The sequence below is a fragment of the Lissotriton helveticus genome, chromosome 5_1 (assembly GCF_964261635.1).
Source record: "Lissotriton helveticus chromosome 5_1, aLisHel1.1, whole genome shotgun sequence".
Lineage (NCBI taxonomy): Eukaryota > Metazoa > Chordata > Amphibia > Caudata > Salamandridae > Lissotriton > Lissotriton helveticus.
Genome location: NC_136065.1, coordinates 617,521,976 through 617,810,333, shown reverse-complemented (window position 1 = coordinate 617,810,333; position 288,358 = coordinate 617,521,976). Strand labels below are relative to the sequence as shown.

The 288,358-nt window shown below is 45.9% G+C and overlaps 1 protein-coding gene across 2 annotated transcripts; it reads left to right on the top strand.

Annotated features, from left to right (window-relative positions):
* Positions 1-107,667: 107,667 nt before the first annotated feature.
* ZBTB48 (zinc finger and BTB domain containing 48) lies at positions 107,668-284,868 on the top strand. Of its 2 annotated transcripts, none has more exons than XM_078642985.1 (11): positions 107,668-107,803; positions 113,877-114,591; positions 132,146-132,405; positions 136,308-136,419; positions 153,125-153,217; positions 154,785-154,871; positions 219,917-220,071; positions 229,861-229,997; positions 258,196-258,360; positions 269,347-269,435; positions 284,510-284,868. In XM_078642985.1, the coding sequence occupies exons 2-11, from the start codon at positions 113,908-113,910 to the stop codon at positions 284,804-284,806; spliced, it is 2,079 nt and encodes a 692-aa protein (XP_078499111.1). In that variant the 5' UTR covers positions 107,668-107,803; positions 113,877-113,907; the 3' UTR covers positions 284,807-284,868. The 2 variants fall into 2 exon arrangements, with proteins under 2 accessions (XP_078499111.1, XP_078499112.1); XM_078642986.1 differs by lacking the exon at positions 107,668-107,803 and adding an exon at positions 109,771-109,867.
* Positions 284,869-288,358: the final 3,490 nt, after the last annotated feature.

Genomic DNA, 288,358 nt, shown 5'->3' with positions numbered 1-288,358 from the left:
AGCCAGGGCGGGAAGCACACATATACGCTATTACAGAAGTTTCTGTTGTCAATTACATGAGTATATTCTCACCAAGATAAAGCAGGTGCAGAGGTGAGCTCATGAGAGAAGACGCGAAACAACCTTTGACAGTAGCAATGCAGTCAAGGCCATTGGAATTTTGCGACTGTGCGGCTGCAGTGTATTTTGCATGGTTATAAATTTACCGCATTTGCCACATGATCCATCATCTGCTGCATATTAGATGTTAAATACAACTAATGAGGTGCACCAATGCCCAGACAATGTTCACAAGTGTAAAATGACGAAATAATGAAGTAACACTATAAAACATGTGGCGCATTATGCAGCGCAATATGCCTTTTCTTGCCACATAATTTACTCAACCCTGCTGTATAATTTGTTCCTCCCACGCTGCATAATTTCCAGTGGTCCTGAATATAATACAAGGCTTTAGGCCAGAATGCTGTTTTCCAAAAAGTCTTGTCTAGAGTGCTAAGATGCCTCATGTCTCACCTCACGGGCAGGCACATTCCGAGCAGAGCTAACACAAGCAGAAATCATGACAGGTAGTGGTAACTATAGCCAGGAGTTTTAATGGAATAATGAGCTTGCATTTTACAAGAGGTTTCAATAGAGGAAAGGGAGGAACAGACGGGATGAGCATGGATTCAAAGAGGGAACAGTCCTGGAATGCACTAGAGGAAAGACCCTGTATAGTCTGTGTTAGATTTGGGGGTCTCTAGTTGGCACAGATAGGCACTTGTGACAAATAGGGACCCTTGCCTCTAGTCGGGGTAAGGGGGTACACTCCTAAAATAACCCCTGCTCATCCCCTTGGAAGCTTGGCACGGGCAGACAGGCTTATCTTAGAGGCAGTGTGTAAAGCATTTGTGACCACATACTGTATTCCAGTGACAACACTACAGATGGACACCACACAGTTGTGTATTAAAAATAAGTATTCTTTATATAGATTTAACACTAGACCACAAACAACAAAAATCCACAATACTGTTTTAGCTTAGTTCTGTTCAGTTCTTAAAATGCGACACTTTGAGTCAATGTACCTTGTGATGCGTTGCGCTTCCATAACAAGCAATGTTGCAGTGATGGAAATGCAGTAAAGTTCTGGTGCAAAGAAATAAAGATGGGAAGATTTTCTAGATGCGGCACGCTTCTCCGATGATGCGAGAAGTCTCGGTTCGATGCGTCAGCTGCAGTGGCGACACCCTTGTTCAGCGATGCGACGGCAACAGCCTCGGCTGCAGCACTCTTCTCCGACGTTGCGAGAGGCTTCCGCACAATTCGACAACTTCAGCGGCGACTTCCAATATGTGCCGGCAGCAGCTCCGATGGCGGCGCGCTTTTCCGGGGATGCGAGGCACTTTTCCTGATGCGGTGCAATACGACAGCTACAGCGGCAACATCCACGATGCAACGGCAGCAGTGACAGCAACACGCTTGTTCCTCGTTGCGAGACACTTCTCTCGATGCGGTGCAATACGACAGCTACAGCGCCGACATTCAAGAGGTGACGGCAGCAGCAGCGACGGCGACAGGTTTCCTCTTCTTTGCGAGACGCTTCTCTTGATGCGTTGCAATACGACAGCTACAGCGGCGACATCCAAGATGCGAAGGCAGCAACAGTGACACGCTTCTTCCTCTTGAGTCGCGCTTCCAGCTCCTTGTGACACACAGTCCCTCAGAAGGCCCCAAAAGAGCAGCAGGCACTTCCAAAGAACTCTGGGGAGCTGGGGGTTGAAGTCTGTTGTCCCTGTAACTTCAGCAGGAGGCAAGCTCTGTTCCAAGCCCTTGGAGATCCTTCACAAGTTGAAAATAAAGTACACAAAGTTCTTTCTCCTCTCTTTAGCAGTCAGGCAACCACTGCAGGCCAATCCCCGATCCCCCAAGCAGCACTTCAGATTAGGGATAGTCTCTCCTCAGTTTCTTCAGGGTCCTCTCCTCAGCAGAGGTTTCTTCTTGTAGTCCAAAAGTGATCTAATTTCTTTGGATCACGGTCGAAATATTTATACCCCAATATCCTTTGACCTCTGAAGGTAGAGGGGCCTTTGCCCAGTCCGAACCAGTTCTGGAGCACTCTGTTGACAAGACTCCTTCTTTCCTTTCACAGTGCAGGGCAGAAACATCAGATGCCCCACAGGAGGTGTAGCCAGCATTGTGGAGGGGAAGCACAGCCCGGAGCTCTTTGTTGGCGTGATTCCTTCTCTCCTTTCACAGTGCAGGGCAGAGACATCAGGCGCACCATAGGGAGTGGAGCCAGGACTGTGGGGGGTAGGCACAGTCCTATTCAGGTCTCAGGAGCAACTCCTCCCACCCATCTAGATGCAGATCTCTCTATTCACCACTGGGCTGACTCATTCTGTCTCCTGGAATCCCCCAGCCCTGTCACTCAAACTCCAGACAAGGAATACACAACCTAGCAGAGGCAGGCTTTGGATAGTTAGACAAGACAATACCTACTTTCTCAAAGTGGTATTTTCAAACACAGAATGTTAAAACCAACTTCACTAAAAGATGTATTTTATCATTCTGAGTTCAGGCGTACTAAACTCGAATTTCTACCATGTTCCCTGAGTCAGTTAGGATTATAAAATGTAATAATCTAACTGCCCATTCTGGCCTATGGAGAACAGATAGCCTTGCAATAGTGAACAACGAAAATGGCTGTAATTCACTATGCCGGATCTTGTAGCCTCTTTGCCATCTGACTTTTCGGGACTCTTCCATAATCGAACGGAGGCTAGGAGAGGGGGAGGTGTGGCACTTCTGTATAGCTCACGCCTATCGGGTGAAAGATTCTTGACCGAAAATTTGGCTGGCGCGGAAGTGATGGGGGTTAAGCTGAAGTTGGAGACAGACTGCTTGATCATTCTATTAGTATATCGCCCCCCGTGGGCTTCGCCGGAATTCTCCGATCTGTTCGTGAGATTGGCCCAGGACATCCGCTCGAGATATGACAAAGTAGTCATAATGGGTGACTTCAATTACCATTGGGAAGAGGTCCCGAAAGTAGGTCAGGCTTTCCAGATCGAGGAGGCGCTAATGTCTCTGGATCTGGTTCAACAAGTGAAGGGCCTGACACATGTGAAGGGACACACTCGAGACCTGGTTTGGATGACAGTCCCTGCGCAGGGCGAGGTAACGGCCCAGCCATGTGTGTGGTCAGATCATTATTTAGTGAGAGGTGAGCTACTAGTGGACAAACCAACCACAACGACTAGAGGAGGGTGGAAGGAAGTCAGGAAGTGGAAAAATATTGATGGAGACAAAATGATAGATCTACTTCGAACCAACCCCCCCTTTAATTGCCGGACTGATAATCCAGAGCTCCTCTGTAGGGAACTGATGGATAAACTCTCGAAGGTTGTGGATCGAGTGGCACCAATCCGCAGGATGAACCTAGTGGATAGAGGACGAGTGGCCCCGTGGTATAATGAACCACTTAGAGAGAAGAAACGTGGGCTCCGAAAACTGGAGAGAGCCTGGCGTAAGGACTATAACCTTGCCTCTCGACATAGATATATACAGGCACTTACTGGCTATAAACAAGCGATTATAGCCAGGAAGTCTGAGTTTTTTGAAGAAAGGATCACAACGGCAACGAATCCCCAGAAAGAAGTCTTCCGAGTTCTTACGGAGCTTAGAAAAAATAAGGAACAGATGTCGGATTTCACTCTGGAAGACTGTCAAAAATTCCAGGATTTTTTTACTAATAAAATTACCGATATTGTTTCTGAAATTGCGGCGACCCCTAAGATAGACTGCCCGCCGCCGGATATGCCAGTTAGAACGTTAGTGATGACCCCATTATCTACCTTACCCTTGATTACAAAGGAGAGGTTATCCACTCTTATGGGGCGGGTTAAGTCGGGTTCCAGATTGGATCCGTGCCCACCTGAAGTGTTTAAAACGGCACTACCTGGCATAGAGGAGGATGTGTTCAGCCTCCTAAATCTATCTCTACAGGGAGGAAAGGTGCCTGCCTCCTTTAAGGAGGCTCGGCTGATCCCCCTGTTAAAGAAAACAGGGGCGGACGCGAAATGTCTGAAAAACTTCAGACCAATATCCCAGCTGCCATTCCTGGCGAAGGTACTGGAGCAACATGTTCTCACCACTCTGTCAGAACACCTGGAAACCAACATGTTGCTGGAGCCGAATCAGGCAGGTTTTCGTGCGAACCACAGCACGGAGCTTGTTATGCTGTCAATCGTAGATGAGCTAAGGAACAGAGCAGATAAGAAATCTCCGGGTGCCCTGGTGCTGTTGGACCTCTCCGCGGCATTTGATACCGTGTGTCATGAACAACTATTGTCGCGGATGAGGGATTTCGGCATTCAGGGCACAGCACATGCATGGTTCACATCCTTCCTTCAAGGAAGGACGCAGAGAGTGCAACTAGGTGACCTACTTTCCACCGTAACATCGATCACCTGCAGAGTACCGCAAGGGTCTGCTCTGTCACCCCTTATGTTCAATATATACCTACAGCCTCTGATTCTAATGCTCAATCAAATGGACTGCCAGGTGTATAACTACGCAGATGACACCCAACTCATCATCCAATTGGATGATGGTCAGGATATTTCTGTGAGACTGCAAAATATTCTGAAAAGCACAGCAAATTGGATGTCCGGGAACTCATTAAAGATCAATACGGATAAAACCGAGGTGTTGCCAATCACCATCACTGGCAACCCATGGAGCGATCAATTCTGGCCCAGGGAGCTGGGTAAGCCCCCGGTACCGGCGGCAGTGGTCAAGAGCCTGGGCATCCATGTGGACGGTAAATTGTCCATGAAAAAACAAATTACAGCTGTGGTGGGCACCTGTGTTGGTCTCCTTCGACAACTTAGGAAAGTTTCCTCGTTGCTGTCCTTTTCTACTCTGAGGAGTGCGGTTTCTGCTCTGATTTTAGCCAGGTTGGACTATGGCAATTCGTTGTACATAGGACTACCACAAAAACTCCTAAACAGAATGCAGATCGTGATGAACGATGCCGCGAGACTTATTTTAAAAAAACCGAGGAATACTCATGCATCCCCCCTCTTGCGCAAACTACATTGGCTGCCAGTCAAGCAGAGGCTGATGTTTAAGGGGCTGTGTATTGTCCATAAGGTGCTCTATGGCAGGGCTCCTAACTATATGAAATCACGTTTGCTCCCCTATAGACCGGGAAGGTTTCTTAGATCTGCAGAAGCCTTCCTTCTGGTCCAGCCACGATGTAGATTGACTACGGTGGGAGGTCGTGCTTTTACGAATACTCTTCCAGCTCTGTGGAATAAACTGCCACTGGAACTGCGAAAGACACTAAGTTAATGTCTTTTCGGAAGAAATTAAAAACGTTGCTTTTTCAGCAAGCGTGGGATCGTCCTTAATTTGAATCCAGCTATATCCTTCTAAATCACCTAGCGGACCCTTTCAAAGCGCTTAGAGACCTCTGGGTTATAGTGCGCTATACAAATCAAATAAATAAATAAATAAAAAAATATTAGGACCTACCACACACATCAATGCTTGTCCTACCTTATACTTACAATGCACCCTGCCATTGGGCGTACTATAGGGGTGTCTGATATGAAGAAAAGGGAAGGTTTAGAGACTGGCAAGTGGGTGCACTTGCCCAGTCAGCATGGCAGTACCAGACTACACACAGACTCTGCAATGGCAAACCTTAGAACATATTTTATAAGGCTGCTTCTGTGGGTGGCACAACCAGTGCTGCAAGCCCACTAGCAGCATTTGGATTCACATGCCCTGGGCACACTCAGTGCACTGTATTAGGGTCTGACATGTAAACCAAACCAGACAATTCATACATTAATTTATAATAGGGAGAGCATATGCACTCTAGCACTGATCAGCAGTTGTAAAGAGCCCAGAGTCATAAAACCAGCAAAAACAGGTCAGACAAATTACAGGAGGAAGACTAAAAGTTCAGGGATGACCCTGCAAAAAGGGCCAAGTTCAACAGTCAGCAGAGTTTGTGCAGGGACAGACAGGGACAAAAAAAGAGACAATGGAAGAGAAAAAGAGAGGGAATGAGCCGAAAAAAAGGAGGGAGAAAAGAGAGAAACAGAAAAAATGATCGATAAAATGAGAAACCATACAAATGAGAGACACTGTGATGAAAGGGGGGAAAAGAGAGACAAGGAGAGGGGAATGGAAGTCAAAGGAAATACAAATTAAAACGAAAGAAAAGGAGAAAGAGGAATAAAAAAGGAGAAAGGCAGGAGATGGAAATGAGTGTAAGAGGCTGAATGCAAAGAAAGTGCTTAGTGCCTGCCTTACTTGGGTCAAATCGCCAAGTGCCAGCCTGACTTTGGTCATCAAATAGGCAAGTTCAGGAATGATGTTGGAACCCTAAAATGCAGTATGCACAGACAGAAATGAGCAGACTCAGACAGCTACATAACATTTAACTTCTGTCCAGCGGCAGTTTCTTCATTGGGGCATGGGGGCATTGACCCACCAACCCTGTTGCCCCCACAGTCACATTGCCAATCACAAGTGCCAAATTGCCATAGATATTTATTTACTGCAGCCACATTGTGTTTTTCATGTCCGTCTATCGGTGTCTGGGTAGGGCAGGGCGTGGCCAATCCTACGTATTGGCAGTCAACAGCTAAACCCTAGTGCGCATGTCAGGTTGGACAGGTCTGTTCCTGCGGCCAACCAGACATGCATACTTTAGGCTTCTGAACCGCCCTGATAAGGAGCCAGGGGGAAACGCAGCACAGCTGCCCCAGTCTCCTTTGGAGTGCTGGGTTCCTCTGCTCACACCAATCCTTGTTTTGCTCTCATTCTGTTTACTAGTAAAAACAGCATGAGAGCAAGGCACGGATTGGTTGTTTTTAAAGCAGTGAGTTCAGGCTGTGGTGACATGATGATAAAGAGTGCTCAGAAGGAAGTGGAATTGCTGAAGGAGCAGGATGTGTCATCTCCACTGCCAAGACTGTGCTTCTGGGCCATGGTGACCAGTGGTGCGTAGTTGTTTTATTTTTGATAATATTTGATTATGTGAAGCAATCTTAAGCTTGAAACATTAAGGCATGACAATGCTTAGACAGTCTTAACGTATAAAAAATATACAATGATGCAGTAATACAGCCACAAAATGTGCCGCATTATAATGCAAAATTTGCCTTTTATTGCCACATAGTTTAGTCAACCCAGCCATATAATTTGGTTCTCCCCTGTTGCATACTACTAGTGGCCATGACCAAAGTCTTTTCTGAAAAGCCAATAAATGTGGGGATGGAGTGGGCTCCAGTGGGGCTCTAAAGTAAAAGTTCAAGAGAGTTGGGACACAGTGGTGGCTGCCTCAGAACAGGGGTGGTGGGCGGGAGGAATGAGAAAAAGAATGTATCTGTGAATGCTGACGCTACTTCTGCCTCTCCCACATCCTCAGCCTCGGCACTGGCAGCACCGGAAGCACCCAGGCTCCCAGACACTCCCAGCCAATCACAACGTTGATTGAGCAGTGTCGTGATTGGTCTGAGCAGCCTGTTTGGCTGCTCAGACAACACCTAGGTGCCTGGGCATGTTTTCTACCGGGCTGTGCCACACAGTCAGGTGGAGAACATGCTAAGCGCTCATTACGATTTGGCCGGCCCAAGAGGGCCGCCAAACCGTCAAGCGTACTTAGAAAGTGCAAAAATCTCCTTCTCCCTCTGACGGCAGCGAGCCCAACCCCACACTTACCTCGCTTTGAGTCAGTCATAAAAATAAAATGATAACGTCTTGTTATTATAATTTTCTTTTTCTTTTTTTGCATGGCTCAACGAGCAGTGGGGCGACACTCCTCCGCCTTAGCAGAGGAGCCGACACTGTTGGGACATATTCAGTTATCCATCAAGCATGTATCTGAGAAGGCGGGAGTGCTGAATCGGTCATCGAATGCCAGGAGCTGCTTGGCACGTCACTGACTTAGCCTCAACCTGATCAGCTTTGGAGAGGCACCATCAGTCAAAAACCCTCTTGTGTAATACTTGATTTTTTTAAGTGGAGCTTTGCCACTTAGCACCATAACAGGCGTGAGTGTATCCAAACGAATCTCCTCCTTTTACCTAACGTGTAAGGGTGAAAGGCAGTATTAACGGCACAGGTGCACGTGTTACCGAACATTCTTAGTACCTTTATTATTATTGTAACTAACAATGATGGCAAATCCCTTTGGAAACTACACGGATAGGCTGTGAATATTGTTCATGTCACTTGAACCAGGCCACACACCCACCAGTAGCTCTACTAAAAATAAGTTACATCTCCATCCAAAAAGTGGCATTTTCAGTTTCCCAATGTAAACTCCATTCCTATAGCACCATCGGCAATGCCAAGTGTATAGCTCTTTGGACAAGGCACTAGACACATAGGGGACAGCACCCAGTGTCTCTTTGTGAGCAGAAGCCGAGACTCGAACCTGGCCACATCCTCTCTCCATCTGCTTTGAACCCCCTACACCCCAACCCCGCTTGAACTTTGTATTTAACTTTCTGCTCCACCACTTTTTAATAGCACCGGCCTCTACTGCTTCTGTCCCAAATGTATTTCTAGCTACCCCATGCTGAAGCTTGTCATAAATAATAAAAGTGTTGCTACGAGCTCTGGTTGCTGTCTGGCAAGTACCAAACAATCAAGCACCGTTGTCCAAGTGCCATTAGAATGCTATAACTATCGTGGAGCGACCAATTATGGAAGCTCTGGGCTTTAGGGGGCTCATAACGATGGTCCCACTAATCCAAAAAGGTAGGTTAAACATAGAAGCCTTCTTCCTCTAATGACCTAGTACTAAAGTCCAAAAGATCAGAAGTGGCATAAGATGAATTGTGATCCAGATGCACTTTTACTGATCAGTTTACATACTGGTTATCGCTGATGTTTGTATCGCGATTGGCCTCATCGCTAGTGGTGGAAGAGGTGTGGTGCTGCAGCCAGGGCAACTGACGCTGGAATCTGGGGCTTACGGTTTGATCCCTGGCACCAGTGGCAGGTCAGCCAAGCACCATGTGACTCTGGGCAATAGCTTGCTTAATCTTCCTGACAACCCCCAGTGCTGGGATGCCTTTGTGTAGCTGTACTGGATTTATTTCTTTTACATCCAGTGTGTGGAGCGCGTCTTCCTTAGCCACAGAGGAAGTAGAGGCATAGATAGCAGAACAATGTCCTGATTACACTGAAAGTCTGAAAGTTCTTTGGGGTGAAATTGTGGCAATCAGAGGAAGGTGAGGGCGAGTCGGGCAGAAGATGAGGTGGCCAGGCAAGACTCACTGCATCAACCCACCATGCTTGAGTGTCTGAGATAATGAAAGAGAAAAGGAGCTGGGACATATTGCTCTCCTCAAATAGGATCAACCTCCATGTCAGTGTCAAATCTGGAGGAAGAGATTATTGTGAATGGAGAAATCCAAAAAGGAGAGAGAAACCAGGCTAAGAGTTTCAGCACACACATTCTCAATAATTGGAATGTAGTTGGCATTCAGGAGATTCAGGTTGTGGTCTGCCCAGAATCAGAGAGGCTAGCCAAGTCCACCAGAGCCCCATAATGTATCTTTTCTGACAAGGGCTATGTATCCCTTCTACTCTTCTACAAAGGTCACCACCTGAAGATGACTGTAACTTTTTACCAGTATGTGAATTTGAACATTTCCCCTGATGACCATAGACTCTCCACAGGCAAAATCAATAGATTACATTGCATTTATTTTCTCATGCTGGCATTAGTTGACATCATAATCTTATCCCACGGATCCAGAGGGTCTCCACCCTGAGCCATCTGCGCAAATCCCTTACGATGGTAGATGGAACTGGGATTTCGAAGTTTAGGTGGTCTGGGTGCCCATATCAAGTCTTTTCTTAGAGATCAGGCAGAAGTGAAAGATAAAGGGTAGTAAAAACCAGAAAAAAGTTGCACGGATTCAATTGACAGACAAACCCCAACTCAGTGACCCAAATCTACACAAACGTAGAGGATTAAAGAGAAAGAACCAGTCTGAGGACATAGGAGAAGCACAGAAAAATGAAAGAGACAACTAGCCAAATACAGAACCACAAATTAAAGGGTGAGTAATAACCAATCCAGGCTCCAATTAAAGAGTCCCAGGGATGAATCAAAGCCTGGGGGTCTACTCAGTTATTGTTGTATAATTGAACAGTTGTACCTAAAGGCAAGAGCTCATAAATTAGGCCCAAAGAATCTACCTCCGGTCAAGGTAAAAATATACATTGAACTCAGCATTGAAGAATCAATTACTCTTAGGCAGAGGAAGGGTATTTGAAAAAAACGGATAGCCGAGAGAGTTGGAACACATTTTTTGTGATGTGTTTAGGATTAAAATACCAAAATCAGTAATCCGGTTTTCCTTACCATATTATTTGAAGAGTACATACCGTCGTTTTCCAAAGGAAGAGGAGGAGGTCAGTTAGCCGATTACTCAATCAATCAGTAGATTCGTTGAGCACTTCCTTTAACTTGTGGGGGTATCCAGGCACTGGCAGGGTCCAGTTGATTAGCCAAATAGCAAGGACTTAAGGGACTTTCGGAACTCTGTAAGAGATGGGAAGGTCCCTTGATGAAAGGGCACCTTGTTCCCTGTCTTCACAGCTAGGTAGGAGAAGGAGTGCATCTGAATCAGCTATGTCAGACACGTAGATGGCTAGGGTTAGAGAAATGGATGTGGAGCAGAGGTGTCTGGTGGGCTGATGGAAGTTCAAGCGGTAGTTCAAGTAGGCAGGGTCCCCGTTGTGTAGAGCCTTGTATGCATGGGCCAAGCGCTTGAACTAGCATCTTTTCTGTACAGTTAGCCAGTGGAGTTCCCCGAGGTAGAGTGTGATGTGGGTTCTTCTAGGGAAATACAGGACGAGTCTTGCTGTGGTGCTCTGTATGGTCTGTAGACGTTGGTGGAGGTGAGCTGTGATCCCTGCATAGTAAGCATTGGCGTAGTCCATTCAGCTGGAAATGAGGGCAGGTATGATGGTGTGTCTTGAGCTTTGGAGTAGCCATTTGATTATCTTACAAAGCATGTGGGGGATGAAGAAGCAGGAGAAGGATACAGAGTTGGCTTTAGTTGTCATGGTTAGCTAGGTTCCTAACATGGTCAATGGGGGTAAGAGTAGGTCCAAGTTCTGAGGGAAACCAGGATGCATCCCATGGGGAGTTTTTGTTTCCAAAAATGAGTGCCTCTGTCTTGTCCATGTTAAGTTTCAAGACGTTGTCTTTCATGCAGTTGTGAATGTTGGTCTTGGTGTTGGTGACATCTTCGGAGAAAGAGAGAGAGTGAGTTGTGTGTCGTCGGAGTAGGATATTTTGTTGAGCCAGTGGGTTTTGGTGATTCTAACAAGAGGTGTCATATAAGTGTTAAAGAGGGTACGGGAGAAAGAATCCTTGGGGTACTCCACAGATGATTTCCTTGGGTTCAGAGGTGAGTGGGGGAAGGTGGGCTTTTAGATTTTTTCTTGTGAGGAAAGAGGTAATACTTCTGAGAGCAGTTCCTTGGATGACTTTGTTGTGCAGCCTTATGATGAGTGTGTGGTGGAAGACCATATCAAAGGCTGCTAAAAGGTGTAGGAGGATCAGAGCCACAGTCTCTCCTCTGTCGAGTAGGGCTCAGATGTCATCAGTAGCCGAGATGAGGGCTGTCTTGATGCTGTGGTTGCTGCGGAATACCAATTGGGAGAAGAGTAGGAGGTTCCAATCCAGATATGAGGAGAGTTGTTAGTTGATGGCTTTTTCAAATACTTTGGCGGGGGAACAGGAGCAGGGAGATTGGTAGGTAGTTGTTGAACTTGCTGGGTCATCCGATGGTTTCTTTAGTAGGGTGTTGAGATCTGCATGTTTCCAGTCTCCGGGAAAGGTGGCCGTGGCAATTGAAGTGTTGAACAAGGTGGTGAGTACATGATGGATTCTGGCTTACCCTAGGTTGAAGATGTGGTGAAGGCATATGTCAGTTCGGGCCCCTGAGTGGACGAGTTGATGATGGAGGCAGTGTGCTGTGAGGCGAGCTGACTCCATTTGGTTAATCAGATGTCTGTGGGGATAGCAGGGTCGTTGCTTGAAGAAGTCAGTGGTCTTTGTCTGGTGTTTGAAGTTTCTTTGTATGTTGGAGATCTTGTTGTGGAAGAAGTTTGCAAGGTTGACACAGAGTTCCTATGAGGGGTTAGTGTTTTTTTGTTGCATCTGAGGGTTTGAAAAATTCTTTGATGATGTTGAAGAGTCCTGTGCTGTTATTGGAGCTTACGTCGATGTGTGAGGCTAAGGCCTTTTTCTTTGATTATCTTAACTATCTGTGAGAGGGTTGAGGTCTGTCTTGAAGGTAGTCATGTCCATGCTGGTGCACTATCTCCTTTCCAGTTATTTACAGTGTCTTTTAGCGGTTCAGAGGTTTACAGTGTACCAGTCAGCCTGCTTGGTGGACCTTCTGTGGGTGTTGTTGCCAATGAGAGCAATGTTGTCAGCGCTGTTGGTGAGCCAATTGTTGACGGTTTTGATGTTCTGATCTAGGTTGTTGGAGGAGATGGGGCGGTTGATATTGAGGACGTTGATCCATGTGTCCTTTGAGACTTTGCTTCAGCTGCACTGGGGGCATTGGGCACACTGGGGCGGAGGTCTGTGAGATGGTGATATTGAAGTGGACAGTGGGTTGGTCGATCCAGGTGAGTTCTGTGGTGTGTCTGTACCTGATAGGGTCACCGAGGATGAGGATGGGGTCCAGGGTTGGCCCGCGGTATGTGTGGGGTCATAGATGAGATGGGTGAGTCCGATGTTACTCATGCTGTCGAGGAGGTAGGTAGGGTGAGGTCATTGTGGTCAATGAAATTGAAGTTGAGGTCGCTGACGAAAATGTAGTTGTTGGAGTCCATGGCGAGGGGGGCAATGAAGTTAGCGATTAAGTTGCAGAAGGCTGGACGTGGTTCTGGACGACGGTAGGAAAGGGTGCTCCTGATGGTGGTTTTGCTGTCTTTTGGAGTCAAAATTGAGGTGTTACATGACTGGGGTGATGTCATTTGTAGTGGTGCATTGGATGGAATACTTGTCTATGATAGTGATCCCTCCGCCAGGCTTGTTGATACGGGTAGCGTGGGTGATTATTAGGCTCAGGTGAAATTTTCGTTACACTGGTGTAGTCTCACATAATTTAAGGCTTGTTATGCAAATCGTCAAAATTGTCTCATTATGGTTTGTCACATAATTAAAGATCATTCAGGTAAAAATCCTATAGTTGGAACAATGAAAAAACACAAAAAAAACAGCACGCAAGGAGACCCATATCAACACTCCTGTTTTACACAAAAGAAAATGACATTAAGAGAACTGATATTGTGGGTGCTAGCATACAGAATATATAAAATACCTACCTATGCCACCTTGTGACATCCCTCCACCTGTCTACAGAACAACAATATGAAAATAGACATACAAATAATGTGTGTGAAAAGATCAAACTAGTTTCCTGTAGGAAAAACAATCAATTAGACCCTGTGTAGTACAGGAAACTAGTTTGATTTTTTCCCACACATCATTTTTATGTCTATTTTCATATGTCCTTGCCCAGATGTGTTGGGGTTATTGGGGCAAACCCCTGTGGTTTATTTGCATACACAGAATAACAACAAGCACTGGCAAAGCCAATACTTCTGGCATGGATTTTGAGTCCTGACAAAAATATTTGTAAAAGCCTTTAAAAGCCTGCTGTAGTGAAAACACAATACCAAACAAAAAAATATTGTTTTTTGCATACATTTTATCTATGGGCCAAAGGATTTAATGTGGGCTGACTCAGGTAAATATAAAATAGTGCCTTATGCATTTCAGTGCAAGCACTTCATATGGGGTGAGATGAAATACCAAACAGCCAATATGATGCACTGGGAACATAATACATCTTTGGGGCTTGTTCAAAGCCCACTCTGTCAGTGTTAAAGAATTTGTAATAATTGGTCAAGCAGACAGCTGTGCTGTCGAGCCAGATCCAAAAAGTGAGGTGTCTGTGCCTGGATGAACAGAAAACTACATCTGGGCAGAGCATAGATGAACCCATTTCTTCTAGAGCCAAAACGAAGGATGCGGAAACACGCCAGTGGAGTCATCGAACAGTGCTCTGACTGTCCCTGGGGAGCACAGCGTTTCAGGCTGGACTGTTCCCATTGGGCGCAGGGTCAAGACTGATTTGCATATGGCTGGGTCCAAACTGGAATGGCATGGTGAGCAAAAAAACGATGGATTTAAACCCAGATCTCTGTAATGGGGTGAATGATTGACATTGCTCTGCATTCAGTCCATCAATTGTTTTTTTGCATTTGCACATTTAGGAGGCACAGTGAGGTGGTGAGAGATTGCCAATTGTGGTATATTCCAAGTCATCTGAGCGATGCATTGAGAATAGACAAGAGAGGGCCCAGACATCCCCGTCCTTTGCAATGGAAAAATCCCAGCAAGGGATCCAAAGATTTGATGAAGACAATCAGGGTTGACTTAAACTCAAAGTCGACCCAGACAGTCTTCAGTACCTAATGCTGAAAGCAGGCATGCCAGACGTTCTATAGGGGCCCAGTCAATAAAATGTAAGCCGGGCCCTTCCTAGGAGAAGAACAGGCGTGGTTCCTCCATTGGGGCGTGGGGGCGTAGCCTCCCCTGCCACCTGCAGCTCCCTCGGCGTTTTTGAGGTAAAACTGACAATCATGTCAATGAATCTGAGTCTGAAGGGGTGGGCGGTCTGGCGTCATGTTGATTGATTGACATGATTGTACAGGCACCAGGCAGGCAGCAACACAAGTGCGCATGAGTGGGGACGGAGGGTGAATTTTTACCCGTGCCCACTCATGCGCACTTGTGTTTTTGGTTTGTTGTGCATGCCCATTAGGAGCCCTAATGGGCATGCTGTGGGCGAGAAGGTACCTGTGCCCCTGGCGCCAGGATTAGTCGAGAGGGGCTGTGAGTCACAGGCTCAGCCCCTCTAGACCAATCCTGGCTCCAGGGGCCCTGTGAGCCTGTGACGTGAGGGGAGCAGAGCCCAGAGGTGGCGCGGACCGGGACCGGCAGCAAGGTAAGAGTGTGTGTTTTTCTTTTATTTTAAAGTGTTTGGTGTGAGCGTGCGTGTATGCATGAATGTTTGGTGGAGATTGTTGCGAATGGATGTGTTTGTGTGTATGCGTGTGTGAATACATTTCTTTGAGTGTTGTGTATGTGTGTATGAGTGTGCCCCTTCTGCCCCAGGGGAACAGAGGGCAGAAAGGCAAACAAGACGTTATTTGCAATGGCGGGTTTTAGATCCAATGAACGGGTTATGGGGTTTCCTGTCCTCTTATGTAGAGGGTCAGTAATGAGAGCTCGACACAAAAAGAAGTATTTTCCAATCACCGACACTACAGGCCAGATCAGCGCTGGATAATGTCACCATAATTCCAAGCTATTAGCTTAACAGAAAAGGCCCCTCAGTACTCATTACTCGATGAGAGGGCCATCTTCCCTGCATCTCAGCAGCGCAATTAGTCTGACACCTGCATCTATTTGTGTGAAGGGAAAATACTGCCATTCTAGCCTACAGCGCCCAGTAAGCCTACCAGGGTATATACGTCTCGCATTCCAATGTACAATTCATATAGCGCTTCATGCCCCTGAGCTTGCAAAGCTCTCCAGTTTGTATCGGGCCCCTTGTTTATTTTATCACAGCAGTCGGTGCTGCAGTCATGGCGCTTCTCGGCGCTGTGAGTATCAATGTTTCCAATTGCCTCAGGAGGGTGGCTGAATCTAGCCTATGGTCTTCAGGTTGCACACCGATCTCTGCAGCAGGGGCATTATCCCACTGAGATATAAGAGCACAGCCAGAGCCACTGGAGGACAGGCAAGGTCTGCCTGCAGTACCAGTCATACGGGGAAGCAACTTGTCTGTATATAGTGTTTGCTGTGAACGTCCCGTAGGTTCGCAGCACCATAAAAATGCTACAACACACTAACAAAAGCATGCACCATAATATGCCAATTCTCCTTGCATTTTGAATATACTAGTGTATTTGTTTTTTGAAAGAAGTAATTCTAATGGTTGAGAAAAGGTCAATGCAAGGAGAATTGGCATATTAGGGTGCATGCTTTTGTTTTTAAAATGTTATTACTACCCGGAAGGCCGGAAATATCATATTATGTAAATTATTTGTTTTTTCTTACAGTGTCTTTACTTAAGTTACCATGTATTTTTGGGTATGCATTTGCAATTCGTTATTATCTAGACCGTTAGATCAAACTAGTTTCCTAAATTTCTTTCAGTTTGTCTGCGCAGGCTTTAGCAACTCTGCTGATTGCAGCTCATACTTAATGACTTTTCATTCAAGCGCCACCAGGTATTGCTTGGTGTTATGCTCATCCCTTTCTTCTAACATTTTCTCATCGTTTATGAAGGAGCAAATCTTCTTTCTTTCCGTCATTTCCTGAATACATTTTTGTTGTGTGTCTTTTCTCGGCCTCTTTAGCTTAGCTGGGAGCAGGTTTTTGCGCAGGTCACAAAGTAGAAATAGAGCAGGATTTTTATACGAATCCTTGCTCAAACCAGATAAATTACTGGCATCTGTTTCTAGCACTTACATCCCTGTAAGAACCGAGAAGCACCCATTTTGCATTTTTTACATCCATGGTATGGATCAGAACTCCCTCATGAGGTCAGAGCACTGCCAAAGCCAGCAACCGCCCTGCCATCCTCAGGCACACCTTCATCAACTAGCCACGGTCCACCCAAAGATGCACAGAGTACCCTTACAGCCAGGAACTGGCCCCAGATAGCAAAGCACAACCACCTTGTCACCGGTCAACCTATCTGATGACCAGGCACACCCCATTCCTGTCAAGGAAGCCAATTTGACTTGGAGAGAGCACTTAAAAATGCTCTCTACTGGGAGTGATCAGGGTGTTTGAAATTCTAGAATTGTCAGTTTCCATTGGGAGCAGGACCACAAGAGTATAATACCATAACATCGAGTATTTGAACAGCTAAACCCTGATGACAGCATGGACCCAATGAATGTCTTTTCTGTTAGGGCTATGTATGTGGTCACTCTCCAGGCCCAAAAGCAGTGTCTGTTTCAGTGCCTCCAGCAACCACTATGGCACAGTATTGGACAAGGATGTAATGGTATTCTATGTGCCATCTGCACCTGAGAGTCCGTATCCCAGTCAGCAAGGTCTTAGAACTGAGATTTTCATGAAACTTTTATAGTCTGAATTCAGCACCTGAGCGTAATAGGACGGAATGTACGAAGCTCTGTGGTTATACTGAATAAGCAGCTACCTATGTTATGTCATCTATTAATGTAATAACTGCACTTTCACAATTGCTTTATTAACCTTCCTGTTTTCTCAAATTTGCTTGAAAATGCACGATTTTTCTTCTCTTTTTTCAAAATTTCCAAGTGGCCAGCTCTAAAAGGTAGGCTGCATCTTCTCCCGTCTTTTTCCTCTGGGAAAAGAATAATGGCCTCCACCCGGATCCAGCGGCGAGGGGTAGGTGCTTCTATGCAGCACAGGAATTCCCAACCTCGCGGTGGATGATCTAACCTGATGCTTTACCCGCTGGATACTGTTGTTATCAGAACATTACATTTATTAGGTAGTTGCAGCTTAACACAGGTATTTCCACGGAAAAAGGGTAATACAGAAAATTCCCCCTCCCCTTTTTTTCATTCATTTTTTAAGAATCACACTAGTGTATACACATGACTTATACATTAGGGACAACGACTCTTTGTAGACAGTGAACACCCTAGATACCTGCTAATTTAGTTCTTTTGGTCCTGAAGAATTGCTAGTTAATAGACACAAGCGAGAAACATGTTGACCGAACAATAGCACCCTCTGGAAGGTTCCTGGAAGCATAACATTCCAGAGAATACCCTCTAGACTCGTTTTTAATTAGAGCAGCGGACCGCCAAAATAAATTGTTCCTTGGTACCCCTAGCTCTATTTTAACCCACACCTGTACGTCTACAACTCTCCCTGGCCCCACACCCGCACTTCATCTACACGGCAGTTGGAAAAAGATCTCAGCTAAAGAGCCCCTCTTTGAGGTGTTGCCCGTTGGGTATTGCACCGCCGACCCAACGGGGAGCAGGCCCAAATGATGAAGCATGACACCTGCAAAGGTGTGCGAGGGCATTACATCCAACAAAATGGATGTCCAAGGGTAAATCTTCTATACCCTAACAACATCCTCCTCATCACGTGACTCAATTTTCAACCCCTAACCCAGGAACGGCACAGCACCTTTTGAATTCCATGAATTTGTGGGCACTTGCTGTGGCTGGACCTTCTACTCATTGTTCGAGTAGTTATTGCCCATCCCTCCTCTTTTTGTACCTAAAAGAATAATGGCTCCTGAAATTAACAGTTTCAACCAGTAAAAAGCATAGAACACCTACTGTCACTTGCCAATGTTTGAATGCATGATTAGCCTACGGCCTAGTCCAAACTGTGAATTTAGTGATGACACGAAAACTCGTCCATCAAAGCCTTTTCAGCTCCTAAATATAATTTAGAACCAACTATGTGGGGACACGAGGTCTTGCAGGCACTTAGAATGCTATTAGGTTGATCGAGTACTGTTCAGTTGTAAAGAACGTACATAGACAAATCAAGTCGCGCGCCTGGTGGCCCCTAAAACACCAGTTACGCTCTCTGGTGTACCTTTTAATGTAGAAAAAAATTACTTTTAAAGGTATCAAAATAATTACATGAAATACCAAACGTAATATAAATAAAGGAAGGGATGAACATGAGTATTTAAATACAATACCATGCCATACATTTGAAGCACAAAAGAGATAGTCAAGAATCCATGACACGGTTCCTCATCGAAACAATTATGAGGAAACGAATAGGCAGAGGTTCCCCATGACGCTTAAAAGATAAAAGATAAAACGCCTGTAATCAAATATATGACATGCTGGGATCTTTAAATATGTATGTCCAGACTTTCCTTCATCATTACTCATGTTGCGTCTAATTTTGACCCAAGTACACCTCCCAGTTCCAACAGGCCTACAATTTGGTGTGTTCTACGATATCTCTATGCCTTGAAAAAGAGGCCTTCTGACGCAAATGTAAACTTCGTTTAGTACATGGTGGTGCACAGGCTATTATATATGATTAAACCTGAAAAGGAAATAAATTCACTGTCTAAAGTACAAATGGACTATTGTAATATTGCACACATATATTTTGAGGCGTCCGTCATTTCTTGAATTTAGAATTCGGGACGAGATTGCTCGTTAAGTAAAAGGAGAAACTGAACACGGCTTTTGGTTTGTGTACCTTCAAGCTAAAGAGAATTTTTGTCAAGAAAAATCAAAACAATAAAAAACAAGCATTTGCAATGCAATAGGTCTCGCATTAATTAAGTTTGAGCTATTGGCATTGCTAAATATTGCAACACGAATTGCAACAAAAGTCTATAAATTGTAGGCCAAAAAAATGTGTATTTATTTTTGTAGCAATGGTGGCATGCTGCGCTTGAGATGAATATGTTTAAAAGTAAAGTGCGCCATACTGCGATTGATGTGTGCACTGATGGCTGGTGGTGTGTGTGCCTGTAGAAATTGTGCACTGATGGCTGGTGGTGTGTGTGCCTCATGGAAGTGTGCACTGTCAGCTGGTGGTGTGTGTGCCTGGTGAAAGCGTGCACTGGCGGCTGGTGGTGTGTGTGTGCCTGGTGAAAGCGTGCACTGGCGTTCTGGTGGTGTGTGCCTGGTGGAAGCATGCATTGACGGCTGGGGGTGTTTGCGCCTGGTGAAAGCGTGCACTGACGGCTGGTGGTGTTTGTGCCCGGTGAAAGTGTGCACTGATGACTGATGGTGTCTGTGCCTGGTGAACGTGTGCACTGACGGCCGGTGGTGTGTATGCCTGGTGAAAACGTGCACTGACGGCTGGAGGTGTGTGTGTGTGTGCCTGTTGAAAGTGTGCACTGACGGCTGGTGGTGGGTGTGTGCGGTGGCAAAGCATGCACTGACAGCTGGTGGTATGTGCGTCTGGAAGCGTGCACTGAAGGCTGGTGGTGTGTGTGCCTGATGGAAAAGCGTGCAGTAACATGTTTAAAAGTAAAGTGCGCCATACTGGGATTGCAACAATGGTTAATTGTGGATGTGTTAACAACTGATGCGTGCACTGATGGCTGGTGGTGTGTGTGCCTGTAGAAATTGTGCACTGATGGCTGGTGGTGTGTGTGCCTGGTGGAAGTGTGCACTGCTGGCTGGTGGTGTGGGCACCTGGTGAAAGCGTGCGCTGACTGCTGGTGGTGTGTGCCTGGTGGAAGCGTGCACTGGCGGCTGGTGGTGTTTGTGCCTGGTGAAAGTGTGCACTGACGGCTGGTGGTGTTTGTGCCCGGTGAAAGCGTGCACTGATGACTGATGGTGTCTGTGCCCGGTGAAAGTGTGCACTGACGGCCAGTGGTGTGTATGCCTGGTGAAAGCGTGCACTAACGGCTGGTGGTGTGTGTGTACCTGTTGAAAGCATGCACTGACGACTGGTGGTGAGTGTGCCTGGTGGCAAAGCGTGCACTGACGACTGGTGGTGTGTGTGGGTCTGGAAGCGTGCACTGAAGGTTGGTGGTGTGTGTGTCCCACAGATGCGAATTGCCTTGTTGGTGCTAGTGTGGTGTAGTGAGGGGCAAAGATGCTCGAAGTGTGGTTAAACAGCAATTGGGCTGGCCTCTCTTACAGCTTTCATCGGACTTATACACATTTTCCTCATGGCTACGTCAGAGCGCTGGAATAAATGATCCTGTTTACTTAAGAAAATGTATATACACACGGGTTGAATGAATTCATGAATGAAGACTGCAGCAATTCATTACAATGAATCCGACGGAAAATTCAGGAATAGTGATTCTGCAATTTCACCTGTTTTTCAAGTGATTTACAAGGTGGCTCCGTCCATCTTTTGTTGACTGCAAACAGCAATCGTAGTTGCTTTCATTATCTCTGGAGTCTTCCTGATCAGGTTACTGCGTTGTTGGGTGTGGGGCACCCTCTTGTGTGTCAGGTGGGCTGGGCTGGCCTCTCTTTAGGACCCGGATCCCCCAGCATGCTCCACGCCCGCAAACCCACCAATCAGTCAACTTGGAGAAAATGGTGGGTGTAAAAGGCCATGTTTAATCACAAATTCATAAACATGACATATAGATTATTAAAACATTATCAAATTATGAGCAACATTTATCATTTATTATTAACTCATCTTATCAACTTGTATTATGCATTATTCAACTTGTATTTTCGCATAACTTCTTGATTCCCCCAGCACCAAGGGGCCCTCTGGTTCGCATCCCCCAGGTAGAGATGCCCACGCAAGGTGCAACCCACCTGCGCCCCTGAGCGATGGGCCCCAGCCCTCGGGTCCTTGTCCGCCATTTCCAGGGCCCCACCTCTCGTCCACCAGGCTGCCTAGGAGGCTCGTACCTGTCGCCCTCGCCTCCCCAGCCGGTGGTCTCCATCCCCCTGCGGAGAGCTTACCTTCTCTCCCCTCAGTGCTGGCATAGGGAGTGCGCAAGGCGGACTCCCATCCATTTTGTAAGTCTATCAGTGGTCAAATGTCTCTTTTCCGCAACACACACCTCCAAATCACTGCCTTAAGGGGACGGGTGGGTGGGAGATTTAACCAAAATTCCTAACGGCGAGGGGAGTGGGCGAGCAGGTCCGGTGCTGGCGAGGAAAGAGGCCGAGTTGTCCGTGATCTTGACCTAAATAGGTCATGGCCTCTGCCCCCACGCCCCCACCGGACGTGCGTCACCCCTCCCCGACCCGGAAGTACTTCCCCGGCCGGTCGCCCATAGGGCAGCCGGCCAGATACTTTGGCCAATGGCGTGGCGAGGGCCGGGGGGCCGGGCCCTAAAGGCGGGCTCGTCTAGCCTCGCCCTTTGTATAGGACCCGGATCCCCCAGCATGCTCCACGCCCGCAAACCCACCAATCAGTCAACTTGGAGAAAATGGTGGGTGTAAAAGGCCATGTTTAATCACAAATTCATAAACATGACATATAGATTATTAAAACATTATCAAATTATGAGCAACATTTATCATTTATTATTAACTCATCTTATCAACTTGTATTATGCATTATTCAACTTGTATTTGCTCATAACTTCTTGATTCCCCCAGCACCAAGGGGCCCTCTGGTTCGCATCCCCCAGGTAGAGATGCCCACGCAAGGTGCAACCCACCTGCGCCCCTGAGCGATGGGCCCCAGCCCTCGGGTCCTTGTCCGCCATTTCCAGGGCCCCACCTCTCGTCCACCAGGCTGCCTAGGAGGCTCGTACCTGTCGCCCTCGCCTCCCCAGCCGGTGGTCTCCATCCCCCGGCGGAGAGCTTACCTTCTCTCCCCTCAGTGCTGGCATAGGGAGTGCGCAAGGCAGACTCCCATCCATTTTGTAAGTCTATCAGTGGTCAAATGTCTCTTTTCCGCCACAAGGGAGACTAGGGCCCAAAGGTCCGTCGCCCTTCCCCCCTTCAGCCAAGTTCAGCACAAATGACCAAATCCCTTTGATCCACGTGTCCGTGCCAGTGTCAGATAAATGTACTCCATCATGGTGAAACATATTTGGTCCTGAGATCATCTTGTGTGAGAGATGTAGCAAGCGGCCCTTTCCTGAGCACAACTTTGCCAGCTCCCCGTTGAGACGTCTTACTGACACATTTAACGGCCTCGCCCGGATTCCGTCGCCCCTCCATTGTCGTGGGATCATGCAAGACCATGTTATCCTGGCCTGAGGGAAGGTCTGCCCAAGCCAAGCAAATTCCGTGAGCAGTGCTTCTTTGACTGCCAAGCGTCCCCTGTCTACCATATCATTGCCGCCCAAGTGGATGATGATCAATTCAGGAGACTTCTGTCCCTCGCGTCCTCTGATTTCTTCCACGAGCCGCCGCAGGTGCCGGATACGCATTCCTCCCACACCGTGCCACAAGAATTCTGTCCCTTCCAGCCCAGGTGGCTTCCGCACTCGCCGCTGCCGCAATAGCACTGCTGCTCGCCGAACGAACGAGTGTCCCAATACCCACACCACCTTCCCTGGCATACTAGTAATCGGAGAGGAAATAGAAAAGTCAGGCATGGGCATGGCATTGCACGAAGTCAAAGTAATTCAGGCTTTACGTATCGCCTAAAGCAGTTGGAAGACCAGTGGCCCACCTTCTTCACTGCATTGGATGACAGCCCCGCTCCTGCTGCCAAAGTAGCAGCCCCTATCCTGAATGAATGGGATGAATAACCAGAATCCCCCAGGTCCAGATCTACTAAGACCATCCGCAGCACTGCCTTGAATTGGTACTGCGACACACAATCCCCTCCCTCATGAATGAACAGGGCCTGACTCTTCCCCCCAGGGCGAATGGCTAAGTATGACTGCATACAGGCGACCGGGCAAATAGGTGCCTCCGGCGCAGGGCACAGCTGAATCACTGCCCCTTTCCCCAACTGATCTGTCTTAGATTTTCTCAGGATCACTTCTAAAGACCCCGCTCTAACCCTGGTGTCTCCAAACTGCAGTCCCCCACTGTGGTCACTGCGAGATGTTCCTACAATCTCCCCCAAGCGGAATGCCCCATAAAAAGCTAGGGAGAAAACTGCCGAAAATAACGTGCCCTCAAAAGTAGAGGTGCACAGTCTCGGGAGGGCACCTAGCATGTCTTTTAAGGTCCTAACATCTAAAGGGCGTCTACTATCTCGCTTGGGGCCCTCCTTCCTGGCCCAACCCGCCAAGGCTCTTTTGACTACATAAGACTTCCCAGGGTCATACAAGCCCGCTAATCTGGCGAAAAACCCCACGGAAGTTACATGGGTCCTAGCATAAGACAGTGACCTGCCTTGATCACTAATTCGCTGAAGAAAATGAAACATTGCATGATCAGTGTGCCAACATGAGAAACCAGCCTCTTGCACCAATGTCCTGTAATACAAAAAACTCTGTTGATATGCTTTCCGAGTGCGGTCACTCAATGAGGCACCTACCAGCCCCGCTAAAGCGGGGCTCCAATCTTCCACAGTGATGGTGGGAACACTGTCATCCGGTCCTCTGCTCCGGGATGGAACCTCCGAAAATCCTGCAGCTTGGAACGAGACAAAGCATCAGCAGCATGATTGTCAACACCCGGGATGTGTGCTGCCTTGAACATCAAATTCAATTTCAAACATGCTAACACCAGATGCTTCAGTAATCTCAACACATTTCTACATGTAGCCCCCTGCCGATTAATGGCCTCAACTACAGACATGTTGTCTGACCAAAATATCACTGATCTGTTCCTGAAGTGCTCTGCCCAAACGGACACCGCTACTAGAATAGGGAACAACTCCAAAAAGGCTATGTTTTTTGTCAATCCACTCTTGTGCCACTCTTCTGGCCATTCCGCCCCACACCACTGAGGACCAAGGATAGCCCCAAAACCAATGCTGCCTGCTGTGTCCGTGTACAGTCCCAACTCCGAGTTAGACACCGGGGTGGATGGCCAGACAACAGCGCCATTAAAGTTTGCCAAGAAGTCGCGCCAAACCCTCAAGTCCTCTCTCACCTCTGCATGGAGGCGCACCTTGTGATGCTTCTGAGTTAGGCCGACCATTGCCCTAGCAATTGATCTAGAAAAGGGGCGGCCCATTGGAATGATTCTGAGTGCGAAGTTCAACTGCCCTACCAAGACCTGCAACTGATGTAGTGTAACCTTGGGTCCAGCCAAAGCTGCATCTATAGCCTGGGAAAAAGCCTGCACCTTGTCAGATGGCAACCTGCACTCCCCAACCACTGTGTCGATCTCAATTCCAAGGAAAGTCATACATGTCGCTGGGCCTACTGTCTTGCCCGGGGCCAACGGGATATTAAACTCCTTGAACAAGGCCACCAGCTGGTCTAACGCTTGATTACATGCTGTTGATGCAGCTGGTCCCATCACCATGAAGTCGTCCAAGTAATGAACTACCTCTTTGTACCCTGCCCTATGCGAGAACAACCATTGGAGCATACAACTAAAGGTCTCAAAATATCTGCAAGAGACAGCGCACCCCATAGGCATACACTTATCATAGTAAAATTGATGGTTCAACTGGAACCCCAGCAAATGATAATCTTCAGGGTGTACAGGCAACAGGCGAAAAGCTGACTCTATGTCTGTCTTGGCCATGATGGCATTAGGCCCCAGGGTCCTCACTTTACTCAAAGCCACGTCGAATGAAGAGTAGGTCACCGAACAAAGGGCTGGGTCGATAGCATCATTCACAGATTCCCCTTTTGGAGCTGACAAATTGTGAATCATTCTAAATTGACCCGGCTCCTTCTTCGGTACCACTCCCAGCGGAGAGCACACAAAACCAGGGAGTGGAGGGGCCGCAAAAGGACCCGCCACGCGCCCTAGCCCGCGCTCCTTTTCTACTTTCAACTCCACTACTGCAGGCTGTGTCCTTGCAGACAATAGGTTATTGCAATACTCGACCGGCGGGACACCCTGCGCTGGAATGCGGAACCCTTCAGAGAACCCAAAGTACAACAATTTGGCTGCTGACCGGTCTGGGTACTGATTCAGCCAGAAAATCAGTTTCCCAATGTCTACAGGAGTGGGCAGCTTATGGCTGAGAGGGCTTGGCCTCTCTGCCCCCTCCTCCCCGTTCCTTGGATTTTTTAATGCATTTGAATTCGGGATGGGAAGGGTGCCCGCAAAAGGAACACGCATGCTTGTATCTGCACTTCTCGGTGGACCATGTGCACACTTTCTTATTAAATGCCCAGCATGCCCCTCTCTTCTCCCCAGGCCCTCCCTGGTAAGTCCGAAAGGGCTGCCTATTGCTCTGAGATCCGCCTGACTTGCCATTCACATTTTCTAGCCACACGTTGACCTCCTACTGGTCCCAACCCATGTCTGGGTCCTGCACCTTTTCCCACCTGAAGTCCCTATCGTAATCCAGCCAAGCTATACCACCATGCGTCGTGTGCGCCTTCAAAATCCTATGCATGTAGTATACCAATGGCCCTGCTAACTCTGTTTTTTTCTCAATGACTACTGTCATAAACACCTGGAAGCCAAAGAGCCAATTCGTAATAGATTCTTCCACTCTCGGTCTCCTATCCCTAAATGAGCTGTCCTTTCCCTCCTTGTCTTTGCTCTCCACCTCCACTCTTTTTGGTCTGATCAAAGCGAATATATCTACGAATTCTCCTTTCCAAATCTTCTCTTTCATTTCTGGAGATACATGAGTAGCCAGACGGCCTGGTTTAGATAAAACATAGCCCTGGCCCCCTCCAGCCTTCGCACCCCCTCCGGGCTCAGTATTCACGCCCTCAGGCTTACCTCCTGAAGAACTGGGAGCATTAGAAGGGGCCGAGACCACCGGATGCGCCGCCGGTACATTCAAGGACTGTGCCTTAACCAATAAGGCTAGCTGTTCCCTAATCTCGCCGAGGGGGCCCTCATCCGCCCTTCCCGGGGCCCAAGGCGCGACTGCTGCCGTCACGGTCGCTACTGCTGACAAGGGGGGTGAGGCCGCTACACTCGGCAATGCCCCTGCTCCTCCTGGAGGTGCCTGCCCCTGTGTCAGAGCCCTTAATGTACTTAGTATTTCACTCAAGGCGCCCCCTGCCACAGCGCCCCCAGGTTGTAAGGGAGGGGGGGCGCTCTCTGGTAAAGGAGGAGTCACATTCGCCTTCCCAGGCGCCACCGGGGCAGATCCTAGCGCTGCTATGGCCCCCCGAATGTCGTCTAAAATCCCCCCGGACGCATCTGCCACAGGAGGCACTACCGGGGTACAAGGGGCGCAATGCGGTACTACGGGCAACTGAGGTGGAGGGGGGGGACAATGGTGACCACTGGTTCCAAGGGAACCCTAGGTGGACGGTTCGCTCCGGCGCCCTTACTGCCCACCTTCCCCTTCTGCTTGCTTTTCCCACTCGGTTTCTGTACTCTAGGCTTCTTTAGCAGTCGAGGGAAAGCTGCTTTGGGCGGGACCCCCTGCCTGCGTGGGCGCTCTACATTGATCGGGGCCTCTCCCTCGGGCTCAGAAGGAAGCTCCTCGGCCTCCCCCTCGCTGCTCTCATCGTCCCTACTGAATTTTGCCAGCAAAAGGGAAAGCAACTGCGCTATTTCAGGATCCTTGACCTTGCGCTTGTGGCTCTGCCCCCTGGCCGGCATGGTTCCCAAAGGCTTACGCCGCCTTCACAGGCCTCCTTGCACGCCGCACCACAGGCGCTGTCGCTTCCTCCCCTGCCGGCGCAAACCTACCCACCACGTCGCAAGGTGACGGTGCCGGAGCCCCCCTACCCATGCTCAAGGCAGCTGCGAGCGCAAGCGGGTCTCCAAGACGCCCTCCGCGCTGTGCACAGGTGGGGGGGGGGGAGAAAGGGCAAGAAAGCCAGGTTTCTGAACACCCGCGCCCGCCCGCAGCCTCAGCAAGCCCTGGCACCTCACCTGACGAGTTGGTCGACGCTCTCTCCGCCTCGGCTCGACTCGGCTTGACCGCAACCCGCTCCTCCTCAGGATTCTCCCACGCGATGGAATGAGGGACTCGACTACGGGGGAGGGGAAGCTACTGGGTCGTGGCAAGATTTAAACAATATTCCTAACGGCGAGGGGAGTGGGCGAGCAGGTCCGGTGCTGGCGAGGAAAGAGGCCGAGTTGTCCGTGATCTTGACCTAAATAGGTCATGGCCTCTGCCCCACGCCCCCACCGGACGTGCGTCACCCCTCCCCGACCCGGAAGTACTTCCCCGGCCGGTCGCCCATAGGGCAGCCGGCCAGATACTTTGGCCAATGGCGTGGCGAGGGCCGGGGGGCCGGGCCCTAAAGGCGGGCTCGTCTAGCCTCGCCCTTTGTAACAGCTTTCATCGGACTGGAGAGAGCGATGAGAGGCTCGTATTTTGCTCTACTGAACTGGCACTGCTGCATTTTCTGTTGCAAAGTGCGTCTAACGCCACACTTTACTGTTGACTGCGTTCTTCAACAATGAAGTCTTTGAACGAAAATCTCTTGGGATAGTTTTCTGGATGAAAGTCTGGTGAGTGTGGAGTAGGTGACAGGCGTGGAGTGCCGGGGTCGCATCTGTAAATAAACAATTCTGTGGGTGTTTATTTTGAAGAGCTGAAGTTAAAAAAAAGCATTGGCATAGCTAATAGATCTCGCCTTTGGGACCTTGTAAGTGTTTAGCCATGCAACAGTTTATGTTGTTGCACCGAGGATATTGTGCTGGATAACTAAATACTTATAAGGCCCCAAAAGCGAGACCTATTGGCTATGCCAATGCTTGTTTGCTAATGTTGTGGAGTTGTGTTCTATCGTAAGACGAACCCCCACACTTTTGGTACAATATCTTCATTTCTTGGCATCGATGTTTTTCGCCTCGCTTTCCCTTAAAAGCAAGTGACTGCTCGTTTTAGCAGGGATCATGGTCGACACTTTCCGAGTCTAACATGTGCATAGACTGTGCACATGTACTATACAAAATCATGGATTGAGCTGATTTGAGTGGTCCTTCTAACGTTTCCTTCCTCGCTGTGCTGTAATCTATGTCGAGGATTACTTTACAAGAAAGAATATGAAACTATTTCCCAGAGAGCGAATAAAGTCATTTGGAGCGAACGATCGTTTCATTTAAAGATCCCTGGGGCACATGCATCAATGGAAATTGCATTCGCAAATGGTGCGAATCGCAAAATTCGGCCGTTTGCGAATGCAATTCCATTTTTTGGGATGCATTAACATTTTTGTAATTTTCGCAATTTAAGAAATCGCAAAAATTGCGATTTCTTAAATTGTGATTGCATTTAAGGAATCTCAAATTGAGATTCCTTAAATGCAATGCATCAAACTTTAAAAATGTGTGAATTCGCAAATAAGGGGAGCAAATTACCATGAAGTTGACCTTCATGGTAATTTGCGAAAACTTTGAAAAATGCACTAAGGTGCATTTTTCAAAGTTCCATTTTTCAGTTTTCAAAGTGTACTTCTAAGCAGATTTCAGGGGTGCAACAGGGTGTCCTTTGGACGCCCCTGCACCCTTGAAATTGCATTCTTAATTAGCGAATTTCTAATGGTGAATTTCAAATTAAGAATGTCTTTCCATTCATTCCTATGGGCCTCTAGGCCCATAGGAATGGATGGGGAGGTATTCCTTAATTGCGATTCTCAATTAGAGAATCGCAATTAAGGAATTTTAAGAAATCGCTATTTTTAAAGCGATTGCTTGATGCATTGCAGTTTGCAATTCCTTAATTGCGATTCCTTATTTTTCGCAATTAAGGAATCGCAAAATGCAATATTGATGCATGTGCCCCCTAGTTCGTTGTATTTTCATTTATTGTCCCGCAAGTTACGGTTTGTTTTCATATGCAATTATTGACAATTGACAAAACGAATGAAATCGCTTACTAAAATTACAATTTTACATATTGGTCAAAAAACATTTTCATTCAAATACGAAATATCAAGCTACATCTTCCTTCAATGCTCCTATCCTATGCCCCTAAAAGAGTCCTAGCTGCTAAGGGGTCCTTTTTTCATTTAGCGTAGTTGTCCGGGTGTAAACTTCTTGAAAGATGAGGCCTCGCACTGGATACAGTATGTACAAATTTCTTTACACTACTCTTAATGGTGAGAGAAAGCTGCCGCAGCACACCGCACCATACAGGTCTACTTCCCTACGAACTCATCGGAATCCTTTGACCTCACAGCTCGTGGCAATCCACGATGATGGGATCATACTGTCATCCAGTGGTAAATATAGGTATTGCATCAATATGATTGCCACTGGTCAATTAATTGGATGTAATCTTGAACAAGGTAAAAAGGCAGCAGTTGTGGAATAACAAAAGTTCTTGACATAAAATTAGAAAATGAGAATCCACCGAAAACGAATGAAATCACTTAATAAAATTACAATTTTACATGATGATAAAAAATATTCTCATGCAAGTACGAAATATCAAGCTACATCTTCTATTAATGCCCCAATCCTAAAACAATCATAGCTGCTAAGGGGTCCTGTTTTATTTAGGGTACCTGTCAGGCTTTTTAACTGTTTCTTATTTTCTTAGAAAATAGCACTTTGCATTCTGGGACTTCGACATCTTATCATATGCGTTCAAGTTTTTAGTTGTCAGTGTGCAAAACGCTGTTGGCCACAAAGGAGGAGTGCAACATGCACCTTTCAGTGATCAGATCGAAAATAAAGACAGAATTATGAGGAAAAAAATAACCAAAAATTCACATACTTTTCAATGTTCTATGAGAAAAATTTAAGAGAATGTTATTACCATAATGGTGACACCAAGCGAATGGGATCACATGACCCCTGGCCTTGACATCTTCAGCATGGGTTCTAAATAGGGAAAAGGGGGTCAGAATCACTATTCCCGGGTGAGAATCCATGTTCCTTTCTGTATCTGGGTTTGTTCTACTCAGGGGTGTTCGAGTTTCATATGGAGTGACCCCCAAAGTGTGCCAAATCAAGTATGTAAGGGGTCATTTCCACCTCTTGGCACTGCGACACTTCCTTCCCAGGATGTGTTGCGGCAACTTTGCAGGGGGTCCCTCTCTTTCCTGCACAGACACCTGCTTGGAAAGGAAGCACACACCGCTTCTTCTCCTTTCGTTCCATGGATTATCGAGCCCCTTTCTCTCCTACACTGCTGCTCCCAGTGGATTTGAAGGCAAGAATACATTTATTTCGACTCACCCTCACATCGTCTGTCATCCTCCATGAACTCCTGCTCACCCTAAAAACAAGTACTGTTCCTCCCATAGACTTCAACCGGATCACCGGCCCAGAAAACCATCGACACCCTCTGAAAAATATACCATCATAATGGATCAACCTTCACAACCATTCTTCGCACCCTTCTTGGACTCTCAACCGTTATGGACAATGTACAGACTTTATGGCTTATTCCATGAATCCACAATATGCCCAGGGCACCCTGGCGAGGCATGGGAATAGAGCTCCTTCAGTCTCGACATGTAGATTTTAAAGCGGCACAGCTGGTCTGTGGTGGTTTCTGGCCTGTCCCGCCTCCACGGGCAGGGTCTGTTACCTAAGCACTCACCACTCATTCTATCAAGCTCAGATTGAGCCAGGCTGGGCTCCGTTGGTACAGATCACTCACATGGGCATGAAGTGCTGCACTTCAACAGCATGAAATCGGCAGGGCAGGGCCGTCTGAGGTAGTCTCCCTCCTAAATCGGTAGAGTGGCATGGTGGGAGGAACAATAATTTTAAACAAGCATTGGAAATGCAATAGGTCTCGCAATAGAATAGTTAGACATTTTTCTTTTTGCAAATGGAAGAGTGGCATTGCGTGGAAGAGTGGCGTTGCGTGGATGAGTGGCGTTGCGTGGATGAGTGGCGTTGCGTGGATGAGTGGCGTTGCGTGTGTGGCGTTGCGTGTGTGAGTGGCGTTGCGTGTGTGAGTGGCGTTGCGTATGTGAGTGGCGTAGCGTGTGTGAGTGGCGTAGCGTGTGTGAGTGGCGTTGCGTGTGTGAGTGGCGTTGCGTGTGTGAAGGATTGGTAGTGTGGGCACTGCTGCTTGGGGTATCTGCGAGATTTGTGTAAGTAAATGGAGAGGGGGGAGAGAGTTGTAAGAGAGAGTGAAAGAGGCAGAATCGTTGAGAGGAAAAGAAAGTGCGAATCTGTAAGCTGAGAGATGTGGCATAACAGAAGGATTGGTAGTGCGGGCACTGCTGCTTGGGGTATCTGCGAGATTTGTGTAAGTAAATGGAGAGGGGGGAGAGAGTTGGAAGAGAGAGTGAAAGAGGCAGAAACGTGGAGAGTAAAAGAAAGAGCGAAGGAATCTGTAAGCTGAGAGATGTGGCATAACAGAAGGATTGGTAGTGCGGGCACTGCTGCTTGGGGTATCTGCGAGATTTGTGTAAGTAAATGGAGAGGGGGGAGAGAGTTGGAAGAGAGAGTGAAAGAGGCAGAAACGTGGAGAGTAAAAGAAAGAGCGAAGGAATATGTAAGCTGAGAGATGTGGCATAACAGAAGGCTTGGTAGTGCGGGCACTGCTGCTTGTGGTATCTGCGAGATTTGTGTAAGTAAATGGAGAGGGGGGAGAGAGTTGTAAGAGAGAGTGAAAGAGGCAGAAACGTTGAGAGGAAAAGAAAGTGCGAATCTGTAAGCTGGGAGATGTGGCATAACAGAAGGATTGGTAGTGCGGGCACTGCTGCTTGGGGTATCTGCGAGATTTGTGTAAGTAAATGGAGAGGGGGGAGAGAGTTGGAAGAGAGAGTGAAAGAGGCAGAAACGTGGAGAGTAAAAGAAAGAGCGAAGGAATCTGTAAGCTGAGAGATGTGGCATAACAGAAGGATTGGTAGTGCGGGCACTGCTGCTTGGGGTATCTGCGAGATTTGTGTAAGTAAATGGAGAGGGGGGAGAGAGTTGGAAGAGAGAGTGAAAGAGGCAGAAACGTGGAGAGTAAAAAAAAGAGCGAAGGAATATGTAAGCTGAGAGATGTGGCATAACAGAAGGATTGGTAGTGCGGGCACTGCTGCTTGGGGTATCTGCGAGATTTGTGTAAGTAAATGGAGAGGGGGGAGAGAGTTGGAAGAGAGAGTGAAAGAGGCAGAAACGTGGAGAGTAAAAGAAAGAGCGAAGGAATCTGTAAGCTGAGAGATGTGGCATAACAGAAAGATTGGTAGTGCGGGCACTGCTGCTTGGGGTATCTGCGAGATTTGTGTAAGTAAATGGAGAGGGGGGAGAGAGTTGGAAGAGAGAGTGAAAGAGGCAGAAACGTTGAGAGGAAAAGAAAGTGCGAATCTGTAAGCTGAGAGATGTGGCATAACAGAAGGATTGGTAGTGCGGGCACTGCTGCTTGGGGTATCTGCGAGATTTGTGTAAGTAAATGGAGAGGGGGGAGAGAGTTGGAAGAGAGAGTGAAAGAGGCAGAAACGTGGAGAGTAAAAGAAAGAGCGAAGGAATATGTAAGCTGAGAGATGTGGCATAACAGAAGGATTGGTAGTGCGGGCACTGCTGCTTGGGGTATCTGCGAGATTTGTGTAAGTAAATGGAGAGGGGGGAGAGAGTTGGAAGAGAGAGTGAAAGAGGCAGAAACGTGGAGAGTAAAAGAAAGAGCGAAGGAATCTGTAAGCTGAGAGATGTGGCATAACAGAAGGATTGGTAGTGCGGGCACTGCTGCTTGGGGTATCTGCGAGATTTGTGTAAGTAAATGGAGAGGGGGGAGAGAGTTGGAAGAGAGAGTGAAAGAGGCAGAAACGTGGAGAGTAAAAGAAAGAGCGAAGGAATATGTAAGCTGAGAGATGTGGCATAACAGAAGGCTTGGTAGTGCGGGCACTGCTGCTTGTGGTATCTGCGAGATTTGTGTAAGTAAATGGAGAGGGGGGAGAGAGTTGTAAGAGAGAGTGAAAGAGGCAGAAACGTTGAGAGGAAAAGAAAGTGCGAATCTGTAAGCTGGGAGATGTGGCATAACAGAAGGATTGGTAGTGCGGGCACTGCTGCTTGGGGTATCTGCGAAATTTGTGTAAGTAAATGGAGAGGGGGGAGAGAGTTGGAAGAGAGAGTGAAAGAGGCAGAAACGTGGAGAGTAAAAGAAAGAGCGAAGGAATATGTAAGCTGAGAGATGTGGCATAACAGAAGGCTTGGTAGTGCGGGCACTGCTGCTTGTGGTATCTGCGAGATTTGTGTAAGTAAATGGAGAGGGGGGAGAGAGTTGTAAGAGAGAGTGAAAGAGGCAGAAACGTTGAGAGGAAAAGAAAGTGCGAATCTGTAAGCTGGGAGATGTGGCATAACAGAAGGATTGGTAGTGCGGGCACTGCTGCTTGGGGTATCTGCGAGATTTGTGTAAGTAAATGGAGAGGGGGGAGAGAGTTGGAAGAGAGAGTGAAAGAGGCAGAAACGTGGAGAGTAAAAGAAAGAGCGAAGGAATCTGTAAGCTGAGAGATGTGGCATAACAGAAGGATTGGTAGTGCGGGCACTGCTGCTTGGGGTATCTGCGAGATTTGTGTAAGTAAATGGAGAGGGGGGAGAGAGTTGGAAGAGAGAGTGAAAGAGGCAGAAACGTGGAGAGTAAAAGAAAGAGCGAAGGAATCTGTAAGCTGAGAGATGTGGCATAACAGAAGGATTGGTAGTGCGGGCACTGCTGCTTGGGGTATCTGCGAGATTTGTGTAAGTAAATGGAGAGGGGGGAGAGAGTTGGAAGAGAGAGTGAAAGAGGCAGAAACGTGGAGAGTAAAAGAAAGAGCGAAGGAATATGTAAGCTGAGAGATGTGGCATAACAGAAGGCTTGGTAGTGCGGGCACTGCTGCTTGTGGTATCTGCGAGATTTGTGTAAGTAAATGGAGAGGGGGGAGAGAGTTGTAAGAGAGAGTGAAAGAGGCAGAAACGTTGAGAGGAAAAGAAAGTGCGAATCTGTAAGCTGGGAGATGTGGCATAACAGAAGGATTGGTAGTGCGGGCACTGCTGCTTGGGGTATCTGCGAGATTTGTGTAAGTAAATGGAGAGGGGGGAGAGAGTTGGAAGAGAGAGTGAAAGAGGCAGAAACGTGGAGAGTAAAAGAAAGAGCGAAGGAATATGTAAGCTGAGAGATGTGGCATAACAGAAGGATTGGTAGTGCGGGCACTGCTGCTTGGGGTATCTGCGAGATTTGTGTAAGTAAATGGAGAGGGGGGAGAGAGTCGGAAGAGAGAGTGAAAGAGGCAGAAACGTGGAGAGTAAATGAAAGTGCAAAGGAATCTGTAAACTGAGAGATGTGGCATAACAGAAGGATTGGTAGTGCGGGCACTGCTGCTTGGGGTATCTGCGAGATTTGTGTAAGTAAATGGAGAGGGGGGAGAGAGTTGTAAGAGAGAGTGAAAGAGGCAAAATCGTTGAGAGGAAAAGAAAGTGCGAATCTGTAAGCTGAGAGATGTGGCATAACAGAAGGATTGGTAGTGCGGGCACTGCTGCTTGGGGTATCTGCGAGATTTGTGTAAGTAAATGGAGAGGGGGAGAGAGTTGGAAGAGAGAGTGAAAGAGGCAGAAACGTGGAGAGTAAAAGAAAGAGCGAAGGAATATGTAAGCTGAGAGATGTGGCATAACAGAAGGATTGGTAGTGCGGGCACTGCTGCTTGGGGTATCTGCGAGATTTGTGTAAGTAAATGGAGAGGGGGGAGAGAGTTGGAAGAGAGAGTGAAAGAGGCAGAAATGTGGTGAGTAAAAGAAAGAGCAAAGGAATCTGTAAGCTGAGAGATGTGGCATAACAGAAGGATTGGTAGTGCGGGCACTGCTGCTTGGGGTATCTGCGAGATTTGTGTAAGTAAATGGAGAGGGGGAGAGAGTTGGAAGAGAGAGGGAAAGAGGCAGAAACGTGGAGAGTAAAAGAAAGAGCGAAGGAATATGTAAGCTGAGAGATGTGGCATAACAGAAGGATTGGTAGTGCGGGCACTGCTGCTTAGGGTTTCTGCGAGATTTGTGTAAGTAAATGGAGAGGGGGGAGAGAGTTGGAAGAGAGAGTGAAAGAGGCAGAAACGTGGAGAGTAAAAGAAAGAGCGAAGGAATATGTAAGCTGAGAGATGTGGCATAACAGAAGGATTGGTAGTGCGGGCACTGCTGCTTGGGGTATCTGCGAGATTTGTGTAAGTAAATGGAGAGGGGGGGAGAGAGTTGGAAGAGAGAGTGAAAGAGGCAGAAACGTGGAGAGTAAAAGAAAGAGCGAAGGAATCTGTAAGCTGAGAGATGTGGCATAACAGAAGGATTGGTAGTGCGGGCACTGCTGCTTGGGGTATCTGCGAGATTTGTGTAAGTAAATGGAGAGGGGGAGAGAGTTGGAAGAGAGAGTGAAAGAGGCAGAAACGTGGAGAGTAAATGAAAGTGCGAAGGAATCTGTAAACTGAGAGATGTGGCATAACAGAAGGATTGGTAGTGCGGGCACTGCTGCTTGGGGTATCTGCGAGATTTGTGTAAGTAAATGGAGAGGGGGGAGAGAGTTGTAAGAGAGAGTGAAAGAGGCAGAATCGTTGAGAGGAAAAGAAAGTGCGAATCTGTAAGCTGAGAGATGTGGCATAACAGAAGGATTGGTAGTGCGGGCACTGCTGCTTGGGGTATCTGCGAGATTTGTGTAAGTAAATGGAGAGGGGGAGAGAGTTGGAAGAGAGAGTGAAAGAGGCAGAAACGTGGAGAGTAAAAGAAAGAGCGAAGGAATATGTAAGCTGAGAGATGTGGCATAACAGAAGGATTGGTAGTGCGGGCACTGCTGCTTGGGGTATCTGCGAGATTTGTGTAAGTAAATGGAGAGGGGGGAGAGAGTTGGAAGAGAGAGTGAAAGAGGCAGAAACGTGGAGAGTAAAAGAAAGAGCGAAGGAATCTGTAAGCTGAGAGATGTGGCATAACAGAAGGATTGGTAGTGCGGGCACTGCTGCTTGGGGTATCTGCGAGATTTGTGTAAGTAAATGGAGAGGGGGGAGAGAGTTGGAAGAGAGAGTGAAAGAGGCAGAAACGTGGAGAGTAAAAGAAAGAGCGAAGGAATATGTAAGCTGAGAGATGTGGCATAACAGAAGGATTGGTAGTGCGGGCACTGCTGCTTGGGGTATCTGCGAGATTTGTGTAAGTAAATGGAGAGGGGGGAGAGAGTTGGAAGAGAGAGTGAAAGAGGCAGAAACGTGGAGAGTAAAAGAAAGAGCGAAGGAATCTGTAAGCTGAGAGATGTGGCATAACAGAAGGATTGGTAGTGCGGGCACTGCTGCTTGGGGTATCTGCGAGATTTGTGTAAGTAAATGGAGAGGGGGGAGAGAGTTGGAAGAGAGAGTGAAAGAGGCAGAAACGTGGAGAGTAAAAGAAAGAGCGAAGGAATCTGTAAGCTGAGAGATGTGGCATAACAGAAGGATTGGTAGTGCGGGCACTGCTGCTTGGGGTATCTGCGAGATTTGTGTAAGTAAATGGAGAGGGGGGAGAGAGTTGGAAGAGAGAGTGAAAGAGGCAGAAACTTGGAGAGTAAAAGAAAGAGCGAAGGAATATGTAAGCTGAGAGATGTGGCATAACAGAAGGATTGGTAGTGCGGGCACTGCTGCTTGGGGTATCTGCGAGATTTGTGTAAGTAAATGGAGAGGGGGGAGAGAGTTGGAAGAGAGAGTGAAAGAGGCAGAAACGTGGAGAGTAAAAGAAAGAGCAAAGGAATATGTAAGCTGAGAGATGTGGCATAACAGAAGGCTTGGTAGTGCGGTATTGCGGGCACTGCTGCTTGGGGTATCTGCGAGATTTGTGTAAGTAAATGGAGAGGGGGGAGAGAGTTGGAAGAGAGAGTGAAAGAGGCAGAAACGTTGAGAGGAAAAGAAAGTGCGAATCTGTAAGCTGAGAGATGTGGCATAACAGAAGGATTGGTAGTGCGGGCACTGCTGCTTGGGGTATCTGCGAGATTTGTGTAAGTAAATGGAGAGGGGGGAGAGAGTTGGAAGAGAGAGTGAAAGAGGCAGAAACGTGGAGAGTAAAAGAAAGAGCGAAGGAATATGTAAGCTGAGAGATGTGGCATAACAGAAGGATTGGTAGTGCGGGCACTGCTGCTTGGGGTATCTGCGAGATTTGTGTAAGTAAATGGAGAGGGGGGAGAGAGTTGGAAGAGAGAGTGAAAGAGGCAGAAACGTGGAGAGTAAAAGAAAGAGCGAAGGAATCTGTAAGCTGAGAGATGTGGCATAACAGAAGGATTGGTAGTGCGGGCACCGCTGCTTGGGGTACGACAAACAGGAGATGATGACTAAAGTTTCAACCATGAGGTTGGAAGGCAGTGAAGTGAAATGTGAGGAGGCACTCCGATTACCTCTTCAAATTGTAAAACAGACGGAGGGCATTGCTGTGGGGAGGGGGTGTAGGAGAAATGCACACGGCGGGCAGGGGAGGGGGCGGAGCGGGGAGAGCGGCATGTGGGTGTGAAGAAGCCGGGGCCTTTGAAGTGAAGCTAAGCTTCACTTCAAAAGGTGTCGGAGGAATGCGGCTGAGGGAACAGACGGCGATTGCGGCTGAGGGAACTGATGTGCACGCGCTTTTAAGCTCAATGCACATGCGCATTGAGCTTAAAAGTCACGGGCACTGCAAGGAATCGCCACGATTCCTTGCTTCTTAGTTAAAGGTTGTTTAAGCCGCAATAGGCTCGCAAGCTCGATGCGCATGCGCATCGACAGGCGAGACCTAAAAAGCTGAAGTTAGAATGTCATGAATGTAGGAATGCACTAATGTTGTCTACCTTCTTTCTACGTCTATTAAAAGTGGTGCAGGGACAGTGGAGTGAATGTCTGTGTATTTGGGGTGGATTTGGTTAATAGAATAAATAGCCTCATCTACCCAAATGATTTTTTTAAAACATTACTCTCTCGTGCCCTTCCTCGTCCCATTCCTTACTCTATGTTGAGGGCGACTTACCCCGTCAGTCAGTCAAATTAGCTTTATTGGGTTTCAAAAGAAGACCATAAAAGATCATAAAATCTGCATTACAAATGATTATTCTAGTTATCTATATACAAAACAGCATAAAAGGCAATTCATACACATCAGTTCAGCAAAAAAGAAAAGGAAAAGAAAAAAAGAAGGAAAAAAATGTACCCAGTCAGATTAGCCACCCCTTAAAAAGCTCCCAAACTGCTTCAGGCTAGAATGTGTTGATACAAACCGTTCAGAGACACATCTCCCAATGTGTTACTGTAAAGGGAAGGGTGCCCATAGCTCACCTTGCTTTATGCGTCTGTCCTCGATTGGTCACTCTGAGCTTTGAATTGTTCGGAGCTCCATCTTCAAGTTTTTGGGAATGACGGAGGCTGGGAGAGCCTGTGTGGCTGCTGACAGCTGAGGCTCTCTGCCCTCTTCCCATGATACCAGATGCAAACGGCCTGGTTCCACGCATGTCAGTCTGTGGGAGTCTTGTGGTCCCGCGTCCACTGCCTCTGACTTTGTTGCTGGACACAAAGGTATGTGCTGTGCAGAAGCTGTGGAGGCCGGAAGTGACGTGACTAGGCCACCTTTATTATTTTGTTGCTGGCTTGCTGTCGTATCGTGGATGTATCACTGTAGACCAAGCACACTATTTATCACATGGCAAACATTTCAGGCCTTATTAACGTGGTTCGCCAATGTTGCCTCGTTGAATCCTTTTCTTGCCTCATGCCCTCACTGCCTCCTGGGTTCTGCTTGAGTTGCTTGGGCAGTAGTTACGCCTATTCTCATTCATGGCACCATCCCTGGTTTCCCATATGTAGGACCAGGGAAGCATTTCTTGTGGAACATTTAAGACTTTCTTTGGAGTTTTTATGTTCTAGGCCCACGTTCCTCATGGCTGTGTCTACTTCATGTCTGTCCATCACACACAATTTCAAGATGGTCTCAACTAATCATAGAGTAAATAATTGTTATACTGTAATGGTGTACCAAACATTTTAAAGAAAAATTAGCTCGACTTTCTGCTCTGCCAACCCTCCAAGGGAAATCTAGCTTGGTCCACATTATGAGGTAACTGGATTCAATTACAGGACCAGAGGCTTTGGATTATGCTTTCTCTCTCTTTACTGCACAAAACAGCAGCCAATAAAAACATTTTTTACAATAACAGTAACATTCCCAGAATGCTTAGTATGCCTTCCATAACAACCATAGAGGCTAGCCCTATATAAGTTTCTTGCCCAGCGAGCACTTCCTCTTTCTTTGCTACTCGCAGCCAAAGATAAGTGCTTCTTGTGTTCTATCTGCTTACAGCGCGCTGCTTATGCTTGGTATATGTTAATATTGGTTTTGAATTCTGGTGAATGTCCGCGCTACGGCGCTGCTGTTTCGCGCTGCCGTGCAGCTTTGTGAACTGACCTAGTGTTTGTGTGGAACGTCTCAGGGCGGTTAACTTCCCGCGTTATTCTGCCCTCGAGCGGTGGTGCGTGGTGAGGTCAGCGGGAGAATCTCTGTCCCCGCGCGCCTCCGCCCGACGGTAGTTTCCCCTGTTTCCTTCGGTCCCGGTCCTGTCTGTCTCTGCGGAGCCTTCCCTCATTCAGGCCCGCGGCGTTGCTGATTGCCAATCACCAGCCGGGTGCACGCAGGGGCTCCTTTTGGGCTCCATTTGGGCTGTGTGCAGCCCATACCCCGATTTCCTTTCCTCGTGCTTGTTTTCAAACGGACTTCATGGTGACAAGTAGCTTAAGTGACAGGTTGTCCTGCGGTCCCGTTGCTGACGCCTTCCAAGGGCTGGTTATAATATTGGAGTCAGGCCAAAGCTCTGTGTGTAATGTTTGAGACCGCGCACAAGTGGTCTAGTCCTCCGCGCACCGGAAGGTGCGTCTACGTGATCGCGTGACGTAACGCGCGGTAGTATAAAATAAAGGAGGCGTGGCCGGCAAGTTAGTCCGGGACCACGCGGAAACTATACCAGGTGTCCCGTGTGTTCTTAATGCCGCAGCGCCTGCGTTGCCGCGCGCCTGCGGCCCAAGAGCACCACACTGGCGACGAGGGGTCCTGAACCCATGCTGTGCCCCCAGCTCTCGCAGCGCTCCCTCGAGCACGGGTGGCAGTGCCATTTTCAGCACCCGGAGAGCTGCGCAGTGAGTGCGTTTCCCGAGCCACGTGTCCCCTCACCGGCTGTATGGCGCAGACACGCCGCCCCGAGCCTCAGGCCTGAGGCGTGATCACTGGCATGGTGGAGGCGCCGCGGAGGTGTCCGGGGGTACTAGGAAGGCCTGCCTGGCCCCACCACACCCGAGAAGACGGCGCTCCGACCGGGGGGGAGGTCGTGAACGTGGTATACGCTGCCACGCCTACACCACGACCGTTCCAGACTGCGGGGACTACACGCAACGGGGAGAACGGTCAGTGCAAGCGCGGAGGGGAGCCCCAACTGGCCGGTGCAGCGCAGGCTCGGCCCGACCGCGCCCCTAAACACAAGCCCGCTCCGCATCAAGTCACAGTGGTCAAGGCCGTCTGCTGAGTAGACCACAGGCCGTGAGCTGACCCCCACATCGTACCTCCATGGCGTCCATACCTGCAATCGAACCATTTGTCGTGGACGGTGCCCCAGCATCCCTTGCGCCTCGGTGGAAGGACTGGACAGACCGATTGCAGATATATTTTGAAGGGGCGGGCACGGCCAGGGAACGCCGCAGAGCATTACTGTTGCACTTGGGTGGGAAAGACATCCACAGGATCTACAAAACTATCGTAGAGGCCACCCCAAAGACTTACCACACGCTCCTCAATGCTCTCAATGCACACTTCGAGCCCATGGCCAGCAATGACTACGAGAGGTTCCTCTTCCGTCAAGCAAGGCAAGAGGCAGAAGAATCACTAGACGCATTCCAGGGCAGGCTGAAAGACCTAGCCAGCACGTGTGGCTTCCGCGATGAACAAGAGGAGATACGGGGACAGATAATTCAGGGGTGTTACTCCTCTAAGCTGAGAGTCACGATCCTACAGGAAGATGGCAAGCCATTGACAGAAATCCTCAAGCTAGGGCGCTCCAAAGAGCTATCACAAGCCAGAGCCTCACACATGGAGGCCGCCCTTCACCGACCCATCAAAGCGGAACAAGTTAACACGGCAGAACAGGTCAACGTCGTTAAACCAAAACCACGCCAATATGGCGGAAAGAAGCAGCAAGATAAGCGCAGAGAGTGTGGATACTGCGGTGGCCAACCCCACCGCGCCCAAGACTGCCCAGCACGAGGAAAACGGTGCAGCTCATGCGGATGGATGAACCACTTCGTGGCAGTATGCAGATCATCCAAGTCAAAGAAGGAAGCGGCCCATGCCATAAGGGAGGATCGAGACAGTGAAGACATGGACGAAGACACCAACAACTACCCTGTCCATTATGTATTTGCCATCGACCAACCACAGCGGAAGAAGCGGCGTCTCCCGAAGTGTCGCATCAAGATACACAAACAAGAGGTGAGGGCCACAATTGACACCGGGGCATCCATCGAGCTAATGGCGGCAAACGTGTATAACCAACTTAGCGCCAAACCACCACTGCGGACCGCGAAGATCAGAGTATTCGCATATGGACAGAAATCGCCGATTCCGCTAATAGGATGTTTCCAGACAGAACTCCAACACCAGGACCTGAAAGTCCCGACAACCATCTATGTTACTAAAGAGGGCAGTGGCATGCTGATCAGCGGGCAGGCCGCAGAAGAGCTCAGGCTGATATCATTTGCCATGGCCGTGCTGACGGAAGAGTTGGAGACCATCCTGGAAGAGTTTGAAGACACGTTCCAGGGCATTGGGTGCCTGAAAGGGAAGGAGGTATCCCTCCACATCGATCAGTCGATCCAACCAGTAGCCCTCAGACACAGAAGAATAGCGTTTCATCTGAGGAAGAAAGTGGAGGAAGAACTAGAAGCACTTGAGCGGCAAGGTATTATTGAGAAGGTCAGCGGATCCACTGATTACAATGCTTTTCCTTCGAATTCTAAGCTATGTGTGGTGAAGTGCCTTAAGGCATACGAAGAATGTACCCGGCCTCTCAGACCGGTGGGTTGTTCAACGCTGTTGATATCTTTACAAAAGCCCTTCAAGCCTGTTACCTCTGCTACGATTGCCAGGTGTCTCAGATTTATTATGTCAGAGGTGGGCATTGACATAGTTTTGTTTGGCGCGCATTCTGTCAGGGGCGCTATGGCCTCCAAATCTTTTATGTTTGGAACTAGTATCCATGATATCATGAAAGCGGCTGATTGGTCGTCTAGTTCCACATTTAAACAGTTTTACTACAAACCTGTGGGCGATGTTCCTTCTGTAGTGTTGGATAAGCGGTAAACTAGCATAATCCGAAGCCTCCGGTCCTGTAATAGAATAAAAAATTTGCCAGCATTCGCGGCAAGAATTTTCAATTCTATTAAGGACACGGAGGCGAGGATTATCCCGCCCACATTGCATGTAATATTGTTAATGCCATTTTACCCTCCCTGTGGGTGTGACAATTATTACGAGTCTCGCTTCTATTTCAGGTGCTGATCAAAAAGGCAAGTAATGATAAGCAGAGTGCTTCTTGGACGTCTTGGTCTCCAGTGTCCGAACTCAAGATGGACATTTTGGTTTTCATGATTCCTGTTCAACTTTATTCTGCTTCGCTTCTGTGGCTACTGATCATTTAAGTTTGGACTCTGCTCGCTGGGCAAAGAAAGAGGAAGTGCTCGCTGGGCAAGAGACTTATATAGGGCTAGTCTCTATGGTTGTTATGGAAGGCATACTACGCATTCTGGGAATGTTACTGTTATTGTAAAAATGTTTTTATTGGCTGCTGTTTTGTGCAGTAAAGAGAGAGAAAGCATAATCCTCGCCTCCGTGTCCTTAATAGAATTGAAAATTCTTGACGCGAATGCTGGCAAATTTTTGATTCTCTTTATCTCTCAGACCTTCATTTCGTCCAGATAAAGGCTTAGTCGCATTAAAGGAAGTATTTCAGTTTCCAACACCTAGGTCTGATTCAAATGCAATTTTGAGTGTGGTGTCTAGTTCCTTCATTTAAGCCGCTTTGTTTGCTTAAAGCACTCTTGTGTTAATATTGGTCTGGCTGTTCATTGCCTGCCGACAGCCTGATGGTGTCATGGTGTCCATGAGCTGTTGTCAATGTGGCTTTTGTTATACAGAGTTTGTGGCTCCCTTCTTCTCAAGATCAGACTCTTCCCCTCAGCTGTGGCCATGTAGACTAATGTAGGTCTTAAGGTTTATTCCTTCACTGGGATAGGATCTCCATGCAGGTTTCTCCAGTGTCCCTGTCATCTTGTAATCTGAGGGTGGTTGGCACCCACTCCCTGCTTCGTCCCCGTTGAGGACAGGATCATACTGTTTGTAATGTGGATGATTTAATACACTCCACTGTACACTGTTTACTGTCCTGGACTGGTCATAGGTAGACTGCCTTGGGCTGAGAGAATGGAATGTACTTTCTAGAAATCACATCTGCATGATTCGCCTTGCCCCCTCTCCTGCAGGTTTAGTTGGCAGATTTTTCAACGTTTGAGGATCAGGTAAAAACTTCTGGACAGCTCTCTCCTTTTGTGATTTCTAACTTGTCTGCTGTGGTTTGGGTGTTTCCCCTGCAGACTTTGGGTCTGAAAGGAGCTGAAACCTGGGGGAATCACAGGTGGAAACAGACTCAGAATTACCAATTCCCCCAGTAAATCCTCATTGTTCAGTTGCTGCTCAGGATTCAACTCTTATCCTGATTAATAATGCGGCCCTGGAGTTAAAGGACCTCCAGGATCAATAACTGTGGAGGTGCCGGATTAACACCTCTTCGACCCTGGGGTTCTCGTAATGAGAGCCTACAACCTAAGAAGCCCGCTTTTTGGGGGGTATGCCCGCATCCCTTTTTATCCGGATTCTGGTTATATTTATGGAAGCCTGCAGCTGGTAGGGTAGCTCAGCAGCCTAAACACTGTGGTCAGGGGTTCAATTCTAATACAGGGTTCGTTTCTGAAGTCTGTAAAGGGGCTCAAACTAAGGTGGTGCAAAACATATGTTTGCAGTATTCTGCAGTCACAAAGACAGGAGTTTGGAAAGTAGAGAGGAGAAACATCCTTTACGACGCAACTTTTACCATGCAGTGCCTTTACAACGCAGGTTTTTCAACGCAAGTCATTACAACAAATTGCACTGGGGGGCGTTCTAGGATAGGTAATAGTTTAATTTACTATCCAACAACTTCCCTACTATCCACGGGGACTGGAGTTGGAATAGTAAATTAAACTATTCACTATCCAGCACCCCCCAACGCAAGTCGTTGTAACGACTTGCGTTGTAAATCCTGCGTTGTAAAGGCATGCGTAGTAAAAGCATGGGTTGTAACAACGTACAACCGTAGAGAGACAGCCTTTGATACAAAAATCTACATGTAACATCACTGATGGGGGGGTGAATTAGCCTTTTATCCTTCTGACTCCAATATAATGTGTATGGTTAGGTAACACCTACTAGTACAAATATCAAAAAACAATTCAGCAACAGGATTGTGATATATACAGGATGAAGGGCTTTAACTGAGCCCAGACCTAAGGGCCAAGCCCCGGCAGAGGAAAGAAAAACAGTATTTGCAACATGGCTTTATCAGGACCTCTATTTATGTCCTCAACTTATTCCTTGCAGGAACAAAACTTACTGTGAGCAACATGCTTTAGTTTATAGCGTGTGTATGTACTGCATTTTTTTATTTAGTGCTTCCTGTTCTGCTACCTGGCCGGGGGAGGGGCTCGACAGAGGAGTCTCTGATTGGCATGGTTTATTTTGTGCTTCCTGTTCAGCTACCGGGCTGGGGGATGTTTCGGCAGAGGAGGCTCTGATTGGCCTGGCTGCCAGGGCAGCAAATGTAGTCATTTAAGAGCATAAAACACAAGCAAATGATTGATCGTCTCTGTCATCTGACGAACCTTCTGCAGAAAACAAAAATTAAAACCCATACAATATCAACTGATTTAATGGGCGTGCAAATCACCATTAACTCTGCAAAATTGTCATAGGTGTGCACATCACTGTTTCAAGTACAAGGAGTTAGTCCCCAAAAATTACAAATCAGTGGACGAGATAAAATGTTCACCGCTGTACCAGGTATGAAGAATCAACGTAGCGAATACATTGTTTTTAAGCGTTACTCTAAGGTAGAATAATCCTTTGCAGATTGGAGAAACTAAAATTCTGAAATATCAATCCAGATGAGTGGCAATGCCAAGAGAGCTTTTCCAAGTGTTGCCCTTGTGAAAGCTGAGAGCTGAGCACCTCGGCCACAGTCATAGGCTCAGATATCAGTTAAGGACCAAATTTCAAAACACAGCAACCTCGTCTAGAACCTAGGAGTATATTTACTAGGAAATGGCGTAGCATGGCGCTATGAGCAATTTTGTAACGCCGCGCGGCAGCATTCCAAAACCACAGGGATGCACCGAATTTACAAGAATACGGAACACCCCTGTGTTTTACCTTGCGCTGGTGCTAACAAAACTATCTAGCGACAATACAGACACCCTTGCACCATAGTGCAAGAGTGCCTGCATTGCAGGGATGATTGTTTATGTGCAGGAAGGTGCTCGTTCCTGCACATAAACAATAAATAGTTGAAATTTCTTACTTCTATATGTGCTGCAGAATGTAGCACACATAGAAGTAGCAAATCACCATTATTTCATGATTGTTTTTGTGCAGGAAGGTGTTCCTTCCTGCACATAAACAATCATTCATGTTGTTTCGCTCCTTCTATGAGTGCTGCAGAATGCAGCACACATAGAAAGAGCAAACAACGGGGAAAAAGAAACGTTTTTCTCCTCATTGCACCAATCTACTGCCTGCTCTTCAGTAGCATTAGTTGTTGGCACTGAATCAGATTTACAGATCCTTGTAAATCTGGTACAGCATCAAAAAGCTATGAGTGTTGTGGAGGAACAGCCACAGCAACACCCAGTGCATGCCCCTTTCATACATAAAACTGCATGAAAGGATACCATATTTAGAAAGCTGCGTTAAGCCACGCAAAGTGGCTTAACGTCGCCAACTGTCCCTGACTGTCCCCAGGAAGCACAGCGGACTTTAGATGTGCAAAGGCACAGTGAGGTGGTAAGAGACTGCTAATCATTGTATATTCCAAGACATCTGAGCGTTGGATTGTGAGTAGACAAGTCAAGGGCCCAGACATCCCCCGTTCTCTGCAATGGAGAAATAACATCAAGGGATCCAAAGATTTGATGAAGACATTCAGGGTTGACTTGAACTCAAAGTCGAGCCAGATAGTCTTCGGTACCCGATTCTGGAAACAGGCATGGCAGGCGTTCTATAGGGGCCCAGTCAATAAAATGTAAGCTGGGCCCTTCCTAGGAGAAGAACCTGCTCAAATTTAAGAATATGTCCAGTGAGGAAAGAGAAAACATGGCAGATTAGCATCTGTTGCGCTCTACTTGAATTTGCTGTATTAGCGGCCTCCTCATTAACCCTTTCCATGCTGATGACGGAACCGCTCCGTCATCAGCCACGGTGGCGGTGTGCTGATGACGGAGCGGTTCTGTCATGGCCCGGCCACCGCGCCTGCGCGGCGCGGATTCCGCGCCTGCGCTGGGCATTCCATTGAGCGGGCGGGGCCATGACGGAACCGCTCCGTCATGAGCACAGCTCAACCGCGGCTGGTGACGGAGCGGTTCCGTCACCAGCATGCGCCCGCTGCGCGCCCCCCCCCCCGCCCCCTTAGAGCTGCGGCAGAATAGCCTCCGCAGCGATGTGGTTAATAAAGTTGTCAGCTTTGTTTTTAGAAAATATATAATTACATATGCTGCAGGAGACATGCGGGCCCTGAAGAAGCGTTGGGCCTGGGGAATAATGACCCATAATCTTCCTTCCTTGTCCCATCTCATTCTGATTATCTATGCCCATCTGGCAGAGAAACGTGAAGGAATGTTTCTCAGCTGGGAAGATAATACTGGCAAATGAACCTGAGGTGAAAAGAAATTCAGGGCTTCCTCAGAACTAGACACAGTGGAGAGTAGACTCGTACTTTTAACTTTTAGCTTGCAGTTTTATACAGAATGAACTTGGTACAAAGGTGTTAGAGCGCTTTGCAAAAGACCACATATTTTTTGTCATTTCAGGCAAAGGGGGAGTAAGTGATTTGTCCAGAATCTAAGGATGATGGCTCAGACCGGAATTTTAGCCTGTTTCCCCAATTCCAAGTGACCAGCTCTAGAAGGTAGGCCACATCTTCTCCTGTCTTTTTCCCCTGGGAAAGAATAATGGCACCTGTAATTAACAGTTTTAATGAGTAGAAAGTCTAGAACACCCAGGGGCAGCTCATCCACTAGGGCGAAGAAAGATCGCCCACTGCTTTCTTGCAGTGCGAGAAAGCCAAAACATAAAATGGTCATAACTAAAAGTTATTACCATTTTATGTTTGCTTTCAGCATTGCATGCGGGTGGTGGGTGGGCTGCTCTGCACTTTGAGCACCACAGGGAAGGAGTGGTTTGCCCATTCCTGAGTGCGCAAAGACTGTTTGGTAACCAGTCATGCACACTCTGCCCTTCTCCATGCAAGCTGCATTGCAGGCTGCATTGAGAACATGGCCACCCCATTAGCCCCTGGCTGGGTGGTGTCCCGCCCAATCGCAAAGCTGCTTGCAGCGTTGTGATTGGTTATGGGGAGGGAACCTGGCTGCCTGCTTCCTGTTCCTGTCAGAGGCAGGAGAGCGGGAGCCGAGAAGACGAAGGACCAGTCGGAAAGGTAAGTCAAATTTTATTATTATAATTTTTTTTATTTCCACGTGATCCCCCCTCCGCAACATCCCCTACGAACCCACCCCCTGTGACCCCTCGTGCCTGCCACCCCACCGGTGAGCAATGCCGGCCATTACAGAGAACACCTACTATCAGTTGCCAGTGTTCGATTGCATGGTTTTTCCACAGCCTAGTCTAAACTATGAATTTAGCGATGACATGAAAACTCGACCCTCAAGCCTCTTCAGCTCCTAAATAAAATTTAGATCCAACTATGTGGTGTCACAAGGTCTTGCATGCACTTAGAATGCTATTAGGTGCATTGAGTACTATTCATTTGCAAAGAACGTAAAATTCTGGGTACAAAGAGAAATCAAGTCGAGTACCTGGTGGCCCCTAAAACACAAGTTTTGCTCTCTGGTGTACCCTTTGAATATAGAAAAGAAGGACTTTTGAAAGTATCTAAACATAACCATGAAATACCTAATGTAATATAAATAACAATGACAAAAATGATGAACCTACATATTTAAAGATGATAGCTTGCCATTTATTTGATTACAAGCACAAAAGAGACAGTCAAGAATCTATGACACAGTTCCGCATTAAGAGGAAACGAATAGGTAGAGGTTCCCAATGCCACTTAAAAATAAAAGATAAAATGCCAGCGCCCATCATGCCTGTAATCATATATATAACATGCTGGCATCTTTAAATATGTAAGTCAGCCTTTCCTTCATCATTACTCATGTCACGTCTCATATTGATCCATGTACAACTCCCAGTTCCAACAGGCCTACAATTTCGTGTCATCTAAGGTATCTCTATGCTGTAAAGTAGTGGACACTAGGACCACATGCTTGTAAAATTAAATAATGCACACGGACACGGTAGTAGAGTCCCAGATAATTGGCCCGGGGCACGTGCGCCCTGCCGCTTTTATTAGCGGGGTCACCTGACTGGTGACGCCTATGATGGGTGGGTATAAAGCATATTATATCACACTGCTCAACACTAGAATGTGTCCAGCAAAACACTACATCCCTCCCAAACGTTATTGGAAAACAACCAAACAAATAGTCCAACCTACGGAAAAAACAACGAACAATGCATAGTATCATTGAGTCTCTTCAGGCCATCTACCAGGCAGCGCATGATCTTTGGACCGCGTGGCCATGAGGTTTTAGTTCACCTCCGCGATGTAGTTTGGACCGGTCTGGTCTCACGATGTTGGAGACTATTTACACAGTGCAATGGGGTGCATCCGGAGCCGAGGTGGAGTCCGCAAACGGAGATCTTCCTGAAGGCATTCAGGCTCCGGTGGACAGTAAAACCTGCAAAGACTGGGGATGACCATGGTGGATGAGGGCCTCCCGTGAAGGTTATGATGCTTCCCAGTGCCCACTGGTAGAGCAACTTCAGACTTGCTTCTCCTGCCTGGGCTCCCCTCTCAGCAGTCACATTGAGGCCCTTTCTGCTGGGCTGCCACAGTGACCATGTGGACTGGCGGGGCCTCTTGCAGGCTGTGCCAAGGCGTCACTGAGGAACTGCCAATAGGACCAAAATCAAGTCACTCCTGCTGCCCCAAATGGTGGTGTCTCAGGGCCTGTGTGCTCTGGCCATCAGGACTCAGGTGCACATGCTTTCATCAGATGGTCATTTAGTGAGCAGTCTATGTCCGCGACCTCCATGCTTCCTGGTGCCTGTCGTGGAGCTGCTGCAAACACATCCCTCTTGTTGAACTTCCCCTCTCGCCTCAATTCCCTTGAGGCCCTTGCCGCTGGATTGCCACGTAACTGCATGGGCTGTGCGGGGACTCTTGTAGGGTGGATAGTCCAGTGGTCGAGTATGCTGTGTTCGGCAGGCCTCAGGTTCACAGGGGCGCACAGAAGGTTTCTGGGTGGCTAGCCTCCCACGGTGCCAGGAATGTCTTATTGGTCTCCAGATGTTACAGGTGTTAGTATCCACTCCGTTTGGTGCAATGCTCCTGGGGTGCTTCTGGTGATGCACCTGGATAATGGGGATGATTACCTTCTTAAATTTGGGGGCCAGGTGGCGATATCTTACTTGAGGCAATATCTTGGAGTGAGGAGGACTGAAGGGACTTCGTGGCCACTTGCGGTCATCTTTTGGTAGGTGCACTTGCTAGCCATGATGCCATCGATGCCAAGCTGCTGGTGACAGGTGACTGGGTGGTTGCACTGTGAAGCATGAGGCCTGGACACAGAACATGCTTGCTGGTGGCTTATAGTTGGTCCTCCCACAAAACAGTCTTGAGTGATGTCTCTGCACACCAGTGACTGGCTTGTGTTGATGGATGCCCTCTCGGTAGTGGCACGAGTTCTCTGTCTTATCGCCCTTCTTGCACACCTGTGGTGGTTGTTCGCCCTGTGGCATTGTGCCACTCTCTTCTCCTCCTACCCTCCTTCGCAATTTGGCATCCTGCCATGCTCTTCTCTGCATTCAGACCAGGTTCCTCACTCCGATGTGGCGTCCTGCCACATGTTTCATGTTCGGGCCACATGGATATCTCGCTGGTCACATCTGGTTCTTAAGACTATGTCTTTTCTGTGCTGCAGACCTGTCGCAGGTCTATCCTGTCAGTAGGACTTGATTCTACTCCTTGTGGAACTCTTGCAGACCCCAATGCCTCCTCAGGGATTTTCGTGATGCTCCTCTACCAGACTGGCAGGTCACCTTCTATGCTCGAGGGTGTCGTGCTTGCACCTTGAGCCTATGCCATCATGGCGCTTGCTCTTGCCTCCATTCAGGCATGCTTGGCAAGGTTGGTCACTTTGTGTGACGTGCACAATGCTCTATGCTGGGCCAACGGTGGCCATTTGATGATGGGGCAGGTGGCTGGTGCGGTCTCTTCTGATCAGCATTACTTCTTCCTTTCAGAGACATCCCTCTCTCCTGGGCTCCTGCCCGTGCTGTCAGGTTGGCTGGTGCGGCCCTCTGCACACCTCTGACTTTGCGCTCACGGTTCTCCTTCATGGGCGCCCTCTGCTGATACTTTGTGTGCCCTTTCTCCTGGCTTGCGGTGCCGGATGTTCACTGATGGGGCACATGGCACTGTCCCCTCATTTGCGGTGGCGTCAGTCAGCCACTGGGGGTTGCACGCTCTGTGCTCGTCCTTCTTGTGCTTAACATGGGGCTTGCTGCCTTCTTAGGTTTTGCTGCTCTTCGCAACACTAGACTCTTGGCAGCCTCTTAATTTCCTTAGTGCTTCCTTTCAGTAGTGCTACACTTTGTGTACTGCCCGCCCGTCTCCTCTCTCCTACTGAGGAACAGGGGCTTTTAGCTTCACTGAACGTGGCTGTCGTTTTCATGGCTGGGACAGTTTTAGGCTACTTGAGACTCCCTGCGGGGTCAACAGTCTCTGCTTTCCCTTCAGGGTGACGTGTTCATTCACTTAGCTGCAGTGGCCTAAAGTTACTAGGATGCACACAATGATCTTCTCTCTTCTTTGCTGTCTTTGCCCTGGGGGAAACTGCCCCCAGCACTGCCGGTACATGGGTCTGAGGGTGCAGCACTTACTGTTTCAGACTTGTGACTAGCAGGGGCTGGGGATCCACTCCCGCCACCTCTAATACTTGCGCTGGTTGAGGTTTAATTTTAAGCAAGTGCCTGCCAATGTGCTCCCTTTTCTTTTGCAGGAATTCAAACCTTCGTGCTCTCTCTTTGGCTAGGGCGCGATGCAACGGACATCCATAAGGTGGCACTGCAGCACTTCTATTTACAGGCCGCTGCTCACTCCTGAAACTGTGGCCGGGAAACTCTCAGATGCAGAGAGGGGCGACTGCCCTCGCTACTGCGGGCTTTTTTTAGGAGTTAAGCGGGGGCACTGTGGGCTATTTTTGATTGACAGGCAGCAGGGGGGCTTTACTTTTGCACAACTGATGGCTCGAGTCACTTACTTGGCCTGTTACCTTGTCACGAGCACCGCTATGTGGCGCTGCTGCATGAAGCCGTAGCAATCCTCCCTAGAGCTCCAGGCCAGGCCGAGCTAGAGTCGCTAGTGTGTGGGGAGGAGCAGGGCAATGCCGTTGTGGGCTCCTTCAATGCAGGTGTGGCAGGGCGACGTGTCTTTCATCTGCCGCTCGCCCAGTTGATGCCACTCAGTGCTGCTGCTTCAAACAGGGGCTAAGGCCCCCTTCCCATTCCTGCTGGCCATGCCTTTCCTTGCGGGCGCCTCTCCTTGTAGCTGCAGGGGTAGGTGCGCAATGTCAGCTGACGTTGAATGGCAGTTGTTCTGTACAGGGGGTTTGCACAGACACTTTGCTAGAATGTATGTACTTGATTTTTAATTCCAGGGAATGGCGCTGCTCTCCGCAGCTCTCTGCGCTGCCTGTTCATGCACCCCTCTCTCAGTGGGCGACTGGTGCAGCATGTCTTCTGATAGGTGCCATCTCTTCTCCCGTGCAGGCACTTCTTATGCAGGAGTGGGGGCATCATTCAATGTTGGTGTGGTGCGCCTCAAACAGGAAGGGAGCCAGGGCCGGACTGGCTACCGGGCAGTTTGGAATGCTGCCGAGCTGCTGGAAGATTTTACAGCAGTGGGGGCTGATTTCGTACATGGAGACCTGTGTGTGCTTCGAAATAATGAAAACAAAACGAATTTCGTTAAGTACACGCAGGTCCCCATTAACGAAATTAGCACCCAGCTAAGGCAGCATTCCAAACTGCCCGGTAGCCAGTCCGGCCCTGAAGGGAGCCCTGTTTCAGCTGCTGCACTCCTTTGTGGATTCTCTAGCTGCAGGACCGGTAAGCACTACGGCTGCAGGAGCCTGTAGTATCCTGCGAGACACGTTCTAGTGTCCCGCAGGAAGTTGTAAAGCCAGCCACTCCCCCGAGGGCTGGGCACACTACACCCCCACAACCATCCATCACGGGTGTCACGAGTGACGTGACCCCGCTAATAAAAGGGCCCGGGTGCACGTGCTCGTGGCCAGTTACTGCCATACCAACCCTGGTGTCCGTGTCCATCATTGCCGTGATGTGGGCCTGAGGCCCAATACCACAGGGCCTTACCGGCGGACGCTGTTGGGCTCGCTGGGTGGCAGTGGACATGCCCTGCCCAGCCTAGGTTGCTGTCGTATTGGCAGCAGATGCAGGAGTGCCTTATGCTCTGGCCATTACTCCCCCTACGACAAAACACACAGCGGCTGACACTCACACATGGGGATCGACCCGCTCATCGCTATTGTACAATAGTGGGCTCTAGGCCCACATACTTGTAAAATAAAGCACACAGACACGGTAGTAGAGTCACTGATAACTGGCCCAAGGCACGTGCACCCAGACCCTTTTATTAGCAGGGTCACCTGACCGGTGAAGCCTGTGATGGCAGGGTGTAAAGTGTATTACATCACACCCCTCAACACTAGAATGTGTCCAGCAAGACACTACATATGCCTTAAAATAGAGGCCTTGTGACCCAAACTTATACTTCTTTTAGTACATGGTGGTGCAATGGTTATTATATGTGATGAACCCTGAAAAGGAAATAAATTCACTGTCTCAAGTACAAATGGACTATTGTAATATTTTACACATATATTTTGGTGCCTCCGTAATTTCTTGCATTGTGAATTTGGGACGATGTTGCAGGTTAAGGAAAAGGAGAAACTCACTATAACTTTTGGTCTGTGGACCCTCGAGCTGAAGAGAATTTTAATCAGGAAAAATGCAAAACAATCAAACAAAAAATCAGGACTACACTCAAGCAGAGAGTGGCAACTCAGCAACGACTGAGACTAAACACAGATCCTTAGCTTCCTTTCTTAGCATGGGATCATACTGTCATCTTGTGGTAAATGTAGGAATTGCACCAATATCATCGACATTGGTTATATGGTTAATCCAAAGGAGCAGTTGTGAAATAAGAAAAGCTCTTGACATAACAAAATCAGAAAACGTAAAACGACCGAAAACGGATGAAATCGCGTAATAAGATTACAATTTTACATGATGGTCAAAAACATTTGCATGCAAATACGAAATATCAAGCTACATTCCAGTAATGCCAGTAATTATTTCATTCAGAAAATTATCACCATTAAGGCCAACATCCCCCCACCTCCCCCTTCTTTTGTGGATCCCCAATGTCCCCCTCCCAAAGGCAAACTAACTTTCTTTCCCCCTATCACCCGGGAAAACCTGACTTCATTGGTGCCTTTGATCAAATCTGGCTCCCCTCTTGACCCTTGTCCTGCCCATATCCTCCGTCACATCTTTGTCTCCTGTCCAGATCCCCCCCTTCACCTCCTCAACAGCTCCCTCGCGCAAGGCTTAGTTCCTAGCTCCTTGAAATCTGCGGTAATTGTGCCCATCTTGAAAAAACCTGGGGCAGATCCTTCTGTCCCTGCCAATTTCCGCCCCATCTCCCTCCTGCCATTTCTAGCTAAGGTGCTCGAGCGCCACGTCACCTGCGCTCTGAGCTCCTTTGTGGAGAAACATGGAGCCCTTGCCCCCCGCCAAGCCGGTTTCCGCCCCGCACACTCCACGGAGTCCGTGGTCATGTCGGTCCTTGACACCCTCAGGGAGGGTATGGACACCAATCATCACCAGGCCCTTGTGCTCCTCGACCTCTCAGCCGCCTTTGATACGGTGGACCACAACATCTTACTTTCCCGTATCAGGGCGGCGGGGATCGAGGGGACTGCCCTGGTCTGGTTGTCCTCCTTTCTGAGCGACCGCACCCAGGCTGTCCGCCTGGGTGACTTCACTGCGGACTTCCGGAAAGTCCAGTGCGGGGTCCCTCAAGGTTCATCTCTCTCCCCCCTTTTGTTTAACCTATACATCGCCCCTCTTATCTTTTCTCTCCAACAGATGGAGGTCGCCGTATTTAACTATGCGGATGACCTCCAGCTGGTCTTTGATCTTTCCTCTCCTTCTGCTGTCCTTAACTTTCAAACTGTCATGTTTCACATCAGGGACTGGATGAGCCACAATCACCTCAAACTTAACCCGGACAAAACCGAGTTGGTATTGACGGGCGGCTCATCCAGCCCCTGGTCTCCCCTCTTCTGGCCTCCCTCTCTTGGTTCTCCTCCTGTCCCCTCCCCCTCAGTTAAAACACTAGGCATTAAGCTCAATTCCCAACTCACCCTCCACTCCCAGGTTAGCTCTGTGGTATCTTCCTCTTTCCTCTCACTGCGTACTATACGCAAGGTGTCCCGCTTCTTTACCTTTTCTGCTCTCAAACTTATCATTCTGGCCATGGTGGTGTCCCGCCTGGACTACGGGAACGCTCTGTATGCCGGTATTCCTGCATACAGCTTGCGCCGCCTACAACAGATCCAAAACCAGGCGGCCCGCCTAGCCTTCAACCTTCCCAAATTCCACCACTCTACCCCACTTCTGAAATCTCTCCACTGGCTCCCAGTGCGGGCTAGAATTCAATTCAAGCTCGCATCCATCACTTTCCTGGCCCGATTGGACCTGGCACCCGCCTTCATCTCCTCTGAGATTGTTCCCTATGTCCCCTCTAGGGAACTACGTTCTTCTTCCCAGTCCCTCCTCTCCATCCCCCGCTTCCGGAGAAAGAAGTGGGGCGGCTCCAGATTTGCCATTCTGGCACCAACCCTTTGGAATTCCCTTCCCCTTCATCTTCGTGCCATCACCCTCTATCCCCAATTCCGCAAAAGTCTTAAAACCTACCTATTCACAAAATCCTTTGAATAAATTCCCATTCCTCTCTCCCTGCTCTTAACCCTCAGCCCCCACTAGCTACAGCGCCAAGAAACCGCCGGTATACGTGCGCTTTAAAAGTGCTTTTAAACTCAAACTCAAACTCAAACTAATGCCACTATTTTATGCCTCTAACAGAGTCATAGCTGCAGGGGTCTTTTTTCAGTTAGGGTAGTTGTCAGGTTTTTAAGTTCTTGAAAAATGAGGCCTCGCACTGGATACAGTATGTACAGCTTTATTTACAATACTCTTGATGTTGAGAGGAAGCTGCCGCAGCACACCGCACCATACAGCCTGCTTCCATACGAACTCCTTTGGCCTCACAGCTCGTGACATTCCACGATGATGAGATCATACTGCCATCCAGTGGTGAATATAGATATTGCACCAATATTATCGACATTGGTCAATTCAAGTTCAAGTTCATGCATTTATAAAGCGCACTACTCACCCAGAGGGTCTCAAGGCGCTGTTGCAATTGGATGTAATGTTGATCAAGACAAAAAGGCAGCAGTTGTGGAATAAGGAGAGCTCTTGACTTAACGAAATCAGAAAACGAGAATCCACCGAAAATGAATGAAATCGCTTAATACAATTACAATTTCACATGATGAGGAAAAACATTTTCATGCAAATACAAAATATCAAGCTACATTTTCTAGTAATGCCACTATGCTAGGCCTCTAAAACAATCATAGCTGCTAAGGGTTCTTGTTTTATTTATGGTAACTGTCAGGCATTCTAACTTGTTTCTTATTTTCTTAGCAAACAGAACTTTGCATTCTGGGCCTTCAACATTTTATCATGTTTGTTCAAGTCTTTAGTTCTGTGTGTGCAAAATGCAGTTGGTTACAAAGGAGCCGTGAAACATGCCAGAGGCTACGTGGCAACTATCAGACCGAAAATTAAGACAGAATTATGAGAGAAGATAACCAAAAATGAATATACTTGTCAATGTCTTAGAGAAAAATGTAAGAGAATGTTATTACCATAATGATGACATCGCAGGGAATGAGATCACATGACCCATTGTGAGAAGTTGGCCTGATGTATGATGTCCACAGTTCTGTGGGCACCTTGTATCAGTCCAAACAATACCTTATGGTGGTGGTTGTAAGTCAACCTTATAGACTAGCTATCCTAGGGGTAGCATGGACCTAAGCAGTCTTAGGCTTAACTCAAGAGGGCATGTGAAGCCAGCTGTTTTACCATATGCAATCCTGTAATATCAAATGAAAGGACACCACACAAGTTATATATTATAAAAAATATGTATTTATTACTAGAATAATCCTCTGTACTCTTTATGAGTGCAGAGGCACAAGCGTTTAAACAAAAGCACAGTTAAACATACAAAAGTTGCATGATTATGGATAGGCCCGGTGGCCACTCAAACCATATATTAAATAAGTGGTATAAGAACCGCTTTACGAACAATGGTAAGGCCTAGGGCCTTGGGAATTGCTGGGACTACACTGGACTAACAGCAGTTAGGACGGGAGTAGCCCGCGGGACTCGGGTGCAGCGCTAAAAGCACACGCATGCACCAATGCAAAGTCAATGGTGCGTAAAAGTTACAAAGTTACTGTTTTAGAAGTCTTCCGACTGGACTAGAACTTAGCCACTTAAGACTAGGACACTAGAGGTGTAAACCACTACAGGAGCACCGGCGTTCAATCGTTAGCTCACCCACAGGAAGCGGGTGCATAGGTGCCAAAGTGTGTCGGGTTTCGTCATGGAGTTCTATGGAGCCTGGAGATGAAGATGCTGCAGGCGGCCAGTAGAGAAGAGTCCGGTTGGATCCAAGGGTGGATCGAAGATGTAGAGTACCTGAAAGCAGAGGGGACAGAGTCTGGGTCACTTGGCAGTGACCAGGATGGAACCAGGAAGGAACCAGGCAATGTCGGACGCAATCAGGTGGTTGTTGTGAAGCTTGTCTCTGCTGCCACCTGGACTCGGGGGCATCGAGGATGACCAAGAGTGGATCACGAGCTGTCCCATAAAGGCTCTCACTGTCTGCGGTGTCGGCTTCCGGATCGGAGTTAACAGGCTTTGGCAAATGCAACCCACAGAGGATTTGAAGATTGCTTCTTCCTCGGAGCAGCAAGATCAGAGCGGTGGCTCCTTTTCAGGGGAGCAAGGGCCAGTCTGGAGCAACCAGACCAGTGGTGTAAATTCAAAGGTTCGTCGGTACTGGGGCCACTAGCCAACGGGCAAGTGACCGGACCAATGCATCAAGCAGAAAAATGCAAAAAGGCCCCACGCAGCACTCGGTGAGTGTAGAGGGGTGATCTTCGGTGCACGAGTTGCTCAGGGCTGGGGCTTCTCAAACCCCAATGCACAACTTCAATGGTACCTCGGGAGCTGCACGGTCAGCACTTTGCAGTCTTTTCAAGATGGCCGGCCCCACGCTTCACGTCGCCTCCACGGGTCTCAGATTCGCTGGGACTGTGGATCGGGCTGTTAGAAGTCAGGGAAGCTGGGTCTTGTTGATCTCTGTCACTCAAGTTCCGGCAGGAACTGCAACAAAGCAAACTGTTGGGCGCTGGATGGTGCCTGTTTGCACAGGGTGGTCACTCCTTGACCACAAGGGAGATTCTTCAGTCTTCCTTGTCGAGTGGGATGTCGAAGGGACCAGAGTTCTGTATCAAAGTTTCAGTCAGGATAATCTAATGCTCATGGGCATAGCTCCTACCTTTATTCCAAATCAAAGGGCTGGATTACCTGCTAGGTCCCTCCTATGGGTGGGACCAGGGAAGGGGGTGGTTACACCCCTTTCCTTTTGTCCAGTTTCGCGCCAGAGCTGGGGCTGGAGTGCCCCAGAACCAGTTTGACTGGATATTGCATGGGACACCTTGTGTGCCCCAGGCAGTGTCTAGTTTCATTCAGCCCTCCCTGCCCCAATCCACTATCTCCTGTGTGGGAGGTGTAACACCTCCCTGTGACAGGAAACCTTTTGTCCAAGCCTCCCCTGCCAAGTTTCGGTCAGCAGCAGGAGGCCAGACTTGTGTCTGTGGCAGCAGCATCCATTTTGTGATGCTGAGGCTCTGGTTAGATTTAACCGCGTTTAAGTAAAGTAACATGTCTTTTCCCTCTAGAAGGGTGGAATGCTACCCCCGTCGCCAGAACTGGCGAGGGGGTAGTATTCCAAAGTGTATGACACCTTACATGACCTGTTTTGATAAAGCCAAACCAAAGTTAGCAATGACCGCGAGGATTATAATGCACTTAAGAGTATATGGTATGGCAATACCCTGGAACAGCTATAAGGAAATGGTTCCGAAAGCTGCAGACAGGCTTAGCTCATGCTAGAGCCCCATCTCACATAAAACCAAGCACTCTGCCTCCAGGATTGTTAAGGCCTGCCATAGGAGTGACTTATAGGCATATATGTGTCCAGATATAGGTTTAGATATAGGTATACTATATCTAAGCAAGGGGTGATTACACGACCTTGCCGCAGCTGAGTGATTAGCCAGTTGTGTCAGTTTGAATGGCCAGCCAGGGGTGGCAAAAGCTATGCTGCAGCCCCTGGTAGGCCTTGGATGCACCTATGCCCTGCGTACCTATAGTACACTGTACAGGGGCTCATAAGGTGACCCAATCCAATTAGTTATGCACCTAGGGTACGTGGAGTCCATCTTAAAGAGAGAGCAGATAGCCTGGGACCCTGATTAGCAGGATCCCAGGCCAACTAAGTCGAAAACCAGCTAAACACAAGGCAAAAAATCTGGGGTAACCGTAGTCAGGTATCCACTTTCCTACACCCATGCCTTGACATCTTCAGCATGGGCTCTAGAAGGGGGGGAAATGGGTCAGAATCACTCAGACAGCCCCGTGCCGCACTACTGTTGCTTCCCAGGTGAGAATCCATGTTCCTTTCTATTTCCGGGTCTGGTCTACGGAAGGGTGCTCGAGGGTCACATGCAGTGGCCCTTAAAGTGTGCCAAATCAATAGTATGTAAGCATAGCTGGCAAGGTTTCAGATTGCTACGTGACATTTTTAGAATTTCAATGTAATTATGAGTGACTTTTCAACAACTATGAGTGACACTTTCTTGCACACAAAATCAAGCAATAAAGATGAGGGAAACATATAAATATTATAAATTACACCCATTTGAGCAAGGAAAGCACCAGAAATGGATGGGCAAACACATAGATAGGGGTCACAACCCAGCTGCAGTCTGCTATTTATTTCAAAAAGAAATATTGAGCAGTTTAATAAAAATGAATTTGTGAATTACAGCACTGCGCGCAGCACCACCAGCTATTATTAACCTGAGACTGAAAGTAAGTTGCATAGCTAGTCTAAGAAATTATCATTACAATACAATGATGCATGATGGGGGGGGCAAGGCTCAGGAGAAGAGACTGACTGAGGTATACATAGCCTAGATATCTATGCTGTATTATTTGAAAAAGACACTTCAAGACACTGAGCAGTAATAATCCTAAAGCTGAACGTTGGACCGCCTTGGCCGGGGCCTGGTGTGTCGCCTGCGCTAATACCTAAGAGAGTTTGTACCAGTGTGTGTCATGCAGCAGCTGTAGGAGTAGTCACAAAACACGTATGGCACATAATTGTTTACTTTAAGACATACCAACTAATTAGCAGAAACATGCCCAACAGTCACTATCCCAGGCCAGTAACCCACGCTACCGGCCGTATTGGCATTGTGGAATTGCTGTAGTACCGTTAGAGCACTCCCAGGGAGCTCGTATGCCTATACTGCTGGGGTATCTGTTGCTTTGCTAGAGGATATGCTCTGTGTCCACAGGATACCACGTCCTCCTAGCTGTCCTGGCTGTAGCTGCCTAGGACCCACAAAGTTTGCGACGCTCTTTGGGAACTTGCCTTGCCACCTGTATGTACCAAAATTAAATATGCCAGCCATGATTCATCCCAAACCAGACTCCCTCTTTGCATCCGGCTGTATCCTTGGCTGGGAATAACTCTCATAATCACGCTGCCCCCAACTCCTGACTACACCAGTGAATGCAGCCGGTGCCTGTGCGGGGGAGCCCAATTGCTGTCCTCAATGTTCGGCCTCATGGGAGTCATAATGAATGTACAGCTTGCTGCAGCGCAGTACTAGAATAGAAATGTCGTGCGCGCTCCGAAAATTAAATTAATTTGATTGTGATATTGTGACTGTCTGACACTAGTGGCACAGGCTGGTTAACTTACAGTGTTCATTCTTCTTCCCCCAGGCTGAGGCAGCAAGACTCTACCGGTGACGATCAGCCCTCTTACCACAGTCTCTTGAGTGCATGACGCAGCACTCTCCTTCACTCAGTGGCATTGTGTCGGCCGGGCCGGCCTGGGCTCTGTTGATGTTTGAAAATAATTCTGGCAGTATGACAATTGAAATATTGGGCCGGCCCCTCAGCGCGGGAGGCCGGCTGTTCAGGACAGTACTGAGTGAGGTCCGAGGCCGAGTACCATGATTCCGGAGCTGCTGGCAAACCAGATAGTGAGATTGAGTAGCCAGGTCAGTGAGCAGCAGAGTCCTCACGAAATGTAATAACTCTTCGCGCTCTCTTGAAGCAGGATGTAATGTTACGTCCTCCTGTGGCGCTACGGCCAGTCTGAGACTGTGTGTCTCACTGAACCTGGGCCGGGCTATGACATCACTCAGGCTCTCTGCGCGCCCTGTGGGAATACAAAAAGATATATATTGTATCTGTGAGGCTGAGCCCGAACAGCTAGGAGGGCGCCCAAGCCTACGGGAACAGCCTGCGCAGACACTGGTGCGCACTTCTAGCTGCCACACACTGTTTGCAGCGTGCTTTATGTAACAGCTCTGAGGCTACGCTTATGCGTGACAATGCATTTCAGTGCGGTGATGCGGAGCGCCACACTGAAATGCATGCGTCTAACGCCTGATGCGTTATACTTGACAGGATTGTATGTAAGGGGTCATTTCGACCTCCACGCACTGCGACACCAGGCACTTCCTTCCCAGTATGTGTTGCGGTAACATGGCAAGGGGTCCCTCTCTTTCCTGCACAGACACCTGCTTGGAAAGGAAGCACACAATGCTACTTCTCCTTTCATTTCATGGAGGATTGCCCTCCTTTCTCTCCCACAGTGCTGCCCCCGGTGGGTCTGAAGGCAAGAATAAATTCCTTTCGACTCACCCTCACATCGACTGCCATACTTCATGAACTACGGTTCGTCCTACAAACAAGCACGGTTTCTCCCATAGACTTCAATGGCCTCTGAAAAATATATCATGATTGTACAACCTTCACAAACATTCATCGCACCCTTCTTGGACACTCAAACGTTATGGCTAATGTGCAGGTTTTATGTCTAATTCCATGAATCACAAGATGCCCGGGGCACCCTAGCGAGGCGTAGTAATAGAGCCCCTTCGGTCCCGAAACATAGCTTCTGAATCTTGAACTTCAAACAGCCAGTCCATCTTTCACTAATGTGCTGCTCCTGTGACAGGCATGAGTTTGAAATGAAATGAAATGATTACGCACTTGTATAGCGCACGACTACCCGTAGGCATCTCGGTGCTTGTACGAATACCGCAGAGGAACCCTTCCTGGCCTTTCCCTGTGAGGAGCCCACTCCTGGGCACCCCCAAGGTCAAGTCAGGCATCCTCAGCATTGTTGGGGCTGTTGTAGAGATTAAGCAAGCTATTTCCCAGAGGTGCAGAGTGCGACTCATGATCAGAATAGGCACCGAGGCGAGAATTATCAGGTCCAAGGAAATTGAGCCCGAGACCCGCCGAGGCGGGAATTGAACCCTGGTCCCGGCAAGACTACTGCATCAGGGTCTGCCGCTCTAACCATTGAGCCACACTTCTCTACAGTTTGAGACTGTGTATTCACTGTGATAGGACCCCTGACTCAGTCTGCCCTTGGGCACTCAATGAAAGGGGTGCTGCAATACAGACCGAGGCAGCGCACCCGCTCTGTAATACAGACCAGGGTTTCTATTTTGCACTGCTGAAGCTTGCTAAGCCCCTGCCTCCAAATTAACCGTTTCAGGGGCTTCCCAGGATCTACAAATGATAAAGCCCTGGAGCAGTTTTCATTCAGAGAAACAGGGAGGTAAGGTGGCGGAAGCATTCCCTCTTGATGAGTGGTGCAGCCACCCCTTAAAAAGCTCCCAAACTGCTCCAGGCTAGAATGTGTTGATACAAACCATTCAGAGACACAACCTCCCAACGTGTTACTGTAAAGAGAAGGCCTGCTCGCACCTCACCCTGCTTTATGGGTCAGTCCTCGATTGGTCACTCCGAGCTCTGAATTGTTCAGTGCTCCATCTTCATGTGTTTGGGAATGACGGAGGCTAGGAGAGCCCGTGTGGCCGCTGACAGCTGAGGCTCTCTGCCCTCTTCCCTTGCCAGATTCAAATCGCCTGGTTCCACACATCAGTCTGAGGGAGTCTTGTGGTCCCGCGTCAACTGCCGCTGACTTTGTTGCTGGACACAAAGGTATGTGCTGTGAAGAAGCTGTGGAGGCCGGAAGTGACGTGGGTTGACTAGGCGGACTTTATTATTTCGTTACTGGCTTGCTGTCGCATCCGGGACGTATCACTGCAGGTCATGCATGCTATTCATTGCATGGCAGACATTTCAGGCTTTATTAAGTTGGTTTGCCAATGTTGCCCAGTTGAATATTGCCGTTCAGATGCTCTGTCCATCACCACCCCCTTTTGTACCACAGTTGAATATTGCCTTCATGCCCTCAGTGCCTCCTGGGTTCTGCTTGAGTTGGTTGGCAGTAGATGGGGCATTTCCCCATTCATGGCACTTTCGCTGGCTTCCCATATGTAGGAACGGGGGCTGAAGGAAGCATTTCTTGTGGCCTTGTGGTACGTTTATGACTTTTTTTGAAGTTTGTATGTTTCAGTCCCACGTTCGTCATGGCTATGTGTCTTCTTCATGTCTGTATTTCACACACAATTTCAAGATGGAAGTAAACAATGTTTATGCCCAATGGTGTGCCCAACAGTTTAAAGAAAAATTAGCTCGACTTTCTGTTCTGCTTTTTCTGGCCAACCCTCACAGGGAAATCCACATTATAAACGCAAAGGTGACCTTCCTAAAGTCCAGGTAAAGGCTTTGTCACATTAAGGAAAGTATTTCAGTTTTCACAAGGTTGGTATGAATCAAAGGATATTTTGAGTGTGGTGTTTCGTTCCTCTGCTAAAGCCGCTTTGTTTGCTTGTAGCAATATAATAAGCAGAGCACTCTTATGTTACTATTGGTCTAGTCGTTAATTACCTGCCGACAGCCTGATGGTGTCATGGTGTCCATGCGCTGTCATCAATGTGACATTTGTTATACAGGGTTTGTGGCTCTCTGCTGTACTTGTGTATTCTCAAGATTAGACTTTCTTCCCCTCAGCTGTAGCCATGGAGGCTTGTGTAGTTCTTAAGGTTTATTCCTGCACTGGGGTAGGAAGTACATGCAAGTTTCTTCAGGGTCTCTGTCATCTTCTAAGCTGACGGTGGCTGCCACCCACTTCCTGCTTCGTCCCCATTAACACAGTTTAACGCGCCTTGTAAATAAGGCAAAGCCCCTATCACCACAGTAACGTCGTTAAAAGTGACGTTTCTGTAGCGATAGAGACTTATAAATGTGCCACAAAGTCGTTTGCCATATCTACAGCACAGTGCCATTGATGCCGAGCTGTAAAATGACAAAAGCCTTTTACCACTCCAGGCACAATATTACAGCTTTGCATTGATAAGCTACCATCCAAGCTAACCTGAAATTAATAAAAGCGACCCTGACGTGTTCAGCTATCATTATAGCACTTCAGAGAGGTTTAGCTTTGTCCATACACAAGGGACAACCCAGTATAAGTCAAAACAATTCCCTTGCAGGCAGAGAATACCTCATAAAGTTTGCAAAAAAAGATGCAGAGAAGTCTGGATAGTTCCCAAGTTTAGGTGGAGAACAGTTGGATTTGCATGCAGCAGATGGGGAATACAGAAGTTTGATCTGGTGGTCAGAAAAATATAAAGAATGTATCTCCTGGGACAAGAGCAATAAGAAGGTGGTGTATTTGGAGACTGGATGCACAGTTCAGTGGGATTTAAGGTCATTGCAGGTGCTTGCTGTGATTTTTTGTTATGTGAGTGGATTACTTACAGTTAGTCATACGCTTAGCATGAGGGTACCATGTAAGCTGTTAAAATGTTATGCATTATTACTAGTTGCTTTAAATCACAAATGTGGGGTGGGGATTTCAATTTAAAGAGTCTTATTCAGTTCATGTCAGTTAGAGATGAGTTGCTAGAAGGCTGGGGCTGTTTTCCATGAATTGACGCTGCTCAGTAGCATAGACACAAGTGGCAACCTAAAAAGATAGAAAATGTAGGTATTAATATTCATCTAGAACTCGTTTTAAGTGAACAGAGTAACAGACATGCGTAGAATGGACCTAACTCACAATGGGGAACTCACTTGGAACGAGGTGTCGCCCTGACTGAGCAGGAAGAACTGTCTCTGCCTGCCGTTGGTATCGGAGAACTTAAGTACTGACACAAAATCACTCCAGCTTGTACCATCTTGGAGTAGGCTACCACATGCAGTGTTGCAAGAACTGAGGATTAAATGTGTTTTTAGGTCTCGCCTACGCAGCGCGCATGCGTTGCATAGGAGGAGACCTTTAGCCACCGGTCCCCTTTTTCACCCACAACCGTGCACGCTTTCCATTGCCTTCAATGGCAACGCGTGCACGTGTGGAGATTCACTTGCGGGAGTGAGGGCCACCATATGGTAGCAATTATCGCTCCCGCAAGTGAATCACGCAGGCCCCCCTCCTCCCCGTGCTGCCGCACAAGCTTGTTTTTTTTGCACATGAATATTTTGAACTTTGTGTTTGAAAAGTTGCGGTATTTGGCGAAGTGCGATGGCGTGTTGCGTGAGTGATCACAAAGAGTCGCAGTTCAGTGCGTGAAGCAGTTTTTCAGATGCTAGGGTACTCCTGTCCGAGAAAGCACCCGGAAAGCCCTAGCACTGGAGTGCGGCTTCTTCGGAGTTGAATTAGCATTAAACTAAAGGGCAGCCCTGTCCTATAAAGCCACCGGGCTTTCGCTGGTATTAGAAATTCACACGGCTATTTCAACTTACAGATTCTACTGATTTACCAGGTGACAAGTCACCTTTGCACTCGTGAAATGATTTACTTGTTTCCAGGAGTGGACAGGGCAGGGGTCTCAGGGTACGGCTGCTATAGACATTTTGTGAACACCTCATAACTTTTCCCAGCTCATTCCCATCCTGGAAACTTCCTGCTGACACGGGCAGGAGTAAATCAAGGATAAAAAAATTGTGTAGTCGTAGTCACAAGGTGAAATTTCCCCATTCACAACACTACACTACACACAGTCACGCATGTGGAAATGCTGCTACATTGGCTGGCGTCGTTCAGAGCTTGCAAAGGTCTTCCAGTGGTGCGGGTATCTCAGATTGCCAGGCGTTTGCTCCAAGTAGCAGTTCTCAAACTTGCAGGGGACTGAGTCAAACCCTTGTGAATGGACTAGTGCTCAGTGGGGATCACAGGGGTCTGTCTTCTCAGCGCTTTGGGACAGTGCAGCGGTTGGGCTGCATGCTCACGTGTATGGTGCATCATAAAACAAAGGCAAGAAATAAAGAAATTAAACCTGCCTTTGTGAGCGTTGTGGTGTTTTCACACAGATCCCAGCAGCAGGCGCACACGCCCACAGTGCTACATCACAAGTTCGCCCTCGGGGACAAAGTGCAGCAATCTGAAAGTCTGGGTCCTCCCACAAAAGCGTCTCTCCAAGGGCTGTGGGGTCAGGTGGGGGAGGGGAGGAGGTTCAGGGGCCTTCTTCAGACCTTGAAAGATGCTTCCGGGCTGGGGCAGGGCAGAGGGGCTGGCAAGGAGTCCGGCTGCCACCCGCTCAGTCCAGACACTGCCAACCAGAGCTTCTCACCTACTCTGCTGGCCTACAAGGAACGTAGTGTCCTTCGTGTAATAATATTGTGTTGTGTTGCGTAGTACTGACCTCAAGGGCATTGTGTGGTGCCGTGCAGCCCTGCATTCCACTGTACTGTCGAAGTGCTGTGCTCGAGGTGTTATTGTATGGAGCTGTGCTGCGCTGCATTGCACTGTTCTGTCAAGGTGCTGCACTCCTGGTATGTTATTGTAAGGTGCTGTGATGCCCTGCATTGCACTGTACTGTTGAGGTGCTGTGCTCGAGGTATGTTATTGTATGGTGCTGTGCTGCCCAGCATTGTACTGACAAGGTACTGTGCTCAAGGTATGTTATTGTGTGGTGTGCTGACCTGCACTGCATTGTACTGTGCTCAAGGTATGTTATTGTAGGGTGTTGTGCTGTCCCACACAGATGTGTTTCGTTCTATTCTGGGTATTTTGTTTGTGTGTTGTGTTGCACAGCACTCAATTGTATTTATTGTATTGTATGCTAAAGTACCAGACTGCACGGTATTGTATGGTCCAGCCCTGTGTGGTATGGTATTCTGCAGTAGACATTTGCATTAATATCTTGAGGGATGTTGACACCCACAGTGCATTAAGAGGTGTTTAGAATTAGCAGATGGCCTTAAAAGCAACGACTGATACCCTTGACTACAGACCTCAGAAGAATTAAAGTTGAGTTTGCCCTGTCAGGAAGTGAACCTGAGACCAGGCTGCAATACAAGCACACGCTGACGTCACACGTTAGGCGTGCCGCAGGTGTGTTTGGGGTTTGTCCTTTCCTTGTTATTGTATATGAAGCCATTCAGGGGTGAAGATGTTATCTACCTCCCGGAACCGGAAGTGAACCATACTGTCCTCCTGCTTCAGCGTGGCAGCAGTATCACCGCAGCGACCCCGAGATAGCTCACTGGGGTAATGCGCCTTCTCCAGAGGTCTGCGGGACCCCAGTTTGAGTTTTAGCTAGGCCACTGGAAGGAATAACAGGGGATAATGCCACACTGCAACTCGAGGATTGATTTTAACATTTTTACCTGGATTTTGGCAAAATGAATTCCGTGAAAAAAGAGGAGAAAGCTGCTGAATGTCTTGAACTTATTATTTATTGATACTACTTCTTCATTTACACTTTCAACGTTGCCCCGCAGCTGTTTCGGGGCCACTGGCAAGGGAAACAAGCATTGGCATAGCCAATAGGTCTCGCTTTTGGGAACTTATAAGTGTTTAGACACGCAACAGTTGATGTTGTTGCACCAAGGATATATGTGCTGCAAAACTAAATACTTAGAAGGTCCCAAAAGCGAGACCTATTGGCTATATTTCACATGGAGGAAGTCCAGGCAATCGGGAAAGAATAGAAGAAGAAAACGAAGTACGCACATTTTTACAAGAGTTAAACACACCATTTTGTAAGTTTAAAGAAAGGGTAAAAAGTTAAGAAGGTGTTGAAAGGCCCAATACCTGTTACTCTTTTTACAGAGAGTAGAAAAGACTCAGTAATAATATTGTTATCTTAACTTGTTATTGTAGCTTGTTAAGTTACATGTTTTCAATGTGTTGTTTAAAATTGCAGCTTTCAACATGTTGCATCCCCAGTTTTTCTGTCAGAAGCAGGCGAATCACTGTTACCTTGTAAATTATGGAAGATAACGTTTTACTCACATTTGAAAGTCGTAGGAGGAGAAACGCTCTCAACTTCGAGAAAGCCAACTGTACTGCTATGCAATTTGGAGTTTAAGTTAACTTCAAAGAAAGTATACACGACTTACCTGTCTGGAAGTGGAGCTGGAGAATTACATGAAGTTTAAGAAATTACAGTTTGGATGCTTGAAATTCATTTTGGGCCTAGAATAAATTTGGTGCTGGAGATACACTAGTTCTGAGACAGAGCACAAGATAAACAAGAACGAATGACTACATTTATGGCTCAATTGAGGAACCGATCTTGTTCTTGCGAGTTTGGAGAAATGTCTACATTTCTTATTTAGGACCAATTAGTTTGCTGCATCTTAAGTCCCAAGGTGCAAGTAAAGGTAATGGTGAAGAGCCCTAGTTTTAGAAGTATTGTCAAGAGTATAAAACATACAGCTGGTGAAAGTGAAGGAAATGAGATTGAAAACACCTTACCTCATTCATTATGTCTTTAGGAGCACTTAGGTTTGCATGCAGTTCAGTTTCGCCCGTCTCCTAAGGGGGAGTGATTCAATTAGGGGCTGTGGAGGCTGGATTGAGAAAAGCACCTCTCTATAGTAGGTTGCCTCCCAGAACCTCGATTAGTATGATTTATTACACAAGGATCTGAAATATTATCCTTAGTAGGTTTCTCTCATTAACCTTGTTATACTTTCAAGGATTTTTTTTTATCAGTGAAGATATCTTTAAAAAAAAACACTTTCAGATTGTTGATTTACAGACCCGCACAATTAATGAGCATTGCTTATACTAGGAATTCTTTCATTTCTTTGTATCCCCTTTTTTCTTTCAATTTGTGGATTGGCAAAGCCAAACATTTATATATACAAACAAGTCGTTGTGTTGACATTTAGTTTAAACATGTGAACACGTGACAAGCTCACAAAAGAAGTGAGACAAATAAACCACAATTTGTTATGACAAACTACATAAACTTAAATTACATATACGCTAGTGACTAACATCTTGTGGTGCAGGAACATAATTTATATAACACATCTGTGACTTATATCATTATTACTTCATGATAGCACAAGGTACATACATTGCTTTAGCTAACATTGCTTTTAAAAAAAGTATTGTGTGTCCTTTTTATTGTGTATTGGGACCTAACAACGTTATGTCCTCTAATGCTTTCAAGTATTGGTGTTATTTAGCGGACCTGGTAAGGTCAGAGATATTGATCAATAATTTTAAGTAGCGCCCTTCTTTGCGCTTACTGCTCAGTGCCTTATGTGCACTTGTTAGTGGTTCAACTAGTCTCTTGACCTAGGATGGTGTACGCCGAAGTGTTTCGACCTTCATAGATGGACCACAGCAGTGTTTTAGTGGAAGGTCTTCTTCAGGGTCAAGTGTTTTTAGTGTGGACATGTGTATTCTAATTAGAGTTGACCTAGCTATTGATTTTGGAAGCTAGCTCCTTTGTAGAGGGCAATCTTCGGTGGTGTGCTCAGGAAGAATGAGCACCTCTTCTTTTCTTACGTTTGTCTTGCATTTTTTCAGGAGAGCTCCCGGAGTGGTCATTTTCTTTGTTGCTCTCAGTGTCACTCTTTGGGGTCCTGAGTCGCGTTACTTCCTGGTTTTACGCTTCAGAAAAGTTCCGTTTAGCTCAGCAGTGGCTGAAGCAGTGTCAAAAGTGTCAGTTCCTAAAACAAAAGAGGAGGGACAATCATTTTCACCCTTCCTCAGTTTTACTAGGGTTTTTATTAGTTTTGTGTTTTTCATTAGCACTCTGCGAAGACTGACAGAGGAAAGTCAGAAAGCCCCGGATCAATGGAGAATGAAAATATTGGCGTGCATGGCCAGGCTGTAGCCCAAGATGGCCATGCAGTTCCTGGGCACCTGCTGAATCCCACCCTGTTTTTGCCAAATTTGGGCACTTTTGTAATGTCCATTAGCTTCAAGAGCAAAGGCCCCTTGGGTTTCAGCTGTTCTGACATTACAGCAGTAGGCTCCACTGACCAACCCCAAGGACTTGGAGCAGTGAACACACATGGTGTACAGGCTGGACAGACCTAGTGGTAGCAATCCTGGCAGCAACAGTCTGCCTTAGTGCGAAGGGGTGTATCGGCAGCACGGGAAGCCATACAGCTGCCAACATAGGGTTGGGGAGGTAAAGGCAACTGAGGCACTCACGGAAGGCCAGATCTGCAGGTTGGACCATGTTGATGTCCTAGATAGGGCACTGCAGACTGGCGTGCTGGAGAAAAGGATGACCTGGGATCACAGATTACTGTCCTGCCTTCATTAGTAATCGCTGAATCTCAACCTGTGACTCAGCCTCTTCCCTCATCACATGGTCCCCCTGGATGCTAATTTCAGTGTAAGACAGAAAAGGAACTGAAATTGCGCTCTGGGGTCTTTTCCATTCCTCCACCTACATGCCACGCACTGTGAATCCTTGGAGGCTTTTAATACCACTTCACAACAAAAGTGAGCCAATCGCATGCCTCTGAGAATAAAAAAGTCCTGAAGGTTACATTATAGTACTCTCATGTTAGATAAGAGCTGCTACAATTGAAAAGAGTGTTGCCAAATTCCATCAACCAACGCTATGCTGAACTTTACCAGAAGATGGAGAAAAGTGAGATTACTGTGGGGGCTACTGAGGAGAAATTTGAGTTCGTTTTTTCTCTACTCCTAGTACCTGAGAAGACCATCTGCCTTTGCTGTGAAGATATGGGTATCAGACGACCAAAGTGGTGAATACAACTGGATTCAAAAATTGAAATACTGGACTCCTGAAGCAGGAGCGTTCAATTTCAGTTCCGCCTGCTGCTGCTGCAGAATCATTGTCAGAAGTAATGATGAGTGTGCTGGACAACCTACAAGGCCCTCAGGAAAACGTGTAACACTTATTGGTGCAAACGGCATACAGGATATTGGGTGCCAAAGGGAAGTGTCTGGGCATATCAGATATGATATTGGTGACTTTATACTCTGCCCAAATACCGACAGAGGGTGTGCTTCAAGCGATGATCTTCACAAAAATAGTGATATTCGGAGATCATTGCGTCCTCCAGTTTTCTGCCACAGGGGTATGAGTCCAGGAAAAGAGAGCTGTTTGGGGTCACACAACAGGTATGTGTCGAGGGACTGACACATTCTGAAGGACCTTAAGTGCAGATTACCAAGGAAAGAAATGTGCGCTTTCCCAGTCTAACACGGCCAAAACATTTTTGCCTAGTTAGGACAGTGAAGAAGGACGATTTGCTGCCTTCTGTGATATTATAAATTAACTTAATTTTTCCTCTCTGAGCTGATCCCAGGGACTTGGCACGAGATCCATGGGGGAAGGAATGCGGGGAGTGTGGTAGCCAGCTTTCTGTTCAATCTCATTAGCTAATTAGGAGTCGTCATGGATCGACCCTGCAAAGGAAACTGAACACTGGAAAAAAGTGAAGGGAGTGATCGAAGACTGAATTCCAGAGACAGTCGTGCTAGCAATGGGCAGTATAGACTAAATAGCAGCTACTACAAATGAGGATGATGAAGTCAATAGACTCAAACTTCGCTTAGAAAATATAAAAAGAAAGGTAGAGTTCCATCATCGCCACCTTTCTGTTGTGGTTGATATCTCACCTCCACCAGCAGTACCAGAGAAACTTGAGAAGTCCATTTTCCATTATGAACCCGGCTATAAATGAGTAATACATATAATATGGCAAAGCAGCCTCATAATTATTGGTTGATGTTAGTCCCCACCCTGAGGGTGGGGGGAGGAAGATGTTCTGGTCGTAAATAGGTAAAGAGAATTGGCATATATGGACTGTGAGGAAGAGGGGAACTTGAGTAACATTGATTAGGAAATCGGGTTGTCGCACAGCCTTTCCATCTTGACCTGGAATGTTAATGGGTACAAAAGAATACGGTTCCATGAAGGCTTTAAAAATATTCTTGGGAAGACCGATATTGTTTGCTTACAGGAGACTTGGCTGTGCGACAAAACCCCCGTCACTGAAGGCTTTACTCACCATGGAAAACCTGCAATAAAGAACCAAGTATATAGGGCTTCAGGTGGCCAGATGACAGTGGTTTCCGCAAGGATAGCGAGAGATATACATCTCCTTGAACTAAAGTGTAAGTGGGCATTAGGTAGCAGAGTGTTGATTCTTAATAACAACGTAGGTGGGGAGGCCTATGCATTATAAATGTGTACATACAGAAAGGGGAAAAAGTGAGTATAAAGCGGAGCTGGAACGTTTAAAAAAGGATTTAGAGGATGTATACGAAATTTACCCAAGAGATGTGCTCCTAATACTGGGTGATTTTAACCATAGACTAAATCCCAAAAAAACGACGCCTGGCATAGTGACTTGCTAAGAGCGTATAATATAGAGTTTGCAATGTTCACCAGCAGTGACATCTCAAACCAAGACGTGGAGTTTGGCCAGCTGCTGGGGGCTATGGGTTTGGTCTGTGTTAATGGTAGAAAAGAAACGGATCGGCCCACAAAGCGCACCTTTCAAATAGGGCAGCAAATGTGCCCCATAGACTATGTTTTTACCCAGGCATGGTGCTTCCACTTAATACAACACTTCGAAATACTCAGGGTATAGGATAGCGATCACTTCCCACTATTGATGGAACTGCAGGTAAACAGGGATCCGCCGAGACAGAAAATGTTATAGGTATATGTTGAATATCCAAATCGACTTACAACCCGGATTAGTGGAGAATATATAAAGAAACTGAGTGCATTCCAGATAATAGTCGATTTAGAAAATCTACCACCAGGGGAGGATATATCCTGGTATGAGGATATAATAAGGCAACTGGTAGAATGCCTCAGGATAAAAATCAAACGGGGAAACCATAGTTTAGTAAGTAAAGCCAAATTACATCCAAATAATAAACCTTGGTTTGACGAAGACTGCCGGAATGTAAATGCCGCTATTAGGCAATGTGAAAGATGCCTTAGGCGTAGCTATAATGATGTAGTAGTAGTACTAATGAAGTTGAGGATAAAATACAAGGCAACTATTAGAGAAAAAAAAGATCCTTTAAAGAAAAATGCTGGATGAACTTACTTGAGGCAATTGAAGAAAAAAATGTCAAAGGCTTTTGGAAAATGATACAGGAATGTATGGGGAAGGCGGTAGGGACTCTGCAATGTTCTGTCCCAGAGGATAAGTGGGTAACCTACCTTGAGGAAATCTATGGCAATTGGCCAAGGAGGGCGGAAATACCATCTACCAGCTGGCCAGGAGTTAGGGAAGAAGTAATAGTGCAGTTCTCCCCAGGCCATATTAAGACCATAATAGCTGGGTTCAATTTAACACGTGCTGCCGGCCCAGATAATCCACCTGCAGTCATTATAAAAACAAATCCAGACTAGTGGGCAGATTTCTTCTCAAATATGTTTTTGAGAATACTAAATACAGGAATTATGCCAGATAGTTGGAAAGGGGCTATCATTAGACCGATACATAAAAAAGGCAATGTAAATTCCCCTAATAATTATCGCCTAATAAATCTCCTGGATATTGGGGAAAAAGTATTCTCCAAAGTAATCCTAGGTCTGCTGAAAGATTGGGCAGAAGTTAAGTTGACAGTACCCCCAGAACAGGGTGGATTTAAAGAAGGGCATTCAACTGTGGACCACTGTTTTGTTCTCTATGCAATTGCGCGGAAGTCGATAGAGCAGAGGGGTAATTTATTTTGCTGCTTTGTGGACTTCCGTGCGGCATTTGACCTTGCGGGTAGGGAGCAGCTATGGTCAACCTTGGTAGGTTATGAAGTACACGATGATCTACTAGCCCTTATACAGGCCTTACATATAGATAACTGGGCCTGGGTAATCTTGGATGAGGAGGGAGGATTGTCTGGGAGGATTCAGATTTTAAATGGCCTGAGGTAGGGGTGCGTATTAGCCCCTTTGCTTTTTTCCCTGTTCATAGCCGACTTACCCCTGAAATTAAGAGAGGTCAGAGGGGCTAGCCCAAAATTAGGAGGTAATCATATATCTTGTCCGCTATATGCAGATGACCTGGTGATTGTGGACCAGACAGAGATAGGTCTTCAGAGAAAACTAAACATGTTTAAGGAATATTGCATAAAGAAAAAAAAATTTGTGAACATGGAGAAGACCAAAATATTATGTTTCGTTAGAAGCAAGACTAGGTTCCCTTGGTGTCTTGGTTTAGAATTACTTGAGAGGGTAACAGAATATAGATACCTGGGAATATGGTTTACGAGCAACCTAAAATGGTCTACCCATCTGGAAGCCTTAAAAATGAGGGCAACGGCTTCTGTGAAGGGTCTAAAAAGATTCAATAGCTTTTATGGTGAAATGTCAGATGGGCCGGTTATAAAGGCCTACCTAACAATGGTCCCCGCACAATTTCTTTACAGGGCAGAGGTACTTTTTCTAAGTGGGAAAAAATGTTGGGATAAAGAGGAGGGAAATATCCTGAAAAGCTTGTTCTCGTTGCCAAAATCATCAATGGTACAAGCAGCAAGGATAGAGCTAGGTTTTACCTCTTGGGCAGTAACCGCCAGTATGGCTCTAATACGTTTTTGGCAGCGCCTAGGGTCAGGGGAGCCCCAAAAAAAAAATTCCCAGTGGTGTAGAGGCGAAATTGCCATTAGTGAGCTGTCCTGGGCGAAAGAAACAAGAGCCTCGTTAAGAGAAGCGTATGGAGTGCTGGGTTTAAAGTTATGCCCGCAGCTAGGACACGCAATGATAGGCACAAAAGAACTAAGGACACTGGGAGCCGACATGTCCCGTATATGGGATCGAGAGTATCTCTTGCGGAAAACATCGGTGTCCCATATGACCCAGGTTTGGGAATCAGAAGAACAACAGTATCCCTATTTAGACAGGTTACCGAATTACCATCTAAGACGTGAGGTACTAAAAGTGAGAATGGGAATAAACCCGTTACACGAATAATGGGGTCAAAAATTTCATGATAAATAGTGATGGTAACTGTACTTGTACGTTAGGTACCCCCTATGATGTACATATTTTATTAGACTGTATGATGGTTTTAGATATACGAAAGGAGATTTTATGCCCGATTTAAAAAAAATATAGGATTATGAATAGGATGCAAGATGCTAACCTTCTAGTGGAAATGGCAAACTTAGATATAGCCTGTGCTTTGGGGAAATTTATGAGCAGAGTTAGGGTGTTTCTCCAGTGTACAGAGTAACAGGTGCAAGCAGTTCCCTTAGTACAAAATGAGATTGCATTTTTAAAGGTTAATAGTAATGTAAGTATTTTATTGGAATGATTGGACATATATGTATGAATTATTGTGATTTATTAATTTTAGGAAGATATTTGATTAGTACCTAAAGGAGCTGCGTTGTCTTTCGTGCAATGACTACGTGCTGCATTTTATATGATTGTATTATGTTATGTGCTTTTAAAAAGGTGTACAAAATGTAAAGTGTATACTTTGATGGTTGTAACAAACCACATAAAGTTTTTATTGACTGACTGACTGATTGGTTGATGTCAAAAAGCACACAATGAATGAATGACATGCAGAGAAACACAGCAATTAATATGGAATGCATATCCAGAAAATGTTCACATAGGATTACAATAAAAAAGAAACATACAGGATTAGAGGAGGACTAGATCAGCAGTCACACTGCAACAATTCAATAAAAGTCCACCTATGTGCTTGAGCAACATATCAGAACAGAGAAAGTGAGCACATTGACCCGGAATGCACCTAAAAACTCTCCCAGCAGCTCTCACAAGATTGTGGTGTATGGAAGGAAACAAAAGATGATTTTAGCACACGATAACTCGGGTGGCAAGTGTGAGGATCTATAAACACTGGCAGTGACAGGGCCTGCACACTGTTCCTTCATCTTGAGGTTACCATGGAGCACCCAGGCTTGAGTCACGGGATTCTGAGATTGGGGATGGAAACTAAAGTGAGGCGGGGGGGGGGGGCACAAAGCTGTTGAAAAAAGACACCTGCGACTTCAACAGGAGCTTGCAATATAAGTTAATATTTTTCATCCAAATTCCATTCTTGCATATTTTGCGAGTAGAAGTTGTAGGAGAGTAGGGTCTGCTTCCTATGGTCACCCCCACTTTTTGCTGTGATTCTCTGGTTTTTCGACTTTAGTGTGGCTGTGGGCCTGCTAATCAGACCCACAGCCCAGCTGTTCTCTCTCTAAATTGATACCATGTACTTTAGGTACATACCAGATTGGTTACTGGGTCACCCTTGTGAGCCCCTGTATAGTGTACCATAGGTACCCAGGGCATAGGTGCACCTTAGGCCTACCAGGGGCTGCAACATGTATTGTGCCACCCCTGGTTTGCTTTCCAAACTGACACCACCAGTCTGTTCACACAGCCTGGGTAAGGTGGTGTAATCACCCCTTACTTAGATATAGTATACCTATATCTACCTTTACATATAGACACATATACACCTATAAGCCACTCCTATGGTAGGCCGCGACAAGCCTGGAGGCAGAGTGCTTGGTTTTATGTGAGAGGGTGCCCAAGCATGAGCTGAGCCCCTCTGCAGCTTTCGGAACCATCTCCTTATAGCTGTTCTATGATATAGTGTAGGAAAGTGGATACCTGACTATGGTTACCCCAGATTTTTTGCCTTGTGTTTAGCTGGATTTTGACTTAGTTGGCCTGGGACCCTGCTATTCAGGGCCCCTGGCTATCTGCTCTCTCTTTTTAAAATGGACTCCATGTACCCTAGGTGCATAACTAAATTGGATTGGGTCACCTTATCAGCCCTTTACAGTGCACTATAGGTGCCCAGGGCATAGGTGCATCCAAGACCTACCAGGGGCTGCAGCATATCTTTTGCCACCCCTGGCTGGCCATCCAAATTGACACAACTGGCTGATCACTCAGCTGGGGCAAGGTCGTGTAATCACCCCTTGCTTAGATATAGTATACCTATGTCTAAACCTATATCTGGACACATATGCACCTATAAGTCACTCCTATGGAAGGCCTTTACAATCCTGGAGGCAGAGTGCTTGGTTTTATGTGAGATGGTGCTCTAGCATGAGCTGAGCCTGTCTGCAGTGTTCGGAACCATGTCCTTACTGTTGTTCCAGTGATACTGCCATACCATATACTCGTAAGTGCATTATAATCCTCGCGGTTAATGCTAACTTTGGTTTGGCTTTATCAAAACATGTCGTGTTTGGTGTCATACACTTTGGAATACTACCCCCTCGCCAGTTCTGGCGACGGGGGTAGCATTCCACCCTTCTAGAGGGAGAAGACATGTTACTTTACTTAAAACGCGGTTAATCCTAACCAGAGCCTCAGCATCACAAAATGGATGCTGCTGCCCCGACACAAGTCTGACCTCCTGCTGCTGACTGAAACTTGGCAGGGGAGGCCTGGACAAAGGGTTTCCTGTCACAGGGAGGTGTTACACCACCCCAGACAGGAGATAGTGGATTGGAGCAGGGAGGGTTGAAAGAAACTAGACACTGCCTGGGGCACACAAGGTGTCCCATGCAAAATCCAGTCAAACCGGTTCTGGGGCACTCCAGCCCCAGTCCTGGCACGAAACTGGACAAAGGGAAAGGGGTGTAACCACCCCCTTCCTGGGTCCCACCCATAGGAGGGACCTAGCAGGTAATCCCGCTCCTTGATTTGAGATAAAAGTAGGAGCTGTGCAGATGCACATCAGATTATCCTGACTGAAACTTATGAAACGAAACTCTGGACCCTTCAACATCCCACTCGACGTGGAAGACTGAAGAATCTCCCTTGTGGTCAAGGAGTGGCCACCCTGTGTAAACAGGCACCATCCAGCACCTCGACATTTGCTTTGTTGCAGTTCCTGCCGGAACTCGAGCGACAGAGATTGCCAAGACCCAGTGTGCCTGTCTTCTAACAGCCCGATCCACAGTCCCTGCAGAGCTGAGACCCGTGGAGGCGACCTGAAGCGTGGGGCCGGCCATCTTGGAAAAACTACAAAGCGCTGACCGTGCAGCACCCGAGGCTCCCTCGAAGCTGTGCATTGGAGTTTGAGAAGCTCCAGCCCGAGCAGCTTTTGCACCGAAGCTCACTCCTCCACACTCCTCGAGTGCTGCGTGGGGCCCTTTTGCATTTTTCTGCTCGACGCGTTGGTCCGGTCGCTTGCCCGTTGGCTAGTGGCCCCAGTACCGACGAACCTTTGAATTTGCTCTGCTAGTCTGGTTGCTCCAGACTGGCCCTCGCTCCCCTGAAAAGGAGCACCCGCTCAGACCTTGCTGGTCCGAGTAAGAAGCGATCTTCGAATCCTGCGTGGGTTGCATTTGCCAAGGCCTGTTGACTCCGATCTTGAAGCCGACACCGCCGACAGCGAGAGCCTTCGTGGGACAGCTCGTGATTCACTCCAGGACATCCTCGGTGCTCCAGAGACCACGTGGCAGCGGAGACAAGCTTCACGACAAGCACCTGATTGCGCCCGACATTGCCTGGTTCCTTCCTGGTTCCTTCCTGGTCACTGGCTAGTGACCCAGACTCTGTCCCCTCTGCTTTCAGGTACTCTACATCTTCGATCCACCCTTGGATCACACCGGACACTTCTCTTCTGGACGCCTGCAGCATCTTCATCTCCAGGCACCCTAGATCTTCGTGACGAAACCCGACACATCTTTGCACCTGGGCACCTGCTTCCTGTGGGTGAGGTAACTCTTGAACGCCGGTGCTCCTGTAATGGTTTACACCTCTAGTGTCTAAGTCTAAAGTTTTGTCCTTCTAGTCCAGTCGGAAGACTCTTAAAACTGTAACTCGATAACTTTTACGCACCATTGACTTTGCATTGGTGCATGCGTGTGCTTTAGGCACTGCACCCGAATCCCGCGGGCTACTCCCGTCCTAACTGCTGTTAGTCCAGTGTAGTCCCAGCAATTCCCAAGACCCTAGGCCTTACCCCTGATCGATTAGTGATACTTATACCACTTTTTTGATATATGGTTTGAGTGGCCACCGGCCCTATCCATAATTGTGCAACTTGTATATGTTATACTGTGCTTTTGTTTAAACGCTTGTGCTTCAGTACTCATAAAGAGTATTGGGGATTATTCTGAGAATAAATACATATATTTTTATAATATATAACTTGTGTGGTGTCCTTTCATTTGATATTACAGGATTGCATATGGTAAAACAGCTGGCTTCACATGTCCTCTTGAGTTAAGCCTTTAGGCTGCTTAGTCCATGCTACCTCTAGGATAGCTTGTCTTTAAGGTTGACTTACAACCACCACCGTAAGGGATTGTTTGGACTGATATAAGGTGCCCCCAGAATTGGAGACATCATACATCAGGCCAACTTCTCACATATAGCCATACCATATACTCTTAAGTGCATTATAATCCTCGCGGTTAATGCTAACATATTGTGTGATGTGCCAAACACTTTGGAATACTACCCCCCTGCCAATTCTGGCGGCGGGGGTAGCATTCTACCCTTCTAGAGGGAAAAGACATGTAGCGTACTGTTTTACCCGGTTAAAGTTAAACAGAGCCTCAGCATCACAAAATGGATGCTGCTGCCACAGACACGAGTCTGACCTCCTGTTGCTGGACCAAACTCCGGCAGGGGAGGCCTGGACAATAGGTTTCCTGTCCAGGGAGGTGCTGGCACCTCCCCAGACAGGGGTTTTGTGTACTGGGGCAGGGAGGGCTGCATTCAGTGAATGCATCTAGACACTGCCTGGGGCACACAAGGGACTCCATGCATAGCCCGGTTCAAACCAGTTGCTGGGGCACTCTAGCTCTGCTCTGGCACAAAACTGGACAAAGGGAAAGGGGTGTAACCACCCCTTCTCAGGTCCACCCATAGGAGGGACCTAGTCAGGTAATCCAGCCCCCATCCTTAGTATAAGTATAGGAGCTGTGTCCCTGGGACTTTAGATTATCCTGGACGAATCTTTGAAAGACATATCTTGGACCTTCGACATTCCATTCTGACTGGAAGACCTAAGACATGGTCAAGGAGTGACCACCCTGTGCAAACAGGCACCGACAGCAACTTCGCCGGTCTGCAGTTTCAAGGCTCCCGTCGGAACCCGAAGACTCTGCGACTCAAGAACTGGACTTCCAGACTTCTCTGACCCCGACCCACATCCACAGCAAAGCTGAGGCCTGTGGCGGACACGAGGGACGTGGGACCGGACATCTTGGACATCCTGCATTTTGCTACCTGCACTCCTTTCCTAAAGCCTCAGTAAATTGTGCATTGGGGTACGAGAAGCCCCAGCCCCGAGCACCATTTGCACCGAAGCCCAGGCCCCCACACTTGCGAGTGTCCCGTGGGCCCCGCCTTTGCATTTGAGCTCAATGCGTCTTCCCGGTTCTTGCCCGTTGGCTAGTGAGCCCCTTGAAGACACCATCTTGAATTTACTTTGCTGTCCTGGTTGCTCCAGGCTTGCTCCAGCTTCCCTGGAAAGGAGAAGCGCCACAGACCTTGCTGGTGTGCAACAGAGCCAATCTTGACATCCTGCGTGGGTTGCGGTTGCCAAGGCTTGTTGGGTCCAATCCGGATACCGACACCGCAGTCATCTAGATCCATCCATCGTGGAACAGCTCGAATCCAGCGCCCGGTCATCGTCGATGCCTCCTGGACCTCGTGGCTGAAGAGAAAAACTAACTTCTTCACCTTCAAGCACCCGACATCGCCTGGTTCCTTCCTGGTACCTTCCTGGTCAATGGCTAGTGACCCAGACTCTGTCCCCTCTGCTTTCAGGTCCTTCACATCACTGATCCACCTTTGGCTCCACCCAGACACTTTTCCTCTGGTCGCCTGCAGCACTTCTTTGCAGCTCTCCATAGAAAACGACGACGAAACCCGATACGAAAAGCTTCCCTGGGTGAGGTAACACGAGTACTCCGGTGCTCCCGTGGCTCTTGACTCTCGAAGTGTCCTAGTTTAAAAGGGTTCCATCCTAGTCCATCCGGAAGTGTCCTTAAATTGCATATTTGTAACTTCTTCGATTCCAATAGAAAGTCAATGGTAATCCATGTCTGTGTTTAGACACTGCACGCGTCTCCCGTGGGCCTCCTACTTCCTAACCTTTGGTTGTTTAGTGTAGCCCAGCGATTCCACAGGCCCTGGCCTGCTTTCTAACTCTCACGTGGTACTTATACCACTTTCTTAGTATATGGTTTGTGAGGCCCCTAGGGCATAACGTATACTGTGCAACTTATCGTTTATTAACTGTGTGACTTGTATTGTATTTTTACCTCTCACCTCATAAAGAGTGCAGAAGGGTTGTGTTTAGATTAAATGCATATATATTTGATATATACCTTGTGTGGTGTCATTTCATTTGGTATTCAAGGGATTAGGGCCCCGATGTAGGTAAACCTAATTTACCGACTCATAAATACCGAATTTTACCGATTCGGTATTTATGAATCGGTAAATTGGAAGGAGGCAGATGTAGGTAATTTTTAATTTACAATTACCGAATCTGTAAGATTCGGTATTTACGCCCATAGGAATCGATGGGAAATACCGATTCGGTATTTACCGAATCGGTAAATACCGAATCCTGGCAGGGGGAACGGGGTGTCACTTTGACACCCTGTAGCACCCCAATTGCAGGCTTGTGTGCCATGTGGCACACATACATGCCCTAAGGGCATGTCTGTGTGTCACATGGCATAGGTGTACATGCACAGATGTGCATGTACACTGGAAATCGGTATTTTACCACCCAATAGGATTGGGTGGTAAATACCGACTCCTAAAGGGCCTGTGGCACTCTTTGAGGTGCCACCTACATCTTGATTTACAGAATCGGTAAAATTACCGATTCGGTATTTTACCGATTCTGTATATTTACCGAATCGGTAAATATACCGATTCTGTAAATAAGATGGCCCCTACATGCCAAATCCCAAATACCGGTCGGTAACTGCCGAAATCGGCCGTTACCGACTGGTAAATGCCGACTTACATCTGGCCCTATATATGGTAAAACAACTTGCTTATCTAGCCTACTGAAGTCTTAGCCTGCAGACTGCTGGTTCATGCTACCACTAGGATAGCTTTCTATAAGGTTGACTTTACAACCACCATCAATAAGGGTCGATTAGACTGGTGCAAGGTGCCCACTAGAACTAGTGGACATCATATGCCAGGCTAACTTCTCACATAAGTGATAAAGACCAGTCTGGTAAATTGATTTGAAAGGTCATGACGACTTTGGAGAGCCAAGAGGCGTGGCAATAGTCTTGAGTATTCCTGCACCTTCACTTCATCCACCTAAGTTCTACTGAACTGCTGAGAACTGAAGAACTTCAGGACAGGAGATTGAGGTCTCCTCATCCCTTGCTGCTGTTTGCAGGTGGATTGCAACTAATTTCCAGAAGCTAAATCCAACAAAAACCACAAACATAATACTGACTGCACTTTCTCAACCTGGAACAACAGTGAATGGGTTCTCTTGTTTGATGTGCCTCAGGTAGCTTCTCAAAGAGTTTAAAAAAATAGGTATCCTTAAAGAACATCTTACGTTATACGCTCAACTTAATAGAGGTATGAGTGCCCACTTTTTCTACCTGAAGACTCTTCGAAACTTCATACCACTTCTCAGTCTGAAATATCATATGCCAATGGTTAATGCAATTATCCAATCAAAGACAATATAGTAACAGGTACAACAGAAAAAGTCCTAGATCTTCTTCAGCTCATTTAAAATGCAGCAACCAGACTCATAATTGAACAGAGAGGTGAGAACATGTTTCTCCAAACCTCTATCAATTCCTTCACTACCTGCAAGTTTAAATCTCTTACGATCTTACATTGTTATGTTATGTTGATTTTCATAGCACCCTTTCACCCATAAGGTTATACTGGCGCTATGCAGGTCTGTGTGGCTTGCCTTGAGGGGCTTCATTGGAAGAACCAGGTCTTCCGTTTCTTGGGGAATTCCAGAAGCAATAAAAAGACTCCGATGTGGTGTGGGAGGTTGTTCCATGCTTTGGGAGCAATGTACAAGAAGGCACAAATTCCTGATCTGCTTTTACATATGCGTGCCACATGTGCTAGTGAGAGTACGTCTGTGAAAAGGTACCTGTGGTTTTGGTGGAACTGCATGCAATGGTTCAGATAGGCTGGACCTGTGCTGAGTACTGATTTACATGTGTGGGTAAGAAGCTTAAACTGTGCACACTGATGTATCAGAAGCCAGTGTTGTTCTCTTAGGTGTGATGAGATGCGAGTCTGTTAGAGAAAGTAATACAGCGCCAGTTGAGCAAATTTATAGAAGTAAACAAGATACTTCACGAGACACAATCAGGCTTTCGTCCCGGCTTTAGTACGGAGACAGCGCTTATTGAGGTTGCCGAGTCAGTAAGGTGGTCGATGGATGCAGGTAACTCAGCTATGCTGGTACTCCTGGATCTGTCGGCCGCCTTCGACACGGTGGACCACGCCAGACTACTGAGACGTCTGGCCGAGATAGGTATCCGTGACAAAGCACTGGGATGGATACATTCCTATCTGTCCCAGAGAACACAGAAGGTGGCACTTGGGACGGCCTCTTCAGTGCCTAAAGTCATCAGTTGCGGAGTCCCGCAAGGGTCGGCACTCAGCCCCCTTTTGTTCAACGTCTACCTTGCCCCTCTCTTTACGTTGATTGCCAACTGGGGTGTCAAGGCAATTTCATATGCCGATGACACCCAGTTGGTATTCCCGTATTCGGAGGTGTCGCAGGAGTCCTTCTCTAACTTCAAAGGCTGTCTCCAAGATATAGCCTGTTGGATGAACACGAACAAATTAAAATTAAATGCCAATAAGACTGAAGTAATCTTTTTTGGCAAAGGCCCCACTCCTCCCTCAGAACTTTGGTGGCCTAATGAGATGGGCCAAGCCCCCCTACCCAGCAGTACGGCAAAAAATTTGGGAGTGAGGTGGGACGATAGCTTGTCCTTTACCTCGCACATCCAACAGGTTGCCGGCTGTTGCTTGAGTAAACTGAGGAACCTCCGCAAGATCCTGAGACTCCTCCCGGAGAGTTGCCGAAAAACAGTAATCCATGCCACTGTTACATCTAGGCTGGATTACGCCAACGGACTCTATCTAGGGCAACCAAAATACTTGACACAAAAACTTCAGGGAGTCCAAAACGCGGCTGCGAGACTGCTGCTGCTAATCCCTTTTAAGCAGTCAGTCTCTCCGCATTTACGATCATTGCACTGGCTTCCAGTTGCCAGCAGAATTAAATTTAAGGCACTTACGCTGGCCTTCAGATCGCTGCATGGCTCTTGCCCAGAGTACCTGAAAAGCCGGCTCCCGAGATACTCCCAAGCCCAAGCGTTGCGCTCCAATTGCCGTGTTCAACTGACTGTCCCACGAACTAGAAGGGCTCGACTAGGAGGTCGATCCTTTTCGGCAAATGTTACCTCACTATGGAACGCACTACCACCAGCAATCCAACAAGCCCCCTCCGAACCTTGCTTCAAGAAGCTGCTAAAGACCTGGCTTTTCAACCAACCACGCTAACTCTCACTACCCCGTTCTCTAGGTCATTTGGTGTTCTTTTAGCGCCGGGACACCTCCTAGTGAGGTAGCTGTTCGCGCTCTATAAAATGCAGTATTATTATTATTATTATTATTATTATTGTGGGAGATTGAGGACAAATCTAACTGCTGCATTTTGGGCAGTCTGAAGTCATTTTGTGAGGTGGTTGGTGATCCTGAGTAGAGGGTGTTCATGTAGTCCAGGCTGCAGGTGATGAGGGATTGGCTGACCGTTTTCCTGGTGTTGTTGGGTAGCCCCTTGATTATCTTTTTCAGCATCCTCAGTGTGTGGAAGCAGTCTGTGGAGAAGGCACTGACATGGGCAGACAAGTCCAGCCAGCTGTCAATAATGATTTAGAGGTTTCTTGTTTGTATGATGGTGGTGGCGTTGGGTCCTAGACCTGTAGGCCCTCAGACGGAGTCCCACAGGGAGGCATCCTTTCCAAAGATTACCACTTCGGTATTGTCCGTGTTGAGTTTGAAGCAGTTGGTCAACATCTAGGTGGCCACTCCGGTCATTCACAAGTTGAAGTTGTTCCAGGTGCTAGTGTTGAAAATGGCCCTTTCTAGGGTGCTTTCCATTGACTTTTTGCTTTTCTCCTTCACGGTTTACACTGATCTAGGTGCTAGTTGTAGGACTTTGAGCTTGTTTGACACTGTCATTCAGTGCCAAAGCACTGTGCTTGTCATACGCATACTGGTGATTGGAGTATAGATGAGGGGCTGATTTGAGTTAGCTGTAAGTCCCTTGTCTAGGCGTAAGACATAAACCCAGGGCATGCACTTCCAATGCTCCTCCTTGGGCCTGCAGCACTGGTTGTGCCATCCACTGCGGTAGCTCATCGATTGTGCCGCAGGTTTGCCCTGGTGGTGCCTGTGTGCGCAGATTACCGTTACTCGGCTTGGCATTTAAACACTACTTGTCAAGGTTCTCCATGACTCTTGCTATATCAGAGATCTCCCTGGTGACAGTGTGCATATCAGGAAGAGGTAGGACATTTGCCTGTGTGCGTTAGGTGCAAGAGTCATGAATGACACCGTCTGGTGTGTTCGGTACAACGGGCCTCCTTCTCTCACTGGATTAGCATGGGGGAATGTAGGGAAAGGCTATTGAGCAGTATTTCCTACGTGCAGAATAGCAGCAGTATAGTGTTTGATATCGATGAGTTCGTAACGGCGGATCCTCTAGGGCAGTGCAAGCAGATCTGACATTATGTATGTTGAAATATCACTTTGAGAACGTGGGCATTTCAATGCTTGTGGCTCTGTGTACCTGCCGGTCTGTTTCTAATTTACAGCTGTGTGCTGGGGGAACAGCTACATCTGTGCATGCCTGATAGAAGGCCATAAACTAGGGGCCCAATGGAAACTGCAGGCCGCTGACCCTGAGAGGCCTTTCTGGGATGGTTATGTGGGGATGGAATTGGCACCTGCATTCCAAGGGGCAGGTTCTTGGCCCCAGTGAAGATAGTGATTGAACCTCCCGGGGCAGGATGGCAGATAGGACACAATTTAGAGAGTGCCTGTGCATTTCTAAGGTTTCATTTTCAACTGATCGCATATTCAAAGGCCACTGTAGGTATAACTACTGGGGCTCTGACCTCAGAAGTTAGAGACGCTTTTTGATTTAGAACCATTCTACTCTGGTTCGATGTTGGGACATCGACAAGAAGAATCGTTAGGGCAGGAGGGACTGTAACTGGATTATCCGTAGACTTGTGGTGGCCTGGAGCTTGTTGTGCTCCAGAAAGGGGACTATCACTTGGTGGATTTTGCCTGGACGTTGCTGGCCTGCAGCTAAGTGCCAACTGTTGTGGCGTGGGTCCCGAAGTAATCTCCAAGGGCCAGTTGGCTGACCTCCTGGCCAGGGGATCCCAGGGACACAAAGTGTTAGAACTGGGGGTCTCTAGTTGGCAGAGGTAGGTACCTTTGACCAAATAGGGACCCTTGATTCTTTTTAGGGTAAGGGGGTACACTTCTAAAATAACCCCTGCTCACCCCCTTGGAGGCTTGGCACTAGCAGACAGGCTTATTTCAGAGGCAATGTGTAAAGCATTTGTGAACACATACAGTAATACAGTGAAATCACTACAAATGGACACCACACCAGTTTAGAAAAATAAGTAATCTTTACTAGACTTAACACAAGGCCAAACGACAAAAATCCAAAATACTGCAATTAAAAATAAGTCTTTAAAATTGTAGAAATAGCTGAGTTCAATGTAGATGATAAATGCAACACTTTACTCTCAAAGTACCTTGGAAGCATCACGCAATACAAACAAAAGGGTCGCAGGGAAGGTGATGCGTCGGTTCCTTGCTTCGGGGGAGGTGATGCATTGGTTCCTTACTGCTGCGCAGGGGAGGTGATGCGTCGGTTCCTTCCCGGAGAGGAGGTGATGCGTCGGCTTCTTACTGTGATCCGGTACGATGCGACAAGATGGCACCTCGATGCGATGCGACGATCCAGTGCGATGTGAGAAATTGGCGTCTCGATGCGATGCCACATAACGTTGGATGTGATGCGTGCACGCCCGACGGCCCTGCGGCGAAGTCAGTAACTTCTGAACCATGACAGGTCCTGCGACACGCTTCGCCGGTGATACACTAGAAACCTCTGCGGAGGCGACACGGTTCTCCGGTGATGTGACACGCTTTGTCGATGAAGTGACAGCGAACAGCTGCAGTGGCGGCACGCTTCTTCGGCAATGCGATGGCAACTGCTGCGGCGGCAAGACTCTTCTCCTCGTTGCATCGTGCTGCCAGCTCCCATCGACTCGCAGTCTTCTCAGAGGGTCCAAACAACAGTAGGCACCTCTCTACAGGCAGAATTCCACAGCAAGGAAATTCAGGAGAGCTGGTGATGAAGTCTTGTACCCCTGGGACTTCAGGCAGGAGGCAAAGACAGTTCAAGCCCTTGGAGATTCTTCTTAAAGATTGCAAAAGTACACACAAAGTTCCTTTTCTCCTTTCCTTGGCAATAAAGTAACCACTGCAAGCCAACCCCAACAGCACAGCACGGGGCAGTCCCCTCCTTCCACTTCCTTGGTTCTTCTCCTTGGCAAAGGGTCGTCTTGATTCCCAGAAGTGATCTAAAGTTCTGGGATCTGGGTACACCTTTTTATACACAAAAATCCTTTGTCTCTGAAGGCAGAGAGTGTCTGTACATAGCCCAAACCAGTTCTGGGTACATTCTGCCAGTGCACAACTTCTTCCTTTGTCTGTGAGGGCCCGGGTCATCAGACACACCACAGGAGGTGGAGCCAGCATTGTGGAAGGCAGGCACAGCCCTATTCAGGTGTTTCTCCTCCACCACTCCTCATGCAGATAAGTCTATTCAGCCTTGTACTGACACCCTGTCTCCTGGAGCCCCCCAGCCCCTGCACTCACAAACCAGGCATGGAATACACTACTTAGCAGAGGCAGGCTTGGATGATTAGGCAAGAAAATACCTACTTTCTAAAAGTGGTATTTTTTAAACACAGAATGTTTAAACCAACTTCACTAAAAGATGTATTTTATCATTCTGAGTTCAGGCATACTAAACTTAAATTTCTACCTAGTTCCCTGAGTCAGTTAGGATAATAAGATATTATAATTAAACTACCCATTCTGGTCTATGGAAACAGGTAGCCTTGCAATAGTGAAAAACTAAATTGGCTGTAATTCACTATCAGGACATGCTACACACATCAGGGCATGTGCTACCCTTTACATACAATGCATGCTTCCCTTTGGGCCTACTTTAAGGGGTGACTAATATGTAGAAAAGGGAAGGTTTAGGGACTGGCAAGTGGGTGCACTTGCCAAGTCGACATGGCAGCCCCAGGCTGCACACAGGCTCTGCAATGGCAGGCCTGAGTCACATTTTACAAGCTGCTTCTGTGGGTGGCACAACCAGTGCTGCAAGCCCACCAGCAGCATTTGATTTTCTGGGCACACATGGTGCACTGTACTAGGGTCTGACAAGTAAATCAAATGAACCAATCATCGAGTCACTAATCCAATACAATACTTTACAATAGGTAGCACTTGCACTTTGGCACTGAATAGCAGTGGCAAAGTGCCCAAAGCATCTAGACAAGCAAAACACATAGCAAAAACACAGGAGGTAACAGCAAAAAATTGGAAGGGAGACCCACGCCAATGGTGCCAGGTCTAACACAAAGGATCTTCTCATTTCCACGAGATCGTAAGGACCACAAAGGGGGCGGCAGAAACAGGAGGAAATGATCGTCAGTTGGGAGAGGACAGTCCTGACGTATACCATCATTACACTGTGCAGAGGAGTGTGCTCATAAAAATCAGCAGCCTACTTGAGGTGCCAGGACGTGAAGTTTGAGAAGTGTGGGGGGAAGCTTGCAGAGTCTGTGGGACCCATGCTTGCAACCAGGGGACATGTGCTAGCTTTCCCTCCAGAAGGTGTTGTGTCTGAAGGGTGTTGGGGGACCTGAGCTGGGAGCTAAGACTGTCTTCGAACTTCAGATCGGGAGGACAACAGTGCCTGACATAGCAGCCTCCGTCCGAGGTCACTGGCTCTCTCTGGATCCAAGCCACAAGGTATTTTGTTGTGGGGAACATCGTGAGGGGCCCGAGGGGTTTAATTGTTTCATTGTGCCTTTTGAGATCCTAGGGCTGGCTGCAGAGAACTACAGAAGCTCGCACCGCCATTTGAGGGGAAAAGTTTTTCCAGACTTGGAAGCCAGCCAGCTTCCTGGGTCTCAACCTTTTGGGATATAGATCCTGCACTAGAAACCATTGGGTCTAACAGGTGTTTTTTCTGAGTTGTGTGTCATCGGCGTAGGTGAGCATGTTGAGTGCATTGATTATGTCTGCCAGTGGTATCATGTAGATGTTGAATAGGGCAAGTGAGTTTCAAGGCTTCTGAGAAATAGTGTGGCATGATGACTGTTGGTGTTCTTCCAGTAAGAAAGATGCATATCGATTGGAGGGCGATCCTTGGATGCCAGCCGATTGACGTTGTCTTATCATGGTTATATGCGAGACTGTACATTACATGGACTAAACAACTGCAGCTCGTTTTACAGCTGCGAAATTCAAATGCAATACACCTGAATTAAACTTACAGTCGAGTTTTGCTACATCATCCTCAAACATGTAAAGTAAAACCAGGAAACTGGACTTTTTCTAAAGCAGCAAGCTTTGACATTAGTGCACTCTACAAATATCCAATTTCAATAATTTCTTACCACTAGAGATGTTAAATTTGCTTATTTGTTCTACCCTATGAAAGCATATTTGGAAGACAAAAACATGAGACATGTCTGACCACACCGTACAAAGAAGTTTGTATTAAATCCTGGAATAACTTCTTTCGTGCAGGCTTTGGCCGCTGGCTGATGCTAGGGAGGGTTGAAAGGAAACCCCCGGTGCTTGCACTGGAAGTTTCCTTTCTCAGAAGTCAAGAATCCCTTCCGCGTTAACCTCCTCCCCATTCCTATTCCTATTTGTGACATCAGTGCCCCTCAAAGGTGCAGTTTTGTCACAAGCTCCTACCGGAGCTGAGGAACAGCAGGTTAGTAAACTACTCTTCCATCAAATGGAACTTTCTCTGCCCTGGATGCCGTGGCAGTTCGGGCTGGACTGTTCCCAGGAGGCACAGGGTCAGACTGATTTGCATATAGCCATGTCTGAACTGGGGTGGCTGAGTGAACTAAAGAATGGTGATGGATTAAACCCAGATCAGTTGACTGGGGGGGGTGTGTTTGATTTGTTCAAACGCTCCGTCCATCATCCCCTTTTGTATCGCTGGATGCCTCCACAGGCATTGTTTGAACGGGGAGAGTCTCCCTTTCCAGCAAAGCATTTCACAAACAAATTCCTACTTGTGGTTCGCAGTGCATCAAGAATAACACTAGACACCAGGGATTTTAGTGTTTTGGGCCGTCAGTACCCCTAGCACAAGGGTCGACAACACCGGGGTATCTATAATTTCAAAAACGGTTTGCTTTCCCATAGGTGGTGGGACAAAAGTAAAGAGCATGATTGTGTGGCGGTTTGCCCTTTCTGCATATGGGCTAACCCCCAGGGACATATTACTTTGGCTACAGTGATATTCACTTTCTTTTGGGTGGCATGATCAAAAGCAAAGATCTCCATGGATTGCACCCCCCGGGGGGAAAGCAAAGATCTCCATGGCCAACAAATCTAAAAGGGACCCTGTTTAGTGTAACCGGTGCTCATGTAAAGTACACATGTACCTTTAGGCCAAGTTCACACTATATAAGACGTCCGAAAAAAATAAAGAATTATTGGAGTTGGCCATTTCTGCATATGGGCCGACCATCAGGTGGCACAATATTTTAGTGTGAATATACCCCACAGGGAGAAACAAATATCTCTGTGGCTAAAAAAATGTAATTGACTTTGTGTGATGTAACTGGCGCTCATGTAAAGTGCACCAATAGCTTTGGGTTGAGTTTGCATTATTTAAAACTGTAAAACAAAAAAAATACAGAATAGTGTATGGGGGTTGGCTCTTGTGACGTACGGGCTGAGCCCTACTGGACAGCATATCCTTTTTTGTTTTAGAAGTCTCTTTTCCTATGAAAAAACGCATTTCCCCAAAAAATTTGTTGCGGGGGGCCGGATCCCCTGATAAACGGGTTGACACACCTCTGGGCCAATAGGCTTACCCAACAATAACATTTTACAAGAGCCATGACAAAACAAGCATGGACAAATAGGCCTGGTGAATGCTACCAGCTATTTGGCTTTGCAAATGATCGTTTAGCTGTCTGATTTTCTAATGGGGGACAATTATTGCTGTGCCTGAGCCTAGTGTATGGCCGAAACAGTTTTTTATTGTTGTCTTGAACCTAAAATTGTGTCTGATGCATGCCAGTATCATTGCCATAACAAAAGAACAGTGACTCAAGTTGGCTCACCCCTTGTACTTAGAAGTATGCTGTAGTATTGGGTATGTGGCAAGGTAAAGTAATACTTTGGCTTTTTTTGGCTTTTTAGTGTCTTTGGAGAAATTGCAGCAGCATCGATTAGCTAAGTGCTTTTTTAATGTTGCACACATGCTCGCACCCAATGATCGATAAGCTAAGTGCTTTTACACTTAGTCACACACATCTCACAGTTGCACGCACACACCCACGAACTGATTTCGAATAATACTTGTGTCTCCTATGTAAGACAGTGTTTTAAAAGTAAGCTTTTATGCATGTTTGGTTAGTCAAAAGATATGGCTTCTCAGTGGATGACTTCTGCCAATTGAGGACAGCTCGAAGGCTGGATCAGATACTGAGTCAGCATCGGAGGGAGAAGAAAATGAAACAGAATCTGAAAGCGATTTTTCAGTCGGTGGAATTCCATCCGATGGCTCATCCTTCAGTGAATCTGAGGAACATGCTCATGTCAGTCACGATGTCCTTTCACAAGCAAAATGTGTGCAGCTGAGACAGTAGCAGGGTTGACCAGCCCAGAGAACAGGCATGTGCAGCAGCAAGCATAGACCAAGTGCTCTCTTGGCAGCACCCCAATTTAGTGCAGCCTCATATTTCCCCATTCACTGAATAAGCTGGATGCAAAGTCGATAAAGCAAATTTCTTGCCTGTTAACTATGTCCATCTCTTTTAGTATGTTAACTACCTTGAAGAAAGGTACACATTCTAGAGCACACCAGTGGACTCAAATTTCATTTGGGGAGTTGAAGAAATGTCTGGGCTTACACTCCAAATGGGGGTCATGCACAATTCAAGCGTACAGTTCTACTTGTATACTCGCACAGTTTTAGAAACATCCAGCTTCACACCAGTGATGAGCAGAGATAAGTTTCTGCAGTTGAAGCGTATGTGCATTTCAATGATAATTCTGCTAAATTACCCCAGAACCATCCAGACCATGACAGGTTGCTCAAAATTAGCCTGTCATGCAACAATTGTCAGCCAGGTTTCCAGAGATTTAATTTCCTATAAAGAATATAGGCACTGATAAAGATCTTGATCCTTCACAAAGGGTGGCTGCCGTTCAGGCAGTCCATACCGAAAAAAGCGCTTGTTATGGCACCAAATTGTACATTTTGTGTGAGAGCTCTACTTTTGCATACAGCCTGAGTATGTATACATGGAAGGACTGCTCTAATTCCTGAAGGCTGCCCTTCCATGCTCGGAATCACAGCATAGATTGTATGGGAGCATGTCCAACCACTCCTTCATAAAGGTTATAAGCTGTATGTGCATTGGCTCCCTGTGAGGGACAGGGTGAAGTTTAAGTCACTCTGTATCGCTCATAAAGTCCTGCAGGGGGTAGGTCCACCTATTCTGGGGGAGATGGTTCAGCCTTATAAGGCCCCTCGCTCTCTCCGATCTGACCATCAACATCTTCTGCAGGTAGGGAGGGTGAAGAAGGCAAGAACTGGTGGCAGAAGGTTTTCTATAAACGTGGCCACCCTGTGGAACTCTCTTCCCCTACATCTATGTTCGGAAGCTAGCCTTCTTCGGTTCCGCAAACTTTTTAAAACTTTTTTGTTCTCTGCTTAACTTCCGCACTATTCTGGTAGTTTCATTCTCTGGTGAGCGCTGGGATGCCTTATGGTAACCAGGCGCTATACAAAACTCAGAATAATAATAATAATATGTGGTCAACTTCTGTAAAGGAGTAGAGCTGTTCAGCGAGCTGTACAACGTTGGCACTGTGGCATGCAGTACAGTTCGATGTCGCAGCAAAGGATTCATTCTTGGCTGATCGTAGACAAGCTGTCAAGTTGGGCACTTTCACTTCACCTACCTTCAGCCTTCCTTGTGGAGTCCCTCAGGGTTCCTCGCTAAGTCCGACCCTTTTTAATATCTATGTTTCGGACTTAGCGAGGGTAATAAAAGAGTATAACATCAATTTGACAACATACGCTGACGACACTCAGCTGGTGTTGTCTATACACAAGGACGGACCTACTGTTGCAGCAAATTTCAAGAACGGGATGAGGGCCATTAGCAGTTGGATGGCTTCCAACTGCTTAAAACTCAACTCATCTAAGACGGAAGTTATGCTGTTTGGAAACATTCAACCTTTGTGGTCCCCTTTATGGTGGCCTGAGGAACTGGGAACTCCACCTCAACCTGTTAGTAAAGTCAGAAATCTGGGAGTGATATTTGATAACAAGCTCATCTTCCATCATCATGCGAATGTGGTAGTTTCATCTTCCTTTAACATCTTAAGGAAAATAAAGAAACTCTTACCGTATCTTCCCATAGCTTCGGGAAAAACACTCATATCCACACTGGTGTTTTCTCGCACTGACTACTGCAATGCCCTCTTCCTCAATGCTCAAAAAAAGGTCATTTCCAAGCTTCAACTTATACAAAATGCCTCCGCCAGAGTTTTATTGGGTATTCCCAAATACAGCTCTGTCTCTGGACATTTAGACCAACTGCATTGGCTTCCAGTCAGAAGTCGTACGAAGTTTAAGACCCTCTGTATTGTCTATAAGGCAATAAACAATATAGGCCCTAAATTCCTGAGAAGTTCCTTTAAACCTTTGGTAACCCCTAGAACGTTGCGCTCTAACACCGCTCACATGCTTCAGATTCCTAGAACAAGGAAAGTCAACTGGGGAGATAGATGTTTCACCATAGCAGCAGCGAAATTGTGGAACTCCCTTCCCCTCAATATAAAGATTAGCCCATCTCTGATTGTCTTCAGAAAGCAGCTAAAGACTTGGCTGTTTTCTCAATGACATTACTCATGGACCTTTTTTTATTTATTACTCATTCACTGTCTCAACGTTTAATCACTGGGTATTTAGTTTTTAGCCTTTAGCGCCGAGACACCCACGGGTATTTGCAGCGCTTTAAAAATTGCAAAAAATAAATAAATAAATAAAATAAATTCAAGCAGGAGGTTGTTTTTAAGAAGAACCAAAAATCCTAGCCTACTGTGCTGCATTCCAATAAACTGGTCGCAGTTACATTTCCAATAGGACGGATGTGTACGTGCTCACTACAATCTATGATGAAAGCACATGACCGGTCACAGTTTGGGGTCAGTTAGCCAAAGTTCACAATCCCACCTGTATACTTGATTACAAGTACATGGGCGGAGTGAATAAGAATAAGCAGGTACTTTAGTCATACAATGCGAGTCATAAAAATTGCACATGGTACAAGATATTTATCCACCTGATCCAGTAGGAAACACACAAATGCGTATCATCAAACCACAATAGAAGATCAATGTCTTTCCTTGACTTTCAGTTGACCGTCACTACAAGTCTTACTTCTGAAGAAGCTGTAATCTACACTTTCATCTGCTGTACAGGACGTGGGAAGACTACAGGATCAGCACTTTGCCTACTGCATTCCCCCAACAGCGAGAAACACTCAACCATGTTGTTGGTGCAGGGTCTGTCCTTAGAAAGGAAAGAGGCAGGAGACTCGCTGTTCTGTCCCAAGCATCCATCTTAGACAGCCCTATGCTTTCCAACAGGCTTTGCGCTGTGGACTTTTGGAAAGTGAACTTTTGGAACATTGAGTGAGGTGGAGCTGTCATAATATATTCTTTTCAATGGTTGTGCATGGATATATACCTTCCACGAGCCACTACATCACCAGGCAAACAGCCTTTCAAATTGTCTCATCTAGTTGAGAACATCTTTAACTGGCTTATTGGCTTCTTGACACCTTTATCTGCAATCAGAACAAGATAGATGTTTTGTTTGTTGTATGACAAGTGCATTACAATCACTGCACATTACGGTGGACGGCACATCGCCCACCTTGTCACAGAGTACACCAAGCAACATAAGCTATAGCCTTTAGTAGTTTTTGAATTGCTCTTTAGGGAACTTAGGACAGTCTTCCCCAGAATGTTTACCTTAGTTTCAAAATAGACATGCTCATAGGCATCCTTGGAAATCCCCAGGTCACATCCACAAACTGAAAGTGATTGGATTGAACACAGCAAGTGTGCTAAAAGCACATAAAAGATACCTCTTCTTGATCTTCAGGTAGCTGCCACAGAAGGCGGCAATAAACAATTGGGAAGTATAAAGGATTAGTCAGAACTTTGAAGGAGACCGAGACACGAACAGGTAGGAAAAGTTTAGGCTAGATGTGCTTTCACAGGGAAATCTCATAGGTAGAAGACAGCTAGTCACGTTAGTAGAGATACACATGCCATCACTTCATCTTCACCAAAGGACTCAACGCCATCGGTGCCATACTCACCTCGATACTCATTTACTCCTTCACTCAACTAAGCAGAAGTCTCCAAAACATTTGAAAAGCAGTAGCCAGGCTTCCCCTAAAACTCCCACTACGCACACACCTGTACCTCAAAGAGTTTTACAGCCTCCCCATGCACAGCTCTCTTCAATCTCATAAAACACACAGTTGAAGTCTTACACAACACTGGCCAGTTTGATTGGGCCTGTGGCTGGCAGTATGAAAGTCTTGTGTGTGGTGCATGTGGGCTTGTGAATGGCCCATAAAGCGGTTGGTGCCTTGTCAAGGCTTCATGGCTCACATTCAGTAGGTTTCAATAGTCTGATACTATGAATAGTATTTGTTCTTTTAAGCTAGCACTTCTGGAGGTGCCTAAATCAACCTATAAATGTGGTGTTTACACTTATAATTCAGTAACAAACCCTTATATTTTGAGAAATGAACACCTGGAGGTGTCCAGGGTGGAATACCTTGTATTGATCCCACTCACTTTCCCACAATGCCCTTTGAAACTTGAATGTTTGAGTTTATGGCTATGAACATTCCTTTATATACATTTTGTGATGGATCAGTTTGGAATCTGTTGCAATCCACAAATAGCCTAACGCCCAGCATTCCCACGTCTCCACATAAAAATGGAACACAATTTTTGTGAATGGGCCTAGCACCTGCAATTGGAAAGGGCACCAAACAGAACACAGACGCATCAAATGTTTCCACTGAAAACCATCTGTTTTCGCATTGTGGGTCGGTGTGGATTTTGGGGCTTGTCTGTGCCTCTACCCAGTGAAAACTACCAAACCTCCACATTTCTGAAAACTAGACTAGCTGGGGTGTATAGTGTGGAGTGATCTGCGTGGATTTAATGAGATTTTCTTAACCAGAAGCCACTGCAAACCTCAAACTTTGGTCAAAAACACAAATGTTTCTCACAATTCTGGGCAGGAAAGTTCTGGTATATCCGAGAGATTCACAACTTTCCTATGACTCAGTTTCCACCTGTCTCCCTATAGAAGCACCCTACTGGTGTGGGTGGGCCAAGAGACCGCAACACAAAAGGCCCTGAAGCTACACGGATTATCAGCGTTAGGGGTAGCTATTGTATATTTGGAGCTGTGCTCGACCACCACCCATGGAAACCGACCAACTACAGACACTTTTGAAAAGTAGCCAACTAGGGGATTCAAGGGTGGTGTGCCTTGCGTGGATCCTATGACATCTTCTTATCCCTAAATAGAAATGAATGAATGCACACCAGGACTGTTATTTTTCTGACAATTAGTGACTGACACCAATTGAATTCTACCTAGCGGCCATTACTGTAGTTTACTGGCTATAGCTTACAGGTACTTAACTTGGTGGATAAGAGAAGGGCATGCACCATGATCACTGACATGGCAGCACAGATCAGCTACACAAATCACTTGAGTCATCAAAACCAGATTCCAGCCTCCCACTGAAGCATATACCCTCCACCCCAAACTTGTCTGTGGATTTAGAGCATTATTTTGGTGTCTCAATAGTATTGGTATACTTGGTATAATTGGTAAAATCAAAAATGGAAAGACAATATCAAGAGGTAGGCACTACAGAGAAGTAAAAAAATGTAAAACCCTAAATGAACTCCACACAGCAATGGAATTTTTGTCTGCTCTAATATTAAACAGCCATCAGGGATCTATGCCAGAAAAGACATTGATGGCTAGGTGAGAGCAGGATCAGAAAATGAAAAAAACATTGACCAGGCATAAAGTTGCTTAAAATAATAATGGAAGTCACTGCAGACATCTGGAACTTAGACTTGTTCTTAATTATAAAAACAAAATACCCTGAGAGTATGATGTCCGCTGCTGAACAAAATAAGACAATTACAGTCTGAAATCAGCAACATTGTGAACGTTGTCTATTACATGAATGAACAGTTTAGTTATTGCTAGGTGTAAACAAAATGAGCTATATTGGCTACTCTAAGGATGGCCCACAAACGACACCACTACACGCTTTATTTTAAATACCTGGTTTGAGATTGGAATTCTGTTGGGGTAGGGGGCCTTTTTATTAGTTTTATCCTTAATACTTTGTGTTGCTGCATTTTTGGCGAAGTGCACGTGTTCAAGTGCCCCACTTCCCCTTCTTTAAGGCCAAGAGGCCACTTTGACTGGCCTGCTCTGCCACACGGTCAGGGGTCTAGTTTCTGCACATGGCTCTATTCAAGCGTGGCCATGGCGCCCCAAAGGGAAGCCTGTCTGCGCCCATCCCCGCCCCAACAGGCCCAGGAACCCTGCATCTATCCATCCAAATACAATGGTCTTCTCTGTAGACCAGCTTAAGGCACTCCACCCCTCTTGCCCAGATGTCTGCTAGGCCTCTTTAAACTCTCTGGTGATTCCTAAGTGCTGTACCATTGCACCTTTTTGTTTATCGTAGACTGTAATTTCTTTTACTCTCCCAGCAAAGATGAAACGTACTCTCTGGGGGCATCTAGGAACGAGGCCACGGGCTACTGTAATGCTTTAGGTAGCACATTCTCCTTCAATAGCATTAATGGCCACTCCCTGCCAAGACATCAACACCTACACAAGTTCTTAATGAACAAAGTCCCAAATGCCCTGTTTCTTACTGAAACATGGCTTCATGACGCCTCACTGTCTGCCGTTATTGCCACTCTACCCCAGGACTATGACATTGTTAGACAAGATCACAATGATAAGACAGGAGGTGGGATAGCCATAATTTTTCAATAGAAATGTCAATGTTGAATGCATGAGTTGCCTATCCCTGCCTGAGAAGCCATGTTTTTGTCTCTCAGTCTTCCACATAATCTCACCATATCCAGTGTTCTGATTTACCGCCCTCCTGGCGATTGTGGCAATTGGTGCTCCATGGTTCCTGACCGGCTCTCTCCCTACATTCTTAAACGCACCATTTTTATGCTGCTTGGCGAGCTAAATATACATCTGGAGGACCCAACTTGTAGCTTTGGCTTCGGCCATATAGAGGACCTTAGTGTCTTGAAAGCTCGGTCTAATCAGCTCTGCACCCACACATAAAGCCGGGAATCTATTAGATCCGAATTTCAAAAACAATAAGAGACTTACTACTCCCCCCTCCCCTTGCCACTTCTCTGACCACCTTGGCAGTGCCTTTCTCCATTCAGACCCGTTCTTTGCCCTGGACAGCTGCGGCTGGACCTCCGGTTATGCCCAAAATTGGTACAAATTATATCTACCGTCTCTGAAACTCCTGACTCCTAGATACCTTACCAAATCTAGTGCAGTCTAAAAAGCTTGACCAACCTATGGTTGATGATTGCTTCCGGAATTCCCTGGAAGCAAACTTGCTGGCTGAACCAAGCTCCTCAGCAAGACTCCACACTTCTGCCCCCTGGTTCAATTAGGCTTTCCGTGGGGAGAAAAAAGCAGTGCAAACTTCTGAAAAGGTCTGGGAGAAAAGCCTACACCAAGGATAAAAATGTAGGTACAAAGTGGCACAAAAAGATTATCACACACTATGTAGAGCTGCCCAGGTGACATTTTACTCAGATAAAACAACTGCTGCTCAGAAGAGTAGTTAAAGAACTTTCAGATCCCAGTAATGTATCTCTGTCCCCCTCGCTGTCATAGTCACAATGTGCGGATCTAGCACACTTTTTTTTGTAATAAAAAAAAGGGTTACAGATATCCAACAATCTCTTACGCCTGCTTTAATGAGCAAGTCTCAAACGGATTGTAATATTTCTCACGGATGCAATGCTGAACCTGCGAAGCAGATGACATCAGTGCTTCGCAAGCCACTCAAAGTCTGCGCTCATTTGCCCCTCTGGACACCTCACTCTTGCACACTCTCTCACACTCCATAAACTCTGACTTTTCTCGAGACCCTCTTCTCCGGCCAAACTTAGTACACTGGGTCTAGATCTAATATACCGTATTTTCTGGCGTATAAGACGACTTTTTAACCCTTGAAAATCTTTTCAAAAGTTGGGGGTCGTCTTATACGCCGGTGTCATTTAATAAGCAAGCAAATATAGCCCAAACCCTATATTTTAAAAGGAAAACTAGGGGGTCGTCTTATACGCCCAGTCGTCTTATACGCCAGAAAATACGGTAATTACTAACAGTTCTTCTCAACTCCTCCTTACAAGAGGAATGCATTCCTCAGGCATGGAAGCATACCACAGTCCTGCCCCTTTAAAAAAAAAGCCTAATTTAGATCCCTCTTGTTGGTCTAACTTCAGATCAATTTCAATGCTTCCCCCTTTGCCCAAAATCTTGAAGAAACATGTGAACGCTCAACTTTCTGCCTTTGTGGACACCCGAAGCTTTCTTCATTCCACACAGTCTGGTATTAGAGCACGACAAAGCACCAAATCCGCCCTTCTGGGAGTCACTGAACATCTAAGACGGCTTCTGGATAATGGCTTACCAGCTGCACTGATTATACTCGACCTTAGCACGGCCATCAATACTGTATCCCATACATTCTATGAGAAAAACTGGTGAACCTGGGTCTCCAAGGGACAGCTCTATCTTGGATGACATATTTCTTGCAAGATCACATCAAGTCTTCTCTTCCAGCTTTACATCAAAGTATCATGCTCTTACGGCTGGAGTCCCTCAAGGGTCGGCCTTAAGCCCAATGTTATTCAATATCTATGTTCACTCCCTTGCGGCTAGCGTGGAAAGCTCCAGCCTTACCCCATTTTCCTGAGCAGATGACACTCAGATGAACATCAACTCATTAAAGCCTAATGGCAACAAGACAGAGGTGATGGTTAAGGGTAAGAACCCTATGCTATGGGGCCCCCAGCACTGGTCTGAGACCCTAGGAACTCCCCCTGTCCTGGGTTCGAAAGAAAAGAACTTAGGTTGTTGGCTAGATGTCAATATGTTGATGAAATCTCAAAGCGCCATGGTAGCTTCAACCTATTTCATGGTCCTGAAATGGCTGAAAAAAATCATCAGGATAATCCCTTTTGTTAATGTTAATGTACAGGAATTTATATAGCGCAAATCACCGAGCGGTTTCTAAGCGCTTGCTTAGGGAACCCGTCCTGGTATTCCCCTGTGAGATAACCCCGGCAGGGTATCCGCAAGGTGAAAGCCAGGCATCCCGCCGCGAGGGGCCGTTGTGGAGATTAAGCAAGCTATTGCCCAGAGTCGCAGAGTGTGAACCCGTGAATCGAGTAGGCACCGGAGCGAGAATTGTCGAGTCCATGGACATTTTAGGACTCAAGACCCCGCCGAGCCGGGAATTGAACCCTGGTCCCGGGCTGACCTCTGCTTCCAGGTCTGCCTCCTCTAACCAGTGAGCCACACTTCTCCACAACCAGTGAGCCACACTTCTCCACTTCTCCACTTCTTTTGCAGCCCAAAGGTTGGTTCTCAATGCCTTGATTTTGTCAACACTGGAATATGGAAACATCCTCTACTCAGGGGCAGGCAAGGTCTCTATTAAGATGCCTACAGGTCTTTAGGAACTCTGCCGCTAGGCTTCTATATCTTCCTCCTAAACATGCCTCCGCCTTGTGTCTTCTTCGCGAACTTCACTAGCTTACGGTGGATACAAGCATTCAGTTGAAAGCTCTATACTGGGCTCAAAAAATCCACTTGCCCGCTCACTATGGTGAACCAGATTTAATCAGGATGACCTATTTTTAGGTTCTACTCGCCCTTTCTGGCAAGCTAAAAATCCTCTAACTTCTGTCACAGAAAGAAAAGTAAAGGTAGGAAAACAAACTGACTTTTGACGTCTGTCTCTGAAAGAGGAACAAATGTGACAAGATAAGATTTAAAGGCATCTTTATTGCTCACAAAGTGAATGAGCAATAAAGATGCTTTTAAATCTTGTTATCTTGTCACATTTGCTTGACTTTCAGAGACAGAGGTCAATAGTCAGTTTGTGTTTCTACATTTACTTTCCTTTCAGCGATTGAAGTTAGAGGATTTTGTAAAGTGAACTGTGCGACAATCGCGTTGAGACCAGTTCACGGTTCAAGTACATTACAGTTCGGTCAAGTAGTGCATAAAGCTAGATCGAGTACTGGTCCACTTTACCTACAAGAACTGGTGGTACCTTCAAAGTCAACGTATTCCCTGCGTCCGAGGAACCTGTACCTTTGTGTGGTTCTCAGAGTTAAACTGGCTTGAATTGGCGGTCGCTTTTTCTCACACTTGGGCCCTAAGCAGTGGAACTTCTTGTCTTAGTCCCTGAAAAGATGCCCTTCACCGACCACCTGCTGCAAAAATCTGCAAACCTGGTTGTTCTGATTGCTTCCCACTCCACAAGCTCATACCTCGCTAAGAAGTTCTTATAATAATAAAGCAAAGGTCTCAGGTAGTAGCTCGATTATGTGAATGGCTCTGGTTGCAAAATCGATCTAGCACATAGGGTACTAACTTTGGTTTGCCGGGAAACCCCAGAATTGTGTGTGTTGCATCGTTTTAAGAAATGGCTTTCATTAACTTAGTCACTATCACCCGCCAACTTTCGCTAACGCACTTTATTGCTAACTGCACCTGCCCATCATATTCTCTGCATAACATAACTCAGTCTACATTATGAGGTGCACTCTTGTTGCTAAGATTCGTGTCTATTAACCCAAACGATGCACAGCCGTTCACAATTAAAAGACGGAAGACTACATTGGCAAGGAAAGAAACACCTCCTCCCAGGCCTTCAAAACGGACCTCAAAGTTCTCCTATTTCAAAGACACTTCCAAATTTAATTCACACCCTCTCTATTATCTGAAGGAAGAACTTCCATTATAGAAAATTCTATTGTCCTTTGACTATGAAAGTGCCTTCCCAGTGTGTTCTTGCGGTTTGAGTGTCTGCCATTTATTGCAGTATTATCCTTCTACTTGTGTTTGGTACTCTTTTGTAACATGCACACATCACTTTTCTCCTGTAACACACTGGTTGCTACCTCTTGCATTTTGTTTGCTTTTGACACTTGCACAAGTGCCACCATTGCCTACGTAACGATTGTTCTTGTGCTTGAGTGTCTGCCATTTATTGCAGTGTTATACCCAGTGGTCAAAGTGGGGAAAAAAAAGTAGGGGAACTGTGGGCAGAGAATCAGAGGGCGGGAATAACCTGAGGATTGGATCAGTGGGCGGAGTTAGGGGTGTGGCCAGGATGTGCAAAACATCCCAATCTTTAGTATTTGTGTGGCATTTCACTGACCAGTTACAGCTTATTATGTTATGTAATTCAACCAATGGATACACATGATTGTTAAACGATTAATATGAGCTATTGACATTAGAAACATATTTCACTTTGTGAATTTATTTTAATCACAGAATGTCCCAAAAATGCTTAAAAGTGGAAGCACGAGCCATTTATTTCTGAGCCATGGAGTTTCTGTTGTCAGCAATATACACAGAGACAATCAATTTTAGGTGTGTAAATGACTGTATAGGAAATGTCACACAAGACAAAGGACTACAAGGTGTAGGAGTCACATGATAACCATACTAGTAGACAGTATAGTTTAATAGTGATTGGCCTGGAGAAACACAAACTCAAAATTTAAAACTTAATACCATGATTGGGGGTTCTCTTTAAAAATCATTATTGATTGGTATCAAAAATAACACTTTTTGCACCATTAGGATAATCAAAGGCTTAGGGAAAAAACCATAACACTCTAGTTTATACTTTGCAGTTTGTATGCAGCTCTTAGATGAAAGTTAATAGCTCACAGTTCTTTCTTAGGATTTTAACTTATAAACTGCAAGTAGCAAAAGGATCTCACTGACAAAAGCAGTAACCCACTGACCTATTTACAATATGTGCACTATGTGATGGGCCTGGTGCATTTTCTTTGCAGCAGGCACATTAACCCTCTGCGCTATCTCTCCATGAGTCAAAACTTCCACTAGACAAATCTCCAATCTCGCTCTAGGAAGAAGTTTATTCATCAGAGTTATCATGACATTTTTATTATTGCCGAAAAAAGCTGGCGGCCAGGAAGGAGGCAGCAAGTGCTTTTAAAACCATAATATACGACGCCCCCACTCAAAGTCAGCGCCCGTTGCGGTCACACCAGTCGCACCGCCCTAGAGCCTACTCTTCTCAGGGGTCCTGTGACCTCAGTGACAGAGTCACTGTTGCTCTAGGGTCTGCTACTTCGTAGGCCTGCCCGCAAGACTGGAGGTGAACTTCAGTATGGATTGTGGTGGGCAAGCCATCAAGGTGAACCCACACTTGCCACTGCTAGAGTCCCCCTGCAGGTGCTAACACACCAGGGCTTTTCTGGTGCCTTCTAAGGTCTGGCATGGGAATGTGCTCCCTCAGGAGAGTGGTCTGGTGGGGCAGTATGGTGCTCAGTGAGGGAGCAGATGTAGCACTGGGGGCAGAGCTGCTAAATTTAGAACTGGGGAACCAGGTTCAGCCTTCATGAACAGTCCCTGTTCATGAAGGCTGAACCTGGTTCCCCAGTTCTAAATTTAGCAGCTCTGCCCCCAGTGCTACAATCAATTTTAGGTGTGTAAATGACTGTATAGGAAATGTCACCCAAGACAAAGGACTACAAGGTGTAGGAGTCACATGATAACCATACTAGTAGACAGTATAGTTTAATAGTGATTGGCCTGGAGAAACACAAACTCAGAATTTAAAACTTAATACCATGATTGGGGGTTCTCTTTAAAAATCATTATTGATTTGTATCAAAAATAACACTTTTTGCAACATTAGGATAATCAAAGGCTTAGGGAAAAAACCATAACACTCTAGTTTATACCTTGCAGTTTGTATGCAGCTCTTAGATGAACGTTAATAGCTCACAGTTCTTTCTTAGGATTTTAACTTATAAACTGCAAGTAGCAAAAGGATCTCACTGACAAAAGCAGTAACCCACTGACCTATTTACAATATGTGCACTTTGTGATGGGCCTGGTCATGAAGGCTGAACCTGGTTCCCCAGTTCCCCAGTTCTAAATTTAGCAGCTCTGCCCCCAGTGCTACATCTGCTCCCTCACTGAGCACCATACTGCCCCACTGAGAGAAACTCATACTGCCTTCAGCTACAATCCAATTTGACCTGCTATAAATAACTGGATGCGACTCAATTCAAATTACAGACTAGGCAAGAGCAATATGCTGCCTAAAAGAAAAGGTAACAACATCCTGGAAAAAGCAAACACTCATAAGGAATGAAAGATTTAATAAAGCATGTAAAATGTAAGCAGGAACATGGTGAACTTTACGCTTTTACAGTCGTTATTCAGAAATCAACAAGTATTTTTGCCTGAAAAGTTAAGGACATAACTACAGGGCCCAGAAAGGACCCATTTCAATGTCCAGTGCTTATATGCTTACAAAACGTAGGCAGTATGGTTTCAAAAGACTGAATTTGTGAACAAAAAGCCGCCGTATACATTTAGTTTTCCAATCCACCCATCAACCAGGTATTGCAGTACCTCCAGGCAGGGCCGGTCCTAGGATTTTCGGGGCCCTGGGCAAAAGGGAATGTGGGAAGCCCCTGAGATCTACATAAGTGACACCTTCTGATCTCCGGGAAGCTGCTTTGTTCAGACTCCACTTGGGCCGCTGCTCCTCTTCTCAGCCACCCCAAGCAACTCTTGTACAGCCCATTTCGAACTGAAGGTGTGAGAATTGCTTGGGGGCTGAGTTAAACCTGTGTGGGCTAAAGTGCTGACAATGGGCGCCCTGCTGAGTCTCTGAACTGGCTGCCTGAGAGGTGTACCCTCCCCTAGGCCTTCCCACACCATCCCTTAGAGGCCCCAGGAGGGGGGGGCCTCCCATGAGCCTGTTTGTGAAGCATTTCTTTCACTCTGATCGGCAGACATACACGAGGACTAGTGGGGTGTTAATTGCCATTGTCAGGGGCCCCATCCTGGCAAGCAGAGTGCCAGGCCCTGGGCAGCTGCCCACACTGCCCATGCCTAGCGCCCTAGCGCCGGCCCTGCCTCCAGGTAGGAGGTACTGGAGGAAAACTATGCTGTTCAAAGAAAGACAAGAAAACAAAAGTAGCGCTTTACTGGCAAACTCTGTAAAGTGGCGCTAATGTGTTGGGGTTTGAAAAAATTATCTGGCCACTTTAGGAACACTCCATCTTGCTTTATTTAATTATTTTTCAGAGTTTGAACATTTTATTTCCGAGGCTGCACTTTGGTGTAGAAAAATGTCAAAACGGCATTTCCAGCAAACGTGGTTTTCTTTTTTGCATCCATTTCACAGGGGTACAAATGGACGACAGGAAGAGACGGTGAGAAAAATTTCTTGATTCATGATTTTCGGAAAAGTGAGAAGGAGTTAGACAGAACGAGAGGGAATAGGAGTAAGAAAGAGGGGGCAGCTGCCAGCGGCAGAGCAGAAGCGGACACCTTCCTTGTCTTGTCTGGGCAGGAAGTAAGAGACAGAGACCTTTTCCTTCTCTGCTCCCCGCCTGTCCACAACCAGAATATTTCTGACGTCCAGGGACGTATGTTCATAATAAAAAAGTAGGGGAACGGAATCTACAGAATTAAAGAAGTAGGGGCACGCCGTGCCCTGCCGTTCCCGCCCACTTTGACCACTGGTTATACCTCTACTTGTACTTTGTACGCTTCTGTAACTTGCACACATGCCACTTTTTCCTTCTGTAATGTACCGTTTGCTACCTCTTGTATTTTGTTTGCTCACAATTGTCACTTTTGCCTCATGTAACTTAACGTTGCTTTTGTGTAATTTGTTCTCATGTATCATTACTGTTCCTATTGTGAAGCGCTCTGACACCTTCGGGTAAAGTCCGCGCTATATAAAAACGCATAAATAAATTTCACAAAAACATTTAAAAAAAGGCCCGTTGTATACAAAAATTGCAATCACAAGAATGGATGCGAATATTATACATAATTTACTAGCGCAGACATACTACATCATCTGAACATCAGAAACAATTAAACCACTCGGGGACATTTAGTCCACGCAGATTGTGACCCGCATATCAGCGTAACCTTGAACTTCATTAACGAAACCAGTGTTAAATTACCAAAACATTTATTGTCCGTAAAAATACAAAATAGGCTTCATAAAAATGCCATCATGTATCCTGGATGCACCCGCATGTAAAGCCGCAGCTTGGGGCCCTGTTATCTGAGGAGCAACCACGTGGGCGCGCTCTAGGTTGTACACTGGCTGACCGGCACCTGGGACTCCATTTATATGGTCAAACCATGGCTCACTCTGACCACCCGCGGGTCAGTCTTTTTCGCGCTTCCGGCCCTCTTTTTAAATCATTTCCTCTTCTCTTTCAAAACAGCGGGCAGCAGCAAACCCGCCTGCCGAAGTCGACATAACCTGCCACCGCCCTGTGCATTACATCTCTATCTAACCCCGCGCCAGCAACTAAAGCAAGCACCGACATTGTTGGAGCCTACAGGACGACTCAGACAGTGACTCCGCATCCAATCAACACTTTCGAAATTTGGTGCGACACACTGGGATTGGTTGAGAAAGAACCAGTGCCCCAATCCCGGGTCACTTTACAGATATCAACCCTCCCACTCTCAGTCGAGTCCCAGTATTTATGTTCTGCCGAAGAATCTTATCTGACCCGGAAGTGCTAAAATCATGGACAAATTACATCCGTTAAAAGATCAACAAGGAGTATCAGGCTGAATTGGAGCGTTTAGGGTGCTATAGAAGGTACATGCATGCGTTTATGAAGGATGTGATGAAGTTTGCGTGAGTTGATGGATGGAACAGAACCAGTGTCTCATTGTGTGTGGAACGAATGGCATGTAGGGCACGTAATTGAGCATCTTTTGGCCATGCTGTGTACCTGTTACAAAAATAAGATTACTTGCTTTGATATTAACTTTGTGCCTTTAATGAAAATGGAGCAACGAAGCTAAATAGGAGGATGCCGGGACTGCAGACGCAGAACTATGTATTAAACTGTTTTTGAGACTCAGTTTTTGGTCTGGTTGTCGCTGGTGTGACTCGTATACTGATTCCAGTGTGTTCATTCCAACGTGGGTGTGTATTTCATTTACAGACAGCACTTTTTTCATTGAAAGGGTCACAAACTTTCCCACTAACATGCAAATTTGCTGATAAAACTATGTAGTATATGAACAATAATGTGTGAAAATTGGAAAACTGAATTTCAGCAAAAATACTTATCGTTTGCACACCACCAATTAAAGTGTTCAGAATTGTTTTCACCTTGTGATGAACAAGAATATGTCCATTCCTTGCAACTCAAATGATGCAGTATTTATCTCTACCATTGATAAAGAGAGCCCCACCAGGAGCGGTCTGCGTCCTGCTCAGCCCATTCAGCAACTGAACACATCCATCCAACATTCTAACATTCCACTGAACACATCCATCCAACATTCTAACCTTCCACATTCTCTCACGTCATACATCCTGGCTGAGCAGTACACTACACACCTCCATGTTTGAATAAAAAAGAAATAAAGAAAACAATGTCTGACAAGTCAGCAAGGACTATTGTGGTGGATATGCAACTACGCTGTGTCTGGAATCACCGGATATGCCCCTACATACGGTGCTTCCACTCTTATACAAAAGTTGTTGAGGGTGTGTGAGATAATAAGTAGCTGAGAAAGAAGAGAATGCATGTGGACAACCTCTGGCTTTAACATGTCTGCCTGTGCCAACGCATGTGTCCTACCCATGCTCCTGAATATAAATATAAAGCCATTGAAGTTCATACTATACCCGAGGATGACGGAAACATTATTCTCAAGTGTCTGTTCTGTCTTGAGGATGAAATGCACAAACCAGAGGTCTCCAACCTTTTATTTAGAGAGAGCTACATCTTTTCATAGAAAGTTCCCGCAAGCCACTAATAAAATAGTGGCCACATTGGTAACATTACACTATGACCATTATCAGTAGCAACCACCCAAGCATTTCTTGCTGAAGAAATGCCAACAAAAAGGTTACCAATAATAAATTGTCAGCACCTGACTAATTAAATAGCATCCAAAGCATCATGTACCCTCTCTGGAGCAAAGGATATAACCTAATAATAAATCTCCCCAACCATGACTGAATTATCATTCAACTACCGTCTTTAAATGTATTTTGGAATTGCAACCTTTTGTCATCAGCATATCCGTTTCTAAAAATGCATTTTTTTTCCCAATCAAATAAAACTTTACATTTTGGGCAAACAATCTCAATTTTCTAGAAAAAACCTTTCCTGAAAAGACATAATTTTACCCTTCGAAATATGCAGTCTCCAGTAATCAACTTTTTTTTTCATCCATTGAGTACTCCAGTGTACAAATGCCTCACTTGAAACATATTCTGCTTCAAATGCATAGGATGCAATGGATGCTCTATTTAACAATAAGGATGCCTGTGATAAGCTATTGCCTACCAGTTCTAACAGTGCCACGACTGGACTCCATGATGGCAAAGTTGCCCATCATATATTAGTCAGGACCATTAATATGGAAGAACGGCCACTATTGTGTCAGGGAAGGCTAAAAATTGGTCAGTCATTCTCTTAATATGGCAATGATATCCTCCAGTGTGCCACAACTACATCAAGGTTTCCCAAAATAGTCCTGGATGACCAATGTTGTAATTTGTGCTTCTTTTTTGCAGCAAGCCGGCCCGCCTCGCCACTTTCCTTCCTGCCATTTGCTACTCCCACTTCCTGACTTTCAGCTCCCCGCCCCCATCCCAGGACCTACTTAATGAAGGCTACAGTGCAACACCATTGAGCTGGTCAGTGTACCATTTCCCCCCGCTGTCATAGCCCAGTGCTTATTTCCTGGTTTTTGGTTTTTCCCTATGTGATTCTTTTTAATTCCCAGCTTTCGATTTGCTGTTGTTCTCTGCACATTGTCATCTTTAGCCTAAACCTGTTACTTTGTTAATTGTGATTTTATGTTTTCAGTGTTCCTGTTCCTGTAATTTTCTTTGCCTTGTTGTTTGGAATCTAAACTATGTCATTTGTTTTGTAATTTTCTTTTGCAGCGAGCCAGCCCTCCTCACCACTCGCCTTCCTGCCTCACTGCTCACCTTCCTGCCTCACTGCTCACCTTTGCGCCGTTTGCCCCCTCCCAGACCCCATCCGCCTCCCAAGACCTATTTAATGGAGGCCGCATCATGGCCAAGCAGTGTATGCGCCAAAGGCAAGTCCATCTGCACCTATCCGCTCTTGGCCCGCATTCAGCGCCAGGAACCCTGGATCTCCTGCCCCCCACAGCTTAGTGGCAAACTCATAGTCATAGACTCCATACTCCGCAACAAAATCTGCTGCCGCCCCTCTCCACACTCAAAAGAAGGACCTTCCACATGCCGCCACTGTCTCTTCTCCTGCAACACCGGAGCACCCGCTACAGCCACCACCACGCTTACGACTGCACCTGGATGACACCACTACCTCCTCCTCAACTCCAGATCGCACTGCAAACATGCCACCGAGATCTGGGACACCATCACCTCCCTCACCCCCATGTCCTCTTCCTCACCGAGACATGGCTCAACCCAGCACCCACACCCGACATCGCCATGGCCACACCCAGCGGCTACAAGATAGCACACCGGGACTGCATCAACAAACACAGAAGTGGAATCGCCATCATCCACAAAGAAACCATCCACTACTCCACAGACAGCACCACCCCCGATCATGGAACACCTCAAATTACAACTCAAAACAGACGGCAAAATCACCATTAGAGGCAGCCTCGCCTGCAGACCTTCAGGACCACACCCCGGCTTCTGTTACACAAACCCCGAATTCATTCCACCACAGGCCATCATCTACCTCACCCAACTAGTCAATGACCCCACGTACAATGCAGGACACATACTCGACCCAATTTTCCTAGTCAGCAACAGTCAAGTACAGCCATGTCACCAAGATCATCTGGTCAGACCACTCAGTCGACCGCTTCACAATCACAGCAGATCCCAGCACCACTACCAAGCCATCCAGCACCACTCACTGCAGTTGGAACAAATTATCCAAAAGCCAGCAGGCCCCAACGAGCTCAAGAACTAACGGCCCATTACCCTGCTCCCCTATCCCACCAAAGTTATCGTGAAATACCTAGAGAATAATGATCTTCTGTATTCATCCCAATCCTGTTTCCGCAAGAACCACTGCACTTTAACTGCCCTAATCTCAGCCACCAACGACATCTAAACCCTCCTAGACTGGGGAGAAATGGCTGCCTTAATCCTCCTTGACCTCTCAGCAGCATTTGACACCTTCTCCTACCACACCCCTGATCAAGAGGCTTTATCAGATCAGAATCAAAGAGCGCGCCCTTGAAGGGATAGCTTACTTCCTCATCAGTAGAACTTGGAGATTTCACCTTCCACCCTTCACCTCAGAACCCAAAAACTTAATCTGCGGTGTCCCTCAAGGTTCATCCTCCGCCCTACTCTGTTCAACGTTTACATGACCCCCTTGGCCAACTCCGTCAGAACCCATGGGCTGAACATCATCTCCTACTCTGACGACACCTAGCTAATCCTCTCTTTATCTGAAGACCAATCCACCACAAGGGCCAACTTCTGCCTGTGCATGACCAGCGTCACTGACTTAATGAAAAACAAGTGCCTCAACCTCAACCCAGACAAAACATACGTTCTGATCTTCTGGAACAACATCTCCACAGGGAATGATTCCTGGTGGCCCAGGCAACTGGAACCCTCACCCACTCCCACAGACCACACCGGTTACCTCAGCATCATCCTGGACAGCAACCATTCGATGAAAACCAAATCAACAAGGTCCACTCCGTCTGCTTCCTCACTCTTTGCGTGCTCCGAAAGATCTTCAATTGGCTCCCTGTCACCACCAGACGCCTTGTCACTCAAGCCCTCTTCACTAGCCTCTTGGACTATGGCAACACACTCTATGTTGGAATAGCCATCCACTTCTTTTAGAGACTGCAGACCATACAGAATCAAGTGGCCAGGCTCATCCTTGACATCCCCAAACGGACCCTCATCACCCCACACCTAAAGAAACTCCACTGGCGTTCACAAGAGATGCCAGTTCAAAATGCCGACCCACGCCTACAAAGCCCTCCACAAACAAGGACTAGCATACATTTACCACCGACTGAGCTTCCACCAACCCTCAAGACACCAGTACTCCACCTCCCTCTCCCTCACTCACTCCTCCGCATCAGATGAAGCAACAGTGGAGGACACTCCTGCCTCACTGCAAAGTCCTGGAACAGAATCCCCCCTCCAATCCTCCCCACTCCTCAGAAATTCAGAAGGGGGATCGAGACCTGGTTGTTCAACTGATTACAGCTGAGCAGCCTGGCTCTCTGCGCCTGGATACCCTCGCTTGTGATTAACAGTGCTTTATAATTCTTATTTTTAGACTGAATATTATGTTGTTGCCTCTATTTTGCCATGAACAGACACAATTGTGCCAGAAATCGTCCCTTTAAGATCGGTGTAGAATATCATTTTGGTGACACTTTTTATTAGGGAGAGACACTCCCTCCCGCCCCCCCACCACCCAACACACACCACATACACAAACACACACACACACACACACACACACACACACACACACTCAACACACACACACACACACACACACACGCCCAATCTTCATCGGACTTTGCTAGGTTGTGAGATGAGACAGATGGTCATGTGGCAGAACCTACAGGTCGACATAGTGTGTGTTTGAATGTTATCATGCAGCCCTGCTTTGGTGTGGCAGGCTACCACTCTGAGAGTCTTGATATGAGCAGTGCTGTCTTTAATATGCACAGACTCGTTTGCATACAGTACAGGGCTTGGCTTCACCTCTGAGAGCTACTTTGAGGGTGCTGTGAGCTATCAGTATCTCCCAAGCTACTTGTTGGAGACCTGTGACATAAACCATCTACTATTTAGCCGAGCTGGTTTTGGGGCAATGGCAAAGTGTTCTATTTCACTGACTTTAATCTTCTGCTCCCTGGACAAAAGAAACATGATAAATAATCACTAGATGCTGGCTTTACTTCTTGGTTTTGAGGTAGAATTACACCAGCTCTTTTGAAGGACTAATTCTAGTCTTCATTGCGGGTGTATTGCTGGGCTTTAAAGGCCTTCTGACTCTTAGCAAGCTAGGTGACCACGATAGCAAGGTGGGTTGCAAGATATGTACTAGCATAGAGGCTTTATACAGGGGAGACATACCCCTTGTGCTTTACAAACGGTAGGTACACCCAGTAACAAGTTAGGTCTTCAATTGGAGGGATGAATTGGGTCTCTGGGACTAGGCCTTATTCTTAAAGGCCCTCGTGGCCTGACGGTACCTATTTATTTTTTATAGCACTCCTTGTAGGGGAAGCAGACCAGCAGATGTCAGGCAACAGGGTGAAGTCAGGACTGTGGCAAGGAGAAAAGACAGTGTGGTAATTTGTCTTTCCAGTCCAGATGCTATTTATTCAATTAGTAATCCTAAATAGTTTTGGTAAAGCAGCTCACTGTTTAATGTCTATATTTAGTATTTGTGCTGGTAATGGACGAGGCCTGCTTTAAAATCATGTACAGCTGAGATATTAATGCTTATTATGTGGCAATACTGTGATCAGTGTCTCACCACTCATTTGTAATACATGTTTCTGAGTTCTTGACTTTGTTATACGTCTGAAGGTCGGTTTCATGAAAGTAGACTAGATGGTTGCTGCTAGGTTGTTGAAACAAATGTAACACTTTGCGATGTCTTAATAAAACGTATATTTTTTATGTTCCTTTCTGAAAACAGTTTCTTTCATGATGTTTCCACGCTGAGAAATATGGACAGTTCTTTCGTTCAGCACAGTGTGAAGGTTCTGCAGGCACTGAACAAGCAAAGACAAGAAGGAAGATTTTGTGATGCTACTTTGGCTGTGGGTGGTATCTTATTCAAGGCCCATTGGAGTATTCTGGCTAACGCAAGCCCGTTTTTCCAAAGCTTGTATGGAGATGGGACATCAGCCAACATCATTCTTCATGAAAGTTTTTCCGAAGTGATTAGCCTGTTGCTAGACTTCCTGTACACCGGAGACCTTGCCATAACAGAAGAGAATGTGGGGAAGGTGCTCCTCGCATCGAAGGAGCTGTGCATTTTTGATGCAGTGGAGTTTTGCGAAAAGTTTGAGGTGAAATGCTTCCAAACTAACACCCCAAGTGAGGAATATTTGAATGAGTACAATGTGGTTGACTCTCTCCATGGGCATGTTAAGCCACCTGCTGAGTCTGACGGCGAAGACACTGTAGAATTGGTGTGTGAAATCCACCCACCTCTGGCGCAGGAAGCGGCTCCCATAAACTGTATTCCTCAAAGCCAGGGACATTCTGTAACACCTGTTCTTGGGAAAACACCTTCCTCACCAGACACAATAGAACCGGCAGAAGAAGTGAAAACAAGCCACGAGAGTAATGAACTGAAAAGGCCAACAAGGAGGAGCAGACAAGATGACAGTGTCTTCAGTAATGAGGTTGTAATAAAGTTCCTTTTCTAACTTAATGCATGTTGACTGTAGTGACCGTAGATTTGCATGGATCGTAGTGGCAGAGATGCAGATCACAAACCTTTTTTTTAAATTTATTTTTAAATCCATTTTTTTCTATAAATATCCTTACTGCATTTCATTCAGGTCTGGGAATCGTATCCTTTTTTTTCTATTTTTCCCCCTCCTAAAGAACACCAATCAATATCTCAGCTAGTGGTATCTGATAAAAACATTGATTTCTCTTGTATTCTCTTTGATACGTATTTTATTATCTGCTCTTCTTGCCTTGTCTGGGCTGATAGAGGACCAGAAAAGTTTACTTACTGTTTTACTGCGTGTATGCTGAATTGTATTCAAATTGCATGTATACATAGTTAATCGGATAACTTTAGTCCCAGCATACCAACACGTATGTCACAGTACCTACTGCATTATTGGTGCAACTTCCATAGGATATATGCTGTCAACGAAGAGTAGATCACCTCTTTGCTCACGTTCCTCACAAAGGCTTTCTCCCTCCACTACTTTACCTTCCCTTAAGTAGGCTCCGAATCTTGCGGTCCTCGATACTTGGAACACAAAATGTCTGCTCAAATCTGCTGTGCAAATGGCAGACAACTCTAGTTACAAATGCTGCGAAATACAATTTATTAGAATTATATTTTTACTTTTTCATTCATAAATATATAAGAAATGTTAGTCTAACTCGAACCTTTTTCCAAAATGTACTATTTTCCCTCAGTTTAAACCCTCGTCAAGTATTTTGATTGGAAAAAAAGTGTACATCTTTTTGCCAAAGGGTAATGTAATATATTGCTTAAAAGACTGCAATATTTTTGTTAGCAAAAAACAATATTTTTTTCTAGGCTTAACAGGGAGGGTGGGGGCTGGAAAGTGAACATTATAATTCTAATTTCTTTGTTCCGTTCCACATTGTTACCAAAGAAAGCACAACTCAGCACCTTCCAATAAGTGCGTACATATCTCAGTATTCTGTCTCTGTTATCTTGGACCACTCAAACCTCAACTTTCTTAATCAACTACTTCCAATCAAAGCATATCTACTTTCATGTTCTTTGGAGATTTTGAGTCCCTCAAACCTCATCAGTATTAATCAACAGTGTAATTCACATTTCCAACTATTTCAGTTCAGAAGCAATATTTGGCAAATTTCTATTAATGATCACTGTGGTTATTCCAAATTATCCCCAATTGTAAAAACGTGACTATTATAGATGTAGTCTCGTTTGCTGCTATTTATTAACCTCTTCCAAATTGTGCAGTAATATACCACTTTCAGCTGCATAGAAAATGAATTGCAGACCTACTCATTGTTTAATAATCATTGTAATGCCTTTGCTTTCTCGCAACCGCATAACTTTCTTCAATACTGGCAGACTGAATGATTAACAGTCGTGATTAACTTTCTTTTAGAGCACCACCCCCCCTTCTTTTAACAGTCTCTATCTATTGACTACCTGCAAATACAGTGCCACCAATCTCCTTTTACAACTATGCACTCAAAGGGGACTCTCAATCAAAAGTATGTTAATGACCTGCAATCATCTACACTTGATATCCTTTGTTTTGTTTGTCCTTCAGGAATGGATCTCTATTTAAAATATGCCCCATATACTTGTATGGATATCTCAGATGTTGATGTTTTTTAAAATCCAGTCATAGAATGATGCTGCTTTTCCTGAGAACACTTTTGCTGAAGTTACCTTTCAGCCTTAATATACAATTCTGTAAACGCATACTATTTTTTATTACAATTGTTGGTAATGAGAATGGTGCTTGTCCTTATGCATTTTATCAAAGTTCTCTTACGGTCCGTGGTTGCTGGGAAGTGTCCAAGGTAGACTCTGTTGTTTGATTCAATACATATTTTTCAAGATTTTCAACATTAATAAAATAACTCGATACACTTGCCCCCCATCACCTGAGAACCACACCAATCACAGGACTGGTGAGAATATTTCAGAAGTTTTTCGGTTGGTGTAGACCCATTATTCATAGACATTATCTTATTTCACAGTAATCTGCTCCATGTAAACGAATAAAGCTGCACCCTCTCTAAAGTCACAGTGCCATAGCATTTGCTGTATCTACAGTCATTCCCAAAGTAAGAGAATAGCACTATGCCCTCCTTTTTTGGAGAAAAAAAATAAATGTCTTTATCCTTGATAGTGTTTTCCATGCCCCTTATGAACAACATCCGTGTTACCAATTTGTAAGTGTGGAATAAGTATCGTGCCCCATTTTTATAAGATTGCCATTTTAGCTGAGAGAAGCATGAGGTTTACCAGGGCAAGTATCCTCTGAGAAGAAATCCAGCTGTTCCTTGTGAACCACCCAGTAATATACTCCTGGTATTCTGGTAATTGTATTCCCAGTGCTTCTTTTATAGCTTTCATGATTTCACCCCAGAAGCCACAAAAGATCTTGCAGCCCCATGAAATGTGTTTTTTCGGTGCCTTTGTCTCTGCAGGCCCTTCAGCATCTATCCTGCTTAGCTGTATCCATTGCATATAAGCGAGCAGGTGTGAGAAGACATCTGTACAGTGTTTTGCTGAATGACTCCTAGCCCTGGACATGATATACCTTTCCTCGACCCTCTCGTTCTATCTCATTGGACATCTGTAATGTTCGCACTCAGTTCTTCCCCCCCACTTAGACTGGAAACTAGCTTTTCCTTGTGTTCCTGTGTTGTTCATTGGAAACTTTCTGAAGGATTTTTTCAAATGGGAAAAGGCATTGCAGCAGCTGTTTGTCTGGATTGAGAGCCATGTGCCACGCATGTATGTATTTAGAACATTCTGATTTTTATAACCCCTACTACTCGCTCATCACTTAAATTTTTTTAAATCTTTACACCCTTGAACAAATCCCCCAAACACATGTAGTGGGTCCTCCACCGAGCATTTAGTGCTTTCCTATTCATTCTTGCGGTGTATGCCAGATTGCCAAAACTTTGGAGTGAAAGGGGCTGGCAGAGAGGTAAGATCCATTTTTTTCACCTCTGTAAACCCAGATCCCGAGAGATACTCTTGTGATTGAGAAGCAGGAAACATTGACAGGTTATGTTTAGAATTGCACCACAAGACCTCCCAAAGCGGCCATCCAGCTAAAGGATGGTCTCTTTAACATCAATTTTTCTCAGTCTCTACTTTAGACCAATCAAGTCTGTATCATAGATGTGCAGCTTGGTAGGTACCACAGAAAATGTGGGATCTTTAAGCCACCCCAGTTTGTTGGTCGAAAGTCTAATTCCTCAGGATTCTTGCTTTCTTTCCCCCTCCTATGAAATTGATGCACACGAGTAGTATATGTGCCAAGAAATGCAGTTTTATTATTAGAACAAGTACCTGAAATAAAAAGAGCAGCTAGGTAGCGGTGTCCTCGTCAGTCACTATACGTCCCTGCCATGATGAAGCTAATTTATGCCACTGTTGTGTGGCAGCTCTGAGGTCTGCCAGCATTGGAGAGAAGTTGGCATTATATGTTCCTGTAATCATTGCAGATAGATATATCCCTGAATAGTTTATCATATTGCACTTTTAAATTGTAAATGTCCCTTTACCCATTCTGCAGTCTCTAACGGCATATTGATTTTTAGAGTCTCAGACTTGTATAGATTTATCTCAAAGCAGAAATAATGCTTACGTCTTGCAGGGTTTTTAAGAGAGTTGACAGGTGTCCTTTCGGGTTAGTCATCAAATTTAGAATATCATCAATGGTTGTTAAACTTTTGAATTCATCGATACCCAGTTTTAACCCCTTAGTACATGGATCGTTATGGACCTTCTGGGCCAGGGGTTCAGCCTATATTGCAAACATTTGTTGTGATAGTGGACATCTCTACATTCTGCCACGCTTGACTCTAATTACAGGAGTTCCTACCATTCACTCTGACTTCTGCGTTGGGGCTTGGAAATTCCACCAATACCACTGACTAAAATCTCGATCTATTAGGACTTCATGTAAAAAAATCATCAACTCAAAATAGTCTTATCAAAGGCCAAGTCTAACAACATCACCAATACAGGCCTTTTTGTTTCTTTTACTATGTCTTCCATGTGTAAATTCTTGTATTTGTTGTCTCCAGCATTTCTGTGGTTTATGCATTCTGATTGATCCAGTAGAATTAACTGGGGCACCAAGGATTCTAACATCTTACTGGTATCTTTGTGAATATTTTCATGTCCACATTAAGGACTGAAGTGGGGCGGTAGGGACCACATTCTTTCATTTTCCCCCTGTTTAAGTATGACCGGTATTCTTGCCTCTGCCATGGAAATGGGTCATTGCTCTGCTGTCAGCCATAGTGTTGAATGGGCATCAGATTGCGACACAATCTTTATAGAAAGGTGGTGGGGAATCTATCTGTGCCTGAGGCTGAGCTCATTCTTAAGGTTTTGTTGGTGCCTGCTATCTCTTTTGGTGTGATTGGTTCCTCAAAAGTCTCCTTTCGATCCTCTTGTGTGGTTTTCAGAGCAATATCTATTAAATGACCTGTTCTTCTAAAGTGATCTACAGGCTGGCTAGAATTTGGACTTGATAAAATTAAAATACTGTCTCCGTCTTATCCTATGTATTAGCCTGTCATCCATACCTTTTTAATAGATTTTTTTTTTTTGTGTAAACCTTTATTGGTATAGACAGGATATACAAATCTGGGCCTACAACCAAACTGGCCGGCCACAACACGTGAAAGCAGTCAAGAAGTCCAGAATGAAGTTACAGAATCAATCATAGAGGAACGTAAGCAATACAATCTTAAAGGGAGGGGAGGAGAGAGGATCCAAACGGCCAGCAAACAGGAGCAATGAAGGTTATTTTTTATAATAGGGCAAAAAGGAGCATGACAGGCAGGGCGACAATATAGAAGAATCCGGATTCCCAAATCAAACTATTGGTAACAGAAGGGCTAAAGGGCAGCCATGCGGGAAGGTCAGCACTGTATATATCAGAATAAAAAAAAAAAAACAGGGCCGTGAACACAAGTCAGTATATAAGTAAGAACGACTTTGTATCCCCACCACCCAGTAACACATCGGAAACAGAACAAAGGGGGCCGGAATAGCGACAACACCCAGACTAACCCGTCATACTAACCTTGGGAGAGAGGGAAAAAGGGAGGGAGGGGGGGGGGGAAGAGGAAAGAAGAGAGGGAAAGGAAAACACAGACTGAAAGAAAAGAATGCCGCGCCTAAACAAGCGTCCCGTAGCAAAGAACACATAAAAGAGCGATAATATCAACAACGAGGAGGGCATGGGAGTCGCAATGGAAAGCAGCAGAACTACAAAAAGAAGAACAGCGACATTACAGACCCCACCCCAAACATACCACGGAAGGCAAGGACAGACGCGGCACTCCAATAAAGAGATACAAAAGGGCCATAGAACTGAGGAAAATAAAACATCCAATAAGACCCAACCCACCCATCCCACCCAGCACCCCTGCAGAAGGCTATGGCCTACCCTCCAAACAGCGCGCCTGTCGCCCTAAACCAGAACCCGAAATGCAGTAGAGACAAGAGAAAAGAAGAATATAGAGACAAAAAAAGAAAAAGAACATCAAGACAAAAAAAATGAATGGGAGGGAGGAGCAAAAGAGCAGAAACAAAGACGGTCGGCCATCGCCCTCCACCCAACCATACGAGCATATTATATGTGAACCAGAACGACACAATCTCGAGCGCCAAAAAACTGTACGTCAATAAACCACCGGGAGCCGTGCATCTCACCCCATCCCTTTTCTAACCACAGTTACCACCCACCACAGGACAGTGTGAAGTAAGCAACACGATGCGAGGCAAGCATACAATTGAAAGAGAGTACGAGCAAAACGTAGGCCAGGGAGGGCAATCAATAAGCAAGTGGGCAAAAGTTCAAATAGGCAGTTCAAATGTCTCAGCAATAACAACAAGGGCAATAATAGACAGAAGTTCAGTCTTGCCGTCAGGAAAAGCGGGGGTTTCCCTGCAAAATAGAAACACGACCTCATCAAGGCAAAAACAGGCAGCGGTCCACCATTGTTCTCAGGCACCCGGGGAGGATCGGATCCCCGCACAACATCCAAGTCCCCAAACTCCAAACATCGAAGAGCAGGAGGTTCCAAATCCACTGGCCAGCAAATCCGTCGATGGATAGCGACAGTAACTCTCGTAGCGACCGGGGGAGGCGAGGCGGTGGCATCACTGAGACAAGAGGGGACCATGAAGGAGCGTTCACCCAAGATGGCGGTAGAACGAATCGAGTCCCCCGGAGCACCGGGGGCCAGGGCCGCGCGTAAGGATCGTAAGGCATCAAGAACGTCTCCAATCGTAGGCTCACGCACACACGTCCAGGCCCCCGTGCCGTCCAGCAATCCAAGCCCGTCATCACGAGGAGACCCACAGCACAGGTAGTCGGTAGCCATTTTGTGACTTCAGCCTCCTCACCACCCTCCGCGAAGCTCGAAACAGTTCACAAATGCGGGCATTTACAGATTTCCGGGGGGTCCCAGCAATGGCAGCCTCAGTGAAAAAAGGAGATTCGCCCAAGGCGAGGGGCCGTCTGCAATATCGCTGGCGCTCCACTCGAACAGAGTCCGAGGACGAGGGTCCAGGGTCGATGGACGGAGCAGCGGCGGGGGGACCCCTTCACACGATCAGTCCACGGAGCACCGCGCTCCGCACCAGCCTCACGGCCGTCAAGGCGGGCCCGGATCAGGGTCACCGGGATGTTCTCACAACGGCTCTCACCAGTGGCGCAGTCTCTCGGCCGGGGCCGACAGTCACCACATCGCCAGGCCGGATCCGATAGGCGAGGCCCCGGTCTCAACACCACGAAGGCCCAGGTCCCTTCGGGGGGCACAACTTCGGAACCGCAGCACGCCGGAGTCTCCAGGCCAAACGGTGAGTTAGAGCGAAACGTTGCGTTGCTATTTCTTCGAAATTGTGTCGTCTCTGGGCAGGATATACAACAGGATATGCGAGTCAGGCCGGAGGGCTGACGGAGCCGAGCTACAAGGCGACCATTACGCTCGCGAGCTTGGCTCCTCCTCCCCTTTTTAATAGATTTGATAAATATCTGGGCTTTCTTTTAATTTCAGTTTGCCTGCCAGCAGGTTTCCTGCCTTACTGCTTACTTCATAGTAATGTTATTGAACCCTTGCTAGTGCATATTCTGTGTTGTTAAATTCTAAGAATCAGGGTTGACCTTGCATTACTAGGTCTCTGCACCGTGTATTTGGGACAGTGTAGCTTTGTGCCATGTTTGCTGCTCTTTCGATTCCTTATCTAAAAACCATCTAATTACCTCCCTCACTTTTCTTAGTATTACAAATTTCTGCGATGCAGCACATCCATCTCAGTATTACTTTTCACAATCCCACACAATCTATAAAGAGCACTCCGTGCATCATTAAATTGAATGAACTCCTTGCTTTGTGTGGTGCCATTGGATCTCTAAGCAAGGACTGATCCAAGTACCATGCAGGGTCTTCTGAAGTCCTCTGTTGTCCCATTTTAATATGCACCTAACCGCGCAGTGATCATATAGATTCTTGAATACAGCTTGTGTGCAGCAGCGATGGATGGATGGAAAATCCCTGACTAGAAGCTGGATTGTATGCGAAGTATCTCTTAATCCTGCTTCTGCAAGTGAGGCTATGCCCTTATGAGATAGTGGTCTCCTCAGCCATTGAGCAACAGCCATTACTCTTCCTTGCTTGCTCATCACTGATACTGTAAGCATGAAGTTTACTCCGGAACCAGAAATGGTACCCACTCCATTTGCCTTTGCAGATGGAAAAAAAATTGCTGGTGTAAAAAAAGGAAGCAAGTCTTCCAGTATCTTTTGCACAGCTACGGGTTTCTTGTAGAAAATATATATCTTTCGGGAGTGTTTCGGGATTCTCAAAATAGCTATTCCTTTTTCTGGGATTGTTAATGTTGGTCATGTTGAACCATACATATGTGACATTTTTCTCCCAGTTTCATTTAGCATTTATATAAATATTATATACATTAGTTTATGATTTTGTTTATTGAACATAGAGCAATTCTCTAGATATTGGCCTTCCAGACCAGTCCTAAATTGCTTTTCCCAAAATAATCCATGTCCCTCCCCGTTGTAGAGCATTTCTGTCTTGCACCCAATTTCCCCCCTTATTGTCCCCCCCCCCCCCCCCCCCCCGGCCACCAAGTACTGACCCGTGAATTGACTAACTGTTCTACTTCTATAGCAGTGTTCCTCATCTGGGTTGGTCATTTTCAAGCAAATCCGTTGGTAAGCTAGAGACCCAGATCTTAAGGCCTATCTCCTCTGTTGTGTAGAATACCTGTTTTGTATGTGTGGCGTAATGTCCATTCTCTCCCTAGTACCCCTGAGCCACCCACCCATCCTTCATTCCACTCTCTCGAAGATCTCACTTTGTCTCTTTATAAATAATTCCATTTTTATTTGAGGTCCCCATCCGAAGAGTAAGGTGTTGCTTGCTTGCCTTGCTGCTTAGGCTTTGCTTGCTTAAATTGCTAAATTAGTCTTCCACTCTTTATCTGTAGTAGATAAATTCGGTTTTATCCATTCCACTTACTGCTGACCTTCCCCCCCATCTGTTTCTAGATCTGCCTTGTTGATTCTTCTGCTTGCAAGTTCACCTTCTCTAGTATATCTTTCAGAATTTGGAGGATGGATATTGCTTTCTTCAGCGACATGGCCTGCATATTCTGATCTTATCATTTGACTAGTCAATGGATTGGACGACCCCCCCCTGTAATCAGTATCATGTGATTTAAGAAATTCGACCACTGGTCAGATGCTTCTCCTTTATGACAGCTGAAGGAGCCTGAAAAAAAACTGACAGATTGGCCCTCAAAGTTGACATTATTTTTAGGTCTTGGCTAGGCAGGGCATGTGCTGTCTCCTCGAGAGATACTGTATAACTATACCGTATAGAGAGGGGAAGCTCCGCCCACTTTCTGGCAATTTTTTTTGAATGGCTTCATACATAAATGCTACATTTGATTCGTTTTCGGATTGTTAGTCCCTCTTCCTGGTGGCCATGTCGTCATTTTTCTCCTTCCATGGCTATCGGCCCCTTTACTTTTAAAACTCTTTTGTTCCCCTGCCTCCCCCCCCCCGTTCCCTCCCGCTTTCCATAAGTTCTCTGCCCACCCCCACCCCCCCTCCAGTTCGTGCCTTTGTGAACGCCTGCACTTTTATTTACAATGCAATAGGTCTCGCGTAAATATGAGTCCTATTGCATTTGTAAATGATTGTTTTCTCCTCTGATTGGTTTAGTGAAAGCGCACTTTTTTGCCTGACCTGTCCAGACTCTGCTTTACATCGTCGTAGGCATGCGCGCCAAACAAGCATACTGAGATTTGCAGTGAGGTGGTGATTTCAAAGTAAATAGTTATTTTTCCTCTCGAAAATAAGTTGTACATGGGATTGTGCGATTAATGCAGTGAGCGAGTTGCATATTATAGACTTTGCGCAACCCTACTCGGACACATTTCTTTTCTCTGCCCTAGAGACGGCCGCGCAGACGGGTGGAAAGATTACGGGTGGACCTTGCTCCGCGCCATGGCTTTGTTGCTGTCAGGGAGGTGGGGAGTATTAGGTAAGGCTCTCATTAGAGTGCGAGGATGGTCAACTTTTGTTTACTTGCCGAGCGCTGATGGGAACATTCTTTGCAACACAAACCAGCCATGACGCCATCTGCTCCGGCCCTACTATTAAATATCTGTCGAAAACCAAACCGCGTCCGGCAGTGCTTTGTGTACCCACTGTAAGCCCTTATCAGGCGCCCACCATTCTCACTATCCCTATCACAAAACCGCCTTCAAAGTACTCTGAACTTCACAACTGCCAATAATTGATCCTCTCAGCGGATTCCTCTTAAGGGTACTGTGCACTTGAAAGACCTGCACACTTCTTTCTGCAGCTTATCTGTTCCCTTTGAGCACCTCAAAGGCCATCTTTGTAGTGTTGCAAAGAAGGGACCGCAGAATGGATTCGGCCAATGCGATCTTCAAAATGTGTGCACGGCAGCAGAAAGAGATCCAGCATTTCAAGCTTCACTTCAAAGTGATTTTGTATCAAACATTTATCAGAGAGGAAATCGGGTTTACATACGATGTATGCTTTGATATTATGGTGCGCCACCATTGTAGCGTGTCATAGTCGCGCACGTGCCAGGAGGAAATATACGGTTAATAGTTGTGCAAAGCAAGCTTACTTAAATGTGTGAATATAAAACCTCTCAAAAAATGAAAATTTTATCCTGGCCTCAGTCGCCGAGGCAGGTGTTCATCAAATCAACGGGTTGTGTTGCAGAGTGCCATTTGAATAGTGTATTGTTTGAATACTTGTGGTCCACTAGACAAGGCTCTTGCTGTATATAGTGCAGTTTGAATCCAGCTGTTAGAGTGGCTTGGGCAGCAGCCAAATAGAAGGTGGATCCTTCACTGCACCGCAAAAAATCAATACCGGGTTCCTGTTCTTGGTACCCTGCTCTTTTCTCCTGGGTAGATTTATACGAGACATTCTATGGTCTTATGGAAAGCAGCTTAAATATTATTTGTAAATGCTATTTAGGCGCAGCATTTAATTGTTAAAGCCCAACGAAGGCACTGAACGACTTTGTTACTATTCACTTACACTTAAGCATTTTTTTTTGCCCATTTGGAACACAGTTTGGTAATATGAATCACTATTCAACTAATATATGATTGGACACATAGATTGTATACTAAGCGCTTAAAAGTTGCTTCTTAGCGATATCAACTGTTTGATAGAAACACTATAAACACAATATACTCCATGTAACCTTGGAGTTGCCAATAGTTTGGTTTTATTTTATAATAACAATCATGAACTACAGCTTTTATTTATGGCGGTTTTCAATGCAAACGCAGCGAGGCGTGCTTTTGATTGTAAGTTTGTGTTTGTGGTGATCTGAGGAGGAACAGCGGTCCCTTTGCAGACCACTTCACTGTTGCATCCTCCTTCGTCTCACAGCAGTCGCGTGACACTAGGTTTCTATGAGGCTTGTGGATTATAGCAGACACCTACAATGATGTAACCCAACATGTGATAACCGAAAAAATTCTATATCTTGTCTAACAGATCATTTGGAAAATTGCTGCACTAAAATTGTCATTTAATATTAACGCATTTGTTATGTATTATAATTGTGCTTGTGGGTTTGAAAGCTTATGATATTTTTTGATTTGGACTTTACTTATCAATCCTAGTTTCACCGTCCTTATACAGTACATTTGAAGCAGCAGGTCACTGACAGCTGTGATGAATGTCACAAGTGAACGTTTCAGGGCACTAACTCTAGGTGGCATCTGTGGGTCCTGAATAGAGAAGGGCCTGGTGCCTAATAACACTCTCCCCCTTGTCAAGGTCCTGCCTGAAGAACTACACAGGTGCCCTAGCACTAATACTAGTCACCATTTTGTAGGGACAGCAATGAGGAAAATGGATTAAAATAGTCCGGAAGGCTAATCCACTATTCTAAAGAAACAAAGGGAACCACTTCGGAGAGGGATTATTGTATGTCAAGGGTTTGTCAGACATACACAATATTTGTTAAAATACCCCTCACACACCAAAAGGGCCCTTGGTGTCATGCTTCATCATCGGGGTCTTCCCGCCCCGCTGCGACTGGCGGCTATGCTGGAGCACTGGTAGAATTGGAAGTGCTATGTGAGATGTATATGTTGCGAGTGAGAATGGGTCAAAGGTGAATAAGAGTGATGTTAAAAAATACCTGGCCTTACGTGTTCAATTTTTTTTTTATTTGTTCATAGGCTGGTATTGTTAAAAAAGTGAAGTTGGAGAGATTGCGCTTAGTAATGTGCGTTTCCTCAATTGGGTGTCCGCATGTTTCGAAGCTAGTGATGCTTCTTCGTCAGGACATAGTGCGATCCCTCAGTCACTCACTATGTTGTTTATCAATATGTGAAGAGATATATACAGTGATGTTAAAAATATATACAGTGATGTTAAAAAATATGATACCTAATTGGTATAAGTATGATTTCTAGCTTGTCAGTAATTCTGAGTATATGCTACAAACATAAGGAGACAGTGCTCCATGAACTGTAGGGTCGAGAGTTTCACATGAAAGTTTCATATACTGTAGTGAAGTCGCCGCTCACTCTCTCGCCAACCCGTAGTTCCGTGTTTCTTTAAATTTATCTGGAGGATGTATCCACCTTAGCACTCTCAGGAGCGCTACTTCTCCACTCCCTTAACTTGTTTTTGATAATCCACTATTCTAACTCAGCCCTCGAATACAGTGGAGAAAGTCTCACATTCCCCGAGCATTGTGAATCAGTGGGTAAATGTTGTCACTTGGCGCCTAGCAACATCTTGATGACTGCTGTTTTCACGGCATATGAAAAGGCAAAAAAAAGCCAAGAAATATTGTTTTCAGTCATGCATATTAGAAAAGAGCTACGTCTTTAAGGATTCAAGGAGCCCAGCATCAGTGCCCAGAACCGGACTGGAAAACAAAATGTTCAAACCAGCCCCCCATCTCCGCCCCACATGATTGGGTCATGCCAGCATGTTCTGCTCAGGAAGGGGTTACCCAGGGATAAAATACCTCCCACTTTGAACCCTTTCCCAAATGACAGAAAGAGCATGATTCACAAAAGCAAACGTACACTTTTGTGTAAGATAACGATGGTTTGCTATCCACAAAGGGATTAGTCAGTGGTATCTTTATGAGTGCAGAGTCTCAGTACATAAAAAGACAGGTCATTTTATGTGCGGAGACACCGCACTAGTACAGATAATTCCCGTAAATAATTTTGTGAATGCTGCAGAATTGCAAACTTGTAAACGTACACAAAAAGAGGTGTTTTATCACCCAGGCTAATGTGCTGCATAGCTAAATACATATAAGGTTCCAAAGGCGAGACTGATTGCATTGCAAATGCTTGTTCTCTCTCACCGCCTCTATAAGCTGTTCTTTCTAATAATATCGGGTATGCGGGTACCAGTCTAAACCATCTGCGAATAATATGTCCTGCTTCCAGCATTTCCAAACAAGTTCTTAAAACGTCCTCACAATAGACATATCACTTCCTTGGTCAGCCTGGACTCAAAAAGGCTTTTTAAGCAGTGGGCAACCCATGCATCTTTTTCTAGTATATCTTTCAGAAGTTGGAGGATGGACATTGCTTTCTTCAGCGACATGACATGAATATTCTGATCCTGTCATTTGACTGTTGAGCGGAATGGATGACCCCCTCTGTTTCTAGTGAAGTGATTTTAAGAAATTCAAACGCTGGTTAGTTGCTTCTCTTTTATTGCAGCATGACGGCTGAAGAAGCCTAAAAGGCACCCGACAAAATGTGACATTATTTCTCTCTCACCGCCTCCATGAAATGTTCTTTCTAATGGAAGAAGCTCACCCTTGTGAGGGTATGTGAGTGCCCATTGAGGCAATCCGGGTATAATATGACCTGCTTCCAGCGTTTCCAAACAATAAAAAATATCCTCACAATAGACCTATTGCTTCCTTGGTCAGCCAGACTCTAAATAAATAGGCCTTTTAAGATGTGGAATAAGCCATGCAACCTTGAGACTAACTGGAAACCTTTCCCTCTGCTAAGTTCAGCACTAACTGGGGCAACCATCATTCTAAGTTCTTATCAAGGAGTAGACTATGGAGTCTCCAGGACATTGAGTGATATTGATACCCCAATCATCTAATCAATCTGAACTAAGGTCACTTATGACGGGATGAAAGCAGTAGGTAAATAAGCCAGTTGATGACTGTAATAATGGACTTTCTTACCAAAAAAAAGTTTTCTAGTGCCTGTACTGCCAGTGCCTCCTGATAGGTGATGGGCAAAGTATATTGTGTCTTCTCTGTTATTACTTCTGTAGTTAGACGATTTTCCTTTTGAATCGGGGTGATGATATACAAATATTTTGCAGCTACCAGGAAATGGGAAGGAGAGTGTGGCAGAGGGAGGCAAAGCGGCACAAAAGCATGAATGCAGAGCTTATTAGAGGGAGTGTGCGCGCTCGCAGGACATAGTCACCACTAAGCTCACCTGCAATTGAACGTAGTTTGTTCTTGGACAGCTCTTCTTATGTCTCTGAGTGTTAAACCGCTACTTGGAACTCTGTGTCTGCATCCCTGAATTCCTTCTGCCGGCAGGGGACTTTAACACAAGCAGAACACCAGCAGCAAGCAGGTGCACATTCATGAAGCTCCACATAAGGTCTGAGTTTGTGTAGATCATCCCTGATCTTCAGTCGAGCTCCAGTGGACATTAATAGTCCTTGGCAGCTGGGCAGCAGCAGCCCTCTGCTAATCCCAGCACATTGTTGGAGTTCAAAATTCCAGAGTTTGGAGGAGTTTCTGGGAAGGACAGCACAATCTGGTCTGCTCCGTCCCACATTGTGCTGTAAGAGATGGCGACTGAGTGACAGTAGGTAAGTAAAACCTCCAGAGGCAAACTCTGGCAGAAAGTGCGCATTGGGATCAGACATGTAAACAATGGAAGCGAACCCAGCCTGTTTATGGGTAGTAGCCATTCTCCATCAAGCAACAACCATTTTAACTAAACGACATTTGCAAAAATCTAGGGGTAAACCTGATGATGGGTACAACAAAGTAGATTGTGATATTTGCAATCCTTACTGCACATAATGTTCATGACCCTCTAGATTTGAAAAAAATAAAGAAATACGGAAGAGTCCATTTGCCACAAGTTACTGAATTTAATTTACAACTAATGTTCTGTAAAATGCAGTCATTAATTCCTCCAACCAGAAAGTAGACAAATCATTTGAGGAGGGCTACTCCCTAAAGGCTGGCAGGTGGGGAGACCAGTTTGAGGCCTTTCTAAACGAAGGCCACACCAACGGTATCCCTATGATGAACCAGATCTGCATGTTCTAATGTCCTTTGAGCACCCTCCCAACCCACCCCCTGCACCGATATTGCCAAGAGGTGAAATTGCAGTTGATCAAACAGAGCGAGGAAAGAAAAGTGGAAATAGAAAAATTGCATACAGGGGTGTGGAATTTAATAAAATATCTACTTGTCCATGGGGCAGGTTGCTTCATAAATCTACTTGTCCTGTAACAAAATCCACATGTCCCTTTGGTTCCATGTAGTGCAGCGACAAATTATGGCATTATATAAGAGCTCTGATATAGTTTCTCTTGATTATGCCAGGGCTCCTACCATTGCGATGTTTGAATACTTGCAGGCCCCTTATCGTGCCACGTTTCCGCAGATCTACATACTGGGGCTGAAGGTAGTGGTAAGCAATAGTTCCAGGGTTAGAAAGCCCTTTTGAGTCTGTGCAAGCCTAATGACGTGCATGTTTTAAGGGTTTTCAAAAACTCCTCTCTAATCTTTTCCCATACTGACAAATGTTGGAATTTTACTCCTGACAATGACAGATGTAAACCTTCTTCCAGAGTTGGGAAAAAAGTGGTTGGAGGGAAAGTGAACTTCAATCACTTAGATTTTCACATGAGCAAATCTACACATGTATATTTGCTCATGCTAAAATGCAGTTCACAAATATTTTCTAGGAGTATTATTTCTTGACCTACTTCTGTAAATTTTTGGGAATTCACAAAAGCCATATAGCTGCACTTAATGCAAGGATATATACCATGGGTGCCCTTTTGAAACTTTCTTTAATAATTGGGCCCCTAATTTGGTCTGGTGTTGACCATGACCTTTTGCATTTATTAAAAGTCTGTCTCTCTCTCTCTGTATTGGCTGGCTTCACTGTGAGTGACAGCATTCTGCTCTTTGAGATGGAGCATATCGGCACACAAAGTAATTTTGTTCAGTGTGAGTAACTACTGTGGCAGAGTGTGCTTTTTGAGACCAAAAACAATTTTTGCTCTTGCCAATGTTTGTTAGAATGGTGAGGGCCCAGCAGCTCACACACCAATAAAGTTTTACAAAAACCATGCCAAAACAAGTCACACATTGACAAAACTAAAAAAGCTGCCCACTAATTTCAGACCTACTGGCTTTGCCAATGATTGTTTATTTTTGTTTACCACAATCTTATTGGAACTGGTTACACAGATTCTCCATTATGAATATTTTTGGGAAATACTAGCATGCATAAAAACATGTTACTAAATGATGCTGCAAAGAAATGGTACCAGACATTTTACAGTAGTTTAGCTAAATGTTATTTTCCTGCTTTCATTTTTTTATGAACATTTTATTTTGAAAGCATAGTATCATCAATCTTTCTTTCAAGCTTCTTCAAATATTTGAATCAAATCAGAGAGCATTCTGGGAGGATTATACATAGCCTAATATTGCTAAACATTAAAAACGTGTGTGCACGTTTTTATACTGGAAGCACTGTCGGTAGTGATGTTAGTGCTTACAAGATTTACTTTGAAAGCTCACCCTAATAATAAAGGTTTTCAATTAATGAACCATAAATACATGTTGGAACAGCATAAACATATGGACAAAAAAATTACCTTAACTGCGGACTGTGCCCTTCCCTGATCCATAATATGGTCCTGCAAACTGGCAGCTAAAGGGTTTGCGCTGCAGGGGTGGGCCTACTTGTCCCAAGGACAAAATACACATGAAAACTTGTTGCCCTTGACCCCAAACAATATGTCCTGGGCGTCGGGCTATAGGAATTCCACATCCCTGATTGCATAGATGGTCAGAGTCTTAAGTGTTTTAAATTAGCATTATCTGTAATACATTGGCCCATTACTTGGATCCTACAAGCTATAAATACGTATTCCATATCAGGTAAGCATAAAATCGAGTATTTGACTTTTTATTCTGAACTGTTCAGCACATCTTCTTTTTGTGGTACCCTGCCTCCTGACAGCCTGCACACTTTATGATGTGCAGCTTTCCTCTTTTTAGAACATTTGCCTTTATGTTCGGCCCAGCATCTTTTTGACTTTGTGACTCTGTTTCTTGGGTGTTCTTTTTAACAGAAATTTAGACGGCTCCATTCTCCATTTTTACTGCAGTAATTTTGAGTATTTTCTGATCCAGAGGTGTTCTGTATAGTACACTTTCAAATGTGTGTTTCGATAAACAATCTAATTGTCACCGTGCGGTGTGTGTGACACAAGGCTTTCCCACTACTCACCATCAACCTAACTTGGGTTCTAACAACTTTTTTACTTTGAAACATGGTAGTGTCCTAACATTAAACAACCCTCTCAATCAGAACATTTCGGATGGCAATACAGAACAACTTGTTGCTTCTGATTTGCAGCATACTTGTATGCTACAAATTCAAGTTTTGTAATCGTTTATTTTCTTGTAGTTTAGCATTCATTGGTGTCTTCTGTTGAAACATCTGATGATTTGGCACACAAGAGGTGGCAGTATGTTTAATTTGATTATTATGCGAGTAAACTTCATTTCAATTGGTACTTCTTTTTGAGTGTAGTAAGGTTTGATAATAGAAAGTGATTTTTTTTGTGAACTGTTGTTCCTTTTTTGATGTATGCTCTGAACAAAAATGATCAAATCATTGTCTCTTCACAGTGGGAAATGGAGGTGGTGGTCCATGATGTCATTGCAGACGTTGACATTCATGATGAAGATTACTCGCCGGAGAAAAAGACAATATACCCAAAAAGGAAATCCTGCGTAATGAAAAAGAACACTGATTTGGGATGTGCCGTGGATACTAGCCTAGTACCTGGGGAAACTCATTTCAACAATAAGACAACCCCTGCATGTGTGGAGTGTCCCACATGCAACAAGAGGTTCCTCAGCAAATATTATCTGAAAGTGCACAACAGGTTAGCCTTGTGAAGCATATCAGTCATCTGCTTATAATGTACTGATGCAAAAAAAAAGAGGTAGACGTATTCGTTTAATCCAACTCTGAAGAGTACATTTTTTCAGCTGTGCCAAGTGAGGAAATGTTATGTGAGATGACATCAGATTTCTCTTCTTCAGGTGTTTAGTTACTGTCTTTTCTTTTCAGGTAAATGCAGGGGAGTCCTTGTAGCCTTCAGATAAAGATGGAATTGCAGACCAGATATTACAGCAGCGAGTGTACCCCATTTCAAGTGGGACCTTCATCAAGCCTTGTTTTAAAGGCCAGCCACATTGGGCATGATACATCTGATAAGCTTTGATTTGTGATGGGGAAGAGCGGAGCTACATGTCATGGTAATCTGAGTGATGTTGGCTGAAAACCCACGACTTGATGAAGGGCTTCACACCAGACATAAACAAACTTGTAAACTATGCAAGAAGGTTTATTTACACAACCAGAGATCTGGAGAATATTTCCTTTATAAAAAGAGCCTGCTCTTGGAAATTTAGTGCATTTGTCCATAAAAAAACGATTTGCTCTCCAATCAGTAATTTTTCTGCTGTTAAAAAAGGCAAACTCTACGTCCTCTTAACATCATAGTGCATCATTGAAGAGCTCGGTTAATTCTAGATGTGAATAGCTCATAATAAAACCAACATGAAAGCCTAAAGACTTCAGCATCATGAGTCTTGAGTATAAGCACTTAAACCCATACATAAGTATAGGTTAAGTGCTTACTTTACCAGTGCTAATAATGTCTCTAGGATAATCACTGAGATTTGCTTGAACTACGTAGCAATTGGCTGAGTTTACCTTCACTTACAAGTGATTGTCAAGTCATCTTATCAATAATGGAATGATTATACCTATGCTTGTACATCATCTGTGCTAGGCAGATAGCACGTTTGGGGACTTAATATGCAGAATCTCTTGTTTACCTGTTGCAAAGACCAATGACCATAATTGCTGGTGCTGTCAAATTTGCATCTGAACCCCCAGTTGCTGCATGCTGTGTAGGTGATGGTGTTAACAATGTGGTTTCTTTTGCCCCATGAAAGTGATAACTGGAAGAATCTGATGAATCAACCTCCTATTCAACCAATAACTGAAGACTGCTGTTTCTTATTCCCTCATGGCCAATCTTAATGTCTTCTCAAATAGAAGTGAAATAGTATGTATCTGTTTTTAAAACCCTCCTACTAGACCAAGCAAGCTGTCTGTTTGCAAAAATACCTATAGTCTGCTTACAGTGGGCTTAGAGCCCACCCATTGCTTAACATTAGTTAGCTTTATTTTCACTCATTTGCTTGCTTATTCATTAGCTTGTGTGGGCCTTCTTTCCTCTTCTTGTGTATGTCATATCCCTGGCATGGCCTCATTACTTGTGCCCTTCGACTGCTTACTTTGCAGACACTTCTTATTTCTTTATAGTTAAGCAATCCATAAGCAAATATGTCTCAGCAGTAGTCCATGTACTCCTCTTTCACCTTCTGCCATACTACATGTTGCTCTTTCTCACTTGTGTGCTTCTCCTTACCCCCTCCAAGTTTCACTAGCCCTGGTATACCTCTCCTCCCCAAAATAGCTTTCTCCTATTTTGCTTCTCTTCCTCTCCATGTTACTTTCCCACCCACCTGCAGCCTCTGTGTGGCTTCCCACTCCACCTGCAGCCCTCTGTGTGGCTTCCCGCCACACCTGCAGCCATCTGTGTGGCTTCCCACCCCACCTGCAACCCTCTGTGTGGCTTCCCACCTCACCTGCAACCCTCTGTGTGGCTTCCCACCCCACCTGCAACCCTCTGTGTGGCTTCCCACCCCACCTGCAACCCTCTGTGTGGCTACCCACCCCACCTGCAGTCCTTTGTGTGGCTTCCCGCCCCACCTGCAGCCCTCTGTGTGGCTTCCCGCCACACCTGCAGCCCTCTGTGTGGCTTCCTGCCACACCTGCAGCCCTCTGGGTGGCTTCCCGCCACACCTGCAGCCCTCTGTGTGGCTTCCCGCCACACCTGCAGCCCTCTGTGTGGCTTCCCACCCCATCTGCAGCCCTCTGTGTGGCTTCCCACCCCATCTGCAGCCCTCTGTGTGGCTTCCCACCCCACCTGCAGCCCTCTGTGTGGCTTCCCACCCCACCTGCAGCCCTCTGTGTGGCTTCCCACCCCACCTGCAGCCCTCTGTGTGGCTTCCCACCCCACCTGCAGCCCTCTGTGTGGCTTCCCACCCCACCTGCAGCCCTCTGTGTGGCTTCCCACCCCACCTGCAGCCCTCGGTGTGGCTTCCCACCCCACCTGCAGCCCTCTGTGTGGCTTCCCACCCCACCTGCAGCCCTCTGTGTTGCTTCCCACCCCACCTGCAGCCCTCTGTGTTGCTTCCCACCCCACCTGCAGCCCTCTGTGTTGCTTCCCACCCCACCTGCAGCCCTCTGTGTGGCTTCCCACCCCACCTGCAGCCCTCTGTGTGGCTTCCCACCCCACCTGCAGCCCTCTGTGTGGCTTCCCACCCCACCTGCAGCCCTCTGTGTGGCTTCCCACCCCACCTGCAGCCCTCTGTGTGGCTTCCCACCCCACCTGCAGCCCTCTGTGTGGCTTTCCAACCCCACCTGCAGCCCTCTGTGTGGCTTTCCACCCCACCTGCGCCTTGTGTGTGTGGCTTTCCACCCCACCTGCGCCCTGTGTGTGTGGCTTTCCACCCCACCTGCGCCCTGTGTGTGTGGCTTTCCACCCCACCTGCACCCTGTGTGTGTGGCTTTCCACCCCACCTGCACCGTGTGTGTGTGTGGCTTTCCACCCCACCTGCACCCTGTGTGTGTGGCTTTCCACCCCACCTGCGCCCTGTGTGTGTGGCTTTCCACCCCACCTGCGCCCTGTGTGTGTGGCTTTCCACCCCACCTGCGCCCTGTGTGTGTGGTTTTCCACCCCACCTGCGCTCTTTCTGTGGTTTTCCACCCCACCTGAGCTCTTTGTGTGGTTTGGCTTTCCACCCCACCTGCGCCTTTTGTGTGGTTTTCCACCCCACCTGCGCATTTTGTGTGGTTTGGTTTTCCACCCCATCTGCGCCTTTTGTGTGGTTTTCCACCCCACCTGCGCCTTTTGTGTGGTTTTCCACCCCACCTGCGCCCTTTGTGTAGTTTTTCCACCCCAGCTGTGCCCTTTGTGTGGCTTTCTACCCCACCTTGTGGCACCCAGCCCCCCACCCGCCCCCTCTGTGTGGCTCCCAGTCCCCCACATGCCCCCTCTATGTGGCTCCCAGTCCCCCACCCACCTCCTCTTTGTGGCTCCCAGTCCCCCACCCACCTCCTCTGTGTGGCTCCCAGTCCCCCACCCACCTCCTCTGTGCGGCTCCCAGTCTCCCACCCGTCCCCTCTGTGCGGCTCCCAGTCTCCCACCCGTCCCCTCTGTGCGGCTCCCAGTCTCCCACCCGTCCCCTCTGTGCGGCTCCCAGTCTCCCACCCGTCCCCTCTGTGCGGCTCCCAGTCTCCCACCCGTCCCCTCTGTGCGGCTCCCAGTCCCCCACCCGCCCCCTCTGTGTGGCTCCCTGTGTGGTACTTTAAGTACCAATCTATTTATCTGGCTTTGTTTTAATGAATCTTGTAAATCGAGGCAAGATGTTGCAGATTGTTTCTTTGGGACCTGGCAGCTACTGTTTATAAATCTACAGTGACCATTTGTTTGTAGCTTAAATTGCCCATGTAATGAGGTATTTTAATTTTACCTGGTTTATGTTAGTGAGGAAGATGTTGACATATTTTATTTAACTTACCTGTGTTTTGAAATATGTACTATCCTTTTGTAAAAGAGAATGTTGTTTAACCAACTGTAGATGTATTTCTACTTTTCCTGTTTTAATTCTTTGAGCACAAATTTAGTGTTTGTTTTAATTTTAGGAAACACACAGGTGAGAAGCCCTTTGAATGTTCCAAATGTGGTAAAAGGTACTTTAGGAAAGATAACCTCCTGGAGCATGAAGCGAGGAACTGCGTGAACAAGTCAGACAAGGTATATCTCCTGGCATGCCTTTACAATCAATTAAGAAGCAATCCATATGATTTTCCTCTTAATGGAAGATGTCCATAGCATACCTGCGGATGGGATGACTCCTACAGCTAAATCAAGAAATGTATTTTTTGTTCCAACAATGTAAACTTTGATTCTCATTCCAACAGAAAGGCAGACTATAATGAGAAAAAGCAGAGGAACATCATTTTAATTAATGTATTGCCATCGTGGGTTTGCCTCATGCAAAATCAACCCCCTTTACTCGTTGCTTACTCCCGCTTGCTATTCCCCCTGCAAGCCTCTTTGCCCTCCATGTTACTCTCTCCCTCATGTGCCTTCCCCTGCAACCCCCACGGTTCTTTTTCGTCTCCCCCTCGTTTGCCTTTCCCTGCACCCCATACACTGTTGCTCTCCCACTTGTGCTTTTCCAGCTCTGGAAAACACCCCTCGCTGCTTAGAGTTTCACTCACCCTCGTGTGCTTGTCCCATGCAACCACCCCATCAGCAGAACATTGGCAAAGCCAATGGGTCCTAAAGGCCAGAACTATTTGCTTTGCCAGTGCTTGTTGTCAATTCTGTATGGTGCTGTGGGGACCTCCATTTAGATGTAATATTTTCTAAATGCTGATTTTATAGAGGTGGTGACCACAAGGTATGATTCTTATAATCATCTTGTTAAGCATGTATGGAGAAGATCTCAACAGACATTGGTGGACTGTTTGGGGAACTGGTGTAGTGTCCGGACTGCAATCTACTGAAATGCAGAGCATCTATGCTGTACATGCCCTGCCTGAGACTCCAGCTGACCAAAAGAAATACAGAAACTCAGCTTGGTTACGTGCCACTTAATGAACCATGCAAACCGTGGAGAAATTATACTGTTCAAGAAAAATACCCTGCATTAAGTATTCTTGCTATTTTTTAAGGCTCCCTAATCTAGTTCTACAGACCAGGGCTTGAAAAATCATAAAATATTTACCAGACCATCAGGTCTGGTAACTGGAATAATCTACTCGACAGAACTGTAATGTACTTGACCAGTGAACTTGTCTCAAATTGTGTGATCCTGAACAAATATTTTTTTTTCATTATCACGTGAGAACACCTGCACAAAAAAAACTCTTTATTTACTAGACTCAACGTTTGCCCCATGTATAAGAATCAAGCCCACAGATAGTTGATCCCTGGCTTCCTCGTAGTTCACTTATAGCATTGTTATCTGGGCAGGAGCAGGAATATTTCCCAGTTCACGTTTAAAAACTAACGTTTCATAAATATATTCCTATATAATGTTGTAGTGATGCACTCTCACTTACAGACAGCACATTTTCCATTGAAATGGGCACAAAACTTTCCCGCTAACATGTAGTTTTACTGTTAAAACTATAGAACGCATAAACAGTATTTAGAAATTGGGTTTCAGCTAAAATATTTAAAATTCTCACATCACCAAGTTGTGTTCTGATTTTATTTTGATCCTATAAAGTTCTTTTTTTTTTCACCACAGAAGTATGTGTCTTCATAACTAGTAAAATATATTTTAAATGTTTGAACAGTTCACTTATTAGCTATTTCAGAGTTGTGTTAGAACAAAGCCTGAAATCTTACAGCCTTTCATTTCACCTACTATACACAGCCCTATTGTCAGACAGTTCAATTTAGAAAATCCTCTAACTTCAGTCACAGAAAGAAAAGTAAATGTAGTAAGACAAATTGACTTTTGACCTCTGTCTCTGAAAACTGAGCAAATGTGACAAGATAGTTAGATCTAAAGGCATCTTTATTGCTCATTCACTTTGTGAGCAAGCAGAACATCTGTTGTCAGCTCGCCAGAACGGGCGAGTAGGCCCTAAAAATACCTTGTCCTGATTAATTCTGGCTCGCCATGGCGGGTGGCTTTTTCGAGCCTTGCAGGCTTTGTGTTTCAGTAAAGATCAAATTTCTTCTGGATGCCAAGTCATCCTTGCAGATTTCAGCTTCATAAATAATGGCTGCTCATTCAGCTTTCATGTCAAGCAAGGTTGAAAAATACCTGTTGTTGGTTTACCAAGAACATACGGTGGGCTTGGAATCTGTCCATTGCTTACCATTGGTTGGTTATGTTGTCGCTTTCAGTTTCTTGCTTCATTTTTTGATGGTTTCCCTTGTCCATCTTGTGTTTGTCCCTCCCCTAGAGCATAGCTGTTTTCCCATCCTCTTGCTGGCTGGCTTGTACCCTTCCGCTGATCAGTTTTAGGAAACTACTTTATTCTTTTTAGTTAGGCTCACCATTAGAGTGTTTGTGTTTCCCAGCTCCCTCCCTCTTGTATGTTTCTCCCCACTTTCCACACACTCTGTTTGCTCTCTCTCCCTTTAGCAGCTTGTTGTGTCTCCCGTGGTGTTCTTGCCTCAGCCCCCCCTTGCACTTGTGTTGTTGTGTCTCATGTGTGTGTCTCCCCCGCTCTTCTTCCACCGCACCCTCCTCCTATCCCACCTCGTGTTGCTTTCTCCTTCGCCTCTCACACCACCATCTGTGTTTGTTTGTTTATTTATTTATTTATTTTAACGTTTTATATAGCGCGAACCAGACCCTTGCGGGTATCAAAGCGCTTTACAGGGTAGGTGTCATAGTTACATAAATACAAAGAAAATAACATCGGGTTCAATGCTGGTCCGTGATAGTAAAAAACCTACTATCATAGATACATGGGTATAAGGTGCATAACAAAACATTCAATGTATATCAAGCAAAATATAGATACAGTATCCAGGAGACCTGACTGGACAAGAGACAATAAAAGGTTCTATGAAGAAGATACATTGTGTAGCAATATAACCGTAGTCCGTGCTCAAGTGATTTTAGCCATGAGAAGCGATTTCACTTCTTTTTTGAAAGATGCCGTAGAAGGATTAAGTCTGGTTTCTGGGAGTAGAGCATTCCATATTCTGGGCACCATCCCTAAAAAGGTTTGGGTATATGTTTTCTTGTTGAATTTTCGCGGTTTCAGTTGAAGGGTTTTAGCACTTCCTGAAGCTCTAACCCCACATGAGGGCGCTGGTTGCTGTACCAAATAGCTAGGTGCATTATGGTGAATGCCTTTATGCATCATACATGCTATTTTCAGATTTATTCTAGCTTCAAAAGGTAGCCAATTAAGGGATTTTAGGTCAGGAGATATGTGGGAGCATCTTTTGGAGCCTGTGATAAGTCTTGCTGCAGCATTCATTGAGGCTCTTAGAGGGGCCGTTGCAGCTCTGGGCAGGCCGCAGAGAGAGATACTCCTGTAGTCAATTCTTGGGATGACTAGAGCTTGTACTGCCAGTTTGAAGTCCTTTTCCGGCAGGAAAGGTTTCAGTTTTCTCAAGTATGTAACTGAAAATTTGCTCCTTTTGTCGCGTTGCTGATGTGTTTTTGAATATTGAGGTTTCTGTCCAGTGTAATTCCCAGCGATTTTGCTGAGTCAACGATGAGAGGTTGGCAGTTGAGTGCAGTAAGGTGTTTGATCAATTCTTGCATTCTGGGTACTTGAGCGGGAGGAGTTCGGTTTTGAGGGCATTCAGTTTTAGATGGTTTTCGGCCAGCCAGATCTGAGGGTTTCCGAGAGTTGTGTTAAGCGTTTTGATGCCTTCTAGGGTATGGATCTTAAGGTATAATTGTGTGTCATCCGCGCCATATTGCACGTTAGACGACTTGAGAATTTCAGTGAGTGGTTCCATGAATAAATTGAACAGTGTCTGAGATAGTGAAGATCCTTGAGGGACTCCTAACGTGACCGGGATGGGTTTGGACAGTGAGTGGTTGACCTTAATTCGTGAACCAATTTAGAACTGATCCAGATAATCCCATTCTGTGTTTTAAAAGTTCTTAATTCATTATTTTATTTATAGAGTTTTATATAGCACGAACATCTTCTCAGTAATTACACAGGTTCAACAGGTGTACTTTTTTGTCTTTCTGAGCTCTGATTACGATTTGCTGGGAAGCTGCAGTTACTTATAGGAGTTTTAGTTTGCAATTTTTTTGAGCTGACACTACTCCTCAGGTGTTAAGTTCCACAGGAAAGCTTTGCCTAGCTGCGACAATGGCACTGATGGATTACCTGGTTAGTGTCTGACTGAAAAGTGAATGATTAGCAGCTGGGTGAATGCAGCTTTACTTAATAAAGGACAGCGAGAGTGGTACACTTCACATTCCGATTTCAGAAATGAAATGGTTCTCTAGCTCCTATACAGGTAGGAATGTCCGATCTGCAGTGTTTTATTTCAAAACCGTTTGTCACATTCTGCGCTTGTAGAAAGAAACAAGGTATCTGTTTCAGAATGAAATACAACTGAAAATAGTAAAAACGTCTGGAATTACAAAAATGATTCATTGGGAGTCCCTAGGTTTGAGTAATGATTAAGTGGGGGTCCAAGGAAATCAAAAGATTGAGAACCACTGGTCTAAGGCATTTGGGAACATTTTATATTCACATCAGATTCATTACAAAGCTGCCTTTTGGTTCAGTCTGATCTAAACAATGCCTTTTTGTATTTGAATTTCTGAGAGGACGAAAACAGAGAATAATGGATTAGGATTATTGAATATACTGAAGCAAAATGAAATTAAGTTAGTGTTGCCCCTCAGAGAAATTATTTATACGGTCTGGTTGCTTCTAGTGCTTTGTGGCTTCTTGGTGCTAGATTATATCTTCGGAACTTGGACAGCCACAAGTTCCTTCTCAACCTCCATCCACATGGGTATGTCTTGGACTCTGGGATCACTCAGGTAGGCCTGTCCTAGAATGTCAGAGTGAAGTTCCCAGGTTTCTGGTCCTGAAACTGGCAAGGGGAATTGGCAGTGGATACCCCAAACCTAGAGCTCAATGAGTTTCTTGATCTCACTTGTGTATCAACCTTGGTTTCCATAAATGAAATCTTGAAGCACCTACTAGAAGTGTGGTAAATAAAATAATTACCCTGGCATAATTTCTAGGCATTAACAATTAGCATGTATCAAATGAGAGGCAGAGAGTCCGTGGTGTCCAAGTTAAAAGGGCTTTATTCCAATAACTCGAGTTAAGGGAGAATCTGTTCCATCACCACTGAGGTTCAGGAAGGGTCTTCTAACATTTAATAACAATGAACAACATATATACATTTTGTCTTGTACATAGGGCGTAGGAAGGAACGCAGAGCAGAGAAAGAAACAGATAAGAGCATGTGGGCGTACATGTGGGTGTACACTTTATGAGTCATAGGTAGGTGATAGGTAGGTGTCATAGGTGGGTGGTACACAGAGGAGGAGTTTGCATGACCAGCTGGAACTTTGCCCTACTTGTGTGCAACTTGTCATGACGTGCAATTGACGTGCAACTGGGAGGAGAGCTGACTTTCAGTCTAGTAGAGAGATCTTTAGTGTCAAGGCGACCAGCACATCTGGTACTATCTGATATCTTGAGTCCGGGATGTATTATCTGAAGCAAAGGGTAATGCATCACTAAGAATCATAAAGGGCATATATTTCTTCGTTCATTACACGGGGCTGTGAGCTTTCTGGAGATGCAAGCACTGTGATTCATTTTAATGGAGACAGAGAGGCTAGGCCCTATCTTCGCTGACGGGTTCTGTTTATTCTTGTTAACCGGGCATGCAGATAACTGTTATTCATAATACTGTCTTGGCAACCCTTCGCTCGGCTGGGCTAGAAGCATGCGAGGTCAGAGATACGTAACTGCAGCCTTCAGTGTGTCAGGAGTTATGAAAACACTAATTCAGGGACTGGTGATTCAGACTGAACCACAAAAGGGGTTCAGTACGATATTTATTTAAAAGTGCACAATGCAAAATACATGGGCTTTCATGCTAACTGAATGTTTGGGAAACTTGATGACTGGCATTATAATGCAGGACATGAATGCAGAGGCCTAGTGATTCAGGCCACTACAAGGAAATATGCATGGGTGACATGCACATACGCATGTAACATAGGTTATACGTAGGGGACATCTTGGTCAGGCAAAATTTCATTTTCCTCATTCCCTCCTTGTCCCCTACTTAACCCTTTAGGATACATCTATATTCATGAGACCGTATTGTTGATCATACAGCATCATTTGCTCGTCCTTAACCCTTTGTATACTTGGATGTGAACACATGCAGTTGCACACAGGCCGCAAATGGCCGGGCCACACTGCAGACAGAGACAGCAACCAAATATTATAAGTAGTATAAGTCCTAGGAACGACACCACTTTCCGTTCCCATGCCGATATTACACCCCAGAGCCAACTGGACAAAGTCCATGTGCCTGGGTCTTGATGTATATCATGAGCAATCTTGTGGAGTCTTGTTATTGCTGCGTACACAGATGGCGCGTTATTTGGGATGAAAATGCAACAACTAGATCGGATCACTCTACAAGCTCCGCCCCTATCCGCCAGTATGACGTCAAGAACGAGCCGATTTTGAAGAACGACAAGTCTAATGGCAGACTGCTCCTGGGTCAAGTTCGCCAGGACAGATGCAGTTACATTCACAACTGTTTCAAGAGTCCTTGTTAACCTGCGTATCGGTTTACTGTTTTGGACGGGACCTATGAAAAAAAAGAATCCTTTGTTGAAATCTGTATATTGCTCCCAAGCTGTTTCAGTCTGATCAATCCCTGCGGAATCTGTCTCCCTCTTTTGTCTAACATGTTCTAGTCGTGAATCTCTATGATAATTGGATGGGGCTAGAAAAACGGGTGGAAGCAGGAACGCTATATAACATGTCCCACCCCAGTCTAAGGGCAGATGTACATAGGCTGTCTGACCGCAAATGAAATAGGTATGGCGTGATGTTTTGAAAGAAGAAAGTCCTTTATCATTAAACTCTACCACAGCGTTACACTCGCTGTGTCCCATATGTACTGAGCCTTTCTTTTTAACACATAAATCACCTTTTGCTGGTAGGACTGAAATAAACGGTGGACCTGTATTTTGCTTGGGCTGAACATTTAACATTATAAAATTAACGGATGCATTTCCCTGCTCGTACTCTTCATTCTCTAGATCGGTTCCTTTCCTTTGGGGAGATCCGTCTTTGTCTGGAAAACATGCTTCATTCATTACTTTATTCAGGTTTCCATATATCCAGCCACCTGGATAAGCTATGTACTTTCTATCTATTGAAGTAATTAAAGCAAACCATGCTCCACATGAACCATTGTGTGAGAATGGTAGAGGATAGAAGGGCAGAACTCCCTTCGCTTTTGATAAGGAGGCAGTTGGCCACATACCCAGCAATCAGTTGCATTGCTGGTCTGATGAGAATGGTGTAACATTTGAATAAAAGTATTGTTACGCAATGCAAGTCGATATGACAATTCCTGAGGTGGCAGGTCACTGAATGTATGCTCTACAGTATTGTTAAGGGAAGAGTGTATATGTGAGGAAATAGGAAAGAAAACATGTAGCAATAAACTGACACAGAATATATCAATGCACAGAATAAAAAGAATGATCAAAGTAACTATACATCTACTGCGTAATAACTTGCAGTACTTTTCTCTCATTTTTCTCTTCTTACTATTCTCGTATGTGATCTTATACATGTCAGAAATCTTAGTCTAACCGATTCACCACCGAGTGGACTTAGACAATTAAATTACGTCTGACTTACTAGATCTTAACTTAGATTTATACTCCTGCTGTGGAGTCTTTTCTAGCAAAGGCTGCGCAAACGGCGCAAAGTCTGTATTGTCCTTAATTTTTAATGTTCCAGATATTCCAAGATATTTTTCTCAATGCTGCGCGTCCCCTTGCGTCCTTCCACTTTCACTCCGGTCCTCGTGGTTAGTAACGCCAACTTCGGTGTCTTCCAGCGCGGCTCAAGGGGACTTGATCGGTCAAAATTCCGGATGAGGGTAAAATCGCCTGGTGATATGGCGTGCTCCTTGACTTGGGTGTTGTCAGGGAAGGCGGCAGCAACCTGTGAACAACAAGAAAGTAGTGCAGACATCAAGGAAGCCAGGTAATCTGTCAGCATGTTACTGTCAACATCAGTTATTTTCTTTTAGCAAGTTTTTGTTTTGATTGTCTGATTATGTCTTTCTACATGGCCTGTTGCTTCGGGGTGTCTTACACAATGGAACTTCCAAGTATATCGTAACAGAAGAGACACTTGTTTCATTAATTCAGAGGAGAATGGCTGACCGTTATCTGAATAGATGACACGGGGCAATATCTGGGGAAGAACTCGCGCACTAATTGCCTGGCTGTTGTCACAGCAGTATAATCTGGAACTGGATATGCTTCTGTCCATCTAGATAGTGCACACACAACTACCAAGACATACTTGTAACCTCTACATCTGTTCATTTGGATATAATCCATCTGGAGGACCTCAAAAGGGTGGTCAGGAGGATGAAATCCGCCTTGTTCCACCTGAATGCCTTTACCTAGATTGAACTGACAACAGATCATACATGTTCGTACTTTTTGCTTCGCTGCTGCACGCATGTGCTTGTTAAACCAAATGTTCTGTAAGCTGTCTAGCATTGCCTTTTCTCCTAAGTGTGCTGGACTATGGGCTGTGTTTATGATTACTTGTACCATAGAATTCTGGAAGAAACCATGTACCTTTTACCTTAGTCATCCAACCTTGTTCAGTCTGGACCCCTCCTTGTTCAGTCCATTTCTTTATCTCATCTGCAGTGGCATGTGTCTGTATGTCGAGTACATCTTGAGTGGGATCCCTGACTGTCATACATGTTGTCAGTAATGGTACCTCTGTCCTTGTCGTGTCTGGGCTGTCTGGCCTGTAAGTTTAGCTGTTCGGTCTGCCAGGTCATTACCCTGGGAAATGGTGTCTGTGTCCTGTTTAAGAGAACTTCCACTGCATGTGGTACTTGTACTGTCAGAGGGTGTGTCAACACTATCGAGTCACTTTGTCTTATGGCTAGGGCTGTTGCTGCAACTGATTTCAGGCACGCAGGCAGAGCCTGGGCCACTGGATCTAGTGTACTAGAAAAATAAGCGCAAGGCTTGTGTTTTCCTGCTTGATCTTGTGTGAGGACAGATAACGCTGTTCCATCTTGTTCAGTTACGAAAAGCATAAAAGGTTTACTGTAACATGGAGTCGCTAAAAACTGGCGCTTGACATAATGCTCTTTTTAATTCCTCAAATGCCAAGGTGTGTTCTTGTGTCCAAGGGAGGACAGTCAGAGTGGCTGCCTCCTGTGTAGTTAACTGTATGAGTGGTTTGGCTAGATATGCATACTGGGGAATCCATTGCCTACAGTAAGAAGTGAGGCCAATGAAGGCCCGTACTTCCTTTCGTGTCTTTGGCTGTGAAAGGTTGTGTTAGCTGTCTACCCCCCTTGGAAAGCAAGTGTCCAATGTACACCACTTGCTTTTCACAGACTTGCAGCTTTGAGGGGAAACATTGTGCCCCTTGTCTGTCAGAAAGTGCATAACTGTCAGTGATGCACCCTCGCATTCTTTTCCTGAACGTGCTGTAATTAGGATGTCATCCACATACTGTATCAGTGCTGTGTTGGGAGGCATATAAATACTGTCCAGCTGTCTTTTCAATGCTTGACTGTAAATGCTAGGGCTCTCTGTCCTCAATCTAGCAAAAATAAATTTCCAAATCAAAGGCACGATTTTTATTTTGGGGAAACCTCTTTCCAAAAGCTCTGTTAGTTTAGATAAAAACCCTACTCTAAAACTTGGGAATAGTATGACCATACTACCTACAATATGTTCCCTAAATGTATTTGAATAAAATCTAGATTTTTCTTGCATAGACAGAAGGGCTTGGGCCTAGCTACTCCTCGCTCCTTTGAGAAGCAGCCCCTCCCTCTAGAAAGATGTTCGCGCTCAGAGTCTTGAATCAACTCCAAGCATAACAAGTAGAAGCCGAGCTCCATTGTGATCTAAAATTGAATGACTGCCAAATGCTGAACTCATTGCAAGGGCAAAACTCCTGCCAATTATTCTGTTTACACTACGAGGGAAAAACTTATTCATTTGCAAGCATACCTCATCTGAAGCCAATGAAGCTTTCAGTGCTGGCTGTAAGGAGGAGCAACTGACCCCCACCTAATATAAACATTTCTTTCGCGGACAGGAATTGGAGTATGGCCAATCATAACAAGACAGGCACTGCGGAGGGAAAAGCCCTCCCTTTACAAAATATCCTTCCCTGGAACCAGGCCCCTACGGGGCCTGGCTGAACTATGGTTCAGCCTGAGCCACTTCAAGGTCGAAAAACACTTTCTGTAATTCAAAACCTATCTGTACCCAGGCCAGGGAGCTTAACCAACATTCTCTAACTTAACTGAAGCAAATTTAAAACGTGATAAAAAGCATCCTAAAATCAGTAATTCATAAGGACATATTTTCTATTTCGTAACTTAGACACATGCTAGCATTTTAAAATAATTATATCATAAAATATTGATACTAGCTGCAAAGGAAAAAAAAAGGAAATAGAACAATCATGACATGGAAACACATCACATCTTACTTCTTGAAAATAACATGAGAAAACCCCATAATTTTGCATTGCAGAACCAAGAGTTTCATAATTAAAATATAGAATCAGGGTTTTTCATAATTAAGTGTGCAAGCTCGCCTATTCTACCTATTAAAAGGGCCAGATTCATAATTTTTCAAAGAACCATGTTTTCTAATTGAGGTTTAACTGTCACACGCTATTCTAAAGGGCAGCTTGCATTGGGAAAAATAATGTATATTTTGTAGAACACATTTCTATTTAAAAAAACACTCTGTTGCATTACACTAATTAAAAGCACATTCTATGATGGGTCTGTTTTACATTTTCTTCTCAACCGTGAAAACATTAAAGCACCCTCTGTGCAAACCCTTATCTCAATCCGACTGATTTATTTACAACTTACCGACCTTTGAGTCAAACACATTAAATCAAGTGTTCCAAGAATGAACTCTTCTTTACTCTCCATGCAAAATGGTACCATTTCAGTCAGCAAGCTGACAAAGCACATAGGCAGACCCAGCAACCAATGAAAAAGTTAAAAAATCAAACCATCAATCAACTAAATACTCACTGATTTTTAGTGTCAGCTCACATAACCATGCATGTGAGCTACACAGCCATGAAATCGTGCCAAAACGCACTTCCAAACTACGCCAAAAAGACACCTTCCCCTCCACCAAATTCCTTCAAACTACTTTGCCGCAAAACTAGACACTCCCAAGTTTCAGCCGATCCCGCAGACTCAGTTAAGAACTATTTAGCACACCACGAAATCGCGGCCTAAAAGCACGCACAAATCAAAACCGCTCCATTTTCCAAAAATACACATTAGCCAAACACACCCTTCCGCCCAAGCCAAAAATCCCCAAAATTCAGCACACCTCAGCCTACCGCTGATCCAACCCCCGGGCCCCTAGCGCACCTGGAACACCCCCAAAATAATTTCTCACTTTTCAGAAATACGCCCATTGGATAACATGGCAAATCGCACCTCCGCACATGCCTTTTCCACCACTTCCACAGCTCAGATCCTTTTCAAATTTGGCATCACAGTAGTCCAAGCGATTCCCTAAATTCTTACCAAAAAGCAACCAAATCCCTCCACTGGAACGGGTACGAATTTCTGCTCAAAAACACGCCCCCCCGCAAACACCAAAAAACGCCAAAATCCCTCAACACCTTGTTAAACAGCATGTTAAAACAAATACTGCCTTCTTAATACAAGATATTAACTCTTTGGCAGCTGAAGCACAATCATTCCCCAATGACTGCAGTACATGGGAAAGTCATGAACTCATCTCTCCACGTAATCACATAACACGTACGGACATCTTCAAAACGTTTTCTCCAAGCACTTGAAAGAGATCCAGCTCTCTCCTGCCTAACGTAATGATAACAGGCTCTGCACAAACCATAACCACATGGCGCTATTCACAAGCCATATTCACAAGAAACTCAACAAGTTATAATAATGACATGCTCTTCATAAACCATATTTACAAGGAGCTATTTACAAGGAACTCCACTCTTTGGCTTTTTCCCCTGCTAGTCTAGTTCTATCTGCTTTATTCAATTCTTTCTCTATTCTCCTATGTGACTCTTTGCGCCACAATTCAATGGCATCTTTCTGAGAGGGTCTTGACTTCCTTTTGCCATAGCGCTTCCTCTACTCTCATAATGCATTCTGAATCCCATGTTCCCGAGATTGGCCATCTATACTTTTCCTCCAGGTCCTTTGTATAGTCTACCCATAAGTCTAAGAACAAGATGGCGTCTAATCCATGCTTATTATACATATAATGACCAGGTGTGTCTCTATGCGGGATGTTAACTGACTCTTCTAGTATACCTTTTCTGGTCCCTATCTGAAGCAATTTCGAAAACAGTGGCATGTTGAAACCAACACAATGGAAATATAATACACAAAAATAGACTGAAACAATCAACAATCATTCATACTAAACAGGGGTGTGGAATTTATTAAAATATCTACTTGTCCGTGGGGCAGTTTGCTTCATAAATCTACTTGTCCTGCAACAAAATCCACTTGTCCCTTTGGTGCCATGTAGTGCTGCCACAAATTATGGCAGCAATCGCATATATAAGAGCTCTTGTATAGCCTCTCTGATTATACCAGGGCATATACTATAGTAGTGTTTAAATACTAGTAATCATTCTATGTTGCCACGTTTCCGGAGATCTACATACTAGGACTGATGATGGTGGTAAGCAGTAGTTCCAGGGTTGGAATGCCCTTTTGAGTCTGTGCAAACCTACTAACTTGCATGTTTTAAGGGTTTTCAACACATTTTCTCTAATTTTTCCCATACTGAGAAATGTTGGAAATTTACTCCTGAGTGTGGCAGACGTAAACCTTATTTCAGAGTTGGCAAAAAAGTAGTTGGAGGGAAAATGAACTTTCAAACAACCAGGTTTTCACATGAGCAAATCTACACATGCATATTTGCTCATGCTGAAATGCAGTTCACAAATATTTTGTAAAAGTACAATTTCTTGCCCTACTAATGTAACTTCTTGTGAATTCAGGAAAGCCATATACCAAAGGTGCACTTTTGAGACTTTCTTTAATAGTTGGGCCCCTAATTTGGTCTGGCGTTAACTATGACCTTTTGTGTTTTTTAAAATTCTCTCTCTCTCAGAATCGGCTGGCTTCACTGTGAGTGACAGCATTCTGCTCTTTCACAAGGAGCATATCGGTACACAAAGTAGTTTTGTTCAGTGCCAGTAACTAATGTGGCCGTGTGTGCTTTTTTTAGATCAAAAACAATTTTGGTGAGGGCCCGGCAGCTCTCAAATCAATAAGGTTTTACAAAAGCCATGCCAAAACAAGTCACGCATTGCCAAACTAAAGAGCTGACCACAAATGTCAGCCCTACTGGCTTTGCCAAGGCTTGTTTATTTTTGTTTCCCATAATCTTATTGAAACTGGTTACACAAATTTTCCAATATTAATATTTTTGGGAAATACTAGCATGCATCAACACATTTTATGAAATGATGCTGCAAAGAAATTGTACCTGAAATTTTACAATAGTTTAGCAAAATGTTTTTTTCCCTACTTTCATTTATTAGGAGCATTTCATATTGAAAGCAAAGAAACATTAATCTTGCTTTGAAGCTTCTGCAAATATTTGCATCTAATCAGAGCGCATTCTGTGAGCATCATGTTGCTAAACTTTGAAACTGTGTGAACACATTTTCATACTGGAACCACTGTCAGTAGTGCAGTCAGAACGTACATTTACTTAGCGCGCTCACCCTAATAATAAAGGCTTTCAAATAATGAACCATAAATACAAGTTTGAACAGCATTAACACATGCACACAAATATTAACTTAACTACAGGCAGTCCCCTTACCTGATCCTTAATGTGGTACTGGAAACTGGCAGGCAAAGGGTTTGTGCTGCAGGGGGTTGGGACTACTTGTCCCAAGGACAAAATACACATTAAAACTTGTTGCCCTTGACCCCAAACAATATGTCCTGGGCGTCGGGCTATAGGAATTCCACATCCCTGTACTAAAACATCATAACATTAAAACAAACATGATCTAAACTAATACAGAGAACTAAACATGTACTTGAAAAACTATATGCACTGGAATACAGTACAACCATACCGGTCTCAAAAATTAGACACGTCTTGACCGTGCCCACGTTTACCATGGGCCCGTCTTGACCGCGCTCATGTAAATGAGGCACGTCTCTACCGTTTTCACGAATAACGTGAACCCGTCTTGACCGTTTCCACCTTTTACAGTGGACCCGTCTTGACCGTTTCCACCTTTTACAGTGGACCCGTCTTGACCGTTTCCACCTTTTACAGTGGACCCGTCTTGAAACTTGATGCATTCCCCATAGTGGTACTCACCGGGAAGCAGGACTTGAAACTTGAAGGCCTCGAACTTCTACGCATGCGCCTTGGAACAGGTGGACCTCTGGAGACCTCGGACCTTGCTCTCTCACGGGTTGGGCTCTGGTTGGGATGATCCGCGATCCTCACCGCCTCGTGTGGACGCCTGGTCGCAGTCCGTCTCCTCCGTGGGCCTGAGGGAGTAAGCAGGAAATCCCGCTGCGTGCACTTCGGAGTCCGTCACGGCTGTAGAAGGGGGCAAAAGCTGGACCTACGTCGCCGGCGCGTGGGGAAAGGGATAGTCCTGGTCGGGCGCCAAATTAATGTGGTAAATAAAATAATTACCCTGGCATAATTTCTAGGCATTAACAATTAGCATGTATCAAATGAGAGGCAGAGAGTCCGTGGTGTCCAAGTTAAAAGGGCTTTATTCCAATAACTCGAGTTAAGGGAGAATCTGTTCCATCACCACTGAGGTTCAGGAAGGGTCTTCTAACATTTAATAACAATGAACAACATATATACATTTTGTCTTGTACATAGGGCGTAGGAAGGAACGCAGAGCAGAGAAAGAAACAGATAAGAGCATGTGGGCGTACATGTGGGTGTACACTTTATGAGTCATAGGTAGGTGATAGGTAGGTGTCATAGGTGGGTGGTACACAGAGGAGGAGTTTGCATGACCAGCTGGAACTTTGCCCTACTTGTGTGCAACTTGTCATGACGTGCAATTGACGTGCAACTGGGAGGAGAGCTGACTTTCAGTCTAGTAGAGAGATCTTTAGTGTCAAGGCGACCAGCACATCTGGTACTATCTGATATCTTGAGTCCGGGATGTATTATCTGAAGCAAAGGGTAATGCATCACTAAGAATCATAAAGGGCATATATTTCTTCGTTCATTACACGGGGCTGTGAGCTTTCTGGAGATGCAAGCACTGTGATTCATTTTAATGGAGACAGAGAGGCTAGGCCCTATCTTCGCTGACGGGTTCTGTTTATTCTTGTTAACCGGGCATGCAGATAACTGTTATTCATAATACTGTCTTGGCAACCCTTCGCTCGGCTGGGCTAGAAGCATGCGAGGTCAGAGATACGTAACTGCAGCCTTCAGTGTGTCAGGAGTTATGAAAACACTAATTCAGGGACTGGTGATTCAGACTGAACCACAAAAGGGGTTCAGTACGATATTTATTTAAAAGTGCACAATGCAAAATACATGGGCTTTCATGCTAACTGAATGTTTGGGAAACTTGATGACTGGCATTATAATGCAGGACATGAATGCAGAGGCCTAGTGATTCAGGCCACTACAAGGAAATATGCATGGGTGACATGCACATACTCATGTAACATAGGGTATACGTAGGGGACATCTTGGTCAGGCAAAATTTCATTTTCCTCAGAAGTCTCTGTCCTATCTTTACACTCAGGTTGCAGACCGTGTTTGTGTACTCCAGGAGTTCAGTTCTGTAACCAGTCTTGGGCCGGTCTGCCCTTTTGTTATTTCCTTGTAGACTGCTCCAGCCATGGTCGTTGTCACCAGCGTGAGCAGGGATGCAGGGGAGAGGGGAGAGTCCATTGTTGGCCTTCTACAGCATGGAAAGGTGACAGTAGTCCGTTTCTTCCAAAAGAAGGTGTGCATGCTGAGGCACTGAGTTTTGAACCCGGCTCTGGATCTCACTCTGTCACAGAGAGAAAAAAACAACACACACACACTTTAACTTGTGGTGAACTTGAGGCAGTGGGGCACGGTGACCAACATTGGCTCTCTGAGGGGGTGGTGGATCTTGCAGGTATGGTGGGGTCATGTGTAATTAAGGTCAGTAACTGTTGCAGCTTGAGATTTATCTGACCTGTTGCTCCATAGATAAGGGCGAGGTTTGAAACATTCACCTAACTTGTACTAGTCAGACCTCTGTGCACATTTGGATCCCATCCATGTACTTTCTGTTGCTTTCCGAGTGCCTCTTATCTCTTTGTTCTTTATACCTGTAGCACTGTGGATCATTCAAGCACTTCAATCTGTCGGTCTTTCTCCTGTGTTCTCCGTTCTCGTCCGTGTCCTCCGTCCTTCTGCTGTCCACTTCTTTCCCATTCCCACCGCCATCACTCACAATTCCCTTGTACAAGGACTTTTCTGTCCTCCATTATGTCCGTGCAGTTTTCCCTCTCTTATCGGATGGAGTCTAAAGTCTGTTGAATGACCATATTAGGGGAGTGTGAAAATTGTGAATTAATTCTACCATACTGCTGAACAATTGCTGACTGGGGTTGTTCTTGAGTGGTAGTAGTGGGGGAGTGTCTTTTTGGAAGTGAATATACATACCCGGAGGTCACTTTTCTAAAACCTTTCCACTGTTTTTTTCAGGCGTTTACTTGCACTATATGCCAGGACACATTTAAGAGGCGATCAGAATTACAGATTCATGTGGTATCACACACAGGAGAGATGCCTTATAAAGTGAGTACTCCAATTTGACCACTATTGCAAGGCAGAAAGGGAGTTTGAAGGATGGAAAAATGAGAAGACATATTGAAATTTCCTTTTTATCTAGATTTTTTTAATCAATATCCTTAAAACTGAGACGGCGGATAAAAGGAAACCAGTGGTGGTATTTAAAGAAGTCATTGTAGAAGTATATTGCTACTCACCTCCTTCAGTACAATACTATATGAATCCCAGATCTTTGCCGGTGTTCACTTTTCCTGTTCTCTGACTGGTTCCTTTCTGGAGGGATTTCACCTGCTGTTACTCTATCCTAAGCATCAATCTATAGTATATCAATGAGAAAAAGTCCAATAAATAAACCTAATAGCTCTGGATAATGTCCATCACTTGAAAAACACTTTTTCAGCAGAAGACCCATCTTTAACAAAAATGTGCATAAGCTCAACAGGTTTTTTTGCTTTGATCATGTTAAACGTTCATGGAGTGTGGCAAGATAGTAGCTGGAAAGACCATCCGGAATCTTTTTCTCATTACAGCTAGTTTTTTCAAATCATTTGTTTAGTGCTACCTCCCATGAGGTAGCACTCCCACATTCCCCGTAACACTAAGTAACTGCAGGGGATCAGTCTTTGTGCATATTTTCTGGATGATTGCTGGCTGTTAATTATTTCATTCTAGTTCCTTAGTATGTACATTGTTTATCACATAGATATCCTCAAATTCTGGCATGGGTCCCCACTTGAGAAACAATATTGTTTATCCCTGGTGGAAGTTCTTTAGCTGAGTGGGGTTAAGGATCACAGTAGCATTGGATATGTGAAGCTTCCTAGACTAAAGCACGTTCACACTTCTTTTCAACTTTGACATTCACAGGACTTTTTAATTCAGCCCCTCACAGGTGCGGGGTCTCGACTTCTAAAACAACTGTAGTTCCACTCGAACATTTTGTGACATACGTCAAAGGCAGGTTGTGTGCAAGCAAAAATGACAATGTCTGTGTTGCAAATTAACAATTTCAAAAACAGAATGTTTATTTTGTGGATTTCTATCGGCTTTAACCAGACTCCGGGAAATGACAGAGAGGCACTTATTAATTATGATACTACTTGTACGATGGTATAATGAGTTAACTTCATTATTTGGGCAGCTAATCGTGAGCTCATTTTCAATATTTTAAGACCATCATACAAGAGCATACATTTAGGTAGTTGGTTTGTAATTGCAGGTTGCAATCGGACAAGAAGGTTCATATCTGCAATCTGTAACCCATCAAAGCATTTGGCGCACTACTCTTCTCCCATCTATAGCATTTCATTGCAGGGGGTTGGGATACGGCAAAATTGGGTCATGGGTGTGGTGCCCTATGTAAAGTTAATTGTGCCCTTTCCATCAGGAAGAGGGCACAATTAACGTTTATGTCCACTAGAATCTGTGGTCTTGGGTATTCCAGTAGTCATGCGCAAGCCCAAATGTTGTTGACCTAGGTAGAATGTTCATCGCAGTAGGATGGTGTATGTTAATAGAGTTTACAGGTGCAGCGTGTATCATCCTCTAACTGGAGTGGTCTCTCTCTTTTCAGTGTTCCAACTGTTCTCAGCAGTTCATGAAGAAGAAGGACCACCAGAGCCACATGATAAAGATGCATGGCGCTCCTAAGCCACATGCGGTAAGAATCTGAGCTATTGTGTTTCTTTTTCCTAGAGATGGACTGTGCGAGTAATGTTTTTCACTTTGCAATGCAGGCGTGTGCTAGAAGAGGATCTGCATATTTCCACTTCCCTAGTTTTTATCGTATGTAAAGCCAGTGTTTGTTGCATTATACCAAATGTTTTCCTAAAGCTCCCACTAACTTTGAACTGATTTACTTGATGTAACTTTTTACCAGCATCACAATGAGGTTGCTTTCATTGGACATACCATGTATAGTTATCCTCAACTCTGAATTACACAAATATGCAATATTCTGACATGTTCTTGTGCATCTACTTGTATGGATTACAGTTTTGCACCCCAAAAAATGTGCTAGATATCAGTACACTTTTCCTAACAGCAGCATACCCCGTTATTAACTTGCACAAGCAGGAATCGGGATGGCAGGTTCTCTGTGAACAAGAAAAAAGAGTTATCATATTTGAGGTGCAGAATTGAGACACATCATAGTTGATTGGCAGAAAAAAAAAAAAATGTGTGACTTGGTGCATATAATCAGTCATCACTCTTTATGTGCACAACACCTCCCAAACTGATTGCTTTGGAACAGCTTGCTGCACACATACTGCACCTTATACATAAGCTAGAGGGAGAAGATTTGAATTACAGGCAGACACCTATATAGATTGACTCCTCCCACCATTACTGAAGACACCATGTTTCAATATTGCATATGGTTTTAAACGTTCAATGGATACATAGGTTCTAGCCGATTCTTGCTGGTAGACTTATGCAGTAGATGGAGTACACTTACTTTGCACCGATATACAAACTACACACAAGGCTAGACTTATTTTTGGGCACCTCATGCCTGAGTGGGAACATAACAAAACTGAATATTTATGCAGAACATTTTGAGATAATAATCCTCTGGTTTGACTTTAAAAGGGGGGGCATTGCTCATTAGGCCTCAGCATTGTTAGAGGCAGCTTTCAGAGGGTCCATACGAGAAGCACCACTGTACTACTTCAAAGAAAACACTAGGGGCCAGATGTAGGTAGGACTTATTTACCGATTCTTAATTACCGAATTTTACCGATTCGGTAATTAAGAATCGGTAAATAAGAAGGGGGGACATGTAGGAGCATCCAGATGTTTCATTTACCGAATCGGTAAAAATCTGTATTTACCGATTCGGTAAATACCGACCGGTAATGCCCATTCATTCCTATGGGCTTTGAAGCCCATAGGAATGAATGGGCATTACCGATTCGGTATTTACCGAATCGGTAAATACCGAATTACACAAGGGTGCAGGGGGTGTCACTTTGACACCCTCTGGCACCCCCAAATGAGGCTCGGGTGCCATGTGGCAGGCATACCTGCCCTAAGGGCAGGTCTGCCTGTCATATGGCACATGTGCATGCACACCGGAATCGGTATTTTACCATCAAATTGATTTGATGGTAAACTACCGATTCTGTAAGGCTTGTGGGACTCAGAAGAGTCCCACCTACAACTCTAATTTACCGATTCGGTAGAAATACCGATCGGTAAATTTACCGATCGGTAATTTTACCGAATCAGTTACACATGCCCCTACATCTCATTTCTGTAATACCGGTCGGTAACGGCCGAAAATACCGATTTTCGCCCGTTACCGACCGACCTACATCGGACCCTAGGTTGTTGGGGAATGTAGTTAAAGAATGGGAATCCATTGAAGTTGTCAATTATAGCCTTCGTTGTCAATTATAGCCTTCTGCCTAAAAACCTCCTATGTTGTCAAAAATGTATTTAACAGAAAATGCACTTCACTCGATGACTATTGAATAGATCTGAAAAAAGTTGCTTGGAGCCAACCCGAAGTCACAGTTGGGTGTGACACAATGCAATGAAAAATGTGCTAGTCTCTTAGTATAATTATGGTTACTAGACAACTGAAAATATATAGTAAATCAACATAGTGAGGGTGAGAAGCCAGGTAGGCTGTTAGCATTGTAAGCGAAAATTGAGTTCAAAGATCACAGTGCTGGTCAGTATCGTATCAATGTGGTGCATTCCCTTGGAGCTCACTTCCATTTTTGCTGAATACTGCTCTCAGGTATATGCTAACCTCACAGATACCTCAGGTCATGTCCTGGATGAGTACTGCGTTCTTCATACTACCTAAAGTTACACCTTTCCAAAGAACCATTCTCATACCTCTTGAGATTAGACCAGCAATAGTTGATCAAGTAAAGGGCAACACGCAAGGTTTGGATGGGCTTCCAGCCGAATTTTATGCCACATTGGTGCATACTCCAGCCCATGATGTGTGGAAATTTATGAGATGAAAATGTAGGCATAACATCCACACTGGGAGATGTCCTTATCTGTGGCGCTCCTGAGACCACAACATGACCCTCAAGACTATGTATGACATCAACCTGTCCGTGTTTGATACAGATTATAAGATATTGTGTTAAGTGCTGTCAAAACAATTACTACACCATCTCTGACTACTGATCCACCCAGATCAAAGTGGATTTTTTCCAAACAGTAACACTCTCTACCACTATTATGCACATTGTTTTAGATATTCGGTGCAGCCCCTGAAACTGAGCTTTCATAATGACCTTTGTAGAGGGCATGGTTTATCAGGTCAACACAGCAGATGGTTTTTTTATCCGGACTTATGGTCCCATCACCACCTGTAATTAAGAGGGAGATGGCTCTCAGATTGCCACTCTATCTGGTTGTCATGGTGCTGCTGCATTGAATAGGGGTCTACTTCACAACCTGAAGCTGTGTGAAACTGGCAGAGGTCGATAACATTGATGGGCCATACCTAACCCCAACCCTAACCTACCATGTGATTCCAGAAGTGAGCAGGAGGCAGGCTGGCTCACAGATTGGTCCTAAAGCCTTGGAGCCAAGTGGAAGAGACTAATCCAGCAGGCTGTGCAGGAACATGGTTAGCAGCCACCCTTTGCCAACTTTAGAGACGAGTCTCAGGTACAAGGGTGGAGCTGCCTCAGAGAATGGCTGTTGTGGCCCCTAACCTGCGCACGCGAGCTGTTGCAGTCCCAGCTATTTGCCACCATGGCCATGACAGCCTGTGACAGGCTACCTGAGTAACAATAATCAGAAAGAAGTGAGCAACCCGAAATACCCTTGAGGGCTTGGGTGATTAAATGGAGGGGTATAGATGCCTTCAAGGGATTTTATTTAGGTACCGATTATTAATTAAAGTTGATTTAGAAGGATAAACCAATAATCCTAACATGTAATCAATACATCAAGATGGAGTATATCTACTTTTTTAAATAGCCTGTATAAGGCCATGACACATAAACATATAAACAACAAAACACAAAGGTGTATATAAAAAATATATGTTATCAAAAGATCAAAGGATAAATAATTTCGTGTACAGATGAAGGCAATTCAACAAAGCAAATAGGAAATGCAGGTACATAAAAAGATAAATTGATAGGTAACACAGCAGAACCTAAAAACACCTATCTCAAGTCAAAGTGAATTGGACACTGCGGGGATAAGATGAGAAAGTCGACGTTTCGGTCTCCTAAAACACAATTTCCGAGACCATCCTCAGGACTGATGTGACTTATGCACTGTACATAACCAAAATGTAATCTGAAACATAAAAATTTACAGTTACAAATCCATTATAATTTGACAGCATTAATACACCTAAGTGATAAACCAATACAAACACAAACAAATACCTAATGTCAACAACACAACATATTCATAATACACGAGAAGATCAGATGTTAACAGTTGTTATCTTATATACTTTACTGTTAATTGTCCATGTGGATAAGCGATTCATGAAGGATCATTATTCTACACTTCCAAAGAGTTACCTCAGAATACTTATTATGACTAAAGAAAACCCATAAGGAAACATTTGATAATATAGTCTAAAAGCCACAAAACACTAAGTATAATTCTGTAATAGTTGGTGAGCAATTGTTCGTCATAGGTTATACTGAGTTTGTCAGCAGTCGATGGACAATTTGACCAGTTATCCCATATTTGATCATCCATTGATATGACTGAACATTCTTATGGAAAATTTAGCACAAAAATCAGCTAATCAAATGTTGCTCCACTAAACAACATTATTCAGATTCATGCGGATGCTTTACAAACAACTCGAAATAAACACACAAAAAAGAAATATTACCTCAATTATAAGGTTGCGATTTTAATGGATGGGCTTGAACACAGTTTTAAAATAATCCGTTGTTATAGGGCTGTTCCTAGATGTAAAAAGGCTTGTTACTTAAAGGTCAGACCAAAAAGGCAATAAATGCAATGAAAAATAGAAAATTAAGTACCTAATTATTTGTGAACCCAAGCCTCAAAGTGTTGAAATGAGGCGACTCGGGGCATCAATGTCAATGTCGAAATCAGACAGACTAAAACAATAAAAAATAGGAATCAGGATGTATAAATCTGCAAGCCCGATAAAATTCTCAGGCAACGTTAAGGCACAGAGTTCGTCGACATACCTCTACTTCAGGTAAATGCAGACAATGGATGCAGAAGTCTCCCAGCGTCATAGGGATTATTTTAAAATGTGATTTGATCTGCAAGAATTATAAATATCTATTCTAGATTATTTGCGTATGAAATATTTACATTAAGCATAACACAAAGGAAAAGGTAATTACCTCATCCAAACCACCAAAATCAAAAGAGGGTCATTTGTCTCTTCAGGCAGTTGATTAGAATTCTCTAAAGAGGACGAGAACAAATATCAGCACACATGCTGCAAAATATAAGGGTCTCAAAGTATTGTAGAACGGGTCAGTTGAGTCTAGCTTACCTAGTATATCTGCATGGGTCGAAGTAAATCTGACGGGCAGCAAGACTGGAGCAAAAGTATTGGTTGCTGATAGAGGCCATATTTATAGCGCTGTTTGGAGCGCGAAATAGGACTACACATCATGCCTAACTATAAGTAAATTTGGTCGCCATCTTAGAGTGGTTAAAATTAGTCCTATTTAAAGCACGAAAAAGGGCTAAAACTAAAGCCTAAGAGTAGGTGGGTATGGTAACCAACTTGGAGAGATCAAAATGGCATATGTACATCAATAAGCATTTTATTATTTTTATATGAAAATGATAATGAAAAAGGAAAGCTCAAGTCAGAGTATACGATCGAGAACCTTGATCAATATCAAAAGAATATTGAAACGAGTAGTCTATTGGCAAAACATCCGCAATCTATATATATAAAATAAAAACAGATTTGTAAGGATAATATATACAGTTATAACAAAATAAAGACACATCACAGCATGTATTACACTTTACAATTTGAACCAAACTGTAGGGAAGGTGAAATCAGTCATCAGTAAATCTCAGATAGATTGGGGCTATTGATTAAGGAAGGCACGCCAGGGCATGCCATTCTGTTGCAGAATTTAAACCCCTTTTGACTGTGTCAGTAAGGCAGATGAGTTTGCCTTCTCTCAAAGAGAGAATCCTGTCAATGTTATTCTGTCTTATATTAGGCCGAATTACTTCAAGAACCCACCAAAGCATATCCGTTTCTTTGTGGCCCAGTTGAAGATAGTGTTCAACCAACGGAGCGTTGTCTTTCTTACAACGAATCCGCGACTGGTGTTGCAAAATCCGTTTTTTAATGGGTTGTATGGTTTTACCCAATTAGTGCAGTAGGCAGGGACATTGAATACAATAAACCACATTTGTGGTATTGCAGTTGGAGAAACTCTTAGCTGTGAAATTCACATTATTGATTTTACAGGTTTTCACCGTCTTGGTGGTGGCACATGCTGCACAATTGTTGCATTTGTGATGGCCAATTAGCGGAACTAGTTGCCGCATATTATCAACGATGTTATCTTGCGAGGTGTTCTCATATGCATGGATAAGCCTATCCTGCAAATTGGTGCCTCTTTTGAAGGCAAAAAGCGGTTTCTGTACAAATTCAGGGATGGAATGAAGTAAATTCCATTGTCGCAGGGGGAAACTCCTATGTATGGTTCTTAGTATAGTCAACGTTGAAGGATAAAAACATTCCCAAAATATTGTGCATCTAATCTCTGTTTCCATAAAGAAACCTGATCTGCAAACAAACATAATACCATCCTGTCTGTAAAATGGCAGAGAGTGATGATGAAAGAGAGGCAGTTAGATTAGCAACTGAACTCGCAGATGCTGATGCTACCATGCAAGCAGCAGACCCGAATATAACACTCATTCCGGTCATTAAAAGGAGATCTATAACCTTAAAACTTATAGAAAATGGACTGACACCTAGAGGTGGCACAGTCATATTCGTAATCGAGGCACACGAATATCGGCAGACAGAGGTATACTATTCATGGATACATTTTCCAGCAGCAAATGCTGTAACAAAGTACTTCCACTATTACAAAGTAGAGGAACCTCCTGAAACGTACACTCCTTTCGAGGAGGTGGAAGTACCACTCAAATTCCAAGAGCATTTGCTCTTATTTGATGGCGCCCTAAAACATAACAATCACATTACAAGACTCGGTCCTTTAGGTAGACCAGGAGCAACGTGGCCGGTCTTAGCCGGATACACACCACATCCAGACATCGAAAGAATGCCTGCAGCAGAGCTGTTAATACAGCTAAAACAACTACTAAAAATTCATAGACAATTAGTTCAGTATGTAATGCGGACTTCAACAATTCAGCCAGCGATTAAACTTCCACAGCTGACCCCTCACCAGGGGAACACAAATAAAATTACACCACAGAACATCCAATCCTGCCTAGGTAAAGTTCCAGCTAAACGGGAACAGATACCATTCTGGTTGGCACAGAAAATCACCCAAATAGAGGCGGTGTTTCCTGACACCACCCCATTAGAAAAACACAGGATTCTGACTATATGTCTCCCAATGGGAATCGCACCGCACATTGAGGACTGTGACACTTGGGGTACAGTCTTTGCTTCCATCTACACAAAAACGCACGGTGTTCCATCCATTTCGGTAATACCAGATGTGCTAAAACAAATTCAAGATGAATACGGTCCAGAACCTGCTTTAACTCTTGGTATGAAATTACTAAAAGACTTCAAGCAGGTCTCGGCTATATTATTAGCCAACATAAAAGGTGAGGCAGCAAACGTGGCGATCCGCCAGAGGTTAAAAGAGACAGATATAGCAGACCAACCAGCTGAAATTGCCAGAATCATAGAAAAATCCTATGAAGAACTAGGCAGAGATAGTCTAGGTGGAATACCAGTAAAACCACAACTGACTACAAGTCCAGAAAAAATATTTTTTAATAATAATTCACCAAAAAAGAACTGGGATGGAAACAAACAATCCAATCCTAAAGAAAAGAAATTCCAGTCCCGAGGGAGGTCTCCCAGGCGAAGAGAGAAATCTCCAAACCAAAGACAGAGGTCACCGCAGAGTGACCCCTCTGGGAATAGATATAACCTTAGAAATAGGGATAATATTAAAAAACCTGATAGATATCAAGACATTGATACACGTCCCTCTCAATCTTTTCAGACTTCCTCGCAGAAATCGGAAAGAAGAGGACGATCAGAAGAGCACGCCAAGTCCAAAGACAAGGAACCTGCTCAGCTAAAAAAGAAATTACAATTTCCAAAAAAGAAGGTAGCCAGTATCAAGGTAGTTAAAAATGCCGAGAATACTGAGGACACAACTGAAAAACGGAGAGTGGGCTCAGACAATGCTAGACAGCGCAGCAGAGGTGAGCATAGCTCGCAAAGTCCTTATGAATCATCTGGAGACAGTGGACACGAATGAATACCTTCAAGTGGAAACTGCAGACACCAGAGTTAGCAAGCCCCACAAGATATACGAGATAACATTACGTATAGAGGGAGATAAGACTAGGAAAATAAGGGGACTATTTTGGGATAACCTCTCAAAGGGTTATGACATCCTTCTAGCTGAAAAAGACTGGCCACCAGAGTTTGTCAGGGAGTGCCCTCATGGCGAAGAAGTAATTATGCCTGCCTTCTCGAATCAAATCCCGATTCATAAAAAATACACACTTGCTAGAAAGTGGGCAGTGGCCTTAGCACCTGCTTTATATAAAAATCATGTAGGATGGGATGAGGACTCCCCTCCTCACAAAATCCAGTTAAAATCACAACCTACTGCACAAAGGCAGTACCCAATTAAGCAAGAAGCTAAAAAACAGGTAAATGAAATACTAGATCAGCTAGAATACCAGGGGGTGATTGAAACTTGCACCTCACAAATGAACAATCCTTTGTTTCCGGTCTCCAAACCAGACAATTCATATCGTCTAGTTTTGGATTACCGACACCTTAACACATGTTGCAAAACCTTTGCAGTGCAAAACTCACACAGTGCTGCACTAATGAATAACATAGTGCGCAAAAAATACAAAACAACCTTGGACATCTCCAATGGATTCTTTTGTCAAAACATAGCACCAGAGAGCAGATATTTAACTGCATTCTCAGTAAATGGCACTCAAAAGCAATTCTGTCGGTTAGCCCAGGGGTACAAGAACAGCCCGGGGGTATTCTCAGCGAGAGTAACAGAATTACTACAACTATATGATGATGAAGCATTATCTTATGTCGATGACATTTACTTAACAGATGATGACTTGGAGACTCACTTGAAAAGGGTGAACACCATAATACTTGGGTTCGCTGCAGAGGGTTACAAATTCAACTTTAAAAAGTCCAGAATTGCCCATCTGACGGTCCTATTCTTAGGATATGAGTTATCAAGTGAAGGCAAAAGCCTGGCTGACAATTTCCTAGAGAAATGTGCCGTAATCCAAGCTCCTAAAACACTAAAAAACCTACAGTCGATTCTAGGTTTCCTAAATTTCGGAAGAACATACATTGCAAATTACGCAGAAAGGGTCAAACCCCTTTATGATCTAATTAAACCAGACTTTAAAAGATCCAGTTGGACTCAAACACACACAGAAATTTTGAGATCCTTACAAACAGACATGCTAATTAAAACAAAATTAGAAACACGTGATAACACACGCAATCTTGTGATTCGAGTCATCCCAGGGAGATGCGGATTCACATACCTGACTTCTAATGAAGGAGAAAAGGTACCAATTGCATTCAAATCACACTTGTACACAGAAGCTGAACAGAAATTCAGTAATACAGAAAAAATCATTCGTACAGTTCAAACCGCAATAGCTAGAGAAAAAGACATAGCTGACGGTAGACATATCACAGTCAGAACAGCAGAATCAGCCTTTGAGGCACTAATAACACCTTGTAATTTAGCAACAACAACATTGAATCCGGAATGGATACAATGGGTGAATTCAATCACAACGGACAAAGTATACTACTACTTTGATCCAGAACTAGAAGAATTAAAAAATCTAAAATATGAAAAGACGTATCCTCTGCCAATCGACATTCTTCCTCTACGACATTACGCCTGTATAATCTATACAGACGGACATGCTCAACCCTCCGTTTGGGGAGAACATGCATACAATCCCACATGTGAGATTACAAAAGAAGTGTGGCGCGGAGGTAAACTAAGACCTCTATTAACAAAATCACACTCAGTAGAAACTAATTCAGAACTACAAACTGAAATAATAGCTTTGAAAATGGCGCTAGATAATGCGGATCGCGAATTCCCGACACTTATAGTGTCAGATTCACATTACTGCGTCAAAGCATATAACAAGGATTTGAAGACATGGATCCAGAACGGTTACAAAGATGACACAGATGCACCAATAAAGCAGAAACTGCTCTGGGAACAAGTAGCTCTTTTACAAAAAGAACTACCAAAGACTCACGTGACACACTCACTGAGTCATCAACGTGATGGCGTTCACGTTGCAGGGAATTCATTGGCTGATGAGGCCGCGAAGGCAGCTGTGCAAACGGCTTCCGTAGCTGCCGTCACCAGGTCAAAAACAAAAATAGACAGCGAAATATTACAAGCTGTCAGCGCTTCAGAAAAGGATTCGATAGAACCACTCCCTAAAGGCTTTCCAGTAAAATACTCATACATAACTGATGCAAACAATGTTCCTTTTGCTCAAATCCCTGGAGTGGGGGATAGGGCAATTCCAAACATGGAACATAGGTTAGGACTAATAATAGCGGCACACGAAGGGCTTGCTTCTATCCATGCTGGCGTCTCAGCCACAGTATCATTATTAAAACAGAGATACTGGTGGCCACAAATGAGAAGACAAACGAGGAACTATGTTCTAGCATGTGAAATATGTCAAAAAATGAAAGTATCAACGGTGAGACCTCCAGCGCAGACGCCCCTTCTAATCTCGGATAAACCATTAGCCTGTGTTTACCTAGACCACTGCGGTCCCTTACAAAGGGATGGTAACTATAAATATATCTTGGTCGCAGTGGACTCATGCACGAGATTCATATGGATGTGGCCCCAGCGAACGGCTGACGCCAGAACTGTTATAAAAGATTTGCGAGTCTTTATCGGCACATACGCAATTGGCATGCTGCATTCGGACAATGGTCCTGCTTTTAGCTCTCGGGCTTATAAGGAGGCCATGGTCAGCATGGGCGTGCAATTGCGGTATTCTTGTCCATTTCACCCTGAGGGGAACGGAATTGTTGAAAGAAAAAACCGTGACATAAAGCAATCTATAACGGCAAAGGTATTAGGTTCGGGAGCTGGGTGGGTCAAACATCTAATAAGTGTCCAACGTAGTCTAAATAACTTGCCAAGAAATTCTCTGAAGGGATTCAGTCCGTACGAATTATTATTTGGAACTAGGATGTTGATCTCTGACCTTGATAGTCAGACTTCAGTGGTTAAAGAAAAAAGCTTTGATGTCAAAGACCGTTTGGCTATTTTGCAGGACTTAAACAAAACAAGAAAAGACCTGAGCAACATACAGTTGAAACAACAGCCAACGACCACTGAAGAATCACCACCTGTCCCAGCAAGACCTGTCTGGATTCCAAAAGTCGGGGATCTAGTCAGGGAAAAGATCGCGGTAAAGAAGGAATTTGGGCCTTCCTACAGAAAAGCAGTTCCTGTCTTGTCTGTCAACGGGACAAGATCAGTTGTACTACCACCACTTGCTGGTAAAAAGGAGAACCGAGTTGTATCCATCGACCTGGTAAAACCACAACATGTGGCCGATAACAAACAGTAGGCCAAGTGGACTCCCAATAAGTAGCAGAACACCAAGGTTTGCTACCAGCACAGAGGTCCTAACAAAAAGGCTCATCACATTCGAAACGCCTAAAGAAGAACAAGAAGGACTATGCAACAATGCAATAGAACTCAGACCTCTGAAAACCCAAATAAAGACATTTAGCAGAGACACACCAATCTATACTGAAGTACCAAGTGAAAATGCAAAAACCAGAAATCCTGAACCAATTGGAACAATTGACAGAACTGCATCCGGTTACTTCATCAACTTCGATGATTCCTCTGACGGCTTCAGTGAATCAAAGACACAGCCATCATCAAAATCCTTTAAAGACAAAGCGAAGGAACTTTTGAAACAACTGAAAGAAACATATCTGGTTTCTCCATGGATTGAATTTTGGGTGGGTTTTGGTGCATTTATCCTCATACTTTGGCTCATCATGGTATTTACTTTGGGACGCTTCATTGAGGGAAAATATGCTAAAATGGACACAGCAAGTCAGAACATCAACTTGGTCCTCAAACCACACACATCTTCACACGTCGAGAAAAGAGAACTTTCTTCAGCCAACTTCACAGCCAATCCTATACCTGGTGGGGTAGCCTGGGACAACACTGACTATGAAATTTATGGTCCGGTCGAGATCCTGAAATATCCACACCAAATCAAGATCTCCTTGAGTGACTTTGCAAAACCAAACTCATTTGCTGATGATTGGGACTTCGAAAGTATTAACAACATGATGTCTGACTTAGTAATGTCTGCTAAATTTACAAAACATGATTATTTGCAAGGTTCTACAAATTATGATAGTATGTATTGCTATAACCATTATGGTAACCATTTTTTACATAAATCTGCACAACCTAGAAATGTTTTAAGTTATAATCAATGGGAACATTGTGCTACACCTCCAAAAGGAAGCTCTAGAACCGTATATGACAAATATTCATATTTTTCAGGTTTTAACATAAGTAATGCTGAAACATTTTATTTTAAATTGTCAAACAAGACAGGGATGAAAACCATGATAACCAACACGAAATTGATATATTCAGATTCATTCTTTGAAAAAATGAATACATTTGGATTTGATTATTGGGACAAAAATGTTGATTTGAAAAGTGTTTGGGGTACAAAAGAATGGCAAGTACAGGGTATAGAAGCTTTGTTTAGAGCCTGCATGATCCCAGAACAAATGATATTTTTAAATGACACTGTTCAACAAACCACCTGTCTTGGCTTAGCCAAAATCAAAGATTTAATTAAACCGTCTATTCCAAAGCCAACAATGTTTAGCAATAGCTCTGATACAGATGAAGAGATAGACGTAAACCATATACTAAACCAAAACAGAACACATCCTGATTGGAAACAATGGTTGATCTGGCCCACAGATACAAATAACTGTCAAGATAGATTCCTGAATAAAACACAGGGTTTCAAAATGACCAGGCCAGACCCTAGATATCCCCAAAGACATCACCCAGGGATAATAACAACCTACAGTGTGGGCAAATTATGCCTTCAATGGCTACAAACTTCCACACTGCCTGAAATTAAGCAACACCTAACTTTACTTACTGATGGTGCTGACTTGCGTGATTTCATAATGGGACCACGCAAACAGCGTCAAAAGCGTTTCATAGAAGCCTCTGTATATGCAGCATACAATGAGGCCTGGAAGGTTACTCAAATTGAGACAGCAGAAAGAATACGGGAAATTGACCGTATTAATTTGGAAAAATCACTTTCTGTAGTGGACAATGGGTTAATGACTCTGTCCTCCAGAATTTTTTCATTGGACAGCATTGTGTCTTCAGCAATCGATATATTATCGCAAGACTTACTGTTATTACAACATGGTCAGTCACAATTGCGTTCTATTGTACAGCTTGGCTGGACGTTACAAAATCTGCGTTCAGGCTACGTGCCTTGGCGTTTAATCAACACAACGTCACTATTCCAAATCTTTAACCTTACTGATAGACAAATCGGTATGGCGCAAAAGGGTGCTGATTATACAATCTTGAGCATTGAAAAACTAGAAAGATTACCAATGACAATGTCAGAACGACCTGTCAGTGAATGGATAATCCACGGAATCATAAATATTCCAATCTCAACCTTCAGGTTTCAATACTGCCAAAAATATGTACAGGCTGGCATGTACGAGAAATTGGGAAAGGGGTACCTTAAAACAACTTGGAACCTGCCCTATTCACATGCATGTGTCAGTAATAAAGGACAGAAAGTGTTTCTTAGTGGCAACAATTGTGCTATGTCACTAAGTGGCACGCTTCTGTGTAACGGTATTAGTTTGCACGGAGCCTGTGAAGGGAATTCATACAACCTTTCATGTCACCAGCAAGGCGCACCTGCAACTGAAATAGAACCATTCTTTCAAAGACTCTATAATGGGAGTTACATTCTTATTGTAGACCGCAGATGTTGTAGTCTTATGCCCGGGACTCCTTATCTAGTCACTACGACGGCGAAGGTCAAGTGCTGTGGACGTTCTTTATTCCCCAGCTCCTTTCCAGACAGGGAGGCAAGGGCATGGCCCAGTTTGAAAATTACTTCTATTCGAATAGATACTTTAAGCAGAATGAAAACAGTGCTTCTTCAGACGCCTACAAGGCTCACGTCATCAAAAGAAACGTATGATCTACAAGTCGCAAGGACGACTGCAGAGATACATACATTATTATCAACTAATTCCCCCGTACATTTCGCGGAAATCCTGAGCGAAATCTTAAATATTTCTGATACCAATGGGATCTCAGGGGTATTTAAGACAGTATTTTCGATGGCATTAACACCATTCAAAGCCATACTGGGTATTTTTCCAGATTTCGTCCATTCGATTTTTGGCGGACTTCCCCTGATCTTGGGACTAATTGCAGGAATCCTATTCTTAGTCCTTATTTTCCGTTATGGCAACCCATGTCACAGATCAAACTCTCACGACAATGGAAGATACGATCCTAGCCATTGGATACCGGGACCGGATATCAAAAATCCTGGGACTCTCCCGGCTTAGAGACCTAAACATGACCTGGTTTCTATCATTTCGACCAATGTGGCAAAGGTGTGTTTTACCTGTACTAAGGTGTCTGCTATGCGGAGAAGAATGCGTGTTAGACACCTGTCTGACGCTACAATCGGATGCGCCAGTAGATGCAGATACACTGTTGGTTCCTACCAAGGTTCACGCTTTGTGCTGCCCTCAAAGGCTGCCAATCCTGATGACGGCATTCCTGGAATCTTCACCACTGCGATTGAAGAGTAGTGAAGTTCAAGATGAAAGCAGCATCGAGCAGGTACGACCTTCTGTCAGCAATGCGAATCAGAATGTCAATGCAGACAATCATGCGCACGAATGCATGGTTACCCCTATTTCCGACTTAGTGGAACTTTCCCATGAAGCTGTTGACAGTTTTTTCGAAAGCCTGAATGATATGATGTTCTCTCCGGAACAGAAATAGAGACTTTTGAGCAAGCTCGCACACGGCGTTCCCTGAATTCGGCCTTCAACTTTCAAAATAAAGTCACATGAACAATTCTTCCCACCAGTTCACGGACAACAATTTTTTAGCAGCCCCAAATTATTTTTCACAAATTTTTCGGGACACTTATCTTCTGCTTAAAGTAAGAAACTATTCCTAGAGAACTAAGATTTCTATTTTTAGATACTTTATAAACTTTAGTTGCCCGCTGGGATGTTCACAAATATTTTATTATGTGATGAGATGGTCTCGAACTTCCTTTCTGTATAGCTATATTAAGAGCCATTTCATGTGTATTTCTCAAATACCAAATTAGCAATAATGCATACAAATGCGTGTTTACCTTTGCATTTAATTCATAGCTTAAGTGCATACAATATATATGACTGCAATTTTTCAGTATATTTGAAAATTTCAAAATGCATTTATGTATTTTGGGGTGGTAAGGTATACACTATTCTCTATAGTATGTTGTACTATGTTATACTATGCATAGATTAGTAAATATGACCATAGTTAGCGTGGAGTGGGTGTCGTGTATTCCTATAGGTTCTGAATCGATCCCCCTATTCCTGACCCTATTCTGGTTAAACTAACTATCAAGTTAACTAACAGTCAGCCCATGAGGCAAGAACAGCCCCCATGATGCAGATACCGTTATCTGACGCAGTCACACTACGGCACAGGAACGTGTTATCTGATTAGGTCATAACGCTTGAGATCTAATTAGACAAGCGACATTCCTCCAGCCCCTGATAAGGCATACGACGTTCTCATAACAAATCAAACCTATGACAACCTGGAAAATCCGTGCGGCCATTGTTTTGATTTCACAGAGAACTTCAGTAAAAGAATGTGCTAACGAGCAAGTCGTATGACATCTTTATTGACGTATCTATGTCCATCTTTACGTCAATCTCGGCACCTTTAATGTATAAATATTGCCGATCTTGCCCTATGCAAACACACGCGTGGTGACAAGACGGAGCAGCCATACTTGCCGAAGCCGAGAGCAGAAGCAGACCCCGCTGGCAGCAGCCCCGCCTTCCTGACGCGCTGAGAGACGCTCTGCTATCTCAAGCCGAGAGACCCAGCACCGGCGTTTCTGGGCAGCCCTCGCAGGCAGCCTGGAATATCGAGAGCAGAGAAAGAGATACCATTCCTCATTCATCCTAAATTCCAGGTACAGAACTGAATAACCCCTCACAGAGAATTCTTTAGTTATTCACTTGGCAAAAACAAACTTGACTTAAACTGTAACTTTCTATTCCCGCCCACGCATTAGACTTAGGTCAGGTACACTGGGTAGGCGTATTTAGAAACACCAGTTGAGTACGTTTAGTCAAATGTATATGTGTATGTAAATATATTTTAATCATTTTAAACATCATATGGCTCAGAAACCATATCAATGTTTTTACAGTATTATTCTATACTATTGCTTTTAATGTATGCACTTTACTTAACTATAAGTATTGCAATAATATCGATCCATTTCTCTTGTACGAGAAAAGAGACTGATCAATAAATAACATCTTTTATTGAACACGCCCGTCTCTTCCTTTTCTCTACAATCTGATGAGACTAAGAATGCACGTACTGACTGAGTAAAATAATTGCCTTGTGCTCACACGACTCTCGAGATTGACTCTTGATTAGGGGAGAGCAAAGTTGTCATGTTCTATGGTTGTCAGAAACTAAATCCCTTCTTGTCTAATCAGGGAAGTTAATTCCTCCTTGAACATTCGAGAAAGTTTCTAGCGAACTCTGAGCTACGCTGGCAAACCCAAAAATTAAGTCTAGTATCGACAGTAGTAGACCTAGTTAACGTCTGGTCTAGGCCTTTACTGCTGTAGGTATTATTCCAATGCGCAGAGCCTATTGGGAAAATAGGAGCTACACTACAACCTCAGGTCATGTCCTGGATGAGTACTGCGTTCTTCATACTACCTAAAGTTACACCTTTCCAAAGAACCATTCTCATACCTCTTGAGATTAGACCAGCAATAGTTGATCAAGTAAGGTTTGGATGGGCTTCCAGCCGAATTTTATGCCACATTTGTGCATACTCCAGCCCATGATGTGTGGAAATTTATGAGATGAAAATGTAGGCATAACTCCAGCGATGGCAGTGGTTCCACTGGTGCCTTGCATACCTGACGACTGCATCATGTGCTAACTGTTACGTTTTCTAACTGTCCCACAACAGGTTCAGACTCTGGGACGGGTTCGGGGTGCTCCGATACAGGGGCTGCTAGCCTCCTGCATAGTTGGGAGTAGTTAGGGGGAGGGGGGAAGCTTTAGAGTCAGTGGGTGTTCGGGATCCATTGGTATGGTAGGCTTTGGGCGCTCTGTTTTGGGCCCGAAGCCGCCCATATCGCGACAGGTACTTCAATGTTTGGTGAGGTATAGGGGGGGTGAGGGGGGCAGTGGGGGAGCTTGGTTGGGGGACAGGTTGGGGTTGGGGTAGTTGGGGGGGTGGGGGAGGGTGGCACAGTGTCTGCATTACTTAGGCTACTTTCTTGTGTGTGTGTGTGGCTCCGAGAGCCCGGGTCCTTACATCTCCTCCCCATTGACTATGGTTGATCACCAACGGTCAGGCCTCCCAAGGGCAAAATTGCGAGTGGTGAGCTGGAATGTCCGGGGGATGCTGGATAAAATTAAGCGAGGGGCGGTGCTGCAGCTAGGGAAGAGGGAGGGGGCGGATGTCCTCCTCCTCCAGGAGACGCACCTTCAAGGCACCAAAACCCTTAGTTTACAGAGGTTTGGCTATCAACAGGTGTTCCATGCCGGGTTTTCAAGGGGGTCCCGGGGGGTGGCGGTCCTGATACACCGAAGGCTCTCATATGTACACGAAACTCATTGGGTAGATGCACATGGCAGATACGTGTTTGTTAAAGGAATGATTGGGAATGAGCCGATGGTCTTTGGTAGCGTGTATGCCCCGCCCCCGCTGCAGGATGCCCTTATTGAGAAGTTGTTCGAGGTGTGGATCGGTATCCCGGATGTTTTGGCGATTGTGGGAGGAGACTGGAATGATGTGATGGATGGGCGGATGGATCGCTACAGGCCCGGTAGGGAACCCCAGACAGCGGCGCCGACGAGGCTTCATGGCCTGGCACAGGGCATGGGTTGGACCGATACATGGCGCTACCAGCATGCCTTGAGCCGAGAATACTCCTATGTGTCGGCTGTGCACAAGTCCTTCTCTAGGCTAGACTACCTGTTCGTACCGACTCCTTGGCTGTCGAGGGTCGCTACCACGGCCGTACTCCCCCGTGGCGTCTCGGACCACTCCCCCGTGCCCCTTGACCTGCTGCTGGACAGGAGGCGACAGCCCTTCCGCTGGCGCCAATCAGCGTGGCACCTACAGCAGGATGGCTACCGCACACGTTTGCGCGAGTCTATCTCCGATTATTGGACAGAGAATGGCGGGCCAGAGGTCGACGCCGTCACCCAGTGGGAGGCGATGAAGTCGGTGCTCAGGGGAGTGGACATTGCCTGGTGTGTGGAGGCCCGCAGGACCCATCTGCGCGAGGTGGAGGTGGAGGTGGAGGTGGCGGCGGCGGGGCGGGTTCGGGACCTGGAGAGGGACTGTACCGCGAGTGACACGGACGAGGCGGTGGGGCCGCTCCTGCAGGCACAGCAGTTGTACTCCTCCCTGCTACACAATGAGGCGCGCCAGCTTTGGCTGGCCACTCAGAGCAGGATCTATCAATGGGGGGATAAATCCAGTACCATGCTATATAGACTTTGCCAACACACCTTCCGGCCCCAGGCTCTGCCGGGCATTTGGGATGACCAAGGTGTCCAGTTGGCGGCCCCTGAGGCCATAGCTGCCAGCTTCGCGAGGTATTATGCCGATCTTTATGCCCCCCGTGAGGTCCTCTCAGCGGACGATATAGACAAATTTTTGGCAGATATCCCGCCGCGCGCCCTCCCAGAGGAGGCCAGGGATCGGCTGGACCTTCCCCTTTCTTTGGAGGAACTGGGCACGGCACTTGGGGAATTGAACACCGGCAAAGCCCCGGGACCGAACGGATTCCCGTGCGAGTTTATGAAGACCTTTCATATCCAGCTGGAGGGGCGCTACCAGTTGGCACTGGAGGCGGCCAGGGAGAGTGGACACCTACCAGCGGATTGGCGACACGCAGAAATTGTTGTTTTCTGTAAGCCAGGGAGGCCCCCGGAACAGCACTCTTCGTACAGACCGATTTCCCTCTTAAATTTCAAGGCGAAAATATTGGCCAAGGCCTTGGCCAACCGCATTCTCCCATACATCACTGACTTAGTACACCCTGACCAGGCGGGGTTCATGCCCCATAGAGCAACTCGGCACAACATTCGCCGGGCGCAGGTGGTGGTGGAGACGGCCCGGGCCGCCGGGATCCCAACGGCGCTCCTCCTGGCAGATATCGACCGAGCCTTTGACTCTCTCAGCTGGGTGTACCTTAGGGCACTGCTGTCCCGCCTTAATCTCGGGCCGGTTTTCCTCTCATACTTGAGCTTGCTCTATACGGACCTGACCGCGTCGGTGCGGGTGGCGGGAGCGGCGTCCGAGTCCTTCCCCATCGGACGGGGCACCAGGCAGGGATGCCCTCTCTCCCCCTACCTATTCGCCCTGGCCATGGAGCCTCTGGCGGCGTGGGTGAGGATGGATGCGCAACTCCGGGGACTGGAATGGGACATGGGCCCCTCCGACCGTATTGCGCTCTACGCCGACGATGTCCTGTTCTTCCTCACGGACCTCAATCGGTCCGGACCCAGGGTCCTGGAGATAATGAAAGTTTTCGGGGAGATTTCAGGATTGCATCTGAATGTGCAGAAGTCCAAGCTGTGGGCTCTGGGCGGCGGAGACAGGCCGGGTGATTGGGCCTTGACACTGCAGAGCGCGGTGGGGGGCCTCAAATACCTGGGTATCTTTCTTACAGATGTTCCGGACTTGGCATGGGAGCGCAATGTGGTGCCTGTGTGGGACAGGGTGCGTTCGGACATAAAAACCTGGTCCAGAATGCCACTGAACATATATGGCCGGTCGGCGATCTTTAAAATGGTGGCCCTGCCGCGCCTCCTATACCAATTACAGAACCACCCGTACCCCATTGCACCGCAGTGGTTTCGCCAAGTGAACGCCGCTCTCAGTCAGTTCCTTTGGGCTGGGGGAGTGGCGAGAGTGGCTCTCCGCACCTGCTTCCTTTCTACGTACTGCGGGGGCCTGGCCACCTCGGACATCTTATCATACTATCAGGCGGCGCACCTGCTGGTGCTTAACGACTGGTGGTATGGGGATCGGGGCGACCCGACTTATGCCCTGGAGCGGTACCTGATGGACCCAGACACGGTCCACACCATTCTTTATTCGGCAGCTATCAGGAAACGACTCCCCATGGTCACTCAGGTGGTCTTCCGGGTGTGGCGCGCTGCCTTGCGCCGTATGGGATGGTGGAACAGATTGACGAGGGAGACCCCGCTGTGGCAGAACGGCCGTCTCCCGGAGCTGGCGTCCCTACAGGGATTCAGGAGCTGGGATGATATCGGTATCTCCACGCTCGGCAGTGTCATGAGGGGCACCACCCTTAAGTCTTTCCAGATGTTGAGGGAGGAATATGACATGCCCAAAACTCAATTCTTTAAATATTTGCAACTACGTCATGCACTATCTCCCTCCCTGGTGGGCTTGGAATCTCTGCCCGAGTTTAGCCCCCTGGAGGCCAAGGTGTTCATGGGGGAACTAGAGGAGAAAAAGATCTCCAATATATACCAAACTCTGGTCACGCACTGTTCCTCCTCTCTTGATGGATAACGTTCTGCATGGGAGAGAGATCTTGGTGCGTTCGAAGAAGAGGACTGGAGAGAAGCCCTGGAGGCCCCTAAGGGGGCGGCCATTGCGATGCGCCTCCGCTTTATTCAGTTTAAATACTTACATAGGGCCTACTTTACCAGAGAGCGGTTGTGGAAAGCAGGTTTGATTGCCTCCCCCGAATGCTTGAGATGTGGCCGGGCGGTTGGAACGTTTGTCCATACTGTGTGGTCGTGTGCGAACTTAGCCAGGTACTGGGTGGGGGTCTGGGACTGTTTGGCTGAGGTTCTGGGCTGGGACCTTCCCCGATCACCGCAACTTGGCTTGCTTCATGTTATGGAACAGGTGGGGGGCAACATTTACAAGCGTCACTTACTGGTCCTGGGCCTTACTGTAGCCAAGCGGGACATAGCCAGGGCCTGGAAGGACCCCAGGGCCCCTTTGTTGGAGGTTTGGAGACGAGGATTGGACTTTTGCATGGGACTTGAGCGCCCGATCTTTGAGGCCAGGGGTTGCCCCCGGAAACATTTTAAGATATGGAAAAGATGGGCGGACTACAGGGGACTGTGGCTGGAACCACCGATGGCCCAGGACACTGGGGAAGACCTTTAACTACTGTACCCTGGGCGACAGGGAGTACGCACACTGGCTATTATTATATTCTAGGCCTTGAGATTAGCAGACACTGGGTGGGGGGCGGGGTTGGGTCAGGGGAGTTAGGGAGTTGGGGGGGTTGGGTGTTTAATGCAATAATGCTTGTACTGAATGCATATCCTTTTTTCTATATGCTTATGCTCGTTGGTCCTGCGTTGTGATGCGGGACGATGTCCTTATGCTCTGTGTAATGTCAGTACTTGAAAATAAAATTTTGTTCTGAAGAAAAAAAAAAAATGTAGGCATAACATCCACACTGGGAGATGTCCTTATCTGTGGCGCTCCTGAGACCACAACATGACCCTCAAGACTATGTATGACATCAACCTGTCCGTGTTTGATACAGATTATAAGATATTGTGTTAAGTGCTGTCAAAACAATTACTACACCATCTCTGACTACTGATCCACCCAGATCAAAGTGGATTTTTTCCAAACAGTAACACTCTCTACCACTATTATGCACATTGTTTTAGATATTCGGTGCAGCCCCTGAAACTGAGCTTTCATAATGACCTTTGTAGAGGGCATGGTTTATCAGGTCAACACAGCAGATGGTTTTTTTATCCGGACTTATGGTCCCATCACCACCTGTAATTAAGAGGGAGATGGCTCTCAGATTGCCACTCTATCTGGTTGTCATGGTGCTGCTGCATTGAATAGGGGTCTCCTTCACAACCTGAAGCTGTGTGAAACTGGCAGAGGTCGATAACATTGATGGGCCATACCTAACCCCAACCCTAACCTACCATGTGATTCCAGAAGTGAGCAGGAGGCAGGCTGGCTCACAGATTGTTCGCTGTGCCATTGGTCCTAAAGCCTTGGAGCCAAGTGGAAGAGACTAATCCAGCAGGCTGTGCAGGAACATGGTTAGCAGCCACCCTTTGCCAACTTTAGAGACGAGTCTCGGGTACAAGGGTGGAGCTGCCTCAGAGAATGGCTGTTGTGGCCCCTAACCTGCGCACGCGAGCTGTTGCAGTCCCAGCTATTTGCCACCATGGCCATGACAGCCTGTGACAGGCTACCTGAGTAACAATAATCAGAAAGAAGTGAGCAACCCGAAATACCCTTGAGGGCTTGGGTGATTAAATGGAGGGGTATAGATGCCTTCATGGGATTTTATTTAGGTACCGATTATTAATTAAAGTTGATTTAGAAGGATAAACCAATAATCCTAACATGTAATCAATACATCAAGATGGAGTATATCTACTTTTTTAAATAGCCTGTATAAGGCCATGACACATAAACATATAAACAACAAAACACAAAGGTGTATATAAAAAATATATGTTATCAAAAGATCAAAGGATAAATAATTTCGTGTACAGATGAAGGCAATTCAACAAAGCAAATAGGAAATGCAGGTACATAAAAAAGATAAATTGATAGGTGTTTTTAGGTTCTGCTGTGTTACCTATCTCAAGTCAAAGTGAATTGGACACTGCGGGGATAAGATGAGAAAGTCGACGTTTCGGTCTCCTAAAACACAATTTCCGAGACCATCCTCAGGACTGATGTGACTTATGCACTGTACATAACCAAAATGTAATCTGAAACATAAAAATTTACAGTTACAAATCCATTATAATTTGACAGCATTAATACACCTAAGTGATAAACCAATACAAACACAAACAAATACCTAATGTCAACAACACAACATATTCATAATACACGAGAAGATCAGATGTTAACAGTTGTTATCTTATATACTTTACTGTTAATTGTCCATGTGGATAAGCGATTCATGAAGGATCATTATTCTACACTTCCAAAGAGTTACCTCAGAATACTTATTATGACTAAAGAAAACCCATAAGGAAACATTTGATAATATAGTCTAAAAGCCACAAAACACTAAGGATAATTCTGTAATAGTTGGTGAGCAATTGTTCGTCATAGGTTATACTGAGTTTGTCAGCAGTCGATGGACAATTTGACCAGTTATCCCATATTTGATCATCCATTGATATGACTGAACATTCTTATGGAAAATTTAGCACAAAAATCAGCTAATCAAATGTTGCTCCACTAAACAACATTATTCAGATTCATGCGGATGCTTTACAAACAACTCGAAATAAACACACAAAAAAGAAATATTACCTCAATTATAAGGTTGCGATTTTAATGGATGGGCTTGAACACAGTTTTAAAATAATCCGTTGTTATAGGGCTGTTCCTAGATGTAAAAAGGCTTGTTACTTAAAGGTCAGACCAAAAAGGCAATAAATGCAATGAAAAATAGAAAATTAAGTACCTAATTATTTGTGAACCCAAGCCTCAAAGTGTTGAAATGAGGCGACTCGGGGCATCAATGTCGATGTCGAAATCAGACAGACTAATACAATAAAAAATAGGAATCAGGATGTATAAATCTGCAAGCCCGATAATATTCTCAGGCAACGTTAAGGCACAGAGTTCGTCGACATACCTCTACTTCAGGTAAATGCAGACAATGGATGCAGAAGTCTCCCAGCGTCATAGGGATTATTTTAAAATGTGATTTGATCTGCAAGAATTATAAATATCTATTCTAGATTATTTGCGTATGAAATATTTACATTAAGCATAACACAAAGGAAAAGGTAATTACCTCATCCAAACCACCAAAATCAAAAGAGGGTCATTTGTCTCTTCAGGCAGTTGATTAGAATTCTCTAAAGAGGACGAGAACAAATATCAGCACACATGCTGCAAAATATAAGGGTCTCAAAGTATTGTAGAACGGGTCAGTTGAGTCTAGCTTACCTAGTATATCTGCATGGGTCGAAGTAAATCTGACGGGCAGCAAGACTGGAGCAAAAGTATTGGTTGCTGATAGAGGCCATATTTATAGCGCTGTTTGGAGCGCGAAATAGGACTACACATCATGCCTAACTATAAGTAAATTTGGTCGCCATCTTAGAGTGGTTAAAATTAGTCCTATTTAAAGCACGAAAAAGGGCTAAAACTAAAGCCTAAGAGTAGGTGGGTATGGTAACCAACTTGGAGAGATCAAAATGGCATATGTACATCAATAAGCATTTTATTATTTTTATATGAAAATGATAATGAAAAAGGAAAGCTCAAGTCAGAGTATACGATCGAGAACCTTGATCAATATCAAAAGAATATTGAAACGAGTAGTCTATTGGCAAAACATCCGCAATCTATATATATAAAATAAAAACAGATTTGTAAGGATAATATATACAGTTATAACAAAATAAAGACACATCACAGCATGTATTACACTTTACAATTTGAACCAAACTGTAGGGAAGGTGAAATCAGTCATCAGTAAATCTCAGATAGATTGGGGCTATTGATTAAGGAAGGCACGCCAGGGCATGCCATTCTGTTGCAGAATTTAAACCCCTTTTGACTGTGTCAGTAAGGCAGATGAGTTTGCCTTCTCTCAAAGAGAGAATCCTGTCAATGTTATTCTGTCTTATATTAGGCCGAATTACTTCAAGAACCCACCAAAGCATATCCGTTTCTTTGTGGCCCAGTTGAAGATAGTGTTCAACCAACGGAGCGTTGTCTTTCTTACAACGAATCCGCGACTGGTGTTGCAAAATCCGTTTTTTAATGGGTTGTATGGTTTTACCCAAGTAGTGCAGTAGGCAGGGACATTGAATACAATAAACCACATTTGTGGTATTGCAGTTGGAGAAACTCTTAGCTGTGAAATTCACATTATTGATTTTACAGGTTTTCACCGTCTTGGTGGTGGCACATGCTGCACAATTGTTGCATTTGTGATGGCCAATTAGCGGAACTAGTTGCCGCATATTATCAACGATGTTATCTTGCGAGGTGTTCTCATATGCATGGATAAGCCTATCCTGCAAATTGGTGCCTCTTTTGAAGGCAAAAAGCGGTTTCTGTACAAATTCAGGGATGGAATGAAGTAAATTCCATTGTCGCAGGGGGAAACTCCTATGTATGGTTCTTGGTATAGTCAACGTTGAAGGATAAAAACATTCCCAAAATATTGTGCATCTAATCTCTGTTTCCATAAAGAAACCTGATCTGCAAACAAACATAATACCATCCTGTCTGTAAAATGGCAGAGAGTGATGATGAAAGAGAGGCAGTTAGATTAGCAACTGAACTCGCAGATGCTGATGCTACCATGCAAGCAGCAGACCCGAATATAACACTCATTCCGGTCATTAAAAGGAGATCTATAACCTTAAAACTTATAGAAAATGGACTGACACCTAGAGGTGGCACAGTCATATTCGTAATCGAGGCACACGAATATCGGCAGACAGAGGTATACTATTCATGGATACATTTTCCAGCAGCAAATGCTGTAACAAAGTACTTCCACTATTACAAAGTAGAGGAACCTCCTGAAACGTACACTCCTTTCGAGGAGGTGGAAGTACCACTCAAATTCCAAGAGCATTTGCTCTTATTTGATGGCGCCCTAAAACATAACAATCACATTACAAGACTCGGTCCTTTAGGTAGACCAGGAGCAACGTGGCCGGTCTTAGCCGGATACACACCACATCCAGACATCGAAAGAATGCCTGCAGCAGAGCTGTTAATACAGCTAAAACAACTACTAAAAATTCATAGACAATTAGTTCAGTATGTAATGCGGACTTCAACAATTCAGCCAGCGATTAAACTTCCACAGCTGACCCCTCACCAGGGGAACACAAATAAAATTACACCACAGAACATCCAATCCTGCCTAGGTAAAGTTCCAGCTAAACGGGAACAGATACCATTCTGGTTGGCACAGAAAATCACCCAAATAGAGGTGACACTTGGGGTACAGTCTTTGCTTCCATCTACACAAAAACGCACGGTGTTCCATCCATTTCGGTAATACCAGATGTGCTAAAACAAATTCAAGATGAATACGGTCCAGAACCTGCTTTAACTCTTGGTATGAAATTACTAAAAGACTTCAAGCAGGTCTCGGCTATATTATTAGCCAACATAAAAGGTGAGGCAGCAAACGTGGCGATCCGCCAGAGGTTAAAAGAGACAGATATAGCAGACCAACCAACTGAAATTGCCAGAATCATAGAAAAATCCTATGAAGAACTAGGCAGAGATAGTCTAGGTGGAATACCAGTAAAACCACAACTGACTACAAGTCCAGAAAAAATATTTTTTAATAATAATTCACCAAAAAAGAACTGGGATGAAAACAAACAATCCAATCCTAAAGAAAAGAAATTCCAGTCCCGAGGGAGGTCTCCCAGGCGAAGAGAGAAATCTCCAAACCAAAGACAGAGGTCACCGCAGAGTGACCCCTCTGGGAATAGATATAACCTTAGAAATAGGGATAATATTAAAAAACCTGATAGATATCAAGACATTGATACACGTCCCTCTCAATCTTTTCAGACTTCCTCGCAGAAATCGGAAAGAAGAGGACGATCAGAAGAGCACGCCAAGTCCAAAGACAAGGAACCTGCTCAGCTAAAAAAGAAATTACAATTTCCAAAAAAGAAGGTAGCCAGTATCAAGGTAGTTAAAAATGCCGAGAATACTGAGGACACAACTGAAAAACGGAGAGTGGGCTCAGACAATGCTAGACAGCGCAGCAGAGGTGAGCATAGCTCGCAAAGTCCTTATGAATCATCTGGAGACAGTGGACACGAATGAATACCTTCAAGTGGAAACTGCAGACACCAGAGTTAGCAAGCCCCACAAGATATACGAGATAACATTACGTATAGAGGGAGATAAGACTAGGAAAATAAGGGGACTATTTTGGGATAACCTCTCAAAGGGTTATGACATCCTTCTAGCTGAAAAAGACTAGCCACCAGAGTTTGTCAGGGAGTGCCCTCATGGCGAAGAAGTAATTATGCCTGCCTTCTCGAATCAAATCCCGATTCATAAAAAATACACACTTGCTAGAAAGTGGGCAGTGGCCTTAGCACCTGCTTTATATAAAAATCATGTAGGATGGGATGAGGACTCCCCTCCTCACAAAATCCAGTTAAAATCACAACCTACTGCACAAAGGCAGTACCCAATTAAGCAAGAAGCTAAAAAACAGGTAAATGAAATACTAGATCAGCTAGAATACCAGGGGGTGATTGAAACTTGCACCTCACAAATGAACAATCCTTTGTTTCCGGTCTCCAAACCAGACAATTCATATCGTCTAGTTTTGGATTACCGACACCTTAACACATGTTGCAAAACCTTTGCAGTGCAAAACTCACACAGTGCTGCACTAATGAATAACATAGTGCGCAAAAAATACAAAACAACCTTGGACATCTCCAATGGATTCTTTTGTCAAAACATAGCACCAGAGAGCAGATATTTAACTGCATTCTCAGTAAATGGCACTCAAAAGCAATTCTGTCGGTTAGCCCAGGGGTACAAGAACAGCCCGGGGGTATTCTCAGCGAGAGTAACAGAATTACTACAACTATATGATGATGAAGCATTATCTTATGTCGATGACATTTACTTAACAGATGATGACTTGGAGACTCACTTGAAAAGGGTGAACACCATAATACTTGGGTTCGCTGCAGAGGGTTACAAATTCAACTTTAAAAAGTCCAGAATTGCCCATCTGACGGTCCTATTCTTAGGATATGAGTTATCAAGTGAAGGCAAAAGCCTGGCTGACAATTTCCTAGAGAAATGTGCCGTAATCCAAGCTCCTAAAACACTAAAAAACCTACAGTCGATTCTAGGTTTCCTAAATTTCGGAAGAACATACATTGCAAATTACGCAGAAAGGGTCAAACCCCTTTATGATCTAATTAAACCAGACTTTAAAAGATCCAGTTGGACTCAAACACACACATAAATTTTGAGATCCTTACAAACAGACATGCTAATTAAAACAAAATTAGAAACACGTGATAACACACGCAATCTTGTGATTCGAGTCATCCCAGGGAGATGCGGATTCACATACCTGACTTCTAATGAAGGAGAAAAGGTACCAATTGCATTCAAATCACACTTGTACACAGAAGCTGAACAGAAATTCAGTAATACAGAAAAAATCATTCGTACAGTTCAAACCGCAATAGCTAGAGAAAAAGACATAGCTGACGGTAGACATATCACAGTCAGAACAGCAGAATCAGCCTTTGAGGCACTAATAACACCTTGTAATTTACCAACAACAACATTGAATCCGGAATGGATACAATGGGTGAATTCAATCACAACGGACAAAGTATACTACTACTTTGATCCAGAACTAGAAGAATTAAAAAATCTAAAATATGAAAAGACGTATCCTCTGCCAATCGACATTCTTCCTCTACGACATTACGCCTGTATAATCTATACAGACGGACATGCTCAACCCTCCGTTTGGGGAGAACATGCATACAATCCCACATGTGAGATTACAAAAGAAGTGTGGCGCGGAGGTAAACTAAGACCTCTATTAACAAAATCACACTCAGTAGAAACTAATTCAGAACTACAAACTGAAATAATAGCTTTGAAAATGGCGCTAGATAATGCGGATCGCGAATTCCCGACACTTATAGTGTCAGATTCATATTACTGCGTCAAAGCATATAACAAGGATTTGAAGACATGGATTCAGAACGGTTACAAAGATGACACAGATGCACCAATAAAGCAGAAACTGCTCTGGGAACAAGTAGCTCTTTTACAAAAAGAACTACCAAAGACTCACGTGACACACTCACTGAGTCATCAACGTGATGGCGTTCACGTTGCAGGGAATTCATTGGCTGATGAGGCCGCGAAGGCAGCTGTGCAAACGGCTTCCGTAGCTGCCGTCACCAGGTCAAAAACAAAAATAGACAGCGAAATATTACAAGCTGTCAGCGCTTCAGAAAAGGATTCGATAGAACCACTCCCTAAAGGCTTTCCAGTAAAATACTCATACATAACTGATGCAAACAATGTTCCTTTTGCTCAAATCCCTGGAGTGGGGGATAGGGCAATTCCAAACATGGAACATAGGTTAGGACTAATAATAGCGGCACACGAAGGGCTTGCTTCTATCCATGCTGGCGTCTCAGCCACAGTATCATTATTAAAACAGAGATACTGGTGGCCACAAATGAGAAGACAAACGAGGAACTATGTTCTAGCATGTGAAATATGTCAAAAAATGAAAGTATCAACGGTGAGACGTCCAGCGCAGACGCCCCTTCTAATCTCGGATAAACCATTAGCCTGTGTTTACCTAGACCACTGCGGTCCCTTACAAAGGGATGGTAACTATAAATATATCTTGGTCGCAGTGGACTCATGCACAAGATTCATATGGATGTGGCCCCAGCGAACGGCTGACGCCAGAACTGTTATAAAAGATTTGCGAGTCTTTATCGGCACATACGCAATTGGCATGCTGCATTCGGACAATGGTCCTGCTTTTAGCTCTCGGGCTTATAAGGAGGCCATGGTCAGCATGGGCGTGCAATTGCGGTATTCTTGTCCATTTCACCCTGAGGGGAACGGAATTGTTGAAAGAAAAAACCGTGACATAAAGCAATCTATAACGGCAAAGGTATTAGGTTCGGGAGCTGGGTGGGTCAAACATCTAATAAGTGTCCAACGTAGTCTAAATAACTTGCCAAGAAATTCTCTGAAGGGATTCAGTCCGTACGAATTATTATTTGGAACTAGGATGTTGATCTCTGACCTTGATAGACAGACTTCAGTGGTTAAAGAAAAAAGCTTTGATGTCAAAGACCGTTTGGCTATTTTGCAGGACTTAAACAAAACAAGAAAAGACCTGAGCAACATACAGTTGAAACAACAGCCAACGACCACTGAAGAATCACCACCTGTCCCAGCAAGACCTGTCTGGATTCCAAAAGTCGGGGATCTAGTCAGGGAAAAGATCGCGGTAAAGAAGGAATTTGGGCCTTCCTACAGAAAAGCAGTTCCTGTCTTGTCTGTCAACGGGACAAGATCAGTTGTACTACCGCCACTTGCTGGTAAAAAGGAGAACCGAGTTGTATCCATCGACCTGGTAAAACCACAACATGTGGCCGATAACAAACAGTAGGCCAAGTGGACTCCCAATAAGTAGCAGAACACCAAGGTTTGCTACCAGCACAGAGGTCCTAACAAAAAGGCTCATCACATTCGAAACGCCTAAAGAAGAACAAGAAGGACTATGCAACAATGCAATAGAACTCAGACCTCTGAAAACCCAAATAAAGACATTTAGCAGAGACACACCAATCTATACTGAAGTACCAAGTGAAAATGCAAAAAACAGAAATCCTGAACCAATTGGAACAATTGACAGAACTGCATCCGGTTACTTCATCAACTTCGATGATTCCTCTGACGGCTTCAGTGAATCAAAGACACAGCCATCATCAAAATCCTTTAAAGACAAAGCGAAGGAACTTTTGAAACAACTGAAAGAAACATATCTGGTTTCTCCATGGATTGAATTTTGGGTGGGTTTTGGTGCATTTATCCTCATACTTTGGCTCATCATGGTATTTACTTTGGGACGCTTCATTGAGGGAAAATATGCTAAAATGGACACAGCAAGTCAGAACATCAACTTGGTCCTCAAACCACACACATCTTCACACGTCGAGAAAAGAGAACTTTCTTCAGCCAACTTCACAGCCAATCCTATACCTGGTGGGGTAGCCTGGGACAACACTGACTATGAAATTTATGGTCCGGTCGAGATCCTGAAATATCCACACCAAATCAAGATCTCCTTGAGTGACTTTGCAAAACCAAACTCATTTGCTGATGATTGGGACTTCGAAAGTATTAACAACATGATGTCTGACTTAGTAATGTCTGCTAAATTTACAAAACATGATTATTTGCAAGGTTCTACAAATTATGATAGTATGTATTGCTATAACCATTATGGTAACCATTTTTTACATAAATCTGCACAACCTAGAAATGTTTTAAGTTATAATCAATGGGAACATTGTGCTACACCTCCAAAAGGAAGCTCTAGAACCGTATATGACAAATATTCATATTTTTCAGGTTTTAACATAAGTAATGCTGAAACATTTTATTTTAAATTGTCAAACAAGACAGGGATGAAAACCATGATAACCAACACGAAATTGATATATTCAGATTCATTCTTTGAAAAAATGAATACATTTGGATTTGATTATTGGGACAAAAATGTTGATTTGAAAAGTGTTTGGGGTACAAAAGAATGGCAAGTACAGGGTATAGAAGCTTTGTTTAGAGCCTGCATGATCCCAGAACAAATGATATTTTTAAATGACACTGTTCAACAAACCACCTGTCTTGGCTTAGCCAAAATCAAAGATTTAATTAAACCGTCTATTCCAAAGCCAACAATGTTTAGCAATAGCTCTGATACAGATGAAGAGATAGACGTAAACCATATACTAAACCAAAACAGAACACATCCTGATTGGAAACAATGGTTGATCTGGCCCACAGATACAAATAACTGTCAAGATAGATTCCTGAATAAAACACAGGGTTTCAAAATGACCAGGCCAGACCCTAGATATCCCCAAAGACATCACCCAGGGATAATAACAACCTACAGTGTGGGCAAATTATGCCTTCAATGGCTACAAACTTCCACACTGCCTGAAATTAAGCAACACCTAACTTTACTTACTGATGGTGCTGACTTGCGTGATTTCATAATGGGACCACGCAAACAGCGTCAAAAGCGTTTCATAGCAGCCTCTGTATATGCAGCATACAATGAGGCCTGGAAGGTTACTCAAATTGAGACAGCAGAAAGAATATGGGAAATTGACCGTATTAATTTGGAAAAATCACTTTCTGTAGTGGACAATGGGTTAATGACTCTGTCCTCCAGAATTTTTTCATTGGACAGCATTGTGTCTTCAGCAATCGATATATTATCGCAAGACTTACTGTTATTACAACATGGTCAGTCACAATTGCGTTCTATTGTACAGCTTGGCTGGACGTTACAAAATCTGCGTTCAGGCTACGTGCCTTGGCGTTTAATCAACACAACGTCACTATTCCAAATCTTTAACCTTACTGATAGACAAATCGGTATGGCGCAAAAGGGTGCTGATTATACAATCTTGAGCATTGAAAAACTAGAAAGATTACAAATGACAATGTCAGAACGACCTGTCAGTGAATGGATAATCCACGGAATCATAAATATTCCAATCTCAACCTTCAGGTTTCAATACTGCCAAAAATATATACAGGCTGGCATGTACGAGAAATTGGGAAAGGGGTACCTTAAAACAACTTGGAACCTGCCCTATTCACATGCATGTGTCAGTAATAAAGGACAGAAAGTGTTTCTTAGTGGCAACAATTGTGCTATGTCACTAAGCGGCACGCTTCTGTGTAACGGTATTAGTTTGCACGGAGCCTGTGAAGGGAATTCATACAACCTTTCATGTCACCAGCAAGGCGCACCTGCAACTGAAATAGAACCATTCTTTCAAAGACTCTATAATGGGAGTTACATTCTTATTGTAGACCGCAGATGTTGTAGTCTTATGCCCGGGACTCCTTATCTAGTCACTACGACGGCGAAGGTCAAGTGCTGTGGACGTTCTTTATTCCCCAGCTCCTTTCCAGACAGGGAGGCAAGGGCATGGCCCAGTTTGAAAATTACTTCTATTCGAATAGATACTTTAAGCAGAATGAAAACAGTGCTTCTTCAGACGCCTACAAGGCTCACGTCATCAAAAGAAACGTATGATCTACAAGTCGCAAGGACGACTGCAGAGATACATACATTATTATCAACTAATTCCCCCGTACATTTCGCGGAAATCCTGAGCGAAATCTTAAATATTTCTGATACCAATGGGATCTCAGGGGTATTTAAGACAGTATTTTCGATGGCATTAACACCATTCAAAGCCATACTGGGTATTTTTCCAGATTTCGTCCATTCGATTTTTGGCGGACTTCCCCTGATCTTGGGACTAATTGCAGGAATCCTATTCTTAGTCCTTATTTTCCGTTATGGCAACCCATGTCACAGATCAAACTCTCACGACAATGGAAGATACGATCCTAGCCATTGGATACCGGGACCGGATATCAAAAATCCTGGGACTCTCCCGGCTTAGAGACCTAAACATGACCTGGTTTCTATCATTTCGACCAATGTGGCAAAGGTGTGTTTTACCTGTACTAAGGTGTCTGCTATGCGGAGAAGAATGCGTGTTAGACACCTGTCTGACGCTACAATCGGATGCGCCAGTGGATGCAGATACACTGTTGGTTCCTACCAAGGTTCACGCTTTGTGCTGCCCTCAAAGGCTGCCAATCCTGATGACGGCATTCCTGGAATCTTCACCACTGCGATTGAAGAGTAGTGAAGTTCAAGATGAAAGCAGCATCGAGCAGGTACGACCTTCTGTCAGCAATGCGAATCAGAATGTCAATGCAGACAATCATGCGCACGAATGCATGGTTACCCCTATTTCCGACTTAGTGGAACTTTCCCATGAAGCTGTTGACAGTTTTTTCGAAAGCCTGAATGATATGATGTTCTCTCCGGAACAGAAATAGAGACTTTTGAGCAAGCTCGCACACGGCGTTCCCTGAATTCGGCCTTCAACTTTCAAAATAAAGTCACATGAACAATTCTTCCCACCAGTTCACGGACAACAATTTTTTAGCAGCCCCAAATTATTTTTCACAAATTTTTCGGGACACTTATCTTCTGCTTAAAGTAAGAAACTATTCCTAGAGAACTAAGATTTCTATTTTTAGATACTTTATAAACTTTAGTTGCCCGCTGGGATGTTCACAAATATTTTATTATGTGATGAGATGGTCTCGAACTTCCTTTCTGTATAGCTATATTAAGAGCCATTTCATGTGTATTTCTCAAATACCAAATTAGCAATAATGCATACAAATGCGTGTTTACCTTTGCATTTAATTCATAGCTTAAGTGCATACAATATATATGACTGCAATTTTTCAGTATATTTGAAAATTTCAAAATGCATTTATGTATTTTGGGGTGGTAAGGTATACACTATTCTCTATAGTATGTTGTACTATGTTATACTATGCATAGATTAGTAAATATGACCATAGTTAGCGTGGAGTGGGTGTCGTGTATTCCTATAGGTTCTGAATCGATCCCCCTATTCCTGACCCTATTCTGGTTAAACTAACTATCAAGTTAACTAACAGTCAGCCCATGAGGCAAGAACAGCCCCCATGATGCAGATACCGTTATCTGACGCAGTCACACTACGGCACAGGAACGTGTTATCTGATTAGGTCATAACGCTTGAGATCTAATTAGACAAGCGACATTCCTCCAGCCCCTGATAAGGCATACGACGTTCTCATAACAAATCAAACCTATGACAACCTGGAAAATCCGTGCGGCCATTGTTTTGATTTCACAGAGAACTTCAGTAAAAGAATGTGCTAACGAGCAAGTCGTAGGACATCTTTATTGACGTATCTATGTCCATCTTTACGTCAATCTCGGCACCTTTAAGGTATAAATATTGCCGATCTTGCCCTATGCAAACACGCGCGTGGTGACAAGACGGAGCAGCCATACTTGCCGAAGCCGAGAGCAGAAGCAGACCCCGCTGGCAGCAGCCCCGCCTTCCTGACGCGCTGAGAGACGCGCTGCTATCTCAAGCCGAGAGACCCAGCACCGGCGTTTCTGGGCAGCCCTCGCAGGCAGCCTGGAATATCGAGAGCAGAGAAAGAGATACCATTCCTCATTCATCCTAAATTCCAGGTACAGAACTGAATAACCCCTCACAGAGAATTCTTTAGTTATTCACTTGGCAAAAACAAACTTAACTTAAACTGTAACTTTCTATTCCCGCCCACGCATTAGACTTAGGTCAGGTACACGGGGTAGGCGTATTTAGAAACACCAGTTGAGTACGTTTAGTCAAATGTATATGTGTATGTAAATATATTTTAATCATTTTAAACATCATATGGCTCAGAAACCATATCAATGTTTTTACAGTATTATTCTATACTATTGCTTTTAATGTATGCACTTTACTTAACTATAAGTATTGCAATAATATCGATCCATTTCTCTTGTACGAGAAAAGAGACTGATCAATAAATAACATCTTTTATTGAACACGCCCGTCTCTTCCTTTTCTCTACAATCTGATGAGACTAAGAATGCACGTACTGACTGAGTAAAATAATTGCCTTGTGCTCACACGACTCTCGAGATTGACTCTTGATTAGGGGAGAGCAAAGTTGTCATGTTCTATGGTTGTCAGAAACTAAATCCCTTCTTGTCTAATCAGGGAAGTTAATTCCTCCTTGAACATTCGAGAAAGTTTCTAGCGAACTCTGAGCTACGCTGGCAAACCCAAAAATTAAGTCTAGTATCGACAGTAGTAGACCTAGTTAACGTCTGGTCTAGGCCTTTACTGCTGTAGGTATTATTCCAATGCGCAGAGCCTATTGGGAAAATAGGAGCTACACTACAACCTCAGGTCATGTCCTGGATGAGTACTGCGTTCTTCATACTACCTAAAGTTACACCTTTCCAAAGAACCATTCTCATACCTCTTGAGATTAGACCAGCAATAGTTGATCAAGTAAAGGGCAACACGCAAGGTTTGGATGGGCTTCCAGCCGAATTTTATGCCACATTTGTGCATACTCCAGCCCATGATGTGTGGAAATTTATGAGATGAAAATGTAGGCATAACATCCACACTGGGAGATGTCCTTATCTGTGGCGCTCCTGAGACCACAACATGACCCTCAAGACTATGTATGACATCAACCTGTCCGTGTTTGATACAGATTATAAGATATTGTGTTAAGTGCTGTCAAAACAATTACTACACCATCTCTGACTACTGATCCACCCAGATCAAAGTGGATTTTTTCCAAACAGTAACACTCTCTACCACTATTATGCACATTGTTTTAGATATTCGGTGCAGCCCCTGAAACTGAGCTTTCATAATGACCTTTGTAGAGGGCATGGTTTATCAGGTCAACACAGCAGATGGTTTTTTTATCCGGACTTATGGTCCCATCACCACCTGTAATTAAGAGGGAGATGGCTCTCAGATTGCCACTCTATCTGGTTGTCATGGTGCTGCCACTCTATCTGGTTGTCATGGTGCTGCTGCATTGAATAGGGGTCTCCTTCACAACCTGAAGCTGTGTGAAACTGGCAGAGGTCGATAACATTGATGGGCCATACCTAACCCCAACCCTAACCTACCATGTGATTCCAGAAGTGAGCAGGAGGCAGGCTGGCTCACAGATTGTTCGCTGTGCCATTGGTCCTAAAGCCTTGGAGCCAAGTGGAAGAGACTAATCCAGCAGGCTGTGCAGGAACATGGTTAGCAGCCACCCTTTGCCAACTTTAGAGACGAGTCTCAGGTACAAGGGTGGAGCTGCCTCAGAGAATGGCTGTTGTGGCCCCTAACCTGCGCACGCGAGCTGTTGCAGTCCCAGCTATTTGCCACCATGGCCATGACAGCCTGTGACAGGCTACCTGAGTAACAATAATCAGAAAGAAGTGAGCAACCCGAAATACCCTTGAGGGCTTGGGTGATTAAATGGAGGGGTATAGATGCCTTCAAGGGATTTTATTTAGGTACCGATTATTAATTAAAGTTGATTTAGAAGGATAAACCAATAATCCTAACATGTAATCAATACATCAAGATGGAGTATATCTACTTTTTTAAATAGCCTGTATAAGGCCATGACACAAACATATAAACAACAAAACACAAAGGTGTATATAAAAAATATATGTTATCAAAAGATCAAAGGATAAATAATTTCGTGTACAGATGAAGGCAATTCAACAAAGCAAATAGGAAATGCAGGTACATAAAAAGATAAATTGATAGGTAACACAGCAGAACCTAAAAACACCTATCTCAAGTCAAAGTGAATTGGACACTGCGGGGATAAGATGAGAAAGTCGACGTTTCGGTCTCCTAAAACACAATTTCCGAGACCATCCTCAGGACTGATGTGACTTATGCACTGTACATAACCAAAATGTAATCTGAAACATAAAAATTTACAGTTACAAATCCATTATAATTTGACAGCATTAATACACCTAAGTGATAAACCAATACAAACACAAACAAATACCTAATGTCAACAACACAACATATTCATAATACACGAGAAGATTAGATGTTAACAGTTGTTATCTTATATACTTTACTGTTAATTGTCCATGTGGATAAGCGATTCATGAAGGATCATTATTCTACACTTCCAAAGAGTTACCTCAGAATACTTATTATGACTAAAGAAAACCCATAAGGAAACATTTGATAATATAGTCTAAAAGCCACAAAACACTAAGTATAATTCTGTAATAGTTGGTGAGCAATTGTTCGTCATAGGTTATACTGAGTTTGTCAGCAGTCGATGGACAATTTGACCAGTTATCCCATATTTGATCATCCATTGATATGACTGAACATTCTTATGGAAAATTTAGCACAAAAATCAGCTAATCAAATGTTGCTCCACTAAACAACATTATTCAGATTCATGCGGATGCTTTACAAACAACTCGAAATAAACACACAAAAAAGAAATATTACCTCAATTATAAGGTTGCGATTTTAATGGATGGGCTTGAACACAGTTTTAAAATAATCCGTTGTTATAGGGCTGTTCCTAGATGTAAAAAGGCTTGTTACTTAAAGGTCAGACCAAAAAGGCAATAAATGCAATGAAAAATAGAAAATTAAGTACCTAATTATTTGTGAACCCAAGCCTCAAAGTGTTGAAATGAGGCGACTCGGGGCATCAATGTCAATGTCGAAATCAGACAGACTAAAACAATAAAAAATAGGAATCAGGATGTATAAATCTGCAAGCCCGATAAAATTCTCAGGCAACGTTAAGGCACAGAGTTCGTCGACATACCTCTACTTCAGGTAAATGCAGACAATGGATGCAGAAGTCTCCCAGCGTCATAGGGATTATTTTAAAATGTGATTTGATCTGCAAGAATTATAAATATCTATTCTAGATTATTTGCGTATGAAATATTTACATTAAGCATAACACAAAGGAAAAGGTAATTACCTCATCCAAACCACCAAAATCAAAAGAGGGTCATTTGTCTCTTCAGGCAGTTGATTAGAATTCTCTAAAGAGGACGAGAACAAATATCAGCACACATGCTGCAAAATATAAGGGTCTCAAAGTATTGTAGAACGGGTCAGTTGAGTCTAGCTTACCTAGTATATCTGCATGGGTCGAAGTAAATCTGACGGGCAGCAAGACTGGAGCAAAAGTATTGGTTGCTGATAGAGGCCATATTTATAGCGCTGTTTGGAGCTCGAAATAGGACTACACATCATGCCTAACTATAAGTAAATTTGGTCGCCATCTTAGAGTGGTTAAAATTAGTCCTATTTAAAGCACGAAAAAGGGCTAAAACTAAAGCCTAAGAGTAGGTGGGTATGGTAACCAACTTGGAGAGATCAAAATGGCATATGTACATCAATAAGCATTTTATTATTTTTATATGAAAATGATAATGAAAAAGGAAAGCTCAAGTCAGAGTATACGATCGAGAACCTTGATCAATATCAAAAGAATATTGAAACGAGTAGTCTATTGGCAAAACATCCGCAATCTATATATATATATAAAATAAAAACAGATTTGTAAGGATAATATATACAGTTATAACAAAATAAAGACACATCACAGCATGTATTACACTTTACAATTTGAACCAAACTGTAGGGAAGGTGAAATCAGTCATCAGTAAATCTCAGATAGATTGGGGCTATTGATTAAGGAAGGCACGCCAGGGCATGCCATTCTGTTGCAGAATTTAAACCCCTTTTGACTGTGTCAGTAAGGCAGATGAGTTTGCCTTCTCTCAAAGAGAGAATCCTGTCCATGTTATTCTGTCTTATATTAGGCCGAATTACTTCAAGAACCCACCAAAGCATATCCGTTTCTTTGTGGCCCAGTTGAAGATAGTGTTCAACCAACGGAGCGTTGTCTTTCTTACAACGAATCCGCGACTGGTGTTGCAAAATCCGTTTTTTAATGGGTTGTATGGTTTTACCCAAGTAGTGCAGTAGGCAGGGACATTGAATACAATAAACCACATTTGTGGTATTGCAGTTGGAGAAACTCTTAGCTGTGAAATTCACATTATTGATTTTACAGGTTTTCACCGTCTTGGTGGTGGCACATGCTGCACAATTGTTGCATTTGTGATGGCCAATTAGCGGAACTAGTTGCCGCATATTATCAACGATGTTATCTTGCGAGGTGTTCTCATATGCATGTATAAGCCTATCCTGCAAATTGGTGCCTCTTTTGAAGGCAAAAAGCGGTTTCTGTACAAATTCAGGGATGGAATGAAGTAAATTGCATTGTCTAGATACAATTTTTTTGATTGCATTGGAATGTGTCCCAAAAGTGGACACACAGACAATATTGGTTTTGTTTTGGCGTTTGTTAACAGTCAGCAAAGCCTCACGATTGGTGTACCAGGCCCTTTTCATTGATTTTCTTAAGAGTCTGGAAGGGTAACCACGGGCTTGTAGTTTATCCTTCAATTTTCTAGCTTCACAAAAGTAATCATCCTTGAATGTGCAATTTCGTCGTAAACGAAGAAATTGCCCAAACGGCAGTCCATCTTTCAGTGCCTGAGGATGGTGACTTGTATAACGCAAAAGGGTGTTTCTAGCTGTTTTTTTAGTGAATAGATCGTATACTCTGACTTGAGCTTTCCTTTTTCATTATCATTTTCATATAAAAATAATAAAATGCTTATTGATGTACATATGCCATTTTGATCTCTCCAAGTTGGTTACCATACCCACCTACCCTTAGGCTTTAGTTTTAGCCCTTTTTCGTGCTTTAAATAGGACTAATTTTAACCACTCTAAGATGGCGACCAAATTTACTTATAGTTAGGCACGATGTGTAGTCCTATTTCGCGCTCCAAACAGCGCTATAAATATGGCCTCTATCAGCAACCAATACTTTTGCTCCAGTCTTGCTGCCCGTCAGATTTACTTCGACCCATGCAGATATACTAGGTAAGCTAGACTCAACTGACCCGTTCTACAATACTTTGAGACCCTTATATTTTGCAGCATGTGTGCTGATATTTGTTCTCGTCTTCTTTAGAGAATTCTAATCAACTGCCTGAAGAGACAAATGACCCTCTTTTGATTTTGGTGGTTTGGATGAGGTAATTACCTTTTCCTTTGTGTTATGCTTAATGTAAATATTTCATACGCAAATAATCTAGAATAGATATTTATAATTCTTGCAGATCAAGTCACATTTTAAAATAATCCCTATGACGCTGGGAGACTTCTGCATCCATTGTCTGCATTTACCTGAAGTAGAGGTATGTCGACGAACTCTGTGCCTTAACGTTGCCTGAGAATTTTATCGGGCTTGCAGATTTATACATCCTGATTCCTATTTTTTATTTTTTATTGTTTTAGTCTGTCTGATTTCGACATTGACATTGATGCCCCGAGTCGCCTCATTTCAACACTTTGAGGCTTGGGTTCACAAATAATTAGGTACTTAATTTTCTATTTTTCACTGCATTTATTGCCTTTTTGGTCTGACCTTTAAGTAATAAGCCTTTTTACATCTAGGAACAGCCCTATAACAACGGATTATTTTAAAACTGTGTTCAAGCCCATCCATTAAAATCGCAACCTTATAATTGAGGTAATATTTCTTTTTTTGTGTTTATTTCAAGTTGTTTGTAAAGCATCCGCATGAATCTGAATAATGTTGTTTAGTGGAGCAACATTTGATTAGCTGATTTTTGTGCTAAATTTTCCATAAGAATGTTCAGTCATATCAATGGATGATCAAATATGGGATAACTGGTCAAATTGTCCATCGACTGCTGACAAACTCAGTATAACCTATGACGAACAATTGCTCACCAACTATTACAGAATTATACTTAGTGTTTTGTGGCTTTTAGACTATATTATCAAATGTTTCCTTATGGGTTTTCTTTAGTCATAATAAGTATTCTGAGGTAACTCTTTGGAAGTGTAGAATAATGATCCTTCATGAATCGCTTATCCACATGGACAATTAACAGTAAAGTATATAAGATAACAACTGTTAACATCTGATCTTCTCGTGTATTATGAATATGTTGTGTTGTTGACATTAGGTATTTGTTTGTGTTTGTATTGGTTTATCACTTAGGTGTATTAATGATGTCAAATTATAATGGATTTGTAACTGTAAATTTTTATGTTTCAGATTACATTTTGGTTATGTACAGTGCGTAAGTCACATCAGTCCTGAGGATGGTCTCGGAAATTGTGTTTTAGGAGACCGAAACGTCGACTTTCTCATCTTATCCCCGCAGTGTCCAATTCACTTTGACTTGAGATAGGTGTTTTTAGGTTCTGCTGTGTTACCTATCAATTTATCTTTTTATGTACCTGCATTTCCTATTTGCTTTGTTGAATTGCCTTCATCTGTACACGAAATTATTTATCCTTTGATCTTTTGATAAAATTTATTTTTTATATACACCTTTGTGTTTTGTTGTTTATATGTTTATGTGTCATGGCCTTATACAGGCTATTTAAAAAAGTAGATATACTCCATCTTGATGTATTGATTACATGTTAGGATTATTGGTTTATCCTTCTAAATCAACTTTAATTAATAATCGGTACCTAAATAAAATCCCTTGAAGGCATCTATACCCCTCCATTTAAACTACCTGAGTAAGAAGCACCACCGCTGACATGCAAATAGTGTTACACCGCTGAGCCATGCTGAAAAAGACACTGACCATGTCAAAGAGACTCTATGACACAACCAGATTCTCCATGGCTACAGCGTGTCATTCTGGACCCTTTCCTGAACAACCACAGTGACCTTGGAGCAACTTCAACATGACTGGGTCCTATAAGCCAAAAAGGATGAACTAGCCAAGCTTGAGCAAAAAGGCTTTACTGCCTCTGCAAGTATTTTCAGTTATAAGTTGGTTGCGAGAACTGACAGCTGGTCCTCAGTGTCATTGGGCAGTGCTGAGGAAACCAGGGCCCTAGGTATTGACTGCTAACCAGTAAATTGTGGGAGACTGCTGGTCAAACCCCACAAAATACACTATTGGGTGTGAGACCCAACTCTACCCCCTTCTTCTCTCTTACCGCACCCAGACATTGCCTGGAAAAGGCGATTGTGAGGACGCCAATGTTTGGAGAAAGTCACCGGACTCGCTCTTGAAATATGTGTAGGTTGAATGAGACCATTTCCTATTAATGGATCACAATATAACTTGCTTCCTTCCTTTGTTGATGAAGAGAGGCTCCTCCCACCTCTGGCTACTCCCTTGATTCGGTAGGATCCAAGCCCTGAGACCTGTTGTTTTAGCATAATAATTACTAGTGTAAGCCAGATAGTGAAGATTTCGGCCTAGAACGAAGATAAGAGACCGTGAACTACCCTTGTGCCCATGCCTTGGCCTGATTTCCTCTAAACACCTGAATCAGTTACTCAGTGCCACCAACTTGACTCTTCAAAAATTAGGAAATGTATGGACCACCTAGCCCCCAAAACAACAAAACAAAATTAACAAAGGTACCAAAACTTCCCAGTGTGCCAGAGCACGGAGAACCCCATCCCCATTGACACACCTATGTCTTTCTCCTACCTCCCAGGTGAGAGAGAGAGAGGTGAGGTGTGAATTGGCTCACAGATATCTCCCACTGATGCCGTCCTAAAGGCATCCCAGAAACTAGGGCTACACTGGAGGGGAAAATCATAGCGATCCACTTAGATATGCTCTGCTTCACAAGGAACTCGAAAATGTTATAAACCACTTCAGTTGCATGTCTGTGAGAAGCTGGCCTGGTATATGATGTCCACTTCTGCAAGTTGGCACCTTGCACCAGTCCAGACAACCCTTATGGTGATTTAAGAGGTCTTAGACAACCTTGGAAAGCACTCGCAGTGGTAGCTGTGGAGAGCAGCCTTCAGGCTTAGTCCAGAAGGAGTGTAAAGCAGCTTGTTTTACCAGAATGCAATCTTAAAGTATAGATTAAGTGAAAAGAACCACACCAAGTATTCATAAAAATATGTATTTATTATTTAATACTCTCTAATACGTTCAAGTATCTCCCAATCGGAGGGGGCGCTAGAGGGCGCACAAGCGGAATGGCTGCCTAGTTGTGCAGCTCCCGCTCCTTGGAAAGATATCCTTACATTATCCTTCGTCACAGGGTGAGAAACCATTGGATTCACCCCCCATTTGCTATAGGGGGTGCTCTCTACAATCGACCTGACTTTGGTGCCGCTGTATGGTCCAGAATCGGCAGCAGCGCCGATCAAAGAATTGCCGCCAGCTTGCGTGGAGCCCGTGTGCGGAGGGGCCCGGCTGCGCTGGGCTGCGTGACCCCGGGGCTGGCCATGAGGAGATAGGCCTGGGTCGCGGGTGAAGGTTCGAGGGCTTTTGCGACTTCGGCGGAGCTCTTTGAAGACGGAGTGCGGGAACATTTGCCTTTTACACGCTTCGCCCCGGGACGAGGAGTTAACTTAAGGCTGCCTGGCTGAAGATCGGACGCTAGGTGCTAGCAGTTGGTCCGAGGCGGCGTGAAGACCCCTGGAGCTGCGGTGTGCGGCCGGGATTCAGCGGCCCCCGCCGCGCAACAACGTGAGGTGAGAGACGCCTGCTCCGGGCGGAGAAGGCCGCTTCTGTGATCCCTACCGGCGGTGGGGGGGCCGGGCATGACGATTTTCCTCAGCCCACTGACCTACAGGAGGGCCTCCTGACGGCCCTGTATTTACATGCTCCCTGCCCGCCCGCGCCATTGGCAGAGTTGAGCCCCTGGGCAGACACTCGTGGTTGCGCAGCCCTGCGCCGGGGGGCTGCAGAGCCTGACAGTAACCGGCGCCTGGGCCGCAGTGACATCCTTGGCACTGTCCTGCATGCGGTGAACGCTGCCCCCCGCAGCCTGGCAACCTGTGCACCCACCTCCACAAAACTGGGCTGGAAGTGTGGCTTTCTGTCCTCCAAGACGATCGTAGCCTTGCCACTGCTGCCACTGACCCCTGTACCCCATTTCCACCAGAGGGGCTGGAGGCACGTGGGGTGGCGGATGGCCTATGCGCCCCACCTGCGTCGAACACTGTGCATTAGAGGCATCTCGTTCCTCTCGTGCCGAGGGGAATTCTACCTGCACACCTACACGCTCCTTGCTGAGATCATATAACTACCCCCTCGGCAGACACCTTAGCGCACAATAGTGGTCGGACACAAGGCGACTGAGGGACCGCGCCCGGCCACCATCATGGTGCGGCCTGAAAATCGCCAAACGAAACTGAGCTTTGATGGCGTGAAGAAAAACTCGAAATCGGGACCTGCTGACCCTGGGCCAAGCGATGCGACATCGAAGACCGTTGCTACTCCTACTAAAGAACTTGACTTGCACAACCTGTTCCTGGAGATGAGACAGGGGTTTGCCACTGTGGTGGAAAAGGTTGACGGTGTCACTGCCAGGCTAGATGCCCTGGTTCACAAAGTGGATCGTCACGAGGAACGGCTATCGGCTACGGAACAACGCATATCCGATAATGATGATATCACCTCGACTCACACCACGCAATTGGCCAGGATGGACAACCTACTCAGAGTCATAGCGGCCAAGAACGAGGATTTGGAAGCCCGCAGCCGACGCAACAACATCCGCGTCACGGGCATTCCGGAATACACGGGCAGGATGGAGCTCTATATTGAAAAACTACTCAAAAGCTCGATCGGCGAGGACGCCTTCTCACCTCAATTTATTATCGAGAGAGCACATCGATCGTTGGCACCTGTTCCTAAGCCCGAATTGCCGCCTAGGCCAATCATTGCCAAATTGCTAAATTATCGTGATCGCGATGTCGCGCTGAGGGCGGCCCGATCTCAGCAAACCCTACAGTACAATGGCATTAGCTTCTCCATATATCCGGATTTTACTCCATTGGTGCAGGAGGAGAGACGCAAGTTCCTCCCTGTGAAAAAGAAGCTGCGTGAGGCTCAACTGGACTATGCTCTCCTCTACCCGGCAAAGTTGCGGATCACGCACCAGGGGAAACAGCGTTTCTTCACAAACCCTCAAAAAGTGGAGGACTTCCTGAAGTCGATCCGTAAGGCACGTAGGGAGGAGCGCAACGCGGCAGCGGATCTAGAGGACGGAGACCCATCTTCAGCAGCGGATGGACACTGATCGCTTGCATCTACTGAACTATGTGCTTCACCTGCATTGATCTGTACAAACCCTGATTTCGTGTGCACAACAAGAGACGACCATCCACGGCGGGACCACGCTACCTCATCACTCCTGTGGTAATGTAATCCAAGGACAACTCTCCTGACCCTCCCTCCACCAAGGGCGGTACAGACTCGGAGGCCGGGGGCGGGTGAAGTGACTGTGCGTACTTTATGCTATATCCCTACAGGGTGTTCCCCATGGGACTCTTTCTATTGTTGACGTTGTTACAGAATTTGGGGGGAAGGAGAGGAAGGGAGGGACGACGGGTGGGGAAAGGTGGCCACTGGCATGATTGGGATGCTGGGGTGGGAGGAGGGAGGGATTTGTTCCGGAAGAGGCGCATATTGCTCGGACTGTTTGCTCGAATTATGCACTGTAATGTTTACCTATGTCGACTGTTTAGGGTGGGCTCAAATTCATCATATGGACTAGGAATGATCACATTGCACGACTGTTTTTTATGGCTGCTCTGAACGCTAACACACAATTGAATTGCATGTCATGGAATGTTCGAGGACTTAATGATGCTAAAAAATGTCGGAATGTTGTCGCTTATCTTAATAGACACCATGTCCAAGTGACCATGTTGCAGGAAACCCATCTGTCACCGCAGGGAGGGAACACCTTTGCAAATAGATGGGCTGGGATCCGTGCCTTCTCCTCTTATTCCACCTATGCGAGAGGAGTCACCATCCTTGTTGCACGAGGTGTGCCGTTCCATAAATGCGGTGATCTGGTGGATAGAGAAGGGCGCTTTGTCCTTTTGTGGGGCAGACTGGGGCGGGACACTTACACATTTGTTGTCAGCTATGCTCCCAACGTAGACACACCCGCTTTCTTCACCACGTTATGGGGCAAAATCATGGATGTTGGATCTCGTCACGTTGTCTGGGGTGGGGACTTTAATTTAGCGCTGATACCACATCTAGATAGGGCGGACGGAGTGAGCAGCTATAAACCCAGGGCACGCGAGGCGCTTGAGGGAATGAGCTCAGAAGGCGACCTTGTGGACATATGGAGACACTTACATCCCCATGGGAGGGAAGGCACACACTTTACCTCACACACGGGAACATGGGCACGATTGGACTATTTTCTTCTTACCAGAGGGGTTGCCATAGAGGTGTTGGGGGTGAAACACTTGCCGAGAACATTCTCTGATCACAGTCCCGTGCTGCTACACCTCCACGTTCCCGGGTGGGATAGACCTAGGCCACAATGGAGACTACGGCCTGAGATCCTGTTTGACAGTCTCTTCCGAATTGAGCTGGGTGAAGAGATAGCTGCCTTTTTCCCTAGAAACAAGGGGTCAGTGGATTCGGTTGAACATATATGGGAGGCCTTTAAGGTGACCATCAGAGGGTACTGCATCTCCAAAAGCTTTGGGGTCCTGCGAGATATTCAAAACACTATTCACACACTGGAAGAGGAACTGCGAGCATTAGAACTCCGTATGGTGGCAGTCGATGGGCCTGATGTATAGGCTGCTTTTAGGGAAGCGTTATCAAAGTATGAGGAGGAGGCTGCTAGGGAGGCTAAGTTCCGTGGGAAACACTGGCAGGCCAGGAAATACTGTGAGGGGGACAGGCCAGGGAGAGTACTCGCGACACTCACTAGGGCCCCTCGTGAACGCAATACCATACTTGAACTTACCGACACACATGGGTCCACGGTCAGAGACTCGGACGAGCTCCTCACTGCCTTTACATCCCACTACCACACGCTCTATACTTCTGATCCGGTGTCCGATACACCTTATGCTGCTTATCTGAATGATGTTGCGTTCTGCTGGCTCAGCAATGGGGACAGGGCATTTCTGGCGGCCCCCTTCGAGCTGGATGAAATTCGCGAGGCCATTATGTCCCTTAAGAACGGCAAGGCCCCTGGCCTAGATGGCATCCCTGCTGAATTTTATATGGCGTACATAGATATTATGGCTCCTGTCCTCCGCGAAGTTTACGAGGAATCAATGGGCGACGGCGTTCTCCCTGGCTCTATGCGGGAGGTGGTTATTACTTCCCTCTTGAAGCCCGGTAAGGATCCCAGTTCCTGCACCTCTTACCGTCCGCTTTCCCTCCTAAATTGCGATGTGAAGATTCTCGCTAAGGTCCTGGCTACCCGTTTGTCACTGCTCATGACCAGGATCGTGTTGCCCGATCAATCAGGGTTCGTGGCGGGACGTTCTACTTCACATAACCTCCGCACACTATTCTCTCTACTCCGCACGGTACACCCCGACATGCCGGTGGCAGCCGTCTTCCTTGATGCCTCCAAGGCATTCGACTCGGTCGAATGGCCTTATTTGTTTTCTGTATTGGCCGGTATGGGGTTCCCGAAGCTCTTCATATCTTGGGTCAGCCTGCTTTATACTCTGCCCACCACGAGAGTGCTTGTCAACGGTCGCCTTTCGCACCCTATTGACATTACTAGAGGTACACGCCAGGGATGCCCCCTATCTCCCCTTTTGTTTGCTATAGCTGTTGAACCACTTGCCTGTCGTCTACGCCAGTTGCATCGGGAGGGGGCGATACAATGCCTGCAGCGGCAAATTGATGTGTCCCTTTATGCTGACGACATCACGCTCTATGTTAAAAACCCTGAAGTGCACCTTAACCCTCTACTCCGTGAGTTCGTTGTGTTTGGCGGAATGTCAGGTATACACATTAATTGGTCCAAGTCGCAGTTTTTCCCCCTAACGGAGGCGATTGCCGATTTCCCCCTTGATTACCCGCTGGAATGGTGTCGGACTGATCTTCGATACCTGGGGATACAAATTTCCCGAGATAGGAGCGAAACATTGCGATCCAATTATGGTGTTGCCATCACTAAATTAACTACCACAATAGACCGCTGGATAACCCTGCCGCTGTCCATGGCTGGTAGGGCGTCCCTCATAAAAATGGTGATCCTCCCCCGCTTCCTCTATCTCTTCCTTAACAGCCCCTATTTCCCTGGTGCTTATTTCTTTAAAACACTGAAGACGGAGCTGCGTCGATTATTCTGGGGAGGTAAGACTCCGCGGTTGAAATGGTCCACGCTCACCCTTCCATATGACAGGGGAGGCTTCGATGTCCCTGACTTTGAAGCGTACTATCAATGTGCACAGGCACAATTCGCCTACCACTGGTTGGCTCCCACCCCCTTTATGCCTCACATTGCGGTGGAAGACTGGATTGTACACCCAATTCCGCTTAATGGGCTGCTCCACTGTCCAGAAACATCTCTACCTACGTCGCACACCTCAGTATCCTGCACACTTGACGCATGGCGACATATTGCCAGGAGTTTGTCCTGCCGCCTGCCATATTCCCCCAAGCTACCGCTGACTTTTCATCCGGACCTCGCTCTGTTGCAGGAACAGGGTTTTCGCACGTTATGTGTGAAAGTACGAGTTGCTTGCTGGGGCGACCTATTCTCGGGCGGTCAGTTTAAGACTGCAGAGCTGTTCTTCGCATCTCATAGCCGCACCCCGCTTGAAATCTTCTACTACATGCGCCTGCGTGCAGGGATGAGGGCTATCCTGCCTGATTTCCCTGATGAACCTGACATCCTGCTTCCACTTCATTTCTTGCTCTGCTCGCAGGACGGGACACATCTGGTCTCTGGCCTTTACCGCCAGCTTAGGGCTGCGGCTCCGATGCCTGAGGATGGTGCCCGAGGGCGTTGGAATACTGAGCTAACTACTGACCTCACTGATGAGCAGTGGCAATACTGCTGTACCCTCACGTCTCGTGTCTCCGCGAGTAGTAGGCTAAAAATTATACATTACAAATTCCTGCAGCGGATGTATTACACACCAGTGCGGAAATACAGATTCGGCCTAGCGGGCGATGATCGATGCGGGCGCTGCCATGCCGAGCATGCAGACTTCCTGCACTTGGCGTGGGACTGCCCTCCAGTACTGCACTACTGGCAACAGGTATCGGACGCCCTCACAGCAATGACGAAGTGCGCAGTGCCTATAGACCCATTGATAGCGCTCCTTGGGCATACCCCGAATTTTCCTAAATCTTGTCGGAAATTTGTCGATACTGCATTGCTCTTGGCTAAAAGGCGGGTGGCGTGCAGATGGGGTCGAGGCAGATCGCCTAAATTCAAGGATTGGCTAGCAGACTTGGCATACTGTCAGGAACAACATACTACCTTTGCTGAACTGCTACCAATAATGAGTCGGCCTAAAGATATTTGGGAACCCCTGGTGAGTTATTTACTCGCACAGACGGATACTGAGGATACACCTGATAGGGGCCATACTAGTAGTTAGCAACACTAAGGGGAATTACAGTGGGATCACAATTCACGTTAATACATACGCATCCCATCTCCTTTCAGATGAGGGATATCTCCCTCTCCCCATGCCATGGGTCCTCGACCTACTTTGCATGCCCCATGCATTGTTCATAACCATAGATCTCTCTTTGGGAGATGCCTGCTCCCTTGCTCTGCCCAGAGTCTCCCATGCCGCCCAATACATATATACACCCCCCTTGTGCCCGATGACACTCCGTGACACCATACATGTTGTCTGCTATAGCGTTGATAATATGCCGCCAAGATTCTTGCTCTATATAATACTTACGATATATCCTTTTTCTTTGCCTATCTGTACAGCACTATTGGTTTGGGCCTCCATGTTCGAGCATGTTCATAACGCCTCTCAGTTTGTTAAATGTTTGGGAGTTCTTTCAATCTAAAAAATAATACCTGAAAACACTGTTCTGCTGCAGTACATCCTAAGATGCCTGACAGTGCCGGACGCGCTACTACTACTTCCTGACCCTATAATACGCTGCCGGGCCTCCGGGATGCCGGCCTCAAGGCTGTGTTATAACTAACTGATACGCTGCCGGCCCCCGGGTTGTAGGCGCAAGCAGCTGTGTATTGTTTGTCCTACGCAATAAAGCAGTTTTGAACACCAAAAACAAAAAAAACAAAAAAAGTATCTCCCAATCGGAGATAAACACAATGCACACAATACTTTAGCAAGAAATACAATAAATAGCACAATATACGCAAAGGGCCCCACTGGAGGACCAAACCATATATTAAGAATGTGGTATAAGAACCACGACTCTAGTCGGGACGATGTCGAAAGGATGTACAATTGCTGGGGACCCACAGAATCACCTAAGGTAAGTAGATGGGGACCCCTCGGAGAACGTGTTCAGTGTGGGACCACGACTGTGTCCTCCGTACAAGTCTATGTGCAAGTCGCGGTTGGATTTTTAAAGATTAAGGACCCTTTATTTATTTAAAGAGTTTTATATAGCGCTGGCTAGACCCGAAGGTATCAGAGCGCTTTACATGAGAATCAACAATGTTACAGTAAAAGATCAACAATTACACAATGAATCACAAAATAATCAATACAATTAGGAGAGGAGAGAAGGGAAAGAGAAAAGTAGTGGAGGGGGCAGGGGAGGTGAGAAAGGGAGGATAAGGGAAGAGACAAACAAGGAGAGACTAAAAGGAAGTCTGTCGAAAGACTGACTGGGTTGTTGACAACCGAGGCGGGAATCCACAGTCCATCTCCCCTATAGGTAAACCAGGTAGCTCCATCGGGCTTCAGACAAAATAGCTAGATCTTAATTGACGCGGGAAAATTGATAAACAGGTAAACAGGGTGGGGACTAAGGGCCAGGAAAGGTGAGGGTAAAGGTCAGTAACAGGAAAGAGGAGTAGAGTGGAGAGGGGTAGGGAGAAAAGGTAAGAGACGCAGGAGAGGAGAGAAAGGAAAGAGAAAAGTAGTGGAGGAGGCAGGGGAGGTGAGAAAGGGAGGATAAGGGAAGATACAAACAAGGAGAGACTAAAAGGAAGTCTGTCTAAAGACCGACTGGGTAGGTGACGACCGAGGCGGGAATCCACGGTCCATCTCCCCTATAGCTAAACCAGGTAGCTCCATCGGGCATCAGACAAAATAGCTAGATCTCAATTGACGCGAAAAAATTGATAAACAGGGTAGGGACTAAGGGCCAGGAAAGGTGAGGGCAAAGGTCAGTAACAGGAAAGCGGAGTAGAGTGGAGAGGGGTAGGAGGTAGGGAAAAAAGGTCAGGAGAGACGCAGGAGTATTTGTTGCAGCCGTCATTTTTGGTAGGTACAGTCAGTATTTCAGGAGCAATCACAGTGTGGGGTGACTACATCGCAGCTTTGTTGTCTCTCGTGTCCCTGTAGGCTCTGAAAACGTATTGCATACTACTGGTTTTTTTTTGTTTTTTTTTTGGGCTTGGCCATGCTTCAATTAGACTCTCCGCATGTTGCTCGCTTTTGGGCGCCAGGGTATCGATGCACGTATCCCCTCTGATTGCCAAGGGATCCATTTTTGTGTTGGTGGGTGACAGACATGTTTGTAAAGGTGTGGCCCCGGATATGCACCCCACACTTCCCGAGGCGAAAGCAGCTCATGGTGGCCATCTTAGGGTCAGGCATAGGCTGTGTGCTCCGATGACTCACTGAACTTGGAGTGTCCTCAAGTCTTCCCAGGACCTTTCAGAGTGCCTCATTTTTCTTCCCATGTCCCTTCAATAGCATCAGGGAAGCCTCCTGCATTGTCCCTCATGTGGGGAGACCCATCCTCCATCTTGGGGTCAGGCGGGCCCTTATGAGTGCCGTTTCTGCCTCCCTGTGACCAGATTTGTGGTCCCCCTGCACTCCAACGGCTAGACACCAGTACTGATGAGTCCCGGGTCCCCCTGCAGCTTACTCACCCCCACAGGTTTAATGCATCACTCAGCCGGTGAGCCCTCCAGTAATCGTGACTCCTGCAGTATTTCACTGGGCTGCCCAGAACTCCTCCACTGGCAGTCGCCTTCCCCCCGCTTCCTCACCTCCCGGACTCCCGGCTCCTGGTTATTGTCGGGGCACTTGGCGAGCGATTAGCCGACCGGTGATTGCAGCAGGATTGCGCGATCGTCGGAGGTCTGCTGTTATGCCTCCTACTCTCCCGGTTAATGCGCCCTTGTTCCAGCAAAAAGCAGCCTTTCATTGTTGCCCGCACCGTGCCCTCCTGCAGTCCCGGAAGTCTCCCGTCCGGTGGTGGCAGTGGGGTCCCCTCAGCACAGTCTCTGACCCCGGAGGCGACCGGAGCTGCCTCGCAGGACCAGTGCTCTCATCCCCGGTCCCGCTCGACTCCAGCGGCCACGTCCATCCACCACAGGGTCCCGCCAGGTCGCAGGGGCTCCGTGGCGGTCGCAGGGACCCGAGATAACAAGATTCAGGAGTCGGGTCCCACGGTTCTCCTTGTACAGGACCCAAGAAGCGGGCGCCAACCGCACCACGGTTGGCACTGGGTAGAACCTCATGCCCATGTCCAACACCGATCAAATACACCTGTTGCATACTTACAATTTCTCCTGATTTAGGTGTGGGGAATGTACGATTCCGTTTAGTATCCCTGCACATAAATCCAGGCATTACAATTTATTTACAGCATGGGGAATAACACGTGGGAAATAATGGACTTCAGGGTTCCAAGAAATTGAGGCGACAATGACTCTCCTTTCCTGATCACCGACCTATGACTGAGAGATTGTGTCGATGAGCTCCCCAGCTGACCAGAGATGCAACAGTGACTATTGCCTGAAATGGAGGATTTTAAAGGTATGAAACAAACCTGAAGAAAGCTCTTCTGCTTGCATCACCATGATAGAGAATGCTTCACTAGATGGTGTTAGCTGCAGTTTGGCACCCAGTTCTCCCTTTTGAGTCCATTAATCTTCTAGATATTGTTATAGAGACTTCATGTGCAGTCTTTCATTTGGAACAATGAAAATGCAGTAGGCCTTCGAGTGTAACAGGTTTGAAATCCTTTGAGCGCCAGTATTCAGACTTCCATCAAGGGTCTGACATTTTTACCAAATATATGATACTCTTTTCTTCGAATGAAACACTTTCTTGTGGCTAGTGTTGCTCCTAGGTAGGGCAAAACCTGTACCAGTGGTGTAAAGGTTTTCTGAAGATTGAGCTCTAGACCTAGCTACTGTAAAAGAGAGCAAACTGTTACTTTCTTAGCAGTGTGGGAGTCGATGAGCCAAGTACAAGTAAATTAATATATTCTGATGATGAAGGGGGTTGCAACTACTGCCATGTTCTTGGAGAACGTCAAAGAAGAGTATTTCAGGAAGAAGGGAAGCACTGCACACTGGCATTGTGAGTAAACTACCACAAACAAAAATAATTATGTGCTTTTTTACTGGAATCTGAAATAGGTGTCCTTTACACCCTGTCTTCCTGCCATAGCAGAGGAAGGGTTTGATGATGCACTACCATGCAAACTCTTTCCCTCTTGATTCATTATCTTGGCAATTTGTAGATCCAGAATGGTTCTGAATTCCTTCATCAGACCTTTCTTCTGAACCAGGAAATACCTTTAGCCTTTTCCTTTGTGGGGTCGTTGTGTAGCTTGCCTAGATGTAATTTCGAGATCGCCAAGTTATTGAGCTATAGAGCCCCCAGTGTAGTGAATAATAGAGGGTAGAGGAAGGATAAATCATTGCTTACTGTTTAACTGTGGTCACTCTGATGAGCTGGCGAGCTACTGTTGAGATGGCTTGATTCTTGACTTTTATGATAAAAGTACCTGTGACCCTGAAGCTCCTGCAGTAGCTGACCAGGCTAGTGAGGGGGCTGAACCCTCTGTCGAGTGTAGTGTCTGTAGTCCATCTGTCAGAACAGAGATTTATAGAACCGTGTTTTTGCCAGACCAACAGATTTAAGAGTGCCAATCTCTTTCACCCTATTATGCATCTGTTCTTTGGTGCGCTGGTGAAAAACAGCAGAGCCTTAAAATATAAGGTTTAGAATTCGAAGCAGAGCATCTTCTTTCAGTGAACTAAACAGTAGCCAAGAAGAGCGTCTCAAACTAAGGCTGTGGCAATATCCCTAAGCTGTCAGTTCTGCCATGTCAGTGGCGGTACAGATGACTTGGTTGTAATAAGTAGTCCTTCTCAAATCACTTCAAAGACTTACCTGTGTTCCCTTTGAAGATATAGAGATGTGTATGCTGGAAAGTGCAGACTTTATTAAATATTTCCAGATTTGCACAAAATAAATTTACATTTAAGAATTGTTCAACACAAAACACAGACAAAAAAAATGAGGATTCTCAATGGTTTTCCAGCTTAAAAATAGATGTGAAATATAACAGCCTTACAACTTTATCTTTTCTGGCGCAGACTGTCTTTCTGGCTCAACCGAATCTGGGTACAAGTCATGCCCTGTGCAGCAGTGCATGAGGACTTTGGTGACAATATGAACAGAACTGGGCACTGCAGTAGTGTGAGTTCCATTCTTGGAATTCACCAGTCTGAAGTGAAGTGTGAAGTGTGTCGGAAACCGCAGTAGAACCCAATGGACGACTTCAGGAAAGTGCTGCTAAGGAAGAAGTGTCCAGTGTAATCTAAGGATGGAGGTACCTGCAAGCAGAGGGGACAGAGTCCGTCACTCTGGCGACCAGGAGACTTGAAGTCAAATGCTTCCAATGTCAGGTGTTGCAGGATGGATGACTAGGACCTCGATTCTGCAGCTGTGAGGACCAGGTAATGCTTAGGAGGATCAGGAGCTGTGCTCGAGCTGTCCCACGAAGGAAGTTGTGATATGGGGTCGCTGTCCGTCGGGAGCACCAATAAGCCTTAGCAAATGCAACCAACGCAGGAATCAAAGAAGGAGCAACGTCTGGACCAGCAAGGTCCAGGGGATTCGCCAAAAGCAGGGAAGTCAGGGCAGGCCCAAGCAATCAGGGGAGCCCAAAAGAAACCAGTGTGACCCTCAAATGGACCCACAGGCCGGAGTCACTAAAGTCGCAAGAGGACCTCAAACAGCTCACCAAAAGATGCAGGCCACGATGCACACAATGCGGTGTGGCTGAAGATTCTGTTCACATGAGATGCTCGAGGTTTGGGCTACTTGGAGCATGAAGATCGTCTTGTAAGGAAGCCAACAAGCCTTTGCAAGTTGGACGCAGTACACAGGGGTTCTGTTATTGAAACCCCTACGAGGGATACTGGCCTCAAACATGGTGAGAGGGCAGGGCAAGCCCCTGGAGCTGTGGAAAACCCCCACCTGTGTTGCAGAGCCCACAATCCGGAGAAGCTCAAGATCTGCAGACCGGTCGACTTAGTTACGGTGCCTGCGAATAGAGTGGAGTGACTCCTTCACTCCAAGGGAGATTTCTTTAGCTGTCTTTGATGCTTCACAGGCCTAGGACGGTTCCTGTATGATGCACAGGCACAGACGATGCAGCAGACTGGAAGGGAGACGAAGTCAGCAACGTCCAGAGTGCCCAGAGTGTAGAGGTAGAAGTGGTGTTGATCTGATTCTATCCCATGACAAATCTAGGGACCTACACTCAGGTAAGCCCTTAAGTACCCTAGGGAAAGGGTTGGGAAGATTCAGGGGAGGGTCTGTACAGGGGTGAGGTTACTCACATGTCCTTTGTCCAGTTTCGCGCCAGAGTGAGAGCCAACGACTCCCAGGACTGGTTTGAAATGAACTATGCTTGGGAACACCAAATGTGCCCCACATGCAAATTTTTATGGTGCTGGCAAGCGCTCCCACCTGCTCCCAATACACAAAATCCTGTCTGGGAGGTGGTCACACCTCCCTGTGACAGGATGCCTATTATTCCACCTTTCCCGACTCGAGCTTGGCTCAGCAGCAGGAGGGCAGAAATGTGTCTCTGGTCGGCAGCAACCATTTTGTGCTGTCCAGGTCTAGAAGGTTGGCACCGGGAACACCGGGCCTAACGGAGGTCTCTTCCAGTGCTTGGAATCATACCTCCTACACGGTTTACGGTGTGGGGGTATAATTCCAACATGTTTGATACCAAACATGATAGGATTCGTTACAGCCAGTTTTGAGATGGTGATTGCGTAACTACTCGGTGCCCCTCTATATATAGTATCTGGCTGCTTCACTGACAACCTGGGAGAATGGACACCATAGGCTGCAGGGGTGTCCTGCTCATGCAGGGGCACCCTCTCACTTAGAACCAAGCACACTGCCTTCAGGAATGCAAAGGCATGCTATAGGGGTGACATAGGTTTTAAGTGCAGTGTCCCTAGATATAGGAAACCTATATCTTTAGTAAGTTGTGCAAGCACCAACTTACACAGGTTTTAATGGCAGGCCTGTAGTTCCATTTTGCATGGTCTCTCAAAGGTGACCTAATATATGCTACAACACATGTGAGACCTCTGGGATACCGTTTGCCCTGGGTACCTTAGTACCATATACGAGGGGCTGGAAAGGGTACACCACTATCCAATCTGGGATGTACCTCAGTACTGAACACAACAATTTAGGAAGAAATCAAATAGACTGGTATCCTGATTAGCAGTATCCCCGAAAGACTAGTAAAAAACCAGCATAGCACTTGGCAAAAAAGTGGGGGTAACCTTGCAGAAGGATCCTACTTTCCTAATATGTCAGTAAAAGAAGACACGCTTCAGCCACTCAAACTATAGTCTCTTCTCACTAAATTGGCAAAGCAATGGTGAGGACAGGGTCTACGTCTGAGAGGGCAGAGCTTGCCAGAGATTGTGTTTGTATTGTGGGGCTGCTGAACAATTCATCCCACCACCTCCAGCTTTTTTCTGCACCAGTTCATCACATGGCTACTTGATTTCTTGTAACATGATGCAACACTCCATGTGGCACACCGCACTTGATCGGTATTCTTTGACTTTTACCGGAGTAGTGATGTTCTCAGATTGGCGTTTGGTTCAACAGGATCGTTCTGGGCAGCTAACTTATAAACTGTATGTTACATTGTTAGAATACCTTCTTCTGTACCCCTGACAGCTTGTCCACCTTTGGGGGAAGTCATACTTATTTGAGGTCCCTCACACAACCTGGAACTGTCTATAGAAGAGAAAAGTTCAATTGCTTTGCTGGAGAATACCTGTTTCTTGTGGAGGGGGGGGGGGGCTGGTGTGTTTAATAAACTCTGAAGCCGCATCTGAAATGCCTAGCAAACTCCACTGTTGCTGGGAATGCTCCAGGCCATCAGGGATAACTGCACCAAATTACCATTGGATGCAGTTCCCCCTGAGGGCCCTGGTGTATCGTCTGAGACTAAGGAAAAAGGAGAGAAAATCGCACAGCAACTATGAGGACAGGGAACCAAGGCAGGGCCTTCCCCACTGGGGTGATCAGCACCACCTCCGCTACCTGTCGTATGATCTGAGTCGCTGCCCTGGGGATCATTGAAAATGGGGGAAAAGCATAACTCTGTTCCTTTGACTAGTCCTGAGAAAAAGTGTCCGTCGCCTTTGCTAACAGATCTTCCCTCCAGCTGAACAACTTCTTCTCTTGGCAATTCAGTCTGTAGGCAAAGAGATCTACAGTGGAGGGACCCCAAACATCCTAGATCGACCTAAATAGATGAGGATGGAGAAACCAATCGCTGTAGTCTATCAGATTTCTGTAGTTCCAATCCACCACTTAGTTGGATTGCCATGGAATGTATTCCGCTACCACAGATATCCTGTGACTCTGGCAATAATGCCAAAAGTGCATGGCTATCTGCTCTAGAAGGGTGATCTCATGCCCCCCAACTTGATGATGTACTTTACTGCACATATATTGTCTATCCTGAGTAGGATGCATCAAGACTCCTTCTTGGGCGAGAGTGACCTGATGGCAAAGAACCCCCCAGAAGCTTAAGGCAGAAATTCTAACTCTTGGAGAGACCACGTGCCGCCTGTTGAAATGTCTCCACAGCGCGTTCCCTTACCCCAACGGCTGGCGTCTGGCTCTAAACCACTTCTGGTTGAGACCTGAAAATGGCCCTGCCATTTCACATGTCCTAACCACCATCAAAGCTCTTCCCTCACCTCTTCAGTCGGAGGGACCTGATCTATGTAAGCCAAGCCCTTCCTCAAATGCTGAATTTTCAACCTCGGAAGGGCCCTTTAGTAAATGTAAATGTATTTCGATTTATATAGCGCACGAATCACCCAGGGGTCTCAAGGCGCTTGCTTAGGGAACCCGTCCTGGTATTCCCCTGTGAGATACCCCGGCAGGGTATTCACAAGGTGAAAGCCAGGCATCCCGCCGCGAGGGGCCGTAGTGGAGATTAAGCAAGCTATTGCCCAGAGTCGCAGAGTGTGACCCCGTGAGTCGAGTAGGCACCGGAGCGAGAGAATTGTTGAGTCCGTGGAATTTTTGAGCCCGAGACCCGCCGAGGCGGGGAATCGAACCCTGGTCCATGGCTGATCTCAGCTTCCGGGTCTGCCGCCTCTAACTGAGCCACGCTTCTCCACTTCTCCAAATGGAGCCTCGAAATATCAACTATATAGATGAAGCTAGCAGACCAACAAGGCGAGCGAGTGATACCTGTAGGGAGACTGTTTAACCGTAAAGGACTGACTTCAGTTCCTTTTTGATATCCTGAAGCTTGGTCTTGGGAAACTTCAGCTGAGCTGGTTCCAAGTTGATCAGAAACCCACCGTATCTGAATATCGCAAAACGTAATGAACATAGAGGCACTTATCTCGAAAGCGGAACAGCAAAGAATAAGGCTCTCAAAATGGTGTTGACTGTGCTTATATGGGCTACTGGCCCATGATTGGTGGTTATTGACAGAGCATCATGGGATATGTAGTTTGTTATATGTAAAATGTTTTTTCATTGGCTGCTGTTATGTGGGCAGTAAAGTAAGAAAAGCGTAATCTGAGCCTCCGGTTCTGAAATAGAATTCCAAGGTATGCTGTGGTGGCCATACCCCTTTTAGAGACCCCCCCACCTTTTTCATCCCACTTCATGCACTGGAAGGGAGGGTCCAGAACTGTTGGGCACTCTCATTTTAAATTGCATACCAGCGCCACAGGCAGTTAGTAATGTATCACACAGTAAAACACCAGTGTTAACATTTTATGTTCTTCTTTTCGGTATTTATTCATGTAGGCTTCCACATCGGCTCTCAACAGCCAACACGTGTTTTGTCGCGCAAGGGATGTCGTCCCGCGACTTCCTCAAGGCTAGATATTCCGTGTAGCGCTCCTTTGAATTGTGGTGATAATTCCGGACCACAATGAGTTTCTATTGCGAACGGCGTCTCGGATGTATAATCCTGTATCGTTCTCTGCGTTCTTTTATGCCTCAGTATTCAGGTTTCTCCATGTCTCGCATCTATAAGTAACTCTCATATCCACCGAGTACGGCAACATCATGCAGAGAACGATATAGGATTATACATACGAGACGCCGCTCGCAATAGAAACCCATTGTGGTCAGGAATTATCACCACAATTCAAAGGAGTGCTACACGGAATATCTAGCCTTGAGGAAGTCGCGGGACGACATCCCTTGCGCGACGAAACACGTGTGTGCAAAATGAATGCCCTGCGATTGTATTCAGGCTGTTTAAAAGTTCTGTTTATTTTAGCCTGGCAGGATATTTCTTATAAATCCCAGGTGGCTCAGTTGGTTAAGTATCTCCAGACCAAATGGTATTCTGCCTCCCCAACATCAAAATGTGTTTTCAAACTAGAATTCAGTTAATGCTGTAAAATTGTATTCCAAAATTGGTGTGGCTTCACCTCTCCAACTTGCCAAACTCCCCAATATCCCTTTCTTGTAATAGGATAAGCACCTATATAAACCATTGAACAGCTTGTAGAATAGGTACAGGTTCTATTGGCAGCTACATTGCAATACTGATTCGATCGCCTCACAATGTGCACAGTAGCACATCACCATGGAAGAGAGGCTTCAAGGAGATTGCAATCCTAAATTAGTTAATCAGTAGTTCAAGCCTCTCTAGTTCTATGCAGAGGCTGATGATGTTACAACAGAATCAAAAGGTGATAGAGACACAGGGTGTGTTGTTAGTCTGTGCTGCTTGTATTTTTAAGGGTCATGTGGAGGATTACTGGATTCCAAACTTGGCTGGGTGTAGGATATTGGAGGCTTAGCCGTGTAATTCGTATTGAAGAAATGTGTGACTCTGGAGCATGTCTTGTGAAGGAATTTGCTTAGTTCGCCCATTGACTGAATTAAACAAAAAGCTGATCTTTAAAGTTTAGGTTCCACAATATATAGCGTAATTTGTTCACTTTCCCATGTAAACAATCGGATCTGCTTCTCTCAACACAAGCTGAGCTCGTAATGGGTGCTCTCAATTCCACCTCATCACTTATATGTATTCTATCTTAGGTCCCTGTACTTTTAATTAGAGCATTTGCAAACAGTGGTTACAGAGTGTAACAATTGACACTCCTCAGGAAATGTGTACGCTCAACTTTAGAAGCACTCCGGAATGTCTCTGCCATCGTTGATGCTGCAGTCGCTAACGCTGCAGTATGGTTACTTCATAATCTGTCCGCACCAGGCTTGTCACAGACTTTGGGAAAGGGGCAAAAACTACAGGAGGGAGAGGGAGTCTGCAGAAAGCTACATGCTGCTTCTGTGTGCTGCAACAAGGATTGATGTTCGTCTGGTAACGAACAGTAGCTGAACAGACTAATGACAGTAAAGGTAGGTGCAGAACAATTCCTTTCTCCTGCATACAAGCAAACCACAAGGGTACAGAAACTCAAAATCACAGCGCCTTCCTCCCAAGAACGTGCATTTGCAATCTCCGGATGTGCATTCCAAGACTTACGATATGCTTGCTCATGCACATGTTTAATGGCAAAATTGTATATGGCTTGTGAGTTTATGAAGCTAACATATTCACTAAGGTTTCTTGATGGAGGTTTTATCATCCAGAAGATGGCGATAACCGCAAAGTTGAATGGAAAGCAGGGCACCAGGGTTGAAGCAGCATTGGAAACTGTTGATTGTGATCAGAGAAGTGAGTGGCGAGACTGCCTATTTGACTTCCTGGCTGGGTTCTCATTAAAAGTGCAAGACCTGACCTGCCTCTGAAGTATTTGTAAAGTGGGTGAGAAGGTATCTTGGAGGGCATTGCAGAGAGGAAAAGGCAGAAAAGGGTCACACAGAGTGTCCATGTGTGTGTAACAGCATCCAACGTTTTAGGTTGAATCCTACAAGACAGCGCAGTTGTCTGGTATGCTAGTGACATCTTGGGGACTTTCTGAAAATGTCCCTGGGAATGCATTCCGCCCATTGCTTACCATTGGCTTTTTGTTTTGTAACTCACATTAGCTTGCTTTCTATTTGCTGGCTTTTTGTTTTAGCCTGCCCAGATGAGTTTTTCCCTCCCGTGGAGCAGAGCATAGCCTATTTACTGCATTCTTCCACGATTGCTCACTTCTGTAAACAGACCATTAAATCTTGTTCTTATGTTGTTACATTTGCTATACATTCAGAGACTGAGGTCTAATGTCAGGCTCTGTCTTCCAAGGGAGCTTGGTGTTCACTTTTGTTTCTCTGGCCTTAAAGTGGGAGGATGTATGACAAATCTTGCTGTGAAAGCAAAGGCTTTTTTCTACCATTCAAATTTCTATAAATGAACTGTGCAGATATTTCAGAATTTCTGAATATATCAGAATTAGGAAAGGACGAATGAAGCACTGTTTTTGTAATTCTGAAGTGTGGTTGAAACAAATATTTTAATACAATCAAAACAAATCGATACACTAGGTGATGACATTTCCACATATTTCGGTTTGTGCGCTGCTTACTTTTAAAAGCAAAACTGTAGGTCTCTTCAAAGGTAATGGTCATTTCAATTGAAAATGTGTTGTCTGTAATGGCAGTGCACTACCACACCTTGCATACTCCACACTACGCCACTCCACACTACCCCACTCCACAACTCTACGCCACTTCACAACTCTACGCCACTTCACAACTCTACGCCACTCCACAACTCTACGCCACTCCACAACTCTACGCCACTCCACAACTCTACTCCACTCTTTGCCCCTCCACTCTACAACACTCTACTCCATTCTACGATACTCTACTCCATTCTACAACATGACACTGCACTCTCTGCCACACCTCTCTGCCACGACACCCTGCGCCACAACACTCTGCGCCACAACACTCTGCTCCACGACACTCACTTATCTCTACGACAAGCCAATCCTCTTGCAGCTCCACTGTACTCCCCTAACTTTTGGCCAAGCTGGTATACTACATGGCTAAAACACAATGGCAAAGCTAGAAGCTCTTGCATAAGCGAGACCTATTGGGTTTGCCAACACTTGTTTATTTTTTCATCTAGGCGAGCAGTTGCCAACAGTCTTTGAAAAGCCAGAAGAAATATAATGTAATTAAAGATTTCTATATTATAAAAATGTTCCTGCGGAATTCAAAAGGATTGGAGGGAGAAGAAGCAATCATGCTGTGATGCAAGTATGGCCTGGAAGGTGCTCTGCGTTGGAGAGCTCCCCGAATGCATGCTCGGGTTCCAAACACCATACCTGCAGCTGTTGCAGACACGCATTGTGTGAAGCAGCCACACTGGTTTACGCTTCTTTCTCATCCCTCGCTTCTAGCGCTGTACCCAACAGATCCCAGGAAGGGAGTGTGACATAGTTAGAGATGGACTACTTTGCCTCTGTGCACTTGCCCTTGGTCAATGAAGGCTTAGATGTAAAGAGGAAAATTGTTGTTACTCGCAACAGCTGTAAAATAGACTGATCATAAAGGTGTTGACACTTTCAACAAAGCATTGATTGAAGTGAGAAGACTCTTTGCGCCACCTTGTGTATAAAACTCAAAAGATGAATGACTCTCCCAGCAAGCAAAGGCTAACTCATGTGATCTGCCCGTCGGGTACAAGAGGTTGCATGTACTGAGCAGATTAAGGCTCATAAAACACTCTGGAAAGGATACCTACATGTAAGGCAATGTGAAGGAGAAGTCGAGGTCATAGGGAAGTTCCAATACCTATGTGCCAATGGTCAACCCCCACCACCTTTTTTTTCTTTTAGGAAAACAAGCCCTATTTTTACTCTCTAGCACTAGATGGCAGAGTTACAAATGGAATCTCGGTCTACTGTTGATATCAAGTCTCAGACTTACGTTAAGATTTACCGCCACCTGTAGTTCTGAAAAGCCCTTCTTTTGACCTTGGATAGAACTTACTCCTTCACAATTCTATCCTTATTTGAAATCTCCCTACTCTTGTATATTCTGTGGCCAACCAGATTGGGTGGAGCTGCTTTGCTGCAGCCCCACGTTTTTGCGAGGAGTGAGGCGACATTTCCAAGTTGCTTGCTTACAACTCACAGAGTGTGGAAGGTAACACGAGAACACCAAAGTACAAATCTTGATGCAAAAAAAACTGTTCACTTGCTGCTCTATGAAAATGTATGCTTTGCTTTTCGGTTCGATTGGGTACAGCAAGAACACTGGACGTTTTGTGGTGCTAGGAGCAAAAAAAATGGAAAATAGAATAAATGCTGGGCTGCACGTATTGGTTAAACACTGAAAACAATCTGGCTTTGTGTGGATAGTTTTTTTTTATCAGCATTTTATTTGATTTATCATGTGCAGAGTTCAGGTATTCATACGAGCGCACTTTTATTTATGGTGTAAAGCAAATGCATTATGTGATTCATGTTTGTGTAAGTAGGAAAGTGTAGGCTGGAAGCTCTGCACTATTGTATCTTATCCTCCGTGTAGACAACACTTACAGCTAGATTCATCAACGTGAAATCGGCTCGCAAAGTGCCGGATTCTGAGAATCTGGCCCTTTGCGATGCAATTTTTGCATTTGGGATTCATCATCCCAAATACAAAAATCGCTATTATAGAATTCGCATTTTTGCGAGGAATTGCATTTAAGGAATCTCTATTTGAGATTCCTTAAATGCAATTCATTAACCATTTTTAATTTGCGAATTCACAATTTCTGGCCCCTATTTACCACGAATTGTTACTTCGTGGTAAATAGCGAAAACTTAGAAAAATGCACTTCAGTGCATTTTTCGAAGTTGCATGTTACACACACACATGTCCTTTGGACATGTGTGTGCGCAACACATGTGTACATTTTAATTTCAGGGGTGCTACAGGGTGTCCTTTGGACACCCCTGCACCCTTGAAATCGCATCCTTATTTGCGATTAGAAAATTGCTAATCGCAAATCAGGAATAACTCCCCATTCATTCCTATGGGCCTTTAGGCCCATAGGAATGAATGGGGAGTTATTCCTGATTTGCGATTAGCAATTTGCTAATCGCAAATAAGGGAGATGTAGGAATCGCATTTCTTTATGTAATTTCTACATGAATCCCGTTTTGCAAGTCCTTAATAGCGATTCCTTAATAATCGCTATTAAGGACTCGCAAAACGGGACTTTGATGAATCTAGGGGATAGTCCTTAACTGACACATCCTCAGCTGTTCATGTATTTAAAATTACATTTGAGATTGTTATACCAAAAATGAGACGGGTCTATTTCAGTTTTTAGCACAATCTTTACCCCTTTTATTCAATATTCATCACAGCTGCATAGACACCAGACGCATTGTTGTCTTGAGTTTTTTTCCCACAGAAAGCACACTCCAACTTTAAATTGCATCAATGTAGAAAAAAAAGCAAACCTTCTCAGTCCATATTTGCCATTGACTGCTGCCCCAATCTCACTTCAAAAAATGGACCAATTCCTAAAGTTTGACTATTACAAATTATAAATAATTGACTTGTTTTAAATAATATTAGATTATATCTGCGACGAGATTAGTAAATATTTTGTTAAGACAATGAATTAATAGGATATGTTGGACCTGTACTCTTATCTGACTATACTTATATTTGTTTTTACGTGGCCTCTAAATTTCAAATCCTGTTTTGCAGTGTTCTACGTGTAGCAAATGTTTTCTTACTCGCACGGAGCTGCGTTTGCACGAGGCCTTTAAGCACCGGGGGGAGAAACTGTTTGTTTGCGAGGAGTGTGCGCACAGAGCATCCAGCAGGAACGGTTTACAGATGCACGTAAAGTCCAAACACAGGTTTGTTGTAGCTCTAAGCTCCATCATCAGTGTTGAGCACAATGTGCGGAGAGCATACCAACTCGATACAGACTGGTCCAGTTCGTTTTATAGTTGTCCACTGTTTTAGCCATTTGCATGATGTCTTGGTTTTTAAGTTCACTACTGTGCAAAAACTCTTGCCCTTCATGTAAGGCAGCGCTTGAATGAGCGTGACAGTGAAGGGACCCACGTTCTGGTTCAGCCATGGGTGTGTTTCAAGTGCAAATAATTTTCGTTTTTAATAGCATGCCATGGAATATGTCCTGGTTTTCATTTGAACAGCGCAGCTATGTCCTGGGTTGCATGTAATACATGATTTGATATGTGACTTTCATGACCATGTGTGTTTGGGAGGCAGGTTTAGCAACACTTCTTACTGTGGGAACAGGTGCTAAAGATACACATTAGTGTGCTGCTTGTTGACATGCGGGAATTGCAAAGGGCATGGTTAGTTCTGTCCTGTGGAAAGTGATTGGTGTGTCTCTTGAAAGCTGGGTGTCTATTGTTAGGAGGCAGAAGTAGGTAATGTATGGTAGGTGGATACCAGAATAGGAAGTAGAGGGCTAAATGTAATTGTTCCTTGGTCCAGCTGGAACCCTTAGACAATTTCTAAATTATGCCAAGTTCGTGGAAGGGGTAAGAGGAGGGAGGCAAGGCATACCTGATTGTCAGGTGGGATGCATACAGGATGCTGTCATATTTTTTCCCCAGATTCCTCATTTCCAAATGAGCTTTACACCAGGCTACTAGATATATTTGTACTGATGAAAATGCCATCTTCAGGTCTTCATAGTGACATGCTGGTCTGATTTTCAGAGAGGCGTGTACAGCTTTCCAAGTGACTCTCAGGCGAGTCTAAAGGCATGAAATATCTGTCCTCTGTAACAACCTGCTTAGACTATGTCTGCCTACCTGTTGGTGCTCGGCAACCTGGTTTCTGAAGGGGTTAGCCTAGAAATCCAGAAGGAGTAATGTCTTCTTTGGCTTTGTTTGTGCTGGGGTTTCTGGTGGGTTAAAATGTTTGTTATGTTATGGGAACTTATATCGCGCACAGCTGCTCCAGCAAAGGAGCGTCCTGGCGCTTGACATGGTAAACAACACAACACAACTAAGAAAGCAGCAGACTGAAAAAAAGAGCCAGCAGGCTTAAAGGAATAGAAAGGTCTTAATGGCCCTACGAAATGAGAGGAGATCATCCAGCGCACGGATCTTTAAAGGCAGAGAGTTCCACAAGACCGCAGCCCGAACTCGTAAAGAGCGGCCTCCAACTCGGCTAAGCTTAAACCGAGGAACCACTGCGAGTTCCTGGCCCAAAGATCTTAAAGAACGGGCAGGGACGTACGTAGACAAAAGGTTCGTTAGAATCTGGGCAGGGGAGCCCTTAAGAATTTTGTAAGACAGGCAAAGCACTTTAAATTGAATCCTCTGCTTAACCGGCAGCCAATGAAGGGAACGCAGAGTGTTGGCAACGGAACAGAACCTAGGCAGACCGACCACTGCTCTGGCTGCCGCGTTCTGAACACGTTGCAGACGAGTGATTTCGGCCTGATTAACCCCCACCAGGAGGGAGCTAGCGTAGTCAAGCCGAGAAACCACCGTCGCCTGCACCACAAGCTGCCTAGTCGAGGCATCCAAAAATTTCAAGACTGGTCTTAGACCTCGCAAAATGCCAAAACAGCATGCAGCGGTTCTCTTGGTGTGAGAAACAAAGCTAAGGGCAGGATCTAACCACACCCCGAGGTTTTTTATCTCCGTTACCGGAGTCGGGGTGGTCCCAAGTTCAGGAGGCCACCATATGTCGCCCCAGAGTTCCGCCTGCTTGCCGATGATCATAATCTCTGGTTTTTTTGTGTTCAGCTGGAGACAGTTGGAGTTCATCCAGCTGGCAAGCGCCCTCAGTCCATACTGGAACCTTGGGGCATCCAAGTGAGAGTCCCCGCTGAGCGTGACCGCCAGCTGAGTGTCGTCAGCATATGAGACCATAGTCATGCCCCACTGCTTGACGACATCAGCCAGCGGCCTCACGTATAGGTTGAACAACGTGGGGCTCAGCGAGGATCCCTGGGGAACCCGAAGGCCCAGAGGATGGAATTTGGACTGGTGGGGCGGAATAGCCACGCAGAAAGATCGATCGGCGAGAAAAGAGCGGAACCACTGGAGGGCAGTCCCTATGATGCCAACTTCCTCCAGGCGCTGAAGAAGAATCTTGTGAGAGACGGTATCAAAGGCGGCGCTGAGATCTAATAAAACAAGCGCTGCCGTTTGACCCGAATCTAGCACCGTGCGCAGGTGTTCCACCATGGGTTTGGTTAGAGTTAAGTGCAAACGTAGCTGCCCTGCAGGAGTACCTTCTCCGCCATACTGAAGGACCCCATGCCTGATTTACAGTTGGGCTGACTCTGTCTCCTTTGTTGACGTACACTTCTGACCGAGTAAAGTCTGTCAGAGGTTTGGCCAATCGATCACCTCCCCGAATTAGCGTGGGCCGTTGAATGGTCCGTTTCACTATTCCTTACTGCCATGAAAAACCTGTCAGTAAGGGACTGTAAAATCATTTAGATGAGGCCTACACCATGGGAGTTTGTTTTTGGGGAAACCAAAACAAGTTAAAAGTTGAAGCATTCAATTCGCCCGCCTGCAGGGGTTCTCTGCCCACCTTCAACCCCCATATTGAAATGCTGGACACAATGTCACTTGCAGAGTGAAAGGAGGACCGGCATCTTCAAACGGCTGCTGTCTTTTGCTAATGCTATTTTCCCATTGCAGATGTTCATTCACACCTGCACAGTGAACAGCACATTTGCACCTGGTGCACAGACCTAATACACAGCCTCTTAGGGTTAAGTAACAGTCCATGTATTTTCCATGCATTCAGTCTTTGGTCCATTTAACTTATACTTCTAAAGTCCTAGTTAGGGTTTTAAACAAATACATTTAGGATGTGTTTGGGAAAGTTCTTTAAGTTGTGAATGGACTTGAGGCATGAAGTTACAGTCCTTCCGCTTTTTTATTAAAGATGTTTTTTTTTTATTATTTGGAATTGGTTTTAGGTTTGGCCTTGGCTAGATCTTTACTGTGTGTTTTCAACAAGGGGGAGGGAGAGAGAGGGCAATTTCCACTCGCCTTGAGTGGTAGGTCCAGCTACAGCATGTGCCCTCAGAGAATAATGAATACAAAAGAGAGCTGAGCCATTCCTTGAGTGAAAGAATGTCCTACAGTATTTCAGAACACTGTAGCATTTTCCGCTGTAAGAAGACTAACACAAGAATGTGCAAACACTACTTAGAACACAACCACACAGCAGACTCCCTGAGATGGTTAGTGCTTGAGGCAGACCCTAACACATCTAAACAGAGTCTTTTTTACAAAGAACAGAGGTGGATACATCGTCTAGCCTCAGACAGTACTGGCCTGAATGAAGAGATTCCGTGGAGCGCGATATAGCCATTTACCCTAACCCGGACACCAGCATCTAGCAAGGGAGCAACCTGGTACATGCAATGTAATTATCCCTGTACGTTCTAAATTAAGGGATTAGGTTACCTCCCCCTACTATTTACCCTGGTATGGTAACTCCAAACACTTACACTACCACTTTGGGATGACTTGATTTATATATGCAGGAGGCCCTCTATGTCGACAATGATTAACACATAGCACCATGATTAATGGTTGGATGTACTAGGGATTTTTAGCACCTTCCAAAATTTGAGTTTAACACCTTGTGACTTTTAACTCAAATTATCGACCGCGCACTACATACAACATACAAAACAACCATCCCCGTATTTAATTAAGAACTACACTCTAGAGGAGGAGCTACGCTGGAAACCAAGATGGCCGCATAAGCTCCCGGCTCCGCCAACCTCCCCCAGAAGCTCATAAATCCTGATACTTATCCTGAATTTGGACCAGACTCCCGTATGGCTGAAGGGTTGCTGAGATTAAAGATGCAATCCCGAGATTTCCATCTTCTCGTCAGCCGACGTTATGCCGTGTTTTTGTTTTCGGCCTAGCCCAGTGTGGAAGCCGGGGCCTCGCTTTCTAACCCATCCGGGTTGGAGTTGAACAACATCAGCTGCGAGACCAGGACGGCGTCCGGTCGCCCGAAGTGGAAGAATATCCTGATCGGATTGGATGGTGGTGTGGTGGCCGGGAGGACTGCACGGATACGGCGGCGAGACGCGCCGGTAGCTGTGGGCGCGGGTCCGTTGCCCGGTGGCCTTGTTGGGCCCCCGGGGCTGGCGGGCTTGGATCCTAGCTGGCGGCGATGGTGCTGAGACCGCGACATTGACGAGCGCCCACTGTTAACGTCGGCCCTGTTTGTGCCTGTTACACCGGAGTAATCGACCTCCGGGGGTAAAAAGATCTGCTTTGTCGCTTTGTGAGAGGAGATGGAGCGAGAGACAGATATGCCATCGCTGCAGACCGTAATGACCGCTGTTGGGGCGCTGCACTCGCAAGTCACCGCCGCCATCAGAAAATGATCATAACAGCCGACGCCATGTGTTTGAGACCGGACGCCGATCCCTCGATGGCTTTGAATCATGTTGTTTTAACCGCGAAGCAGGACATGCCTGATACAGAGGGCCCCGTGCGGAAACCGGACCTGGTGTATTTTGTCGTCTCCCGAATAACAGACAGCGAGCCCGGAACCACCGAAAACTTGCCATACTCTATCCCGATACCGCTCAAGATGGGACACAGCCAACCTCATACTCCTGGACAATTTCCACAGCGATCTCCGGAGTGATTTCTTATTCTTTTCTCCCCAGTTGGTTCGAATATGTTTTTGTAATTAAATGTCGGTGGACAGACATCTCCGTCTGATTCGTGATCTTCGAACATTGTTGTTTCGGGCTCGATCCCACTATACTGACTGTGACTCTTTTGAACGCTTTGACTTTCCTCTTGAGATGGCGACCCGACCGGTGAGAACTCGCACGAAAAATCATAGCGGCCAGGGTTGAGTGCAATCATCTGGGTCTGTAACAAAGGCTTTATTTGACACGGGACTTGTTGCCAAAATGATGCGGGAATCGGACGGTTCTCTTGAACCCCCCCCGTTTGGTTGTTTTTTTTTTTTTTTTAAATTGCGGCTATATTGTCTGTCTATATCCAGGGGGGGTCTGCTTCTGGCGGGGAATAAAGGGAGCCGGGAGCCTGTAAGACTTCTCCTCCTCCACTCTTTTCCTTCCTTTAGGTTTTAGTTGTTGGGCGACAGGCACGCTGCTAGTGGGGTTAGGCCGTAGCCATTGCAGGGGTGCAGGGTGGGGGTAATGGGGGGGGGGGTGTTTATTTTGTCTTTATTTAGTTCTATGGCCTTTTTTCTTTCCTTCCCCTTTTACGAGAGGCGATATGTCTATTCTGAGTCTATTTTCACATGCCCGGGTGTCTACTCTGGTTTTATTTATCCTGTATGCGTGGGTGGATGGGCCTTACTAGTACAAGCTCGATGGGGTTGTTCATTATATTGATTGTCCGTCCTATGCATCCCTTTTCATGTTGAAGCCCCACCCTCCTTGTATTGATTATGTCACATTGGCCTATTGTTACCTCGGGGCTAGGAATAGGCAGTATGCGAGTTTTGGTTGTAGTTTGGTTTATTTTGGCTAACAAGGTATCGGTACAGGTCTTTCTCGTTGATCCCCTACGGGGAGATCGGCTTCTCTCCAGCCGGGTCTTCCGGAGTACTCCCTCCTCCCTTCTTCGGACGGGGCTCCTCCTTCTGCTAGGCTCCGGAGGCTCCGTTATGTCCGCTCTCGCCGAACACCGTGGGAACAAGCAGAAGAGAGGACACGTAAGTATTCAAATAATTAGCCTCGGTTTACAGAGGGGGCTGGGGAGAGTGAGGGATGTGAGGGGTACACCCGGTGCACTTGATCAACTGTAGTGTGACAGGAAAACAATTGTGTGAATGCTGGTGAGGGGAACCCAGACGTTTCAGGGCAACGAGAATGTTACGTTAGGCTTCTGCCTTTCTTCCTCCACCACCCCAGGAAGCGTTCACGTACCTCGGCTAGCCGTACCCCTCCTGGCGTACGGCTTGGCGGATCGTGGGGGTGGCCTCCGGGCTTCGCTGGTCCTGCTGTTCGGCTCTCGGTATTTCCAGAGGTCTCCTCGGGTCCCGCTGGGTCTGGAGACGCCGATGTCGGACTCCGTCCTCTGCTCTCTGGTCTCTCGGCTTCCGATAAACTCTCTTCGCTTCTCCACCTCGCTCCTCTTCTCCACTCCTCCTCGCTGCTTCCCGCCTCTCCGCTCTCCGTCACTCTGTCCGCTCCTCCGGTGTAGTAACACACCTGGGGACTGTCGACGCCGCCTTTAATCGGAGTGCGAGGCTCCTCCTCCTCCATCAGACTTCTCGTCCATTTAAAGGGCCCCCAGTCTCCGTTGTCTTCGTCATCACAACTGTATCTCTCTGGTCCCGACCACCCAGGGGGTTGTGGAGGCTGTGGAGAAAAGAGGGGGGGGTCGCACATGATTAATTGGGACCCCTCTTCGGGCCATGATGGCGGGCCCCGGTTACACCTATACTCCTGCGTACCGATGCAATGTATCCTCTTGTGTGACACCTGATATGTGTAATACTCCCTCTTGTTTTTTCTTCTTTAAATAAAAAGATACATAAAAAAAAAAGAACTACACTCTATATACCACTCTTGACAGTTTGGAACCAGGCTTGGGGTGGTATTAAACCTACACGCCACTCCATTCTGCTATGGCCGTCGTATTCACACTGCTGTCCACATGACCTGAGAGCCGGCCACACCCCCAAGTCACATGACACCACCGACAGTTGAAAACAATGGCCGACCCGGGAGATAGTACCTCCCGGACCCGGGGGGGGGGGGGGGGGGGGGGGGGGGGGGGGTAGGTCTAGAGGAAGGACACACAGCAGACAAACTGTAAGTAAGAGCGGCGGGGACCGTGTTGTTAACGTTAACTGTATCCTTAACTTTAACTTTGGGGAGCGTGAACAGTACACCATCCGTAACACCCGATTGTAATTATGGGCTTCGCTAGGTGTATGGCAAAAGGGGTCCCGATATTTAACTCCTGATGGTCACATGTGGACATCCACCGTCCCCGCTCTCTAACAGAGGGGGCCATCACAAAGCACCTCAGCATGTGAGAGATCGATGAGAAGCGCCATTATGTTGATAGTGTTTGCGGCTAAGTCGCGGTTTTTGTAGTTACATTTTGGCCCGCTTGTGTAACTTTAAACTGTGCCACTGAGTATTCCGCTCTCCATATAGACCTGACAAGTAGCACCACAGTGTCCTATATGGGTGAGACGCGGAGCCGGTTTATGCACACGGGGGCTCACGCCCTGATACTGACTAGCGCTATTTAGAACTCCGCGCTGACCCGCTGTAATGAATGCTACGACATAAACAGTTCTACAATAATGTCTGTGGGCTGTATGACCGCGTAACATTATACAGCAACAGACACATGAGGCCACACTGTTTTCGACCCCTACCTGCGTTATTCATAACACCGCGCTTACCAGGAGGGATAAGAGATCGAATACATTCAGTTTACTCCTCATGCTATGCATGCTGTCCTCTACATAACCAGTTTTAACAACCACTAAACTCCCTTAAGAAGCCTCCAAGCATCCAGTTCAAGTCTTTAGCCTAATGAATACCTAGCTAATGTAAGCCACATTCGTTATACACTACAAAACCAAGCTTTGGTTTCTAAGTCCAACATCTTTCTGAAGAAAGGACAATAACTAGACAAACTGATCTATGACGAGTAAATGGAGGTAGACTATGCCTCGACTGTAGCACCTATCAATTGATTAATACTATCCCCCCATATATAGCCATACTTTATTGAAACGTCAACCTGTTGTGCAGACCGCCGGGTACTGTTGATGCCTGGGAATCGGACACAATAGGTAAGTCCTATGACACAACCACCATCTACACTGCTCTGTTTACCCACATGGGCATGTTACTCACAGAGGTTTTATATCCACATTCGTTTTAATGGTTTTAATCTATACTCTTGCCACCCACTATATAACCACAAACTGACTAGCATATTTCAAAGAATGTCCAAAGTCACCCCCGTCTTTTGTTTTATTATTTTGTGTACATGTTGTGATATGCCCTTATGTCTCCTCTATAGGTTGATCCATCGCAACACAGATACATAGACACAGGAAGCACATTTACTTATTCTTGTGTTATCTTGACAATTTCATTGGATACTATTGTAGATCCCCTTTAGTGTAGACAGATTTTTGTAAAAGTAAAAATCTTTTCTCCCTTAGGTACTGAAGAATCGCGAGTTACTAAACAATAACGTGAGAAACATGTCGACCATCACAATCACATACTAGCTTAGACTCGGGTAGGAAGCATTGAATTCCATCGAGTACTAGCTAGTTTCCTTATTTTAACTAGAGCCGGAGACCCCCAGAATAAACTTGATTCTGGTACTCCCAGCTTTATTTTAATTCACTTTCACGTCTACACTCCCTTGGCCCCATACCCGCACTTCACATAACGGCTGTTGGATAGAAGATCTCCGGTAAAGTGCCCCTCTTTGAGGTGAGCCTGTTGGGTATTGCACCACTGACCAAACGAGGAGCTTCCCAGATGATGAAGCATGACACCTGAAAGGGTGTGTGAGGGCATTACATCCAACAAAATGGATGCCCTACTGTAGGACTCTTTGAGACCAACAGTACTTGGGCACTATGGTGACACGACATTCTTTCACTCAAGGAACGGCTCAGCTCTCTTTTGTATTCATAGATCTTTACTGTATCACCATACTATTGTTTTTCTGAAAACATCTTACATTATATGCATAGAGTGGCTTTTGGTCAGCGGGCTTCATCTATTGGTCAATTAATTAGTCATTTACATTTTGCTTCCTCCCACTACAGCATGAAGCATTGGGACAGCGGGGCAGCCCACTCTAGCCATTGGCTCCCTTCACTTTTAGTGATGGCACAAAGCTAGTGCACATAGCTCACAATCACCTAAAAATAGTTCCTTTGACTTCAGTTGCAAAGTTTGTTTGCTGTGTGCTTTTTATTTATTTTTTATATTGACTTTAAGAATCAGCTAATTTTTTACCATCACTTCTTTTTATAATATGCATAATAACGTGTTTAACTGGCATTGTAGCTGCTTGAAATTTAATTGCATGGTTAGGTGGTGATTTATTCTAGCCTCTGTCACAAGAAGTAAGGATAAAATGCTTGGCACAGCTAAAAGGTTTCTTGTTAGAAATAAGCATAGCTAGCTAAACAGCTGTATCTATCAATATTATATAAATATACAGTTTGTATGGCAAGGAAGACCATCACATTTAGATGACAGCTTATTTTACTTTTCCTCTTTTGTGGCATATGCTTACAATAAAAACTAAATGAAAAAAAAACAATTAACACCTTGCCCACTTGCCAAGACCAGATCTATAAGGTAGTGATATTCGGAATGTTTTTTTTGTCTATTTTAATTGGTTATCACTAACTGCTTCTTTTTTAATTGGACTATCTGAAAATGGTTTATGATATTTTTATTTTGTTAATATGTGCTGAATATTGAATTGCGTTTCTAGACCTAAATGGTGTTTTTTTCCCTTTTCATTTGCTTTTTTGTAGAGTTGCATCGTGTTTTGTAAGCTGTATCACTTGCTTCTACAAACAAACATCATTTGAGCACCACATTATTCCTAGTGTTTAATAGGTAGCTCAAGAATGACTGAATATGCTAAGAAAACCAAAATAATTGTCTTTCATAGGAATGAGCGTCCACATGTGTGTGAATTCTGCCATCGCGCATTTACACAGAAAGCCAATCTCAATATGCACCTCAGGACCCACACAGGCGAGAAACCTTTCCAGTGTCACTTATGTGGCAAGACTTTCCGAACTCAAGGTACAAATCTCTGTTTCAGCACGTTTGCGGCTGTTTTTACTCTGTATGTGGTGCAAATATGCTGTCTGTGGATCATATCCGGAATATTGGGAGTTGGGCACACAATTAAGCGCTTGCCAAAATGAATTAAGCGCTTGCCAAAATGTGCGTATGTGTTTAACTGTATTATTAAATATTTCTTATTATTAAACTTTTTAATTTTCCTAACATTCCATAGTTATGTTGTTTCAATTGTCACTGAAGATGTATCAGTCTGTGAAGTTTTTTTTAAAATTATTTTTATTGAACAAAAGATCAAACTTCAGAGACATAGCATACATAAACATACATTTTGTGGGTTGCCAAATAACACATATACCCCATAGCCCACCAAGTATCGGTCTGAGTTGCATGCTGAAAACGCCACCATGGTGCTAGTTTGGATTATCCGCCTATCTCTCATTGGAAAACTTTAAGGCACGCCTCAGGGCTAAACCCACGGGCCACTGTACCCATGCCCCCCATATCTTTTCCTATTTGCGGGGCATCCCCGGCTTTGGTAGACCACTTTTTCAGCCATATGGCACCAGTCCATATCGCACTTCCATGCTTCCAGTGTTGGGGGTTCTGCTGCCCCCCCGGCCCCCGCCCGGCCAATTTTCCTCTTGGCGACCCCCCCATGCCAAGGCCAGCCAGGTCTTGGCCCACTGTGGCCATGTGATCTCTCTCATGACCCCCAGAATGTGCCATCTGGACTCCAGCGGGACGCTCTCTCCCACCACTGTCTCCATTATGCGGGTCAGACCCATCCAGTAGCTCTGAATACTGGGACAAGACCACAGTATATGGAAGAAGGACGCTCTCTCACCACACCCTCTCACACACAGTTCAGACACGCAACTGCCAATACGGAACTGTACCATTCGCGGGGCGTACGATCTGTGGAGAATGCGGAGTTGCAGTCTGTGAAGAGTTTTTAATGAAAAGATGAATCCTGTAATCCTAGTTTTCTTTCAGGGAACCTCCACAGAAATCTTAAATGCACTGAATTGTCCAACGGATGCTGGGATCCAGGTGCACTTTTCAAAGAAAATATAATTTTGTTTTTGCATTTCATTAGATAAGCCATACCCTCTTTATGTAAAATAATTTAGTAGCCTATTAAACTGATATTGTATTGTCAACTTCCATTTATTCTTCGGTATTGAAGCTTTCATAGATTCACCTGCTTGAATCATTCCCAGTCCCTTAGAGGGGGATTCACTGTAAATCCAGGAAGCAGTATTATACTAAATGTAGTCTTTAAAGGCTATAAAATGTTCACTTTATTATCCTATTTACATCATATGAAAATAACTAAACTTCAACCAATCAGGTTGCTGCACCCTGATCACTGCCCGCAGAGGCTACCATACTTCATATTTTCCACCACACATTGTGTGAAGGGATTTTCCCTGAGCTTTGCTTAGTCCATGTCGTTAAAAACCTGAACTTCTCAATTATTTTAAATTTAAACCATCTGTCACTACTTCAGAACCTTCTGAGCTATCATTTGTTATGAACTTTACGAGAACATTATGTCCGAACCATAAAAAACGGTCTCTTCCCACTTTGTGGTTCCTGTGTGAAGGATAGGCTATATGCTGAAGATTCTCATAAAGAATGTATTTACTGCCCACACCCCTTCTCAGAAAGCAAAGAGCAGCATGATCTGTGAAACTTTTCCTCCAAGTCTTTGAATGACACAGAGTTGCTTGCTTATTTGGCTGCAAAAGATCATGGCCCAGGAAAACTCTGCCTCAGAGGAAAATAATAAAGGTACCTCAGAAATAGCTAGAAAAGCTCATAAAAGCAAGCACTCTGAAACCATTCAACAAAACACCCGCCTGAAACAATTTCTGCCAAAGGTGCTCCAAAGAAGGTATTACAGATCTCTGAGGGAAAGTCTTTAGAGACCAAAGTCCTTCTTCTTAGGACTCACAACAATGAAGTACAAAAACTGATTTTTTTTTTTTTTTAGCTCGCAGGCCAAGATCGAAACTACAGATTTTGTTCACAAAGGTACCTTTAGTACTTACTAAAGCATCCTCATTAGTGCAGTTCACAATTCCATCATTGACAACAGAGAAACAGTTGGCGAAGCACCCATCAACGTAGTCGGTGTTACCTGGTTGAAGACAGTAACAACTACATAGACAACCACTTTGTCATTGACAGTGACTCCAGCAACTCCTACAACTACACCATTCACAGAGATGCCATAGGCTATCCTATCTGTATTACCTTCAACATGGCTTATGTGAATGAAGAAACCATCAATGAAGACTCTTAAGATTACCTTAGTCCCAGAGAAAGGCTTTCCAGTATCATTCCGACCTGGGCACACAAGACCAAGTAAGTGCTGCCTCTGCCATCAAGTGGCTGCTAGATGTTGAAGACTCAGAGGATGACATGAGGAAGTTTGGTCCTGGTATAGCCCAACTCCGTTTGAATTTAAATACTTGGAGGATGATGAAGAGTATGTGGAAGGTGAATATACATTTCCATCTCAGTTGGACACACCACTGTCAAGTTGTAAAGTGAAACCAATCCAATACTTAGATGAATTTCACCTCTATAAACTGTGAGACTCCGCATCAGAAGGAAATTATGCAAGTCCCTAGAGATTTTATTAGGGACTTGCATCTCACTTTGGCTGACTTTTACACAAGATTTCTAGAGCCTTCAAAAACAAGGTCATCAAAGCAACTATCGTTGCCACAACAGTGACATGTATTGTAGAACTAGCAATTTGAAAGTCAAACCAGCTACCTCAAGGATCTCTAATAGGACGTATTACATACAGTGAAAGATTATGTTCATTCCAATGAGGGCAGTGAGGACGGAAAGGTACAAGATGACAGATCTCAAGTTGTGGGCTCTGATTGGGATGATTATCTAGCACTCTTTTGTCTACCAGGTGCTCCACAACCAGCACACTCCCCACCAGACGATATTGGTTGTTTTCATGATCTATTAGAATCAGAAACAAAAAGGTGTGAGTTACCAATTCCAGAAAAACAAGTAGATTGTTTCTTATACAACTCCAAAGAACTCGTAAATCAATGAAAGACGTCTTGATTGTAGATTTTGTGTGGAATTAAGGTTTAAAGGTCATAAAGAACTCTGTTACAGTGGCAACAATTGGTCCTTGCCCAGATAAAAATTATAAGGTGCAGGACAATTCGTAATCTGCCATCCAATCAATCAATCAATCAGAACATTTATATAGCGCACTACTCACCCGGAGGGTCTCAAGGCGCTTGGGGGGGGGGGGGGGGGGGGTCCGCTACTGCTCGAACAGCCAGGTCTTGAGCTGCTTCCTGAAGGCGAGGTGGTCCTGGGTCAGGCGGAGGTGGGTCGGGAGGGAGTTCCAAGTCTTGGCGGCCAGGTAGGAGAAGGACCTTCCTCCTGTGGTGGCTCTTCGGATGCGGGGGACGGCGGCAAGGGTGTTGCTGGTCGATCGGAGCTGACGAGTGGGAGTGTAGAAGTTGAGGCGGCTGTTGAGGTATCTTGGGCCTTGGTTGTGTAGGGCTTTGTGTGCGTGGGTGAGGAGGCGGAAGGTGATTCTCTTGTTGACCGGGAGCCAGTGCAGGTCTCTCAGGTGTCCGGAGATGTGGCTGTGACGGGGGATGTCGAGGATGAGTCTTGCTGAAGCGTTCTGGATCCGCTGGAGTCTCTTCTGGAGCTTGGCGGTGGTTCCGGCGTAGAGGGCGTTGCCGTAGTCCAGTCGGCTGGTGACCAGGGCCTGGGTGACCGTCTTCCTGGTCTCGGTGGGGATCCAGCGGAAGATCTTACGTAGCATGCGCAGGATGTTGAAGCATGACGAGGAGACGGCGTTGACTTGTCTGGTCATGGAGAGGGAGGAGTCCAAGATGAAGCCCAGGTTGCGTGCGTGGTCTGTTGGTTTGGGTGCGCTGCCCAGGGCGGGGGGCCACCAGGAGTCGTCCCAGGCGGAGGGTGAGGAGCCCAGGATGAGAACTTCCGTCTTGTCTGAGTTCAGTTTCAGACGGCTGTCCATCATCCACTCGGCTAAGTCTTTCATCCCTTCGTGTAGGTTGGCTCTGGCGGTGGCGGGGTCATTGGTGAGGGAGAGGACCAGCTGGGTGTCATCGGCGTAGGAGATGATATTGAGGTTGTGTTGGCGTGCGATGGCCGCCAGGGGGCTCATGTAGACATTGAAGAGGGTGGGACTGAGCGAAGAGCCCCGAGGAACGCCGCAGATGACTTCAGTGGCTTCTGATCTGAACGGTGGTAGGCGGACTCTCTGTGTTCTTCCGGCGAGGAGGCAGATGATCCATTCTAGTGCCTTCTCCTGGATTCCGACGTTGCTGAGACGCTGCACTAGGGTGCGGTGGCAGACCGTGTCGAACGCCGCGGAGAGGTCCAGGAGGATGAGGGCCGCTGTTTCTCCGTTGTCGAGCAGGGCTCGGATGTCGTCAGTGGCAGCGATGAGGGCGGTCTCGGTGCTGTGGTTGGTCCGGAAGCCAGACTGCGAGAGGTCGAGGGATCCGTTCGTCTCGAGGAAGGCGGCCAGCTGCTTGTTGACGGTCTTCTCGATGACTTTGGCCGGAAACGGGAGGAGCGAGATGGGGCGGTAGTTTTTGAGTTCGGTGGGGTCCGCTGTTGGTTTTTTCAGTAGAGCGCTGAGTTCGGCGTGCTTCCAGCTCTCCGGGAAGGTGGCTGTGTCAAAGGAGGTGTTGATGATGTCTCGCAGATGGGGTGCGATGACAGCGTTGGCTTTGTTGAAGATGTGGTGAGGGCAGGGGTCGGTAGGGGATCCGGAGTGGATGGAGTTCATTGTGCGGATGGTGTCTTCGGTGGTGATCGGGGTCCAGGCGCGGATGGTGGTGGTGGGGGGCGTCTGTGCGGTCGTGGGGTGCGTCGGTTGTGTGCTGAAGCTGTTGTGTATGTCTGCTAACTTGTTGTGGATGTAGGAGGCGAGGGAGTTGCAGAGGTCTTGCGATGGGGTGATGTCGTTGTTTCCGGCGCTGGGGTTGGAGAGCTCTTTGACGATGGTGAAGAGTTCCTTGCTGTTGTGTGCATTGTTGTCCAGTCGTACCTTGAAAGCAGTTCTCTTGGTGGTTTGGATCAGTTGGTGGTGTTTTCGGGTGGCGAGTTTGAGGGCGGTCATGTTGTCTGGTGTCGGGTCTCTGCGCCATGCTTTCTCGAGGGCTCGGCAGTTCTTCTTGGAGCTCTTGAGTTCGTCGGTGAACCAGGATGCTCTCTTGCTTCCGGGTTTGCTAGGCGGGGTCCTCAGTGGGGCGAGGTCGTTTGCGCAGTTGCTGATCCACTTCGTGAGGTTGTTGGCGGCCTGGCTGGGGATCGCTGAGCAGGTGGGTGGGTCCTGGCTCAGGGATGCGGTGAGCTGGTCGGCTGTGATCTTGTTCCAGCTTCTGCGTGCAACCTGTTGCTGGTGGTGGTGGGTCGTGGTTCTTCTGAAGCCGAAGTGGACGCAGCTGTGGTCCGTCCGGTGGCGTGGCTGAAGACGATGTCCTTGCTGGAAGAGAAGACGGTGTCGAGTGTGTGTCCGGCGTAGTGGGTGGTGGTGGTCACCAGCTGCTTGAGACCGAGGTTGGTGAGGTTGTCCAGCAGGGTGGTGGTGTTGCGGTCGTTGTTGTTCTCCTGGTGGAAGTTGAGGTCCCCGAGGAGGATGTAGTCGGCGGAGGGGAGGGCGTGCGGGCTGATGAAGTCGGCGATGTCTTCGCTGAATTGTGTGCGTGGTCCAGGGGGTCTGTAGATGAGGGTGCCTCTGAGGGTGGTCTTGGGGTCGGTGTGGATCTAGAAGTGCAGGTGTTCGGCGGTTGTGAGAGTGTCGTCGGTGTTGGTCGTGATACGGATGGTGTTCCTGTGGATGATGGCGATGCCTCCTCCCGTCTGGTTGGCGCGGTCCCTCCGGGTGATCTTGTATCCGTCCGGGATGGCGATGGCGGGTGCTGAGGAGGCGTTCATCCAGGTTTCCGTGAGGAAGGCGACGTCTGGAGATGTGGTGTCGAGGAGGTTCCAGAGTTCGATGGCGTGCCTGTGGACGGAGCGGGTGTTGAGCAGGATGCACTTGAGGTGGTTGCTGCTGGTGTTCGGCTTGGTGGGTGCTGGTGTGGTGTAGGTCCGGTTGCAGGTGTACTTGCAGGAGTGGCAGCTGAAGGGTCCGTGGGTGCGTCTCGGGGTGGCACGGTAGCATCCCGGGAATCGGCCGGCATTGAGTGCGTTGAGTTCGGTGGAGTTGTAGGTCCGGCGGGTGGGCTGGTGTCTGCGGGGGCCAGGGGTCCTGGCGCGGTCCAGGCGCGGACGGGCGCAGACGGGCTTACCTTTGGCGCACCTTCAGCGCTCAATCGGTGCTCCTGCTGCGCGCGTCTGCTGCGCAGTCGCTCTGGGGGCGTCATAAGTAAGGAGCCGGGAGGGCGGATCAGCTGGGTGGCGGGAGCGGGGCGGCCAGTGGGCAGGGGGGGCGGAGTCACCGGAGGACAGTGGCGGGAAGGAGGGCCGAGGGCGGCTCAGCGGCGGCTGGGTCGTCCGGCGGCTGAAAAAGGATGCAGGTAGGGGGAGGGCAGCAGAGGGGGGGAAATGGGAGTACAGAGGCTTCAGGGGACTACAGAGGCAAGAAGCAAAAGGTGAGCGGGGTACACAAGGCAGAATACAGAGGCGAGAGGCAAGGGGAATACAGAAGGCAAAACAACAGGCGGCAACGGCAAAAGGTGAACGGGGCACACAAAGGCAAAATACAGGGGCGAGAGGCAGAGGGGAAAACAGAAGGCAAAAACAAACGGCAAACGGCAAAGTACACAGAGGCTATCGCAGTCAGCAGGGCACTGGCAACAGCGGGCAGGAGCAGCGGAGGGTGGGGGCGACCTCGCCTGGAGCAGGCTCAGCGGTCGCGGTAATCTGCCATCCAAGGCTTACAATGTATTGATATAGGCTGCCCAAAAGAGATCTTGACATCCTAATACTCCTGTCCTACCACACCAGACCGGAGGAAGACGGTTGGACCATCTAGGAAGAAAGGCAACTACAGTAAGGGTAGCCAATTCATAACCCATACATGGTTGTTAAGACAGGCAAATGTGTTCAGGCATTAGTGCCTATCTCAACCAATGCCAGAAGGCAAAGCAAAATGAAGCAAAATATTCTAAATGTGGGCAGAGGGCTTTGTCTGAAATAATAATAGACTTCACAATGTACATTGCATCCACTGGGTTCATGCAGTGTGTGCGTACTGGTGTTCTTAGAAAGATAGCAGGGTTGGCTGAAGTCGACATCTTTCAAGGCAGGGGTCCCTGCCCTATGATGGGAAGCTCTCTTTGGTAAACATGTAGACATTGCTCTCCAGACAATTCAGATTGATGTGGATATGGCAACATCACTCACTCTGTGTCCTCCAGCAAAGACTGAACCAACCCTTTTGTGGACCCAGAGTTTGAAGCCCAATTTAATTGAAGCAAACACAAGGAGATGGAGGACGGAGCGCTGAAACTTTTCAGACACTCACCCCCAGTCACTATTTGATGTTGGAGGAATCCATTGTCATTTTTTTTGCTCACTTCACCACCCCAGTTCAGCCCAGACATTTGCAAATCAGTTTTGACCCTTTTCCTCATGGGAACAGTCCAGCCCGAATTGCCAAGCCGAGTCTTCCCTGGACCGTAAACAAGCATCCTGGGACCGGTTTCGGGGTAACACCCCTCATCAGCCAGGCTAGCTTGAAACCAGTGGCAAAGTGAGCAAGGGACCCAACTTAGGGCGAACAAAGCAAACACATGGAGATGATGGACGGAGAACAGAAACGTTTAAGACGGACACCCCCAGTCACTATTAGATCTACGATGATGGATTCAACCCAGAACTGTGCCCAGCCAGTGGTTGCAGCTGCAACCCCTGGATTGCCCCATGTCACCCCGTCACTGCCTTTGCAACCCCTGGCCTTCGAAGTGCCCTAACCTTCTGGCCTGGGAACTGTTCTCCCACCACGCAGCTCCGCTTGGCCATCACTGCCGCTGACCCAGTAGAGCAGGGTTCGAGACCGCTTCGACCCGCTCTCTGTCCTGATTGCATCACATTGACTGATTGTCTTGTTTTTTTGTCTTTAGTCTTTGTTTTTGCTTATTGTTGTATGCTCTTTTGCCTCTTCCCCCCCCCCCATTACACTGGTTTCAGGCGCTCGTTAGACCCCGCCTACCTCCCGATCGCCGCTTCCTGCCTCACAGCTGCGCTTTCCCTCCCCTACTTAATGGAGGCCGCTGTGCGGACGATCGAGTGAGTGCTGTCACCTTCTGGCCTGGGAACCGCTTGCCCTCTACGCTGCTCCGCCTGGCCGTCACCGCCACTGACCCAGTAGAGCAGGGTTCGAGACCGGTCCTGACACGCTCTCTGTGCCTTTCCTGATTGCCTTGTTTTTTTTGTCTTTACTCTTTGTTTTTGCTTATTGTTTTATTCTCTTTTGCCTCTCACCCCCTTACTCTGGTTTCAGGTGCTCGTTAGACCCCGCCCACCTCCCGAACGCTGCTTCCTGCCTTCCAGCTGCGCTTTCCCTCCCCTACTTAATGGAGTCCGCTGTACAGCCGACAAGTGCAGCGGGCGCGCCAAAGGCAAGCACGTCTGCGCCCGTCCACGACCTGACCGCGACCAGCGCCATGGACCCTGCATCCCGTCCCTCCCATCACTACAACACAGCCACCCTCCACGCACTCAATCCCGGCAGACTCCGAGACTGCCAACAGACCCAGAGACAGATCTCCTGCCGCCAGACCTTCACCACCAACCTGGCCTCCAGCACTACCAAAACCAATATCAGCAACGCCCTTTGATGCATCCTCCTCAATGTACGCTCTGTGCACAAATCGCCGTGGAGATCTGCGACTTATTTGACTCTCTCTCGCCAGACATTGCCTTCTTCACTGAGACCTGGACCAACGCTTCCTCTGGCCCTGACATCAACACCGCCATCCCCGAAGGATACAAGATCCAGCGGAAGGACCGTCCCAACCTCCCTCTGCCTCACTGCCTCCAGGGAAACCTTCCCCTCCGCCGAATACCTACACTTCCTGATCCAGACCAGCCCCAACTCCACGCTCCGCGGAACCTACATCTACAGACCCCCGGGTCCCCTTCGCCGCCACCATCACCGACCTAATCGCACCCCATGCCATAGCCTCAACGAACTACATACTCAACGGAGACCTGAACTTCCACCTCGACAACCCCAGCGACCCCAACTCATCCACCCTCCGGGACACCCTCGACCCCCATCTTTGCAACAAGGAACACCATCCACTTCAACCACACAATGCAACCCCCTTGGACCGACCATCACTGCGTACACTTCACCGTGGACCAACCCAAGGCACCCAAACCAGCCCCACGCCCACCTCGAAGAAACTGGAACAAGGTCACCAACGAGCAACTACACTCCACCCTCACCTGAGACAAGCACACCCCGGCATCCAATGCCACCGCCGCAACCAGAGAACTCCACGCATGGATGTCCAACTGTGCAGACAACCTTCCCCACTACGCAACACCGACAAACAGCGCCCCAGAAAAGCTGCCTGGTTCACCACCAATCTCCAAGAAGCCAGACGCACCTGCAGGCACCTGGAGAAACGCCAAGACACCCGAAAACCACACCCCCTACAGGGACGCCAAGACCGACTACTACAACTGGATCAGGACCACCAAGAGGACCTTCATCCACACCAAAATCCTCGCTAACTCCAAAGAACTCTTCACTGTCATCCAGGAAATCACCCCCGCGCACAGCAAAGCCACTGACATCACCCCGTCCCAAGACCTATGCGACAAGCTCGGAACATACTTCCACCTCAAGATCAAAACATCTACGACAACTTCATCGACCCTCCACCTGATGCAGCTGACCTACACCCCCAGACGCACCGGCCAGCCCACCATCTCCACCTGGACGCCGATCTCAGTCGAAGACATCACCTCAGTCATGAAAGGCATCCACTCAGGGTCCCCCACGACCCCTACCCCCCACACATTACCAAAGAGCCTCCACCATCATCGCTCCCGAACTACAACGCACGATCAACACCACCCTCGAAACAGGCCCCTGTCAAGAAGCCGATAGCTGAACACACCGACCTCAGGAACTACTGACCCATCTTGCTCCTCCCCTACGCGGCCAAAGTTGCAGAGAGAATAGTCAACAAGGAACTGACACAATTCATCGAAGACAATGCCATCCTTGACCCGTCCCAATCCGGTTTCCTAAACAACCACAGCATAGAGACCGCCCTACTCACCGCCACAGATGACATCCACGCCCTCCTGGACCAAGGCCACTCCGCAGCCCTCATCCTCCTTGACCTATCAGCAGCCTTCGACACCGTCTCCTACCGCACACTAGTCACCAGACTACACAACGCCGGCATACTAGGAACAGCCCTAGACTGGATCCGATCATTCCTCACTGGAAGAAGCCAAAGAATTAAACTTCTGCCCTTCCTCTCAGATCCCACGGAAATCACCTGCGGAATCCCACAGGGATCATCGCTGAGCCCGACCCTCTTCAAAATCTACATGGCCGCCTCACCTCCATCGTCCGACAACACAGACTCAACATCGTCACCTACGCGGACGACACCCAGCTCATCCTCTCCCTCACCAAAGACACCGCCACCACCAGACTCCACTTCCAGAAAGGAATGCCGGAGAACGCTATCTAGATGAGCAACAGCTGCCTCAAGCTCCACGCCGAGAAGACAGAAGTCCTCGTACTTGGAACCACCCCTTCAGCATGGGATAACACCTGGTGGCCGACAGCCCTCGGAAGCCCACCGACCCCCTCGGACCACGCCAAAAAACCTCGGCATCGTACTCTACTAATCCCTCCCCATGAACCGACAGGTCAACACAGTCGCCTCCAGCTGCTTCAACACCCTCTGCATCCTCCTCAAGACCTTCAAATGGATCGCCCCGGACTCAAGGAAGACAGCCACCCACACACTCATCACCAGCAGATTGGATTATGGAAATGCTCTTTACGCCGGCATGAACAAGTCCCTACTCCAAAAACTCCAGAAGATACAGAATACCGCGGCCCAACTTGTCCTCGGCATCCCCGGCACGAACACATTCGCCAACACCTTTGAACGCTCCACTGGCTCCCCGTGGAGAAAAGAGTCACCTTCAAATTCCTCACCCTCGCTTACAAATGCCTGCACAACACCGGACCCAAATACCTCAACAACAGAATCCACTTCCACGTACCCAAAAGGAACCTCCGATCTTCCAACCTCACTCTGGCCAAAACCCCACATATCCGCAGAGCAGGTGGAAGATCCTTCTCTCACATTGCAGCCAAAACCTGGAACGTGTTCCCGGCAGACATCAGACTCGCCCCATCCCTGAACACCTTCAGGAAGGCCCTCAAGACCTGGCTCTTCGGCTAATGGTGTTGCAAAACCACCCCCCTAAATGCCTTGAGACCCTCATGGGTGAGTAGCGCGATCAACAAATCCCTGATTGATTGATTGATTGATTGAAGTAGCAAAATCAGTGCTAGGAACACAGCTTGTCCTTTTGACGTCAGTTGGGGCTGCACTCTTTGTATTCTGTCAATTTATTTACTACAATAATAGTGGATAATATATATATGTTATATGTTTTGCAATTAGTTTAATAAAAAATGGAGTTCATTTAGCTGGAATATGCAGCTGTGGTAAGAAAAAAGGCTTTTAAATGTATGTTATGTGCATGCTTGCCGGTGAGAGTGTGTTTATGTGAGAGAAATTGTGTGAATGTGTAATTGTGTAAGCATGTGTTTTGTGATTGAAAGTCAAAGGAGATGTGAAGTCACTTCGCTACAACAGGAGTTCTGGTGAATTGACATGCATGTCTATAAATTAGTGTTTTACCACACAGCACCATACTTAAGTAATATATTTGTGGACGTGTGCTCCAAAATGCACAATTGACTACACAACACACCCTTACAATTCTCCTACTGAATGGGCGTGATTCATTTGTTAAACGTATTCTTTGTGTGAGGCTTGGATTTTTCACAATCCCTATGACAGTAATGTGGGGTGCTGCCGTCAGTCAGCACCCCCACTCTAAAATTGTTCTTGCTCCACTGATCCGAAGGATGTAGTGGAAACAGAACTTCTTACTTTCACCATTAGAACATCCCTGAAATATATTTACAGGACCACAGATTTAGAAAAACAGATCAATTGTTGGTAGCCTATGGCTCTCCCCATAGAAGATACTCCTTTTCAAAACCGAGTATAGAGTGTTGGAGCTCTGCAGCTACAGTGCTTTCCGATCCCAAAGCAGGAAAGACCTCTGGAAAGAAAAGTGAGAGCACGCTCAACAAGGAGTGTTTCCACTTCCACCACTTAATTTGCTGGTGTGTCAAAAACAGGCATTTTAGGGCGGCAGCAGCATGGAAAAATACATATGTTCACCCACCATTACTATTTGGATTCAACAGTACAAAAGGATGCAGCAGTGGGACAGGCAGGGCTGCATCATCTTTTCGGATAAGGTGGGCAATTTTATTATTTTCCACAATCCGCAACAATGATTATCTATGCTTCGTTTAACTACTTGCTACTTCAATTAAATCGATCTATAAAAAAATCAAATTCTGAAAAAGAAAAAAGTTTCTTACCTGTAACTGTAGTCCTCAAAGATTGATATCTTTCATAGATTCACATGTGGCCCGCCCTCCTACTCGATTAAGGCTTTCCTAGCCAACAACGTTTATTATCGTTCAAACTTCTACTAGAAAATTTGAAGTACGATAGCCTCTGAGGTAAGTGTTAATCTGAGTGCTGCAAACTTTTTGGTCGAAGTTTGGTTCTTTTTCAAATGATGTGAATAGGATAATAAAGTGAATATTTTCGTTTAAAAGCTACATTCAGTATAATACTGCTTTCTGGATTTTCCACAAGACACTTAGCTCAGCAACTGGGAACGATTCAAGCATATGAATCAATGAAAGATACCAGTACAGGAGAATTACAGTTGCAGGTAGGTAACCTTTTCCCTAAAATGAAAAACTCATACAAATATATAAATGTCACCATGAGAACTAGGTGACCAATAAAAAGTAAGTCCTAAAGGAAATTAAGAACAAATTATTCAGTGCAGCCATATAGTATGCAGCCATGTGAGTAGTAAAAACTGACTGTGCAGTTTGAGAACTCCCATCATGCTGTATCAGTGGTAGTTAGTCCAGTTATTTTTTGTGTGGCGGAGATCAGCAATACTACTACAGAAGCCATCATCTTCCTTTATTAGTTCCACAGGGTAGGAGGGTGGGTTGCTTATGATTTCGGTGGAGATTATCCTGAAGGAGAACTGGGATTGCAGGTAAGCAACCATTCCTTGTTCAGCAGATTTCCTTGGATAATCAAAGCAAATCCATCCCTACTGGAAAGGAAAAAAGAAAAATAATGGACTAGATAAAGAGGTTGCTGAAGGAGGCCTTCCATATTTAGACATCTGATCTAGTGTCTAAAAGAAAGCATAGGAATGCATAGAGCTCCAGATGGCTGCCTTTCAAAGTGGAAATATAGTTTTTAAATGCTGCAGAAGAAGCTTTACCCCAAAGAAGAGTAAACGTTTGGTCTACCAGGCAATCTTTTTGGCTTGCTCATAGCACAGTAAAGAGAGTTTTCCCTTCTGGAGTGAGACTGGTTTGAAGTAGCCAGTCCTGTGTGTAAGGGCCCATAGTTGACAAGAAAGCGATTAATTTCCTTATGTCTTTTGTTTCTTCCAAATAAATGTGGAGCACTCTCCTCAAATTTAATGTATGGAGAGTTCTTTTAGTCAATGAAGTAGTATTTTGAAAGAAAGTAGGCAAAGCAAGAGTTTGGTTCACATCGAAAATTTGGTAATATCCGTACAATCACTTTCTTATGGAATACTGTATACGGTTCACAATGCTTGGATCTTGCTCCACTATGCATGCAGATTTGATAGCTAAGGAAAGTTGCTTTCTATGACGGATGTTGTCTGGACATCAGACATACAAAAGGAAACTGGAGGAATGCTTGCATTGAGTCAAACTACTGACAAATGCTTGCAGTAGCATTCCAACTCATTGTTCTTGCCCACTATGGCATCTCAGGTTAGAACCAGCCATATGTAAATCAGTGTTGGTCTTCTCCAATAGAAACAGTCCAGTCTGAACTGCCAAGCCAGGTACTTTCTGACCCGGAAAACAAGCAACCAAAGACGGGTTTCAGTCTGATCGGGCCTCTTCGGTCGAGTTCAGCTTTGCTCCAGTGGCATCGATAGCAAGGGATCCACATCTGGGCGTGCTTTTGGCCGCTTAGGGTAAAAAAATATATATATATATCGGAATTTGTAAAGCGCACAGCTACCTCCAGCGGAGGTGTCCCGGCGCTGTCCGTATACCGCTTAGGAACCTTCCTGGCTTCCCTGGGAAATATCCACTCCTGGGCAACCCCCAGGTGCAGCCAGGCATTCCCAGGGCTTTTGGGGCCATTGTGGAGACTAAGCAAGCTATTGCTCAGAGTTGCAGCGTGGGACCCATGATCAGAACAGGCACTGAGGCGAGAATATCCAGTCAGGGGAATTAATGAGCCGGAGACCCGCCGAGGCGGGAATCGAACCCTGGTCCCTGGCCAGAGCTCTGCATCAAGGTCTGCCTGCTCTAACCATTGAGCCACACTTCTCCACCAGGGTGTTACATTAGACACACAAAACGAGACCGGAGGAATGCTCGCAAAAGCTAACCACTAACAATCACTTGGAGTGGCATTCTAAACTATAATTTTGGCCACCATGCCATCTCAATTTAGACCCAGCCATACTGCAGTGTGACGCCATAAATGTGACTGGTATGTCCAGATGTGGGACCCAGGCTCACTGGGCCATTGAACCAGAACACTACACTTGACTGAAGAACCCCAGTCAGAGCGAAACCGGTCTTGAGTTGCTTGTGTTCCAGTGCAGGGAGGCCTGGCCAGGAATTTTGGGCTTGACGGTCCCTATTGGAGCAGGGTCAAGACTGATTTGCATATGGTGTGGTCCCAAAGAACAACAGCGTGCAATATAACTATGAACTTGGATGCAGCCCGAGTTGTTACCAGTGGTGAGATTAATTCAAGTATTCCACTTATCACCTTTTGTATACTTCAGCTGTTGTAGGGAAGCTTTTTAAAGTAGCTCAAGCAGAGGGCCCAAGAGCCTTCAGAGGACAATATTAAATTCCCATGGAAAGGAGCATCTTCTGATCCCCTGAGAAACCTTCTTAATTTTTTCTAGGAAGTCTTTAACAACCAAGACTTTGAAAAAAATAGGTTAGTGAAGGACATTGTTATATGTAGTATTAGCGGCCTGATGGACTTTAATTGAAGAGAATTGCAAACATGAGCTGGCCAAATAAGGAAGGTATTTTAATACCGCTTTTTTTTTTTACAGATGGTGGGTCTTGAATACTCCTGATGCGAAATCTCTCCCATTTTAAGGCACATGAATCTGTTGTGAATTAACTAACATCTTGATAGAGGTGCTGCAACCGGGAGAGTCTTCCTCAGAACCGCTACTTCTATTCAACAAAACCCTCACGCATGTCCTACTTGGGACCTGGTCCAAACACAAAAAAGGGGCTCCTGTGAATAGGATGATTGCCCACCCCCACTGGCGCTCCAGGGGACCCAAACATCCTCACCAAAACACCCTTCCCCAGAGAGCTTGGTGGTCCAAGACTCTACATCCCATCTAAATCCTGGCGCATTCTCTAACACACACCAGGACAGCGAATTGAATAGGTTGGACGATTTGGGGAAGAAGAGGTTTTCATCAGCCAACCGTGCTCTGCGGTCTGTGAACACCGCTTGCCTTTTGTGCTGCTATTCCCAGGCCATTTTGGATAAATTTGTGCAGGTGCTGCCAATGGTTCTGGTGGAGCCCTGGTCATTCTTTCTAAGTATATTACCGATGGAGAGATGTAGCGAAGTTCACAAATCGATGTGTATTAGACACAGCCGTTTCACTAGGCAGAGCAGTTTTGGCAACAGTGACATTATGACGCCACGCAAAGTTTAGAACAACCGGCTTTTCAGGGAATGTCCAATCTACTCTTATGGACATGTCTTTTGATGGTTCCTGTCTCTTCGGAGACAAGATGGATTCAGTACTGAAGCTCTTTAAGGAAAGCAGGGCTACGGCCAGGTCCTTGGCCCTTGCTATGGCTCCTCGTGACCCTCAATCCGCCTTTCACGGCCAGGGATATGGGGTGTACAGGCACAGCCTTACCCATCCAGCCACTGCAATGCGCAAGCTTTCTAATCTCTGCGTGGCGGCGGGTCCTTCCGGCCCCGTGGGTCATGTGACCTGCGGTCATGTCAGTCCACCAAACCCCCCATAAGCTGCAGCCTCCACCCACCGTGATTGGGTTAGAGACAGACCCTTCTCCCTTCCACAACCAGATCTCATAGTAGTGATGGATGCGTCACTCATGGGATGGGGCAGCCATCTGGGAGAAGTGGAGTTTAGAGGACTCTGGTCCTGGCGGAATCCGAACTCCACATCAACCTGTTGGAGCTTCGAGCAATCCATTTGGTATTGAAAACCTTTCTACCCTTTATCCAGGGAAGGCTAGTGCCGTTGTTCACAGACAAAACCACCGCTATGTGGTACTGCAACAAGCAGAGCAGTGTGGACTCGTGGACCCTCTGTCAAGAGGCCCTGTGTCTCTGGAGATGGCTGGAACAGCAGGGCATTTTCCTGGTGATTCAACATTTGGCAGGTTCTCTGAGCGCCAAAGTAGACTAACTCAGCCGACGATTCCTCGTGGATCACAAATGGCGACTCCATGCATAGGTGGCACAAGGTTTCTTTCAGCAGTGGGGAGAGCTTTGGTTATATCTGTTTTCCAATGACAAGACAGTTCTTTGCACTGGAGTTTTCAAGGCCGCTCTCGCTCACAGATGCTTTTCATCTTGAGTGGAGCTCAGGCCTCCTGTACCCCTATCTGCCCATACTGCTCCTGCCCAGAGTTCCCAAGAAGATCAGGAACGACTAGTCTCAAGTTATTCTTGTGGCTTCAGGTTGGGCACGGAGAGACTGGTATCCCGAGCTGATGAGCATGGCCATTGGTCCTTCGATCAGACTGCATTCAGGAGGATCTTCTGTCGCAGCAGCAGGGGAGAATTCTCCACCCGAACCTGTCAACGCTCTACCTTCTTGCGTAGAGATCGAGCTGCGACCGTTTACAGCTTTCGACCGTCTGCAGTGTTATTTTGGCAGCCAGGCGTCCCTCCATCAAGTTGCTATACGCCTGTCATTGGGGCAGATTTGTGCCATGGTGTGCAGAGAAACACGTTGACCCTCTTTCTGCTCCCCTTTCTCAGGTTCTTCTGTTTGTTCTTTCCCTTTCCCAGCAGCGCTTTGCTCTGGGCACTGTTAAGGTATACCTTTCTGTGATATCTGCATATCTGTGGTTTCCTGACCTACCTTCCTTTTTCCAATCCCCTATTGCGAATAGGTTTTTGAAAGGTTTGCAACATATGTTTCCTCCTCCTCCATTTATTATGCCTCAATGGAACCTTAACCTGGTACTAACGTTGCTGATGTGTGCTCCGTTTAAGCCCTTGCACAACTGTGCTCTCAGGCTGCTTACCATCATGACTGCCTTCCTGGTGGTCATAACATTTGCCCGAAGGGTCAGTGAGTGTCATCCAAGACTCCTTACCTGAACAATTAACCTTGACAAACTGGTGCTTCGTACAAGTGTTTACTATCTTCCAAAAGTGGCCTCTCCATTTCAAGTGGGCCATCACTCTGCTTAATTTTTACGCACCACTTCATTCCTCCCACCCCCTGCAACTTCACCGATTGAACCCATAAATATTGTTGTTATTCTGTCTTGACCGCACACCAGAGTTCCGAGTGGACGACAAGCTGTTAATGGGGTATGTCGGAACGAAGAAAGGACTGGCAGTGTAGAAGCAGATCATCTCCTGGTGGTCTGTATAAAGTTTTGCTACGCACTGGCTAAATAGCTGCTCCCTGAGCGTTTACAAGCTCATTCCACCAGAGCTAAATCTGCCACACTGCGTTAGCACATAGAGTACCGGTCCTGGATAGCATGAGCTTCCTTACACACATTTACCAAAGCACTACTGCATGGGCAATCCGGTCCATAGAGATGGGCATTTTGCCCATTCTGTCCTGCAGGACTTCCTCGTGTGGAACTGGTCTGCAGACCCACCTCTGGGGAGGTATTGCTAGGGTATATATATTCTAATATGAGGAATCTGCGGCTAGAAGTCTCTATCAGATGAACAAGTTGCTTACCTTTGGTAACGCCTTATATAGGTGAAGATTTCTTACTGACCCACCCATCCTCCCCACTCTGTGATCGGAATACATGGGGTAGGGCTTACCCTTCCAGTGCCCTAGTTTTCCACACCAGCATTGTGTAATCCGTGGCTGCGCGCTTCTCGCATGGAAAGTCGCAAAAAGTAACTGACACCAGCGTGCCAGGGTGGCGCCTATATAGGCACTGCGAACACCATTTCTGAAGCAGTCATCGCCAATGACGCCACGTGTAGCCGAACAACGCCACCTACCTGCACGCAAGGGTACTGTTCATGAAAAATTTCCAGATCCAGTCTGATTCCTGGGGATAATTCTAAGGTAAGGACTTTGCAGTTAGATAGTCTCTACCAGATAAGGTGTTACCGAAGGTAATTGTTCATTAAGGACCTCCGTGAAATCCTCACGTCTTTCTAGAGGTAAATCACCAGCTAATTCTTGCAGTGACCTCCATAGCGATTGTCCCCATCGGCCCAAGAGGCATCAGCACTGGCAGATTACATTGTTGCCAGTTTATGTGCTACAAACTTTTCTGCCTTTTTTTTTTTTTTGCAGAGTTTTTATATAGCGCGAACTAGACCCGAACCGAATCAGGTATCAGAGCGCTTTACATAGCACCAGTTACGTTACATGAGGACACACTTTCATTTTTTTAGGCACGGGGAGATTACGTGATTTGCCTAGAATCACAGGAGGTTTTTGGCATCGTTACCGAGACTCGAACCCAGATCCCCAGGTCCGAGGTCGAGCGCCTTAGCCGTTAGGCCAACCCCTCCCCCTTGTCGGGAGGAACAGTGAACCATAGGAATGAACAGTATTGTAGAAGTATACTGGTGATAGGTTTCAAATATCACTTAAATAGAATGTTAAGTTTATTAGCACCTATAATCAAGATTCTTGAAAAATATTGATATTGCCAATGAAGGAAGTCCTGACTGGTGGTGAATCCACAAAGATCAACGTTTATCTCCTAGGCCTTACTCTTGATGAAGAACTTGAAGACAAACTTTTTCCTTTGAAGCTCCCCTTGCCCATTTTGTAGTAATGTGTATGGAAGAACCTGATCTTCTGAAGTGTCTAGCATAGCGAGAGTGTGACATGTGAGGAGACTTTGTTGAATTCAAGAATCTCTGTGGAAAGGCACTGTCAGGCATAATGCTCTGTGTTGATGGTGGTGTCGTTTGTTGTGTTCCATCAGCTAGAATGGCACTTGAAATGGGACTTTGAGGAGAATTCTCCTTAGGTGCAGCAGCTTAAGGAGGTGATGGAGTTCTCGAAGGTGGAGAATCCAATACTTCAACCACCAAGTAGTGGGTCTAGTAGAAGACAGTCTAGTAGAAGAGTAGGCCTTAGAATACTCCAAATTCAAGGTCGTAGGCAGTCTCCAAAATTTTAATTTGCAAAACCCGTTTGCAGACTGTTGAACAAAGGTTGTTGTATTAGTATACCTCAATGTCCAGTAGTGGTTAGACGTCCTAGACTCTTAAAGTCGAAAGTATGCCTTTTTGTCAAATGCCTCCTTGATGCTGAACGGCCCTCAACAGCAAATATATGGCCATAGTATCTAGCCTGGACGTTAATGGGGGAGGGGGGGCAGTGCCGTTTTCCATCCTGCTGTCTCCTCTTGGCTTGCTCTCTGGAGGAGTCCTCAGCGATGGGAACTGGACCACTGGTAGAATGTATCCTTTCTCCTTACTCCTCTGACCTTCCAGTTCAACCTAAGACTACTCTGCACCTCCCCAAGTTTATAAAGACAGGTGTTCTCTCTGACCTTCAGTGTGCGGCTTGAAGACTTCCTACCTTGGTGGCATCTGTCTGGAAAATGGGCTCCTGGAAGGCAAACAGTACACAGATCATGAGGATCTGTTTGTTCCTTTTTTCTGCACAATCTCAAAATACAAAGGACTAGGAAGCTACACACTCTACCGACCGTATCAATAAACACGCAAGTGTGCTGTTCCAGGAAGGGGGTCCATTTTACTGTATTAGGTATCAGGCCCTACCAGGCCAATGGAAGTGTTAAAGCACAAGCCCTCACCCACCAAAAGGTGGCCTGTATCATCCAGGGCTGTACTCCTCATTGCCCAACGGGCCCCTTGAAGGGGCTACCAGGAATCTTTTATGAATTCTGGCCTTTCAGTTTGCTGTTGAGCAACCCAGTGATCTCCGAAGGTATATGGTGGGGGAAACGTTATGAAGTGATGTGAAGGTATATTGGTGAAGGGAGTGGTATATTGAATTAACTATAGGACGCCCATTCATAATGTGTATTTTTGGGGGCCTATGTTGAGATTTTAAAACACTCAGAATATGTAGGAAAATAATGCTTCTTATATTCTTATGAACTGGTCAACATGTTTGTCTATCTAGGACAAACCAGGATCAATGGGAATTCCCCAGGACCTCAAAACGATTTAATCCCCTTTGATTTGGGTATCCTATTATTACATTTGTTGCTCCCACAAATACATGAATTTCACTTAGTGTTGACAAACTGACAGTCTTGATGTTAAAGAGGACTTACATCACTGAGTTAGGAGAATTATTTTATTTCTATTTGAAAGGTGTTATATAAAGCATGAACATGACCCCTAGGGTATCCAAGTGCTGTACAACAGAAAGAGGATAAGATTGGTCGGTAAAAAGCAAAAGAAGTACACATTTGTAGTTAACCATCACAGTTACAGAAAGGGCAAACCAAACATGTGGAACAGGTAAAGTGAACAAAAATTGCATCAAAAATTGCCTCAATGAATGAGATACCCCTGTTGTCTGTAAGACATAAAAGTTAGTTATGTTGTCTTCGGGTCAATTGTTGCAGCTGGTTATTCAGGAGTGGCCCTTTGACTTGTTTTTGTATGAAGAGACCGAAAGGTTACAACAGATTTTGGGAAGAAGAGTGTTCCAAATTCTTGGGGCAAGACCAGAGAAGGCGCGCTTGTAGGTTCTTTTATTTTTTGTATTTTTTTTTTAGGTTTCAGCAGGAGAGAACTGGAGCTTCTTAAGGCCAGATTCATAGCAGAAAGTTCAAGCTTCTCTGCCAAGTAGGCGGGGGTGTTATAATGAAGAGCTTTGTGCGTCAAGCAGGCAAACCTGAAACAAATCCGATCTTCGACCAATAGGCAGTTGAGCTGGATTAGTTCAGGTTTGATGTGATCATGTTTTCGTGAGCCCGTGATGAGTCTGGCAGCAGAATTCAGAGAGGACGGCGGATAACTAGGTGCTGGACTGCTAGGTGCATGTCCACAGGAGGCAGGAACGGTTTGATTTTCCTAAGTGTGTTGAGTTGGTGGTTGGCTCCCCTAGTTGTTGCACTTATGTATGTGGTCTTGCATATTCAGATATTTGTCCAGCGTTATGCCTAAAGATCTTGTGGATTCAACAACATGCAGATCGCTGTTGAGAGCCGTTAGTTGTTTGAGACATCCTTGAATGGGTGCAGAGTGGTTGGGCGGGGCAATCAGGAGGAATTCGGTCTTGAAAGCATTCAGCGTAAGGTGATTGTGAGTTAACCATTGTTGAGTTTTCAGAAGAACACAGTTCAGGGTTTTGATGTCTTCCAGTGAGGTCATTCTCATATAAAGTTGAGTGTCATCAGCGTACATGTGGTATTGTATGTTAGAACGTTTCAGAATTTGAGGGGTTCCATGAACAAGTTAAAATGCGTAGGGGAGAGAGTGGAACCTTGACGCACTCCAATTGAAACTGGTGCACTGTTAGCGAGGGAATGGTTCACTTAGATTCTTTACGTTCTATTCAGTAGGAACGAGGCAAACCAATTTAAGACCGGGCCCACTACCCCATCTTTTTTTCCAGAAGATCCATCAGGTTTTCGTGTTTGAACGTGTCAAACGCTGAGGATAGATCAAGAAGAATAAGTAGGCATAAAACTTGACCAGAAGCTTACCATGAAAGACCAAGTGACTTCCATTACTGGCTCCTGTTTCCATGTTATGAGACGATTAAAAATAGTCTTTCCAATGCTCCCAAGGGCAGTACGTAAGACCCTAGTCCAAGCACTGGTGATCAATCGCCTGGACTATGGAAATGCTCTCCTGGCTGCTGTAAATGAATCCCTCCTGGACAAGTCCCAGGTAGTCCAGAACACAGCGGCCCGTCTTATTCACAACCTTCCAGCGATATCCGCTTCTGTCTCTCTACTACATGCACTACACTGGTTGCCAGTGCGGAAGCAGATTACCTTCAAGATCTGTTGCCTAGTGCACAAAGCATTTAGTGGCAAGGGACCTAGCTACTTGAAGGAAAAACGTATTCCCTATCGGCCTACAAGTGCTTTGAGATCTGCCAATAAGTCTCTCCTTATGGTACCACTGTTAGAAATGGGGGTCTCTAGTTGACAGTGGCTGGCCAGAGTCCAAGTAGGGACCCTTCTTCCTAAGTCAGAGTAAGGAGGCTACACCCTTTGATAACCCCTGCTCAACCCTGTGGTAACGTAGCACGAGCAGCTAGGCTTATCTCAGAGGCAGTGTGTAAAGCATTTATGATCATACACAGTAACACAGTGAAGGACACTACAAAGGGACACCACGCAACTAGTTATAAAAAATAAGTATCTTTATATATAGACTTAACACAAGACTAATAACGGTAAAAAGCCACAATATTGAAACATGGGGGTACTCTTGAAAAGCTGGAGAAAGAGTTCAAAGTGTTCAAATAGGGGTTCAGTTTAAATCAGGGGTGTCTGCGACCCTCTACTTACAAAGTACCTGGATTTCGTAGCAAAACAAGCAAAATGTCGCAAACGAGCTGTAGCGATGAATTTCCCCACGCTAGGCCGGCGATGCGTTTAATCCTTGCCGCAAGGGAGGATGATGCACTGACCCTGTTGCGTGTGCGATCTTGTTGCGATGAAAGAAAAAATGAAAAATTGCATTTGTATAGCGCATAACTGCCCTAGGGCCTCGCAGCGCTTGAAGATAAAATGGTTTAGCGCAGGCTCGGGGCAGATCAGCAGGATTTAGCAAACAAATGCGTTTTCAAGGCCTTTCTGAATGAGAGGAGGTTGCTATTTCCTCGGATGGCAAAGGGGAGGGCATTCCAAAGTCTGGTCGCCGAATGGGAAAAAGAGCGGCCACCCCAACGGGCTTTGTTAATTTTAGAGGAGGTGGCCAGCTGCAAGGTACCAGACCGAAGGGGGCGTGCTGGGACATAAGGCGTGACCAAAGGGTGCAGAATCGCTGGGCCTACACGGTGAAAGGATTTGTGCATAATGCACAAAGCTTTAAACTGCACTCTGGCAGCCATTGGGAGCCAGTGGAGGTCTTTCAGAGCCTTCCTCGCCGACTGCCGACGGGAGAGATTGAACAGTAGGCGGGCCGCACTGTTTTGTGTGACCTGAAGCCTCTGCAGTACCGAAGCCGGTGCTCCTAGGTAGAGAGCATTCCCATAATCCAGGCGAGAGAGAATCAGGGCCTGGACCATGGTCCTCCTCGCCTGGAAAGGGAGCAAAGGGAGCACCCGCCGGAGCATCCTCATTAGTCCAAAGCAAGTGGCGGCAGTCTTAGTAGCCTGGACCGAGAAATCAAGGGCGGTGTCAAGCCAGATCCCGAGGCTCTTTATCTGGGACTTGGGGGCAGGAGGAGCGCCAAGACATGGTGGCCAGACGGGTGCAAGAGCAGAAAGAAAATGGCGCTCCGCGAGGGAGCGACGATCCGGGTGCGATGCGAGGAAAAAGGCGGACGCACGGCACCCGCTCTGCGATGTCGTGATGCGATGATCTCGATGTGATGACCAGGGGTTAGCGAGCCTTCGACAAGCCCGCAAACGTGCGATGATCTCGGGGGTTAGCGAGCACTTTGTGGCCCGCAAGCGTCCAATGCGATGATCTTTGGTTTGCGAGCGCTCGGCGGCAGCAGCGCGATGATTTTTCTTACGCTCTTCAGCTGCGGCGGCTCTCAAACGGGCGTTGGCGACGATTTCAGCACTCTCTTCTCTGTAGTAGAACTAGAGGCCCTGGAACTCACAGGGGCCCCACCTGCAGATAGAAATCCTCGCTGGGAGGAATCAGGAGGCTGATGGGGGAGTCGGATGAGCCTGTGACTCCAGCAGGAGGCTAGCTCTATTCTAGCACTTGGGTGATTGCTTAGCAAAATAAAAGTCTCTCAAAACTCCTTTTCCCTCTTCTTCCAAGTCCCAGGGGAACTACTGCAGGCCAATCCAAGAAACAGCACACAAGCACAAGGACAGTCCTCTCCTGCAGATTCCTTCAGTAACACGGACAGAGGTTCCTCTTGACATCCAGGAGCAATACAAAAATCAGAGGTTTGGGCACAGATATTTATACCCCAAAGTCTTTGTTCTCAAACGTCTCTAGTCATTGAACCCAGCCAGAACCAGTTCTGCTCAGGCCTGGAGCACTTTGTTTACCAGGCTGCATCCTTCCTTTCAGAAAGAGGGGGTCTGCCATCAGACGCACAGTAGGAGGTGGAGCCAGCATTCACCTTGCCAGGCACAGCCCTATTCAGATCAAGGAGCTACCACTCCCCAGTACTCAATGTGGATCTCTCTATTCAACCCAGGTCTGACTCAGCCTGCCTTGCCCCTCTAAACCCAGACAGCCAATACACATAACAGCAGAGCACACTGGAAGGCTTAGGCAAGAAAATACCTACTTTCTAAAAGTGGTATTTTCAAACACAGAATGATAAAACCAACTTCACTAAAAGATGTATTTTCAGGCATACTAAACTTGAATTTCTACCATGTTCCCTGAGTCAGATAGGACTATAAGATGTAATCGCCAGTCTGCCCATTCTAGCCTATGGAGAACAGGTAGCCTTGCAGCAGTGAAAAACAAAATGGAGGGCTATTCACTACCAGGACATGCTACACATATCAAGCCATGTCCTACCTTACACACACAATGCACCTACTATAGGGGTGACTGACATGATGCTAAGGGAAGGTTCAGGGGCTGGGAAGTGTGGGCACTTCACAGCCAAGATGGCAGTTCTGGACTGCACGCAGACACTGCAGTGGCAGGTCTTAGGAACACTTTACAAGCTGCTTCTGTGGGTAGCGCAAACCAGCGCTGCAGGCCCACCAGCAGCATTTGGGTTACGAGCCCTGGGCACACACAGGCCACACTACTAGGGACTAACAGGTAAACCAAATAAGCCAATCAGGGATATACCAATTCACAGTCATATTTTACACAGGGAGCATTTGCGCTGTGGCACTGAATGGCAGTGGCACAGCGCCCAGAGCATCTAATATCAGCAAAAACAGAGGAGACAACAGCGAAAAATGGAATGGAGACCCACGCCAATGGTGCCAGGTCTAACAATCACGCATTAAGGAAACACGCTCAGGGGCTACTCTTTCTCTTTCTTGGCACCCCATCTTTGGAATAAACTTCCACTACACCTTCGAGAATGCACAGTTCATCACAATTTTAGAAAATTATTCAAAACTCAATTATTTTAATCTTTCAAGTTCCTTGCCCTGCATTTTTCTGATCCCCCTGCACCAAGATATCCCTTTGGGGATGATTTATCCGCGTTGCTAAATAAATAAAATGGATCATTGTGGTCAAGTAGTCTCAGGGCATCCTCAACAGTGTGGGTTAGAGCTGTTTCAGTACCATGCCCTGCTCTAAAACCAGATTGGTATTGGTCAAGCAGCTGAAACTTTTCGATGTGATTGTACAGTTGTATGCATATGCATTTCTCGAGAGGTTTAGCTAGAGTCATGATATTGGAAATTGGACGGAAATTGTTGGGATCAGATAGGTCTACATTAGGCTTTTTTGGAATGGGTGAGACTTCTCCTATCTGTAGGCAGTCAGGAATCCTACCCTGTAAGAGAGATTCGCGGATAATCAATGACCAGAGTGGGAGAATGGCAAATCTAAGCTCTTTGAAGAATTTGGCAGGCAATGGATCATAGAAATGATTAGAGGGTTTTAATGACATTATGATTTTCCATAGCTCGACATAGTCAGGTTGTCTTAAGTTGTACCACAAATGCATTATTTTTTAGTGTATGATCTGTGGCTCTGGAGGTCGGAGCACTCTAAGGCTTCCCAGGTCGATGTAATGGGCTGATGCCAATTTTCTGATGCAAGTTGCAGTTTGCGTTTAATCTTTCTGGATTTTTAATTAAGTGTGCAGAGAAGTCCTGATCACGGAAGTGATATCTTGGGAGCAGATTGTTGGTCGGTTGAGTGGTAAATTTGTTGTTTTATGATTTCAAATAGTTTTTTAGATCAATTTTTGCCATTGTCAAGCTGAAACATAAAGGGATTGGCTTTCATGCTGCAGATGTTCATTGTAAGAACTTTTTGCCCTCCTTAACTGTTTGAGGTCTGTTAGGGAAGGAGAGTTTCTCCATGATCTCCCTGTGAGCCTTAGTTTGCGCCGTTCCTCGTTGAGGGAGCTATTGAATCAGGGTTTGGACTGTTTGACCGGTATCCTCTTCAGTTACTTCAGAGCAGCTCTGTCGAATATATTGGTCATGGCATGTATATAGTGTTCAGTGAGGTCATCCAGATTGGTCATTTTATGGGTTGGAGGAAGTAAGTTATTACTAACGGAGGTTAGGTCAATTGTGTTAATGTCTCTCAGATTTCTAGACCACTGTTTGGTCTTATGAGGTTGCCTTTGTCTAGGCAGTACCTTTTCAAGGATGCAAAAAGATTATGTAGTGATCTGACCAGTCATACGGTGATATACTTTCAAGTTGTATCATGTTATCTTTAACTATGATTAAATCAAGGGTGGAGCCCTTGTTGTGGGTGGGTACATTTCAAACCTGGGTGAAGTTTATGTCTGAGAGGAAAGCCTTGAAGCTGCATAGTGAGGAATCAGTTGTATCGTTCCAGTGAAGGTTGAAATCTCTAAGGAAGATATTGGTGGATGGTGTTGCTCTTTGGTTGTATTCAAGGCCAACTCCACATTCCCTGCGCAAGAAGTTGTGAGGTTTAAATCTTAACGTTTGTGATAATGGTAGCCAATTTGTATCTGTAGTCTGTGTTCCCTACCCATTGCAGTTTGTGGTTTTTTACTGGGTTGTGAATGGAGTCAGTTACAACAGTCTAATCAGGCTGCAGCTAGAGAGCTGCTTAGCCCAGTTCTGTCAAGTAGCAGGAATAAAATCTTGCTGGAGCACATTCAGTTGGCTGGATGGGCTGTTGGTACTCCTGTTTATTTGGTAGATGATGGAAAGCGATTGAATATTCTGCTCAGGTTTTTAATTTTTCTGACCATCATTGATGCCACCCCCTTTTTTCTTTTTCCTTTTTTTGTTGAAACATTTCTTAATTGGCTTTTCACATTAATCGTTGTCAAGTTCAAAGTAGTATTGGAATACAAATATATGGAAAATAAGCAACAGTAGCAAGTAATCAACACTCAAGTGCTGAACACGTATACGTGATAGATATCACTTTATTTTAAATCAACATAGGAATGTAGGAACTCTGGTATGCCATTAATCACCATTGCCATTTGTGAAGTGGGTCTCCATGTGCAAGACTGGAAGGATGGCCACCCCTGTCTACCCGGGCTTAATAGACATAGGTTCATCTTTGGTGAATTACTCTATTGTTGCCATCCTGAGACAGTCACATTTTTTATTGACTGTTATATTTGGTCCTAACATGCTATTTTCTCAACTTTGATTCCGTTAGTACTGTAGGAGAACGGATATGGATCTGTGGTATGTTGCCCGGAAAGCAAAGTTTAAGTAGTTTTTAGCAAATTCTATTCTATTTTCGAAATCTGTGTGGCTAGATTCACCAGCAAAGAAAGCAATCAATGGAAAGTAGATGCATCCCTCTCCTTTTAGCAATTTTATGGAAAGTGAAATTTCTGTAGACACACTCAATTTTTTTGTTTTACAGCGAGTTTAGATAAACACAATCGAACCCACACTGGGGAGCGTCCATTCAGCTGTGAATTTTGCGATCAGCGGTTTACAGAGAAAGGCCCTCTTCAGCGACACGTTGCAAGTAGACACCAGGAAGGAAGACCACACTTTTGTCAGATATGTGGGAAAACCTTCAAAGGTAAAGTGCACTCAAACTGTCCTTTCTATCACCTATTACATATGGATCAGTGGATCATATAAACCAGTATTATGCATGTTCTGCATTTGTCACATTGCCCTAATTTGAAGTGGGCCATGTTGTTAGCTCAGAAGCTTTATTTTTTGTTGTTTTTCATGTTGCACATTGTCACTATTCATACTTGCATTAAGAGATGGTTTTGCTCCTGCATGAGACTTTTTACTGTGCAAAGAGTGTGGCAAACATTATTTGTGATTGGTGCCAATCAGGAGGAGGAAGTCATAAACACTACCATTCAACAGAGCAAAGGCGAGCTGTTTTCACTCTCACCTTAAGAAAAGATCTTCTCCTTCAGTGTCAGGATTTATGGTTCTAAAATATGGAGTGAGATACGGATGAGAAATAATGGCTGCGTTTTCTGACCATCCTTACATTCAAGCAGGTAAACAGTTGAGGGGCCATTGAGTTCTGTTTCTTACAGCAGCATCTTCATTGAGCTTTCATGCAGTCTCTGTGCTGTGAGGGCCAAGAAAAATCTAGTTTATTTTATCCTTAGCGATACCTGTGAATAATAAAGATTTCAGTTTGAAGTCCTTAGTGAAGACATTGATCACTTGCAAATCCACTACTAATATGGGCTCTTATAACCTGACCACTGACCTCTCTCTCTCTCTCTCTCTCTCTCTCTCCATTTTATATTGAATAAAGTAAAATCATTTATGTTTATTAGCTCAATTACTTCATTTGCGCCATATTGCTGCAGGGAAAGTAGATGCAAAGGTATTTTCCACATGACATATATATATATATATATATATATATCTGCAGCATGTAGAAAATACCTTGCCATCGACTTTCCCCACTGCTGGATGAATTATTTCCATATCTGCAAAATGGCGTAAATTAAGTAATTTAGCTAATATACATAAATAGTTTTACTTTATTCAAGCTCAGATCAAACATACCAGGTGTTGGAAAAATTTTCATTTCTGCAGGGACATCCAGAACTTTTTGCTGAACCGTGTTTTTGCTGGCGATAGAACTATGCACACTTTACCCCTGCTAACCATTGGTAGACTGCTTGTGCTCGTCCTTTCAACTTGGTAAAATTGGAATACTCCTGTTGTCATATCTAACTTTGCTAAAAGTCTCTACTATATGGACCCAGGCCTTGTAATTTAAATGTCACAAGTGGACTGCAGGGCCAGTTGTGCCATCCATTACAGCAACAATTTAAACATGACTGTGGGCATGCCACTCGTAGCCTGGCTGTGCCATTTTAAAGTGCAAATTCGACCTGTCAAGATAATCTGTATGACCGGCCTAATCCTTACTTTTTAATATGTATACTTCGCCCCTAAGTAGACCGTATTGCTCATAAAGGCATGGTGCATGGTATTTAAATGTAGGACATGTAAATGTTTAATGTCAAACATGTTCATACAGTGAAATCAATCAATCAATCAATCAATCAGGTCATTTGTAGAGCGCACTACTCACCCGTAGGGTCTCAAGGCGCTGGGAGGGGGGGGGTGCCGCTACTGCTCGAACAGCCAGGTCTTGAGCTTCTTCCTGAAGGAGAGGTGGTCTTGGGTCAGGCGAAGATTGGTCGGAAGTGAGTTCCAGGTCTTGGCGGCCAGGTAGGAGAAGTCTTGGCGGCCAGGTAGGAGAAGTTGTTTTCAGTATGCCAGGTTTGGCTGTTTCAGAGATAAACAACTGGGACACAATATTGAATACCAATCCAATATCTTGGGAAAGTTGCTAGCTAGAAAAATAATTAAACAATTACTTTTAATAGTTGCAAAAAATCAATTCACTAGTGAAGTTGGATTTGTTCTAAATCTTATGGAATGGTAACTTTTATTACTCACACAATATTAAATATTACATGTTAAGTTACAAAAATATACATTCAGGTAGATGGGAGTATGTTTGGTGACACTTATGTCAAATTTCCCCCTTAGTCGGTCCTGAACCCTATAATCACTATGCATCATAAAGCATAAGAAATATTTAAATTAGGCTCCATGCTGGAAATCAATGAATATTATATTAGCAGCTTGCTCCTCTCCTTAGTGTTCATGCACCATGTGTTTTTTTTTCATTTAATGGGTATCCAATACTACAAAGGTCACCCACTGCAGTAACAGTCATTGGGAGCAGCAGGGGGTGCGTCTCAAGAACCCTGCTTTCTCCCTGTACGCAGCTCCTGTGCTGGAGCAGGCATTGTGCTTTCTGCTCCTGCTATGATGAGAACAACTTTTCTTATGTTCCTGTGGCGGGAGCAGCTTTGTTTATTGCTCCTTTGTCTGCATTGTCTGCACCCGTCCCACCCCCCCTTTACCCCGCCCCCCAGACAATGGCGACAGTAACTACCCAGCGACTTGTTCTCTACCTTGGTGGATGGGATTCCAGAGGCAGAAAGAGTAGTTGAGCCAGGCCCTGGAGGATGGGATCCCCAGGGCAAAAAAAATCTCGGGGACAGGGGCTCCACACACAATCCTCTCACCACATAGTAAAATAAATAAAGATGTCCCAGACCCTGAGCCACCTGGATGTATAATCATGAAAGTACAGCAGAGTGCCACATGCTAATTTCTTTGTTTTTCTAGGGCGAAAGGTCAAATTGTTACCTATGACTGTTATTGTGATCTTTGGCTTGTTTTGCACATGGTGGCCAGCTCTAGCCACCAGGAGCATGTTCATATGGCCAACTGTCCTCTAAAGTGGAGCACTTCCCAGGGAAGGGTTTTTTTCTTGGGCACCCTGTGCCAACTTTCTCCTTTGTCTGGCTCCTGGTGGAGGCATCTTGCACCAACACCTGCCAGCAAATCACGCTTCTGCCAGCACTCCCAGACCCCGTAGCCTCCTGGCTGTCTTGCAGAGCACATGGGGGGGCAGGTATTCCCCCTACTGGGGGCATAAGGGAGCCAGTGCCACTGGCCATTGAGAGACCCATCCTAGTCCTCGACGTCCGCTTTGACAAGCCCATCTTGCAGGGCTTTAGGTGGCTCCTCTTTCAAGCTCGCCGATCATCTGCTGTCATTACTCCCAGGTCTATGATCATCATCTCTCTCTCTCTCACTCTTTTTCATGGGGTTTTAAGTAGGGTGGAACGTTCTAGATGCCAGGCCCCCCTTGCCAATCCTAGGATGCCTCATCACCCCTTCACTCCTTTTTCCAACCCTCCAGCATGCTGGGGCCATCCAAAATGGCGCCGAAAGTTTTCTCTCAACAGAGCTCCTCTGTGGGCATCCGTTCCACCCCCAACTGACCTCACTACTTCATCCCTTCCCATCTGAACTTCACAGGCGAGCCACTTCTGTGTTGGTTACAGATGTCTCGGCTCCCTCCTTTGTTCAGTGGGCCTTAGCGGACCTAGCCTAGGTGTAGAATGACAGCTAATTCTCAGATGCAGATTTTCCCGGTGACACTTTCCTCTCCTTGAAACTAGATCAATCCCTGTTCCTTTTATGTGGGGAGGTTTTTGTTACCTATGCTGGGGAGCAGATTAAGTACCTTGACCCAGCAGGCGGTACATAGGCATGGAATCTGATTATGAGCTGAGCCAGAGAAATATAACAATTCTTGACATCCCATAAGATGTATATGTGGTGTGTTGGGAACTACATATTCAAACTCTGTGTGCATGTTTTGCTTAAGTGGAATGAAACTGCTCATCTGTTAGAGACATCCAGTCGCAGATTCCCTACCTTTGAATTATCCCCAGGCACCAGACTGGATCTGGAAAATGTTCTTTAGTAGTGCCTATGTGCATCAAGTGACTCCGTAGCAACGTCTTCCACCGGATGTGATGTTGACCGAGTCCATATAAGCCTTCCCCTGACGTCTGTTTCTTCCTTTCAGCGCTTACAACACAGATCCAGAGAATGGTGCCTCTGGGCATTTTTGGCCTAGATTGACATTTTGTCAACAAAACAGTGTGCTTTTTCTGGATGTCTTCAGGGTTCAAATCGTGTGGGTCGTGTGGACAGCAGATGTCGGCCACAGGCCCTCATAGTATTTCTATGTGGTGTCTGGCAAACACCATGACACAGAGGAGTGCAACACCTGTCAACTTCAGCCAAAGGCGTTGGGGAGAAGCTGCATGAAACTCTTGGTAGCACGATTGTTGCAGGCTCCACATCGGTCGCGGTCACCTTCTCATTCCAAAGACCACTAAAGGGCTCGCTCCAGTAGTCCCTCCCGCAAGCATCCTTCGATCTCGTTGTCAAAGGGTAAGTCTCATCATAAGCATTCAAAGTTGCAGCCTTCTCCGACTTCACTGCCTATATGCTGCGTCTGACGCCCCCTCCTATCCTCTGGTTGAGGAGTTGGAGCGAGAGTCTACCTGGGCCTTCCACTATTCCCCGGAGCAGGGGCCACTCTGGACCAAATGAGGGAATATTATCACTTCATTAATGCTATCTTTGGATCTTTGCCTCCCTCTGGTGCACATCTTAGCCCCAAGGAGGCCAGAGGAAACTTGACTGGATCCATGCGTCAGTGAGGACATCTGGATCTGTATTTGGATCCATGTTGGCTCCGGTGTACAGCCCTTCGGGGTTCCCACCTGCAACTACAGTGCCTGATCATCCGGCACTGACTTCGACAGCACCTATCAACGCTACTAGGTCTCACTTTTCCAATGCCGATGCGTCACCATATCGACGCTGGACCGCGTTGGGCAGTTTCAGCGAAGAGGTTCCCTTCTGGCTACATTCCTCCTTCTTTGGTGGATGTGGTCTGTTTAGTGGTGAAGAATGGCTATACCCTACAGCTCCCCAACCACCTACCAGTCCAGAAAAAGTTTAAGAATTGCCTCTTGACAATTGTTTACACTGCAGCAAGTCAAATTGTCTCTGCTTTTGGAAAGCAATCTTATTAGAGCAGTCTCAAGGGAGGATGTACATTCCTGTCTAGTCCTGACATTCAGACTTTACTTTTTGGAGTACTATCCGAAGTTATTTATGATTTGCTCCAAGATTATTCTATTCATAATGATTTTGAACTCCAACATGCAAGTGGATAGCTTCATTACCAAGAAGTATAACAGCCTAATGGTTCTAATCTTCTGTGAATACAGGGGGTCCTGCATTGGGCAAAAAGCTCCAAAAGCATTCCTACAACTCCATCTGCCAGAATATGGTATGCAGCTCTAGGACAATCATGCAAGCACAATCCTGTCCATCCTTGCCCAATTCTGATCTTGGAATGGGAGACAAATGCTCGCAACCTATGAGTAGGATACCACTTTTGCATGTCCAACCCAGTGCTCATAGTCGCCACCAACTCTTCTGTGTAAAGGTGGACAGTGACCAATGCTGGGAACTCTTATTGCCCTGGGCTACAGATCAGGTGTATCCCTGCTAAACGCATGCTTCTAAGCATTGATAGCATTCTACCAGTGGTGAGAAGCAGACTGATGGTCCATGGAGCTCGGAACAGTGCTGAGCCTTTTCCATTCATTATTCAGCCACGAGAAAGCAATATAAGAGATTGTTTTGTTACAGGTAATAGCACATCAACCCAACCACAACTTCACCCAGTAGATAAATACTTATGCAACCCTGGCTTAGGAGACTTTACAATACCTGTATCTAAAGTGTGCTTCTAACTAGACTGAACGAAGTTTCGCAGTTCATCAGACCAGCTGACACTCATGGAGTGTCAGCCATAGCTAAAGGGATAATGTCACTCACTGCTACATTATTCACTGAGCCCAATCTCCATCAGGTGCCTGGGTACACTCCAGCAGGCTAAAGGGGTGTTGGTAGCACCTTCCAGGCATATATTTGTCTTTTGTTTTTAACTGTTTTATATAGCGCGAACTTGACCCGAGACATTGGGTATCAGATCGCTTTACATGAGCACCAGTTTAGTTACAGATGGACACATTCATTTTTGTTAGGCACTGGGATATTAAGTGATTTGCCCAGAATCGCAGGATGTTGAGCGTCTTTGCCGAGACTCGAACCCTGTTCCCCAGCTTCGAGGTCGGCCGCTCTAACCGTAAGGTTACATCCTGTGAAACATATTGTACCTGATTGGGATACTGTAGTGAGGGCTAGGCCTTACTTGCGCACCTTGCTATGTTAGCATAGGCTTATTATAAGTTTAAATGCCATTTTACCTTTTTGCTGCTTTTGCACACGACACTATATGTAACTGTTGTAAGTTAGGCTGCGTGAATTGCTTCACATGGGAATGGCTTGTTTTCAACGTCCCTAGACTTGACTGAATGAAGGTAGTCTTATAGTGCGCAACTTAGCCCAAGGGCATCAAGGCGCCTAACAAATGATATAACATGTCAAATGAGCCGAGTACCAGATTACAAATAGGCCTCTGCGAAAAGCCACGTTTTTAATGCTTTCCTAAAGAGCATGACCGTTGGTTGCGCTTTTAACTCCGGGGTGAGGGTGTTCCACAACTTCGGGGCCAAGAGCGAAAAAGCCCTCCCTCCCCATCTGGCTCTAGAAACCCGGGGGACAGACAAGAGGTTTTTGCTGGAGGAGTGAAGGATTCTGCTGGGAGTGTAAGGGACCAGCAGTGATCTTATGCCTTCTGAGCTTACTCCAAGCAAGGCCCCATGAACCAGGCACATGATTTTAAAAGCGATCCTAGCCTGAATCGGAAGCCAGTGCAATCTCTTCCTAGATAATGTGGCAGAGGAGATACTGGGGACATCAAGAACAAATCTGGCTGCCGCATTTTGGACAACCTGCAAGCGCTGTATCAGGCCTTTATTGATGCCCGCATAGAGCGCATTGCAGTAGTCCAATCTAGATGATACAAGGGCAACCACGATCTGCTTACGGGCTTCTAAGGAAAGATAATGAGTTATTTTCCTCAGAATCCTGATAACGCCACAACAAGTAGAGACAGTTCTGTTTACCTGCTGGTCCATAGTGAGCGAGGTGTCAATCAGCACGCCCAGATTTCGGGCGGATTTCAGGGACAGAGGGCAGGCTCCAAGGGATGGAGGCCACCAGTCGCTTGACAAGATGTCCTGATCTCCACCGAAAACCAGGACCTCTGTTTTCTCTCCGTTCAACTTCAGTGAATTCAGGATCATCCACTGTGAAACTGCCTCCATGCAGTTCCTGAAGTTAAGAGCGGAGGAACTCACCGAGTGGGAGAGAGAGACCATGATTTGGGTGTCGTCAGCATATGACAACACCTCCAACCCGAAAGATCTTACTAACCTGGCGAGTGGGGCCACATAGATGTTAAAAAGCGTGGGGCTCAAGGCCGACCCCTGTGGAACCCCACACTGCACAGGTTTGGCGGGGGACAGGTATTCTCCCAACTTAACCTTCTGCTCCCTCTGATTGAGAAAGGAGGCCAGGAGGCTCAGTGCTGGGCCCTCCACCCCAATCTCCCTAAGGCTAGTTACCAGAATAGAGGGAGACAAGGTGTCGAAAGCTGCTGTCAGGTCGAGCAGGACCAGAAGAGTGGTCTGGCCCCGGTCGACCTTTGTGCGGACTTACAGCTTGACCTTAGTCTGCACAGTGAGTGCTGAAGCCTCCAAGGTTATCAAAACAATGTTCGGTGTTGTTCGAGCTGATCGTCTCATGCACTAGACATAACATGCACGCAGCTGCAGTTGAAATCCTGGCATCTTTAATAACACACTGCATGCATGATTTAGACACTCCGAAAGGAAGGCTGTTTCCAGAGAGACAGAGAGCTATTGCAGATCCTGATGTGATTAACTTCTGTTGATCTTGGAGGTATGGGGTCCCCCTATTCAGGCCTAAGAGACCTTCTATATTTTATAAAACATAGTTCCTAACTAGGGAGGGTGGCATACTAGGTGCTATATACCCTGTTCCCACCATCATTATAATATGATTTCTGCTTTTGTGGAGTTGTAGCAATGCTGATCGTGTTATTTTTAATCATATATCTGCTTATGCTCGCAAAAATACTGCATCTTAGAGCACGGCGTTAAAATAAACATTTTAAACTTTATTGTGTCTTTCTTTACCCATGTTGTGGACTGGTATGAAAATAGTACGAAAGAGTGTTCTTGATTCCCACCATTCCGGAGAGTAACCCAAGTCGCATGTTCTGGGTTGTCTAATCATTGGTACCTTTGCTATAGGACTAAGAGCTAATGTGACACTGATGCTAGTCGGTTAGGGGTTCTAGGTACTGAGGTGAGTTTTTTTGGTCCACCACAATTCACTGATGTCCTGGGTCTCTGTGCACAGTTCTGTGTGTGCGCAGAATCCCTGCAATAATACCCGACACACATTCTGCCATTATGCTCTTGAGGCTTCACCTGGAGTGCTGCAAGATTTGGCCAAGAGGTTATTTGCAAACTTGTGGGGGCATAAGCCACCTGATGCTGCCTTTCTCATCATTTGTTGTGGAATGTATCCACAAGGTGAATAGAAAAGAGCTAGAACCTGAGCTTAGAAAGAAGTTGCCTATTTAGGTGATTCCATTACCATTAGACTCCCTCCCATTATCAACTTCTTTCCACTGACCCCATGGCCATTGAACAAGAAGTTCACACCAAATAGAGTTTATTAAGTTAGATGGCGAGGGAGAGCTGCATGCTTGCAGGGATGAGTTTGTAGTTTGCTAGAGACTTGTGTGTTCAGTACAAGTGTGCAAAACTCTTTATTAACTGCTACACAAGTAGTGACTAGTCCACCACCAAGTCCCTTCACTAAGAGGTCCTTGCAGATAACTGGTTCGCTGCTGAGATGTTGTAAATTCCTTCATTTGGTGAGATGAATCCAGTTCCTTCCATCACATTGGCAAACTCCTTTCTGCACACAAATCACACAGAGAAACACCTTATCAAGCCCAGACACTATTCCCAGAAGGGAGAGTTGCTATCTAAGGGATTTCGCTCCTTGATTCCCTTCTTACTTAACCACACTAGTGTGGGGCCCGTTTCAGAAGATGAGTGAAACATTAAAAGTGGGGTGTTTAAACATTACCTGATCGACATACTACTCAAATCTTGGGGTCTATTACTTGTTCCTGCATGATCACTGCATGGGAAGAGCCTGCTGCCCTCCTCCCCTGTCTCTTGGTACCTATGTGTGCAGGAAGGAATGTTATTAAACTCCAGATAAGGGGATCTTCACAGAGTAGAGCTTATTCAATTTTCAGCCCTCCAAACTTCTGGAAGGTGCAGGTAGGCACAGGAGAGATGGAGTGTGCAGCAGAGCAGTTACCAGCTCAATTTACATCAAATACAATGGCTTGCCAGTCCATCCTCACCCAATGAACACACTCGCAACACACACATCCCAGTCACGATAGTGGCCAAAAGCTCCCAAGTAAGGTAGAATGCACAGACCTTACCAAGAGGGAACTGGTCGGCAACCCCTACATAGATTGATGCTCCCACCAGTCAATCCACCCTAGCCTGGGTAGAGAGCGCAGTAACCACTATCTGTAAAAAGGGATGTAGGTTGCGTGCCCCTTCGACCTCCAAGTCGAGCACTATGGTCAAAATCTATGTAAACCAGGCGATCCTCAGTGGACCTGCAAGATTCTCCTGTATTTTGAGGTAAAATGAAAAACAACAGCATCTTGCAAGATGATCTACAGAGGGCAGGGAACCGCACTCTCCAGAGCCGAAAAGAAAACATTCCCTTCAAGCAGTTTAATTGGTTCTTGCTGTGTCCTTTAGAGGATAATAATTGTTTTTAAAGAAATTATAAAACCTAAAGAAAAGCCATCAAGCACTTGGCTTTTCAGGAAACTTGGGGTTTAGGTTTCAGATCATAAAAATACCATACACTTAGAGTACTATACTTCAAAGTTACCTACCATTATTTCAGGAGATAATCGGAAACCACAGTTAATCTTTTCTAGCATATATTGTATTTTGTAACAACTACTATCTTAACTACCCGTCCCCCATGCATTTAACATCTACCTCTGTGATCTCCATTGTCCCTAGATGTTCTCATATTTCTTAAGGCAGCCCCTCGTATACTTATGGTCAGCATGCACCAGTCCATTCCGGTATATCAACATTCTACGGTCAGCAACAAGTGGCTTCAGGACAGTGTCTCCAGCACCCTATGAGCCACCATTAGGCGGTGATCATGATCTTACTGGCTCAGTGAGTGGGTCCTCAGTCCATATTCACAGAATAATTAGTTTTACCTCTCTGGTCTAGGTAGCTCTTCAGAAGTAATGCAAACATTCACTAACTGCGCCCTAAAACCTTTCCACCCTGGATAACCCCCATATTGTGTGATTTTAAAAAAATCTCAAGCCTGCCTTGTGCCACTCAAAACAGTGGTCAGAGCTCACTCTTCTCATTTATTTTCAGTTTAGTCCTTGTGTAGTAGATTCTGTGTATTAAATTGAGTTGTTCAGGCTGAAGCCTGCTCTAATGGCCACCTCACTTTGGTATTTTAATGCCTCCGGCTGTTACTTATCATTCATTCCTCCCACATCTACCTCCCATTCCATAGTAGGGTGTTCAATGTTCAATCCTCCAGGAAAGGTGTGTCTGGCACCCAAAAGGGTGTACTCTGTAGCAGGTAAAGCATTTGAAAAGAAACATCTTCTTGTAGAGTGTGGTCATACCAAGCAGCGAGAAAGGCAGCATTCTCCATTGCTTCACATAGCTTTGAAAGTTTTCCAGAACCCTGAAGAAGTTGGATTTGTGAAAAGTATCCATATGCCTTGTAACATATTTATCCAAATATTTAAATCTTTTAGGGCTCGCACTGAAGTGGATGAGTAGCTATACATCTGGGCTCATGTCGCTAATAAATATAGAACCAACTTGTGCCAATTAATGGCTAATCTAGAGTATTTAGTAAAGGTATGGAATATCTGCAAAACCTTATGTTTCAGTTAACGAAATTCTTCCTTTTTGCTAAGCCACAAAATGAAGGAAAACCTATATTTGAAGAGAATGCTTTCATGTGGGTTTGAACACGTAAAAACAACTGTTAAATATTGCACCTTAAACTTGTGTTTCTGCTCTCTTTGTCTTAGCTATTGAACAGTTACGGGTCCACGTACGAAGACACAAAGGGATGAGGAAGTTCGAATGCACTGAATGTGGTTACAAGTTCACACGACAGGTACAGTGCCACCACAAACCGTGAAGCTGGTTTATTTATGCTGTGTTAACATACTACCTTGCTGCCTCTTCAGAGGGCTGTCCTTAGATAAAGAGGGAGTGCTTCAGTAAGCAACTGCGTGATGATCCACAGATCTAGACAACTGTATGGGCCATCTTTAAAAACAAATAAAGGTTTGCTACGCCGGTCTAGCTTTACCGTTTTCCTACCGGTCTTGGGTCCAACAGGTGCTCCCTAGTGTCCAGCTGTATCTGTAATACATCTGTATTCTGCATGTCTCCCAGCCTTTTTTACGTGTTTTTTTTGTTGCCATCTATTGCTGCTGACAGGTTATGCACAAACTGTACAATAGACCTTCCACATCTGTAAACTGGGGTTAAAGTTGTTCACTCTAAGGTAAGGCCTTGAGGCCAATTCCAAAAAGCCATTACTCCATTAAAGAACTTTACTGTTAACATCTTCGAATCATAATATTATAGGCTCTGTGGCTGTTCCCAAAACAACAAGTAATTTAACCTACAGTAGCACCATAAAGAAGTAGACCAATAAACAAGAGGAGAGATTAAAAATATACCACATTTATATGCACAACATTTTGTTTAAAAATAAAACTTTGAAATATGTATCCCTTTTTTTAAAGTTCCAAATGTTTTTCATTATTTGGTATATAATAACGTTTAATTTATTCACATAGTAACCCATGATGGTGCAAAGATATTGCATGTCTATTATCTTATAACAAATATATTTTTTTAAAGTGCACATCCTTTAACACTTGAGGAATATATAGTATAGTTTTTCTTTAAATCTAGTGTGTAGTTTTATACACGTCCATACCTTTTAACGTATACAAAACTTAAATGGACCTTGTTTGAATACTGCTGAAAAATCCTTACTATTATATTTTTTGTTTTTCGTCTGGGCCGGCAGCCTTCATGACCCATTGGCTTCATTGCTGCCAGCATAGCTAAATCAAACTGGAGCTAAAGGGTATAGTGTCTTACATTGTGCCTCCACTGCTAATATCTGAAATAGTAAATTGAAATGTGCTAGGGCTGTTGCATTACATGAAGCAACGCGTAAACTCAACTAATAGGTCTCGCTTGCATTTTCAATTTCAGATAAAACATTAGAAAATGCCTGCTGCTCTGTAAAAGCAAAACCAAAACGACTGCTTTCTGTTTAAAGTGCATACTTGAAGTAAATCATTTCATGTTATGATTGTTTACTTCGGTAATGTAAAATAGTGCTCCTACTTTCAAGGGCAAATGCTACCCAGGATGTTGAATGATCTATTAAACTGGGACTACCATACGGTGAGAGAGATGCCCCGATTACTTACCGGTAATCTTCATTACTCCGAGTATAGTCTTCCTCGCCACATGAGTAACGTAGTGAGCTTCAGCTCCACACCAGAACCCTCCAAAGCAAAAAAAGGTTAGCCTCCCATGCCTCCCATCCCTTCCCAATATGGCCGACCCATTACACCCTTGACCTCTATAAGAGGCGGGCCGGCCCAACCCTTCAGCCTGAACTACCAAGCAAAAACATGAAGCCGATAGTCAGACGGGGAGGAAGGGATGGGAACTCATGTGGCGAGGAAGACTATACTCCGAGTAATGAAGATTACTGTTAAGTAATCGGGGCATTACCTCCTCGTAAGTCTTCCTCGCCACATGAGTAACGTAGTGACCACATACCAAAGCCAAGCGGCTTCATGGAAACTCACAAGAAACCAACGGACCAGAAAGGGATGCCAGGGATGCAGGCAAACCCAAAAGACCAGACGAGTGGAAGGACCACCCGAGAGAGAGGCAACCACGAGCAGGAAGAACCACCGGAAGGGTCGAGAGGCCGGAACCCGCAGGGCTGCCAGAAAAACCGCCCAAACCAACAACCGAAGGAGGACAGAGAAGGCACGGAACCAGACCGTATGGGGCCAAAAGCCACAACACGCCCAGAACAGACCGCAGCAATCCGGCCCAAACACACCAAGACCACCCAAAGGACAGCCAAAAGCGAGAGGGGGGCAAGGCCAGATGCCGGAACCGAAGAAACCGAGGGCAACCCAACCACCAAGATCCAATAAAAAGCCACAGCAGGAAGAGAAGCAGTCTGACCGAAACACAGCAACACCGCATGGCGGACCAGCAAAATCGAGAGAGTAGAACCCAATCTAGGTCAGAAGCAGTGGAACCAGATGAAACAACACAGACTGGCAGGAGCAGCAAGAAAGGAAGAGGTGCCAAAAGGAACCCAGCACGCCAACTGAACCACAACAAAAAAACGAAGGTCACCAAAACCCCACCAGCAAGGACCGACACAGGCGGGACACAGACCCCAGTCGCACAAAGGACCCCTCGGAAGGGAGTGCGACACCAAAGAGAGAACCCAGGCAGGCACAAGGCAAAACAGACCCAGTAAGCCGCAGGAACGGCCCGACCCCAAAGGGAACCCAACTGACCAACTGCGGAAAGCCCATCAGGACGCCCACGCATCCCGAAGAGCGTAAGGGACCATGCCCAAGGCCAAGCCACCAGAAAGGAAGCGAAACCCCTCCAGGGGCCACGATGCACAAGAAGCAAACAGAACCCGGTAGGGAGGGGAACGCAGCACGGAGGAGCGAGACAGCCCCGCCAAGGAGCCAAGCAAAATGCCCAGGAATACTCCACATGTAGCAAGCGAGCCACCGAAGCGAGCATCCAGGAGGGCATACAGCCAGTCAGCAACCAGGCCCGACCCAGCCAAACAACGAAGAGCCAACAGGAGCGGATAGTGAGGAAAAGCCACAGGCAGAAACACACCAAAGGCGAGAAGGGCCGAGCGAAACGAGCCCAAGCATGCCAATGCTCCCAGGGAGAAACCAGAGCCAGCAGGCACCAGCACCCCAAAACCAGGGACAAGGAAAAAGAAGAGGAGGCAAAATCCAGACAGGAAGCGCAGGGCGCCGCCACGGGTAAGGAGAACCGGAGAAACCCAGTACTCACGGACAAAAAAGCACCATCCGAACATCACACCGGTATAACATGAAAGCAGCGGCTGGACCCAAACCCCTGTCCTTCGTGAACCTGTGCCCCCAGAAGCACAATACAAATCATGGAACCAACGCACCCCAGGCCAACACCCATAGCAGCAGAAACCAAGGGAGAAGCAGCCAGGCGAGTACCATCAACAGGCCAAAGGCCCCATCCAGGCCAAACAAGCCCAGACCCCGAGCAAGCCAAGGAACCAGAGGAATCGTAAAGCCGGGAGTCCGGACGAGAAGGTAGGCGGTCACCACCAGTGACCTCAACCGGAACCGGAACCAAAGTGACCCAGCCAAGGAACGGAACAACCGAGCCAAAAACCAAAGGGGCAAACCCTGCACACCCCGGAGAACAAGGCAGCTGAAAAACTGCCCAGAATAGAAACAAGGAGCCCTCGCAGGACCGGGGCAAACCCCAGACCAGCCAAGTAACGGCCAACAGAAGCCAGACGAGAAACCCACCATCCGGTGAACCAACCGACCCAGTACAGACCGGGAACCCAAGCACGCCCCACAGGATTGCAAAAGGCAGCTAACATCCGGGATACCAGAACAGGAAGACCACAGGCTGCACCCGTAACAGGGCAAGAGAAGGGACACCAACGGAACAGGCAAAGCCGGGAAGGAACCAGAACCAAGGAGGGCCCAGAGGCACCGAGACCAACCGGATGGGAAGAAACCCCAACAGACAGACCGGGCAAGCACCACCAGCCAAGTAGGCACAGAACCTCCCGAAACATGCCCTTTGGAAGGCCCCTACCAAAGAACGCTTGTGATGGGGTAGCACAGGTAAGAAGGGGCGAGGACCCGCCCTAGCAGGACCCACGATCCAGGGGAGGAGGACCAGCTCGAGCCGGCACCAGCAATGGCCAATCACCCGCCAAGTGTTACCTGGAAAAGCTCGCAAATATCAGAGCCCGCTAGAGCAGATCTGAAAAACAAAAACGATAGGGGCAGCCGGAACCAGACGAACAGGGTCCGACCGAGAAGGAGCCTTAGAAATAACATAGCCTAGACAAAATTAAAAGAGCACACAGTGTCAGGGAAAGACCAGGGATTGAGCACCTAATCTACAGGGTAAGAGACCAAGACCCCAACCATGAGGCCAGAGTGACTGTCCAGAGAGACAGCCAAAAGGCGCGACCCCACAAGAATAGGACAAAACGTACACCCCAGCAGAGGCGTGAGACGAACCCCAGGCCCGACCAAGCTGCCACCACCCAAAGGCAGTAGACTAATCAAAGAGCTGCAGCACGTAGGACATGAGCAGGGGAGTCCAACAACCGGAGCGGCCCGGCAGGGGGCAGGACCCAGGGAACCGAGACAGAGCCACGCAGGACGTGAGGAGAGGTAGCAGAAGGCCACTAACAGAGCCCCCAACCCCCAAGAAGCGAGGCGAAGCACGGCCAGGATGGGGGAGCAAGAGCCGCCTGACGAGCCAGGTAGCAGGAGGAGGAGAGGGCGACATGGTATGATAACACGCGTATTTGTAAAGTGTACTTATCAACCATGGGTCGCAAGGCGCCGAATAACATGACATTGTTACCCAACTCAATTGTACTCCAGTAACGACCCAAAATGGACGAAAAGCTGAGTGGACTCGCCGGAATACGAACCTGTGACCACGAGGTCGAACACAACCCCTGCAGAGGATACAGACCAGAAGCAAAAGCCCATATGGGGACCATCGAAGCGGCCCAGAGAAGGCCGGACAGGCGTCAACAGCCGCCCACCCCCAACAGACAAGCAGTAGCCCACAGCCCCTGGAATCCCCAGGAGGACGCCCAACCAGAGACTAACCAGGCCAGACACTGCATAACAAACGAGAGAAGGACGGATGGATCGTAAGCCCAAGGCCCAGAAGGGAGGAAGGAGTCCGGGACAACCCAGGAAAACAACACGAAGCCGTGGCCCCGTAACACACCCATAAAAGCCAGTAAAACACCAGGACAGTAACACACACCCATTGGGCCAAAGGTCGATGTAAGTGCCCCCACCAGCACGCACAGGAAGGGCAAAACCTAAACAACCTATTACAAAGAGCGGAGAACCGTCACAAGGAACATGTGAAGGCCACCCAGAATAAAGATTAAGGGTCCAAAGGAGAGCAAGGTACAGGGCACCCACTGCTCCAAGATGCCGCTACAAAAGACAGCAAACAGCACTGCAAAAAGAGACAGAAGGGCCAGCATCGCACATAGCCCCATCCAAACTTCGCAGTGAAGGACTACAAGGCACAACGTACCAAAAACAAAAACGCCGACGGAATCCCCAAGGACAGGCGACACTCAAAATACCAAAGTTCAACAAGCATTTGCAATGCAATAGGTCTCGCATTAGGAAAGTTTGAGCTATTGGTATTGTAAATGACACATTTTTTATTTATGTGTTAGTTTTGAAAATAACGAAATTAATAGCTTTGTCATTTACAATGCCAATAGTTATACCTTTCGCAAATGTGACACCTATAGCATTTGTAATGCAATATGTGTTGTATTTAGGTGACTTAGATGTATTGATATTACAAATAACAGTGGCTTTTAATTTTTTTAATAATTAATACTTAAATAAAAGGTATTGTAATTTATAATGGCAATAGCTTAAACTTTTGTAAATAACTTTTGTGAAGATTATGTTCAGTGTATTTTATTGTGACGAAAATCCAAGAACAGAAGTGAAATATTAACCTCTTTTTGTGACATTTGTAATAAAGCTTGAAACATTGAGAGAACATATTTGAACCAGTTGTTGTTGAATGGTTGCACAGATTGATGCTGTGATAGCGCAGAGTGATGATGTGGTGGCGACGAGTGATGCTGTGGCGTTCAGTGATGCTGTGGTAGCGCATAGTGATGATGTGGTACCCCTGAGTGATGCTGTGGAGGCCCTGAGTGATGCTGTGGAGGCCCTGAGTGATGCTGTGGAGGCCCTGAGTGTTGCTGTGGAGGCCCTGAGTGATGCTGTGGAGGCCCTGAGTGATGCCGTGGAGGCCCTGAGTGATGCCGTGGAGGCCCTGAGTGATGCCGTGGAGGCCCTGAGTGATGCCGTGGAGGCCCTGAGTGATGCCGTGGAGGCCCTGAGTGATGCCGTGGAGGCCCTGAGTGATGCCGTGGAGGCCCTGAGTGATGCCGTGGAGGCCCTGAGTGATGCCGTGGAGGCCCTGAGTGATGCCGTGGAGGCCCTGAGTGATGCCGTGGAGGCCCTGAGTGATGCCGTGGAGGCCCTGAGTGATGCCGTGGAGGCCCTGAGTGATGCCGTGGAGGCCCTGAGTGATGCCGTGGAGGCCCTGAGTGATGCCGTGGAGGCCCTGAGTGATGCCGTGGAGGCCCTGAGTGATGCCGTGGAGGCCCTGAGTGATGCCGTGGAGGCCCTGAGTGATGCCGTGGAGGCCCTGAGTGATGCCGTGGAGGCCCTGAGTGATGCCGTGGAGGCGCATAATAATGCTGTGGTGTTCCAGAGTGATGCTGTGGTGTTCCAGAGTGATGCTGTAATGTTCCAGAGTGATGCTGTAATGTTCCAGAGTGATGCTGTAATGTTCCAGAGTGATGCTGTAATGTTCCAGAGTGATGCTGTAATGTTCCAGAGTGATGCTGAGTGATGCTGTGGTGGTGCCGAGTGATGCTGTGGTGGTGCCGAGTGATGCTGTGGTGGTGCCGAGTGATGCTGTGGTGGTGCCGAGTGATGCTGTGGTGGTGCCGAGTGATGCTGTGGTGGTGCCGAGTGATGCTGTGGTGGTGCCGAGTGGTGCTGTGGTGGTGCCGAGTGGTGCTGTGGTGGTGTCGAGTGGTGCTGTGGTGGTGCCGAGTGGTGCTGTGGTGGTGCCGAGTGGTGCTGTGGTGGCGCCGTGTGGTGCTGTGGTAGCGCCGAGTGGTGCTGTGGTGGCGCTGAGTGAAGCTGGGGTGGCGCTGAGTGATGCTGTGGTGAGAATGGGGTAAAGGGTGGAGGGAATCAAGAGGTATCAGAGACCCAGGAGGAGGAGGGAGCAGGAGAGGCGTGGAAAAGAGGAGCATGGAGGGAAGGGAGAAGAAAAGTATGTTAAAGGGGAGGAGACATGAGAGACGCAAAGAAATAGAAGAGGGCAGTAAAGAACAAATAGAAGAGAAGAGAAAATAGAACAGGAGAGTGGAAACAGCATATAGGGGTAAGGAGTGGAGGGAGGAAGGAAGGAAGGCAATTGAAGCAATAAAAGGTTTGTGAAGGCAGGAAGGAGTGCAGATGGCAGAGGGGGAAGAGTTGAAATGGAAAGTAAGGTGAGAACAGGAGAGGGGTAACGTATGCGAGGGACAGTGTAAAATATGAGAGGAGAGAGGGAAACAAGGAGGTGAAGAGAGAAGAAACTGTGAGTGGAGGTACCCCAGAGAGAGAAGGGGAGGATGGGGCAGAGAAAGGGGGAGTAAAACGACCTATGGATGGAATAAGGATAGGATGGGCATGGGGAGAGAAGGATGGAATACCTGGAGAGGGAACAGGTGGAGAGTGGGTCATCTAAAAAGGAGAGAGTGCAGGAAGAGAAGAGAACTAAAACATCAGAAAAGAGGATGTGAGATGTAGGGGAGAAGATGATGTAATTATAGAAGGGTAGAATGAAAGCAAGGGCCGCCAAGGGAGAGAAGTAAATGCAAGGGTGGCAAGAGCGTAAAGATCGCCCATGCCATGTGTGACACTTTCAGCCAGTCCTATCTTTTCAGGTGGCAGTGCATTGCATTCTGGGACTTGTAGTTTCGCTTTTCCCACCACATTATGGACCCACGAATGCTGTAAACGGGAAGCCGGAGGGGGTTGAGGCGTCACACATGGTGGAGGGGTTGGAGTGAAGGGGGGGGGGGCACTTGCTAGCTGTAATGTTAATGTAATGGACATTTATACCGCGCTGCTACCACTCCAAGGAGTATCTTGGCGCTTACACAACCCAGATGGAAGAGTTGGATAGGGAAAAGAAGTCCTAATTTCTACACATCCACTACACTAGGGTCCTACACAGAGCATCAGGCAGAGAGAAAATCCAGGTTTTCAATGCCTTCCTAAAAGAGGCTTCTTGGGAGAAAGACCGCAAGGAAAGGGGAAGTTTGTTCCAGGCCTTAGTGCCTAGCACAAAGATGGATTTGCCACCCTTTGTAGCCAGTTTTAAAGCGAGGAGTAGTAAGTAAATTCTGGCTTGCGGATCTCAGGCAGCGCGCTGGATAGTATCTTTTAAACCCCTTTCGTAGGTAGATTGGGCCGCGTTGATGGAAAGCCCTGAAGGTGATCAAGAGAAGTTTAAACAAAATTCTCTTTCCTATTGGCAGCCAATGTAAGGTGTTCAAGGCTGCAGAGGCTGATGATCTACGGGGCAAACGCAGTACGAGGCGGGCAGCCGCATTTTGGACCATCTGCAGTTTGTGGAGCACGATTTTGTTTGCTCCAACATAAAGTCCATTGCAGTAGTCCAGCCTAGAATTTATTAAGGCCACTGCGACTGTTTTCCTCGCCGAGAGAGGGAGAAGATCAAAGAACTTCCTAAGTGCTTTAATGATTTGAAAGCACATGCCTGCCACTGCTACAGCCTGGGGTTTGAAGGATAAGCAGTTGTCAAATTTTATGCCTAGATTACGGGCGGATACAATTGTGTTGGGTGGAGCTTCAGCATCTAATGGCCAGCATACTGTGGGGGAAAAAGGGTTATTGGTCCCCATGGGTAAAATTTCCGTTTTTCCGGCGTTGCACTTTAAATGGTTGTTGTTCATCCATTTGAATGTTGCTGCAAGACAATCTCTGAGGTCTTCCTCGGCACCTGGTCGTTCCTTGTCCAACACCAAAATCAGTTGGGTATCGTCAGCGTATGAAATAGAACTGATCCTGAATGACGCGATCAGGTTCATCAGAGGTGCCATATATAGATTGAAAAGAACAGGGCTCAAACTGGAGCCCTGTGGCACCCCTGAGCTGACGTTTTTGGCCTCAGATTGATATGGGCCAAGCACTGTTATTTGGCGTCTGTCAGTGAGGAAATTCCTACACCAAGCCAACACCTGTCCTCCCACCCCTGCGGCAGCCAACCGGTCCAATAAGATGTTGTGGGACACGGTATCAAAGGCTGCCGACAGGTCAAGTAGGATAAGGACAGCCTGTTTTCCCTGGTCCATTGCTGCTCTTAAGGTTTCAGCGGTGTATAATAGGGCTGATTCGGTAGAATGTTCTGACCGAAAACCTGACTGATTCGGGTGGAGAACGTTATTCTTCTCCAAAAAGTTAGTCAGTTGACTGTTGACAAACTTTTCAGTCAGCTTGAATAGCATGGGTAGCAGGGAAATCGGGCGTAGGTTGGAAAGGGTAGTAGGATCGGCTAGGGCCTTTTTTTGGAGTGGCTTAACAGCTGCGAGTTTCCAATCATTGGGGATACTTGCTGTTGCTAGAGAGGAATTGATGATACTGTTAATCATAGGATTAACCATCTCTATTAGATAGTGCAACACCGGAGGGGGACAAGGGTCAAACGGGGAACCTGAATTGCTGGCTAAGATAGCTTTAGCAGTTTCCTCCAAGGGTACTGGGGCGAACTCGTCAAGACGGAGGGGGGAAGTCATCTTCACTATCTCTTCGTCATCCATTGTTGTGATGGTTCCTGATGGAAAGGTGTTAGTAATAGTTAGGATTTTGTTCTCGAAGTAATCAGATATCGCATTACAGAGATCTTGTGATGGAGGGATCTCTTGCGATAGAGCTGAGGGATTAATAAAATCCTTAACAATCCTAAAAATAACTTTTTGTTCTTGGCCTGCTGAAGAAATGGCCTGTAGATAGTGATTTTTTTTTGCTAATTTTAGTCCTGCGTGATACTTCCGTCTAGCTGCTATATAAATGTTACGTGCGGCGGTGTCGTAGTTACGACGCCACCTCCGTTCTAGCGTTTTCACTTCGCCTAATTCAGACTTAAGAGCTGGTGAAAACCAAGGAGCATTTTTTTTCTTATTCCTACGTTTCAAGTTTTCATTACTAGGTGATATAAGCAGCGTGCCCGCTCCAGCAATCCAATCACAGAAGATCTGATAGTCTGAGGAAGTACAGTCGGCAAGGGCTGGTAACCCATCTTTGAGTTTTCGACGATGTCAGCTCTCCTGGCTAGTGACTTCCAATCCGGGATGGATTTCGTGTGGGGTTTATCCTTACATTTTAAGGAATTTAAAGAGGATTTCCGGGTTTCGACTATGAGGAAGGGAATTAGAAAATGATCTGTCCATACCTGAGGGCAAGGGGATTTAACTATCAGACTGGAAAGATTGGAACAAATGCCATCTAGTAGATGTCCTGCCTGATGGGTGGGTTCGCGATTCACCAAAGTAAGTCCCAACACTTCAATTGTGTCCAGGAAACAGCTGACTCCAGGATCAGTTGGGGCCTCAAGATGTAGGTTGAGATCGCCCAACACCGTAAAATTAGAAAACCTGAGAGTTAGATCACTCAGTACGTCACCTACAGAGTCCAGAAATGTGGAGGAGGGGCCTGGGGGGCGATAGATAAGGGCTCCGGAGAATACAAGGGAGTCATGGATTGCTAAGGAGAAAGCCAGTGCTTCTGACTCTTAATTCCGTCAATTCTTCTATGGAGCATTTAAAGATGTTTCAATAGATAATTGCAAGACCTCCTCCTCGTTGTTCCTGTCTATCCAGACGTAGGATGTGGTAGTCATGTGGTAGGGCTATAGCTAGGGCAGGATTACACCATGGCTTCAGCCATGTTTCCGTGATGAAAAGACAGTCCAGCTGAGATTCAGTGATAAGATCGAAAACGTTCTGAGCGTTTTTTACTAAGGAGCGTGCATTAATTAGCCCGCCTCGAAGTAAAATAGCATCAGTGGATGTCTCAGATGGCAGATCAGAATTTAGTGTTTGATGACAGTGCGCACAGCAGGCCGGGCCATACCAAATGTGGGGAGCTAAGGAACAGTGACAGGGAGCATGAGGACCACGAAGTGATGATAATAAATCACGTGACCTACTTAAGTCAGGAGGCATTGTGGGACAGTGGAAAAAAAAAAAGTTCAGAGTCTCCCGCCTCTCGCGCCTCCTTAGCGCTGACGGGCGCAGACGGGCAGACTCTGGCTTGACTCAGGCGAGAGTCAGGCGCTTCCGCTGCGCGTCACCGCTGCGCGGAAGGGTGAGAGCTTTAAATACAGGCTCACCTGGTGTCCACGCTGAGCACTAGAGCGCTCTGACAGTGGCACGCTCGAGATCCAAAGCAGTCCCAAGATGGCGGCCGGGCGCCTCGAGTGACCCTAACAACACAGAGTTATCCGCTCTACAAGCGGTGGGGACACGATTTAAAGTGCAGGTATGTGGGCGGACTGATTCGGCTCTTCTTGAAACGGGTGGAGGGATGAGCAAGAGGGCTAAGAGGATGAGAGGAACGTGAGGAAGTGAGCGAGGAAAGGCTGGGGGAGCACAGACTGTGGGGGCGGGACAGAGGAGGATGCGTCAAGAAACAGGAAGCCGGAAGTGAGGAAGATAGAATGGGAGAAAAGAGAGCGCGTGAGAGTCAAAGAGAAAAGAGGGGGGAGGGAGCAGCATTGAAATAGCGCTCATCGGGGAACTGAACGCACCGAGGGTGGGCTGAGGCGGTCCCCGTGGGGGTGTGGAGAGGAGGGGGGGGTGTGGAGAGGAGGGGGGGGGCATGGAGCGGTGGGGGAGACCGGGGGGGCGGGGGGGGGTAACATCCAGGGGAGGGAGAAAAGGACAGGGGGCACAGGATGCATGAAGGAATCTGTGGGGCAGAAACCGCGGACCCCAGGTGGAGGGAAGCCACAAGGAAGAGGCGGAAACAGCGGAGTGCAGAAGAAGCGGGGGGAAGGGAAGGGTCCGCTGGACACGGGAGCGGGGGCAGGAGGCGAGAAGAGTGCCGGGTACCGGCAGAATTGATGTGATGGCAGTGGGGGTGCAAGAGAGGTGTCAGAGAAAGAATGGGGCGAAGGGCAGTGGAGGGAAGAGAAAGAATGGGGCGAAGGGCAGTGGAGGGAAGAGGTATCTGGCAATAGGGGTGGAGGGAAGAGGTATCTGGCAATAGGGGTGGAGGGAAGAAGTATTTGGCAATAGGGGAGGAGGGCAGTGGAGTTTTGGAGTAATGTGACAGAATGAGGGTGGGTGCACTGGGGTGGAAGGAAGGAAGCATAGTGTGACAAATTGGGGGTGAAGGGCAGTAGGGTGGACGAGTAGTGTCAAAGACAGAGTGGGGAGAAGCCAGGGTCTTGTATGGGGGTGGGCAGGGCAGAGGGTAGAGTAGAGGGTAGAGTTGGGGGGGGGGCAGGCAGAATTATGGTAAAAGGGTGGTGGGGAGGGGGCAGGGAGCATACGGGTGAGTCGGTGGGGTAGAGTAGTAGTGTGACAGCATGAATAGCGGTGGATGGGTGGGAGAGGGTGGTGACGGGCAAAGCGGAGGTGGGGGCAGTGGGTGGTTAGGGTACAGTAACGGGCAAAGCGGAAGTGGGGGACTGCGGGTGATTGGGGTACAGTGACAGGCAGAGCGGAAGTGGGGCGGGGCAGCGGGTGGGGGTGCCGGGTATGGGGTTGCCAGGCAGGAGGACTGGTGCAGGGAAGATAGACGTGATTAGGGATGAAGGAGACAGAGGGGTTAAGGGCAGAGGGGGGTCGGAGGAGAGTTGGGGGGGGGGTACATACTAGGGGTGGGCAGAAATGTCCGAGAGTTGGGCCGAAGACAGGTTGGGGGTGATGGATGAGCGAAGCGAGTGGCAGAGTCTCAAAACGTTGGGGTACAGACAAGATACAAAAGTTGGGCACGGAGAGATCGGAAGTGGGCGCAGATGCCCCGGGGGTGGGTACAGACAGGATGCATAAGATGGTATGTGAGAGAGAGTGGCAGAGGGATACAGTAGATGACAAAGCAAGATCACATAGGGTTGATTTTTTACATGGATTTGAATTTTACAATATATTTAAAAAGTGTATGATGAGTACTTATTCCTGAAAGCCCATAAAGTGTTCAGGTATCATATGCTGGTTGAAACTGTAAAAAATCAAAAGCAAGGAAAGAAAATGTTCCATTAATATACCTGAATCTCCTAAAATTAATATAAAAAATGCAGAGGCAGTTTCAACACTTCCCTTTATTCTAAATGCATGCTACCAGAGTCGATATCTGTCTGCCTGGATCAGCCCTGCCTATCAAACCCTAAGTCATTACAAAAAACAAAATATGTGAAAGCCAACGCACTGTGCAATACCGGAGCATTATAACATTGAACGGGATTCTAAAATATTGCAACTCAGCCCTTTAAATGACGAAATTAAGCCTCATGTGCATACAGCACATGAGAAGGTTTGCTGTTCTCTGGTCGTGGTAGAATAGGCAATAACACGAGCCAAGGTATAAAAATATGTTTAAACAAGCATTGGGCGGGCTGGTGGCCTGAGAAGCGTCCGTGAAGCAGGGGGCGGGGAGCCGAACCCTTTGATGTAGCTCACGGCCGTGAAAAAAAACATTTAGGGGGGAGGAGGAGTGAGGCCAGCGCGCACTGCGCACGCTGGGGAAGCCTGTGGGAGGGAGGCTGATGGCTTTGATGTGGGGAAATGCGCGTGCTTGTGTCCACGTGACCCACGTGAACTGTCTTAAATCTGCTGATGGTTTGAGAACCTATTTTGGCCACTAAAATTCTCCCCTATCCATTCCTGCGGAATGGGATAGGCTCGACCTAAAAAGCAAGCCGCACGCTGACTGCCTGAGGAACGGGTGAGGTGTGCGGCTACACACGGGACAGGACATGAGCGAGCCCATGGCAGCAGCGCGCGGACCCGGGCTGCAAGCAGGCGCACGCGGCACCCGTCAGCTTACGCGCCTACACTAGGAGCGGGTGCTGCCCGGACATCGGAAATGCGCGCCCCTCCCTTCCCCTGCCGAAAACTCAGAACGGTCCGCTGTGCGTAACCGAGCAGGAGAAATGGAGCGCCGGCACCCGCCCGTGAAGGACCCACCACGAGCCTGGAAGGACAGAGAGGGAAGCGATGTGCAGAACGGCTCCGGGAATAGCCACGGTCCCGGACGCCAACTCGGGAGGTAAGGTCAGGACCTGCGAGGTCCATGCTCAACACAGCCCCTCACAGCAACCGCCAACCAGCAGGAGAAAACCTGCCTGTGAGCACTCTACCATAGCGAGTGCATCTGGAGGCCGGTTGGAACTACGGCCACTGTGCGCGACCTGCGTGCTAGAAACCCATGTGTGCTCAGCAGGTCTAAACGTAGTCAACCCCAGACGGGGAAAAATGCAACCGCACCCCCGGAAACCTGCCAGGAAGCCTCCACGGCTGCAGGGGACAAGACGGGCCGGGAAAGCAGAGCCCAATTCCCCCGCGGCCGTCCCCTATTAACCCGTGGCTCGCTACAGCAGAGCCTAACCGCCCCCAAGCAAGTGGAAACTGGAAGGAAGGGGTGAGGATCCCCACGCCCATGGGTCCACTAGAGCAGGGCCTCCACCTAGGGACCCATGCTTCTTTCTAAAGCAGGAACACACTTACCTGAACGCGCCTCGGAGAGTCTGCGCAGAACTAAAAAAATCTCTTATAGAGATCAAGGGTGTAATGGGTCGGCCATATTGGGAAGGGATGGGAGGCATGGCAGGCTAACCTTTTTTTGCTTTGGAGGGTTCTGGTGATGAGCTGAAGCTCACTACGTTACTCATGTGGCGAGGAAGACTTACGAGGAGGTAATGCTCCTCTGGCTCGAGACAAAGCCTGTTCTGTGTAGTTTAAAGAAGTAATAACAGTAGGTCTCATAACAGCTGCCATGTCAAGCCAAACCTAAATAATCAAGTTCCAAAAGTCCGTTCTAGCATCTTCATTAGGCCTAAAGATATTTGCTGCTGCGCTACTAAACCTAGACCGATTTATTTACCAATACTTCTGTTTTGTGATGTTATACTATTCTTGTGTAGCAGCTTACATAATGCATTTTGTATAGAAAGGCAGGTTGTGATTTTTGGTCTCTGTAATCTAGTTAAATAAACAGGATCCTGCTGTGGACTTCATTTCAGATCCCTCAGGAAATGAATGTCTTTCTTTCATTTTAGGCGCATTTGAGACGCCACATGGAGATACACAATCGAATGGAAAACTACAACCCCCGGCAACGGAAGCTGCGCAATCTCATCATTGAGGAGGAGAAGGGGCTGGTGATTGGTCTGCAGAGCCCTCATGAACTGGAAGTAGGGTCTGCAGAGGTTATAGTGGAGTCCCTGAATCCAAGCTCCATTGAGGAAGGGCTGTCCTTACCCCGCCTCTGCGGGGATGAACATTTTGCTGACACGGATGGCATTGAACATTCGCTCATGTCTGCGACCTCAATCACCGATGACTGTGAAACGTAATGTCTTATTCCTGAGGCACGTGTAAATTGTCGAATAAAGTATATATTATTTTTGTTTTCATGCGTGGCGTGGCCTAGGGTTTTTATTTGCTAAATACATTGTTCTTCCAAAATGTAAATTATCTTTAAACTCAGGCAGGTCCCTGTAGTCACTTTAAATAAAGAAAATTCAGGAAAAGTTGCTGAGGCAACAGTTACAGGAGAAGGATGTAAATGAAGGTGTAATTACATAATTATTAATAAAAGAAATATTAATGGAACTTCCGGGTCACGGTCCCACTTATTGGGTTTGCTTGATTTTTCTATTCCTGTTTGTGAAGGAATAAGGCTAATTTATTTCTAGTGTAGGAAAGCTACAAGCAGCTGCGGACTAGCAAGCTACGATATGACTGACTTCGGCCCCTGTCCTACTGGTCTTTCAAAGAAACTGACGTCGTAATACACCTCCAGTGAAAGACCGACACTGCGGGGGGTTGGTATGTCACTGATTCAATATTCCTGAATCATTCAGTTATGCAGCTTGCAATGTATATTAACAGCACATTTAGTCATCAAATCAGAGTTGCAAAAACTAAGATTCCTGCAGTATTCCTTCACACCTTTTTCGCTGTGTTTTACTTGGCGAAAAATGCACAGAGTAAACCATAGAGAAGCAGTAATACCTTCCACCCAATATATTCCTGATTCGAGCAGGAACACCCATTTCCACCTTACTCTGGGTTCCAACAGAAATTGTAGTGAGCCCCATGGAGAAGGCAAGCCCTCCTTCTAAGCTTTTATTATATTCAGGAACATTGAATATTTGCTCCAAGAAGATCCTTAAACGCTTTGTGGAAGACCGTAGAGTGGTGCGTGGGTTTTTCATTCGAGAGACTGGTTTAACTACATCTTAACAAAACAGAGATTTTAATGCTGTATCAGTTTTGGAGAACAAAATGGAAAGACAATAGGCAGGTAGGTATCCGGTTGTATGTACAAGTAAAACACTGTTTTTTAGGTTTCTGGCTAACTGCTACTACCCTAGCGAGCACAACTCTGGCATTGATGTTTCTATGTCTCGGAGATTAAATTCTTTTCCATTGGGCTCTGCGGACTCGTCACTTAAATATTCCTGTTATCCCCCGAAGGATGGTGTATTGGTGATGGCTTTATTAGTAGGTAGCTAGGAATTCCAATGACAAATCTATATGCACTCCTTAGAAAGGTCTCGGTCTGCCTCTGTAACGTCCAAATGAATACAAGCCAGCCATCTTTGTAGTCTCTAGAGCGAAGTGGGGATACCAATGCTGTTGGGAATCACCCAAGTCCTGCCTGCCATGCCACTCATGTCATGCGGAGGCTAGTAGGGGGCACTCTCCCTCATATTGCTCAAATATTACTATGCTTTGCATCCAGTCTTTCTACCAAGCATACTACCAGTGAATGTATTGGGCTATACTTACGTTTACTTATTCCAGAAAAGCTTTTGCTTATCCCTATTTGTTATTTGAGGTAGACCCCGCCGCACCCATTCATCCTCCGAGGAAATGTTGGTTTGCCTGCAAAGCCAGCTGTTTCCATGTCTGATTGTTGGGTGCACCAAGGATTGCAGTGAAATTGAGCAGGTAGATTGAGTCTTTTATTACATTTGTATGCACCTAAGTTTGCATGTGCTGCAGGCCAGCTTGATGACCCCATGCTGATCCCACATTGAAATCTGAATTTTTGGTGTGTTGAGAAAAATAGTTCGACCAGAGCTGCTTGTCCAGCTTTTTTTTGTTTTTGGCAGGGTTATTTTTAAAATGACACTAGGTACCTGTGATAGAAAAATTATGTTTAGAAATTAAGTGTAATGGATTTGTTGTGGACTCCCTTGATCTGTAACTAGTATGTCTCTCCCTGTGCAGCTTACTTTAGCTGATCAACTGATCAGAGCTTTCAACAGGTTGCCGCTCAGGTTTTGCATTGACGCACTTACTCTTGTTTAAACCACATTGTTTTAAAAAGGGTCGTACGGGTTGAACACTGCACATTATAGCTGATTAATGGTTTATGTGCAGTAGTTTTGAGAGGGCTACATCAATGAAAATCGCAGAGTGCAGAATCTAAGTTTATGCAGTTGCAGCCAGTCCCAGTCATCGGCTAGAAAATTTGTTGAAAGTGGGAAATGAACCTTTTTGGAGTCTTCCTAGAGGAAGTGCTCTAGAGGAAATACTCCTCACATCCTTCCTACACTGGGCAATTGCAGAAAATGTAGCACTGTGTACAGCATACCACATAAGTACATACCTCATTTAACAAGACTGAGGTAGTCCTGATGTTGAGTCTCAACCTTTTGAAATATTCATTGTCGAGAAAGATTGGAAATGAGGAGTGTTTTTCCCATTCGCTGATCACTGCCATCATGAATGAATTTTTCTTTCATTCAAAGTTCTGCTTCTACCCTCAAGTTACTCGCAAGATGTGGGAACCAGAACAGGAGAGGAGAGTTTCTATAAAAGCACCTAACATTGAAGCTAATGGAAGCTGCGGCGCAAAATTTCACATTTAACATAAAATGGGTAAAGCTTCAGTGCATATCCGAATTTGTGTTCATCTTTTTTTTTTTGTGCCTTTTGAGCGCTGCAAGCTAGACATTCCAGCTTTCTGCGATTAAGTTTCTTATTGACCAGTAAATACCACCATCCTCGTTTCCTACACCCCAGCTGAACTATATTCTTTTGAAACCGATCAGATCTCCCTGGGGCAATCCGACATGGCTCCAGCGCTGTGACGAAGGCATTTAAGAATACAGAGGGAGTGATTGTTCAGCAAGGCCGAACGAACAAGCTGACTAAGTTGTGAGGCAAAAATTAAATAGACAGGCAAGTTAGCTCATTAAACAAGACTGAGTCATGCTTTATGAATATTGCTGCAGGAAAAATATGCTGTGAAGTATGTCCTATCATTAACCACGTGACTACCAGCGGCGGCTCCTCCGCAATGGCGGAGGAGCGTTGCCGCACTAGCTCAGAGCCAGCATGTGAAAAAAGAAAACTATATTTTATTATTGTTTTAGTTTCCAGTTGCTGGCTGAGCCAGCGTGTGTAGTGAGGGGCAGGGCCATGGAGGAAGGAGGAACGGAGTTTTATGTGCACTTCTAAGAGCGCATGTCTGTTTGGCCAGCTGTCTTAGGCTGGCCAAACAGACCTGCACACTTAGCTTTCTCTAACCCAGCTGTATTCTACAGTTGGGTGGAGAAATGGCACAGGGCTCCCTGTGCCTGAGCAGAGCATCAAACCAGCCCACGCAGGCCAATCCTGCCGTTGCTCTCATAGTATGAGAGCAGCATCTGTATTGGGTGGCAAGTCGGTCACAGGGACTGCCGGGAGCAGCATAAGAACAGAGGAGTACCAAAGCACGAGGCAGCCGCAGAATCCGGTACGTTTATTTTATTTTATTAATTCAGCCCTCCTCTGGCCAAATCCGCTACTGCCCTACCACCCCGCCAATGCATATTGGCAGCAGCCGCGACTGGTGACTATTAGGGATTTCACATCCTGATTCTGAGCCCTTATTCATTTTTAGGTCTCGC

Coding starts and splice junctions, on each gene's coding strand:
- ZBTB48 (XM_078642985.1), top strand. CDS start 113,908: ATGGACAGTTCTTTCGTTCAGCACAGTGTGAAGGTTCTGCAGGCACTG. Junction 132,406..136,307: donor TATCTGAAAGTGCACAACAG/GTTAGCCTTGTG, acceptor TTTTAATTTTAG/GAAACACACAGGTGAGAAGC. Junction 258,361..269,346: donor ATGTGGGAAAACCTTCAAAG/GTAAAGTGCACT, acceptor TCTTTGTCTTAG/CTATTGAACAGTTACGGGTC.